The following is a 288,358-nucleotide window of genomic DNA, read 5'->3' as shown; positions in this document are numbered from 1 at the left end:
CGATCCAGGGATTCCGGGATCATGACCTGAGCCGAAGGCAGTGGCTTAACCAACTGAGCCACCCAAGCGCCCCTCTAATTTATACTTTAAAAAGAAAACATTCAATCCCTAGCCAGTGGTCTAGGAAGATGTGATCAGAGAGGCCTGGCACCCTACCACCATCATGAGTCTTGATGCCATCCCCGTAGGCATGATATTACCTCATGTAAGAAGCACCTTCAATACCTATGGTAACTGAGCTGTCACCAAGCCAGCAGGCAGAGACAGGCCACAGGGAACTGCCCTCCCCAGCTCTTCCCCAGCAGCACTGGCCCACCTGGGGTAGTTGTATGGGGGGCGGGGGAGGGATGGGAATATAAACAGAGCTAATACTTCAAACACCAGCTTTCTTAAGCTGCACTCTACAAAATATAGACCACTCAATTTGGTTTATTTTTGACTTCGTACTTGCATTTTACTGAAATATATTCTTTGTACATAAAATGGGACCAACTTGTGATTCCATGCCTACCTTTCAATCTGGCAATGAAGCAGAAACCCAAGGACCTGGTTCTTCCCTGGGCTCTGACACTTGCTCTAGAACCTGGGTGGGGTTCTTTCTCTCTCCGGATCTTGCCTTCTGGGCAATGAAGGGATTAAACTTCAAGCTCTCTTAAGTCTTCCAGCTCCATCCAACTGGGCTTTGAAGAATGAACAAGGTGTGACAGCGTGCTTCCCACCCATCCTCCTTCACTATAGACAGTGGGGGTGACAACTGAACCAGCCACGGCATTCCTTAATTCTTTGGTCCTCAATTCCTTGACCTTAAGGAAACATTGGGTCTCGCTTCCCTTCGGGATGTCATTCCTAGCCCTGTGGAGTTGGCCGTAGGGCCTGGGAGTGGTAAGGAGTAGTCAACCAGGAAGACTTAAGAACATTTTCCCTTGTGGCCAGGAAAACACATCAGAGAGAAGGACCTTGTTTTCCTTCCTCCATTCCCTCAGCGCTTCCTTGAAGCTTAAGGGAATGACATCACAACAAAACAAAGTTGCCAAGACATACTCTACAAAAATGTCCTCACATGGTTACATTTTCTGCAAATTGTAGCGTTTGGGGTATAAATCAGAGTAATTGTTTAAATCAGAGTGACTGTTGAAACAGATTTCCAGTGATCAAATCAAAAACGCAATCATTCTTGCGGTCGCTCGGTGCTTGGAGACCCACATACTTCTGAAACTGTCGGTCGTCAGTTACACGGAGTGTTTACATTAGCATGCTGCCCTACAGAGAAAATATATATTTTAAGAAGAAAATGTGAATCCAGGGTTACAAGAATGTTTCTGAAACAGCTAAGTCATCTTGTTTCAAGTAAAACCAGATGTTTGCATCAAGAGAAAGCCAATCATTTCTTTTAATTATGCTCAATGGTCAGGCCACCAAGAATACCCACATGTGTACACATGAGCCGGTGGAAATCAAAGGCTTTGTGACAGAGAAAGCAATCAGCAACTCCCAGACCACCAAATGGCATCCCCAGCACCAGCTCTGGGCACTGTTCGAGTTCCTTCTCTAAGAAAGCCAGGATCCCCAGCAGGGCCAGGCTCAGGAGTGGATTCTCTAATCAAGGCTGAAGTTCACAGAAAAAGCACCTCAACAGTTAAACTGTCCTCTTCAGTGCCCTCCCAGGACACTTCTTCACCACCAAAGACTCAGGAACGTGCATAAAGGCAGAGCCCATTCCCCTTGTCTTATCCTGAAGGAGATGCAGTGGGGGCTCCCATACCAGCCTGCATCCCCGAGTAGTGGAATTCACAGATGACACACCTGTTGGCGTGGCCTCTGCTCGGATGCACCATGAGGTCTGACGGCCCCGGGGGACAGTCATCCACGTGGCTAGCAGTGCTATCCCTGACAGGTGGGCAGAGGGCAAGTCTTTGGAGCTGTGAGCTTCCCCCTGATGTCCAGGCTGCATCTAAGAGAAGGTCCACTCTCCTGAGCAGATATCACTGCCTGCTGAGTGTTTCCACTGGTGGACTCATAGAAACTTGATCTAGGAAGATCCTTTCGTCAAAATGTTTCCCATAACCCAGGAGAATAGCCGAGCCCTTGAGACTTCCTCCTGAGCCTTCCCCCAAGTGGATGGCAGGTCCTGAATATTTATTCTAAATGTCGCAGCAGAATCTGAGTATTGCTCCTAACAGTGCTATAAAAATGCTCCTTTTGAATCCGTTTCCCAAACTTCATTGTGTAGGTACGGAGCCTCACAATATCACTACATATTATTATTAGTTTTCTTTAACTAACACGCCTTCTTTTTGTTCTCACTTAAATAGCTTCTTTAGCCTTTTCCTAAACTATTCGTGAAATCATAGGTAAGATGTGTTAGTTGTGTATCATTTTAATGTGTTAAAATAGATATATGCCATTAAAATCAATGCCATTAAATAAATGGCCACAAAATATATGCCATTAAAATACATTTGTTGGGGCACCTGGGTGGCTCAGTCAGTTAATCCTCTGCCTTTGGCTCGGGTCATGATCACGGGGTCCTGGGATCGAGCCCAGCATTGGGCTCCCTGCTTAGCAGGGAGCCTGCTTCTCCCTCTGTATGGTGCTCCCCTGCCTGTGTTCTCTCTCTCGCTATCTCTCTCTCTGTCAAATAAATAAATAAAATTTAAAACATAAATAAAATACATTTGTTAAAATAAATATATGCCATTAAAATAAAAATACTTATCCATGTCTTGGCTAGAATCATGTCACATGCTACCATTGGTACTTGTCCACGGCTACGGGAAATGCAGCTCTAAATTATTGCATAGAATTCTAGTGTTTCTCCCAAATCTTTAATCAATTTATTTTAAATGACATGGCAATAAATGACATTGAAGGCCATGCCTCTCCTTCTCCGTGATTCTGTGAGCCCTGAAACCAATTTCCAGCATGGTATTTGCTGATGGGAGAATTAAAGCCCATGCTTCATTTGTCCCAGGAAACAACCACCATTTCCCATCAAGAAAATGAAGGAGAGACATTTGCTCCATGATTCATCATGACAGAGTGTGGACAAGAACTCAAACACACCCTTCACGCTTTCTCAAAGTCTTCACCTGTGCCCCCAAACTTCAGGGATATTTCTGGGTTGTTGTTTGTTTTTGTTTTTGTTTTTTCAAAAGGGTTCCAGCATGAGAAGTTGTAAAGGAAAGCAAATCTCATATTATTGTTAAGCTAAGTATTCTGCTTTGAACTCAGCCTAGAAGTCAGAGCTCTGTCTGTGAAGCAGGCAATTGGCAATCACTTCTAGGCTGCAGTTGACTGGTTGTATCCTCAAAACCAGCCATCGTGGGGATTCCTGAAGTCAGAAGACAAGTGAATTGTTTAAAAATAAATCACTCTTACTTTAGGCCCTCAGATCCCCATAAGATAATGGGTTTAATAACATAAATGATTGTTTTAAAAAGTGCTTTGACTCCATTTTGCCAAATGTTTACTTGCGTCTTTCCATCTCATCAACTGAGTACCCTGACTTGGCTCCAGGCCCTCTGTCCTCTCAGGTAATAGTGGGGTTCACACGTCCAATTTCTTCGCAAAACACTGTGGCTTCGTAGCTCAGAAGCTTCATCTGAAGTACCATTGGTGAGATTCCACCCATCCATTCGTCCATTCAGCCTTTTAACAAACAATTGTTCAGCACCTATTAAATGCAATGATCCAAGATATTTGCTTTGGGTGATTCAAATATGCATTACTCCTGCTGACAACTGACATTTTTCAATCCAGAGACAATGCCAGGAGCATTTAGTCCTCTTAATTTATTTGAGATAAATCTCAGAACAATACAGCATGCTGCTTAGGTAAGAAATTTTTCAGAAAATCACTTGTCTTGGAAGAGGTTGAGTCAAAGACTGAAGGGAATTTAATTAGAGCTTTAACTGGAGATGCAAATAGGTGCTGATACCATCAGAAAAGGAAGAGGGTGGGGGAAGTGGCAAAGCAAATAAGCTCCGTGCCCTAAACATCTGCTCTCTCTCTTAGCAGCTCCAGAGAACAGATGCATCCAGAGTACCTGGCATACAACAAAGTACCCCAAGCAAGTGGACCTCATCAGGCTACAAGGTAGGTCCCCTGGGAGGAAGCTTCAGCCCTTGGCCCCACTCAGCATTGCTGACATTTGGTAAAGACACCCACAGGGAAGGAGACCAGCAGTGAGCAGTCAAGAAGAGACTCAGGGGCCTCATACTGCCCACCCCAGAACCACTGTCCTTCAACCTGGCCATGCCAGGCAGCGCCCCTACAGTGAACTCCACACTGTGGAAAGCCAGCCGCTGTCAAGGCTGGTGAAGGCTGCTACCTTAATCCCATGGCCTGCAGCCTTCCGTAGCCTGACTTCCCACACTTTGGAAGAGTTACTCAACATTCCGAGGTCTGTCCTGTACGCTCTCACATGGGAGTATTTCTCAAGGCAAGAGCCTTTGAGGAGACCTCACAACACAAACATTGGGGTACTATACACTCCGCCTGGGAGTGAAGCTCGCCTTGCCCCTTCTCACGAGCAAATAGAATCTGGAGAGCCACACACCGATCAGCAAACCCAGTTGGAAGTCAACGGCTGCAGCAAGTTACAGAGCTCACCGCCAGAGGGCAGCCCTGCACACAGACACAGCGTGTCTCTCCCCATTTGAGAGAGGAGAAAACTAAGGTTGGAGGAGGGGTTAGCAATGTACCCAAGGCTCACAAGGAGTATAGGACAGATCCAGGCTCAGAACCCCAGTCTCCCGCCTCCCAGCCAGCACTTCTCCACTTGCCCCCAAGGTGTCAGGAAAGGGATGTTTGGGATGGTTTATGTATCTTTACTTAACAGTCAATGAAGTTGCCTGGTGGGACCGGCAGCTTCTTCCCCCAGGGAGCGTGGGATCCCCAGCCACCCCTGGGATGCTCTAACTTTTTTTTACCTTGAACCACCGCAAGAAATACATTGCACATTGCAACCCTCATTTACTAGTCTGCATATCGTACACAGTCTGTGCCTCTAGAGCTGAGCGCCCACTGGCAGTGTGGGGCGAGCCTCACTCAGGTCTCGGTGGAGTACAGCCACCGGCCGGTGCCACGGCCACGCCCACACCACTCACCGACGTCCAGATCCTGCTGCCTGTGGGGGAGCCTGTGACCAACATCCGCCCACAGCCCGCCGCCACCTGGAATCTGGAGGAGGAGTGACTCCTTGGGAAGCTGCCAGGTGTGTCTGAAGCAGGGGGCATGCCAGCTGGGAGCCATGCTCGGGCTCCGGCACACCCAGCCCTGTGGCAGCTCAGTTCACCAGCGAGGGGACCCCTCTGTCGGGCGGGGACCTGGAGTTGGTGGGCAGTGGCTACCGCATGTCGCTTGTAAAGAGGAGGTTTGCCACAGGGATGTACCTGGTGAGCGGCTGAGCCCGCAGAGGCCCCCAGCTCTGCACTGCGCCCTGGTGCTTGCTGACTGATCCCTGCCTTCCTGCCCGACCCGGGGATCCCACCCTGGCCTCCCTCAGGGCCCTGATTCCGCGGAGAGGAGCCCCACACCCAGCCTGGCTGAGCCGGAGGTTCCCTCCTGCTCAAGCCAATTCCCATGCAGGTCCTTGGACTTTTAATGTTCTTTGAATAAACTTTATTTTCTAATAAAATAAATAAGCCTTAAAAAAAAGTAATATCTGTATTCCTAAGATACATCTTGGTATTTTCAATTGTACTTGATTCTATGTCTTCTTCTTCTTCTTTTTTTTTTTTTTTTAATGCTTGACCACATGAATTTCACTGCCCACTAATTGGTTGCCAGTCCTGGTTGAAGGGTGGCCTGGAGAATACTCAAGGCCGATGCATCGCCATCCCTTGTGTGACCCAGGTCCCACAGGCACTTAGGAGGGATCTAAGGACCGTGTGTTTCTCCAGTTGAAGAAGGAGAATAATGGCCCAGGGACAGTGTCAAAGGCAACCTTGACTCACTATTCAGCCTCACTTTATACCCTCAGCAAACACTAAGTCACCACCCTGAGTTCAGCCCTGGCCTTAGCCAGCCCTGCCAGGAGGTGATTTCCGGCTTCAGACACCCCTGGGGTCAGGCTTCAGGTCCTAGAAGCTGGGTAGGGTCCCCATTCAGAAGCTCTGTGTGAAGAAGAAGATAGGAACGAGGGGGAACAATCTGAGGCCAGAGGGCCAGAAGATGCTCGAGCCCTAGGGCCCTCACCAGGCAGAAGCTTCAAGGGGAATTGTTTTGACCAGAGATCAGAACCCCAGAGCAGGGGCCCAGAGGCAGAGCCCCCAGGATGCTCCCTCCTATAGCCAATACAGGACTCCCCCAGACTCAGGCAACAGCCCCCTCCCCCTGGGGCACAGCTAATAGATCTGCCCAGGAAGTGCTTCCTGACACTCTGCCAAGTATTTCACTTGCTCAATTTCATCCTCTTGCTCCCAGCATGTTATTTTATGATGAAACACAAAGGAGGAGACATCTATCACTGATCAACCCTCAAGTGATCCTATAGTCCTGCTTGAACCCAAGGGTGGTTCTCAAATCCGGTTCCTTGATGTCTGGAAAGATTCCTGGTGAGGCCCCAGCACTGGACAAGGGCTCCCAGATTCAGTCCTGGTATTCATCTCTCATGGGGGGAAATGCATGACAAGAAAGAAAATTCTCCAAACCCTGGGGCCAGGGCTCTGCCCTGAGGATGCTGGCTCAGAACCCCTCTCGGGCAACAGTCCCTGACTTCCAGGCACATCACAGTTCAGCAACCGTGGCCCTAACGAGAAAAATGAAAGAGTTGAGTCAGTTCCTAGCAAGTGGTATAAATTGGGTGTCTATGGGTACAAAGCAGTGAACTCAGCATTGAGGGAAGGAAGAGGATGAGTTCACCCCAGTCCCTGCCTTCAAGTTTTTCCACAGTGTAGGGGAGGAGTTAAGCCAAGCATTGGCTTGGGTAACAGGGCTCAGAGGAGCGTCCCGATCCTGTCGGCTGCCACCTTGCTCCCTCCCTGAACCCGTGCTTCACTTACGGGAACTCAGATGGAGTTGTATTCTCTGTGAGCAGGTCACAGACAGGTGACTCTGCTGGCTTTGAAAAGGAAGGAAGGGGCCATGAGGTGAGGAGCGCAGGCAGCTTCTATAAGGTAGAAGGGAAGGGAGAGCCTTCACCCCCAGGGTCTCTGCCAAGGAACACGGTCCTGCCAACAACTTAATTTTAGCCCAGTGTCACACTTGGCCAGAACCATGGGATACTAGATTTGTGTGGTTTTAAGTCACCAAGTTGTGGCGATCCATTACAGCCCTGATAGGAAGCTAAAGCAGATGTTGGCCATTTCCTCCGGAGCCAGGACTCTGTTGACCTCTCTTCTGTATTGAGAGCAAGAGGAGGGGGACGTCATCATGTGCGACAAGGTGAACTTCTCTGGAAAGCCAAATTACACAAAGAGAATTATCTAGTTCTGTCTTCGTGGGTAAGGAATCTAGAGCTGGTTCTCTGAGGGGCCGAGGGAGGTGGCCCGCCCCAGGGGAAGCCCGCACTGGAGGCTGGAACAGATCCCTAGCCTCCGCACACACAGCCCAGGAGCCCGGTGCCGGCAGCAGGGGGCGGGCGGAGACGCGGACAAGGAGCACCAGGGCCGGGCAGACCCTAGCCCCCATGCTGCTGCCCCAGGAGTTGGCTGCCTTCTAATGAGGCCCTGGCCCTGGCAAGAAGCCACCGCAGCGGCAGGTGGTCCTATGGACGGCCCCTGGTTCTCCGGTGCCTCCCCTGGATTGCAAAGCCATGAGGCTCTACTGTAACACAAGTGAGGAGGAGGAGCCATGGAAAGTCACAGATACTATTCATCCACTATGTGCAGGGGTCCTTTTACTAGATTTGGTTGTGCTGTAGGGAAAGAAGGAATTACGACCTTTCTTGCACGCCTTCACAACTCTTGAAGCCCTGGACCAGACTGGCACTCTCCCACCTCCCCACTCCTCTCTCCAAACAGGGCACAGGGTGTGTCATCAGGCCTTTCAAAAGACTCAGTGAATAAATGATGCGGAGGAGGGTGAATAATCGAGCTCTGACTCTGAGCCACATTTAACTTCGTAACTCTGGTCATCCTGGGGGCGGGGCTATCTCCAGGGTGTAATTAGCCTCAGAGGACCAGGGAGGCCCCTGTGGTCATCAGTCACCAGCCCTGGCCAGCTACACCCAGACATCTTCATGCTGGTCCACACTGCTGGTCTGGCGCAGCTCCTGTCCCTGGGGACCCTGGTCCCCGGTTCCTTCCTCCCTAGGGCACATCACAGCCACCCCCTCTACGTGCTGACCCCTCCTCAGGGCACTATCTCAGGCGGATTGGGCATCCATTGTGATTCCCAGAACCCAGAGCTCCCTCCTGCCCCATCCAGTCTCCAGAAATCTCCTTCTGGACCTGGTGGGGTGGCTGATGGGGAGTATCTCCTTCTTTTTGTTTCCTGCAAAATATCCCTCCCTCCCTCTGGCTCTGTCCCGCCCTCACTCACTCCCTCTACCTCTACCTCTATCTCTGTCTCTCCCTCCCTCCTTTTCTCTCTCTCCTTAAACCCTCCAGGCTCTAGCATCATCTCTTCAGCGGTGGTAGACACTGTGGAAACAAAATGCAGGGAGGAGAGTCTTGTAGTGGATGCAATTAAAATTATGTCTCTACATCCAGCAGGCCGAGGAAAAATGAGAACCTTTTGCCTGTCTGGCATTTTCCAGTTGTTGGGACGCTGGGACGCAAACTGCAATCTCTGCTCCAGTTCAGGGAGGGCTGTGTGGAGGAGGGAGCATTTGAGGTGGGCTTTGACAGATACGTAAGAGTGGAAGTCATGCCTCTGTGAGAGCAAGGGGACAGAGTGCTGCTTAACCTGAGTTCCAAATAATTGCACACGTTTGACTTGATGGCACCGGGACTCTGTGCCTCGTACGCAGAAGTTGCTCAGGAACCGTGATGAGGATGAAGATGGACCAGCCAGGGCGCCTGGGCAGGTGGGGAGTCTGCTTCTCCCTCTGACCCTCCCGCTTCTCATGTGCTCTCTCTCATTCTCTCTCTCTCGAATAAATAAATAAAATCTTTAAAAAAAAAAAAAATAGGGGCGCCCGGGAGGCTCAGTTGGTTGAGCGAATGCCTTCGGCTCAGGTCATGATCCTGGAGTCCCGGGATCGAGTCCCGCCTCGGGCTCCCTGCTCGGCGGGGAGTCTGCTTCTGCCTCTGACCCTCCCCCTTCTCATGTGCGCTCTCTCTCTCTCTTGAATAAATAAATAAAATCTTTAAAAAAAAAAAAAGATGGACTAGGCACCAGCAGACCCAGCTGTCGGGCTCCCTCCTTGGGGAAGTCCCTTCCAGTGACCCCACTGGAGGGGGAAGGGACGGGTGACGTGCTGTGGGCGGAAGCCAGGACCTCCTTCGGGGGGCCGGGATGGGTGGCACTTGTGCTGGACCACCAACACTGGAGTCCCCGGCCCGCACGTGGGGTCTGTCAGGTGCAGCATCTACACGGCCCACGGCCTGGGGAGAAGGGCCCCTGTGGAAGGGGAGCTTTGACACCCTCCGCTCTGATCTGAACACAGGTTTTTAATTTCCCTGTAATTTGCCCTGCTCCCTCTCCTGGGCTGGCTTCCCTGTCACTTCATTTCCTGCTGTATTCTCATCTTACAGCAGAGGTGAAGAGAGTTGACCTCTCCTTGCCCCAAAGCTGAATAAAATACAGACCAGATTTTTGTGAGTAAAAATAGGCTTGAATACCACTGGCCAGTCACTTGGGGCTCCTCGCAGCCCGTCTGGTCTAGTTCTCTCCCAGCCACCGGCCCTCAGGACAGAGCTGCACGGAGGGGCGGTGGTCCCAGCCGGAGCCCGAGCCCAAGGGGAAGGGGGGCAGGAGGGCCGCCACCCCGGGGAGAAGGGCAGCATGCAGCCAGAGCGAGGCCAGTCCGAGTGGCTGGTGGACGTGGCTGTCCTCTCCACGAGAGACGGCTGTGAGCATGGAAACTGCCTCCCCTGCCTTGCCAGGGGACCAAGGAGGAAAGATTGAAATGTCAGCACCTAATAGGAAAGAAATTTCTGCCTGGAACATTTGGAAAAATTCCAAGAGGGCTGCAATTAGAGTCTCTCCTAGAAGAGTAGGGGGGATGTGGCTTTAGAGCCAGACGGACTGCAGGTCTGTCTGCTGCTCACTTATCTCAGACAAGAAGCTGAATCTCTGCGAACCTCAGTTTCATCATCTGTAAAATGGAGATAGTAGTGTACCTTCTGTAGGTCAGCTGTGAGAATCTAATAGAACAACGCGTGGAGCGTGCTCAGCACATGGAAGGTGAGCCTGGGTCTCTCTGTGTCCTCTGTCGTTCAGGTCTAGGTGTAAATGTCAAGGGACCATCTCCGACTCCCCCGCTCCGGTCTAATGCAGGCACCAGCTCGGAGCATTGAGCGCCCTGTCCTCTGCAAGGCTCGGATGCTTCCCTGCTTCTCTGTTTAAGAGAGTGTTGTCTGGCTCCTCCTGGCAGGAAGGCCCGTGGGGGCAGGGACCCACCTCTGCATGGACCACTGTACCTCATCAGCCAGCGTCTGGTGCACGAGCTATTGGGTACATGGTTGCAGAAATGACGGCTAGGATGCCTAGTGTCTCAGGGTAACCTTTCAACGTTTTAATTGTGTTTTTATCCCTCCTTGTCTTTTCCCAAGTTCCATCCACCTTTCAGGCAGGTAGCAGGCTGTGGGCTTCTTTCCTCAGGGGAGATTTGCGGCTGGGCTGAAAGCACAAGTTGTCTACGCTTGGGAAACCAATTTCTTCCCTGCAGGTCTTCTCAGGGCCCTTAAGTATGCTAATGTGTCTTGCAAATCCTCAGGAGGGAAGCACGATCACAGAAGCCAACTTTTAATAACACCTCCTGTGACGAATACCCCAGTGAGCACTGTTAAAGGGAGCCAGCAAAGATTTTTGAGCAGAGGAGCAATATGATCAAATCTTAAGTTTAAGGCTATTGCACTGGGGTTGGAAAATCTAGACTCTCAGAGATGGTTGAACACCAGCAGCGGGGCAAGGGTAGGTTCTAGAAGGCTGGGCCTCCATGGGTAGAGTAGCCTGTGACTGAGCAGAGCTATCTGGCATTCAAAGAAGCTGCTCTGCGGCCTCATCGACCCTTGCATTTAACAGGTATGAATTAGGCCCCGACTGTGTGCAGACCCTCTGGTCTCCCAGCCTGCTGGTCCTCCAACCTAGAGAGCCTGGCCCAGGGCACACCTCCTCCCTCATTGTCCGCATCTCTGGGCAGGTTTTCTGTTCCATGTGGATGCGGGTCCAAGCCATCTGGGACCTGACGCCCTGGCCCCTCTCTCCTTCCCTTTAAGCACACAAAGACCTAGGACACATATGAAGGTGACTAGAACCTTCCTGGTGCCTCAAAGCTGAGCTGAGGCCCTGCTGCTCTGGCCCAACAAAGCAATTACAGGGAACTCAAACGCATTCCTTTTGGAACAAAGACTTCTATTTTCCAACTCCCAGGGGTCCCAGGCGGCATAGACACATTCCTGGAGGCAGTCATTCTCAAGAATTCAAGAGGTTCCGTCTCAGTTGAAGGCTCAGGGCAGTTTGCAAGTGCTGATTTGGGGGAAATAAGACCCAAGTATCAAACCCCAGCAGATGAGACTGTGCCGGACAAGGGCCGTAAGGAGGCTATAAATGGGGCTGCCCAGTCTTGCTCCTCAGGTGCAGGATGGAGCCCTGCAGGAGAGTGGCAAGGACCCTATAGGCTGGGGAGTGGTGTGCAGAGATGGAGGGCAGGAGGGGCAGGGAGCTGAGCCCTGGGGCTCGGGGCACCTGACTGATAGTAAAAAGCCCTCTCTGCGGTCTTCCCCCAGGGCTGCTAAGAATCCAAGTGAGATATTTAGATGCAGCAGTTTGTAATCGGGGACTCTCTGATGCAGCCCCTTCCATATATTAAAAACTATTTTTTTCTTTTTTGTTGTGTTTTTCTTCCAAGTAATATATATATGATTCATACCCCTATGACCCAGGCCACAAGCCTCACCTGAGTGCAGAGGAGTCCTCTTACCCATATTGTTAGTAATTACAAGGTTTTTTTAATGTTATGTTAGTCACCATACATTACATCATTAGTTTTTGATGTAGTGTTCCATGATTCATTGTTTGCATATAACACCCAATGTTCCATGCAATACAATTTAAAAAAAAAAATGAAAAGAAAGAGCTGAGCATTTCATGGGGTATTTTTGTTTTGTTTTGTTTTTCTTTCTAGTATTTTTAAATTTTATTTCACAGGGTATTTTCTTATGCCACTAAAACATGTCCCTATGTCAAAATGCCAGGTGCCCTCTGCCCAAGGGGAGTCCTCTTGCCCTGCATCTCCCACCCCTCAGCGCACACATGCTTCAGGAAACGGGCTAAGGCTCTAGGGTGAGTCTGGCCCTGAGGTGGCAGAGAGCCTCCCCACCTCCCTCCCTGGGCTTTCTTAGCCAGTCCTGAGCAGCTTCGTAGATCAAATGAACAGCCTGCTCCCATCCAAGTACCCTTTCTGGCATCTGCTAGGCCTTATCCACAAAGGCTCATGGCAGAAATGTATACAGCCGTTCCTTCCTAGTGAGACCCATCTTCCCTCTGGTCCTGGGGGGGAAGGGGGAGGTGGCAATTAAGTACCCTACTTACTACCATGAGCTTCTCCTTGCCACAATCAAGCCAATGACTTTGGGTGTCCCAAGGGGCACAGAAGTCAGAAGAGACAGCAGTCCCTTAGGCCCACATCACCTCCTCACAGTCTGTGACTGTGGGCTATGTGGGCAACATCTGAGGTCTTGGGCAACAAGGCTACCATTCAAATGGCAGGTGGCACATGGCTACCATTCAAATGGCAGGTGGCACAATCCAACTCAGCTGCTGCCTCAGATAACCCTGAGATACCGGCTTCCTGAAATGTGGCAAGAGCCCTGGGGGCTCCCGATCCTGCCCTTTCATCTTGGCTCCAGGCTAGGAGCATCCTTCCCCAGACCTCAGTTTCTTCATTTGTAAAGTAAACTCTAGAATCCCTTCTAGTTCCCAGAGTCTATAATCCTGTTCTCCTATGGTTGGACATATGTAATGTTTATTTGGGGAGAAAGGGATTTGGGGGGGGGGCTTTGAAAGTGTAACTTCACACTAGTAGTCATTTTGGATGACATCACACGAATTCAGGGCTAAGTGAATAGCTAGAATATTGCCGTAGCATGCTTTCTATGGGGACAACAGAATGATTTGGGAAGCTTCCTGTCCCTTAAAACATGTTTTGAGCACAGACTTTCTTTCTCAGCTTTACTTCTGAAATGGAATTTTGCCCCTTTCTTCCAGACTAGAGGGACAGGTCGGGAGACCCCCTCCTAGGTCCGCTCAGAATGCAGGGTTGGGGGCGGGGGGCGGGGACTAGTGGTGAAACTGGAGCGAGTGAATCTGTCGACGGAGGGACGGGTCTTCCAGCCAGATGCCTCCAACACTGTGCTTCTCTAGGGCTAAGGCACCTAGTGCTCTGGGGGAGCTTCAGGCAAGCCTCACACAGCTGTTGGGGCCGAGTGGGGACAGATAGTCATTTAACCCTTTGGGCATCAGCAACATTCCCTTTCAGCTTTAAGAGCTGCCAGATGCCAAGGGGGCCTGAGCCAAGAGGGTCAGCAACATCTGGTGATACCGGCAAATATGAGCAGGCTACACTCTTTTTTTGGAACACAGCTGATGTGAAACAGAGTCTTGAATTAAGATGGTTCATAAATGTAAGGAGTTGCTACTGAGAATCTCAATATCTCCCCAGATATTTTAGGGTTTAATGCCAAGAGAATGTTCTGGGAGGCACAGAAGGGAACAGGCACTTGAGCGGCCTTCAGGCTATTGAGCAGGGCGAGCATTGTTGCCCAAGACCTCAGGTGTTCCCCACATAGCCCTAATCACAGGCCGTGCAATAAGGTTGGCTAGGGCTCAGCAGGGCAGGAAGCAGCAGGTCCTTCAGAACCTCCAAGTAGGACAGGCTTTGCTGCCCAGTGGAGACTGATGACTCGGGGAGGCTATTTTCAGGGCTTTTCTGATGTGAAGCCAGGAAGTCATACAGTCTCCCCTTGCTTCTCTCTGCAACCGGCCAACACATCCAAGGAACAGACCTAAACTCAAATCGTGAATTGCTAGGTCACAAGAGGACACAAATTAATCATACTATTTACAGAATCCTGTCCACACATGCCAGAGGGAGCAAGCCAGCTGATGCCAGTGACATTTTGTGGATTTCTTGCAGCATGTTTTGCCCATCCTTTTCTTATTAAACATTCAAATCCTCTTCACGTCCTCTAGAACGGGATTCGGTTGCCTGCTCACTGGCTGAGTACCAGTAATCAAAGACACATGCCCTGAGCCACACTGGACTGGATGTCCCCAGGGTCCAAGTTCTACCATTCACAACCCATACAGAGACACACACACCAGGCAGGTGTCATGCAGATGGGGCAAAGCCAGGGCCTCCCCTGAGACTCAGTCTCTCAGTCTCTGCCCTGGAAGTCTTAAGCTTCCCTGCAGAGCTGACCCACCGAGGTCTCAGCACAAAACACCTGATTTCTGCAGGTATTAGTAAGGCAAATGCCACCCCCTTTTTTGTATGGAGAAACTGAGGCCCAGATGGAAGAAGCAGCTGGCGCAATGTCACAGAATCCTGCATGGTAGTCAGTCCAGGTTTGGGGTAAAAACAAAGATGGGTTTCTATCCCTCCCCAGTGAGGAAAGGCGCTCTGCCTGGCCTGAGGGAGCACCAGCAACCTGGGCTTTGCCTTAGCTCTCTACCCCCGTTCAGGGACTGACCACTGATCACCACTGCCCCCCTGGTACTCTAACCCATAGACACATTCTGACAGTGTCCCTCATGCTCAGAGGCTCAGAGCTTTGTGCTGGCTCCTGACAGGAATGTTCAGGAATCTTGCTAGTCGGGTATTTAAAGGTGGGTGTTTTGAAATTGACCATGTTGGAAATGGTAATCAGCAAATGGCAAAAGCCACAAATCAGGGATTTTTCTTTTTCTTTTCTAGAGAATGGTTTATCAGCACATCACTGCTTGCCAGACAGGATCACTCAGACTTCAACAAGACCTCAGGCCTCTGTGAACGGAGGGGATTTATCAAAGGGTTCGTGGTTATACAAACAGATGCTAACTCTGGGAAGCACGAATATGATTTTTAGGAAGGCTATCAGGTAGCTCCCAGAACCCACAGGAAATATGGAGAATCGGGATCAGGAAACAGGCTGGAACCCAGGGTGGCAAGGCAGGGTGTGCTGGTCCAGGCCGCAGGAGGCTCACCTCCAAGCTACTGGATGCTCGTCACAGGCCCTGCCACCAGGGGGCACTGGACCTGAACCTATGGTGCTTTCACCTTCTACTAGAAAGAAGTCTAAATAGCTCCTGCCTCTTGGCATCCCTTGCTCTGGTTCTGAATGGGTGCATTTGATTGGCTAACCTTAAGTCCTAAATCTGCAACCCCCAGCAGTCAGGGTCTTAAGGAGCAATCTCAAACCATTTCTGCTTCCGGAGCAGGAGGTGGGAGGCTCACGCCTACTAGTTTCCCAAACAGACAAAATCCTGAAAATGCCTACTACAGAAACACTCTCCTCAGACCTGTAGGCTGATGAGTGGATTGGTCCTAGAAGCCTCCCCTCAAATCTGCTCCCACCTTGACAAAAATGTTTCCCCTCCTCTTCCCACTTAGTTGGGATTTTACAACTTAAGTCTTTCTTTTACCCAATAAGATCCTTCTCTGAAATGGAATAACCTTCCCCATTCTTCCAGGGCTCAAGTGGCATATTACTCACTTCAGTGTGCATCTATGTAATCTGACATTCTCCTTTTATCTCCTTGATTCAGCTCAACTAAGAGAGTGGGCGCCATTCTTAATCGCATACATTAGTAGAAGAGTTAAGCATGGATAATCCAGAATAGCAGGTAACCCAAGAAATATTTCCATGTGGCTCTGGGTTATGGCATATGAATTTTTAATTATAAAAGGAATTAGAATTGCCTATGTAAATTGTGACTTCACAATCAATGGAGATAGGGCTGCCATAGCCCACAAGTCCAAGAGTGCCTTTCAGCCTATAAACTATAAAATGGACGGTACCACTTGTGCAGTGCACAGCTTGTGCAACTGTATATGGTATCTCTGGAGGAGGCTGTTCAGGGCTTTCCGGGCAGTAGGGGAAGATAGCTAGGAAGAGACAGCAACCAAAGATCACATCAAATTGATCACATCATTGGGAGAGAATAAGATTTAATACATAAAATTTAAATGTACACACAGCCCACAAACACCTATAGTAAGGGCTCTTCACATTCACCCAGACCTACCCTAATTTGTATAAAAAGAATCAGGAGAAGGACCAAAGAATTTCTTAGTGCTAATTAGGCTTATGAAAAACAAAGGGTTAGGGACTGTTTTAGTATGCGAGGATGGGCGGGTGGGAAGGGGATGGGACTGCTGGTAGGCAGGTGGAAGGACACTGAACTGCTCATCAACCTATCCTTCAGGCTGTGGGAGTCACAAGGGGCTAAGAGACAAGCACATGGCTTGCCCTGCTTCCCCAAAGGCATGTTCCTTTATAACAAGGGAAAGAAACTTCGAGAGTAACAAGTACCCAATGTAGGAAGACTTTGGTCTCTAAGTGATCCCACGTTTGCAATCAACTATTGTTGATTTTACTCTGAAATGAGGAGGCAACTCACCACTTTTCTCTTGGAGGCCACAGTCACAGGCCTGCCTCAATCTTCTGGTCATCCCGGCAGCCCACGCATCCCCAGCAGGAGTCTGAGCTCAGCCAGGCCCAGGCTGCAGTGCAGACCTCCAGGGCATCCACTGGGCCCTTGGGATGAGGAGGCATGTGGGCCCATCAGCCTCAGAGCTGAGCTCTCTAGTTCAACTGGGACCAAGCTGGGCTTAGCCCCTGAAACCATAGAACAAGCCCTCAGCTGTGGTTACCAGATCTGCGCTCCAATCCTTCCACCACCCAGCTCACAGAGTGGCTGAGAGAGCCCCTTCCCTTTCTAGGTTTCAGAGGGAGGCTGTGTGAGCTCTTCCTCCTCCCTGGTATGGCCGCTAAAGTTCTCAGGGAGCTCTAGAAACCGACACCTGACCCATAACTACACACGCGGAACAGCACCGACCCAAGTGCAAAGTTACGTGGCCCTGTGTCCCTTTTTCCCTCCTTCTTTGGCCACCTCCCAAAGCCCATTTGCTCAGGATCAATCCAGACTCCTGGTAACATGCCCTGCCAGGTAGGACCTCTCAAGGATTAAACAGGAAACATGAAAGTAGGCATGTCCCTGAAGAAAACACCAAAAAAAAAAAAAAAAAAAAAAAAAAAAAACCTGTTTAATAATCCAGCAGAGGGAAAGGGCTTTGTAAACATAAAACACACAAAACCTCAAAATCCACAAAATATGAGATTGATAAATTTGACTAGATTTCCATAGAAAGAAGAAAAATGCCAAACAGCCAAAATGAATAGATAAATGGAAACCTAGAAAAAGTATCTGGAACTCCTATCATCATACAGGTAAAAGATGAATTTACTTAATACTTACTGGCGTGGTGTTTGAAGAGGTCTAATAAATAGCACGCCTTTTCCTACTACAATTCCAAATCAACTTGTAATAGGAACAAGAGTAGGCAAATGAGGATCCAAATATCAGCTTTGTTACTGACAGAGCTGTTGGAGAACGCTACTTAGGTGGGCAGCCCAGAGGTGTCCTCATGCTGGGCCCCACGATGAAGCAGATTGGCCCACCAAGACACGGGTAGCTCTGCAGTGCCTTCATTGCTAAGCTTAGGGCAGAGCCGAGGGCCCCCAGGAGCACCTGTGTTCTGCAGGCAGGCGATCCCAAAGGGCAGGGGGAGAGAGGTAAGGAAAATCTACTTCCTCTTCCCAAACTTACTGATCAGACCATTTACACCTCTTCTCCACAGTTAGAGTGAGCGAAGGGGAAGGGGGCAGAAAGAGGACAAGATTTACACTTACTGATGTCCCTTTACTTGGAACTATAAAGCCATGGAGAAGAGAAATGCCTCTCTCTCTTCCAACAAATCCCAATAAATCAGTAGAAAAAGCCATTATACAATAGAAAAATGGGAAGAACATGGGGGCAAGTTCCAAGCCTCAAGGGTCTTCACCTGTAAACAAATCAGGCTGGAGGAGATGCTTTCTTAGATCCCTCTGGGCCCACAAGACCAGGTAAAAATAGATCTCAGGGCTTGTCTCAGTCAGCTCAGGCTGCTATAGCAAAATACCATAGATCAGGTAGCTTAACCAACAAACATTGACTTCTCACCATTCTGAAGGCTGGAAAATTCAAGGTCAAGGTGCCGGCAGATTCAGTGCCTGGGATGGGCCCTCTTTCTGGTTTGCAGACAGCTGCCTTTTTGCTATGTCCTCCCATGGCTGAGAGAGGACTCTGGTCTCTCTCTTTCTCTCTTCTTGTAAGGGCACTAATCCATCATGGGATGGACCTCATCTAAACTCGTTTATCTACTACAGACCCCCACCTACAAATACCATCACACTGGGGATTAGGGCTTCAACATATGAATTTGGTGGGGATGCAAACATTCAGTCCACAGCAGAGCTGATAGACCCATAGAGCTGCTGAAAACCAACTTGAAAGAGTATATTGTGCTTATCACACACCCTCCTTACAGCCCTCCCCTCCCTTCCCTTCTGTCTGACCACCTGCTTGCTAGCTAAAGGCGTGGATTGCAATTCTGGGGAACCTCAGTCTCTCTTCCAAGTCTTCATTCCCAGACCATTGCGTAGCCTGAGCCTTCACACCCATTCTTCAGGGAGAGTGAGGACTTTGAGCATAAGCCAGAGGGTAACTGGAAACCCCTTTGCTCTTGTGGTTCTCAGATCCACCCTCCTGAGGACCTGCATATTCAAGCTTGTTATTGTACTCATTTGCTGAAGCCAAACAAAGAACTTGCACCTGAAAAACACTGAAACTTGTATGGTACTTGGAGTTCCAGGGTATAAAACTGGAGGTTAATCTTAGACTCCTGCACAAGGGAGAGAGCCGAGGAACCAGAGAAGGAGCTTTCCAAAGCACACAGCTGGTCCTGGTTATCTTCCCAGCTGGGCTGGAGGAGGAAGGGTGGGGTGCTCCCCAAGGGCCAGGCAGCCAACCCATCCCCAGGCAAGGGGTCTGGCCAGAGGAATCCCAGAGCCCAAGGTCCCTGGCAATCCTGGAGCCTGGCATGCAGGGATGGTGGGAAGCTGCTGGAGCCACCTTCCGCCACCAGCCCTCTTAAGGAGCATGGCTTATGGCTCTCGTGACCAAACAAATAGCCAAAAGAGATGTTTAAACCATCAGTGATCCAAGCATCTATTACTGCTCAACAAGCCACTCCAACTTGATAGTATTAAACAATGATCATTTATCATCATCATCATCATCCTCCTCCTCCTCCTCCTCCTTCTCATCATCATCATGGTTCTAGAGGCTGGCTGGGCTCAGCTAGATGGCACTCTCCCAGGTCCCTTGTGTGGTTGTGGTCAGCAGTGGCTGGGGGCAGGAGAAACTCTTGACGTTTCCACACATCTAACAGACAAAGAGACCGGGACCTCAGCTAACACCTCCAGCATGGCCTCTCCATGGGCACCGCTTATGGTTCTGCCCTGTGATTGAGCTAAGGGGAAACGAGGGCGTGTGGGCCATGGTATCCACCCTCCCTGAATTCAGTCTCCCTTGGAAGATGGAGAAAAAAAATCAAGAAAACCTGAAGAGCCACAGGAGGGAGCACGAGGCGGGCGGTGTGGACAGAGGAGATGAGTTTCTTTCAGCCTAGAGGAGGGGTGCCCTGCTGCCACGGTAGACGGGGTGCTGGGGGCATGGCGTACCCTTGACATCACGGGCACTGCCTCCGCTCTGCCTTTGGCCCCACAGGGGTAGCAAGTGTGTTTGCCTTGTTTGTGTTTGTTTTAGTCCATGTTGCTGTCAAAATGGAGTAAATACAGCAGGGTGTTGGGCCCCCAAATAGGAATGGAAGGCAAAGATCTAGGGTGACCTAATTCCCCCTCACCTTGAATCATTTGTTACTCTCGTGGGGGGTTCAAATGGACCCACCTGGGATGCAAGGATCAGAGCTAGCTTAGGAGGCCCCAACTAAGGTATCCGGGAGCTGAAACAGCCCAGGAGGGATCTAAGCCAAATCCCAGACAGTACTGAGCACCACCCAGCTTGACAAGCCAAGTTCAGGTGATGAGCCCAAAGTGAATGGGCTAACCTGAGAGTGAGGGAAGCCGAGGGTCAAAGATAGGCTGGAACAGGACTGAAACAAGGGCCCCATCACGAGCACGGGAGCAGAGTATGGAGTGCCTGGTTTGACCCTGTGGTATCTGGGTGAGTCAGACCCTCTGCCGAACAGCCTGATTTCTGCTTGTATAATAGCAACAATGGTGAAGATTCAGGGAGGGCTACCGTGTGCCAGGCACGCTGCTAAGCAGGTACCATGCCCATTTCCCTTAATCCTCTTAACAACCCTGTGAGGTATTAGTAACCCCATTTTATAGAGGAAGAAGCTGAGACTCAGAGAACTGTGCGCCTCGGCAGTCGGCCCTGTGTCTACGCAGGTGCTCTCCCCAGAGCCACCGCCGAACCCACAAGGAGCCCAGGATGCTGGAGCCTTCTTTGCCCAGTGAGGAAACAAGATGAGTGACTTGCCTGAGGTCCCGCAAAGCTGGTGAGCGATGGAGTGGGGCTTTGAACACATTCTAACTCCCCAGTCTAAGCTCTCTGCACTGCTCCAAAGGCTCTTACTTGGGGGGGTGTCCTCCCCTGCAGCCCAGAATGGTCTGGAACAAAGTTAAGGAGGAAAAGAATGCCAGAGCTCTGCGTAGCCCCAGCAGGGGGAAGAAAGCAGATCGTTAACAGAGGTGAAGGGCAGGGCAGGGAGCAATGCTAACCATATGCCATCTCCCGTTTTTCCCTTAAAAAAAGAAATCACCTTGTCATTTCTTTAAATTACCTGTCCTGAAGAGGGAAGGGAGCAGGTACTCCAAAGAGCTAGACACCTGCTTTCCTAACCGTCTGCTTCCAATCTTATCTGGCCTGGCACATGTCTCCTGTTCCTGGGATGTTTTAAGGGGCCTTCCTAGCTGGATCCAAAGAAAACATTCATTTTGATTACAGAAAAGAGGCGCATCTGCTAGCCTGGATTTGTGGGAGAGCCCATAATCCCTGCATTTTACCTCCTATTAGTCCTCTTCTCCAGGAAAGAAATGTCCTGCTCTTTAAAGCCAAGGCTATAAAACTGTGACAGCTCGCTTGCAAACAGAGCTGATTCTGGAACATGAAACAACCCTTCAGATAAAATATACAGCTCAGGTGTGGGAGTGAGAGGGCCGAGGTCTTAAAACCGAATCAGTTGTTAGTTACATTTTGTTTTATGGATCTATCTGGGCTGTTCCCTACTGTAGAACATCACCAGTTCCAACATTTTGGACATATTTCCCATTAGCCCTTTATTTGAAATTTTATGTTTCCCCTCATAAAAACCTTCAGCAGATTAATGTGCTGGGGATGTTTATTTATAAGTACAGCTGGTCTCCCTGCGAGTTGCTTTTATTGTTGGGTTGCCTGAGTGTGCCCTTTGGGCAGCAGAAAAATGGTGGGACTGCAACCCAGCAACCCTCATTATCTCAGAGATGAGGAGACACATGGCGGGGGTGGAACTGAGGGAAATGGAGGACATCAGGCAGGCCTTTGAGGTTTGCCATGCAATGAGGCACCTGGGAGCCTTCTTTTGCCTGCCTGCAGTTGTATGCACTGGGAATGGACTGCGTGGGGCTGATAGGTAGAAGGGGAACTGAGCCGGCTGTCCTCACCTCCCCGGGGGACCTGTCCTGAGGACCCTTCCCTTCAACATATGGGGCCTGGTCGACTTTGTCCGAGCAAGAGCTACTCTCCTCTGAGCTGAAGAAGAGGATCGAGTACTGCCCAAGACTGCCAGGATTGCTCCACCCTTGGATGAACAATCATCCCTTCCTTCTCAAGATACATGATAATCAGACATCTTGAAAGTTTCTAAATTTATACTGTTCTTTCCTTCATCCTCCTGCTTCATTATTTTTGCACTAAAGATGAGCAATATCATTATTTTTAAGCTGGGTCTTTATCAGGTTGTGTGTGTCATTTTATTGTTAAAGACCACCAGGTTGTATGTTCTTACTATACATTTGGCCTCATAGGCAACATACATCACGGAAACATTGTTTAGCAATATCACTAGTGAGTATCCCCCCAGCTTCTGCTATCTCTCCCTAGGCCTAGCGGCAACGCTGCCCTTTGCTAGGAAGTTTCTATCTTCTGTTGGCCTATATATACCACATTTGGGGCCCCTCTGGGGCCATACAATCTACTTCCTCTCCTTCCCTTTGACTAGTCCCCCCAAATCATCCTTTCCCTGGACCACATGTCCTGGTACTCTCCCATGTTCTGACTCAGAATCTGAATGAGTGTTGGCAGGTTCAGTCTGTTCCATCTTCCTTGGCTGGTGGATTGTTCTGTCAGTGAGACCACTAAGCTCCTGTCACACATACCAGCCAGTATGCACTTATGTACTCTTGGCAAAGACCATCACTCAACTCATGCTCTTGGGCTCCAGGGAGAGATACTTTTTATCACTCAGATGTCTTTTGATTCCCCAGATATTACCAGAGGCAGCAGACATGGAAACCAAAGAAAGAAATGGCAAGAGATTGAGATCTGTCTTGTCCTTGCTCTCAGAAATGTTTCTTGATGTCCAAAGCACAAGAAAATGCAATCCAAGGATCAAATATTAAAAACCATTCATGTGGTCTTTGGAGAGGCAAACACCTCATTTCCCAGAACTTCTTATGAGTCCCTCACCTCCTTGCTCTGTAACTGGTGCTCGAAGGCCCTCTGAGTGTCAAGAAATTCATGCCATCCCCCCAAATTCCGGAGACCAAAGGGGGAAACAGAGGTAAGAGCAACTGTGGTCATGGACTCAGGACATTTAAGGGAAAAGATGAACGGTTGTTGGCATAAGTAATCTCTTTAAAATACTAATGATTGTAACAAAGATGTTGCCCTAAGACTTAAAACTTTTCATTAACCCACAATAGGATAGAAGGCCCTGGAAAGTTAGGAAGAGCAGAGACCCATCCCTTATGCATCTGGGGCCTAGACCACACCACACTTAGGTACTCAGCGGGCAAAGTCAATGTCACATCCCTGTTAAGGTGTTCTGATTCATACATGGCCTCACTTCCATCAGCCCCACCTGCTTGATTAAACTCCAGGGTCCAAGTCCAAACTGGCCAAGCTTCCAGATTACAGTTCCTTAGGAGGAAGGAGACTTTCTGTAGAACAAGTCTGGAAGCAAGGCTGGGGTTTTTCCCATGCTGGCAATCACCCTGTCAGGCACTCTAGGCAAAGACCCAGGATGCTCCGGACTCTCAGAGGGTGAAGACCATGACTTAGGATGGACGAGGAAGACTTCCTGAAGAAGAGAACTGAGCCGGGAGGGGAGGTTGAAGAGGCAGTGCTTGAGGAATGGGAGTGTGAGAACTCTGCTTGTCAGTCAGCAGCATATTCGCAGAGCGGGGAATGGACAAGTTCAATGCATAAAACTGATTCAGAAAAAGGTATGGGTACCTGTGAACATCTATGCTTTCCAAAGCTAAGCTAATCTCCACGGTGCAGAACTCCGGGGCCTCTGTTTTAACCTCTCCCACAATGTCCGGGTGCTCCCAGCTGGTGCTCCCAGCACAGGGCGCCCCCCTCAGAATCCTTGCCTCTGACCTCAGGTGGAAATGAATCCTGAGAGGCTCCTTCTTCCAGCTAATACGCCCCAAGAACTGGGTTTTTTCCTTATAATAAGCAACAGAAATGCAATCCTGTCCCTTGAATTCCAGAAACTGCGGTTCTGGTGCTTTAGAGCCCGGACTGCAACAGCTCCCACCAAGGTCAGATGGTTCACACAACTCCCAGGAAGAGGGAGAGGCATGCGGGGAAGGATTGCTCGGGGGACTTGCAAAGACCAAGCTTCCTTCCAGAATTGCTTCTGACCAGAGGTATAGACCGGAGCTGCTTGGGACAGGGCTTGCTGTTCTGATAGTTGATTTTATGGATAACCTGAGCGTGAGGGACTTTGGTTGTCCTCTTCCACCTGGCCCTGAGTCATAGACTGCTGAGCAGGGACAGACCTAGACAGAGCATCAAATTCTTCCCCTGTCACTAGACAGGGTAGAAGTCCAGTCAGACTTCCCAAATAAATGAGAGCCTTTCCCAAAGCTGGGGTGCAGGTAACTAGAGATGGCTTTGGGAAAAGGTCCCAAAGCTCCCACTCTCTTCCAGGCTTAAAGCCTGCTTCATTTCAGTCTAAAAATGCCTCATGCTGTTTGCTGCAGGCCAGTGCCCTCAGTGAAGGCAGAGAGGGCTAACAAAACTCTGTGGGGAGGCTCACACACGCACGCACACACACACATGCAGACCTAGCATAGTGCTTAAGGGCATTGTTAGTCCCCCAACTTACTTTGAGGGAGTTAATTCACTTGCTGAATAAGGCTACTTGATGAGTCTCACCTACGAGGAAACAGAGCCCACCACCCTCCCACAAAAGATTCTGTAGCCAGTGCAGAGTGTCCGTGAGAAACAGCACGCCTGGGTGCCTGGGTGGCTCAGTCGTTAAGCGTCTGCCTTCGGCTCAGGTCATGATCCCAGGGTCCTGGGATCCAGCCCCGCATCAGGCTCCCTGCTCAGCGAGGAGCCTGCTTCTCCCTCTCCCACTCCCCCTGTTTGTATTCCTGCTCTCGCTGTCTCTCTCTGTCAAATAAATAAATAAAATCTTTAAAAAAAAAAAAAAAGAAACAGCACGCCTCTACGTATGAGGATGTGTGCACCTAGGCAGGCGCCAAGGGCCAGCGCGGCAGGAAGTGCTGCAGGAAGCAGGCTCCAAACAGATCTCGGGGTCGCACATGTCCTGGATATTCTAGGGCTCCCCGATCTCCAGGAGGGTGTGGGCAACAGGCTGGTGGCACAAGGCCAGGAGGAAGAGAAGTGAGGAACATGTCTCCTTGGGGTCCGGCAGCAGTGGTTGCAGCCCTAGAACTGGCCCAGGAATGCTTGCGTGGGGTGGGGGGTGGTCAGCATGCAGCCCATTTGTCGTCCTTCTCCTCCAGGGAGGGCAACGGTCAGCTCTGGACCTTGTGTCCCTCACAACGCAGCCTCCTGCAGCATTATCTTCTACGGGCAACCTCTTCGTCCCTGATCCAAACTCCACATGCCTCGGACCCCCAGGTCTGCCTTCATGACCTTTCCTGTAGCCGGGTCCCTCTCGTCCTGATTCTGTAGAGTCAACTTTTAAAAAATAGGTTGTTGCACAGTTAACAAGGCCAGAGATGTTTTGTTTGTTTGCTTTTATCAAAAAAAAAAAAAAAAAAAAGTAAAAAGGACCCATGGTATTGTCCCTTTAATATGTGCAGGCCATTAGATTTATTATACCATCCCATCCAGCCAGATTTTTTTGAGATTATCTCTAAACAATATATAACGAGCAATGGAATGTGGGGCAGAGTGTCAGCCTCAAGGGAGAGTGGGAAGAAGTAAGATCACAGGTGAGAAGAGCTTTGGAAATGATCACGCATTGGGCATGCTGAAATGTTTACAGGATTATTCTACCACACCCTGGTCCATGCAGTCTGGATCACCACGGGCACTTTTTCCTGCCATGGGGCTGTCCTGCCTGGACTCCAAGTGCTGACTCCCGGAAGTGGATCAGAGAAGGTGCCGCTGGGTTTTGTGAGGCGTTGGGACAATCACTGCATCTCACAGGGGCTGATTCTCAGTGAAGGGGCTCCAGAGTTGTCAAAAGACAAGACAGGTCTCAGTTCCCTTCCAGTCTTATCTTCTACCCATCCCTGGTGCTGCTTTGTCCATCGATCCCCTGGGGACGATAGGGGATCCTGCAGGTTTTCAAGTAGAGCTGACCTGACCTTTCACATGGGTGCAGCCAGATCTCCACGGGGCGTATAATAGTCACGCAAGTGAAAAACACTCAGCTCCCTTGCAGGTTCTGGGCTGCAAAAGGTGAAGGGAACTCCACGAATGCTATAGTTCATGTTTCACTTTGGATTAGAAGAAAAACCGCAGAAAAATAAACCGTGTCAGTCAGCCCTGCTGTGTAAACAAGGGGTTGATGATAACCCATGAGACAGTTTGCATTTCTTTATGGAGTAGCCAGCAACAAAGATCCAAAAACAAACCTTCTCTTTTACGGTTATTTGGAAAAGGAACAAGGAAAGCATTTGTTTTCCCTCCGGGAGCTGCTACAACCAACCCCTCGCTCCCCGAATAGCCTCTCTGCACAGCAAGCCTGTGGTACTTCTACAGCCTGGACCCCGCTCTGGAGTCCACCAAAGCCCACAGGGGCTGAGCTAAGGCTGCCTGAGCACTGACTCCTGCAGGCTCCCACCCTCAGAGGCGTGGCTGGGATCTCCCCTGGAGGGCCTTGCTAGCCCACTAGGCAACTCTGTGCAAATTAGGAAAAGACAGCCCCTACCTTTCAGAGGCAACCCTGGGTTGGCAGGCAGACAGAACCTTTGCATATTCTAAAAAGGTGCCCCTACCTCCAGATCAGTGGTCTCTCAAGGGCCAGATAACTATTTTAGGCTCTGCAGGCCGGAAGGTCTCTGTACAACTACTGAACCATCTGCCGTTTGTCACATGAAAGCAGCCGTAGACAATACATAAACAAACGGACATGGCTAGGTCCCAAAATATTTTTATTTGTAAAAATAGGCAGTGGACCTGATTTGACTCATGGGCTATTCTTTGCCAACCCCTGCTCCAGATGGACGTAGCCCGGCACCAGGTCTTGCAAAATGGACACTGGCTAAAACTCATCCACTTACCCTTCGATTGGTTACCCTTGTGCAAAACCTACACAATCCTAAACAGTGCCTCTGCTTCTGAATCTTGGGGACCTAAAGGGACAAACTTCTCAGACCTGGGATGGACCACCCCAGTGGTCTTAGCACCCCTGAACCCCCGCCAACTCTCCACTGTTCCAACAGCCTCCAGATCTTGGGGTCAGAACACCAGGGGTACAGACCCAGAGCCCCTTCCTCATTCTACTGAGTGGTCCCAAGCCAGTGAACTGCACTGAGCATAGCTTCTAAAACCAGACCTCTTCTATTACTTGAAGAGATACAAACAAGCTCTGCAAAGACAGGAAGTCCAGCAGAGCCAGATCACTGGGATTCTCAGATGAGCAAAGCAGCCTTTCTCCAGAGATCTCTTCTCTGGCAAAATACCATTTAACCAGTGAATAATTGGTTAAAGTGGAAGATTAAGATAGTTGGCAGAAACAAGTTACTTCTGGACACTTTCCACCTCTTTTTCCCAACCAGTCTTCCAGTTATAATTAAAATATGGCGGTGGTTTCATGCAAACCATGGACAGTCCACACCTTGCAATACAGGTGGAATTGACAGAAAACTCATTTCTTACAGCACCAAAGAACAGCCACAGTGGTTGTTTGCACGAACTGGCCTGACTTTAAGTGGAATACTTTGTTGTATTACTCACCCTCCATTTGACCTTCATGAATATCAAAACCTTACTACCTTGTATCCTGACATTTAATTCTTTCCTGTCGTCTAATGAGGCCACATTTGGTTAGAAGGTCACTTGTCATTTACAATGCTGAGAGAGACATATTTCAATGAAGCTCCTAATTCACAGCAAGTCATGAAGTTGTGGACAAAGATTACAACATGTGCTGGCCTAGAGACAGCGAAGGCCCTCGGACTTAGCCCCGCCTTTGTGGGATCACACTAAAATAATGAAAAACAACTGAGGGAGGCTGGCATTCCTGCATGAGCTGCAGAGTCTGGCCGATGTCACTCTAAATTCAATTATCTAGAAGAAAGTGTGGATTCATGTTAATATATTTTACAAGGTCCTATAATTTATCTTTCGTTTTTCTTTATGAATAACAGATTTCCCCTCAGTTAAAAAGCACATTAGGGGTTAGTTGGATGAAAGAAAGACCAAGAGCCACTTGATTTTTCCTCAGTGGACAGGAAGACCATACAAACTCTTTTCCCCAAGATAGCTTGGCAAAGATTTGACAAGAAGAAGTGTGAGGAACTACATGGTAGAGACACAGATTGCAGATGCACCCACACTTCACATTTGGGGGAGGGAAATCAGGTGAATGAAATAGTCTAGATAAAAATGATGGTTGGTGATTACTCCAAACCCTGCCCTGACCCCAGAAGGTGAGGGTACAGACTTTATGAGCAGCAAGAGGAACTGTCCAAATACCACCCAGAATTCAGCCCAGGTAGACACAAACCTGCATGCCAGAGGTGAGGACCTGATGTCAAGGATATGGAGATTGACTTGATTGGGAAAGGCAAACCTTTTCAGATAGCTCACTCATGACACCACTGTATTCTAACATCATCTCTCAACTCATGTATCTGCCGGGGGTCAGAGTTTACCCAAAGACCTCTGATAGCAATGCTTCCTGCCATGCCATGCCCCCTCCTTGCCAACACACACCCAAGGGATGAGATCTCATACTGGCCTCTTTCATGCTCTTGAGGCTGCACCATGTTGTTGTTGATGCAAATCTGGTCAAAAGTAGCTGCGGAGACCCTTGGTGTAAGACTGTGAAGAAGCACTGTCAGTTGTCTTCTCTGATGGAGATGTGAGAACAGAAGAGAGGGAGATCTGGAAAGGGAAGGGGATTCTCCCAATTGGGCCATGGAGGCCCACCTGGGAAGGAGAAAAGGCTGTAGCAGGAAGGGCAGGGAGACATCAAACAGACCGAGTACCAGACTGGTTGAGCTTTTCCCACAGTGATTGGCACAGATTGTGTTTTCCAAGAATGAATTTAATAGGATCTCCCACTCACATGCTTTTCTGCAATGTGATCTTGGCACTCTCCCACCCCCTTGAATCTGAAAGGGCCCTTTACAGCTTTGACAAGTAGACTATGGTGGTGATGGCACCGGGCTGGTTCAGCTTCCTGCCCTGGGCATGCTGGCTCTTGGGATGCTACCTCTGGAAAAATCAGCCACCCTGCTTTGAGAAACCCAAGCCACTTGGAGAGACCAGACGTAAGTGCTCAAGTTGGGTGGACAACACCACCAAGCTCCCAGCTGATGGCCACATCAACTGCCAGCCACAGAATCGAACCATGTTAGATTCTAGCCCAGCTGAGCCTTCAGATAACGTCAGGCCCAACCACCTGACCGCAGTCACAGGAGAGACCCCAATGGGGAACAATCCAGTTGAGCCTGGTAAACCCACAGAACTTTGAGAGATAATAATAAATGGTTGTTTTAAGCGACTAAGTTTCAGAGTGGTTTGTTGCATATCAATAGATAACCAAAATGTATGGTATGGTGTGAACACTGGCAATTAGAATTGATGCCGACTGGCAGTAGGGCTGGAGCAGAGTCCTTAGAGATCTCCTGCTGTGTCAAATGTTTATCTTTTAATTTCTGGGGGAGGGCCAAGGTGGCAGAAGGGCGCTCAGGGAGATTGGGGCAGCAAGCATTTCAGTATTTTAACACCAGTTATGGACAAACTCGTGGGCACCAGCTGGGCATCATCCCTGGCATCCATCATGCTAGAATTCATGCCTACATCATTGCTGGGCTGTGTCAGATATGGAAAGACAACATACACCCAGATCCTAGGACCCAACACTTTTACCATTTTTGTACCTTTTTCTATCCATGATTGCACTGGGTCTCCACAATAGTCTTGAGAGGCTGATGTTACTGGCCTCCATTTGACAGGTGAGGAAATCTGAGCTCCAGAGAAATTAAGTAGGGATGGAGGCAATAATGGGAAGTATATTGGTTGGGATACTTTATTTCTAATTCTGGTTTTGACACCACCTCAGTCAAGGGACCTTAAGCCAGTGCTGTGACTTCTTAGAGCCTCCCCATCTCTCAAGTGAGAGAAATGGAAAGATGATCCCTAAGGACCCATCTGGCATTACCATTCTCTGATTTTCTGACTTGCCTGACATCACCAGGAAGGAGACAAAAGAATCAAGACATGGTCTCAAGGCTCCTGACTCCTTGTCCAATGCTCACATGACTGCCCCACAGCTGTCTTCCTAAGACATCTCAGTGTTATTATACAATGGGGAAGCCAAATCCTATCCCTAGCTCCTATATAGGAGAATATATTCGGGTCTCATCCAGATCTGCTTCTGCCTCTGGCCCTGGGCCTTCTGTCCTGATATGCAAGGACTAAATCCCCACCTTCATGCTTTGTAGGAGAGTACACATGGGGATAAAGAGAGAGGAGGATGGGGAGAGAGATGAGGTGGGGAGTTGATTCTGAATCTCAGCCAGATCTGCCCAAGCTAGCTCTGAGTAAATCCTGCAGCCACCACACAGGAAGCTGCTAATCAGGGCAGACACTGCCTCATTCAGGGGTCCAGGGCCCCTGTCCTGACCTAGTCTTAAGGCAGCATTGGGAGGTGATGAATCTCTCCTGAGATTGTGTGGTTTCCAGGAAAGCATTCCAGAATCTGAAACCGGCTTCAAAGGAATGCATATCTGCTCACTCCCTCCATGGCTGGGAACCAGCCCAGGGCACCTTATTCTTATTAGGCTGGAGATGTCTTGGACACTAAGCTTGAAAAATGCACCAAGGATTTTGACACAGATGGGGAATGGTGTAGCTATGCAGAAGACCCCTAGACTTTGTTGGCAGCACTAGACTTTCTCTGAAAGATTTTTGGGGCAGTAATTTAATTCATCTTCATTTCACTTTTTCTAGCTTTGAAATAAAAATTAAAAAAATTTTTTTCATCTGATAACCTTCCTATACCTGTGAGGATCAGACAGAGTAGAAGCTGACGCATCCATTACCTGCTCAAAGGCGCAATATGAAGAATACTAGAATCAAATGTGAAGGAGAATCTCCATGTAGGGAACAAAGAAGAGTGTCCAAAATAGGCTGTCAGAATAAAGGAGGCCTGAAGTGAAAATTAGGTTGGAGAATTGGGAAAGATCAGGTTGGAATGAACAAATACGATTGAACAGGTATGTGGCCCAACCCTTCCTCTTCCTCCCTCCCCAGAGTACATATGTGTGGTGAGCATGGTGAGAAGGAGTGGGCAAGTGCATCATTATAGCAAAGGTGAAGGGGCAGGTTATTCTTTATTTATTATTTATTTGCCCTCATCTGAACCTGGGTGTGAGGCTTCTGGTGGGTGTCCCACCTCCTGATGTTTAATTTTAGGTATCAACTTGACTAGATCACAGTACCCAGATATGTAGTCAAACACTAGTCTAGGTATTTCTGTGAAGGTATTTTTTAGATGACACTAACATTTAAATCAGTGAACTTTGAATAAAGCAAATTACTCTCCAGAATGTGTGTGGGCCTCCTTCAATCAATGGAAGGCCTTAAGAAAAGTTTGATGTCCCCCCAAGAAAGAAGGAATCCTGCTTCCAGTCTGCCTTTGGACTCAAGACTGAAACATCAACTCTTCCCTGTGTTTCCAGCCTATTGGCCAAACCTACAGATTTTTGGACTTGCCAACCTGAATCATCACATGAGCCAATTCCTTAAAATAAATATATCTTTGCACATCTAAATCTATATCTATATAATATATGTAAGTATATGTCAGAGGAGAATAAAAAAGAAGTGATTGGAATGACATCAGGTTGGTGATGAAGTAGACTGTGAGCAGATGATGAGAGCCCCATGGCAGACTCATTTATCAGCACCTCTTTCTCAACATACCTAGAAAATGTATACATCCCACCAAGACCTGTTCTCTGCCCTCCTCTCCTTCCTCTCCTCTCACGTGACACATTTTGCCTGGTTGATCTAATCTTCTTTCATCTCTTCAAACCACATTCCCTTCGTGGACAATTCCAAACCTCTATCATCAGCCCTGACCTCTCTGTTGAGCTCCAGAACCATGTGCCCAACTGCTACTGGACAACCCTTCTGGAAGTACTACCGGCACCTCCCAGTAGTACCGTACATCATCCCTCCTGCCCCAAAACCCTGCCACCCCTCCTGGTGAATGGCATTATCATCTGCTCAGTTTCCCAAGTTATTATCTTGAGAATCAAGGATGACTTCTTTATCCACCCCAACTTCCACAGCCAATACTCACTAAATCCTGCTGGTGTTGCCTCTTAGGATCCTCCCCATGATAAAGTCACTGCCCTAATTCAGTACTCATCTCTGGCTTGAACTATCAAGTAGCCTCCAGTTGGTTTCACTGGTCCCACTTACAGTCTATCAACAGGATACCCCAAGTTGCCCCCCTTGTGTTTAGATGCTTTCTAAAAGGAGCGTATTCCTACTTCTCAGAGGTGATGAGAATATACTGGTGTGAACATATCTGACTCAAGGGTGGCTACTTCCAAGTAGTAAGGCATTTTGAGTCAGGCTCCTCCAGGCATCTCAGGGATGCATCATTTTTACATTCTTGGGTTTGCTCAGATCTTTTGGTCAATCTTCCCACATCAGTCTAGAGAGCCTAAGCAGCATCTTCTTTCCCTCAAACCTACCAGGCATTCTACCCCAGCACAAAAATGGAGGCAAGAAAAATACTCCAGATGACATGGGTGAGCTTCAAGGCACATTTGCAGTGTAATGTATCCTCTGGGGGAGTTGGCCTGAGCTATCAGCACCTTGGAGAGCTCCAGCTCTGACCTCTGTTGGGGAGCTAACTGGACCAGAGTCCTGGATTCTTCTGAGGGAGGTGGCAGAGAAAGGAAAGTGTTGGTTTTGAGCACCTCCGTTAGCCAGCTACCCAGCCTGGTAATTTCTGGGATCCCAAAAATACAAATGGCCCTGAAGTCAGCCCAGAGTTGGGCTTCAGGGGTTCCACAGTCTCTCCTCAGGTGTCCACAAGAGGTTGGTGGTTATGATCCTGAATCACAGCTGAGCTAGTTTAACACTGAAGACTAGTGCTCCACGAGGTTCTGTGCCCAGACTGCACAGGATCCAACAGCTTTCATGATTTCATTTCAGGTTAATTGCCAGTGAAAAGACAATGAGTTACCCCATCTTTCTGGACTATTGCCACTTGTGCTTCCTAGAGCCTACCCCTGCCATTCCCACTATGACCACTCCAGCATCTCAGCCCCAGCACCACAGGATGAACTGGACAGCAAGGACATCAGGGATGTGGAGGCTTCACCTGCCCTCTGGCTCAGTGCCCATTTGGGGGGAGGAGGTGTTGCCTCTGGTCACATGCTCAGGGAACCCTGAGGAGATTCATACACTGGGTCAGTCTCTGCCCTGCTCTTTGTTCCTACTGGACCAGAAGCCTCTAAACCTGCAGTAGAAAGGAGTGGGTCTCCAAGTAAAGACAACATATGTCTTTGGGGTGACAGCAAATGTCTTTACTCCCTGGAGATAACACAATGATTGCTCCACTCACCTAAGCTCCCTCAGATCCAGCCCTGCCCTGCCGCCACCCTCTCTGACTTCTGCTTCTGTGTAACAGCTCTGCTGAGTCCCTGTAGCTGAGATATCACAGCCTCCCATCTGCTCACAGCGTGTTTGACGTCTCCAGTGCCCCATGCAGTTTTCACAACAGCTTGGATATGTAGATAAGGCTTTTTTGTTATCTCTCCTTACAAATGAGAAACCCCTGGAATAAAGGTTAGGTGACTTGTCTAGACACACACAGCTCCTGACTCCAGTCAGGGGCTCTTTATAATTCCTTAAAAACTGCCATTAAACCAGGACCCCATGGTGGTGCCCAGAAACACTACAGCATGAGCTTGTAATGCTGCCAGTGAAGGAAAAAAAAAAAAAAAAACAGAAGTAAGAACCCTACCTTTTGAAGATTATACTCATCTGCCCAGTTTGTGCAAGTCCGTCTATTACTCTGCCTTCAGACCACAAGCAAAAACCCAGTTCACTGGAAGCCAGTCAGCAGCTTCCTCTGAGGTTTTGGAGATTTCCTGGAGACATTTCCACCCCCTCACACATAAAGGTCAACCAAGGCTCCAAGAGAAAGAGCAATTCTTTTTTAAAAGACTCCCTGGCAAACATTTTGATCCCTATTTATTTTGTCAGACTTGCCTTTAACTCTTCAGGTACAATCTCCTCAAAAAGAAGATTTGAATCCAGCAAAGGGAGATATATTCAGCTTTGCCCTTGACTCCAAGTCCCTGAGAGACATGGCCATACAGAGAAGATGTTCCTGATTAGTCAAGGAAATTGGTAGGGTGGAGGGGGGCGGGCCTCACCATCCATAGCTGTGATCAGCAGCAACCATAATGGTACACATTTTGGTCTCAAAGGATAACATTTTCCTTTAAGTTTGGTTACAGTTTATCACTCCATGTTGTATCGTTAGCCATACTGGACCAGACAAAACTCAAGGCCACGTGGGGTACCCCATGTTGAAAGCCAGTAAATTCACATTCCCCTCGTCCTCTTCCTCTTAGTTCCCTGCGCCTATAAACAAATGCAACATCATACAGAATTAGCAAAGATGATTTATAGGGCAGGCCCGCCTTATTCTCTATCAAGGAAAAAAACTCTTTATTTTCGTTTGATGACTCTTGAGGCCCAATTAGAGGTTTGCTTTGGATAATAGATGTGTTCTTGGAGGTATGTGGGTCAATCACTTTCTGTACATGTGACTCTAATCCTATCTGAAATTTGCTCTTTAAGAAAGCTCAGGTCTGAGCCTTTTTACGAAGAGAAGATCTCTGTTCTAAATTGAAGAATGAACCTTCACCTTTATTGGTTAAGGATGGTCAGACCCAGGGCTATCCCTGTCCCAAGGGGAAGAAAACAGTGTCACTTCAAAATGCCCCACAGGATTAGGCTCTTTCTTCACCTGCTTTATCCTGGGGCAAAATAGGTCAAGATGGCCTCATTCTTTTGTTAATTTCTCTCCTTACCTCTCAGTGATCCTGTCCTGCAATTTCAGTTTCTCAGGGCCCTCAGGCTGTCTCTGCTCTCAGGGAAGAGGCAATGCCGGCCACTTACCCCACCACGACAATCAGACCCTTAGCTCCCCCTTCAGGAGTATTAGGATCTCTACCCTCCATTCCAGCTAGGGAAGGAGAGGCTCTATTTCCTAGGAAGGGGTTTCGAGTCTTCTTGAAGAAGGAGGATGAATGCGTGGGGACAGAAGAGACTAAGGGAGACCATTAGCCTATTCTCCCTACAGGTAAGAACAAACCCAGAAAGGGCCACTCTTAAAATGCTGCCCACAATTGGGTGCTGAGCTCCTGCCAGAGAGAACCAGAGGTCAGGAGGAAGAGGTTGAGGAAAGCAGTTCTGTGTTGAGCATTCAACATGCTCCAGAGCAAGGCTTTTCTGGCCTTCTTGGGGGAAGTGTGGGAAATTCTGGGTCCCTCTTTGCCATGGCTCACTGGGGAGGTGCCATCTGTGAGCTGGGAATTCACAAGAGGTCACTACTGCCTCATGCGGGAGACAAAGTGTGAGATCAGCCCAACCAGGAAAAGCAGGAGTTGGGAAGGAAGCAGCGCTAGCTCTTGATATTCAACCCGAACACTTGGAAAATGACCCATCATCTCTGCCTTAAACTTTTCCATACGCTCAACATTATTAGAATTTCTCCCTAACTACACAAATCATCCTCAGGATCCGGGACAGCTGGACAAAAAAATGTTTCACTCCCCACCCTTTCCCTTGAGTTCTTATAATGAAGGTGCTTAGTTAACACAAATTACCAGCTTTGTTTTTTACTTTTCTGACAGATGAACAAACATAAAACCATCATCAGCATAGAGGCTTGGCTGACCAAATCCGTTTCAATTATCCATCACCAGGGCAGAATTCTCTTGCTGAGATGGGAAGACACAGATGGAGATTTCTGAGTTGTACTGTTCGCTCCAGTAAGCAGCCTGTTTCCTGCTTATCGTGGGACTATAAGAAAGCCTTAAATATAAATCAAACTATGGCAATGGGGTATCTTACTTATTAAAAAAACAAATAACAGGGGCGCCTGGGTGGCTCAGTCGGTTAAGCATCTCGGGTCATGGTCCCAGGGTCCTGGGATCGAGTCCCATGTCGGGCTCCCTGCTCATCAGGGAGTCTGCTTGTCCCTCTATCCCTCCCCCCACCTTGTGCGCACACAAGGCGCGCACTTTCTCTCTCTCTCTCATGCTTTCTCTCTCTCAAATAAATAAAATCTTAAAAAAAACAAATAACAACAAAACACGTTTTTACTCAGACGAATTAAGAGAGAGAGAGAATATAACTGAAAGAGCCCCAGGGTGGGGTGCAGGAGACCTAGGTTCTCACCCCAGCCCACCACCTAGTCTCTGTGTGGCCTTGACATGTCCTTGTCACACTGAAGCTCTCGGTTTACTCATCAGTGACATAAAGAGGGTGGACTCAATCAATGAGTCATATCAATGCACTCTGGGCCCTAGAGAGCCAAGTTACTCTATGGATTCCAGAAATGTTTTATTTCAAAATTTTGTATTTTAAAAATATCTTTCTAAGTTCGGGATTATAAAATAAATATATTTGTCAAATTGATTTATTATTCATTCCCTTTTTTATTATTTATTCACTTCTTTGTTATACACTTGAAACTGTACAATATATTTGTCAGTAGGATTTAATTAATTTTCATTAATCACTAATAAATATCAATATAGTCCTAAAATCCTGCTTTGCCTGCTTGTGTAGTTCAAGCTTCTATGTAAAATTTCATTTGAAAAAAAACGGCTCCAGTCCTTTACAAATCTTGAAAACCGCTGAACTAATTATCTCTAATTTTCCTTCCAGCAAGAGGATACTTTATTCAAATCCTTCTCCGGGGATAGGAGAATTGTATGATTTCAGGAAGTTTCTGGCTTACTCAGAACATTCATAAGAAAAACAAACAAACAAGCCTGATTCCCACATCTATAAATTCCCCTGAATAGCTACGCTCCTTCTCCAAGGGAGAGGAGTCTTGAAGCGGGTTTCACAGCCGCCCTGGCGGGGTGAGCCCACGTTCCATGTCAGTCACCGTGCAAGACACAGAGCGTAGCAGAAACGCGGACTCCGCGGGGTGGATCTCACAGCCTCGCTGCGGAGACTTGCGGTCAGGGAGCGGGAAGAAGCCCAACCTGGTCCGCGTACCTACTCTGTGCCGGATTCTGTAGCAGGCACTACACACATCACTTCATTTATTCCACGCATTGCTACTCGAAATATTTTGCCATATTGTTTCTCTCTTACAGACTAGGAACTCAAGATGGTTGGTTACCCAGGCAGTGAGCAGACGCAGGTCTCAGACTGTCACCGCCCCTCCCCCTCCAACCAGCTCCGGGCAGGTGGTGAGCAGCATCAGAAGCCCCCAGTGCGGGGCTCCGGTGGGCGGGTAATCCACGCAGACCACCACGGCAGTCAGGGAAGGCTGCAAGAAAGAGCTCACATCTGAGCTGGAGCTTGCCGGATGAAGAGAAATTCTTCAGGAGGCAAAGAGAAGAAAAGTTTCCCAAGAAGAGAAGACGGTGTGAGAAAATCACAGAGAGAACGGGAGTGTGGCTTTTCAAGTGACAAGAGCATCTTATGCCACAGGAATGAGAGGTGTGGGTGAGAACACAGCGATGAAGCAGGTAGGGTGGTGATCTAAGAGCAGAGCATGGCTTCCTAGGACTAGAGACTGAGACTCAGCCTGGGATGCCAGCTTCATGCCACCCTGTGCCACCAGGCTCATCTCCCTCCACCCTGGCACAAGGACCCTGGCTGCCAGCAAGTCAGACTATCCTCTGTGTCTTTGTGCACCTGGCAAGCTTCTTCTAGCGCACCCGTGCCTGGGAAAGTTTTTCCTATCCTTCCAGACCTCACCAAAGCCCATCTGCTAGATGCAGCCATGCCTGATCCCCCTTAACCAGATGTGATGTCCCTTCCTTCTGAATACCTAGAGTTCTTTTATTGGTTCAAAGCTGTGCCTCAGTGGATGAACACACAGTGAATGTTTCTTGGCAAGAAATGTTCTCTGGAAAAGATGCTGAAATGGAGTCTGGGGTATCAGCCTCAATAATATCTCTATGTCAACTTCACATTTCAACAACCAACAAGCCCCAGGCCCTAGCCCCTACTCCTTGTAGCTCTGGACCCTGGAGTCCCTAGCCCTGGAACTGTGGAGCCGGGCGTGGCCCTGGGTGCAGCACAACCCAACTCTTCTGTCTGCATTTTCAGGACATTTCCCAGCCCCATGGCAGAGGTCCAAGCACCTAGGTGGTGCCGGGAAGTGTTTGCTGAACCCGGCTGAACTCTAGTCCCAGCTTTTCCCAGGATATCCCCCTCCTGTGCATTATGCATCTTTTCAAGGAACTCAGGAACTTCTATGACCATATTACTAACTTGCAGGAAATACCGCCATTTTCAGATTAAATGTAGAGTTAATTTTTCTCAGATTAAAGTTTATGTTTCTCCCAGCAAACAGGGTTTTCACTGCAACCCCTGTTTCCAGGCCATTACCCAAGGGCTTCAGTCTGCTATTCAGACCGCAGGCCCAGCTCAGACCACACAGCAGAGCCCGCGCACACACAGCCGTCCTCCCCCGCAGCCTCTGCTCCTATATTCCCTCAGTTCCCCCTCCACCACCCAGCCCCCAGGCATCTACCCTCTTGGGAAGCCTGTGGACCACAGGGCTGTTTGAGTCCTCTGCATCCAAATAAAGTCCACCTTGCTGGCCAACTTTTTGCATGAGCTCTGTCCCTAAATGGGGGTCTGAGGGCAGAGTGAGCACCTTCTCTTTCTCTCTGATACCCCACTGCCTGGCAGAGAACCGGGCTCTCTGAAGTGCTCAACAGAGACTCATCCTAGAAGCTCTACTTCCTGTGCAGACATGGAGCTGGAGCCCAGAACTCTCTTGGACTGGCCCTGAGGGAAGCATTCAGAACAACCCTCCAAAACAAAGCCTGGCCTTGGAGGCCAGCTCGGCATGCACAGAACATCAAATGGCTGGACATGAAAGAGCCGGGAAAGATGCTTGCTGGAGAGACGCTTAGCCCGGAAAACCTGAAACCATCTACTTGACTGAGGGCCGCTAACCACAGCTTCAGTGAATGATTAATGATTATGGCCAGAGCTTATTGCAAACAGGCATGTGACAGCAGGGCCACTACCCACCCGCAGGCCCTGCCCGTGTGATTGATGAGCCACTGAGGGGCGCAGAGAGGCTGCAGCGGGAATGGGCCGGCTAAGGCTGCAGCTGCCCGGGAGCACCCATCGTTGGGGGGCCCTGGAGGGACACCAGTGTTTATGCTCGGGTGGCAGGCTTATCTCAGGCACGCCATCCAAGCTAACTGGCACTAACCATCTACCTGGGTGATGAGGGTAGGGCTCAAGAGGCCTGGACTCAACTCCCATGAGGAGAGAGGTGCCAAAATGGATGAGAAGTGGCCCCTGGCCTTGCAGCATCTCTATCTGGGGTTGTGCATCAAGAAGTAGAACTATAGTTCCAGAACTACCAAGAGAGTGCAAGGTGATGTGAGAGAAAACTGAGTGCTCCATGCGGGCAGAGCAGGCTGCCCGGCCCCCCACTGGCCCCCCACCGGCCCTCCCAGCACCACGGCCAGCCAGAGACAACCTCCCTTGAGCCTTAGGTCACTTTTCAACACGATTGGCACGTGAGAGAAGAGGGTAACTGAAGCTCCTTCTCTCATGCTTTCTCTGTCCTTCACCAGATAGGGAAGGTAGCACTATGTCCCCACCCTGCCTGCCCCTCCCAACCTGCAGCTTCCAGAATGGCTGAACCAGGCTTTCTATGTCCCCTTCCAAAGCCTTCTCAGTCGGGAGGCAGGTCCTGACTCTGACACGTGGGTTCGGTACAGCGCAGCTGGATTCACGGAGCACAGACTGCGTGAGCTGGCCAAGACACGGCTCCTGCCTTCAGGAGTTTGTAGACTCATCAGCGAGGCAAGCTTCCCTCGTGGGAAACACAGACGGAACAAAGCATAGCCCCCAAATGTGCTGCCAGGAGACAGTGAGGAAAGGGAGAGTGATGTGGAGTTGAGATGCCACTGAGGGTGGCCAGGGAAGCTGAGAAGGGCCCGTGAGGCCCCCCGGGCTGCAGGCCGCTATCCTGTCCAGTCTGGGCCATCTAAGGGCCCAAGCCCACCCCCTCCGACCTGGAGCTCCAGAGGCACCACTGAGCAGGCCTGAGGCAGTGGCAGCTGCAGGTAAGCCCAGCGGGGACCCACGAGCCGGCGCAGAACCGGGCTCTGAGATGACCCAGAGAGCCGCTCGGGAGCCCAGGATGACCCTTGTGGGGGCCTGGCCGCTCTGCAGACTCTGGCTGCGTTTCATCTTAATACACTCCTGCGTGTACCTGACATTGGATACCCGTCCTAGAGCATGCAAATCTAATAAATTCTTGGCTCCTGCAAGTTTCTTTAAAAAATATAAAAGAGGATCATATATAAAGAAGTTGATTAATATACACCCTGGTAAAACAGCCTGGAACATCTGTGTATTAAGTTCATTTATTAAATTACACCAATCTGTATTTTAATGAGTGAAAGATACAGTACTTATTCTGTCATCCATCAAAATAAACTCAGGAAATACTTAACATTATAATCATTTTTCTTGTTTGAACACGAGTTATGAAATATGAATCCCACACTAAGAATGCTGGACTTGCCATCATGATCAAATATGTTTTCACAGGTGCAGCAAATATTCAGTTTTCATTTCTTTCTCCAACTGTTGAAAATATAAACCATGCTTTCTAGTTCGTAGCTGGGTAACACAGCCTTCCCTCCACATGGCAGCCATTATTACAGACTTACCCCACCGTCTTTCTTTCCCCAAACACACTCCTCCTAAAGTTGCTTAGTAATGAAAACACAGGCTTCTGTGGGGCTGCCCCAACACAGCCTCTTTTGGCTCAGGCTGGGCACTGTCCCCTTTTCTTCCATCCTGGCGGCACCTAGATCCTCTGGGTTAGGGCCTGAGTTTCAAAAGCCATCTGAAGCCAACAGGTACACTTGGTTGAAGCACAAAAGACAGTTGGGCTTTGGCCTTATCGTTGAGCTCCCTCCGGCCTTGGGGGACCCATGCCCCGCTTCTGCCCACCCAGAGACCCTTCTCCCCAGACGAGGCACAACTTTCACATGGACTAGAGCCTGAGGAGCGAATGTAGGCTTTACGTGTGTTCAGCTCTCCCAGAATCAGAAACCACAGGGCCCATGGAGCAACACCACTAACAAAGCAGCCAGGCTCCATGAGCCTTGGAAGGCTCTGCTCAGTGGCCAATGGGAGCTCATCGAGACACAGGAGCCTGGAGAAAGGCCCAAACTGGGGTAAGCTGCTGGGTAGAACCACGAGAGGAAGCTATGAAGACCAACTACAAGCTGGCTGGGCTTCTGTCTGCTTAACTCGCCCAGTGGCTCCCCATTGCCAGAAGGTAAGTCATACTTCAGCTGCAAGGTCCCTGCCTGTCTCTTTGATCTCATTCCAGCCACCCCACCCCGGTCCCCCAACACACACACAACACATGCACTCCTCTCCAGCCCTCCTCAACTACTTACTACTGGTGGGCGAATCCTCTGAGCTCCCTCCACCCCAGTCTTCTGCCCACGCCGTTCCCTAGGAAGCTCTTCTGCTCCCCCTCTCCTTCACCTGGGTAATTTAGCTTTGATCTAAGGCCCCACCTGTTGGGAAAACCAGTGAAGGGAGCCACCCATTTGGCCAGTAGGAGTCAGGGAAACTTCACAGAGGGATTGTCCCCAACGGGAAGAAAGGGAAGACATTCAAGGCAGAAGGAACCCAGTGAGCAAAGGCATAGAGGGCAGGGAGACTCCAGAGCTGTCATGGGATTGGAGGAGAGACGAAAGGTAAACAGGTGTCTGCGGGGAGGAGGGCTGTGGGACACAGGACAGGATGAGAGTTGGGCCAGCTGAGGGAAGTCTTGTGTGCTGGGCTAAGGGACTTTTCACTATAGACAAGGAGGAGCTTTCCTTTCTTTCTTTTTTCTTTTTTTCTTTTCAAATTCTCACTTTTATTTTTGGCAGATTTCAAAAAAAAAAAACCCAAGTCCCAAGCTGTGGACATTAAAAATATAAAACAATGGATGCAACCATTTCAGAGTAGTATAATCCCAAAACAATCTCAGTAATCAAAGATTTCCTTCTCATGTTTTTCAAATGTTTACACCTGAGCACTTCACTTCACTTTTGGTGAAGAACATTTAGATTTTTATCCATCGTATAAAGCTAAAAGGGACCCAACCAGTTATGCTCCCTGGATAACACACAATGCTAATAAACAATAAGGAGCTTTTGAAGGGTTTTGAAAATTCAAGAGATACGTCCAGATTTAAAGTTAGAAATAAAGAAATAAAGTTTACTTAGAAATGAAGTTTTAGAAATAAAGTTTACTTGGGATTTAGTGTAAAGAATGGGTGTTTGGGGGAGAGGCCTGAGCAGGCAGAGGCTAGGACACAGAGTAATAGAGACAGGTGTGTGGAGCTGGTGTGAAGGACACCCTCCCCGCACTCACGCCAGGGACGACCATAGCAGGTGTTCAGTAGGCCTTCCTCAGGAATGTCACTGATTACCTGGGTTCCCTGTAAGCACAGCTGCAGGCCCCTGCTCTTCTTTGCCCAAGGAACCCCCGGTATCCTCAGCCTGACCTTCTCCCAGGCCCTGAATCTGTTTAGCCCCTGACCTGAAGACCTGCTGATTCTCGCAGGGCACTAACCGAAGGAGGCACCTGCCTAGACCCTTCCCCTTTTCCTACCCCACACTCACCACCACAAAAGCCCTGAGACCTGAAAGAGCATCCTCCTGGATAAGGTTTAGAAACTCCATAGAGGGCGCCTGGGTGGCTCAGTTGGTTAAGCGATTGCCTTTGGCTCAGGTCATGATCCTGGAGTCCCGGGATCGAGTCCCACATCAGGCTCCCTGCTCAGCAGGGGGTCTGCTTCTCCCTCTGCCCTCTTCCCTCTCGTGTTCTCTGTCTCTCATTCTCTCTCTCTCTCAAATAAATAAATAAAATCTTTAAAAAAAAAGAAACTCCATAGAAAGATTGCAGAAATTTATACCCAAGCAGTTCATGGAAAGGAAACAGCTCCTTTTCAGGGTGATTTTCGGAGCAGACACGGCATGGGCACTGACCGACAGAACAGACTGCCCGAATCCCTGGGGCAGGGTCGTGGAGGTCCCCGGTGGTGCTAGACACCCTTGTGAATACTGGATTATGGAGAGGTCCAGGGGGCCCAGGGGAGGAGCTGAGTTAGTTGGGCCAGGTTGGAGGGCAGCATTTGGAGATTCGAGCAGTGGCTATTTTAACATCTGGTTCCAACTGGCTAAATCAGCTCTACTAAGGAGCACAGAAAGACATTTTCGAACTCACCAGTAATCGAGGAAATGCACATTAGAACAGCAATGAGATACCACTTTCTCAAGTCCCATTGCAGGAAGATGTGTGCCCGGATCCCTACTGAAGGAAGGACTTGCTGCCCACCTGCAAGAGTGCCTTCAGCAGAGAGCCTTCTTCAGGCTCAGCCTCAGCTGTCGTGGGCAAAGTGGGAAAGAAAGGCCTGGCCTTTGCAGCCCAGCACAGGACACTGACGGGCAACATTGACTCGAGAGCTGCTTGCAAGGTCAGCCTCAACTTGCCTGGCCTTCCCCAGGCCTGCATCGCCGTTGAGCTTCTTCCTCCCAATTTTCCCTCATCCTCCTTCCCTTCATAGGTGTTGATCCCTAATAAATATCTTCTTGCTCACCAAATTCTGTCATGGTGCCTATTTCTGGAAAACCCAGCCCACAACACAGGGAAAGTCGATTTCACCTTTGCTAGTGATAGAATAAAAGGGCAGAGCCACTTTAGAGAGAAACCTGACCATACTTAGTGCACATACTCCTTCAACCTCAGCACTCCCATGCCTGGGTGTCTATCCCAGGGAGGCTCACTGACGTGTCTCACTCATCCACATGGAGAGGGGGCCAAGGATGGCCAGCCCAGGGCAGGTTATGGGCAATGGAGTTGTCACCAGGGAAAGGGATGTGTGACATGTAGTGAACGTCCATGTTGGGATTCCATGCAACTGAAGTGTGTATAGCAACTCGTAGAGTTCTCAAACACAACATTGAGTGAAAAACAGAAGCAGAACCTAAGACAAGGATCTGAGGGTAACTAGTTTGCTTGAGTAGTGATCACAGGAAGAATTGGTAGGTGAGTGGGGAAGGAAGATGTGGAGGGGAGAAGAAGGGAGGGAAAGAAAGAGTTGGTTAATGAGCAGGGCACTTCTGTGGGCAGCTGGGCCTCCCTCCTGCCGAGGATCTCAGGGGAACCACATAGAGCACACCCCAGGGCTGTAAGAAAGCTGGGTTTTATTACTTAAGTGACTGAGGACTGTTCCCAAGGATGATGCCCACCCTGCACTTCCTACCTGTCCCACTCTCACAACAGAGAAAGTCCCCCCAGAGTCCCAGGAGCATGCAATAAACAGTGAGTGATGAAAGGATATAGGGGTGGGGGCACCAGGAGCAAGTGCTCCAGGAAGAAACTGAGATTTATAGCACAACACCTTCTGCAAAGTAAAAGCACACCCTGCATTTTAACTGGCTATCCATAGGTCTAAATGAAATTATGGTTTGAAAGTACATGTATGAAATGCACAGAGCACTGTTCTCATTACCTACTGTTCAGCCGGTTGCCCAGTATCCTATGAGTCCTGCAACCATGACACCAGACACAGGACAGATGAGACTGACAGCAGTTTATTAGTCACATGTACTCACAGCCGTGGGGAGGAGGACACCACACACCACACAGGGCCATCGGGGGCTGCACTGGGGAGCAGAGAGAACCACCAGGGGCTGCAGGTAGCAGACATGTAGTAACTGGAGGGTGGGGTGCCCCTGGCTCCCATGGGAGAATGGGATTGGCTTGTTTGAATAATTCCACAGGCTCGCAGGAGGCAAAATCATTAGTTCGAGGACCAAATGGGGTGCAGCTTGTCCAGCTGGTAGGGGGACTAACCAGGACAGGGAGAGTTTCCTGCGGGGTGGGGACATGCCTGGTGAGAGCAGGGAACTCACAGCTAGGCCTGTGGGGTTCTGTGAGGCTCAGAGAAGGCCAGGCAGCACATAGCATTTCAGGTCTTGCAACATAAGTGGGTTCCTACAGAGGGAGAGAATGGGACAGAGATGGAGGAAAAAATAAAACAAAAGACCTTGATGTCAGTGTGACATGAACTAGGGCATATATATGTACTTCACTTCTGTACACTTGAGGTCCTCAGAAATAAATAATATTATTAAAAACAACAACAACAAGCAAGAAAGAATGAGGTTCGGCCTGGGGGAAGGGATGGGCTAGGCTCTCAAATACAACCAGGCTATAGGCCAGAGGCTTGTGTTCTCAGTGGGACAGAAAATGCTATTTGTTACAAAATGTCCTGAGAGTGATTGCCCGTTGAGATAACAAAAATAGAAGGAAATAAAACTTCAAACAGAGTTTAATGGCTAAGCTAAGCCAGTTGGCTGGTAAGGCAGGCTGCTCTGTGTGTGAACAGACCGGGGTGAGCAGCCAATAGGGCCAAGGGGCTGCAACAGGGCTCAAACTTGTTTTCTCTGTCACTTAGACACTTTCCCCAGGAACAGCGTTAGTGTTACCTTCTGGAGTCCACAGGGAGCCATGCAAAGACCTGGACATCCAATAAAATATAATGAGGCAGGTTATATAATCATGAAGCTTCTAGACATCAGGGCTTTTCAGAAACATTGACAGGGACAGGCTGAGGTCAGCCACTGTAGATAACTTCTCCCAGCCTGTATCACTGGCAGGGCGATAACAAAAGGGGTGTGGATCATCCCAGCACTGTCTGAGATAAAGCAGGAATCCAAGTTCAGTCTGGGGCACCCACAGACCTAGAGTCCCCAGATCGGGACCAACATTTCTATCAAAGGAGCCCCCCAACAAGAAGTAAGTGGTCAATCAGGCTGAAGGGAATTACATGGAACCCACATCCAAACATGTGGAGGGTTCTTCCCTGCTGCCAGCTGTGAGCAATCAGACAGCTTTATGATGAAGCAATTGTTTCTTAAGGACTTTGCATCTTAAGGACTTCAGGAGGGCTCCCAGTGACATACTTCCCTACCTCACCCACAAAACAGACTCCATTATCCATTCACTTGACCTGAATTTACAACACACTCATTTGCCCATCTTATAATAGGGAAATGAAATAACATCATTCATGGTTCTTAGTGTAGTGGAGGAAGGAAAGAAGGCAGAGCACTCATAATAAAACACCAACCACACACACACACACACACACACACACACACACACACGTTATCACCAAGCCCAAAATCAGCAGAGGAAGTTGGTTCTGTGGGAGTCTGAAGGTGGGCCTCAGAGTCACTGGGTCAGGAAGATAGGAGAAGGGATACGTTAAACACAATCCCTGGGGAACATTCTAGAATATGTGGCATCCCATAAAAGAGCTGTTCTGGATTGAAAGACACTCTCACATTCACATTCACATAGGCACTCATTTATCCCTGGCTCTGGTTGAGTCCATACGTATAATGGAAAATATGCCTCTGTAACCACACCAATCTTTCAGAGCATGCACACACGGTCCTAACTGTGATGATCTGACACAAAGTTCAAGGTTATCCAGCAAAGTTGCCCGGGGATTCAACCACACCCCAGGTCCCCAAGACACTGCTTTCCCTAAGAAACACAGCTGTGCAGAGACACCAAAACTTGGGAAGGGCTGCAAGGTAGAAAAGAGGCAGGTATCACCCAGTTTCCCTGTGCTCCACATCTTGTAACAGCTGTAGACCTGGCTCACAGCCTCAGGGATAAACTGCTAGCCAACTGCTCTTGGGCCACAGGCTCTGAGAGTCAGGGCATAGGTGTGATGGGTCCTCTCTCTACCACTGATGTGCCTTGGCCAAGCCACTCCCACTTGTACTTTGCTCTGCCCAGCCCAGCAGAGGGCATTATGAGGTTCAGATGAGGAAATAGGAAAACAAATGTTTTGTGAAATGCAAAGTTCACACAATCCTACATGGTTAGGAACAGCCATCCAAAGCCAGAAGCCCTAAGGACACAGTAGATGGGAAAATGATTAAAGAGCCATAGATATTCTCTTCTACCTAATGCCCTTGCCACTCTGTCCCTGTTCCTGTTTCAACATCAGGCAGATGACCACTTCTAGCCAGGAGACAGTCCTGCTCACTGTAATACGAAGTAGTATTTCCCCTCTGCTGACATGGGACACAGGAGAAATGGAGAGGCAGAGACTGAGGAATAGGCTGCTGTGTGAGCCAAAGACTCATCTTAGTGGAGATTTCCAGATTTAATCTATGAAAGAATAGTCAAGGCCAGTTGTGTACTTTGTTTGCCCTGACTTGTTCTGCATCTTAGTAGGGCAGAAGAGAAGCTTCAAGCACTGAAGATGGAGGAAGAGAGGGGAGGAGGAAACTAAAAATCCTAAAAAGCAGTCTGAATAGGTGAATCTCCTGCTAGCTTGTCTCCTTTTCCTTATTATGGAACAAAGTCTATTTCCTGTCCAGCCTTGAGTTATACTGTCATAAAGTAAAAATATTTTAATTTCTCAACCTTAGGAGGCATCAAGCTTAAAGAAGAAGAGGTGATGGGGTGCACAGTACATTTGTGTGGAGTAAAGCCTGGCAGAGTGCATGTTAAACCCTAACAGTGCTCCTTTCAGGGAGATAGGCTTTCTACCTGACCATGTGAAGCTTTCTATACTACCTACATTTTGCATAACCGTATGTGACTTCTTGCCAGAAGAACAGTAGATTCTTCACATAAACGGAAGCATAAAGAACTGTTTAAAGTGTGGTCAAAGTTGAAAGAAATTGAAGATGTCACAAAGGGAAAGATATTCCATATTCATGGATTGAGAGAACAAATATAGTTAAAATATCCATACTACTCAAAGCAATCTATAGATTTAACACAATCCCTATCAAAATACCAACGTCATTTTTCATAGAGCTAGAACAAACAGTCCAGAAATCTGTATGGAACTACAAAAGATCCCAAATAACCAAAGCAATATTGAAAAAGAAGAACAAAATTGGAAGTATCACAATCTTAGATTTCAAGATATACTACAAAGCTGTAGTCATCAAAACAGTATGGTCCTGGCACAAAAATAGACATAGATCAATGGAACAGAATAGAGAGCCCAGAAATAAACCTACAGTTATATGGACAATTAATCTTTGACAAAGGAGGCAAGAATATGCAATGTTAAAAGACAGTCTCTTTAACAAATGGTGTTGGGAAAACTGGAAACCACATGCAAAAGAATAAAACGGGACCACTTTCTTACACCACACACAAAAATAAACTCCAAACGGATTGAAGACCTAAATGTGAGACCTGAAACCATAAAGTCATAGAAGAGAGCATAGGCAGTAATTTCTCTGACATCAGCTATAGTAATATCTTTCTAGATATGTCTCCTGAGGCAAGGGAAACAAAACCAAAAATAAATTATTGGTACTACATCAAAATAAAAAGCTCTACAAAGCAAAGGACACAATCAACAAAACTAAAAGGCAACCTACTGAATGGGAAAGATAATTGCAAATGACATATCCCATGAAGGGTCAGTATCCCAAATATATAAAAAACTTATACAACTCAACACCCAAAAAAAAAATAAATAATCCAATTAAAAATTGGCTAAGGACATGACATTTCTCCAAAGAAGACATCCAGATGGCCAAGAGACACATGAAAAGCTGCTCAACATCTTTTCATGCTTCAACATCAATCAGGGAAATGAAAATCAAAACCACAATGAGAGACCACCTCACGCTTGTCAGAATGGCTAAAATCAAAAACACAAGAAACAACAAGTGTTGGTGAGGATGTCGAGAAAAAGGAACCCTCATGTATTATTGTTAGGAATGCAAACTGGTGCAGCCACTGTGGAAAACAGTGTGGAGGTTCCTCAAAAAATTAAAAGTAGAACTACCATGTGATCCCATAATTCCACTACTGGGTATTTACCCATAGAATAAGAAAGCACTAATTCAAAAAGACATACAAACCCCCATGTTTATAGCAGCATTATCTACAATAGCCCAATTATGGAAGCAGCTCAAGTGTCTATTGATGGATGAATGGATAAAGAAGATGGAACATTATTCAGCCATAAAAAAGGATAAAATCTTGTCATTTGCAACAACATGGATGGAGTTAGAGAATATAATGTTAAGCAAAGTAAGTCAGAGAAAGACAAATGTTCTATGGTTTCACTCATATGTGGAATTTAAGAAACACAACAAATGAACAAAGCAAAAAGAGACAAACCAAAAAACAGACTCTTATTATAGAAACCAGATGGTTACCAGAGGGGAGGTGGTGGAGGGATGGGCCAAATAGGTGATGGGGATTAAGGAGGGCACTTATCACGATGAGCGCAGAGTAACGTATGGAAGTGCTGAATCACTGTTTTGTACATCTGAAACTAACATAACGCTGTATGTTAACGACGCTGGAATTAAAATAAAAAATAAAGTGTGGTCAAAGTCATTTGCTTTGGTCACTACAAACGAGCATGGAGGTGTGCACAGGGAAGCTCTGAGGGGACTGTAGCCAGGAGCTGCAGGAACTGGCCCTGGGCACAGTCAGGACCCTTCTAGGCAGAACAAAAGAAATAGAAAGGCCATCACCAAAGAGACAGATGACAGGAGGGAGAAGGACAAGAGGGACTCCTGATACTGAACAGTATTCATTAACGTGACGCTATTGTTTTAAACTACAAAGCCCTGTTCCTTCGGGAAATTTTGCTGTTGTCATTACTATAGGGGATGGGAAAGGAACCCTCTAAAGGGCCAGGCACATAAATGGGACAGGATCTCCGTAAGGTTTGTTTTGTGAGAGAGAGAGAGAGAATGGGGGAGGTAGGGAAGGGGTAGAGAAAGAGAGAGAATCTTAAGCAGACTCTGGGCTGAGCACAGATCCTCACTCTAGGCTCGATCTCAGGACTATGAGATCATGACCTGAGCCAAAATCAAGAGTCGATGCTTGACCTACTGCTGTCACCCAGGCGCCCCTCCATTAGGTTTTTAAAAGAACTAAACTGTTGTCCCAAATCAGGGAAAAGAAATGGCAGAGATTGTCATACTCACAAATACCGAAGAGCTAGAAGAACCATACAGATCCTTCTAGTCCAGTCTCCTCATTTCCCAGGGAGGAATCGGGGATGTGGAGAAGTCCACGCAGGTGCTGTGGCCCCCCTGCACACCCTGCCAGAGCCAGGACCAGGATCTCAGCGGCCAGCCACCAGCCACAGCACACTTGCCCACCTGCCCCTGCTGTGCTGTGAGGGGGCACGTCCTTCAGAAGTCAGAGAGGCGGAGCTGGATCCCAGGTCGCAAAACACCTTCTCGCTCAGAGTCTGAAGACAGGGCTGGACTCTCAGGAGACTCTCCGGGACAGAGCAGGGGCAGGAGAACTCCTTGCTCAATGTTAAAACATGAGCTGCCATCTTGCTCTGGCCACAGGGTGAAGTCTCTCACCCCAGCCTCCACCCCGGCAGCCCCACAGCCATAGCAGGTTTCCTCCCCAGAACGCATGTGCCGGACGGAGGAATTACAGAAGCAAGGGTAGAGGTGTGGGTGGAGGGAGTCAGAAGGGAAAGGTGGGCTTTATCCAGATCTGGTTTATACAGATTCTGCAGCAGGTTTGGATCCCTGCTTACCATTCAGGTGTGCGATTCACCTGTTTTTCTATAACTTCATGTTTATTTTGAGTCCCACTGCACTGGGGTAGCAGAAGCTTAATCTCAAGCACCTCTGTTTTCCCCTGGACTGTGTGTGTTCTGGGAAGCTCACATAGTGCTAAGGGACTGGCTGGGAGGGCTCACGGAGCCTCTGCAGGCATCCTCCCCCCTGGTCGTCAGTCGACATCCGTCATGCCAGGCAGAAATCCCTTCAGATCTGACTATTCCATTAGCTTTCCTGTGCTGTCTATGAAGGCACAGGACTCATTCTATGCCATGTCGTGACCGGAGAATCTTCCCAGACAGAATTGCCAACAGGTAGACCACAGAGCTCTCTATCCACCCTCCTTCCCCCAGGAGGGCCCTTCCTAAAGATGGCAGGAGTGGGCATCTTTGCTCTTATTCACGATGTCCATCCCATCTTGTCTTAACACAGAGTCCTTGCTTCTCCTTTAAGAGTATCAGCTTCTGGAAACATATGTCAAGACAACCCTTCATTGTCTCTTCTCCCTACTTTCCCCATCCCCTTGCTGAGGGACTGAGTAAAGAACAGCCTTGTTTAAACTGGCTGAGTGGAGAGGGAGGGGCAAATCGTTAACTATAGGGAGAAAAAAAAACCTCACATAAGTTAATGTCACAAAGTGTTGCCATGCTATGCATCCCATTGCTATAGGATGTGGATATGGAAGAAAATCCTTCATGTGCACTGCATCTTTGTGGGCGGGAGAATCACTGAAGAAGCTGAAAATAAATAGGGAAGATTAAGCACTTGTGGGCAATGGCAGGAGAGGAGAAATTCCTTCCTCCTGGTCTCTCCTTGGCCCTAGAGAAGCCTGAGGGTCCCCTGGAGGCGGAGGCCAGGGAAACACCAAGATGGTAAGGAGCACGGCAGACATAGCTTACAGTGCTTCTGGGCAAGAGGGTGCCCCTCTGAGAGGACAAGTTACACAAAGACGCCCCACCCTCTGGGCCCACACAGCCCAGGACCAGAGGGTAAGGCCTGGCCTGCAAAGGAGGGCTGCATCCCAGGCGGACAAGCGCCACCCCTCCCTGCCCCCCGGGCCATGTATTTTTACACCTCACACCAACTGCATGACTCTGAGCAGACACCGGCTACTTTTCATTACAAAACCATGTTGTACTTTAGATAAGATTTCAAGGGAACCTGCTGGAGGGCATGGCTTGATACTCAATAATCATGGGTAGTTAAGAAACTCAAAACACAAAACACCAAGGTCATCAGACATTAGCTGTCCAAGGACTTGGTTAACTTTGGTCTGTTTTCGTTAAAGGCACCTCCACCTCTCAGGTAATGAGCCAAAGCTCAAGAATGGCACATTCAGGGGCGCCTGGGTGGCTCAGTCATTAAGCGTCTGCCTTCGGCTCAGGTCATGATCCCAGGGTCCTGGGATCGAGTCCCACATCGGGCTCCCTGCTCTGCGGGAAGCCTGCTTCTCCCTCTCCCACTCCCCCTGCTTGTGTTCCTGCTCTCACTATGTCCCTCTCTGTCAAATAAATAAATAAATAATTAAAAAAAAAAAAAAAAGAATGGCACGTTCAAAAAGTTCTACACTCAAAAGCTTCCTTGCTACTCTAAATGGTTTTCATGTGTTACATATCTGTGCTCCTCAGCGTCAATGCCGCGGGATGCTCTGTAGGGAACACATAACTTTAGAAATCACCTCCCAAGGTTACAAAATGATAAACAAGAGCCAAGCAAAGACTAAAGTTGTTAGGCCAGCCACCCCCCCACCCGCCCCTGCACAAGCCCAATTTTCTGGTAACCTCGATCATATCTGATGCAAAAGCTGCTTCTAATCAAAGGTGGTTGCATAGCTGTTATAATACTTTCCACATTGGACATTTTCACTAGTGCATGGTGTATCAGGAGGTCTGTGCATAAACAGACTGTCAGGTTGAGGAGATATGCTCTCTCAAAGGAAAGCCTGCAGAAACACATATGGAATGATAAACCTCCGAGGAACCTCCTGCCCTCCTCGCTCACAATGACCCAGTGGAAAATTGCTGAGCAAGTTGCCAAGTTAACCTGATTTGAGGCTGCTTTTTACACTATGGAAGTGAACTGTTCAACTGAGGAGCTTTCCAGTATCATCTGAACCACAGAACATGAAAAATTACCGTAATGACTATTTTCCCACTTTTCCAAGGACGGCATATAACTGGTACCATTCCAAATGCACACAAGAGAAATGAGCTTGTTATGTACTATTGAGGCTGCTAGCCTGTCCGTCAATGAATGGAAAGCCAGCAGAGTGTTAGGGAGGGTGGGAGACACAGAAGTACAGAGTGTTTATGATCTGATGGAGAAGGTTCTGATTTTGCACACATAACCAAGAAGAAAAAACTAACTCTGGCTCTGCAGAAGGGTCCTGGATGGTGGGGTTACTCAGTGGGCCACCACAGAGCGGGTAGCATCTAGCGTAAGGATGATGCTGTTGGGGGTCAGCTCAGCTGTTATCCTGCCTCACGTTACTCTGGGATAGACTGTGCGCAAAATCATGTAGAAGGGACAGCAATCAAATCTTTGAAAAGCATGACTAAGAAATTTTGGAAAATGTGAGGGTGGGTTCGATGTCAATGGGGGATTAAGATAATTTTTCACAGAAGACACACAGCCTGCCAGGCCTTTGAAGGAAAATGTAATCAGTGCCTGGGGATGGATTGTTTCCATGTGTTTATTTGTCAACAGCCTAATGAAATAATGCAATAGCGGTGAGGATGTCCCAGCCCCAGATCTTCCAACTTGGGGTGCTAAGCAGCCCACCAGGCTTGAGGGAGCTGGGCTCTATTTCCTCCCCCTGCTCCAGAAAAGCCTTCAGCTCTCAGAGCCAGGGTGATAGGGTTTCACGTCAGTGGGGACTTTGCCTTTTCCCCCCATTGATCTTTTCCTCATTCTGCCCCAGCACACACAGAACTTGAATGCCTTCTCCCCTTTGCTGGGGCCTCCTTCTTTTATGTAGAAGATGGTCCAACTTCCCTGTTGTCACAGAGTTGGGGGAAAGGGACTTTTTAAAAACAATGGGTGTGATAACAATTGCTAGGTCTAATGTTTGCTCCATCCATGGGCCAACACCCTGACCCTTTGGTATGGTGGGGGATGTTACTTCGGCAATCCTGGGCTCTATCTCAGACCAGGTAATGGGCTGACCTGGGATAAGAAGACCAACACTGGCCATAGTCATTGACAAAGACCTGTAATCTTTTTAAAAATGTTTTGTAGTGAATTCATTAGGTTATAAGGATGCTTTTCTCAGAGACACTCTCCTTAAGTCAATCAGTCTCTTGAAGGTGGGGGGGCGGGGGAGTAGTAAAATTATTCAGAATAACACAGATAAAAAAAAAAGCACAAGTTTGCCTGTCCAGCCCAATGTTAGGTATGCCTAGGCCATACTTTGGAAAGAGGTTCACACCCAGGGAGTGCCCAGTATTTTATGTCATTCCTGATATTTCATATGAATATTTAATGAACTAACTAACACATGCTCCTTCTCCGAGGCCCTGGTTACACCATTCCCCTGTCTCTCTTGGTTGGCATGCTCCTGATGCTCCATTATTAACCATCTAATGCTTCACACACACCCAACAATGTGTGTCCATTGTTAGGGAATGATTTCCTCATCTGGCTCTGAAAACCAGTCACTTCAAATATCCATTCATTCATTCATTTATCATTCATTCATTTGTTTATCCAAAATTACCTGAGGGCTTTCTGTATGCCATGAACAATGGTAGGCATCAGAAATAGATGTACTGCCTTCAGGGAGCCTACAGTGCAATGGCCAAGACAGAGATGAACAGACGATTATGACACATGCAAAGAAATTATATGGCAGAAGGGCATACAAAGCAGGCACAGTGGAGGGGTTGTGAAGTTCACTCTATCAGGGATAGGAAGGGTACATGTAAGTTGAGTCTTAGAAGACTAGCAGGAGCTATCCAGAGCATCATCAGTCATTCCCAGGAGTTTTGATTTTCCTATTCCGCATCAGACCTGCTCATATAGCAATTTATAATGATAACAATACTAAACCCTCAAAAATTCTTCCCTAAGATGCCAACAGTTGTTGCCAAGTTGGCTGTCTATAACCACGGTGCTCTGGCATCGGCGAGCTGATGCTGGCTCTGCAATCACCGGGCCCTGAGTCAGCCAATCCCAGAGGAGGACTCTTTTAGGCTCACCTCACTCTACAAAGATCTCCCAAGCACACACCGTGTGACAGGGTCTGTGTATTCTCAGTCATTGTATGGCTGTCTTAATATTGGTCATTGTTCAATTTAGAAAAGAAACAAGTGGGTCCCTAGGGGCCTTTCCTCAGCTCCTATTCCTACCCATGCTTGTCCTAAGGCCTCCTTCCCCTCCCTTCTGAAAACCTTCACTTCCACACTGCGCTTCCCTGAACACAGTGATTCCGTCCTCCTGTTTTCTAAAATGGTGGATTACAAAGTAGCTGGAGAACCAAGGCTTTACGTATAGGAATCAGGAAGAGTTTTGAGGACGGTTCGAAGATAGAAGGACAATATTATTTTCCCAAATATGCAGCCATCTGTTTTGCCTGTAGTTGGTGGGGGATTTCTTCTTTGCTTCTTAAGAACTACAAAATTCACTTATCTGTAGTCTATGCCTTCTGTCACCTGTCCAGTTCCTCTACCAACCAGACACGCTTCAGTCACCTGCAGCTATTGGGGTATGGATGCTGGAGAAGATCTTTTGGGGTGGGATCAATTATATAATACTCCCTGGAGCCTCTCTCAGCTGCAATAGGCCCACTATGTCCTTCACTTGTAGGGACCTGGCCAAAGCACCAAGAGATAATTCGCATGTGGTGTGAAGAACAGAGAGCTGCAGATGGGTTCCCAAGGAGCTGCCGGATCCAAGACAGAGGATCCTACCGTGGACAGTGGTATGGTCAGCCGGTTGGAGGGAATGAGAGGGGCGAAAGCCAGCAGTCATTCCAAAAGAATGCATTGGTGCCAGGGGTCACATGCCCCAAGGAGGCCAGTTAGACAAGGCCTAAATGGGTATCCACCAGAGTGATGGATCAGAAGGCTGTTCATGAGCAAGAGTGGCCTCAGTGCGGTGGTGTAGACAGCAGCAGAACAGACAATGATGTGTACTTAATGGCTCTGAATTATACACTTAGAACAGTTGAAGGTGTCAGAATGGTGCCTCATGTTATATATATATATATATATATATATATATATATATATATCCACACACACAGAGAATAAAACACCAAAGGTGGGCAGGGTGGGGGTGTGTGTGCAGGGGAGGCAAGGAAAGAAGAGAAGATGGAGATGGAAGAGATATAAAGTCGTGAATTTCTGCTTTGTTTTAAGACGGGAGTGACTTGGGGGGGCGGAGCAAGATGGCGGAGGAGTAGGAGATCTGGATTTCGTCTCCTCTCAGTAATTCACCTGGATAGGGATCAAACCATTCTGAACACCTACGAACTCAACAGGAAATCGAAGAAAAGAAGAGCAACAACTCTCTCAACAGAAAAGAGACCACTATCTGGAAGGTAGGACGTGCGGAGAAGTGAATCCGAGGCGATATTCGAGAGGATAGACGGCGGGGGAGGGGCCTCCGTCGGCCGCTTCTGGCAAGTGATAGAACCACGGAGCGCAAAATCGGAACTTTTAAAAGTCTGCTCCACCGAGGGACGTCACTCTGGTGGCTAAGCGGGGGGTGGAACCCTCCGGGACAGTGTGGTCTCAGGACCCTCGGGGTCACAGAAAGACCAGCAGAGCTCCCAGGTAACGGAGCCGGGAAGCCGGCTTCAGAGGCGGAGCCCAGGCGCGGGCTCTCAGCTCGGGGTGGCCATAAACCGTGATCCGCGGCACAGTCGGGCCCCTGCTCCTCCAGCAGGGACCCAACAAGCGGCAGATCCGGGGAGACTCACCTTCCTCCCCCGGGAGGAGCCGCGCGGGAGGGCACCGCAGGGATCTGCTGGGTTTGGAGACTCCACACGGGGTCGAGTGCCCGAGATAGAAACGCGTGGTCACAGGCCAGGTGAGCACGGAGTGCAGCTGCAGACCAGGGAGACGGGAGTGACTGACGGCTTTTCTCTGGGGGCTCACTAAGGAGCGGGCCGAGTTCTCGGCTCCTCTGGGGCGGAGATTGGGAGGCCGCCATTTTCACTCTCCGCCTCCAAAGCTGTACGGAAAGCTCGCAGGGAACAAAAGCCCCGGAGAGCAAACCCGAGCAGATTACTTAGCCGGGAGGGGGCAAGGGCGGGGCAATTCCGCCTCCGGCAAAGACATTTGAAAACCACGGCAACAGGCCCCTCCCCAGAAGATCAGCGAGAACAGCCAGCCAAGACCAAGTTTACCAATCAATGAGAACCGCAGAACTCCAGCGCTAGGGGAATACTGCACATAGAATTCATGGCTTTTTTACCATGATTCTTTAGTAGTTCAAAGTTAATTTTTTTGTTTTTAACTGTCTTTTTTCCTTTTTTTAAAATTTTTCTTTTTCCCTTTATCAACCAACATCTTATCAGTCCCTTTTTAAAAAAAATTTTTATTTTTCATTTTTAGAGTCATATTCTATCCCTTCATAGTAGTTACCCATATTTTTGGCTTTTATATATAAGTTGTTCTCTCTTTAAAATTTTGAGATAGTTTCTTCTAACAGATTAAAATATACCCTAAATTTCTAGTATATGGTGTTTTCTATTCCCCTGCCTGATCACATTCTCTCCCTTTTTTTTTTCTTTTTCGTTTTTTTTTAAATCCTCTTCTTTCTTTTTTCAAACAACTTCTTATCAATTCCTTTTATAAAATTTTTTAAAATTTCCATCTTTACAGTCATATTCCATCCCTTCATCATATCAACCCTTATTTTTGTACATATATAAGTTTTTCTTTCTTTAAAATTTTGGGAGGCACTTTCTTCTAAAAGATCAAAATACACCCCAAATCTAGTGTGTGGCACTGATCTATATACCAGCCTGATCATATTTGATCACATTCTGGTTTTTTGTTGTTGTTGCTGTTTTGTTTTGTTTGTTTTTGTTTTTATCTTTATCTTTTTCTTATTTTTTTTTCTTTTTCTTTTTCTTTTTTCTCTCTTTCCGTTTCTTGTTCCACTGCTTCAGGTCTTTTCTGATTTGTTTAGAGTATATTTTCTGGGGACGTTGTTACTTGGCTAGCATTTTGTTCTCTCATTAATCTATTCTCCTCTACACAAAATGACAAGACGGAAAAAATCACCTCAACAAAAAGAACAAGAGGTAGTACCGACTGCCAGGGACCTACTGAATATGGACAGTAGTATGATGTCAGATCTAGAGTTCAGAAAAACAGAGTTTTTCTAGCTGGGCTTGAAAAAAATATGGAAGTTATTAGAGAAACCCTTTCTGGAGAAGTAAAAGAACTAAAATCCAACCAAGTAGAAATCAAAAAGGCTATTAATGAGGTGCAATCAAAAATGGGGGCGCTAACTGCTAGAATAAATGAGGCAGAAGAGAGAATCAGTAATATAGAAGATGAAATGATGGAAAATAAAGAAGCTGAGAAAAAGAGAGATAAACAACTACTGGATCACGAGGGCAGAATTCGAGAGATAAGTGATACCATAAGATGAAACAACATTAGAATAATTGGGATCCCAGAAGAAGAAGAAAGAGAGAGAGGGGCAGAAGGTATAATGGAGCAAATTATAGCAGAGAACTTCCCTAATTTGGGGAAGGAAACAGGCATGAAAATCCAGGAAGCACAGAGAACCCCTCTCAAAATCAATAAAAATAGGTCAACACCCCGACATCTAATAGTAAAACTTACGAGTCTCAGAGACAAAGAGAAAATCCTGAAAGCAGCTCGGGAGAAGAGATGTGTAACCTACAAGGGTAGAAACATTAGATTGGCAACAGACCTATCCACAGAGACCTGGCAGGCCAGAAAGGACTGGCAGGATATATTCAGAGCACTAAATGAGAAAAATATGCAGCCAAGAATACTCTATCCAGCTAGGCTGTATTGAAAATAGAAGGAGAGATAAAAAGCTTCCAGGACAAACAAAAACTAAAGGAATTTGCAAACACAAAACCAGCCCTACAGGAAATCTTGAAAGGGGTCCTATAAGCAAAGAGAGAGCCTAATAGCAACATAGACCAGAAAGGAACACAGACAATATACGATAACCGTCACCTTACAGGCAATACAATGGCACTAAATTCCTATCTTTCAATAGTTACCCTGAATGTAAATGGGCTAAATGCCCCAATCAAAAGACACAGGCTATCAGACTGGATTAAAAAACAAGATCCATCGATATGCTGTCTGCAAGAGACTCATTTTAGAACCAAAGACACCCCCAGATTGAAAGTGAGGGGGTGGAAAACCATTTACCATGCTAATGAACACCAAAAGAAAGCTGGGTGGCAATCCTTATATCAGACAAATTAGATTTTAAACCAAAGATTGTAATAAGAGATGAGGAAGGACATTATATCCTACTTAAAGGATCTATCCAACAAGAAGATCTAACAATTGTAAATATCTATGCCCCTAACATGGGAGCAGCCAGTTATATAAGGCAATTAATAACAAAAGCAAAGAAACACATCGACAACAATACAATAATAGTGGGGGACTTTAACACCCCCCTCACTGAAATGGACAGATCGTCTAAGCAAAAGATCAACAAGGAAATAAAGACTTTAAATGACACACTGGACCAAATGGACTTCACAGACATATTCAGAACATTCCACCCCAAAGCAACGGAATACACATTCTTCTCTAGTGCCCATGGAACATTCTCCAGAATAGATCACATCCTAGGTCATAAATCAGGTCTCAACCAGTACCAAAAGATTGGGATCATTCCCTGCCTATTTTCAGACCACAATGCTTTGAAACTAGAACTCAATCACAAGAGGAAAGTCGGAAAGAACTCAAATACATGGAGGCTAAAGAGCATCCTACTGAAGAATGAATGGGTTAACCAGGAAATTAAAGAAGAATTAAAAAAATACATGGAAACCAATGAAAATGAAAACACAACTATTCAAAATCTTTGGGATGCAGCAAAGGCAGTCCTAAGAGGAAAGTATATAGCAATACAAGCCTTTCTCAAGAAACAAGAAAGGTCTCAAGTACACAACCTAACCCTACACCTAAAGGAGCTGGAGAAAGAACAGCAAATAAAGCCTAAACCCAGCAGGAGAAGAGAAATAATAAAGATCAGAGCAGAAATCAATGAAATAGAAACTAAAAGAACAGTAGAACAGATCAACGAAACTAGGAGCTGGTTCTTTGAAAGAATTAACAAGATTGATAAACCCCTGGCCAGACTTATCAAAAAGAGAAGAGAAATGACCCAAATCAACAAAATCATGAATGAAAGAGGAGAGATCACAACCAACACCAAAGAAATACAAACAATTATAAGAACATATTATGAGCAACTCTATGCCAGCAAATTAGATAACCTGGAAGAAATGGAGGCATTCCTAGAGATGTATCAACTACCAAAACTGAACCAGGATGAAATAGAAAACCTGAACAGACCTATAACCACTAAGGAAATTGAAGCAGTCATCAAAAATCTCCCAAAAAACAAAAGCCCAGGGCCAGATGGCTTCCCAGGGGAATTCTACCAAACATTTCAAGAAGAATTAATACCTATTCTTCTGAAACTGTTCCAAAAAATAGAACTGGAAGGAAAACTTCCAAACTCTTTTATGAGGCCAGCATTACCTTGATCACAAAACCAGACAAAGACCCCATCAAAAAGAATTACAGACCAATATCCCTGATGAACATGGATGCAAAAATTCTCACCAAAATACTAGCCAATAGGATCCAACAGTACATTAAAAGGATTATTCACCATGACCAAGTGAGATTTATCCCTGGGCTGCAAGGTTGGTTCAACATCCGCAAATCAATCAATGTGATACAATACATTAACAAAAGAAAGAACAAGAATCATATGATCCTCTCAATAGATGCAGAAAAAGCTTTTGACAAAGTACAGCATCCTTTCTTGATCAAAAACTCTTCAGAGTATAGGGATCGAGGGTACATACCTCAATATCATAAAAGCCATCTATGAAAAACCTACAGCGAATATCATTCTCAATGGGGAAAAACTGAGAGCTTTCCCCCTAAGGTCAGGAATGCGGCAGGGATGTCCACTATCACCACTGCTATTCAACATAGTATTGGAAGTCCTAGCCACAGCAATCAGACAACAAAAAGAAATCAAAGGCATCTAAATTGGCAAAGAAGAAGTCAAACTCTCACTCTTTGCAGATGATATGATACTTTACGTGGAAAACCCAAAAGACTCCACCCCAAAACTGCTAGAACTCATACAGGAATTCAGTAAAGTGGCAGGATATAAAATCAATGCACAGAAGTCAGGGGCATTCCTATACACCAACAACAAGACAGAAGAAAGAGAAATTAAGGAGTCGATCCCATTTACAATTGCACCCAGAACCATAAGATACCTAGGAATAAATCTAACCAAAGAGACAAAGGATCTGTACTCAGAAAACTATAAAATACTCATGAAAGAAATTGAGGAAGACACAAAGAAATGGAAAAACGTTCCATGCTCATGGATTGGAAGAACAAATATGGTGAAGATGTCAATGCTACCTAGAGCAATCTACACATTCAATGCAATCCCCATCAAAATACCATCCACTTTTTTCAAAGAAATGGAACAAATAATCCTAAAATTTGTATGGAACCAGAAAAGACCCCGCATAGCCAGAGGAATGTTGAAAAAGAAAAGCAAAGCCGGCGGCATCACAATCCCGGACTTCCAGCTCTATTACAAAGCTGTCATCATCAAGACAGCATGGTACTGGCACAAAAACAGACACATAGATCAATGGAACAGAATAGAGAGCCCAGAAATGAACCCTCAACTCTACGGTCAACTCATCTTTGACAAAGCAGGAAAGAATGTCCAATGGAACAAAGACAGTCTCTTCAACAAATGGTGTTGGGAAAATTGGATAGCCACATGCAGAAGAATGAAACTGGACCATTTCCTTACACCACACACAAAAATAGACTCCAAATGGTTGAAAGACCTCAATGTGAGACAGGAGTCCATCCAAATCCTAAAGGAGAACACAGGCAGCAACCTCTTTGACCTCAGCCAAAGCAACTTCTTCCTAGAAACATTGCCAAAGGCAAGGGAAGCAAGAGCAAAAATGAACTATTGGGACTTCATCAAGATAAAAAGCTTTTGCAAAGCAAAGGAAACAGTCAACAAAACCAAAAGACATCTGACAGAATGGGAGAAGATATTTGCAAATGACATATCAGATAAAGGGCTAGTATCCAAAATCTATAAAGAACTCATCAAACTCAACACCCAAAGAACAAAGAATCCAATCAAGAAATGGGCAGAAGACATGAACAGACATTTTTCCAAAGAAGACATCCAAATGGCCAACAGACACATGAAAAAGTGCTCAATATCGCTCGGCATCAGGGAAATCCAAATCAAAACCTCAATGAGATACCACCTCACACCAGTCAGAATGGCTAAAATTAAGAAGTCAGGAAATGACAGATGTTGGCGGGGATGCGGAGAAAGGGGAACCCTCCTACACTGTTGGTGGGAATGCAAGCTGGTGCAGCCACTCTGGAAAACTGTATGGAGGTTCCTCAAAAAGTTGAAAATAGAGCTACCATATGATCCAGCAATTGCACTACTGGGTATTTACCCCAAAGATACAAAAGTAGGGATCCGAAGGGGTACATGCACCCCGATGTTTATAGCAGCAATGTCCACAATAGCCAAACTGTGGAAAGAGCCAAGATGTCCATCGACAGATGAATGGATAAAGAAGATGTCATATATATATACAATGGAATATTATGCAGCCATCAAACGGAATGAGATCTTGCCATTTGCAACGACGTGGATGGAACTGGAGGGTATTATGTTGAGTGAAATAAGTCAAACAGAGAAAGATATGTATCATATGATCTCACTGATATGAGGAATTCTTAATTGCAGGAAACAAACTGAGGGTTGCTGGAGTGGGGGGTGGGGTGGGAGGGATGGGGTGACTGGGTGATAGACACTGGGGAGGGTATGTGCTCTGGTAAGCGCTGTGAATTGTGCAAGACTGTTGAATCTCAGATCTGTACCTCTGAAACAAATAATGCAAAATATGTTAAGAAAAAAAAAAAGAAGAAGAAGAAGGTAGCGGGAGGGGAAGAATGAAGCGGGGGAAACCGGAGGGGTAGACGAACCATGAGAGACGATGGATTCTGAAAAACAAACTGAGGGTTCTAGAGGGGAGGGGGGTGGGAGGATGGGTTAGCCTGGTGGTGGGTATTGAGGAGGGCACATTCTGCGTGGAGCACTGGGTGTTATGCACAAACAGTGAATCATGGAACACTTCATCTAAAACTAATGATGTAATGTATGGGGATTAACATAAGAATAAAAAATTAAAAAAAAAAAAAAAAAAAAGACGGGAGTGACTTGAGTGTTCATAGGCCCAGAGGAATGACTGCTAACAATACAGGACAGAAGACTCGATGGTCTAAAAGAAGGACAGATGAGGGAAATGAAGTCAAGGGCAAAGCAGAATGACTGGCCTTGGAAAGGAAGAGGACTGGATCCTCCTGCAGAGTCAGAGTGGAAGACGGGAGGTCAGAGCAAAGTCAAACCCCCCGGGGCCGCAGTGAGACAGCCCACGTGTGGCGTGGTGGAAAGAGCAAGACAGCTGTGGTAGGGCTGGAGAAGGTGCTCACCTAGAGATATGTGAAAGGTCCCCTAGTTTTCGTACCCAGTTTATCAAGTAAGAAAAGGTGGTGAGTCTTCTATCTACTCTTGGTCACTTGTTCTCATCCTGACTCCAGCTGCTGAAGTGTCTTCAGGAGGACACCTGGACAAGTGCTCCTTGGCCCATAGGTCAGGGTGTCAGGCCACCACAGCTGCGCAGAAGCCAACAGAATTCTGACCAGACCCCCAGGCTCGGCTTTGGAGAGCAAACACAGGCTTGGGGATGACTCCAGGTTGGCAGTCCCTCCAGCAGAGTGGCTGGGACTGGGAGGACCTGCAGTTACTGGGCCCTATTACTTGGGCTTCCTGTCTAATCGGCCAGGGCAACATGCACCAGACAGGGCCAGACCAGTGTCAGGATCCCCCCTTGGGTTCCTGCTTTTCTCTTTTCTCATCATGTGGTTGTTGTGATTGCTGATGGTACTGTTACCATCATCATCATTATTGTAGTTGAATTCTGCCCAATGGGATTTGGAGGCCAATGTGGAACACCAATGTGGCACAAAAGCATTTTTTTTTATCTTGCCTGCCTCGTATATTAAGTTTCAGTTTTATGGGATTAAAACCAGCTGAGGTCTGAGGGACTCCTCAGGCCCACTTGACTACCTTCAGGCATCCTGCTGTGGTTTGCCACCCACGGTGGTGAGGACCCTTCTGGGATGCAGACAGCAGGGCCTTAGGCCGGCAGGAGGGTGATCTGGAGAAGCCTCTAATTAAAGCTCTTCAGACCTGCAGCCATGGGATCCTAACCTCTGCTTCTCACTGTCTGAACACATCTCAAATCTCAGGCCTTTCTCAGGGTTCTGAGGGACAGAAAACCCAAAACGTAAGGGGTCTGCACAGAGGGAGGGCACGGGGGCAAGGGTTGGGCTGGAGGCCGGGTCTGACTCTCAGTTGCCCTGATTCTTCAGATGGCAGACGTCAGTGCCAAGGGAGCAAGAACCACCATCATGGTCTGTGTTCAGCTGCAGGAATAAGCCCCTGGGAAAGGAGCATAAACACACCATTCTAGAGTTTTTCAGGGAATCATGGCATCATCCCTGGGGCTCCCCAGCAATCCAATACACCTTGGCTGAAGCTCTGGAGTTGAGTAAGAATGGACATTCCTGCTCCCTTTCCTTACCCACTTGCTCTTGGAGGCCCTGTCAAGGCTTCCTACACTGAAAGTCCCTCTTGGTGAAATAATTCCCTGTGAGAAACAGGCATTCATTCAATAAAATACATTTATTGGATTTCTCACGTACACCTGCTTAAAACACCAGACTCCAAAAGAGATTTAACTCTGAGTGCCCCTTAGAGATGGTTTTCACACTGGGAATGAGTTGCAGATCTCTGATAGGCAGAGAGCCAAGGGTGTGTAGTGGTGGAGTGGTGGGCAGGTAGCTCAGAACAAGATCGGGCCTTGACTACCAGATTCAAAGACTTCCCAAACTTCCTGCATGCAAAACTCCTTTGATGTCCTAGCAAGATGCCAGAGAACGCTTGGAGACTACTTTCAAGTTGGGCTTTCTGAAGGCTGTGATAAGTGTCCCTGGAGCCAAGACTCCAACCCAGGATGTCCTGGTTCTAAAGCATATGGTCCTCTAGCTTTACTTCAGTCTGACTTCTCTCTTGCATGTTCCCACAGATGGCTCCTGGGACAGCATGCATTCCCCGGTTATCTTGCAGGATGTGTGTTCCCACTGGATGTGCTTAGGGGTGGGCTGGAACAAGGAAGCCTGCAGAAATGAACATGGTAAAAAAATCAGTCCCCATTGGGCCACAGATAGATCCTCGCCCACTGCGCTCAATTTTTGTTCTTCTTTCCTAGAGGGAAAATCCAGGCAGAATCCAGGGGCCAGAGAACACTGTTTTCAGAGAAGTTACTGGTCTCTGGATGCTCCAAGCTAATGTGGTGAGAAGGGGAATGGACAAAGCTGGGAGAGTTGGAGAAAAAACTAGCCCTCTGCTGGGAGTAGCTGCACGTTATTGTGACATACCAGAAAGGAATAGAAACTAGTCTCTTAAAGGAAAAACAGATTTAGGAATGAGAGGAATAGCTTCTTCATGGAAGGCATAAAGTGTAAGATCAGAAGGAATGAGAGGCAAACAGAAGGAAAAAATACCAGCAAGGGATTAAAACTGAAGAGAAATTATATGAAGATCCTAAGAATAAAGAAGTGACTAATGCACAAGAGATATGTTGTCAGAGAATAGCTAGCCTCTAACTTGGGTTTTTTTCTGGCTTCTCTGAGAGCTAAGCCTGTTTTCACAGGCCATGATCGAGGAGGGTCATCCCGGCTTCCTTGAGCATGTCTACTTGCAGAAGAGCAGTGACACTGAGAAAGGATAAGGATGGAATCAAGTCTAATCAGACCCCAGAATATCAGACCAGATCCCCATCTAATCAGCTCACAAATGTGTGTGGATTCATGTCATATTTCTGCAACTTACAGCCTTAAGACTTCGGGCAAGTTTATTTAAATTGCCTGGATCTTAATCTCTTCATCAGTAAAATTGATTTATTATCTACCTCAAGTAGTCATTGTGGGGTCTACATTAGATAAGATAATGTTATAAACACCTAGTAATATGCCTGGCATACAGTAAGCCCTTACCAAATGTGGTCATTCTACTGATTCATCTGGATTTCTTGCACTTAATTACATTTCCTGGAGCAATATATCCAAGACACCTCAAAAATTAGAGTGAACTTAAAAATCAGGCAAAGCCCAGTTAACATCTAGAGATGTTCAGCCATGCTTCCTTTCAGTGGTTTTACCAACCTTCAAATGGCCAGAAAACAGATCCCGCTACTCCCAGCCCCTACCACCATTAAATAACGTTTAGGTTATTTTTTTTAGCCCACCATCCCATTCATATGGGACTCTGAGCTGGTGAATGGCATGCTGCAGACAGAGTATTAACAAATCCTGGCTTCTTTCTCCACTGGACGTGGTGAATGGTTACACATACCATGTTACCCTTTGTGCTCAAGCATCGCTGTCATTTAAACTCCATGGTCAACATTATTTCAGAGGTGTAGTGTGCAATGTGGGTTTTGGTTGAATGTGTAAAGAACTTACATGACAAGCTCTTCATTCAATAGGCTTACAATGACAAAGGCAAAGTGTTTCCCAACACAGACATTAGAATCACTTCTTCACGTTCTTTGTATTTTCTACTGGAGCAAGTGGTTTTCTCAATAGAATTGCTCCTCTGAAATGGAATGGAAATTAGAAGGGAAGTACACATTTTTACTTTTCATTCCGTTTTTCATAGCAAATAGAAGTAAAATAAGATGAATGTACATGTAATGTACATTATTATATATAAAATACTGTGTTATATAATGTGCTTTATGTATGAATTATGATATATATTACATGTCTATATAAAATATTACATATGCATAAAATACTATAAAGATCACACAGTAACTGTAGCAGAGGCAATAATGCTCACCATACAGTTTGTTTGCTCTCCTTCTAGCCTATCTGGTCAATGGATTCTGGTCAGAAATGAGACTTGTCACTTTCAGATCCAATCATTGAAGAGCAAATGTGATTTCTCTATGCTTCTCTCTTCCTCTGCTTTGGCAAATGAGGTGTGTTCCACATAGGTGTAGCAACAAGATGGTGGAGCATCCATTAGCATCCATTAGCAGAGCCCCCTCTCCTACCCAATCCTTTGGCTGACTCACAATGGAGAGGCTGCATGAGGGGTAAACCCTTGTTGTGTTAAGCCCCTGGGGTGCTGCAGTTAATTTGTTATCCCAGTATAACTTACCCTAATCTTGATTGATACAGTAACTATTCCTTGAAATTCTCTAAATCAGACCTCAAGTAGAAATTTAAACTCAGAGTAAAGAGTAGCGGGTTTTAGAAGCAATGATTGCATTCTATGATCCTTTTTCAAAATGATGTTAAAAAATCAAGTAATCACACAATTTTATTAAAAATATCTAAGTGTTTTCCTCTTAACCCTGGATAATTTTGTTTAAAATTCCAAACTCTTTTATCTGGATGAGGTTTAAATGATTTTAAGTCTTCAAAGTTCCTCTTATTTCTAGACTACTTTCAAGCAAAGGGACTTTCCCTAATAACTAATAAGAATGTTTCCAAATCTAGTAAGACAGAGGGCTTAGAGTTGTGTCTCACTTGCTCTACAGAAGGTATTCACCAGATATTTTTGTAACATTAAGATAATTGAGCTAATGCTTACAATGTAAAAAATAACAATCATAATAAAAACAAAAACAGCAGACTTCTGCCAGCTTTATAGTTTATGGGAGACAAAATGAAATGGTGAAGGAAACATTTTTTTATTATTATTTTCATTAACATATAATGTAATATTTGTTTCAGGGGTACAGGTCTGTGATTCATCAGTCTTACACAATTCACAGGGTTCACCATAGCACATTTTTCACAATTCATCCACCCCAGGTGGATCCAAGTGATAGAGAAGGAAGCAAACACACTTCAGTGGTTTGAGTTTGAGACTATGAAGTGAGAATACTGTACTGCTTGCTGACTTCCTCACCTCACAGGGGTTTTCTGAGGATTAAATGGTTAAAACACTTTGAAGATGACAAATGCTTAAGAGCTAAGCATTATTATTATCTGAAACTATTATTACATCAATTCCTTGTATAATCAAGTATTATTACTGGAAGCGCTACAAGAAAATCTAATCTTTGGAGATTTTCAGCTCTATTTGCAGAACAAAGGGGCATGGGTATCATTCATCCTAAGTACTTTAGACATGTGAATCGAGAGTATCTAGACAGTGAGTGAGTATTTCTTGTTTGCCCATATTTCAACTAATAAGAACTTTGTATTTATTGGCATGACCCAAAAAGCAATATGGTACTTTGGGGAGGAAAAAACCCACAAGATTTAGATTCTAGAATAAGGTAAAACTAAAATGGAACCTACCCAAACATTTTCAGCTGAGATTAAAACCCCTCCTGGCTATTTGAATAAATTGCTCTTTAAGTAATTAAAACTGTAACCTATGGTCTTTAGTAAATTCTAGCAATTTCTCTGTAGTCAATTTCAAGTATTTTCTAACTGGCTTCTTTCCAAAGAGTACACCTGTGTGTTAGTTGAACAATGTCTTACTGAAAGATGAAATTAACGAATTTTGTTTGATTTGGATCTTGGTTAAAACTCTGAAGTTAGATATTTATATGCAGAGCCACATAAAGAATACTAGCTTAAATTATTCCACCAGGGACTATAATAAGATTTCCATTTAGCTAACAGAACATTAGAATATGCTTAGATAATGAAAACGATTTATCTGTTTTTCTATCAAACACAAGAATTGGAGGAGGGGCAAAGAACTATTATTTTAAGTATAGAACTTCTAGTATTTTACCTTTCTTCCCTTCCATGCCACATCCTCTTCCTAAATTTATTCACTTTTGTTTCTGAACTTTGAAAAGAACTTGATCTACTTTAATTCATGAAAACCCAATAAAACATTGTTTTGACTTTAAATAATGGGCCTTTAATGCCTTTGATCCTCCTTTTCCATGTAAAATAAAAGCCTAATGATTCCTATAAATGGGAGGAATAAAGTTTATTTCAATAACTATTTTCATTTTATGAGGGTAATTTAAGTTTTCACTTTTGTCCATTAATTATATGCGATGTCACAAGTGTTGGAAAATGGGATTTGTTTATGTTTCCAGTTTTGATCTCAGTTTTTGCTTTGTATGGAATTAACACATAAGAGCATGGATGCCACCATCCACCCCTGTACCACCTCAAGAGTGCAGGTGTGTGGGGTAAGGATCCGCCATTCACAACCCTACTACAATTCCTGAACAATCACACTTTCCATGGCCCCACAATGACCTCCAAGGAACCCCCATCTTGCTGTCAGAACATGCAAGCTCTCCTTACCCTTGGGCATGTGGACTTCATACAGCCTTGATGGGAACGAATGTGGCTGGTTTCCCATGCCATGTTCTCTGGGACCCAAACCTAGTCAAGATTAGGAGAGATACTCAAGTTTATGAGAGGAGATTTTTAACTGTGCCTTGTATGCCTCCTTTATTACCTCTCCAGTTTTTGTAGACTACCTCGGGGAAAGTAATAAATGTTTGTGATTTTTTAAAAAGAATATTCAATTCTACAATCAAAACATTAGAGAAACAAATAAATGAGGATAAATGAAAACAAGTATGGAAATAGATATCATGTGAGAAACATTTTGAAAAAAAAAAAAGTAGAACACACGTGTGCTAAAAACAGATTGAAATGGATGGAAGGCCCGAGTAGGCACTAAATATTCATGAGGCATGGGAGCCATCAGATTTTCATGAGGCACTAAATAAATATTCATGAGACCTTTAATTAGCCACTTGGTGGTGGTACCCATTTAACCTCCATTTGTTGTCAACCTACTACTCAGTTTGCAAGCTTGTTCTGCAACAATATTATTCATGGGACACTAGTGACCCACAGGGCTGATGCCCAAAGATGCATTTGCATCTTTGAAGGGCATATGTTCTAAAACCTTAAACACACACATACAAGTAAGTCCTAATTATATTAACATATATATAAAGAACTCTTATAAATCAATAATATAAACACAATAAAAAATTGGCAAGAATTATAAACATGCAGATTCACAGTAAGAGAAATATATGTTAAAGCATGTTTTAGAAGTATATAAGATCAAAGAGAGAAAGAGTCTTTCAGATACTCTCATAGCCACCCTCTTGTAGCTCCTCCAGGGTTGGGGTGGGACCAGGGAAAGGAAGGAAAAGGCAAATGGATGCTGCACCCTCTTCTCTGTGGGCTGTTGGGACCGACAACCCAATGGTGGCTCTCTCATCAACACACATGTGGTTGGAGGGCCACATACTTCTCAACTTTTATCCGGTTCACCAAAACAATGTTTTTTTAAGCATTCCCAGAGAAGTCTTATGTATGCTGCCTTATACACCTTGATTGCATGTGGCAGCTTCTATTCCAGTCCTTTTCCTGGAAAACTGATGCCTCTGCTTCAAAGGTTTCACTACCCTGAAGTCACGGTGTCTCCCTGCACAAAATGAGGAGAATGGACCACTCCACACTCTGCATCACCCTTTGTCACACAGATTCAAAAGAAGCAAACAGCTATAATTCTTACAAGACAAAATTCTGTCATGGACCCTACTAAGGAGATTCAGTTGCAGAAGAATCTAAAGGACCTCCTCTGGAAGTGATCCCATGGGGTGATCCACAGAGTAACCATTAGGATTTTATCCCTCCATCCTTCCTTCATTTCCTTCATTCTTTTTCTACCTTATGTTCAATTTATAGCGTTGCTACTAAAGTGGGGTCCAGCAACATTGCCTCACCCGGCAGCTGTTAGAAATGTAGAGCCTCGGTCCTACCCCAGACCCACTTCATCAGAATCTCCATGTTAACAAGATCTTCTGGTTATTCAAAGGTACATTAAAGTTGGAGAAGTACTGATTTCTAGAACAGAATTTCTGGATTCTCCTGCTCCAGTCTCTCAAGTCCATATGCATTCTTAGCTGGGGTGGCTCCTTTCTCCAACAGACTCCACCTCATACAAAGCTGTCCTTGGCAACATTTTAGTCCCTGTACCCCTTCTTTTCCGTTTTCTGATGCCCTTTCTTGTGACCTTTGTCCTTCCCTTCCTGTTGATAAATGTCCACTCAGGCTCCTTGGCTCCACTTACCTTCCTCCCAGAGAGGCTAGAAACACACTCTGAGGATCAGCTGGGACTGGCTCAAAGGACCCCGCCCCACCTCTTCTAGTGCCAGATGTAATTTAATCATTCCCAGAGTTCAGAGGTTTATGACTTGTTTCTTGTAGTTCCAAATGTGCGGTCAAGATGCCCCGGTGTTGAGTTGGCAGGACTAATGGCTTATTTAAATATTTTCCAGTTCTGCTCTTTCAGACCACTGTTTCCACATTGCTATCACTTGGAAATGAATGTAGTGAAATCATGAAGCTTCTGTCAAGTTTGCCTTTAAACTTTTATACTGATTAAGTCATTATACCAGCAGTTTCTATGAACTAAATCTATTCTGAAAGAAGGAGTATCTGGAACTGGGACCCAAAATCTTTCCATTGGTTCTTGGACATACTTTGTGAGTGTGCTTTTGTTCCTAGACATGGCAAAAAAAATTGTATTTGAAATCCAAAACGGTCGTGGATGACTTTCTGTATTTCTGGGGCACTTGGAGAATCCAACTGCATCCACAGAGTGAAGTGCTTTTATCTGAGTGTGCGCACGCACACACACACACGCACACACAACTGCTGTACCTTATTGTCCAAACTTCTTGTCCCTGTCAGAGATGGAAAAAAAAAAAGGTTATCGCTAGGGAAAAAAATCAACTCTAGTACTGGTGATATTATGCATTTTATATATTGGACTATTGAGGACAATTCAGCTGAAAGACATCACTAGTTACACAACTCAGATGACTGATGCTGTAGTTCACACAGGCTACAAAAGAAAAATATAGATAAACTGGACTCCATTAAAATTAAAAACTTTTGGGGGTGTCTGGGTGGCTCAGTCGGTTAAGCATCTGACTCCTGGTTTTGGCTCAAGTCATTATCACAGGGTCCTGAGATCAAGCCCCATGCTGGGCTCTGCTCTCAGCACAGAGTCTGCTTGTCCCTCTCCCTCTGCTCCTCCCCCTACTCATGTGCATTCACTCTCTCAAGTAAATGAATAAATAAAATCTTTAAAAAAATTAAAAACTTTTGTGCATCAAAAGACACTATCAACAGAGTGAAAAGGCAACCACGGAAAGGGAAAAAATCTTTGCAAATCATACATCTGGTAAGAGGTTAATATCCATAATATGTAAGGAATACCTACAACTTAACAACAGAAAGGCAAAGAGCTCAATTAGAAAATGGGCAAAGGATTTGATAGACATGTCTCCGAAGAAGATCTACAATGGCCAATAAGCAGGTAAAAAGATTCTCCACACCACTAGTCATTAGAAAAATACAAATCAAAATCACAATGAGATGCCACCTCACAACTACTAGAATGGTTATAAAAATGTCAAGTGGTGCAGCCACTCTGGAAAATAGTTTGTTGGTTCCCCAACAAAACTAAACAAAGAATTTTCACATTGAACCAGCAATTCCGCTCACAGTATACATCTGAAAACAGGGACTCAAACAGATACTTATGCCAATGTTCATAGTAGTGTTATCCACAATAGCCAAAAAGTGAAGATAACCTGAGTGTCCATCAACAGATGAACAAATAATAAACAAAATGTGGCAAATGCATACAATGGAATATTGTTCAATAATAAAAAAGAATGAAGTTCTATGCATACAACAATGTGAATGAACCTTGAAGACATTATGTCAAACGAAATTAGCCAGAGTATCTAGAATAGGCAAATTCATAGAGACAGAAAGTGGATACCATTTACCAAGGGCTGGGGGAAGGGAGTAATCAGTAATTATTGTTCAATGGGTAGGTCACTAGATTCATACAGAGAAGCCATAGACCCCCTCCCCTTAAGGGAAGGAATCTCAAAGAATTTGGGGCCATGTTTTAAAACCACCACACTCTCTGTAATGGGTTGAATTGTGTCCCCCGCCACACACACCTAGTCCTAAATCCTGGTACTATAAATGTGACCTTTTTTGGAAATAGGGTCTTTGTAGATCTAATTAAGTTAAAGATCTTGGTATGAGATCATCTTGAATTTAGGGTGGGCCCTAAATCCAATAACTAGTATCCTAATTAGAGAAAGGAGAGAGAAATTTGAGATGCACAGACATAGAGACCCAGGAAAGAAAGCTTTGTGAAGATGAAGGCAGAGACTGGAGTTATGACAAGCCAAGGAATGGCAGGACCACCAGAGGCTGGGAGAGGGAAGGAAGGATTCTTCCCTAGAGACTTCAGATGGAATGTGGCCCTGCCAACACCTTGATTTCAAACTTCTGGCCTCCAAAACTGTGATAAAATACATTTCTGCCATTTTAGGCTGCCAAGTTTATGGAAATTTCTTATGGCAGCTCTAGGAAACTAATACACTACACCTGTGAAGAAATAAAGAATTGTGTAAGTTTTTAGCTTTTACGTCTTCCAATAAATTTGGGGAACTGGGAGGTGCTGCTGTCAGGATAGAATCTGTCGCCTCTACTCTACTCCTCTCCTCCTCTATTCTACCCTGTTTTCAGATGGTGGGGTCTCTGATACAGCGCTGTCGTCTTTGACTATCCTTGGTGGCAAATCAAGTTCAAGAGCACTCCTGCTATCACTCTGCTCATGATACTCCCATCATTCCAAATAAGAAATTGTTGATTTTGCCAACTTTGTTGCTTTGATTTACTATCCAAGATGAGAAGGTAGCATAATCTTAACGTTATTCTGCCTCTTAAAAACTGGGAGTCCAATCATGCCATCCCAAATTTTGATATTCTACAGGAGAGGTTGGCAAACTTTTCCTGTCAAGGGCCAGATAGTAAATATTTGAGGTCTTGCATTGCAACCACTCAACTCTGCCATTGTAGTAAAAAGCAGTCATAGGCAACATGTAAACAAATAAGCATGGCTGTTTTCCAATCAAACTTTGTGAACAACAATGGAATATAGTACATGCAACGCGCAATATGATTTTCGAGGCTGGGTCGTAAAAGACATGCAGCTTCTGCCCTGTTTCCTGGGACACTGAGAAGTCTGACCATCCTGAACTGCCATGCTGGAGAGCCTTTAAAATCCCTAATGAGATACTACACACAGAAACATGTGAGGGAGCTCCTCTCCTCCTAACGGCCACCAGCACCAAGTGTTTCTAGCCCTATGCTGTCCGTTACCTTACCCATGTGGCTAAGGAACACTTGAAATGTGGCTGGAGTACCTGAAGAACTGAATTTTAAATTTTAGTTTATTTTAACATTAGGGTTAATGTAAAATACATCACTACTAATTTTTATACTAATGGCATGTTGAAATGATAACATTTTGGATATACTGGGTAAAATAAAATATATTATTAAAAATTAATTTTACCTGCTTCTTTTTCCTTTTTTTAAAATGTGGCTACTATGGGGTGCCTGAGTGGCTCAGTTGTTAAGCGTCTGCCTTCGCCTCAGGTCATGGTCCCAGGGTCCTGGGATCGAGCCTCGCATCGGGCTCCCTCCTCTGCGGGAAGCCTGCTTCTCCCTCTCCCACTCCCCCTGCTTGTGTTCCCTCTCTCGCTGTGTCTCTCTCTGTCAAATAAATAAATAAATATTTTTAAAAATGTGGCTACTAGGAAATTCTAAATTAATTATGGCTCACATTATATATTTTTAATTTTATTTATTTATTTTAAAACCAGTATAATTAACATACAGTGTTACATTCTTTTCAGGTGTACAATATAGTGATTCGACAATTCAATAGATTACTCAGTGCTCATCAAGGTAAGTGTACTTTTAATCCCCTTAATCTATATCACCCACCCCCCCACCCATTTCTCCTCTGGCAACCAGCAGTCCGTTTTTTTGTCTCTTTTTTTAAGTTTGTTCATTTGTTTGTTTCTTGAATTCCACATATGAATGAAATCATATGGTATTTTTGTCTTTTTCTGACTGACTTATTTCACTTAGCATTATACCCTCTAGATCCACCCACGTTGTTACAAATGACAAGATACTCTTTTTATGGCTGAATAATATTCCATTATATGTACCACATCTTCTTTATCTATTCATCTATCAATGGACACTTGGGCTGCTTCCATCATTTGGCTACTGTAAGTAATGCTGCAATAAACATAGGGGTACAGAAATATTTTCAAATTCATGTTTTCATTCTCTTTGTGTAAATAGGCGGTAGTAGAATTACTTTATATTTCTATTGGAAAGAGTTTCTCAAGCATCATCTCCAGGTTCAGGAGTCCAGAGCTGGGGACCCTAGGCAGTTGTCTCCCACCTCGCCAGGTGAGTCACTTGAACCAGATGAGCTTCCACAGGACTTTCATGCCTCTGCTGTCCCCAAGCCTGGAACAAACCTAAATTCACAGTGGGTCCTGCTGGAGGTTAAAGGACACTTTGGAACAGACAAAAAGTTCTTTCTTTGCCTGATGCTGTTTGCTCCTTTAGAGCACTAAGGCATTTTAGAACAATTTTAGTTGCTTGCTTTGAATACCAGCTCATCTCATTATTAGCTGTCTGATCTTAAGTGTGTTTCTATACCTCTCTGAACATCTTATTCTTCATGTTAAAAAGAGAGAGAGAGAGAGAGAGACTTATTGTGAATCCATTTGACCTGCCCTACTCTGTGAGTTTCTTGAAGATGTGATGTGATCCCTGCCTGGTGGAGATGTTGTGAGGATTAGGCATCAGGGCCCACCGAACATCTAATGCTCAATCAACAAATAAATAATACTCAGTGCCTAAGAGCTCTGAAGGACCAGGAGGGGAAAGCCCTCGAGAACACGGTACTGATGAAAGAGTTTACATTTGTGTGCGTGCATGTGTGTGTGCATGCATATATGTATCATACATGTATATGTGTGTGTGTGTGTGTTGCTTGGGAGGAAGGGGGTGCAGGAGACAAACAATAAGCAAATAAACAAATACGTACATAACTCCAGGCGGGGTCTGTACTGGGAGGAAGGATAAAGTAGGATGAGTTGCTGCTGGGGGCCAGGGTGGAGAGGCTGGTTGGGGAAGTCTTCTCGCTAAAGGGACCTCCACCGAGGGTCAGCGTTGGCCATGTCTCCATTTCATCAAGTCCAGGCCCGCAAGGATACAGCCTTTGGGCAGAAACCTGTCCTTTAGCACTGCCTCTTTTTGCTTTTCCTGTATCCACCAACACTGTTTTTCTTGTTACTCCAAAACTGCCGGTATAATCCCAGAATCACCAGATCAGTGCAATTTTCTAAGAAAACAATTTAACAAAAGCCATTTCGCCTAAAATCAATCCCTCTAAAGTGAATTTGCATCTAGGCAACTTGCTCAGGGATGCTACTTACACCTACCTTTTTAAAAAAATAACTGCTAGAGCCTTTTCTATGCAGTAAGTCAGTTTTATCCTCGTGAAATTTTTTTTCTAATTATTTTTCTTTCAGTCACTTGCTAAAACATCTCTTATTTTCCTGTTTCTGATAAATATGTCTGTGGTTATTCCCATATGATTAACCAAATTGATCACTCTTGCGATTTCTACCTGCTTGATTCTTTGTTTCTTTATATCTATGTGTCTCTCTGGGATTACGGACACAAATCACCCCTCCTGTGGTTGATGCATTTACTACTGGGACAGAGACAAACGATTCTGCAGAAAGCTTCCTAGTGGAAAGTTTTTACTATGTGCTTCTAGCTTCATAAATTGGAAAAATAAAATGACAATTTCTGTGTGGCTGTGCACCTTAAACCCACCTGGCGAGAGCAAGCTTCGGTAGCCCATGCGTGTGGGCAGAGACCGGGCGAAAGGTTTTCTGACTCCAGACTCAGTGCGTCAATTAAGCACTCTACACTGCTTCCATTAATAATTTTGTAAATGTACTAATTATGCTGCTAATTAATTAAATAAGACACCGTTGATCTACCATTTGCTCAAACACTATCTCATTTGCACTTCCAAAACGTCACTTCTTGTTACCACTATCACTTTAATGAGAAGGAGATGTGATTGAATGGATGAACAAATTAATTATGTAAAGCAGGGTTTAGAAACTTCGTCCAGTGATGGAAGAAAAAAAAAAAAGAAAAGAAAAACTGAGCCCAGGAAATAGTTGAACAAAGTAACAAAGAAACATCCTCCTTTAGAACATATAGGCCAGTCATTCTCAGATGGGGGAGATCTTGTACCCACTCATGGCACCTCTAGAAATGTTTGGAAATTTTTATTGTCACATTGGAGAGAGGGTCCCACTGGCATCTCCTAGACGAGGTTACAGATGCTGCTAAAACATCCTACAATGCACAGGACAACCCCTCACAGGAAAGGACTCTCTGACCCAAAATTTTCTCTGAGGGAGAAAAACCTGGATTTAAGGGCTGCTGATATAAGGAGATTAAAATGGGATGTGCTCTGAGGACTAACTGATCTTGAAGGGGATATTCTTCTGTGTAATCTGTTTCCCCAGTAGTCCCTTCTGTGTTTTGCCATTCACAGCCAAGCCCCATGTCAGAAAGAAATCCTGTTCCTATGTGCATTTTCTCAGCCTGCAGTCTTGGGTGAGGTGGTTTTGCTTCTCTGTTTTCTCTGGCACAGTACCCTTCTCCAAGCCTAACTCTTGCTCTCAGCAGAGAGAAAAGCCATTATGGCCTCAAGTTCTGTCCCTGCTCCCAGATGCGTTGTCTGGGCGAGGCTCCCCTGATCAGGCAGAGTGGGCGGGGTCTCTGGCTCAATCTACTCCCTTTCTGGCCGAGGCCTGAAACCAATGGAGGCAGGGGAGGGTTTTCTGTTTCTTTCCATCTGTCCTTCTGACACCATGCTCCCCGTGTCTCTGCTCTTCCTCTTCTTTCTTCCCTCACTCCTCCCTCAGACAACCTGTGGAATCCTTACCCCTGGCTTTCTGACCAGCCCGCCCCATGGATGTCTAGACCTCAGGACTCCTTTCTTTCAGGCTTCCTTTTATTTTTTTTATTTTTATTTTTTAAATTTTATTATGTTATGTTAGTCACCATACAATACATCATTGGTTTTTGATGTGGTGATCCACGATCCATTGTTTTCGTGTAACACCCAGTGCTCCATGCAGTACGTGCCCTCCTTAATACCTATCACCGGGCTAACCCACCCCCCTCCCCTCTAAAACCCTGTTTGTTTCTCAGGCTTCCTTTTAGACCCCATTCTCGGATAGGGTCACTCAGGAAAGAGTCAAGAAGTTGATGACTGATAATTAGTGTCTGACCCCTTCAAGCAGAGCTGCCTTTTAGCAAAGGACTGTGGCAAAGTAGGACAACTACCTAATGCACCCCAACAAATGTGCAACACTTATTCTGAGGCCTGCCTTCATCTTAGCCCTGCCATGATCATCTGGTTTCATTACTGTCTACAGCTGAGCTTCCTTATCCCAGCTGGCCTCTCCCTGCCCTTTCCCTCGAAACTCCCACGGTGATCCTACCATTCTTAGTCCAAGGTTTTGTTTTGTTTTGTTTTGTTTTCACAGGACATTTACCTGTTCCAAATAACTTTTTTATTTATTTATTTTTAAAGATTTTATTTAGTCTAGATGAGGTGGTTAAAGCGTATTCTGAGATTCCATTTAGGGACTGTATTAGGTCATAAAAGTTCTTTGCAAATCCCACTTGAATTTCGTAGCCTGTTTAAATTATGTAGTATTGGACCATCATTGAAACCATTCCAGATCTAAGAGATTTGCCAACATGGCCTCATGTACCGCCTACTACTGTTGGATTATGCTTTGAGCCCACCAACACTGACGAAGCAAACACTCTGCAGAGAGCTAGCCACAGAGATCACGGAGCTGCTGGGAGCTAAGAATTGAGAGAAAACGTTAATGAGGAGCATACCTTATGGATTGTGAATTTGGGGAGCATTTTGAGGGGAAATCTTTTTTTATGCAAAGCTTCTTTTTAGATTTCCACGCTTTACCATGAAAAATGACAATGATTTTCAAAATGTGTCTTTGGCAGTGAAGACTATATTTTGGTCTGATAAAAATCTTAGCAGCTTCCTCTTTTAACCAACAGCTCATCTAAAACCTTTTACCAAATTCAGAATGTAAGAAAAATTACAATTAAGTCTGGAGGGTAGGAAACACAAAATCGGCTGATGGGAAACTCAGTTATGCTTGGATGCAGCCTGTGCACAATCGTATGCATTTCTGTGTCCAACCACACAGAGCAACGTCCGTGGTGCTGAACGCAAAAGCTTCAGGCGCAAGGAGCAATGATTAAACTAGATCAGGTCGGGCGCCTGGGTGGCTCAGTTGGTTAAGCGACTGCCTTCAGCTCAGGTCATGATCCTGGAGTCCCTGGATCGAGTTCCGCATCAGGCTCCCTGCTCAGCGAGGAGCCTGCTTCTCCCTCTGACCCTCCCCCCTCTCATGTACTCTCTCTCATTCTCGCTCTCTCAAGTGAATAAATAAATCTTAGAAAAAAAAAAAAAACTAAATCAGGTCCAGGAACACACATTGGGACTAGAAAGAGGGACCTTCCAAAACTCTGAGTTTTGCTTTCATCTGTAATCATCTTGCGAATAAATAGAAATTCTATTACGTGAAATCCTGGCACCTTGTTACTACAAAAGAGCCATGTGTACAATTACTATGAGCTATTACACCTTGTCAATTCTAGATCACAGAGAAAGACGTATAGTTGCCTTCACATGGTTAATGATCTCCTAATGAAGTGCATTTCTGCATTGATAGGGACAATTTAAATATTTCTAGCTGATGACCTGAGTTTCATTTCTCTGTTAAACAAATATCTGTAATATTGAATAATATGCTTCTGTTTGGGTTTATCTTGAGGAAATTTGAATTGTCTTAATATTTGCTAATCACGTACAGATTTCAAGCACCATGTTTTCAAATTAAGCTTGCTTTTGTTTGAGATCTTTCCTTTAAAAATATATAGACTTAGCTAACTAATCTACATTTTATTGTATTTTAAGCAAAGACAGAAGGAAGCTTTGAGGAAAAAGTTAACATGCACTGTTTTCTTTTTTCAATAGCTGTAAAGGAAAATTGAATGATCAGCCAAAAGCAAATGACCAAAAGGATTGACAGGTTGTAAGACGACAGGTTTAGGAACTGGGTAGCTAAAACACACTGTCTTCTTCAAAGGCTTCAGAGAAGAGATTAGCTTATTTATATTTCCAGGAGCACGGTGGATTCAATCCTCTGAATGACTCCTGATAAACACCACCAAAATTTCTGAAATAAAATAATTTTATTCACTTTTTTAACTTGACAGAAATGTCAGGAATCTTCAGAAGAAAAAAAAGGGGGGGGAAACTAAACAAATACCAAAGTCAGCTAAATGAAAGCACATAAGTGCCAGAAGAAAACATGCATGAGCACCACTTTAACCTCAATGTAGAAAGAGACTTTCTTGCTGTAACTCAAAATCCAGAGGCAATAAAACTAGGAGAAAATATTCATGACAGGTATCACAGATAAGGGCTCATAGCTCTAGTTTTAAAATTTGGGAGGAAAAAAGGACAAAACCACAGATAATTCACAAAAAGAGATATAAAAATGGCTCCAAACAGAAAAGGTGTTGTCCTTACTCATGATAAGAAAAATAGAAGTAAAACCATACTGAAATACCATTTTTTACCCAATAGATTAGTACAATTTAAAAATGTGGCAGTGCACTCTGTTGGCAAGGCTGTGGGAAATTGATGGTTTTGTACATTGCTGGTGGAGTTTCGAAAGGGGAAGGACCCCGTATAGAGAGCAGTTTGGCAATATCCAACAGAACCATGTATGCTTCTCAACACATAAATCCCCCCGCTAGAAATCTACCTAGAGGATACCCCTCCAACAACACGAACATTCATGTGCACAAAGCTATTCATTATAGCATCTTTTGTAATTACAAAATGTTAGAAACTACCTGACTATCCAAGCACAGGAGATCAGTTGAATCAACTCTGGTGTATACACTCTATGGAATACAGCCATTAAAAAAATGAGGGCGATCACTATGAACTGCTGTGGAGTTATTTCTGAGAGATATTATTAAGTGAAAAAAGCAAAATGCTGAAGAGTATGCTACCTTTTGTGAAAGGCTGAAAAAAAAAACCATATATGCCTCTATTTGCCATTATAAAACAGAAATACAGGATGCATTCACCAGAAAACAATGAGGTCGGTTACGAGCAAAAAGGGAGAATGGAATGTAAAAGACATGAGAGGGAGTGAAATATCTTTGACTTTTGAAAGCATTTCATTGTCTTCGATGTTCAAAAAGGAAATTAAATCAATCAGAACAGGAACGGGATGGTTGAAGCTGGGAGTCACCTAAAACACAGAGCAAGAAAATGAAAAGAGAGAGGAAAGAAAGTGCAAATGAGAAACCCAGTGGGGTAAAACATTACCAACAGGTGTGTTGGGTTGAAGAGCATCCCCCTAAGAATTCATGTCCTTCCCAGAACCTCAAAATGGGACCTTATTTGGAAATAGGGTTGTTGTAAGTGTAATTAAGGTAAACTGAGGTTACACTGGATGCACTCTTAATCCAGTATGACCGATGTTCTTATAAGAGGAGAAGGGACACACGGAAAGACATCACTGAGAAAAAGATGAGAAAATACACCAGGGAGAAGGACATGTGATAAAGGAGGTGGAGATTGGAGTGGTCTGTCCATGAGCCAAGGGATGTCAGGATTGCCAGCAGCAGCCCCAGCCAGGAGGGCACATAGCCAATTCTCCACAAGAGCTTTCAGAAAGAGGAGGGCCCTGTCAACACCTTGATTTTGGACTCCAGCCTCCAGAACTGTTGGAGGATAAATTTCCGGGGCTTTAAGATACCTAGTCTGTGGTAATGTGTTACAGCAACCACAACAAACTAATACAATAAGCACATCTGGGTAAAGGGAAGAGAGGATATACCTTGTACTGTTTTGTCTTCTGCAGCTCTTTCTAAATTTGAAAGTATTTCTTTTTTTTTTTTAAAGATTTTATTTATTTATTTGAGACAGAATGAGAGAGAGAGAGAGCACATGAGAGGGGGGAGGGTCAGAGGGAGAAGCAGACTCCCCGCCGAGCAGGGAGCCCAATGCGGGACTCGATCCAGAGACTCCAGGATCATGACCTGAGCCGAAGGCAGTCGCTTAACCGACTGAGCCACCCAGGTGCCCCGAAAGTATTTCTAAATAAAGGCAAACAAAAAAAAATAGGGCTTCTAAGAATCTTAAGGGCCTGGTCCCATTGATTGCAGTCCCTCAGGGAGCCTAGAGATTTGTGAGTGTGACTTTGGTCTAACAGAGAGACATAAATTGATACACGAAAAGCTCACAGCATCTTTTCAGGAATTTTATCAACTTAGACTGAAAGCAACAAAGAGGACACAAAGTGAAAAGAGGACTTTGTATTCCCAGACTGCTATGGGCAGGAAACTGCCTTAAAAAACTCCCCAGCTCCAAACACAGACCGTTTCTTATGGAAAAGGACAGGGGACTCAGAGGGCAGAACCAAGAGCCCAGAGAGCAAACGGTCCTGGAGAACAATTCCCAGGCAATCCGACTGAGCCCTAAGCAAGGAACAGGTGATATATACCTGGCTGAATTTCAGAATTACTCTGACCAAGTAACGGCTGTGTACTCTCGCGTCTCCTGTTTTGGGATGGGAGTGTCTATAGCAGCTGATTTATGTGTGTCTCAGTCTTTCAGGCTGAATGTATAAAGGACAGAAAACTTGTCTCTTCTCTCCACAGGTCTTTAGGTGAAACAGAATGATACTCGAGGAATTATACCTGAGGGACAGTACACCCCACAGAGGGGCTTTATCTGCACCTGGGCCTGATCTAGATGGTGAGATCCTGACGTCGAGCTGACTGTTAAAGGGATGAGAACTGGTGGTTTAGGGGTGAGAGATGGGTGTATTTTGCATATGTGAGGGATGGCAACTCTTGTGGCCAGAGTGCAGACTGGGACAGGCAGAGGGAGGGTCTTTTCCAACTATGGGCACAACAATACTGTCATTCCATTTGCTCTCCCTACTATGTGACTTTGACTCTTCTCCCATCAGTACAGGTCTGTAAGAGGGTTGCCAGCCGTAACAAGTGAAAATGCAAGAAACCCAAATAATTTTTTAGTATACATATGACCCCAAAATTGTATGTGACACACTTAATGCTAAAAAATATTGTTATTTATCTAAAATCCAAATATAACTGAGCATCCTGTATTTTATCTGACAATCCTAGAATTCCTCCCACTGAAGTCAGTGGGCTTGTGATTATGGCAGAGATGCTATGTGAGTTCCTGGGCGAGGTCAGGAAGGATGGTACAGCGGCCTGGTCCTCTCCCTTAGGTTGTTTGCTGTTGGAATCTAATCACCGTGCTGTGAGCCAGCCCACGTAGTCTGTGGTCCACATGGAGGGCAACAGGGCTGCTGGCCCAACAGCTCAGGCTAAGCCCCAGACAGGGGCTGGCAGCAACTTGCTAGCCACGTGTGAGAGTGATCTTCAAAGTGGATCTGGGGGCACCTGGCTGGCTCAGTCAGTGGAGCTTGTGACTCTTGATCTCCGGGTTGTGAGTGCGAGTTCCACTTTGGGTGTAGAGACGGTTTTAAAAAAAAAGTGATCTTTACTCCAGTGCATCCCTGAGCTAGCCCAGCTCGGCCACTAAGTTTTAGGGTTGTTTGTTATGTAACAATAAGATAACTAGAAAAACAGGTCGCATGTTATATTAATCAGGGTTCTCCAAAAAAATGAAACCAACGGTATAAATATATACACACAGCATATATATAGAGAGAGAGAGAGACAGAGACAAAGAGACAAAACAGAGAGAAAGGGGGAGACCAAGAGAGGTTGAGAATTCAAGGAATTGTCTTAAATGATTGTGGAAGCTTGGCAAGTCCTAAATCTGCAGGGTGGGCCAGAGGCTGGAGACCCAAGCAAGAGTTGCAGCTGCAATCCAAAGGCAATCTTGTGGCAGAATTCTCTCTTTATTGGGGGTAGGGGGCAGTCAATCTTTGTTCTATGAAGGCCTTTATCTGATTAGATGAGGCCCACCTGCATGATGAAGAGTGACCAAAGTCTACCAATTTAAATATTAATCTCTTCTGAAAAATAACTTCACAGAAATATCCAGAATAAAGTTTGACCAAATATCTTGGCACCATGGACCAGCCAAGTTGACATATAAAATTAACCATCACACACATCAAAGGCTTGTAGCTCATGATTGTCTAAAACAGCACTTTTCTTCTGGGCCCTAGAGAGGTCTTGATATTTTTGTATATATGACTTCATAGGAAATGACAGAAGTACATGCTCTTTGCTGCCAAGATTTACCATGATTGGCATTGAAATTACAACTCTGGGGGATAACATTCATTAGATGACAGAACAGGTTTGAACAATCCCTTTAACACCATACAGAGAATGACCCAAGTGGCAGGTATCTCTCTCAGAACCCCAGAAACTATGAGAGGAGGTCAAGACAGCTTTGATAAAAGGCATACATGTTTCAAGGCTTTGACACAAACGACCAGTGTCCAAAGATGAAAATGGATGGGAGAGTTACTTCCTACTTCCACTTACCCCTGACCTGTGGAAATGGGGTGGTGAGAACACGCAGTGCTGCTCCATCCATAGTTCTGGAATGTACCCAGCAAGGGATGGACATGACAGGAGCATCTCTTCCCGTCCTGTAAGAATCACAACGGTGGAGTGCATTGTTTCAAGGAGGCCTTTCTATCATTCTCTTACCTCTCCACCTTTATGCTTTATTCTGGCCCCATCCCTCAACTTGCTTAGGTGAAACAAATATTCCTCTTTGAAAGGAAAAAAAGGGGGAACTCTTTATGCTATATACCAGAAAATATTTAAAAACCTAAACCCAAGGTCACAAGACTTTTGCTCTCACCACAAGACTTACTGACCAGGACTCTGCCTTCCTTCAGAGGGATCGTGGATTGTCCTAGGACATCAGAAAAGAGATAGTTCCACACAGTGTGATTGGGTAGAGCACAATCAAAAGCCCTGGAAAGAATGTTATAACTACTCCAGGGGCCACTGGTAGCATGTTGACTGCTGCAAGGAGGTTTCTCTTTGAGAAGCTAGCCCCAAGAGCAAGTGGCATAGCTCCTCAACCCAGGGAATACTCACAAGGAGTCTAGACAACCTGTGAGCACTGGCTTAACTCCTTTATGGCTCATGCATAGTGACTACCTTGGCTGCTTGCTCAGGTGAACACAAATGGTCTCCAGATGCCATCTCTCTTCCTCTCCCATGGCCCATCCTCCTTCCCCACCTTCTTCCCTAACTAATTGTATCTTCTTTTCTCTCTCAATGCCCCTAGCCTAAAGAATGTCTCCAAGCTTTCTCTTATCACATAATCTTCCAGTCTACAGTCCAGGTACTGTAAGGAAGTTCCTCCCCTTTCTCTAAGACTTAGAGTTTTGAAACACAAAAGCAAGGATTGCCTTCTTTCTGTTTTCTGCTCTGTCTTTCCTACCCTGCTTTAGGGAATGTGAAATGCCCACTCCACCAGGTGGGAGAAGGGCCAGAAGGACACACCAGGGACGAAACTGGATTAGTTATTATTTCAACAGCATCATACCACACGCATGCTCATTTTGAAAGCATGGAGTAGGTAGGAGACACCACTGACCCAATCAAGGTGAGCGGCAACTTCGCAGACTCCATCCACAGCTACACCTGGACCCAATGTTTCTCCTTCAAAGCGCTGTTTATTAATTCATTCATTCACTCACTCACTCAGTGACGTTAACATTTTAAATTTTATTTTGCTAACTACTTAGTCTGATTGAAGTGTGAGGCATAAACTATCTAATAAAATGAGTAAAGAAAAAAATCACTTGGGAAAAGGACATAATTTTCCAAGTCCACAGAGGTCAGAAATTATATTGAATGAGTGAGCAACCAAGTGCAAATTATCATGTTGAACGGAGCAAACACTTGTGAAGAATGAAGGAAAATATCAGTACTGACTATAGAGCACCAGGCCTTCCAATGCAGCCAACGTTGATAGAAACAAACATTCATCTGTCAGCAGGTGGGGTAGGATATGGAAACACATGCCTCCGAATGGAGCACCTACGGTAATAAAGGTATTTTCCCAACAAAGCCTTAGTTACAATTACAGTAAAACATCAAAGAAAAAAAGATTACAGTGAAAATACAAGCTACTTTCCTTCAGGAGAAACAGCTTGGTAGATAGAGTTAGGGAATGGGAGGGACTTACCTGTTGGAATCTCATTCCAGGATCTTGGAAAAACAGATGAAGAAGTTACTAAAATTGCCATTCTCCCAACCTTTACTGTTTATGCTATGGCTCATGGATGTCCTTGCAAATTTGATTTGAAAAAAAAAAAAAACAAATCTGTGGATTTTTTCTCCCTAAAATTACATAAACATGCAATTCTTAAAATTTCTTTTATTTCATGAAAATTGATTTGTTCAGTGACCTGATATCAATATTGCGTAGTGGAAAGAACACTGAACTAGCTCTGCCACGAGCATGGGCAAGTTCATGTAACCTCTGTGGATCTCAGTTTCTCATCTGTAAAATAAGAAGTTTGGACTAAATGACCTCCATGTGCCCTTCTATTATGATGCGTTCATAATTGAAGGGAAGTTCAGTATTCCTTAATGGACAGTCTTGCATTAGAAGCAAGTGCTCTTCGTGGAAGGGGTGGCTGGTTGATTTACTTTTCTCACTCTTTCTTCCTGAGTTCTCCTTTACTCTGTGGACCCTGGTCAATTCGTGCAGCTACCCTCATGCTGACTTCAGAAGGACTCTACATACCCTCAGGCTCAGGATGGAAACAGGTGCTGCCTTGGCACTCCTGAATAATGCTTAGATAGGGCTGAAACATTTAAAATGTAACTACACAGAGAGAGCAGCATGCATCTAGAGTGAATCAACTTATAAGCTATGGCTTACTCAGTTTTACTCTGTGATGCACAACGGTCCCAACTTAGTCTGCATCCCCATATGCCTCCTCACCTGAAAGTGTCCTTATGGAAATTCAGACTCCTCACAGTTCAGGCTCAGAGAAGATGAGAAAGGCCCAGGTATTTATCAACTGAGTTCCCCCTTACAATTGTTCTGGTTTTATCTGAAGACTTTGCCTGTTCTCTAGATGATAGACACCAAGAATGGCCTTTTGGGAAGGCCCCATTCTCACCCCTCACCACCAATTCAAGAGTCATGTCCTGGCAGAATTCAGCATGATAGTCTTGTTATATTAGAACACAGCACAGTAACCCTGGCTCTCCTCCTGCAAAATAACAGAGTGGGGGGCATATATATGAAAACAGATCAATATTATAACTTTGGTAATTGCTATAATGCAGATGCATTAGTCACAATTAGAGTTGGTGAATATAAGAGAAAACCTAACTAATGACTGCATACCATAAGCATATTTCAAAAGCACAAAGTGGATAAACAAATTTTTATCTCTTAGGTAAAAGAAGTTCAGAAGTACATAGCCCAAGGCTATTAGCTTTTAAGACAGCCTCACAGTGTCAATCGCAGATTTTTCCATCTTTCTGCCCCACCATCTCTAATACATGGTATTCATTCTTAACAGAGCCTTATGGTCCAAGATGGGTGCTACAGGTCCAGCCAATACATCCACATTCCAGGCAGTATGTAAATACAAAAAGGGTCAGTGCCAGCTATCAGTCTGCAGTCCAAGATTTCTTGGAAGTTCCACCCAGCATCTATTTGTAGCTTATTGGCCAGAGATTGGTCACTTGGACACAAGACGTTTGGGAACTGGGCACACTGCCACTCCAAATAAAATTAAAAAGCCTTTATGAGGGAAAGAGAGAAGAATGGATATTGGATTGGCAGTAAAGTAGCCATCTCTGCTTTAGTAGGTGTGTACAAAGTACAGTGGGAATTCTGGAATATGCCTGAGGCAGGTAGGAAAGGCTTCCTTGAAAAGGTTTAGCATTTGAAGGTGCTTGGGTGGTGAAGGCCACCCAAGATTATACAAAATAGATGTGTAAAGACAAAGGGATCAAATTTAGCTTGTAGGAAAACTCTAGATTGTTCAACTCCTAGAGAAGGGAAGATGAGAACAGAATGGAAGATTAGGGCCAGATCATAAAGACTTGTTTGCTGGATAGAGGAGTGTGGGTTTCATCCTATAAGTAAGAGGGAGCCAATGAGCAATTTTAAGCATGGGAGTGACACAGTCTGATTTGCATGACTGTAAGATTACTCAGCACTTACACCAGGATATGTTCATTGGTGAGTGGGACAAGGGGAATTCTGTCTTATCCCAAATGGCTCACCTCAACAGGGAGTCACTAACAGATGCTAAAAGGACATCTTTGGTGATGGGGGGGAAAAAAAGGAGGAGCAAGGCAAAGAACTGGGCTAAAAACACTTTCCAAAACTTCCTTGCAAAGATCACACACACACACTACAGACAAACCCAGTATAAACACATTCCAAATCTGCGGAAGTTTACAGGGAAATTTTGGGATTCAGATAAACATAAAGGAGGGAAAAAATTAAGAGATGGATAAAAAGTCACAGATTTAATTCTGATCTATTCCTTTGTTCTGCCTTTTACAGATCAGTCTCCCCCACCACCACTTAAATTCTATCTCACTTTTAACATAATGGAGAGCCAATTTTTTAATCAAAAGCCATTTTTAGGATCAAAGAGAAACATATTTCTAGGCGGATAGTATGTTAGCTCTATCTTGTAATATCATATGGTGAGGGGTATTCAACTAAAATTAGAGATGATATTTACTGAAATTCTCAAAAAAAATCAAATGCCTCCAAATCCAGGGGAGGCAAATTGAATCTTTTTTCTTTCAGGATATTTTTCTCAAGTACTAGCGGAAGTGCTAATGAGAGACAGGCCTCCTTGCCATCCAGTGACAAATGTAATAGGTTACATGAAACCACAGAAAATGAGTCTATTTAAAAATGTCAGATACAACACTAAAGGAAAACTCAGTCTTGTATTTTTTCCTCTTGATCACGGCCTAATAGAGACAATTCAGAAATGATTTCTTCTGAACTTGGTGATATCCATGATTGAAACAGTGTTGCTAATGATAACAATGTGTAGAATTATTACATGGAAAGTACTAATAATGCAAATCATATGGTCTGTAGATGCAGCTCCCCGAAGATTACTTTTTCCTAGGCACATTTGATTACTCAGAGATTAGCATACTAGAACTCAGATTTGTACTAACATATCAAGAATTGGGGTTTATAAGAACAAAATTAGACATTTAACCAAATTTTTGTTTATGCCAGCTTTGCCATGTACAATAATGACAACACAGAAAGGGATGTATCGAACCAAAATTAATATTTTCAAATACTTTTGGCATCTTACGCTTTTGCATAAGACAAAATGTGTTCCGTAAGACATAATATTAAAATAATTGTAAAATTACATAAGTACGCACCAAATAAAAGTACAACTCTTAATCTGCGATTTCAAAATGAGATGCATATTTTGGAATCTTTAGACATTAGCTGACTTCTTGATGATGGTTTCAAGAAAAAATTAAAATGTTTTCTTTTTCCTATTTAAAGGAATTTTTAAAAAATATTTCATTTATTTGAGAGAGAGCACAAGCGGAGGTGGGATGGGGATGGGGGCAGCGGAAGAGGGAGAAGCAGACTCCCCACTGAGCAGGGAGCCCAATGCAGGGCTCGATCCCAGGACCCCAGGATCATCACCTGAGCCGAAGGCAGATGCTTAACCGACTGAGCCATCCCATTTATGGACATCAAAATAAAATCCTACATAAAATATTAGCCCATAGAATATAGCAGCAGATTGACATCATATCTTAGGATTGTTTATATCTTTGAGAATACTCACAAAATAGTACCCTTCATTGCCATCAGTGTTCTAAAAACACCGAGAAGACTAGGAATAGAACGTATGGAGACCAAAACATCATCTGGATTTCCAGTAAAGGCTATATTAGGGTCCATAGCTGGCATGTGAGTCCAAAAGGACTGCACAGTGAACCCCAGAATTAGATTTTCCCAAACAGTGTTCTACTAGAGTGGAGACTTGCCCAGGTTATATCATGGAGAAGCAAAGACCTCCTATACCCAGTGCAAAGCTAGCTCCAAGAAGAAAACAGATGAGTTAAGCATGTACAGTTTATTCTTCCAAAACTTACATATCAGGCAAATCACACCACTTTCCTGGGCAGAGTGAGGGAGGGATTGAGAGAGGCCAGGAATGTTACACTTATTTAGATCCTTCACCTTGAAAAGAAACATTGAGAGTGGAAAAAATATTCCAGCTTTTTTTATTATTATTCGTTTGGTTTGACCATGAGTCTATGGTCTATATCCCTCAAGAAAGAGACCCATAAGAAGAGGTCTGTTCTTACCCTCAGGAGGCTATTCTGCCTCTAAATGTTCTTGGGGTGTCCTGGGACTACTGATGGACAAGGTGGATTTCTCCCCCAAAAGGCTATGAACTGGCTCAGAAGAGTATATTATTTTTTTTCAACTAAGATCTTCTCTTTTTTTAAATTTTATTTTATTTATTTTTTTTTTTTAAAGATTTTATTTATTTATTAGACAGAGAGAGAGACAGTGAGAGAGGGAACACAGCAGGGGGAGTGGGAGAGGGAGAAGCAGGCTTCCCGCCGAGCAGGGAGCCCGATGCGGGGCTCGATCCCAGGACCCTGGGATCATGACCTGAGCCGAAGGCAAACGCTTAATGACTGAATAAATAAATAAAATTTAGGGGCGCCTGGGTGGCTCAGTTGGTTAAGCGACTGCCTTTGGCTCAGGTCATGATCCTAGAGTACCGGGATCGAGTCCCACATCGGGCTCCCTGCTCAGCAGGGGGTCTGCTTCTCCCTCTGACCCTCTTCCCTCTCGTGCTGTCTCTCATTCTCTCTCTCAAATAAATAAATAAATAAATAAATAAATAAATAAATAAATAAATAAATAAAATCTTTTAAAAAATTTATTTTATTTAATTATTTAAATTCAATTAATTAACATATAGTGTATTACTAGTTTCAGAGGTAGAGTTCAGTGATTCATCAGTCTTATATAACACCCAGTGTTCATTCCATCATGAGCCCTCCTTAATGTCCATCACCCAGTTACCCCATCCCCCCACCCACCTCGCTTCAGTTTGTTTCCTATACTTAAGGGTCTTTCTCTGCATCCTCGCTGACATAAGTTGTTTCCTGACTTGTTAATTTTAGCCATTCTGACTGGTGTAAAGTGGTATCTCATTGTGGTTTTGATTTGTATTTCCCTGAGAAAAGTACACTATGTAATAAATCCAAAGCCATGAGTCCTCAAGGCTGAAATTTTATGCTCCATTCTATTTCCTATCTTAATTTTTGTCCTTGCTGTGCTGTTTAAAACAAAGTTTCTGCAATCAGTTTAAATGGCAATATTATGGTACTCCAATGGTAAAACACAAATCTTTATTGTTGTCCTAGAAGCCCCAGATTGGAATCTTGAGGATGTAGTCAGCTAAATCCGTTTTAGAGAAATTGAAGAAATTTAATAAAGACTGGGTAATAGAAAGATATTACAGAGTTACTGTTAATTTTATGAGGTGTGATAATAGTGTTGTTCTGTTCTTAAAAGTTCTTATCTCAAAAAAAGTCCGTATTTGTTAGAGACTCATACTAAAATATTCGAGGTTAAAATAATATGATTTCAGGAATTCACATTTAAATGTTCCAGCAAAAAAAGCAAACAAACAAAACTTACAGTAATGTGAACATACTGTAGATGTAGTAAGTGCTAGACTCTAGATATGTTCAAGGTATCTCAAAAGCCCAGGAGCCTGATTCTGCCTGGGAATACGAGGGCAGTGTCATTTGTGTGTTGAAAGATGTGTAAGACTTTTCTGGTCTATTTGGGGTAAGGTTACCAGGGAAGGCAACAGCATTCTAAACAGAGGGCATGTGATATGTAAGGGCACACAGGTTTGCAAGCGGATGGTGAAATAGACATGGAGGAGCTCAGGGCAATTTTTCAGTAGAAAATGTGCATATTTAAGGTAAAAAGTTCTATTTGTTCTAATTGTGCAGAGTTGAGACTGAGTCGACTTTTCTCCACTGGATCACACCATTTCAGACCAGTTAATTTTGTTAAATTTTCTCCTCATCTAGAATGCCATTTTCTTTTTTCCTTTATGAAAATACCAGCTATCTTTCAAGACAGGACTCAAGAACTCCCTTTAGTCAAAAGTTCTCCTTACCCAACTTATAGTTCACTGAATTCCCCCTCTTCTGACTTGACAGCAGACTTTTCATTGTGGTACTGGATGATGAGCTCATCTACAAAACCAGGACAATTTTATGTCGATAATCTCATCGCCTTGGAAGATGTTATCTCTAACCAAGCATAGGACAATCCTTAAGTTCTTATAGGACTCATCTATGGGGCATTTCCCCAAACACAGGGAGGGAGAGGGCCAGATATGGGCAGTCAAAAGTTCATGCATCCACTCAATACCCACAGATGCTCTTTGGGGTTGATATTTCAGTTTTACCATCTGGGGGGGAAAATCCCCCAGAAAGGGAAAATGAATGTGATTCCCTGATGTTTCTGAAATGTTAAAAAAAAATGGATAATATCAGAACTAAAAGCTGAGATGCTCTAATAATATTGGAATTTCAACATTTCTTTTAAATTTTTGTTTAACTTCGTCAATTTCACTTAAGATTTCTAAAGAAAATCATGAATTAAAATGGAATCTAAGAATGGATTTGAACTCTATGTTAACAATGCAACTACATTTTGGTTTTTAGGAACTAGACTATGAAAAGAAAGGCAAGCATGAGACTCTTTTAAAGGTATCTAAATCCAAGAAGGCAGGAGTTTAACAAAGAAACCACAATATAGGGTAAGAGAATAGTACACATTTAGTTCCTCTGCTATGTGGTACCCAGGATCATAGAGGGCAGTATCTCTGATGGATAATTCAGAGAACTGAATTGTAGGCCTGGGCCTCATTAAAGCTATTAAATATGTGAGTTTGGTTGGTTTGAGCTGAGTATAAAATGGTTTTGCAATTTTTAAGGTCACAACATACTGTAATTCTAAGCTAGAAACTTAGAAAACTAACACATATGGCTAAGCCCAAAGAAAACTAAGCATTAGAGAAAAACATATATTAGCTGAGTCAGTTGGCTTTCTCTCTGTCGAGACTGAATACATGTCAAAAGTCACATCAAACAGGAATATTCAGCCAACAGTAGGATAAAGGTACAATGAAGGGTAAATGTTTGGTGGAAGTAAGAGAAAGCATAGTATTTTGGCAAGAGCTAACACTCTGAAGCTTGAAATCTACCTGGCTAATATTATTCACTTGTCTACAAAACAGAAATGATCTAAGCCATTATTTAGTTGGTATATTCCTTTCCTATTGCTGCTGCCACAAGTTACCACAAATCTGTGGCTTAAAACAACACAAATTTACCATCTTACAGTTCTGGAAGTCAGAACTTCAAAGTCAACCTCACTGGCCAAAATCAAGATGGCGGCAGGCTTGTGTTCCTCTGGAAGATGTAGAAGAGAACGCACTTTCTTGGTTTGTCCGGTAATTGGCTGCCTGCATTCCTTGGTTTTTGGCCCCTTCCTGCATCTTCAAGCCAGCAGCATATCACTTTCTGACCTGTCTTTCTAAGAGTGTTGCTTCCACCTTCATATTATCCTTCTCTGATTCTTCCCCCTCCAATCCCCTCTACTATGGCCCCTTGGGATTACATTAGATCCACCTGGGAATCCAGAATAATCTCCCCATCTTGAGATCCTTAACACAGCTTAATCACATCTGCAAAGTCCTTTCTGTCATGTAAGGTAGCAGATCCACTGGCTCCAGAGATTAGGACATGGACATCTTTGAAGGGCTGTTTTTCAGTCCACAACAGTTCGATAAATGGATGATATGGGAAGACATTTTGATTTATGAAAAATTCCATTCTTATTTTACTGGGGAGTTTCCATTAAAAAATTAAAAAAGAAGAAATAATTTGTAAAAGTAGCACTATGATTAGCCCACAAAAACCTTACTGAACAGAGCATTAGTTTCTGAGGAATCCAATAAAATGGAAGCATATCATACTCTAAAGGAATATTCATGTGTAGCTAGTCCCAAACTCTACTTTGTCTTCAATTTATAGAGATAGTTGAACTACCTATCCCATATTTTCTTATCCTCACCGTTCCCTGTCCTGACATTAAAAGCTTCTTTATGATGTGGTTTCATTGAGGGGAATTAAGGGATCATATCGATGGATTATAACAAAACATTTGGAGCTGCAGTTACATTATATATGGTGAATGACCCTAAAAGTGTTAAATGTATATACATATATAAATTGTCGATGGCCCAAACATCGAAATGTTGATGTTTGCCAGATTTTTAAAAATTCATTCTTTTTATAAGCCCAGTGCCTCTGTGAAGGCAATGCTATCAGTGAACAATCCTTTAGCAAGAATTTCCAAGTCTCACAGCTCAAGTTTCCTGGCTCTTAGGACCATCTATCTCTTTGGGTCTCTGCATAATTAAATGCCAACTAGAATAGGATAGCTATAATGTAGGAGTTAAATATGGCTTTGTCAATGGTTTAGCTACTGATTTTCAACTTATGCTTGAGATAAATCATTATGTAGATCAGTTTTCTTGATCTAAGGTGTTTGAAAAAGATACTAATATGGATTTCAGGGTGCACCAGAGCCATCTATGGAGGCCGCATGAAGCAATCATATATTTACAAGCTTTTAGAATTACCTATACTAAAAAATTTACAAAGGAGAAAATTCACTATTAGAGCCAGTGGAAAACCACAATTCAAAAGCTAACTGATATTTATGACTAGTGATTCTATCTCTAGAACATATATTGAGAATAAATTTTAGTTGTCTTCTATATTTAGAAAAAAATATTTTCTTCTATTTCTTTGCTCTTTTTCTTCCTCTTGTTCCTTTTTACATAACCTTCAATCTCCATATTTTAGTTCAAAGGGGGTTTAACCAAGAGTTTCAACTTTCTGTGCAATGGAATAATGAGGAAGAGGAGAACGTATTTTACTAGTAAGAACAGGTCCTTCTAACATCTTTCTAACATCCACCAGAAGTATTCTTTCCTGTCATAAATATCTAAGTGCCACACTTTTCTCCGTTTCATTCTCATTGCTATTGTGGGTCCTCCATCCCTTCTGCAAAGTGTCCCCAGCAACTTTCTTACCTTCACTAAAGGGTCCTCAACAACCATGGCACTTTCTAGTTGTCTTCAAGGGTCCCTACATAATTGATCGGGGCCATATCAGAGATGCTACCATTTTCCTCTCTTTCTCTTCATTGACATTGCCCATTTCTGATACTACCTCCACTGAAGCTCCCTCCTCGTAAGGGCTGCATGTAGTCGACAGTCCCCTGAAATCACTTCATCTCCATGGGACACTGTGCAGAGGCCTCTCTGAGCTCAACAAGAGACATATTTCCTTGGTACCATACTCTGTCTTGGTAGTTCCTGAGGAGTACTGCCTTGGGATCCCCAAATCTCTCATAGATTATGTGGGAGAATTACTTCTTTCTGCTTCCTGCTATAATCCTTCTCTCTCTAAGACTCAGACATGAATTAGAATGGATAAAAGAGGAGACCATTTATCTGAGATCATCATCCTGAACTCTGTCTTGAAATTTCTCTTCCCCTTCTAAAACTCTATAAAGCATTTGGCACAAAACTCAGCACATAGTAAATGTTCAATAAATATTAATTGACAAAAGTCTCTCCTTCTGGTGATTTACAATCCTTAGAGTTCTATAATTAGCCTCTTCTACATAAGCCTCAATTTATAATTTGAAGCTTTCTTTCCATAAACTATACCTTGCCACCCAGTCCTGAAGTTAAATAATCAGAAAACCTTGTATTGCATCTTTTTGTGGATATTCCTTCATCAATGAAATGTGGAGTCAGCTCCTGAATGCTTTTATAATGAGCCCCAAGATGCCCCTGGAGTAGGTCAGCCACTGGCCAGCAGCCAATGAGGAACAGTGACTGGCCAATAATCACATGATTGAGCTCAGCCGTGGGTTCTCCAGCCCCAGTGGAGCTTTGAGATGTCTGCAGCTCTGCCCAACCAGCTTGGCTGAGACCTTACAAAAGACTTGGAGCTAGATCTTTCCATCTAGGCTTCTCCTGGAGTCCTGACCCTCAAAAACTCTGTGGGATAATAAATGTCTACTGTTTTAAGATGCTATGTTTTGGGGTAATTTGTTAAGCAACAATAGGTAGCCAATGCACTCCTCTATCTTGATTCTTACTCTTTCAGTTCCCCCATCATTTTATATTAATGTATTTTCATTTATTTGTTGTGTTTCTGTGAGAGCAAGGGTTTTTCTCTCTGGATTGCTTTTGCGTCCTTGGTGCCTAGAAGAGTTTGGAATGTAACAGATGGTAAATAAACATTGAATGAGTAATAAGAGTCTAAAATTTTTATGTAAAGGTTAAAGTGTTTCAATTCATATACTGTTTTTAAATCAGTATACAATGGTCTAATTTTATAGCCTTGTGTTTACAGTAGACACCCTTGTGGAATATTTGCCTACTTACTATGATCCCCTTTACTGTAGCAGAGGGCCCCTCTGTATAAGGTACAGTATGACCCCTGGCCCTGGTCATTGATCATTGGATAACTGCTGGAAACCAGACACAAACTGAGCCAATCAGAAAATCTCCCCTGAGTATGTGGAATTAAAATCAAGAGAAGAGAAAAAAGAGCCTCTCTGTGTGGCTGTCCCCGTGTGTCAGTCTGCACAGGTGACATTTTACTGCCATAACAACACCAAAAATAACAATAGAGCTGTATTTCTTTCTCTCATGTGTCCATCACAGGATGATCAGTAGGCTTTATACAAGAGAAGCTACTCAAGGATACAGACTGTTAAGACAGACACCATCTTGAATGTTGACATCACCTTGTCAAAGAAACAAGTGAAGCTTTGGAGGAACTCACATAAGGAATCAACTGCTCAACCTGGAAGTGACATAACATTTTTCTTCACAACTCATTGGACAGAACTACTTACATACTCTTAGTCACTCCCCTCCTCCTGCCCTCCCCTGAACTATAAAGGAACTATATTCCTAGCAAGTGCCTAGACGGTAGAAAGTAGAAACTATTTGGACAGCACTAATGACTCCTCAATCTACAACATAGATTGCATGAGCCGTAAAGAGCCATATTCTGTTATGAACCTAGGGATCAAAGAATGATGACAAAACAGATACCCAGAGAGAAGTAAAGGCAGGAGAGAGAATTCTGCCTTGGTTCCCAACTGGTTTTTTTTTTTTCCAGATCCTGTTTCAACTTTGTACTTAGATCTGGATGCATTTCTGCCCTTGGAGTGGGAAATCAATAGTTCTGTGTGCTTTGAGATGCCTATTTGGCTTTCAAGTGGAAATGTTAGGGAGACTGTTTGATCTATAAGCCTGGAACCCATGGAAACAGTTTAGGCTGGAGATGTGACTTTGAGAGTTATCTATAAATGGTATTTAAAGCTGTGGGGGTGGGGAGAGAGTTTAGATAGAGAAGTGGATCAAGGACAGTGCTCTAGGATACAAGTCAGCTAGTATTAAAGGACAGTATGGAGGTTCCTCCAAAAATTAAAAATAGAACTGTATGATCCAGGAATCACACTACTAGGTATTTACCCAACGAATACAAAAACATTAATTCAAAGGGATTCAGGCACTCCTATGTTTATAGCAGCATTATCTACACTAGCCAAATAATGGAAGCAGCCCACGTGCCCATCGATAGATGAATGGATAGAGAAGATGTGGTATATATATACAATGGAATATTACTTAGCCATAAAAAAGAATGAAATCTTGCCATTTGCAACAACATGGATGGAGCTAGAGAGTATGACGCTAAGCGAAATAAGTCAGTCGGAGAAAGACAAATACCATATGATTTTGCTCACGTGTGCAATTTAAGAAACAAATGAACAAAGGGACCAAAAAAAAAAAAAAAAACAAACCAAGAAACAGACTGTTAACTATAGAGACCAAAATGGTTACGGGAGGCGGGGAGGGGGAATAGGTGAAATAGGTGACAGGGATTAAGAGGACACATACCGTGATGAGCGCTGAGTAATATATGGAATTACTGAATCACTATATCATACACCTGAAACTAATATAACACTGTATGTTAACTACACTAGAATTAAAATTTTTTTAAATAAAGAGGGGTACCTAGGTGGCTCAGCTGGTTAAGCATCTGTCTTCAGCTCAGGTCATGATCCCCGAACCCTAGGATCGAGCCCTGCATCGGGCTCCCTGCTCAGAAGGGAGTCTGCTTCTCTCTCTCCCTCTGCCCTTCCCCACTGCTCATGCGCTCTCTCTCTCTCAAATAAATAAATAAAATTTAAATAAATAAACAAATAAATGGCACAGGAAATGAGAAGGAATGCAGGAATTACCTTCCACTACATCTTCTGGCTGATTTCTTACCATTTAGGACAGCTCAGATGTTTCCCTGACTGCCCAACCTAACTGCGCCACTCTCTTTCACATTACCATTTAATTTTCTTTTTTACTTTTTAAAATTTATTTATTTATTTTAGAGAGAGTGTGTGTGTGCATAAGCGTGGGTGGGGGGAGGACAGAGGGAGAGGGGGAGAGAGAGAACCTCAAGCAGACTTCCCACGAAGTGCAGAGCCCAACACAGGGCTTGAATTCACAACCCCAAGATCATGATCTGAGCTGAAATCAAGAGTTGGACACTTACCTGACTGACCCATCCAGGTGCCCCACCATTTAATTTTCTTTTATTACTTTCTTATTTCTTACTTTCTCACATATTGTTTGCTGTCCTTCAAGAAAGCAAAGACCTTTCTGTTTTGTCCCTAGCACCTGAAACAATACCCAGCACATAGTAGGCACTCAATATATATATTTTTGAAAGAATGGATAAATTAATGCTGTGGTGCAAATCTATTTCACAAAAATATTTTGTGGAACTTCTGTTGTGAATGCTAGAAGTGAAGACACTTATACATAGTCTTAGATAAAAATGACTATAAGTCAAGACCATCGCCCTCCCACAAAGCATTGTCTCTATGCCCATCATATAATGCAGAGCCAGGAAAAGTATGACCTGAGGAATAGCAATAGTAGCAGCTTTATCTGAGTTTGAAATGCAAATTCTAGACCACCCAAGACCTACTAAATCAGAATCTCAGTTTTAATAAATTCTCTGGATGAATCTTATGCACACTAAAATTTCAGAAGCATTGATGGAGGATAATACTAGAAAAGATTATTTGATTTCAAAATATCCAGCCCTTCAAATAAATTAATACATGTACAAGAACATTAGCACCGTCTTTATTCAAGGACTGTATGGAGCATAATTTTCAGGGCAATCTCTGCCTTAATTAGACCTGAAAAAAGTATGGGGAAAAAAGATACTCACACAAAAACTCTGAAATACCAGTTTACCTGGAACACATGCCAAACGGATCCTCACAGGGCACTGTACTCCACTTGAGTGGAATCATTTAAACATAGACTTATGGAATGCTCACCATGTCTCAGACCCTTTTCTAGACCTAAGGAATACAAAGATAAAAGAAGGAAGGGGTACTTGTCCTCTGGAATCTCACAGTCTGATGCTGGAGACAAACAAGCACCCTCACAGAAGAAAGCAAATGTGATACAGGACTACAAAGGAGGGACCTCACCACACCTGGGAGCACCAGGGAATGCCATGCCAAAGTGAATCTTGCATATATGTTAGAGTTAGTCAGGGGGGAATGGAGGGATAAGGAAGGGAACCCCAGCAGAGAGAATAGTGTGCACAAAAATATGAAAGCTTTACTGAAGAGAGCATGGGAATTCCAGAAACAGCAAGGAGAGAAGACGTAGAAAACAATGAGGTTTCTTCAAGTAACCCACGTGTAGAAGAGTAACAATTGCTTCAACAATAGCAGAGGTGGTGGGAACTCATCCAAGCATGGTGTACTATATAGAGAGAGTTGTAGAATCCAGCTCTGCCAAGTGACCTTGGGCAAGTTAATTTCTCTGTGCCTTATTTTATCTTGCAGATAAAAATGGGGATAATAATAGAGTGGCCATCAGTCTGGAAAGATAGATTTTTTTTTTTAATGATTGAACTCCCTTGGTTAGGTTTTCTGGCATAGGCTTCTTTAAGGAAATCAGAGTCATAAATCACTTGAGCAGTGCACCACAAACGCACTTGCACTTGCAAGGATTGAAAGAAGGGCTGCATTAATGAATCATGTTCATTGAAATGCACACATTGAGTTGTGCATTAGTAATGAGAGAGAATACCTTGAACATATCGCGTAATGCCATTGTAATGTAATCACTCATTTATTTTGTGTATTTGTGTTTCCAGACTCTGTGGTCACATGTTAATACTGACCTCATTAGGCTGCTATGAGGATTAAAAATGAGTTAATTCATTAAAAAAAAAAAAAAAAAGCTCCTAGGCAGTGAGAGGCTTTTTCTAAACTCATCGTGTTAACTATTGTATTAAGGAAGTAAAACTGAAAAGTGGAAAGGTAATGAACAAGAGGTACCAGTCTATGCCAACAACTGGTTGGAGAGTGGTGCCTATCACTGAGATGTTGAATACAAAATGATCAAGGTTTCTTTCCTACCTGTGAGTAAGTTTCACTGGTTTGCCAGTCTACTCATCTGCTTTTCCCCAACTCCAAAACGATGTCACATTCACTACTGCGCTTTTGGACATCTAAACACTGATCACCTACTATGTGGCAGGTGCTGAGGATGGAACAGTTCACAAGACCAGGGTGACCTTTGTCTGCACAGAGGTTAGGTGCATTAAGTTCGAGATGAATCGACATTTTCCCCATTTTGCTAAAATGCGGAGTAGCAGAGGTTGGCCATATTACTGCTAATAAACAAGGTCAACTGATAACCAACTGTCCTGCGTATGTGGGTAAGGGAAAGGAAGAGATGCAACCATTCACGGGCGTTAGGAAAAAATGAGCACGGAGAACGGCGTAAGGGAAGCAGAAGTATATCAGAATGACTGAAATAAGAGGAGGAAGACATTCGAATGAAAGGGAAGAGAAAGTTCCAGCACAGCTACACCCTCCCAACGGTCTCGCGGGACCTGGAACACACGCCCCAAGCCAGGTTCAAAACCTTCCAGCCCAGAGCCCGTCGCGCGCCTAAACGGACCGCCTCCCCGTAGCGCGGCACGGCGCTGCGCTGTGACGTCAGGGTAGGCGGGACTTCCGCTCCCGGTGACGTCAAAGCAGGAGCGGTGCGGTGGAGCCGGTCGCTTTGTAGGCGGAGAGGTGAGGCATCGCTCGCAGTTCGGGGCTGATGACTTTGCGCGAGGGCTGACGGGCGAGCAGGCACATGGGAGCTAGAGCCCTTCCTTTGTGTGGCTCCTCGCAGAGCCCGTGCTGCCCTGGGCCAGACGGCCCGCAAGGGCATGAATAACCCTGCTGCGACCGCTCGGGGTTCAGAACCACTTTGGTGCTGTCCCAGCAGTCGCTCCTCTGGGCGCAGTAACGAGCCATTTGCACTGCTAACTCTAGCCTGCCGGCCGGGCGTCTCACAACGACCCTTTTGGGGGTTGGGGCCAGGGTATTGGGCAACTAACCAGGAGGAGTGACTAGAAGGGGCCAAAGTCTGGGCCGGGGACTCCAAAAATCAGAGTTTTTGTACCAGCTAAGCCTTCTAACTAGCCCTGGACAAGTCACTGTCTTCGCTCCGTGCATCTCAGTTTCCTCACTTGTCCATCGGCGGGGTCATTAAAGGCTCTTTTGGTTTGATCTCCGGTTTTTCCGTAGGATCAGCCTCCTCCCCCAAATTTGTTACACCAGGTACCCTTGAGAATGGACTCGTGGGCCGGTCTTTGAACTTGACACGCCCCTAACCACATGCTTGATGTTCCGCTTTAGTTGCGCAAGTATTTTTCTGCGGCATGGGGGTGCCTTGGTGGCTCAGTCGGTTGAGTGCCCACTCTTGATTTCAGCTCTGGTCATGATCTCAGGGTCGTGGGATCCAGCCCGGAGTGGGGCTCTGAGCTCAGCGCGGAATCTGCTTGAGAGTCTCTCTCTCCCTCTGCCCCTCCCCCTGCTCACAGGTTCTCTCCCCTCTCTAAACTAAAAAATGTTTATTTTTCTGTGGCACCAAGGTCAGAACGGAGCTTGGTCCCTTGAGTTTAGAGTGCAGCATGTTCAGGAAACCATTGAGGCTTTCAGTTGCCTCTACCACTTACCCTGCGTGGTGGTATTTTACGGAAGGCGTCTGTGCCTTAATTTTTCTCATTTGTAAAATGGGATACATTAGTATCCGTTTGTTAAGATTGTTTTATTCATTGAGGTAATTCATATAGCACTTCGAACAGTGTTTTACACACAGTAAGCGCTCATTAAACGCCAACTGTTTTGGAATGACAAACCCATACCCACAGCTCTCTAGAAGATCTTTGCTGCGGGCATCTGGGGTACTCACACTGCTTTACAATCACCCTTCACCCTGAGGCCTTAACTGTAAACTCTCACCCTTGAGTTTTTTATTTTTCCACACAAGGCAGGATGAGACATGTATTCTTTGATTCACAAACTCATTTCTTCCCACAGGAGTAGTAACCTGACACCTGCTTTGTGTCTGGTATGCCAACACGAGAGTTCATAGTCTAACGTCGGGACCCATAGTTCTTAGCCACTTTCATTCGAAGAGCAAATCCCTCTGGTGAAAGTGACAGGTATAACAAAAAGCAAAAAGAAACCCAGAAAAGTTAGGAAAATCTCTGGAATCTTTATTCATGAAGGTTTTTGTTTTGTTTTGTTTTTTAAACTTCTTTCTGAAACGATAAATAGGAATGTCTCTTTTGGATTTTTTTTTTTTTCCATTTTTCCACCTAAAGATAAAGAAGGCTTATAGACCTAAGGCCCCTCTTCCCAGCATAGGTATATAGGGGGGCAATCAAAGCAACACAGTAGGTGCTCCTCTAAAATTGGTATTTATTTTGATAACTTAGACCTTTGTAATAGGTGATTTTCTTTTTTTCTTCCTAAAAGCCATCCTCTTTTCAGCATTTTCTCATTTGTAGTAGTATTATAATGTATTTCATTCTGAAATCTACTTTAAGTATACTTTAAAGAAAAATTAGTATATCACTTTTAATGAGCGTATTTAATATATAAATAGAGCAGGTCATACAAATTTGTAAAATTCTTGGTTTTTACTGATGTCCAGAAGTTGAACGCTCCTTTCTGGGACATTAAGAAAATTATTTTGTGTGTCATTACAATACAATTTGAAGTAATAGTTGGTAGCTTAAAATCCCCAGAGGAGTTATGAAAAAAAAAAAATTTTTTTTTTTTTTGCCTTTTTCAAGAAAAGAGAAAAGATAATTCTGCAAGTTCATCATGAGTAGTATGTGCTTCAGTTTTGATATTTCCGCAGTGGGGGTGATAGACTTTATATTCATCATATAAGCTCATCCAGTTATACAGGTTGAGAAGAATCTCACTGGAGATTAGTATGCAGTCATTAAAATAGCAAAATCAGATTAAATATAAAAGTTGGAAAAAAAAAGTTGTAAAATTGCTGGCCTCATGACCACTTATCAAGAGACTGTTACACAGCATTTTGGTATAATGTGCATCATGCCCTTCCTTCTCTGACCTTCTCCTACAATATTATGCTGTGTTTTTGGATTCTATAATACTGCATAAAATTTCAGAGTGATATGTGACTGGAAAATACTGGAGTAGGAGTCAGAAGACTATAGAATTGATTTTGCCATTTAAAAGCCTTATAACCTTGGACAAATAATATTACAATGGTTGTACTGCCTATTTTGCAGGCATTGTTAAAGTCAGATGAGAAAGATGAGAATGTACTTCACAAATGAAAAGAACTACAAAAAAGAAGGTGGTTTTGGTGCAGTTGGTGAGATGATCATCAAGTCAACATAGAAAATGATTACTTCCTCCAATATGTTATTTGGAGAAAGATGGAATAGAGATAAATTTAATGGTTAGAGCAGATTGTAAAAAAGGTTCTGTTCATGCATTTGTATTATGTGTTGACTTTCAGCTGTATGTTTTGAAGCTTACATGGGGCTGCGTGGTAAGATTCCAGTTTTTCTCTTTAATTCCACTTACAACAATTGCAATTAAATAAATATATGTGTAGTTTTATTTTTCTTATTTAACAGGAAGTTGCAAAAAACTGTACAAGGAGGTCTCCATGTGCTATTCAATGGTAGCATTTGTATAACTGTAGTACAATTTTTAAATCAGAAAATTGGCAGTATTATATCCACAGAATTTACTGAGATTCCCCCATTTCACAAGCAATCATTTGTGTGTGTATACATGTATATAGCTTCATATAACCAACCATCTCATCCCACCCTAGTCCCTAACCGCTGGCAACCACTAGTCTGTTCTCTAACTCTACAGTTTTGCCTATTTCAAGAGTGTAGTATAAACACAGTCATACAGTATATAACTCTTTTTGAGATTACTTTGCAAAATTCCTTTGGGATCCATTCAAGTTGGTGAGTATGTCAATAGTTTGTTTCTTTTTATTGCTGAGTAGTATTCTGTGGTATGATTGTACCACAGTTTGTTTAACCATTCACTTGAAGGACATTTGGGTTGTGTCCAGTTATGGGCTATTATAATTACAACTGCTATGAACCTTTGAAGTTTTTGTGTGAATATGTTTTTATTTCTCTTGGATAAATGCCCAAGAATGCAATTGCTGGGTCATATTGTTTGTATTTGTTAATTTATATGATCATATGCTTTTTCTTCTTCAGCATTTTGATATGGTGGATTACACTGATTAATTTTTGAATGTTAACCATATCTGGAAGAGGTCGCACTTGATTGTTGTATGTAATACTTTTTATACATTGCTGGATTCTTTTTGCTAATATTTTAATATATAGATATAAGAGGTATTGGTATATAGTTTTCTTTTTTGTGTGCTGTCTGGTTTTTACTTTATCAGTGTACTATTATTCTGTAGAGTCTTTAGTGGTAAACCTGTTTCATTCCTGGTATTAGTAATTTGTGCCTTCTCTCTTTTTATCTTTCTCAGTGGAATTTTATTGATTTTATTGGTCTTTTTCAAAGAACTAGTTCTTTATTTAATTCATTTTTCTCTACTTCCAATTTTATTGATTTTTGCTCTGATAGTTATCATTTTCTTCCTCTGCTTGCTTTAGGTTTATTTTACTCTTTTTTTTCTAGTTTCTTCATTATTGATTTGAGACCTTTCTCATTTCTAATGTTAGCATATAGTGCTATAGATTTCCCTCTCAACATTGCTTTTGTTGCATCTCACATATTTTTATATATTGTATTTTCATTTTCACTGAGTTTTCTGTATTCTTAAAATTTCCTTTGAAACTTCCTCTTTGACCTGTGGGTTATGTAGACATGTGTTCTTTAGTTTCTGAGTATTTGGAGATTTGTCTTGTCTTTCTATTGTCTATTGTCTTTCTGTTGTGTTTGTTATTGTCTTTCTATTATTGATTTCTAGCCTTATTCCATAATGAAGACATAAGCTATATGATTTTAATTCTTTTACATTTACATATGTTGTATAACCCAAAATATGGTGTATCTTGGTGAGTGTTCCGAGGGCACTTGGAAAGAATGCCTGTTCTGCTGTTGTTGGCTATCAGTTACATGTCAGTTACATCCTGTTGGTTGATGGTGTTGTTCCATTCTTCCACATATTGTTGATTGTCTATCTAGTAGTTCTTTTCATTGCTGAGAGATTCCCAACTATAATTGTGCATTTTTCTCGTTCTCCTTTTCAGTTCTATTAGTCTGCTTTGTGTATTTTAAATGTCTATTGTTCATTGCATATACCAGATATCTTTTTGGTGGATTAATCCTTTTATCATTATGACATATCCCTCTATCCAATTATTTTCTTTGCTGTGAAGTCCACTTTTTCTGACAGTAATATAGCCAATGTTGCTTTTAAGAAATAATATTAGCACGATATATCTTTTTTCATTCTTTTATCTTCAGACTACCCCTGTCATTATGTTTGAAATGAGTTTCCTGTAGACAACATATAATTTGGTCATGTTTCTTTTTAAATCCTTAATACCAATCTCTGCCTTTCAACTTGTATAATTAGACCATTTATATTTAAAGTAATTATAGCTATGTTAGGACTTAATTCAGCCATTTTATATTTGTTTTCTGTTTTTTTCCTCTTATTATTTTTCTGTTTCTCTTTTCTTGCCTTCTTGTAGGCTACTTGAATATTTTTTAGAATTCCATTTGGGGGCACCTGGGTGACTCATTCAGTTAAGCATCCAACTCTTGATTTCAACTCAGGTCATGATCGCTCAGTCATGAGATTAACCCCACCCTCACCCCCGCCCCCACGTTGGGCTCAGTGCTGATCCTGGAGCCTGCTTGGGATCCTCTCTCCCCCTGCCCCTCCCTGCCCCACTTGTGCTCACACTCTCTCTTTTTCGCTCTCTCTTAAAAAAAAAAAATTCCATTTGACCTATTTATAGAGTTTTTGAGTTTATTGCTTAGTATACTATTTTTTTAGTGATTGCCCTAGATATAACAGTATATGTACATAACATCACACTGCCTACTAGTATTGATATTTTACCACCTCAAGTGAAATGTAGAAACCTTACTTAACATTTAGGACCTTTTACCCTCTCCACTTTTTATATATAATTGTCATGTTTCCTCTATATACATTGAGCACCACATCAAATGATGCTATAACTTTTAGTTCACTCATCAAATATGATTTAAGAAATTCATAAGGATAGTCCCGTATTAACCACTGCTTTTAACCATTCCATTGTTCGTCCTCTTCTGAAGTTAAACTTTATTCACTTATTTCTTTCTGTTTGGAAAACTTCCTAAGAATAGGTCTGTTAGTGACAGATTCCTTTAGTTTTTCTCCATTTGAGAATATCTTTATTTCCCCTTCATTTTTGAGGGGTCATTTTTCCTGATACAGAATTTGGGGTTGACAGTTATTTTCCTTCAGTACTTGAAAAATGTTGTGTCACATTTTCCTGGCCTCCCTGATTTCTGATGAGAAATCTGACATTCAAATTATTGTTCCCCTATAGATACTATGTCATTTCTCTCTCTGCTTTTAAGATTTTTTCCCTTGTTTTGATTTTCTAAAGTTTGACTATAAGGTGCTTTGTATTTCTGTAGTTAAGAAGCTCCCAGTAAGGGGCACCTGGGTGACTCAGTTGGTTAAGCGTCTGCCTTCAGCTCAGGTCATGATCCCAGGGTCCTGGGATCAAGCCCCACATCAGGTTCTCCCACTCCCCCTGCTTATGTTCCCTCTCTCGCGGTCTTTCTCTGTCAAATAAATAAAATCTTAAAAAAAAAAAAGAAGGTCCCAGTAAGTATGAAAATTTATTATATGAAAAAGATTGCAGGGTGCCTGGGTGGCTCAGTTGGTTAAGCGACTGCCTTCGGCTCAGGTCATGATCCTGGAGTCCCGGGATCGAGTCCCGCATCGGGCTCCCTGCTCGGCGGGGAGTCTGCTTCTCCCTCTGACCCTCCCCCCTCTCATGCTCTCTCTATCTCATTCTCTCTCTCAAATAAATAAATAAAATCTTTAAAAAAAAAAGAAAAAAAAAAGAAAAAGATTGCATTTTAATTCAATGGAGAAAAGATGGTTTTAGCACATGTAGCTCTCTATCTGAAAGAAAACAAAGTGAATACTTATATAGGTGGATTAAAAGTTTAAATGTGAACACTAGAATAATAAAAATGAAAATAAACATCTAGGAAGTTGTATGTAAAATACAGGAGCCCAGAAAAGTGTTGAGAGTCAGTGGTATACAAAGTTCTCTTACAAGCCAATAAGAAGAAGATAAATAACCCATTTGAAACATGGGCATGGAATATAAATAGTTCACAGAAGAAAAAGTTCAAAAGCCCAGCAAACATGAAAAGATGTTCAAATGCACTAGCAGCCAAAGAAATGCAAACTAAAAAGTGAGATATTTTGTACCTGAAGACTTAAAAATAGTGGTACCACTTCTTAATGATAGGATTATAGAGGGAAAATAGATTGCTAGAGGAAATGTGATTCTTACACTCTTTTTCAGAAAACAATCTGGCAATACCTATTAAAATTCTACCAAGTAATTCCACACTCGGGAATCTGGCCATTAGAAACAAAAGACCTGGTATATATGGATATATGTAAGAACATGGGAGATTTAAGAGTATGTACTGTGACATTGTCCCAAAACACTGGGAACTAATTGAGGCCTGCCAACAGGGAAATGGTCACATGAATTATAGTGTACCCATATTATACAACCATTAAAAATAATGAATTGGAGTTATGCTATTTGACTTGGCAGGATTTTCGTGTGTTATTAAGTATGAGAGCAAAATGCATTGAAGTGTGTATAATATGCTTCTATTTATCAAACACTGACAACTCATATTTATCAAAATGTGTATAAATGCTTATGTATATTTGTAGTTGATTATAGAAAAACATGGAAGACTTTATACTGAGTTAATAACATGAGTTTCTGAGTGATATGCATGGAAGTGAAAAGAAGTAGAGATGAGGCATGTAAAAGATTAAAAAATAATCAGCTGTTTAAAAAAAATCCCAGCATATATTATATCTCATCCATTCAAATGAAATTATATATATATATATATATGTAAAATTTCTCAAAGAACATGACCTCTGGAGTCATTCAGACATCTGGGTTCAAATTCTGGCTCTGCCACCATCCAGTTTACTAGTTGTTACATAGTTTCCATAATATCTTTCAGTTTTCTCTTCACTTGTTTTGTTGGGGTAGAGGCTAGGAAACAATAGTATACATCTCATAAGACTGTTTTCAGGGTTAAGTGGTACAATATAAAGTGCTTAGCACAGTGCCTGGTTTATAGAAAGTATTCTTAAAATGTGAGCTCTTACTATTGCCTCATTTCTCTTGCTCTTTGACATTTATATATATATATATATATTTTTAAGATTTTATTTATTTATTCATGAGAGACAGAGAGAGAGAGAGAGAGAGGCAGAGGGAGAAGCAGGCTCCCAAGGAGCAGGAAGCCTGATGCAGGACTCGATCCCAGGACCCTGAGATCATGACCTGAGCCGAAGGCAGACGGACGCTTAACCATCTGAGCCACCCAGGTGCCCGACATTTATATATTTTTAAAAATTCATTACCAGCCCCTAACTTACTTGAAGCATTCCCCCATGGCTTACATGATTTTACATATCTTCTTAGTTCATGCCTATCTCTAATTGTTCCTTTTCATTCTTTTGCTGGCTTCTTTTTTTCTTGCTTAGGGATATCCCTCCCCACCCCCCACCCCCTCAAATTCCAGCAGGAGCTGTCTGTCAAAGAATCTTTTGAGTTAGGTGACTGGGTGAATAATGGTACTCTGAATGGTGACAGAGAAGTCAGGATATAGGGTCTGTAGAGTTGATTTTTGAAACAAAATGATTTTTATTTTTGGCGCTTATTAAAGTTTGATGCATCAATGAGGCACCCAGATAAGTGCTCAGTAGTTAGCACTCAGAGGAAGAAGAGGGCCCAGGGCAGAACCTTTGGGTACAGGGAATGGGGGAGGAAAATGTTCTCATTGTAGATGGGGAGGTATCAGTGAAGCCAAGATAAGGGAGCTCCTTAAGAAGGAGCTGGGCAAATCAGATCTCTACTGTGATCTTCTGGAGCTTTAGTTCTGTGGCTCCCACTGCCTTCTGGTCTTGTCCCTTATTTTCTTGAAACTTACTATGTTTGTAACTGAATCAATTTCCTTTCCTCCAGCTAACTTCCCTTCCCTGGTAGTTCCCCTTTATGTGCATAGTGCTTCCATTCTCCTCATCTTTAGCATGAAAATCCAAGTCATCTTTGTCATTTACCCTTCACTGGCTTCTCATATAGAATCATTACTAAGACTTGAGTCTCACACTCACTCCTTTATTCCCACCCTCATTTCTTGCTTAGGTTATTTTGATAGTTTTCAAACTTTAATGTAGTCTTCTGGTTTTTTCTGTCTTTCACAATCTTTTTAAAAGAACTACATTAATCAAATCCTTCCCCATTTTATTTTTTTTATTTAAATTCAATTAGCCAGTTTATAGTACATCATTAGTTTCAGATGTAGAGTTCAGTAATTCATCAGTAGCATACAACACCCAGTGCTCATCACATCACGTGCCCTCCTTAATGCCCATCACCCAGTTACCCCATCCCTCCACCCACCTCCCCTCCAGAAGCCCTCAGTTTGTTTCCTATAGTTAGGAGTCTCATGGTTTGTCTCCCTCTCTGATTTCTTCCATTCAGTTTTCCCTCCCTTCCCCTATGGTCCTCTGCACTGTTTCTTATATTCCACCTATGAGTGAAACCATATGATAATTGTCTTTCTCTAATTGACTTATTTCACTCAGCATAATACCCTCCAGTTCCATCCACATTGATGTAAATGATAAGGTTTCATCCTTTCTGATGGCTGAATAGTATTCCATACCACATCTTCTTTAACCATTCCTCTGTTGATGGACATCTGGGCTCTTTCCATAGTTTGACTACTGTGGACATTGCTGCTGTAAACATTGGGGTGCAGGTGCCCCTTCGGATCACTACATTTGTATCTTTGGGGTAAATACCTGGTAGTGCAGTTGCTCTATTTTTAACTTCTTGAGGAACCTCCATACTGTTTTCCAGAGTGGCTGCACCAGCTTGCATTCCCACCAACAGTGTAAGAGGTTCCCCTTTCTCCGCATCCCCGCCAACATTTGTTTCCTGACTTGTTAATTTTAGCCATTCTGACTGGTGTGAGGTAGTATCTCATTGTGTTTTTGGTTTGTATTTTCCTGATGCCAAGTACTATTGAGCAATTTTCCACTCTCACCACTGTTGTTCAACATGGTACTAGAAGTCCTTCCCCATTTTAAAAACCGTCAGACTTCCTGTGCCTTCACATTTTCCCAAACCATTCAGAAAAACTGAGATATTAGTAAGAAAGGTTAGCAGGATCACCATTGACAAAATTGGTCAAATTGCTTTTAGAAGGTTGTATGTATACTTTGTCCCTCTCTTAAAGGTTCAAAAATTCTTATTAGTGTAATTTGAAAAGTTCTGCAGAACTGAAATTTATATATCTTTGTTTAACCTATTTTGGCAGATTGTGTTTTCCAAAGTTGGCCACAATAACTCCCATACTGCGTATTCTTCCAACAATCAAACTTTGACATGCCCTCTATTGAGAGAGGTCCTTTTTTCCTCCCTTTGAATATGGGTGGGCTATGGCTAACATGGAAGCGATGCCATGTGACTTCTGAGGCTAGGTCTCAAAAGGTCACATGGTTTTAATCTGGCCCTCTTGAGAAATTGCTGTTGAAACTCAACCATCATGTTCTGAACAAGTCCAAGTAGTCCATGTGGAGAGACTGTATATAGTCAGCCCATGTATGTGTTCCTGGCCCAGACCTGACAACAGCATCTGTCATCAGACATGTGACTAGAGGTACTTCCAGATGACAACAACTCCTGCCCTCACTGAACATATCACACCCAGCCGTTGAACCTTCTCAGCAAAGGCCCCAGACATTATGGATTAGAGATGGACTATTCTTGCTATGCTGTTTGTCAATTCCTGACCCAAAGAATCTGTGAGTATAATAAAACGGTTGCTTTAAGCAACTAAGTTTTGGGGTAGTATGTTATGTAGCAAGAGTAACTGGAACACTCATAAATATATATATATCTACATATATATATGATATATATGTATTATCTTGTTATTTGTGAATGACAGTTTTCTTTCTTCTTAGCCAATCCACATACATTTATTTCTTTTTGTGTTGTCTTACATTGGCTAGGACCTCAAGTACAATATAGAAGTGTTAATGGCAGATTTCTTTGTCTTGATCTCAAACTTTCAGAGGGGCTTTCAGCATTTCACCCTTAGTAAAATGTTTACCGTAGGTGTTTTTTTTTTTAAAGGTTTATTTATTTATTTGAGAGAGAGAGAGAGCATTGGGGTGGGGGGAGGGCGGGAAGAGGGAGAGGGAGAGAGAATTCCAAACAAGCCTGATCTCATAACCCTAAGATCAGCACCGGTGCCAGGACCAAGAGTTGGGTGCTCAATGGACTGCGCCACCTAGGCACCCCACTGTAGGTGTTTTTTAAGATACTTATATTTCATCAAGGAAGATCCCTCTATTTCTCCTTTTCTTTTTTTTTAAAGATTTTATTTATTTATTTGACAGAGAGAGACACAGCGAGAGAGGGAATACAAGCAGGGGGAATGGGAGAGGGAGAAGCAGGCTTCCCGCAGAGCAGGGAGCCGGACGTGGGGCTCGATCCCAGGACCCTGGGATCATGACCTGAGCCGAAGGCAGACGCTTAACGACTGAGCCACCCAGGCGCCCCTATTTCATCTTTTCGCAAAGAGATTCTTCATGATTCTTTATTGGATTTTATCAAATGTATTTTCATTTCATTCATTGGTTGAGATGATTCTATGATTTTTCTCCTTTATTAATGTGATAAATTGACTAAATTTTGAATGTTTAAACAGTCTTACATTTCTGATATATACACATTTTGGTTGTATGTATCACTGGATTTGGTCTGCTAATATTTTGAATAGAGTGATTTTTGCATCTCTTTTCATGGGAGAGGTTGGCTTGTAATTGTCCTTTCATATGAAGACTTTGTCAGGTATTGATATCAAGGTTTGCATGGCTCATAAAATGAATTGGGAAGTGGTCCCTCTTTTTCTGTTTTCTGGACAACTCTGTAAGATTGGTGTTATTTCTTCCTTAAGTGTTGACTCATCCGGACCAGAAATTATGGATTCAATGTCTTTAGTAGCTGTTGGACTGTTAAGAGTCTTCTAGACTTTTTGTGTTTTAGAATTTTACCATATCAAATTTATTGGCATAAAGCTCTTCATGATACTCTTTCATTATTTTTTTAATGTCCATAGAACCTAGAGTGATAATCGTCTATTCACGTCTCACTGGTTATTTGTGCCCTTTTTCTTGATGATTCTTCTCAGGGGGTTATTTATTTATAGGTCTTTTCAAAGGCTAGACTTCAGGCTTTGTTAATACTCTCAAATGTAAACTTTTTTCCTATTCTATTAATTTCTATTCTTTATTACTTTTTTCTATTTTTCTTTATTTGGATTCATTTAGTTTTTCTAACTCCTTAAGATAGGTGTTTAGATCTTTAATTTCCAGCCCTTTTTTCTAATATTTTAGAAAGCATTTTAAGACTTTGAATTTTCTTCAGTCATGCCTTTATCTGCATCCCATACATTTTGATATGTCTTATTTTCATTATTTATTTCATTATTATTTAATTCTCAATTACATTGTGAATTCTTCCCCCACTCATCAGTTATTTGGAGGTTTATTGCTTAATTTCCAAAATTTGGGGGATTTTCTTACTATTTTTGCTATTTTTAGATTAATTCCACTGTGATTAGAGAATATATTATTTCACTTTTTGGAAATTTGTTGAGACTTGCTGTGTGGCCCAGTATATGGTCAGTTTATGTTCCATGTGCACTTGAAAAGGATGTACATTTTGCCATTATTTGGTATAGAATTCTACACATGCCAATTATGTTCATTGTGTTAATATAAACAATTATTCAAATTTTCTATATTTTCATTGACTTTTTTCTTTGTTTATTCTATCAGATACTGAGGTGTGTCAGAATCTTCCATTATGATTGTGGTCTTTTTTTCTCCTTTTACATTTGTCAATTTTTAATTTCTCTCTGGAGGCTAAAATATTATGTACATGCTAATTGAAAATTGTTATGGTCTCCTGGTGGATTGACTTTTTGAAATGCTCCTGTTTATCTCTCATGTACTTCTTACTTTAAAGTTTACTTTTTAAATCTGATTTCAGTATAACTATACCACCTCTTCATTGATTAGTATTTCCGTGATATATTGTTTCCACCCTTTCACTTTTATTCTTTATTCTTATTGTGTATCATTTATAAGTAGCATACAGTTACTTGTTTATTTTTATCCAATCTGATCATCTTTGCCTTCAATTAGCATAATTGGTCTATTTACATTTAATTTATTACTGATATATTTGGGTTTAAATATAAAATTTTACTACCGTTTTAAATTTTAAAAAAATAAAATTTATTTGTTACAACTGTTCTATATTCTCTGCTTTCTTCTCATTTTCATATTAAATATATTCTTTACTTCCTCTTTTATTACACATTCTTGAATGGTTCTTTTATTGGTTACTGATTTTTTTTTCCAACATTTTTTTCTGGCTTTTCAAATTGTTCTCAATGGAAGGTTGTTTCAACACAAGCTAGTCTTTCCTTGCTAACACGGGATTGAACTTAATTTTAATGTACATTTTAAACTAAAACAAAACAAAACAAAAAAACCCTCTAATTTAAAACAACTCCCAGATTGACCAGATTCATAGAGATCGCCAGCATGTTAATGTTAGCTACTAGAGTAACTAAAAATTTACAGAATTTAAATACAGCTTCTGCTGCTGTTTTTGTACATATGTGTACTTCTTATATTGTGTTTTGAAAACAATTACAAATTTTGTGTCTTGTCCCCGGGACTTAAAAAATTTAATTTTCACTTGCTCAGTCACTAAATATTTTACAAGTAGTTTTAGTATTAGTGCCCAGAAATAACATTAATTAAGTGCCAGGCAGAGCTCAGACACATGCATAGTATATGCTTTGTTCTGTGTTGTGGGACAATAACACAGCCTACGACTTGTATTTAATAACATTATGTATAAAGTTTTTGTCATCTGAAAAAGCTTAGGCTTTTTAGCTGCCTTGTTTATATATATGATAAATAGCACAAGTTATTGTTACATATTGTTAGTGTTTTAACTTTGAAAGAAAATCATCTCACTACGTCTATTTCAAAGGTAATATAGTTTAACTGAAGACTGGACGTAGCTGCACAAGTTTGTTTGGTTTTTTTGTTTGTTTCAAGTTTTTAATTAAATTCCATTTAGTTAACATATAGTGCAATATTAGTTTCAGGAGTAGAATTGAGTGATTCATCACTTACATACAACACCCAGCACTCATCACAACAAGTGACCTCCTTAATACCCATCACCCATCTAGCCCACCCCCCACCCACCTCCTTTCATCAACCCTCAGTTTGTTCTCTGTTATTAAGTGTCTCCCTTTCTTCTTTTTTTAATCTCCTTCCCTTAAATGTTCATCTGTTTTGTTTCTTAAATTCCACGTATGAGTGAAATCATATGGTATTCATTTTTCTCTGACTTAGCTTAGCATAATATACTCTAGCTCCATCCATGTTGTTGCAAATGGCAAGATTTCATTCTTTTTGATGGCTGAGTAATATTCCATTGTGTATATACACCATCTATTCTTTAATCTGTCCATCAGTCATTGGACATTTGGGCTTTCTCCAGAATTTGGCTATTGCTGGTAATGCTGCTGTAAACATCCAGGTGCATGTGCCCCTTCGAATCAGTATTTTTGTATTCTTTGGGTAAATACCTAATAGGGGGCACCTGGGTGGCTCAGTTGGTTAAGTGACTGCCTTCAGCTCAGGTCATGATCCTGGAGTCCCTGGATCGAGTCCCACATCGGGCTCCCTGCTCGGCAGGGAGTCTGCTTCTCCCTCTGACCCTAACCCTTCTCATGTGCTCTCTCTCATTCTCTCTCTCTCAAATAAATAAATAAAAATCTTAAATAAATAAATACATACATACATACATACATACATACCTAATAGGTATTGCTAGGTTGTAGAATGGTTCTATATTTAACTTTTTGAGGAACCTCCATACTATTTCCAGGGTGGCTGCACAAGTTTGCATTCCCACCAACAGTGCAAGAGGGTTCCCCTTTCTCCACATCCTCGCCAACATCTGTTGTTGCCTGTGTTGTTGTTAATTTTAGCCATTCTGACAGGTGTGAGATGGTATCTCATTGTGGTTTTGATTTGTATTACACAAGTTTTTTTTAAAAAAACCTTTCTTACGTGGATGAATAAAGCAGAATTCTTATTGAGTAGCCAAAATAAAATGCACACATTATTTGGATTTGGATGCTAAAGCTAAATGAGACTCATTTATAACTCCACTTTCAAATATTTGTGTTCATTAGTATAGCCTCGTTGTTCTCACTGGCTGACTATATAATAAATAAATATTATAAATTTGAACCTCTAAAATTTATACTGATCAAATGCTTTCTGTTTTATATATTGTCTTGGTTTGTTTAAGATTTAATTGGAAAAAAATTTTTTACTAAATAAAATTAAAGTCATCAATATAAGCAGATGAATATCTATATTTAAATAAGGCACGCCTTAGTTGTACACATTGTATCCACACTTGGTTTTTATCCAGCCTAAGTCTTGATGTTTATCAAAACTGATTTCAATGGAGATTGCTTGTAGGCTGTGGCTGTTAGGTGGGGTCATCAGCCTCCACTATTATATAATTAGAACACATTGTCCCTTAATCAGACACTTGTTTGCAGACTGAATTACCGTGGATTCTTAGGTAGGGAAGATTTTGAATTCTCATACTCTAAGGTTTCCTTTGCCCTTTTTTGTTTTGTTTTTTTTTGGGGCAGTGTAGGATTCAGAAACATAAGAGTGAAGTAAAATAAAAAGATGTTTTATAATATACAGGTTTACTCCATGTTTCTCAGTTGTATTTTATTTAAGATGTTTTAGAGGTGTAGTTACTTTTTTGTTTGTTTTCCAAATTCTATAGACTGTGTTTGAGTTTCATATCTATTTGAATTCTCATTAATTTTGTGGCTAATCAAACTCCCAAGATGTCATTTGCTTAAAGTTAACTATTTGTGAGTTGAATATAGTTAATAACTTTAGATTCTCTTCTGGTACAAGTATTCAGTTTACCAGTGTCTTCTCTGATGGTATTCTACTATAAGGCAGTATAGAACAGCTGAATCTAATATTGTTTCCAATGTTTTATAAATGTCATAAGACTTTTATAAATATAATGTATTTTGTGACAGTTTAAGAGATTAGACTACAGTGACATTTATTAATAAACTAAAAATCAGTCCTTAAGAAAATGTGAGATAATACTTTTATTTATTTAGTGAATTTATTTTGAATGAAGAGGAGTTCCCACGTTTTGAGTGAGAATTTTTTTATTTTCTAAGTAGTTTTATTTAAGAGACTTTTGGTCACACATGGAGATTAGAATATGTTTATTTCTTCCTCATTCCTAAATCCAGTAGAATGATGGTAAAATTAATAAGGGCATAATGAAGAAAATGAAAGAAGCAACATAATATCTGACTAGAGAAGTGAGGTTTTAGAAATGTTAGAAAGCAGATGGATAAATTATCACCATTTAGCAGAGCTGAGCAGTTTTGATTGAACATAATAGTGGTCAGAAGATTGAACTGTAGCATCCCCCTGAACATTGAGTCATATATATCATTTTTAGTGTCTGTATAATGAATTATCATATTTTATGTAACCATTCTCCCATTAATGAACATTGAAGTTCTTCAGCTCTTCAGTGTTTTAAATAGCATTCCATGCATTTTTTCTTTGAAAAATATTTTAGATTTCCTTTTTAAAATTGTTTCCCCAAAATTGCTGAGTCAAAGTTTATGTCCTATGGATATTGCCCCCTTCTGCCAGATTGCTTCCCAAAGGCCATTCTCACCATCACCATGAATGTGGAATCTCTGGTGTCACTACATCCTAACTACCATTACGTTTACCTTAAGGTGGGTGTCAGGGGAGGAGTGGGTGGTCTTGCAGTAGATTTATTGACTGTTGTGCTGGGAGAGACATGAATAACAAGTGTACAGATGACTAGGTAAAGTTTACCTGGCTACCTTTACCATTGTTGACTTATAACAATAGGTGCTATGAGTTTAGAGGAAGAGGAGATTTCCTTTATTTGAGATTTTCAGGGGAGACTTCAAGTAGGAAGTAGAAATTGAGCTACATCTAAGATGGCAAAGATTTGAAGAGAAAAATTTGGATAGACAATGAAAGATATGTCAGTCTAGATCCATTCAGGAGACAGAAACCACACAGTAACTTAAATAGTTAAGCAATTACTAATCTGTGGAAAACGAGAAACTCTAAAATTACTATATAAAGAAAACTCTATATATAAAGATAGCCTAGGACTGAGGGAGAGTACCCAAGAAAGGACAAACATAGAATGTGGATTTAGATCTCATTGAAGAAGGTGTGGTTGCAGGTGTGTGGTAGAGAAATTTGGTGGTTGCCTGCACCAAAGCTGGTCCACAGTCACTGTGTCAGCAGGTGAACCAAGACTGGTGAGAGGTTGTGCAGAGTGAATCAGGGAGCTGGTGCAGGTGTGAGGTCTGGACTGGTGGCGCATCTGTTGGAAGGGCCACAGTAAACCACTCTGGGATCCATGCAGGTGAGTTGAGGCTGCTAAGCATGGTCAGAGGAGGTTGGGGCACTGTTTTGGGTACTGCTATGAATGGGCAGCTGGAGAAGGTTCCCTCTTAAGCAACTCAGAGCTCTATTGGGCAGGGCAGTTCCAGGCTACTGTGTGGTCAGGTGGCTGGTTCTTTAGTGTGCCTGTGGGCTGAGGAGAGGGTGCAGGGAGCAGCCCCCTGGTCTGAGGTACACACCTGTGCTATCTGGGACTCTTGCCGTATTGTTGCTGTTGCTGCCAGAAGAGAGAGCAGGAGAAAGAGGAAACACATAGCAGCCAGCCAGATGCTGGAGAAAGCTGTACTCTTCAGGCACATTAGCACTAGAGCAGGGTGTTTTTTCAGTCTTGGTGCTCTTTGACTTTTTGGGCTGGTTAATTCTTTGTTGTGAGTGCTGCCCTCAGCACTGTAGGATGTTAGGCAGCATCCCTGGCTAATCGGATCCCGAGTCACACTCCTGTCTAGTCTTTCACTTCACTGAAGACATACATGTCTGTTTCTCCTTACTCTTACGGTTCGTTTTAATTTTGTGTGTGTGTGTGTGATCCTATAATCAGAATAGTTGACTAGTCCTATACCTCTTGCATTTGCTTGTGTATGTTGAAATTCGCCTTTTTTAAAATTCTTGAATATTGCCTTTGGCCCAAAGCTTTACATTTTAGCGACTCACTATATTGTTTTTCTCCTCTTATTTAGAAATGGACTCGGAAATCAAGGAAGAAGTTCCTGTACATGAGGAATTTATTTTATGTTGTGGAGTTGAAACCCAGGTTCTGAAATGTGGGCCCTGGACTAACCTCTTCAGTGAGCCAAGAGCCAATAGGCCTAAGCTGCTTATTTTTATTATTACAGGTAAGTTTAAAAATCTGGATGAGGGGTCTTTCTACAGATACTTAAAATAACTTTTTCAGATTTTAAAGAGAAATTAATAAATATAAAAAAACTCTGTGGAAGGAAATAAAATTACTCAAACCATTGATAACAACCACCGTTGGTCCTTTAGTGGCTGGGCTTTTTGGTTTTTTTCTGTGCATTTATATTATGTATGTTATGTTGTCTGTTATATATATTTTAAATCATAATTGGAAGTATACCATACATATAGTTTTGCAATCCACTATTTAAAATTCCTTAATATTTAGAATAATTAGAACTATCACATTTTTGACAGTTTTCTTAATAGTTTTTTCTGTCTCACTCCAAGATGATTATAAGTTTAGTAGAACATTTATTTATCCTGAGATTTGGCAACTGAATCATTTGTGACTTTTGCTGGATCACTATCAATAGAATGTTAGGTAGGGGTAGATGCTTGATTGTAGGTATTCAAAGTGCTTTTAAAATTGTGAGTTAGAACATATTTATATCAGCCTGGAAGATTAAAAGCGAAACTAAATGTGTATCATATCATATATAGCTAAGTCAATGGGGTATTATGATTGCATTTCTTTTCTTTTTTTTTTTTTTAACAATTTTATTTATTTGAGAGAGAGGCAGAGATAGCGATAGAGAGCACGAGCAGGGAGGAGAGGGAGAAGCAGGCTCCCCCTGGAGCAGGGAGTCTGACACAGGGCTCCATCCCAAGACCCTGGGATCATGACCTGAGCCCAGGGCAGATGCTTAACCGACTGAGCCACTCAGGTCCACAGCATTTCTTTTCTTGTACATTTTTTCTTATTTGTTCTCCCTGGGTTAATGATTGTCTTATTTGCTTAGTTTTCTGGTTTTGAATCACTATTTATCCTAAAATTATTGTCTAGGAAGTGGGAAAAAAATCCTCTTACTGCATTTGAGTAATCAGTCAGGTTTTGTGTTTTTCTTTCTTTGGAGATACCCTTCACAGAACTCTGTTCTTTGGCTCCAGTCTGGACTGACTAACCTGTGGGTCTGCTGCACAGGCCATCCTGGGGATTCTTTTTACTTTCCTCCTGGGTTAGATTCCATTTCCTGGATCCCATATTTTCTTATTTCTTGGTTTATTGCTTAAGCACATCTCCTAGTAACTTCCTGAGAATAGGTGCATGGGAAGTAATCTTTTAAAGATCTATCATGTCAGAAAATGTTTTAGACTTCTAGATTGCAGATGATTTTTCCTGACAATTTAGAGGGCGTTTTAGCTGTTTTCTAGGGTTCAGAGCTGTTTTGAGAAGTCTCAATATTATTCTGATTTTTTATTTTTTTGGATTGAAGCTCCCCTGCAAGGAAAAACATTTTAGATCTTTTCTTTGTTGTAAGATTCTGAAATTTTATAGTAAAAGTACCTTGCTGTGGATGTTTTTTCATCCACTGTAAGCTTTAGTGGACCCTTTTACGCCTGAAACTCATATACTTCAATTCTAAAAGCTCTGTTTTTTCTTTTTTTATAGTCTCTTGTTTCATGGTACATACATTATCGTTTCCTTTGGCTTCTTGCATTGTTAGAGTTTTTACTGTTTGTTTACATTAGTGTTTGTTTTTCCTCAAATGTTTGGTAACCCTTTCATTTTTCAGAGGAAGACATAAACAGCTAATTGAAATCTTTGTGTTCAGTGATGAGACTTGTCTACAGTTGCGCCTAGAGTGACCAACCATCGTAGTCTGAGAGATTTTCCAGGACACAGGATTTCTGGTACTAAAGCCACAACAGCCCTAGGCAAAACAGGATGGCTGGTCACCCTAGGAATCCTCATGCTAGGGTTATTGGGTAGGGACCCAGCATTTCACTGGAGAATTTCCAGCTTTCAGTATCTGTAGCTGTTTCTTGGGTCATTCAGTTTTTCCAGGAAGGAATCTTCCAGTATCCAGTTTGAGGATGGGAAGCCTGTTTGCTGATGTTCAGGGCTGAACAAGGGAAAGAAGGTTGGGAGTTTCAGTGTTTAGTAAACAATTAATCTAACCCCTTTTCAGTATAGTGCTTCTGTTTGCAGCTGGCCTAAGATTCCTGATCCAAAACGTCTCTTCCGTTTAACCTCTTCTGGAAATAAAACTTCCAGTCTCCTGCCATGATGTAAAAGTCTTTTTGGAAAGCAGTCTTTTGACATCTATTAAAATTAAAAATACATATGCTTTGCTAGCAGCGAGGGAGAGTTTGAAATTATAGGCATGACACTTCTATTTGATGGAGCAGAGATTTGAGGCCAGGGCAGAGTATAGAATTGAGAAAGTAAGTAGAAACGTTGTCTTAGACCGGAGATGGAATATTCTTCTGAGGCGAGCATGAAGGAGGTGAAGTTCATTACTCAAGTGGAGAAGCGTGAAGGCATGTCAGAGGGAGTAAAGTAGTTCGTGCCTCCTGAACTCTGTGTTCTCTGCTAATTAAGAGTTGAGATGATCTGTTGAGAATAAGTATGGCAGAGGGTAGATAAGGGCCCTGAGGAAAATGATCAGCATTGAGAATAGCAGATATGTAGGATGAAAAGAATTATCAACCAAAACCAAGTAGACAAATTCTGAGCAGCACTGTGATGGAATAGCTGGTGTATTGGGAGTGAGATCTGAAAGAGTAGAAGGCCTATCAGAGTGAGAATGGTTTGAATGTTAACCATTTCTGAGTAATGAGAAAATCTAAGCCTGTGATTCTTAAAGTTGGGGTCAGGACCAGCAGTATCATCCGAGAACTCCCTAGATATGCAGGTTCTGGGGCCCCATTGTAGACCTTTTGAACCAGAAACTCTGGGGATGGAGCAGCCTCTGTTTTAACAAACCCTCCAGAGGATTGTGATATGCACACCACTGATCTAGGGCGTAGCTCATTGTATAAGCTTAATGTACCTGAAGTTCTTTGAATTTGATCAAGGTAATGAGTTACGAGACAAAGATGTTGGCTCAGTGAATCCACCTGGAATTTAAAATCTCCTGACGTGGAATGGCAAGTGAAACTGTCATTTAAGGATCAAGGTTTTCGGGGAATGTGTGAGAATGACTAAACAGTTGATAAATGGAAATGGAGGCAGAGAGGTTGTTACAGTAAAATGGATTAGTAAGTGGAGCTGATTGCTCACTGTGCTTCCCCACTCAGAGGTGCTCATTCACTCACTCACGTGCCCTCGGTAAGGGGAACCCTGTGTTGCAGAAGTCTTTGCTCTCCTTGAAGCGAAAGAGGTGTTAGAGAAGAGTGCCTGCTGTACTACACAGGCGTGAAAGGAAGAGTCCGTGGTAGGGGAGGGCCAGGTTTAACATATGACGAAGAGGTAGATAGAGGGAGCATTCAGTGAAGACCTGGTGGAGAAAGGGAAACTTAAAACATTTGTTGTTTTATGGTGTCGCTGTTTTATAATGCTTTGACATTTTCAGATGATACTTAGTTTCTTAGTGTTCTTTCATGTTTGTCCTTCTATTCTCATTGCTGCCCTTGGCCCTTTTTCTTGGAGTTCATGGGAGCTGTAGGCTGGTGCTGCTCATTAGTTTTTGGAATTCAGAACTGTATTTTGTATTTGGGCTGAGTCTATTTATACTGTGGGGAAAATTAGGATGACAGTACTTAGCAAAATTAATCAATTACTTTTAAGTTGGTAATGATAATGAGGAGTGATTTATTAGAATCCACAGATTGAGGAACTTTTAATTTCATCTTTTCCAGTGAACCTATGTTTTAGAGTCTTTGTTAAGTAACAATATCCTTGGACTTTCTTTAAATAGGGACATGAGCAAAGGAAACCAATTTGAGAACTCACTCTAGAACATACTGAGTCATTATAACTCTCAAGGGGTCATCTGGGTATAATAGAGTCATGAATTGTGTCTTGTATGGAGTATAGTGATTGGAAATGGAACGGACAAGGCTCCTTAGGTAAGCCCAAAGTTCTGTCCACCTGACAGCCTTCTGTATAGATGCTGTGCCACATTAACTTTATATGTGGCAGTTTTTGTCCCTTACAAGATTAACTGGAAGGTATAAGTCTGCAGTTGCAACGTTGAATAGTTAGAGTTTATTGACAATTGGGGTCTAGAGATGGTCACTGCAGCCTCTGTTATATGTTGCTCAGGCATTTGACTATATGTTCAGTCAAGTATGTGTTTATAACACATTTTGATATGCTTTGATGAAGTGTTTTACTAGCATTTTTATATTGGAATGTTTTCAAACATCCCTACACCTGAAGATACAAATATACATGCATGCATGTGTGTGTATCTGATTTTAGTTGCATAAACAAGACCCTTTTCAATCTTTTGTTGTTTCCTAACCAAGAAATTAAGTTCATGGCTCATAAAGTGTAACATAAACCATAATATTTACATGGCGAAGTATGCAATGACCTTTAAATAGTGTGTTACGTTTTCCACTTCTATCTCAGTTGTAAGTTGGATCTTCATGTTACTTACTGGCCATTGTGGACTCTTCTGTTTCTTCTGGAGCCAAGCTCTTCATTGCTTGAGGGCCTTTGCACCTGTTCTTCCCCTATTCTGGTCTCCTACCTCACATTTTTACAAGGTTTATTTGTTTTCATCTTTCCAGTCGTAGCTAAATGCCACCTCCTCAGACATTTTTCTCAGGCCACCGTAATTTCTTCCCTTCTCTATCACACGCTGTTTATTTCCCTCATAGAAGTTATCACACTCTTGAGTTATCTTATTTACTTATTAAGTTATGTGTATATATTTTCCTACTAGAATATGAATTACAAAAAGACCTTTATCTATCCTGTGCCTGACACAGTGACTTCCATGTAGTAAGTGGTCAATAAATAACTGATAGCTAAAAGAATATACAAAAGAAGCTATAGCACTGACTAGAATGAAATCAGAATGGAGTAGTTGACATTATCATTTACTTAATGATGATAAAATGGTGAACAAGAAAGCTTAAGATCTTATAGTCATTAAGGGAAAGAACTCAGAACCCAGAGATAGGGAGAAAACATTGTTTTATAGCAGTTCATTAGCTAGTACTCTTCAGTTTCATATTGTAACTCATCATAATGATTGCATCTAAATCATGTAGTTGTTACCTATGGATTCTTCTGAAACCAGTTTTAACATGCTGTACACCTTAAACCACAGAATGTCACATGTCAAATTTATTCAATAAAAATAAATATGTAATAATAATGTTAGCAATAATAGCTACCATTTATTCAGCACTTACTATGTGCCAAGTATTGTGCAAGTGATTGCCCGTGCATTACCCCTAATGATAATGCCAGCTACTTTGTGGGCCTTTTGTAAGATTAACTAAAGGTATGCAGAAGATCCTAAACCAGGTAATTTATGCTCTTTTTTTAAATTCATTATTACTATTTTCTTTTGTATATTCTTCCAGCCATCAAATATTTATTGAGCACTTTTCATCTGTGTGATCTTGGGCAAGCTATTTAACCTCCTTGTGCCTCAGTTTCCTCATCCATACAATGGCAATAAGAATAGTACTACCTCATGGGAGGACTAAATGAGTTAATACGTGCAAAACACTTAAATGCTGCCTGGCATGTAATAACATATAGCACTTTAAAATGTGGACTAGGAGTGCCTGGGTGGCTCAGTTGGTTGAGCGTCCAACTTGTGATTTCAGCTCAGGTCATGATCTCAGGGTCAGGAGATCAAGCCCTGCATCGGGATCCACACTCAGCGGAGAGTCTTCTTCAGACTCTCTCTTCCTCTCCCTCTGCCCCTCCCCTGCTTGCTCTCTCTTTCTCTCTCTCTCTCAAATAAATAAATAAAATTTAAAAAAATAAAATGTGGACTGTTATTATTTTCTAGCCATATGAAAACCACTGTAAAACTTTGTGAGAGACATGAAACATTTGAATGAGACATGACCCATTCCTAAAAGATTATACTCAGTAATGTAAAAAAATCAAATCTTTCTAAGTTAATGTATAAATGAGATGAAATTTCAGTCAGAATTCCAAAAAGATTTTTAAAAATTGAAGCTGGTGAAAGTAATTCTAAAGGTTATGAGACCAGCCTAGAAAATCTAGGGGGAAAAATTAAGAGAAGGGACTTGCCCTGTCAGTTACTGAAACATTAATAAATAAATAAATAAATAAATACCCGAGATAGTAATCAAGACAGTATGGCACTGGCAGAGGAGAAAAGGAAAAAAATAAGTGGAATTATTTGGAATCAGAATTAGCAAGCTAGGGGGGCCTGGGTGGCTCAGTCAGTTAAGCGGCTGCCTTCGACTCAGTTCATGATCCTGGGGTCCTGGGATCGAGCCCCACACCCGGCTCCCTGCTCAGTGGAGAGCCTGCTTCTCCCTCTCCCTCTGCCTGCCACTCTGCCTACTTGTGCTCTCTCTCTATCTCTCTGTCAAATAAATAATATCTTAAAAAAAAAAAAGAATTAGCGAGCTAATGTAAAAATTCAGTGTTAAATTCAGAAGACATTTCAAATCAATGCAGAAAGAATAGATTATATAATAAATGGTCTTGGGACACTTGGCTAATCACTTGGAACGAAGTTGGATTGCTACTTTGTACTTTATACTCAAAAATATTCCAGACCTACTGAAGATTTAGATATAAAACACGAAACAATGCTATCCACATCCACCACGGATGTTACAGCCCCAGTGCTATATACCCCTCCTCTCCTCCACCTCCTCAAGCTGCCCCATGTCAGTCAGCCAACCAGGGAGCATATTACTGTGTTTGAGGAAGTTTCTGTGCTATTTAACAAAGATGACACTAGCACAATAACAAAAAGAAATTTGGAGCATGGGTTAGTAGGTCAGAATGCAACAGAAGCAAAATAGCAATATGAGTGATAAGGCCATTTATTACCATCACGGCTAGACATGACAAGTCTGAAGAGCCAACATTTGTGCAGCACTTGTGTATCAGGCAGTGTTTAAGTACTTTACATATGTTAATTCACTTAGTTCTTAAGTGACGTAGTTGATTATTATCCTCATCTTGTGGACGAAGAAGCTAAGACCCAGAGAGGTTAGGTAACTTGCCGAAGGTCACACACTTGGTAAGTAGCAAAGCCAGGATTCGACCTCACACAGTCTGGCTCCAGAGCTTATGCCCTTAACCACTTTGCTTCTTTGCCTGTCTAGGACACTGAAAGATGCAGGTAATGAAGAAATCAGTGTCATTTGACAAGGGTGGCAGAGGTTCAATCAGTGCAGCAAAACTATGTCATGTGATTGCAAAGAGGAGAAAACCTAATAGCATGAAGAAATAATAAATTGATTGGCAAATTGATATTGATGAAAGTGGACCAGTATCTGAGAGCATTATACAGATGATGATTGCAGGATGAAAGCCCCATTTCACTGTCTTTTCCCCTAAAGATGTATCAGATTGACTCTTTTTCTAAAAGGTCATTATTCATTCCATTTCTCTATAGCAAACCCATGTCAAAAATACCTTCTGTAGGGTGCCTGGGTGGCTCAGTTGGTTAAGCGACTGCCTTCAGCTCAGGTCATGATCCCAGGGTCCTGGGATCGAGTCCCGCATCGGGCTCCCTGCTCTGCAGGGAGCCTGCTTCTCCCTCTCCCACTCCCCCTGCTTGTGTTCCCTCTCTCGCTGTGTCTCTCTCTGTCAAATAAATAAATAAAATCTTTAAAAAAAAAAAAATACCTTCTGTATATACACAAGAAAAGTCTGTATGTATTAGTTGGTGGTCTCTTTCCCAAAAGGTGAAACTATACATCTGCTTATAATATAAGTACTTGTGATAAATGATGAGGAAACCTCAGTAAACTCAAAGTACTGTTTGTGAATGATTCTTACACTGATTTGTTTTCATGTGGCTTGCTAACTGAGCACAATAAAATCTTGAAGGGCTTTAGAGACAGGATTATAATGACTTTGAACTACTAGGATGATAATGGGAAGCCACTGAGAGGTGTTTAAATTAGGATACTGCTATGAGTTGAAGTTTGAAGTTATCTTTCTGGGCACCCTGCAGAATGGGCTCCCAGGGGACAAGAGTAGATAGAAGGCCCATGAGGAGGCTGCTGCAGGAAACTCAAAGTGGTAATACTAATGGAGAGACATGAGATGCATAAGATGTGAGATCTATTTTGGAAACAAAGTTGACAGGACTTATTAGTGAATTGGATGTGAAAAACAGGGAGAAACCAAGAGTGACTCCTGGTGTTAGGACTTGAGTATTAGGTTTAGGATTGGTGGTTCCATTTATTAAGCTGAAGAATAGGGAGGAAGAATTTATCTTGAAACCATTGGGGAACGAAGCAGGAGCAGAAATTTTCTGAGTGATCATTCCCAGACTTAAGATATAAAGGATATTAAAATTGAAGTGTATGTATAAATGTTAGTAGATTTGTAGAAGAAAGTGTGAGGTCAAATAAATCGTTCTTTTCCACTCTGCATATCTTATGTGAGCTTATTGCTTTAGTTAACTAAGGTCTGTGTTTCTTTTCTTAGGTAATCCAGGTTTTTCTGCCTTTTATGTACCATTTGCAAAGGCTTTGTACTCCTCAATAAACCGATGCTTTCCAGTTTGGGTTATCAGTCATGCTGGACATGTTTTGGTCCCCAAAGGCAAGAAGATTCTTATAACCTCAGACGGTATGTCTTTATTAACATCTCCTTTCCTTTACAGCGAGTGGGTGTTCATGTGTCTCGGAAGTCTGCTAAGGTTAAGAGTTACACCATTGGAAACCTCTGCTGTGGCATTGGGCCCATGCTGCCACGTTTTGGTAATTTTAGGATTTTTAAACTCCTTTTTATTTTCTGCAGGTAGTTTTCTCTAAAAATTTGAGTAGATCAAACAATTGTCTAAAATTGCCTTCTCTGTGGACCAACTAGTAATCAACTATATATTTATTGATCAAGCACTATATTTCCAGGGCTGTACTAAGAGGAATGGTGGAGGAAAAAATATCGTAAGCCATGGTCCTTACTCTAAAGAGGCTCCTACCCTAAATTTTGGAGAATGATTGAGTGATAAACTCTGGCCTGCTGATCATGTGGCTATTTGGGAAATAAACAAAGGAAAGAACACGGTATGGGTTTGAAAAGGCTTTGTGGAGTAGACAGGTTCCAACAGTTGAGTAGAATTTGGATCCGGGGGCTATGGGGAGTGCAGAGGTTTAACAGGCAGAAGACGTAGCACAACAGGGAGAGAGATTCAATAGGTCTGCTAGTGCTGGGCAGGGCCAGACCTAGAGGAACTTCGGAGCTGGGGAGAGAGCCATGACTCCATTGGTAGACTCCTGGAGGCCTTTAAATGGAGAAAGTAGCACCAGGTAGCTGCAAATTACCTGCGCCTAACATATGAAAATTCAGCATTCTCACTCTTCTAAGAAAGAAAAATATAACTTCACTTCTCTGTAGGCATTCCATTTAAGGGCTGTTTGTCCCAAGCATGACCCTTAGCTAATCTGAGGTGGGAGAGAAGTGGCTGTGGCTTTGGTTTGCTCCTGTTTCTGGTATGCCTCTCCTATGGTATGAGCATCTTACTGAGCATCTAATGATAGGGGAAATCGTGTGTGGGGAGGGAGGGAGAAAGGAGCAGGTGATACGGGAACTCTCTGTACTAATCTGTTCAAATTTTCTGTAAATCTAAAACCATTCTTTAAAACAAAACCTGTAAAAAAAATACTGGAATTTAAAAATAATTTGGTATTTACATTTTGCTTTTTATCATTGCCATAAGAGAAACTGTAGATTAGGTAGCTTGATTAACAGGAATTTATTTTCTCATAGTCTGGAGGCTACAGGCCCAACATTAGGGTTTCAGCATGGTTAGGTTTTGGGGAGAGCCTTCCTGACTTGCAAGTGCCCTCTTTCTCTTTGTGTCCTCATATGACAGAGAAGGAGAGAAAATGATTTCATGTGCTCCAGGAAGCTCTCTGATATCTCTCCTTACAAGGCCACTAATCCCATCATGAGGGCCCCAACCTTATGGCCACCTTTAATCCTAATTAACTCCCAAAGGCCCTATCTCTCATGGCGGTTAGGGCTTCAATATAAGAATTTTAAGGGACATGGGTGCCTGGGTGGCTCAATTGGTTAAGTCTGCCTTCAGCTCAGGTCATTATCCCAGGCTCCTGGGATCAAGTCCCACGTCAAGCTCCCTGTTCAGTGGGGAGTCTGCTTCTCCCTCTCCCTCTGCTGCTGTATGTGCTCTCCCTCTGTCTCTGTCTCTGTCTCTCTCTCTCTGTCAAATAAATAAATAAAATCTTTAAAAAAAAGGAATTTTTTTTTTTTTTTTAGATTTTTAAATTTATTTATTTGACAGAGACAAAGCGAGAGAGGGAACACAAACAGGGGGAGCGGGAGAGGGAGAAGCAAGCTTCCCGCGGAGCAGAGAGCCCGATGGCGGGGCTCGATCCCAGGATCTTGGGATCATACCCTGAGCCGAAGGCAGATGCTTAACAACTGAGCCACCCAGGCGCCCCCCAAAAAAAGGAATTTTAAGGGACACAAACATTTAGTCTGTAACAGTCCTGAGTAGGGATGCTATATACCAACATTCCAAATCTGATCACAAGTATAGGTCAGCACATACATGTGAACATTGCACCTGAATAATAGTAAACATACAAGTTACTTTTTGAAACATTTTTACTAAATATTTATTCAGGTTTAGTAGTTGCCTTTGGTCTATCCTCAGAAGTATTTCCTGACAGTTTATAGAAACTGGTCCTTTTTGAAGCCTTGACCCTATTGAGTAACAGAAGTTTCTAAGTGGAATTTCTTTGCACATTTATGAACATCTGCAGGTATGCTAAGTTTATAAAAATTGCTTTATTTGAAAAAGTGGGTGACAGTTAAGAGGTGATTCATATTTTTATCCACATCCTATTTATGGCTGTTAATTGGAGCATATGGTCAAGACACAATATAATTATTGCAGAATTTAGGAAACAAAATCACCATCATGCATACAGGGTAGATACTTTTCAGTTCTGTAGTTAGTAGGGAATTTGGTTGTCTTTTCTTTTTCCTCCTAAAGCCATAGCTCAAACTCTTAGTGTGTCACCTCACTGTGAACATCTCAGTGATTCTTTTTTTTTTTTTGAGAGTAAGAGAGAGAGCTCCCAGAGCACAAGCAAGTTGGGGGGGCGGGGGGGAAAGGAGGGCAGAAAGTGAGAGAGAATATTAAGCAGGCTGCATGCACTCCATGCACTGTGCTAATGCCCACGGCTCAGTCTCACAACCCATGAGATCACGACCTGACCCAAAATCAAGAGTCGGACGCTTACCTGACTGAGCCACCAGGTGCCCCACAACTCTCCAGTTCTTGACCTCTGTCTTACTTCTCACATGTAGTAGTATAGATCAGCTTCCTGAAATCTTAGTTCTGGTTCCAGAATCCTGTGTTAACTTTAAATTGATAATGTCAGATACCAGCTCTTGAGGATGGAATTCAGTCTCCTTTTTTTTCCCCTAATTCCACTACATTTAGTCACTTTTGAGTATCTGCTGTGAATATGCCTCTTTGCTAGCACTTAGGGAAAAATACACCTGTACTCAAAACACATCTGTTGCACTTAATTGTTTATGGTTAGGTAATGTCACCGGCCAGACTTCCTGTGTCCTCCTCTTTAAGGCATCACACGTAAGATTACCCTCCTCAGGAAACCCTCTCCTCAGTTTGCACTGTCAGTGCTCAGGCCCTTGGTGAGCCTCTATGCTTCCATACTTCAACCACTCAGAGTTCTCCTGCCACCTCCACTACCTTGTTTACTGCCCTAATTATCTTCCATTTAGAATTACAGATCTATAGATTCAGAGTGATCCCTGTATGAATTCCCATCAAAATTCCAGTTGTGGCATTTTTCACAGAAATAGAAAAAAATCCCAAAACTCGTGTGGAATCGTAAAAGTCACCAAATAGCCAATACGATCTTGAGAAAGAAAACAAAGCTGAAGGCACCACACTTCCTGATTTCAAACTATATTGCAAAGCTGATAATCAAAACGGTATAGCACTGGCATAAAAACAAACCAGTGGAACAGAACAGAGAGCCCAGAAATAAACACACATGTATAGAGCCAATTAATCTTTGATGGGGGCTCCCAAGAATACACAATGGAGAAAGAGATAGTATCTTCAATAAATGGTGTTAGGAAAACTGGATATCCACATGCAAGAGAATAAACAAATGCACATAAAATTAATTCAAAATGGATTAAATACTTAAATTTAGGACTGGAAGTCATAAAACTCCTAGAAGAAAACATAGGGGAAAAGCTCCTTGGCACTGGTCTTGACAGTGATTTCTTGAGTATGACACCAGAAGTAAAGGTAACAAAAGCAGACATAAATATTGGGACTGTGTTAAACTAAAAGCTTCTGCAAAGCAAAAGAAACAATCAACAAAACGAAAAGGCAACCTATGGAATAAGAGAAAATATTTGTAAACCATCTATCTGACCCAAAATGTATAAGGAACTCATACGCCTCGATAGCAAAAAAAACTAATAGTCTGATTTAAAAATGGGCAGGGGCGCCTGGGTGGCTCAGTCGTTAAGCGTCTGCCTTCGGCTCAGGTCATGATCCCAGGGTCCTGGGATCGAGCCCCGCATCGAGCCCCTGGGATCCTGCTCCGCGGGAAGCCTGCTTCTCCCTCTCCCACTCCCCCTGCTTGTGTTCCCTCTCTCACGGTGTCTCTTTCTGTCAAATAAATAAAATCTTTAAAAATAAATAAATAAATAAAAATGGGCAAATTTTTCCAAAGAAAACATACCAATGGCCAGCAGGAATATGAAAAGATGCTCAACCTCACTAATCATTAGGGAAATGCAAATCAAAACCACAGTGAGACTCACTTCACTCCTGTTATGATGACTGTTATCAAAAAGACAAAAAATAACACATATTGGCAAAGGTGTGGAGAAAAGGGAACTCAGCACTGTTCGGACAACCATTACAGAAAACAATATGGGAGCTCCTCAAAAATTAAAAATAGAACTCCCATATGACCCAACAATCCCACTTCTGGATCTATATCTAAAGAAAATGAAATCAGTATCTCAGAGAGATATCTATATACCCATATTCATTGCAGTGTTATTCACAGTATGTGGATAATTCCAAGATATGGAAACAACTTGTGTCTGTTAATGGATGAATAGGTAAAGAAAATGTGGTGTATACACACACACACACACACATACACAATGCAATATTATTCAGCCATGAAGAAAGAAGGAAATCCTGCCATTTTCAACAGCATGGATAAACCTGGAGGATATTATGCTAAGTGAAATAAGCCAGACACAGGAAGACAAATGCTGTATGATCTCAGTTATATATGGAATCGAAGAAAAGTTGAACTCATAGAATCAGAGAGTTCTATGAGCAGCTGCCAGGATTTGAGGGATGGGGGAAATGGGGAGATGTTGGTCAAAGGGTACAGACTTCCATTTATAAGATGAATAAATTCTGGGGATCTAATGTACAACATGATGATTTTAGTTAATAATACTATATTGTATAATTGAAATTTGCCAAGAGAGTATATCTTAATGTTCTCACCATCACAAAAAAAAAGAAAGAAGGTAGTTACTCTGTCCATCCCAAGCCTCCTGATGGCAGTGGCCTCAGTTAGGAGTGCCTGCTGTGCGTGCCCAGGACACATCACTGGTAGGGAGCTCCACAGACATTTCCTCCATGGGGGCCCTTATTTATGGCTGGGCTAGGTCTTGTGGTTCTTACTATGACTGCAGGATGCACTTCAGGAAGACACCCTGAGGGAACTTCGAGGAACAAGATTTATTACCTACAGTTTCTTGGGGGTACATGGCAGGGGGAGCAGACCTGGGGCCCTGCCTTTATTAGAGCCCGAGGGTGGGGTGCCTACAGTTTTGCAGGTTCACTCTTTACTGGCTAATGTAAGGCATAAGAGCCAGAGTTAGTGCTTGGGAAGGAAGAAGTGGGTCACACAAGAAGTCAGTTACCTTAACTTACCCAAGGCTTTCTGAAAGGTACCATCGTGGGTGGGGTGGCCTAGTTCCTTAGCTGGTGGTTTTGCTAGTAGTTGTCTCGTACAGGTGGCAATATGCTCATTCAAGATGGGTGTCTTTTGAAATGGAGGCCTCGTCAATCAAAAGCTTAACGCCAGGCACTTACACTAAACCATGTGAGGTGATGGGTATGTTCATCTGATTATGGTAATCATTTCACGGTGTATCCGTATATTAAATCATCACATAAAAACAATTATGTGGTACTATCTAAGTATATACAGTTTTTATTTGTCAATCATACTTCAGTAAAGCGGAAAAAAAAATTACAGAAAGTGGAAGATGGGTACATGCGGATCTATTATATGTTCTCTCTACTTTTATGTATGTTTGAAAGTTTCCACTATTAAAAAAAAAAAAACTTTAAAGAAAGAAAAAAAATTATAGAATCGTAGAGCTAAAAGTATCCACATCAAATCCTACCTTGAACCCTTATTTTTCAAGGAAGGAAAGTAAGGCCCAACAGGGCTAAATCACCTGCTAGTGAGTGGCAGAACCTTGACAAGAAGCCGGCACTTTGAATGTTTAGTTCAGTGTTCTAGTCCTCTTGGTGGGTCGCCTTAGGTGACTAATGCAAAGTGCTAATGAGACTCCGGTTTTTTTTGTTTGTTTTTTGTTTTTAAAGATTTCATTTATTTATTTGAGAAAGAGAGAATGAGAGACAGAGAACATAAGAGGGAGGAGGGTCAGAGGGAGAAGCAGACTCCCTGCCGAGCAGGGAGCCCGATGCGGGACTCGATCCTGGGACTCCAGGATCATGACCTGAGCCGAAGGTAGTCGCTTAACCAACTGAGCCACCCAGGCGCCCGAGACTCCGTTTTTAGGTTGAGTTACTCTATGAGCTAATTCTCAGATTGGCCCTTCCATGATCACCAGTTACACCTGGTCTGTGACCCTTTTCCTGCTGTGGTTCATAGGGGAACAGGGTAATGGGGTGTAGAAGAAACAGTGCAACTCATGGCAAATACTTGTATAAATACTTCAAAATGCCTTTTTTCATAGTATCTTTTTCTGTGTTAATGCACACTCTGTGTGTGTGTATGTGTGTGTGTGTGTTTATGAATGCAGTTCACCTGAGAGTCTTTAACACTTCGCTTAAAGACTAGGGTATACTTTGAAAGACAAGTAAATATTGATTACCTAGCAGTGAAAGATTTTAAGAGCACTAGTGAGGTGAAACTGAATATACAGATTTTGCTTCCTTGATTAAAAACGTGTATTTCAACAGCCATCATATTAAAACGTGACTGAAGGTGAACAGAATGTGTAGCAGATACTTGCTCTGCTATGAAATATCTTAAACAACTTTATTGTTCTATGCCCAAAGAAAATTTTAGGTTCAATACCATAGTTTTTCCTTTGTCAGGAAATGTATATGTTTGCCTGGGAGTGTGTTTTTACTATCTTAGGTTGTGTTTGGAAAACAGAGGTGTTAGAATTCTTCTTAGAAAACAGACTTGAGGGGCACCTGGGTGGCTCAGTACGTTAAGCGTCTGCCTTCGGCTCATTTGGCTCAGGTCATGATCCCAGGGTCCTGGGATCGAGTCCCGTATCGGGCTTCCTGCTCAGCTCGGAGCCTGTTTCTCCCTCTGCCTGCAGCTCCCCCTGCTTGTACATGCTCTCTCTCTCTCTGACAAATAAAATCTTTAAAAAAAAAAAAAAAAAAAAAGGAAAACAGACTTGAGGTGGCTTAGTCTGTTGGGTGTCTGACTCTTGATTTCAGCTCTGGTCATGATCACAGGGTTGTGAGATCGGGCCCAGTCGGGCTCCGTGCTGGGTGTGGAATTGGCTTGGGATTCTCTCTTTCCCTTTCCCTTTGCCCCTCCCCTGTGCATGTACGAATGGTCTCTTTCTCTTTCTTTCTTCTCTCTCAATAGATAGATAGATAGAATCTTTTTGGAAAAAAGAGAAAAATGGAAAACAGACTTAATTAACATGCTAAACCTCCAAAAGCCTCCCCCCTGCTGGTCTGTTATTGCTGGCCTGTCATCTTACCTTTGGCAAGAGATAAGCCCAAGACAGAAGGAGCTAGGAAGTAGTGAAAATAACCTCAGGATACTCAGTGAAGAATAATAAATCTTTAATGTAATGTAGGTCATATGTCTAATTCCTACATTCTTAACCTGGGTGAGAAGCTATGTACTGAATTACTTAATGAGAGCAACGTTCAACTCCATTATCACAGTAAGCCCTTACGTGAAGACAAAATCAAGCATTTGAACACGAAGAGCAACTTTGAAAGTTGCAAATAGATTCAAAGGGTAACCATAGATCAGGGCTTCTCAAATTTTGGCAGGCATCAGAATCACCTGGAGGATTCATTAAAACACGGATGAGTGGGTATCACCTCAAGTTGTTGATTCAGTAGATGTGGGGTGGGACCTGAGAATTTGCATCTTTAACAAGTTCTCGGAGTAATGTTGATGCTGTTAGTCCTAGGACCCTATTTTCAGAACCACTACCGTAGATCTTGAGGAAAACCAGTTGAAATTATCTGTTTTGTCTCTGAATTTCTGGGAAATGTCTTTAGTTCTCATTTTAAATTGACATCTTATTATTTATAACTTTGAGTATGCTTATTGCTTAGACTGCTTGTGTACTGTTGAGTTAATAACTTAGTAATTGGAGGCTGGTTCCTTTGCTACCTAATGAAAACAGTGCCATCTAGAGGCATTAGCCCAAAGGGCCACCAGAGGGCCAAAGGAAGCTGCGGTTTTCTAGACAGGGTGAATGGGCAGCTCATCATCAAGGATTTATTGACAACCTACTAGGTTATTACGTTGGTACCACAGGGTCTACAAAGAAATAGACATTCCAGTCTCTGCCTTTTAGGTTAATGACTTTCCATCTGTGTTCTGAGGAGCCCAAAAGTTCTATGAAGGGCAGGCAGGGCTCTGGGCCCCACCATCACCCCCATTCAGCCAGACAGTTCTGCTTTCATTTGTTTTACATATTGAAGGTTATGTTTGCAAATGCATGCTATGGTAGATTGCTGTGGATCAGCAGAACAGATAGATTATTCATCATCCAGGATTATTGCTCTAAAGTACAGGTTTTCTGACATGGAAAATATGGTGTGAAAAATATGTAATCATTGAGAGAGAGGACATAAGCTGTAACCACCCATCAAATGTTGAAAGTATGTTTTGCTTCATATTAGCACATGTTAAAATTATGAACAGTTGGAAATAATATTCTAGTTGCACCACATTATCACAATCATAAATTGAGTATAATTGGGAGAACAGATGTTCACCAATGTCAGGAGGGGGTGATTCAAGACAAAAGTGTGAAAAGAAAATGTGAGGAATTAGAAGTATAAACTCTTTCTGGCTTTGATTTACTATAGAGTCAGCTTACTTGACGGCAGATTCATTATCAACTATTTTAAGTTATTTGTTCAAAAAGTGTAACATAAAAGCTAGAAATCACAGTGGTTTCGTTTCAGCTGATAAAACACTACCTAAAAAAGTTACACAATCTTTCAACTAATGATGAATTTGGGTCATGCTTATCCAGGGAAACAATAAACCACTCCCATTCCAGTATTCAAACAGAAGGAAAGAGAGAAAAACAGTCGGGTGTTGTCTCTTGCCAGGACCATGATTGGCAGAGGAACATGGAGGCAGAATGGAATGGCTAGAAGAGCCCAAGGCAGGGACAGTCTGTCAGTCAGTCTCGGGGGGCTCACAGTCACTGAAAGTAAATGAGTCTGTGAGTAGGTGGGAAGAAACAGAAAAAAAACAAAGGGCGGAGCCAGAGAAGAAGTTAGGAACCCAGCACATTGGTAGAGGCTCAGGGAAGCCGAAGTGGGAAGCGCAGCAGGATCGAGGAGAGCAGTTCTGCAGTTAGTTAGTGGCCCGCTGCCCGGCCGGCCCACTGCCCCGTCTTCGGGGGCCTTAGCATCTTCTCAGTGCTCCCGACAGTGGAGCCCAGACTCCGTGGTGGTGGCCGGTGTCCTCCTCCATCTAGTAGCAGCCTTCTTTCCAGCCTCGTTTGCTCCACCTCCCTATCAACCACAAACAGCCACAGAATTCATCACTGTCCAGAATTACACCTCACACTTTTATGTCTTTGGCTTTTGTTATTTGCTAAGTCAATAAACATTATGTTCTTCTCGCTAAATTAATCTCAGTCTCTCTCTTTTTCTCTCTCATTTCCCGTATTTTCCCCACTAAAATCTGTAGCAGAGCACTGGGTTTTGTCAGGTGGAAAGCATTATTTAATGACCCTGGTTTTTAACCATCTATTTGGAGAATAATAATAAAAAATTATTTTTGTAAGGTATGTTTGGGGTTTACAAAGTTTTGTTTGCTTGATAGCAGTTTTAAATAGGATGCCTACCTACCATAAGCTAACCACAACCTGTGTTGCATGCCTTAAAAGCTAACACACTTGCACCAATGTTTAGATGCAAGGAGTTTGCAGAAATACTTAGGGGGCCAGGGGCAGTGGAGGCCTAAATTATGAGAGTATGCTTTCACATCAGCTTAGTAAAGTCAGGGTACAGTCATGAAAGGAAGGCCTTTGGATCAGTGAATTAAATAAGCATAAAGAATTAGGGACAGTTCTCATCTACCCTTTCACTGATGTTTTGCATAAACCTAGATAAAGTCCTTTGGGGCTTTTGTATTCCACTGAAAGTAGTGGAGAAGCAAATGGTAAGTTCCCCTATAAAACTGATATAAGGTAGGTAGGATCATCATGTCAAAGCATTCTAAAGTAAAATTTTTTCTTTTACTTTGAGAAAAAAAATTTTAAATATAGAAAAGTACAAACAATAGTGTAACAGTCCAAGATTCTGCTACTCAATTTTCTCTTCATAGTTAACACTTGGCCATAATTGCCATATTTGCCATAATTGCTTTAATATTTTCTGTTAATAAATAAAACAGTACAGAAAAAGTTCCATTTTTAAATTTATTTTTATTATTATTTTTTTAGAGATGGGGGAAGGAGCAGAGGGAGAGAGAGAATCTTAAGCAGGCTCCACGCCCAGCAAGGAGCCCGACATGGGGCTTGATCCCACAACCCTGAGATCATGACCTGAGCTGAAATCAAGAGTTGGGCGTTTAACCTACTGAGCCACCCGGGTGCCCTGATAAAATTCCATTTCTTAGATCCCATCTCCAGTTTTACTGTCACAAATTTAAAGTAAATTTCATGTCTCTTTTTATATTTTTGGTGACATTTATGTAATGATGAACAACAGATGATACTGTTTTGTGTTTTTAAAGCTTTACCTAAAGAGTAAACCATATATAGATAGCTAGCTAGCTAGATAGATAGATATCTTTCTCAAAGCATTCTTTAAAATAGGAAGTGCTATTTTTAGCCTTTTAATCTCCACATGTAGGTTGTTTAATTAAATTATTAAGATACAGCTTTGGAGTAATGATGGGGGCAGGATGGAAGAGTTCACTAGTTGAGAAATTCTGGAATGAGATTTGGAGAGTTACTGTGTGCAGACTCAGTCCTAGTAGAAGGCTCATGTAGCACTAATCTCCCAATTTTGTTAGTTCTGTGGTCACAGGTGACTTGTAAATAAATCTGCTTATGTGTTATGCGTTTATATTCAGTATGTACCTAGACATACGTATATGTGTATGTATTATTAAATTTAGGCCATATGATTGCATTCAAGTATGTAAAGTTACATATTTATAGTAGTGTGCATTAGTAAGGAATATTTTCTAGATATTTATCTTGATTTATTTGGAGAAGGTCCCAGTAGTTTTCATGAACCCAAAGGGGCATTACTTTTCAAATGTGATGCGGTAAAAATTTGTTCTTTTCTCAAGGAAATGCTTGAGATATACTTATTTCAGTGTTTTATAATTGTGTTTTTATCTATTTGTTTGCTCTTATTAGATTGTGAACTCCTTGCAGATAAGGGGAGCACATTGTATTTATATCTGTATTTTCAAAGTCACCTTCGGCCATTTAGTCACTGTTTTCTGTCAGAGTAGTCAATTTAGTTGACGTAAAATAGAACAAAATAATAGTTATCAGATACCTGTGTCCTGAAGCTGTAAGGGATGCATAATATTTTGATCCAAAATTGACAAAATTTTAATAACTGGATCAATCAGTTTGTACAACAGATGAAAAATAAATGTGAAGTACTAATATTACTTAATTCTTCTGTGAACTATGTAGGAACAGATTATATGTACCTTTTGAAATAAACTCCAGAATCAATAAATAAGCTACAAAGTAAATTCCATAGAAATGGGTCTAAGAAATAGGGTCAGGTTCTTTTTTTCTTTCTTTTTTTTTTTTGAGAGAGAGAGTACAAGCAGGGAGCTACGGAGGGAGAGGGAGAAACAGACCTCCCGCTGAGCAGGGAGCCCGATGCGGGACTCGATCCCGGAACCCCAGGATCATGACCTGAGCTGCAGCCAGACCCTTAACTGACTGAGCCACCCAGGCGCCCCAGATAGGGTCAGGTTCTAAAAGGGAATTGTCAGTATCATATTTAAGACCATACCTTGATAACGTTTATGTTCCAAACATACTTAGTTGTTGTAACTTGGAATACATTTTCTACAGGAAGAATGGCTTAAGTAATTTCCATATCATTCTTCTGATCTTGGTACAATTGCATGTAATTTTTTTTACTGTATTTTATAGAAAGTTAATGATTTCTAGTATTTTTTTCAGAGTATATTAAAATAATAATAGGCGTGAAAATATATAAAGAAGTATATAGTCCTTTAACCTTTAGTTTTTGCTAGTAAAATAATGTCCAGATAGCACATGTAATATTTGCTGTCATTATTATTTCTAGAAAATGTTTTCTTCTCCTCTAACCTCATTACTACGGCAGATGCTAGTAAGTAATGTCTTTATCTTGGAAAGCTACTGAGCAGTTCCCAGAGGTAAAACCAGATTTACTTCTGAAATATTCATTTGATTAATCTTTTGAATTATAATGTTCATTAAAGTTCATCTGAAATACAATCTTTTAGAACCTTATTTCTGGTGTCAGTGAAGTTTTAAAATGTTTACTGCATTTAGCTCATTTTCTTTCTCTTTGCACTATCTAAGTAAATGTTCTTGGTATATATTCGAGGGAGGACTTAAATGACAGGAATTGAAATGATAGCAGGTGTAACTCATTTCTTTCACAATTTAGGCCAGACGCTTGTGCTATGTGCTTTAAAAGTATTATGCTTACACTCTTAGGAGCCTAGAATTATTACTCTGTTACAGATAAGAGGACACTGAAGATTTGCCCTAGCCACCAAGTTAATAAGGTGCTCAGCTGGGATTTAGACCCAGATTTATCTTGTCTCCAGCACCCATGATGTTACTACACCATGTTGTCCCAATGAAATGAAGATTTTTACATTTTCAAACCATTATGTATTTTGAAAAATAAAGAATTTGGTTTGCAAGTATTATAGATGTTTGTTTGGGGGTATCTGAGAATAATATGATCCCTTCTGGATGGAGTGATCAGAGCAGATAAACTGAAAGGGGAGCATAACGTACTCAAGTGTAATACTCAGTGAACATTTGCCTTTGGAGCTATCAGGAGCCCTACCAAAGTCAGACTTCCAGATTCTCTTCCCCATTCTGTTTTATGCTGAACTTCCTTGTTAAACAGAGAATGGATCCTAGGCTGACCTAGGAAGAAGGATTCGGGCAGAGCACATCTTAACCTGAGAGATCAATAATACCATGGAAAAAGGGAACTAAGCCTCATTGACTCAGTAAAAAGGTCTTCAATAACTGTATGCCAGGCACTGAGGGACAGAGATAAGCAAGACATAAATTGTAAAATAGGAATAAGCTAGGAGTAGTGTGGTAAGATAAACATGGGATATCGGGGGACCTGAAAAGAAGGCTACTTTACTCCTCGCCCACTGAATCATAAAGTAGCTTCTCAGAGGAGATAACACTTGTTGGGAGTTTGAAGGATGAAGAGGAGTTAGCCAGATTAACAAGGGGAGCTGAGCACTGAAGGAAACGGAAACAGCACGCACAGATAAAACTGAAGAGCAGTGAGTTCTGGGTGCCTTTCAAATGAGCTGCATTGTGGCTCATTACAGTTCCCATCAGTAACTTGTAGGAGTCGAAGGCAAAAAATTTAGTATCCCAGTAATTCAAACTTTAATAAACAATTTACTACCTTGTGATATTTTGAAATATTATAGGTGCGTAGGGAAAACCTATTGAAATTTATATTCATATTTACAGACTACCATATTTATAGACTACCAGAGCTGGCAGCATCCTCAGAGACTGTCCAGTGAGTTCAGTTTTTTCAGTCCACATTAGTATTTACTGTGTGCTAGTCACAGAGGACACAGAGGAAAAAGTGGACCTTGCCTCCAAGGAGCTCACAGGCTACGAGAGGAAATAAACAGACAATTATACAAGTATGATAAAGTGCTCTAATAAGAGTGGAAGGGGACTGGTTAAGCACAAAGGGAGGCTCATTCATTTTTCTTGGAGATTAGCTAGATAAAGTTTTAATTAGCTCTTGAAGATTTCAGAAGACAGTTCATTTATGAAAGGAAGAAAGGATATTTCAGGTTAAGACTGCTGGTTAAAAGGAACAATTTACAACATTTCTCCTTAAGCCATTCAGTCTAAGTTCTTCAGCAAACAAAGATTATCTAAAATAATGAAGCAGTGTCATGGGTTTTCTTAGTTGTCTATTAATAATATAAAATAGCCTAACCAGTGGTTCTCAGTGTGTGGTCCTGGGACCAGCAATATCAACATCTCCTGGAAACTTAGAAATTCTTTTTTTTTTTTTTTTTTTAAACTTAGAAATTCTTGAGCCCCAACCCCGACCTACTGAATCAGGGAGTTTGGTAGTGGGGCCCAGCAGCTATCACCTTCCTAAGTCCTGCAGAGGATTCTGATACATGATCAAGTTTGAGAGCTAGTGGCCTAAGTTAACTGTAGTTCATATACTAGTTGAAAGTTCATGGACTTTGAGGACAGAGACCTGGGTTTGAATCTCACTGTTCTCACTTCGTAGATGTGTGACTGTCAGTCTGTCACCTGATGTCTGTGAACTTTGAGATTTTCATCTGTAAAATGAAAATAATGCTTCCTTTCTGGGGCTGTTTTGAAGACTTGATGTAATTTAAGTAACACTGTAGCTAGCACATTGTAGGCTTTAAATAAATGGGAACTACTACTGTTGTTAGGGTTTTTTTTTAAGATAGTTTTCCCAGTGAATTTATTACTTTACCTTATTGAGTGAAAATATATTCATATTTTTGCTTTTAGATTCAAATGCTCCGGAAATTAACGACATCTATGGACTACAAGGTCAAGTTGAACACAAGCTAGCTTTCCTGAGAACTCATGTGCCAAAGGAAATAAAACTTGTGGTCATTGGCCATTCAGTAGGCTGCTATATTAGCCTTGAGATTTTGAAGCTTGCTCCTGAACTCCCAGTAAGTATGCCTCAGGAGGTGACTGTAGGTGCTAGATTATGCACTTGCGCAGATCCTTCTCAGCTTTCCTTCCCTCTTTTGTCTCTTGTCTAATTGATAAATATAACAGAGAGGGGGATATTTGGTAGCTGCCTTTATCTTTATCCATATTACTGTGGGCCTATGTGAGTGTATGTTCACGCAATTTCCATGTGTTTCAAAAAATAATACTGAAGAAGGTAGAAATTTTCCAGATGAATGCCATTTAATCTAGGGTTATCTGGAAATCTGAAGTTGCATATAACTTGCCATTTATAAAGGAATATTTAAGAGTAGTCCCCGGCCAAGACCTAGACAAGAATCTGTCTTTATTGAGAGAATATTTTGCAAATGTTCATGCCTCCTTTCAAAAGAAAGAAAATTTATCATCATCATCATCAGTAAGCAAACAGCTGTCCTTATGGAACACTAAATCTTTATTTAGTCATAAGTCTGGATCCTTCTCCATTCTATAGGTTGGCAGCCTTTTTGGGTTCATTCGTTCACAAATGATTGGGTACCACTGGGTGTCAGATATTAAGTGAGATGCTGGAGACACAAAGACCTATTTAAAGTGCCCAAGAAAGCTAGTGAGCTAGAAGAGACTTCAAAACAAAACAGAAACTCATACTCTCAATAACATGTACCACTGAAAGGATCTATTGAATGGATGCAATTCACAACATAAATTATTTCTTGATTCAACAAACACATATTAAACACTGGCCATATGTCAGGCCCTGAGCTGTGTTTTGAGGACATCCCAGTGAATAAGACAGTCTTTGAGGTAAGAGAGTCCAAAGTCTAATGGAGGAGACACAGTAATCCATAGGTCTGGTAACTACTGTGTAGGAGTGTGAGGGAATGCTATTTAACCTTGTAATCTGAATGCAAGAGAGGAAGTGATTCCTTCCTGGAATCTCTGTGTCCTAGGATTTTGACTTTTCTCATTCCATATGATAAAAATTTCAAGAGGAGTTTCAGAGGTCCTTGGAAATTTTCTTCTACTTCTACCAGCTTGACAAACGTAGGTCTCACTCATAATTGCCCTTAGGAAATGTACAACTATAGCCTCCCTGGGTGTGGTTTTTAATACCAAATGGAGGTTGGTAATTTTCGCTTATTGGGTATAAGAAAATGTATTTTTCATTTCTAAGTGTGATTTTAGTAAATTCAGGATTGCTTTCCGTTCACTGTATTATTGTTTCTACTCTTTGTTTCCATAGAAAAGGCACCTTAATTGGAAAGGAGACTTTTTCTTTTTAGCATTTTGCATGGCTTCTGATCTTTTTTGTGTCTTCTAAATCTCCTCTAGTACTGTGTGATGAGGTAACCTTCTTTATGGTGCCCAGCCCTGCCATTCTGTGGTTCTGTCTCCACAGTTGCCAAAAGCCCTGGCTCTAGAGCTAGGACACCTAGGTTCATGTACTTGCTGTGTATTTTGTCTGTGTGACCTGGGACAAGTTATTGCGTATCTCTGTACCTCCCTTTCCTCATCTGTGAAATGGGGATAATAATATGTTCTCCAAGGGAGACTTAAGAATGGTTCCTCGGCCTTAGAAGTTTCCTAATAAGTATTAGCTGTTATTATGGTGATGGAAATAACAGTGGAATCATCGGCTCAGTCACTAGGTTAAGTACCATATCAGTTATCTACAGCTGTGTAACAAATTGCCCCAAAATGTAATGCCCTAAAACCATACATATTTATTCTCTAAACAGTTTCTGTGGGTCTGGGATCTGGCCACAACTTAGCTGGGTCCTCTGCTTCAGGGTCTCTCATAAGACTGCACTCAAGATATCTTCCAGGACTGTAGTCTCATTTGAAGATTTGAATTGAGAAGGATGTGCTTCTAAGCTCATTTACATGATTGTTGGCAGGACTCCGTTCCATGAGGGTTGTTGTACTGAGGGCTTTGGTCCATCAGTGGCCCGTGGGTGGAGGCCACCCTCAGTTCCTTAATATGTGGGTCTTTCTAACTTGCCTCATTAGAGCAAGTGTGGTAGAAGAGCCAGAGAAAGTCTGCTGGCAAGATGGAAGTCACAGACTATCCCCTAATTATGGAAATCACATCCCATTACTTGTACAGTATTCCATTTGTTAGAAGCAAGTCCCTAGGTCCAGCCCCCACTCAAGAGGAGCAGATTACACTGGAGCATGAACACTAGAAAGTGAGGATCTTGTCAGAAGCTGCCTACTCCACAACTACTACAGTTAGTATTTCACTTGTGTGGTGTACAATCAAGCATATAGGTACATAGATAACATCCCAGTTTACTTCCCAGTGTAGGAGGTGAGTTGGTCCTGTCTAATAAAATATAGCAAACTGATATGAAATACAGTTTGGGGTTATTAGTTATCCCAGGTGTTTTGAAAACTTAAAAAAAAAAACTTTTGAAGAAAAGAGTACTTGCATGTGTGAAATAATAATAGCATTACTGTTTGCGATGGTTAATTTTATGTGTCAACTGGACCAGACTAAGGGACAGCTAGATAGCTGGTAAAACGTTTCTCAGTGTGTCTTTGAGGATGTTTCCAGAAGAGACTAGCATTTGAATCAGTAGACTGAGAAAAGATTTGTTCTCACCATTGTGAGCAGGCATCCTCCAATCTGTTGAAATCCCAAATAAAACAAAACTCAGGAAAGGGGAGTTCTCTCTCTCTCTCTCTCTTCTTGAACTGAGACATCCATCTTTTCCTCCAGAAGAGACTAGCATTTGAATCAGTAGACTGAGAAAAGATTTGTTCTCACCATTGTGAGCAGGCATCCTCCAATCCACTGAGGTCCCAAATAAAACAAAACTCAGGGAAGGGGGGTTCTCTCTCTCGCTCTCTCTCTGTCTTCTTGAGCTGAGACATCCATCTTTCCTTCCCTCTGACATTGGAGCTCCAGGTTTGCTGGCCTTCGCCTCTAGGACTTCCACCATCAGCTCCTCCTGTTCTGAGGCCTTCAAACTCAGACTGAATCATGCCCCTGGCTTTCCTGGTTCCCAGCTTGCAGATGCATATTGTGGAACTTTTTGGCCTCCATAATCATGTGAGCCAATTCCTATAATAAATCTCCTTTCATATATATGCATATTTATGTATCCTATTGGTTCTTTTTCTCTGGGGAACCCTGACAAATACACTATTCTATAAACATAGGGAAGAAAATATTCATTGCTGAGTCCTTCACAGTCTATTAACTTAATCACTGATCTTTTTGGTTTTTGTTTGCTTCCCATTGATTCTGCATGTATTGTATAGTTTCTCTTGTGCATATTTGCGAACAGTTGTTAACACATTTGTTTTGAACCCATCTCTCCTTTTTGGCATGCACTCACATGTCTTTTGGGAAAGAAGTACAATGCATCTTAAGGTTAATCCAGCTTCTTGTAGCTCCTTTTGCTTTAGAGCTTTCTAATTATTGCTCTCCTTCCAGGTGTTCTCGCCCTTGCAGGAACCATGGTGAAAAGGGGAAAGGGAAATGAGACATGAGCGTAATGTAGTCTGTTTGTGGAGGCATAGCTCATACTGTGATTATAGAGTTTTCAGAGAGACATATGAAACTGTGTTTTCTTAAAAAGGGTGTTTTCTAGAAAATAATGCGTGCAATAAATTGTCCATAAAGATTACCCAGGGAGGAGGGTGAACATCTGTATGATTTTTTATTATTATTATTCAAAAGCTTTGTCTGGTTTCAATTAACTGCATTGTTGAAGTCCCCCCACCCCTCTTTAAACACCTGGCCCGGTTAATATCATCGGTGTGATCCCTGCTGAAGTGTTGAAATTTCAGTGTCTCTGGGCTACTCTAAGACAGCACAGTGCCTGCATGCCTGAAGTTAGCATGACACGCTCCATTTAAGATGCATTTGACAGTCAAATAAGTTTGTGTAAGCCAGAGTGTTGCAATCCCTAATCATTTTGCCAAAAATAAGTTAGCTGTTATGTTTTATAACATATGAAGTGTGATAATAAGAAACTTGTGTTTCCATCTCTTCTGTTATTTTTACTGGAATATTTGACTCCCATAAGATTTTGAAGACATATGTGTAGTTTAGTAGCTGGTTTATTTGGTTTTATTTTGGTTCAGTTGTTTACAATATTTTTATAACTAATTATAGGAAACTTTGGTCTTAAAATCATTTTAAGAGACTTATTGCATACTTGAGACATTATCTGACATATTTTAATATACTAAGAAAATTGGCTCTTTTAAAAATCTGGTATTAACATTTTTTTGTTTCTTTAAGCAAATTTGGTACATAGAATTATAGAAATTCTTCCTGAGTGTAATGTCCAGTAATAAAGAATTTAAAAAGAAGCCTGAGAAAATAGGTAATTGGAAGACTATTCAATAGTAGCTGTCATGACTTGTAATAACAAACATAGTTTTAGACTCACAGAATCTTAGAACTGAAATAGGCTTTAGAAACAGTCTAGTTCCGTCTTTCATTTCATGGTTAGGAACTGAGAGCAAGGTCCCTTGCCAGGATGCAGCCTCAGCTCTGTCTCAATCCAGGGGTGGGGTACAGTTATATTAGCTGTGGGTATAAAGAGCGTCTAAGAAGATATTTGATGGCTCTTTCAAACTTTGGATGATAGCAGAGCCTGCAGATAGCACGGTATACTCCTGGACTACACACAACGAGCTTCATGTGGTCCGTTATATTGCAGCTCAAGGAGCAGGAGACCCCATAAAATGCTGCTTTAGCAATTGGGGCCTGGAGGGGGAGTAAATGGAACAAAAAAGTGATAGTCTTATCCCCACTATTTAGAATCTTCTTTCAACATTGGTCCTCTGTATGTTAAAAATGTGCCATCTGATTTTGCCGGTAAATTGTTCACATAAAGTTCAAGGTTGGGAGTTGAGAGACCTTGATTCTTAAGTGGACTCTGAACTGAGTTGTGAGGTGAACCTCAAGTAATTTTACTTTTATTCTCCTCTAAGCATTTGTATAGCATTTTATGAAAACACTTCGTTCCCTTCCAGGGATAGCAGATCCTTCAAAAACTTAATTTTTTATATCATTTGGCCTTTGTTGGGGAAAATGCACAATAATATAGAGCTTCCTTTGTCTGTCCTGTTGGCAAAAATATCTTCTCTCTAAATGAAATTTCCAGATTACTTAAACTCAACTTTTTTAAGCACCAGACTCTTTTATCCAGTTGGATAAAAAATTGTCTAAAATATATTATTACTTATCTATCTTCTTCAACAATGCATATTGATTGTGGAGGAATTAGTAATTCAAGGGCATCATTTTTATAATGTTATTATACTAGAGTAAAATACAATCAAAGAGATTTTGCCTATGTCCTGAAATTTCTTAGATGATAGTGCCTTAAAAAAAAAAAAAAACTTGTCTGTTTCTTTTATAGTTTCTCTGTCTTCTCCCTTAGTGTTAGGTTCCACTTCTCTTCGCTACTTATAATATGTTACTATAATTTGCTTCTAGTAGAGAAAACAGATAATCATGTTAGAATTTTGTCTCAAGTAAGGATGAACAGGTCTTAAATGCATACACAAGAGTAAAGTTGATGAAGTTAAGTACATGGATTTTGTATGGCTCAGAGCTTTTTTGTTTGATTGTTTCTTTTGGGTGCCCAGTGGTGTTTTAGATACTCAAAATCTGAGAGACTCAAAATACACCACAGGTACAGCTGAGAAGCTTGAAAATTTTTACTGAAAGAATTAAAATAGCATGTTAGATCATGTGTGTGTTGATTTAGGAGTACATCTTGTCGGAGAGGGGGAAAAGATGGCGGAGTAGGGGACCCTATTCTAACTGGTCCCCGGAATTGAGCTGGATATCTACCAGACCACTCTGAACACCCACGAAATCAGCCTGAGATGTAAGAAGATAGATCTGGATCTCTACAAACAGAATATCGCAGACGGTTGGTTTCGAGGTACAAAGCGGGGAGCCGTGATTTCGCCAGCAGATATCGGAGGATAAACAGGAGGGGGAGGGAGCTGAGCCATGGGGATCCTACACTACCAGTGAGCGATAGCCTCCCATGCTGGGGACGGGGCACAGATTCGCAGATCGCTAGCGGTGGGGAGAGGACTTTAGGGCAGCCCTCCAGACAGAAACCCGGAGCGCAGGGCAAGGCGTGCGAACTGGGGATGGCTGGCGGTTTTAGAAGCACAAAGGGCAGAGACGTGCCCTGACCTGGAGGCGAGGACTGGGAGCACTGCTGAGGGGCGCACAACCCAGAACGCTGCAGTTTTAGCAGCACAAACAGAAACGGAGATAGTGTGGCCTAGAGAGCTCACGGAAGAACAGACTGCGTTCTCTCTGCTCTGAGGCAGAGGGTTGGAAACTCTCTTCTGCTCTGACTCGACAGCCGCCAGGGAAAGCCACCAGAGAACAAAAGCCTCAAAAAAATGTTTTTCACTGAGCCCATCCCCCACCACAGGGAGCAGGACAACTCTGCCCAAACAGGGTTGCCTGAGTAACAGCGTGGCAGGCCCCTCCCCCAGAAGACAGGCTAGGAAAACAAGAGACAGGCAACCCTAAGGTCTCTAGAAAACAGGTGATTCTTGCTTGGGTTGTGGTCAATAATTTGGACTCTGTACATTCCCTCAACCACCCCTCAACAGAATGACTAGGAGGAGGAACCCCAAAAATAGGAAAGACTCAGAGATTATGACTTATGCCACAGATTTACAAATGGATTCAGGTATAACCAAGATGTCGGAGATGGAATTCAGGCTAACAGTTGTGAAGACAATAGCTAGAATGGAGAAATTGATTAATGGCAACATAGAGTCTCTAAGGACAGAAATGAAAGCTGAATTGGCAGAACTTAAAAATGCCATTGATGAGATCCAATCTAATCTAGATAATCTAACAGCTAGGGTAAGCAAAGCAGAAGAATGAATTAGTGACCTAGAAGACCAAATAATAGAGAAAAAGGGAAAAGAGGCCAGGGAAAAACAACTCAGAATACATGAAAATAGAATCAGAGAAATAAGTGACACCATGAAACGTTCGGATGTCAGAATTATTGGAATCCCTGAGGGGGTGGAGAGAGAGAGAGGACTAGAAGATAATATTTGAGCAAATCGTAGCTGAGAACTTCCCTAATCTGGGGAATGAAACAAACATTCGTGTCCTGGAGGCAGAGAGGACCCCTCCCAAGATCAAGGAAAACAGGCCAACACCTGGGCATGTAATAGTAAAACTCACGAATCTTAGAACCAAGGAAACCATCCTAAGGACAGTTAGGGGTAAGAGATTCCTTACGTACAGAGGAAGGAACATCAGAATACCGTCAGATCTATCCACAGAGACCTGGCAAGCCAGAAAGGCCTGGCAAGACATATTCAGGGTACTAAATGAGAAGAACATGCAGCCAAGAATACTTTATCCGGCAAGGCTGTCATTTAGAATGGATGGAGAGATACAGAGCTTCCAAGACCGGCAGAAACTGAGAGGATATGTGACCACTAAGCCGGCCCTGCAAGAAATACTAAGGGGGGTTCTATAAAAGGAGAAAGACCCTAAGAGTGATATAGAACAGAAATTTACAGGGACAGTCTATAAAAACAAGGTCTTCACAGGCAACATGATGACAATAAATTCATATCTTTCAATAATCACTCTCAACGTGAATGGCCTAAATGCTCCCATAAAACGGAACAGGGTTGCAGATTGGATAAAAAGACAGGACCCATCCATAGGCTGTCTCCAAGAGACTCATTTTGAACCTAAAGATACATCCAGACTGAAAGTGAAGGGATGGAGATCCATCTTCCATGCCAACAGACCTCAAAAGAAAGCTGGGGTAGCAATTCTTATATCAGATAAATTAGATTTTAAACTAAAGACTATAGAGACACAGAAGGACACTATATCATTCTTAAAGGGTCTATCCAACAAGAAGATCTAACAGTTGTAAATATCTACACCCCCAACATGGGAGCAGCCATCTACATAAGCCAACTGTTAACCAAAATAAAGAGTCATGCTGACAACAATACGTTAATTGTAGGAGACCTCAATATTCCACTCTCAGCAATAGACAGATCATCTAAGCAGAAAATCAACAGAGAAACGAGCTTTGAATGACACACTGGACCAGATGGACCTCATAGATATATACAGAACATTCCACCCTAAAACAACAGAATACTCCTTCTCTAACGCACATGGAACTTTCTCCAGAATAGACCACATACTGGGTCACAAATCAGGTCTCAACCAATACCAAAAGATTGAGATTATTCCCTGCATATTCTCAGACCACAGTGCTTTAAAACTGGAACTCAAATCACAAGAAAAAATTTGGAAGAAATTCAAACACTCGGACGCCAAAGGCCACCCTGCTCAAGAATGTTTGGGTCAACCAAGAAATCAAAGAAGAACTTAAACAATTTATGGAAACCAATGGGAACGAAAACCCATTGGTCCAAAACCTATGGGATACTGCAAAGGCGGTCCTAAGGGGGAAATACATAGCCATCCAAGCCTCACTCAAAAAAATAGAAAAATCCCAAATTCACCAACTAACTCTACACCTTAAAGAACTAGAGAAAAAGCAACAAACGAAGCCTAAGCCACGCATTAGAAGAGAAATAATTAAGATTAGAGCAGATATCAATGAATTAGAAACCAGAAACACAGATCAGATCAATGAAACTAGAAGCTGGTTCTTTAAAAGAATTAATAAGATCAATAAACCACTGGCCAGACTTATCCAAAAGAAAAGAGAAAGGACCCAAATTAATAAAATTATTAATGAAAGGGGAGAGATCACGACTAACACCAAGGAAATAGAAACAATTATTAGAAATTATCAACAACTATATGCCAATAAGCTGAGCAACCTGGATGAAATGTATGCCTTCCTAGAAACCTGTAAACTCCCAGACTGAAACAGGAAGAAACTGACAACCTGAATAGGCCAATAACCTATAATGAGATTGAAGCAATGATCAAAAACCTCCCAAAAAACAAGAGTCCAGGGCCTGATGGATTCCCTGGGGAATTCTACCAAACATTTAAAGAAGAAATAAAACCTATTCTCCTGAAGCTGTTTCAAAAAGTAGAAACAGAAGGAAAGCTTCCAGACTCATTCTTTTGAGGCCAGCATTACCTTGATCCCCAAACCAGGCAAAGACCCTATCAAAAAGGAGAATTTCAGACCGATACCCTGATGAATATGGATTCCAAAGTCCTCAACAAAATCCTAGCTAATAGGATCCAACAGTACACTAAAAGGATCATCCACCATGACCAAGTGGGATTTATCCCTGAGATATAAGGGTGGTTCAACATTCGCAAATCAATCAATGTGATAGAACACAATAAGAGGAGAGAGAAGAACCATAAGGTCCTCTCGATTGATGCAGAAAAAGCATTTGACAAAATACAGCATCCTTTGCTGATTAAAACTCTTCAGAGTATAGGGATAGAGGGAACATTCCTCAAGCTCATAAAATCCATCTATGAAAAACCCACAGCAAATATCATCCTCAATGGGGAAAAGCTGAGAGCCTTTCCCTTAAGATCAGGAACACGTCAAGGATGCCCACTCTCGCCACTGTTGTTCAACATAGTACTAGAAGTCCTAGCAACAGCAATCAGACAACAAAAAGAAATAAAAGGTATTCAAATTGGCAAAGAAGAAGTCAAACTCTCTCTTTTCACAGATGACATACTTATGTGGAAAACCCAAAAGACTCCACCCCAAATTACTAAAACTCATACAGCAATTCAGTAATGTGGCAGAATCAAAATCAATGGACAGAAATCAGTTGCTTTCTTATACACTAATAATGCATCTGTAGAAAGAGAAATTAGAGAAACGATTCCATTTACAATAGGACCAAAAACCATAAGATATCGGAATAAACCTAACCAAACAGGTAAAGGATCTATACTCTAGGAACTACAGAACACTCATGAAAGAAATTGAAGAAGACACAAAAAGATGGAAAAACATTCCATGCTCATGGATTGGAAGAATAAACATTGTTAAAATGTCTATGCTACCCAGAGCAATCTATACCTTCAATGCCATCCCGATCAAAATTCCAATGACATTTTTCAAAGTGCTGGAACAAACAATCCTAAAATTTGTATGGAATCAGAAAAGACCCCAAATCTCCAAAGAAATGTTGAAAAAGCTGGGGGCATCACGTTGCCTGATTTCAAGCTATATTACAAAGCAGTGATCACAAAGACAGCATGGTACTGGCACAAAAACAGACATATAGACCAATGGAACAGAATAGAGATCCCAGATATGGACCCTCAACTCTGTGGTCAAATAAGCTTCAACAAAGTAGGAAAAAATATTCAATGGAAAAAAGACAGTCTCTTCAATAAATGGTGCTGGGGAAATTGGACAGCCACATGCAGAAGAATGAAACTCAACCATTCTCTAACACCATACACAAAGATAAACTCAAAATGGATGAAAGACCTCAATTTGAGACAGGAATCCATCAAAATCCTAGAGGAGAACATAGGCAGTAACCTCTTTGACATCGGCCACAGCAACTTCTTTCAAGATACATCTCCAAAGGCAAGTGAAACAAAAGCAAAAATGAACTTTTGGGACTTCATCAGGATAAAAATCCTGCACAGCAAAGGAAACAGTCAACAAAACAAAGAGGCAACCCACAGAATGGGAGAAGATATTTGCAAATGACACTACAGACAAAGGGCTGATATCCAAGATCTATAAAGAGCTTCTCAAACTCAACACCCAAAAAACAAATAATCAAGTCAAAAAAATGGGCAGAAGACATGAACAGACACTTCTTCAAAGAAGACTATAAATGGCTAACAGACACATGAAAAAATGTTCATCATCATTAGCCCTCAGGGAAATTCAAATCAAAACCACACTGAGATACCACCTTACACCAGTTAGAATGGCAAAAATCGACAAGGCAAGAAACAACAAATGTTGGAGAGGTTGTGGAGAAAGGGAACCCTCTTACACTGTTGGTGGGAATGCAAGTTGGTACAGCCACTTTGGAAAACAGTGTGGAGGTGCCTCAGAAAATTAAAAATAGAGCTACCCTTTGACCCAGCAATTGCACTACTGGGTATTTACCCCAAAGACACAGATGTAGTGAAAAGGGCCATATACACCCCAATGTTCATAGCAGCAATGTCCGCAAAAGCCAAACTGTGGAAAGAGCCAAGATGCCCTTCAACAGATGAATAAAGAAGATATGGTCCATATATACAATGGAATATTACTCAGCTGTCAGGATGAATACCCAACTTTTACATCAACATGGATGGGACTGGAGGAGATTATGCTAAGTGAAATAAGTCAAGCAGAGAAAGTCAATTATCATATGGTTTCACTTATTTGTGGAACATAAGAAATAGCATGGATGACATTAGGAGAAGGAAGCAAAAAATGAAAAGGGGGAAATCAGAGGGAGAGATGAACCATGAGAGACTATGGACTCTGAGAAACAAACTGCAGGTTTTAGAGGGGAGGGGGTGGGGGGATGGGTTAGCTGGGTGATGGGTATTAAGAAGGGCACGTACTGCATGGAGCACTGGGTGTTATATGAAACCAATGAATTGTGGAGCACTACATCAAAAACTAATGATGTATGGTGACTAACGTAACATAATAAAATAAGATTTTTTTAAAAATTTCAACTAAAAAAGGAGTGCATCTTGTCTACAGTAGGGAAAAAAATAAAATCAACTATTCTGTGGAAAGTGAGATTATTTAGACCATGATGCACTTACACTATTCTGATGAACCTTCATGTCTGCAGTTAAAGTTAGATACGCTTGTGATAAGCATTCATATAACATCACTGCATTGTGTTCAACAGGCAAGATAAACTGGAGAGAGGGGAAAGAATAGGAGGTCATTCATATGTCAAAGTAAAGGTTGTCAGAGTCCTGTCCCTAGATTAACTGATAAGAAACAGAAGGCAAAATGAGGAAGTACCATAAGGCTCTGAATATTTTGAAGAAAGAGATGGCTCCTAACTGGGAAGATCAGAAAAAGCCTCATGAAGAGCTGGTATTTGAGCAGGGGAAGACTGAGTCAATACTTCGAAATGTTTAGAAGTAGAGAGTTTGATGTGTTGGTGGTAGGGGGTTGTTGTATATTCTAAGCAGTGGGAACAGTATGAAAAAATGGTTTTTATCATTGGACACATGAAAAGAGCAGTGAGTGGGCTGATCTGGATGCAACCTATTGTGTGCATGCACAGAGCAGTGGGATGTAAGAACCTAGGCTGATAGAAGTGCAAACAAGAAAGTGCACTAGGGGGTGTGGACTCTATTTCTTGGACAGTAAGGAGCCACTGAGGGAACTGTGATGATAATAGTCCTGAATCAGATATATTAATTTCTCAGCAAAAGGGAGAGTGGATTGGAGCAAGAGTGTAGAATAAGAAGCTAACAACTAAGTGATAAGCAAGTTATACTAGTTTAGATGAGAAATAATGAAGATGGTATTTGGCATTTGCCAAGGGAAATTGTTAAGAGAGAAAAGAAACAGGTTGTAGATGTATATTAGGAGAATGACTTTATTTGACAGAAAGGAGGAGGAAGAAGAGGAAGAGGCACAGGTATAGTAATTTTCCAAATTAATGACTACATTAGTCCATTAGTGGATTCTGGATTCTGCAGTGGGTTGCAGCCAGTGGCTCAGTCAAGATAGGGCAGACTGTGGTACAGTAACACAGTGTCAGTATCTTTTAACAACAAAGATTTATTTACTGCTCATACTACAAGTCTTCTGAGGGTTGGCTGTCCCATGTAGTTGTCACTGTGCACTCCTCCAGAATCCAGATTGATGGAGTAGCTTCTATCTGGCATACTCCAGTCTCATGGCAGAAGATAAAAAGGAAATAATAAACTACCCACTGCCTTTTAAAACCTCTGCCTGGAGGTGACATTTGTCACCCTTCACACAACATTGCACAGAGCAAGTTATATGACCAAGTCTACCATTAAGGAGGCTGTAAAGTGTCATCCTCCTCAGAGCAGAGAAGCATATGTTTGTGAACAATAAAATAGCATTTTTAAATATATATATAATAGAGTAAAATAGAATAGAAAATATTAGAGTGGACTGTATTGTGAAACTTTTGTTTCACTTTTTGTGTGTTGATTATCCTAGATTACAATGTAGAGTATATATCTTACTGTGGATCAAGGTAAAAAAAAAAGAAAGAAAGAAAGCCATTACCCTAGACCAGAGTGTACCGCATGCTAAAAGAAGAAAAAGGAGAACATCAAGAAAGATGCAGATATGTGGTGGATTAAAGATGGCCACAGATTCATTGCCATTCTTCTCTCAAGGGGTGAAGTCTCCTTCCCTTCTGTTTTGAATTTGGGCTGGGCATGTGACTTTCACCAACGGGATACAGTGGAAGTGATGTTAATTCCAAGCCTAAGGCGACTGGGAGCTTCTATTTCTTCCCTCTTGGAAGCCAGCTGCCATATACAAAGTTCAACTACCTGAGACCACCACGCTGTGAAAAAGCCAAAGGTGGCCACATAAGAGGATCATGCAGCACCAGATGTGGGTGAAACCTTCTTGAACCTTTCAGCCCATCCCATCTGCTACTGAATGCAGCCCAGGGAGTTACCCCTGCCAATGACATATGGAGCAGAAGTCCAGCTGAGTCCTGTTTGAATTACTGACCCCACAGAATAAGAGTAATCACTGTGGTTTTAAACCATAAGGTGAGGGGATGGTACATTATATAGATAACTGAAACAGGATAAGAGTTTAGTTCAAAGAGAACGTAAAGCTGCTGGTATTGGTAATCAGAAGGTCATTAATGACCCAGAAGAGAACATTTTTAGTAAAATAGTGGGAGAAGGGGGTCTCAGGCAGTTGGTGATAAATGAATCATGTTCCAGGAACTGGCCAGTGAAGAGGAGGAGACAAGATGATAACTTAAGGAAGGCTGATCAAGACAACATTTTTTCCTGTAAGTGGGAGAGACTTTAACATATCCTGGGGGGAATAGCCCATGCAGAGAGATATGTTGAAAATGAAAGAGGAACAGGAACATATGTTGGAGGAACGTCAGCATCTATTTGTCTTTTAAATCTGCACACATAAAAACTAGGAAAGTTGACTTTTTCTTAATCGTTGACTACATCCTTGCGAAAGCGTTTTTGTCATTTAGCTTGGTTCTTCATTTGATACATGTGCCTTGTACTTGGTTCTTCATTTGAGTCTGGAAACCTGAAACAGTTTTTAAAATTGATGTATTGTCATTACTATTATACCCAACAGTCATTTGAAATTTACAGAACATGTTTACATGTAACAAGGTCATGTGACAACCTAATTTTTCCATTTTGCAGATGTGGAGACTGAAGTAACTGGGAGTTACTAACATGTCAGTTAGCCATGAAGGGGCACAACTAGGACTCTGTCTTTTGTTTTCTGACTTTCCCATTATCTGTTTTCCAGGTGAAGTGGCTAGGGAGGTGATGATTATAGATGGGTTAGAGTAAGTTACTTTAACAAACCACCAAAACCTATTTGACCTAAACATAAGATTTCTACTACTGTTTCTTTAATACTTGAGTTCTTCAAATAACACAGGGAAGGCTTTAGTGGGAAGCAGGTCGATGCTTTTGGGGGCAGTTTGGAGAGAATTTGGAGAAGTGAGAACGTGTGTGTTTTCTGGTGCAAAGAAGATAAAGGGACTTGGTGTTGAGGCATGGGCCAAAGGCAGAAATTGAACTTGGAAGACAATGAATCGGAATCCTGGAATTGAGCTGGGGGGTAGCAGGGGGATGGGAGTATGAAAGTGGGTGGTTCTGGAGACACAGTGCACAGGAGTACCACACTTATGTCCTCAGGAGCCATCAGTGACCCCTGCTACATGAAAACCACAGGTGTCAGGCAGTCAACAGCTAGCGACTCTGCTTGGTGAAAGACTCCCTTACAGAAAACAATAAATCCCCTCCTGAGGAAGGCTTGTATTGAATATGATGAAATGCAACTTTGCCAATCACTTGTGCATTTATTTAAATGCATATATTTATCTGTGTGTGTGCACACACATTATCTTTTCTAATTACCCAGGAGACTACCTTGCTAAAAGCCAAACACATGGAAAGTTTCAACTTTGTGACTTCAGCCATGTTTTAGTCATCTGCATATTTTTTTAAAATCCTAAAATTGCTTTCAAAGTGGAAAAATTGTGTGGGCTTTTTTCATCTTTTCATAACTCAAAAACTATTTAATATATTTTTCTCAAACTTTGCAAAAAAAAAAAAAAATCACCTTTGGGCTGAAACCAAGCATGGAAAATTTCACCACAAAGGGCTAATTTTTTGGAAAGCTGCAAGAAAGTGAAAACAGGGGTTTATAATAAAACATTCTTCATGCATGTTAATCCTTAGTACTTTATCTAATGCATTTCATCTGAGTATTTCTGAGCACTTTTCAGATTTAAATATTGAACCATTTTAATATTGGTGTATCCATGATCCAGTCAGATATGGAAAATGTCCCCCATCTTCTCGCAGGTCCAGTGTATTGACAGTTAGTGAGATGTGTTTAAAGGGACAAGTAGGGCAAGTGAAGTGAAGTGGCCACAAGGCAGAGAAAACCTTACATACTGCTCGCACACATGTTAACACCTCGTCTTCCTGGCCTGGGAGTAGCTGTGAGCTGAATGCGGGAGAGGACAGTAGGCACTCATTCAGATAGCTAAGCCAGCATTTCTCAAAGCAGCATCAGCATTACTTGGGGTGTTGTTAGAAATGTAAATTATCGGGCCCCACTCAGAACTCCTGAATCTGAAACTTTCTCGGGCTCGGACCCAGCTATCAGTGTTCTCACAGGTGCTCCAGGTGGGGGGCCACCAACCTAAGCTTTCCAAAAGCTGGGAGCACAGAATGAATGGAGATTTTGTGGACAATTAAATCTGTCCTTGGTCTTTCGGGAATGTGTCAGTCTCTCTGGATACTACACATCACACCCTGGAAGCAGGAGGAACACTAATCACGTTCTCTAAAGGAAAGTTATTTTTGTCTCTATTTCATGTATCCTTGCTCTTTCTGCCTATGATCTGATCCGTAAGCATTGCAACCCTCTTGAGTAAAGGTGCTGATACTCAGATTGATCAGGGAAATGGCGCTACCAAGAAGTATTTTCTCATTTCCTTGAGTTATCACGGTCACACCTGGGGTGGACCCATGTATGTCACTCTCATTTCTTTGCCGTCTTACATCCCAAGATTTAAGTGGCAAGGTAGCAGAAGTCTGTCAGTGGAAGCTGACTTAAGCCCCTCTCTCCTTTTTTTTTTTTTTAAAGATTTTATTTATTTGACAGAGAGAGACACAGCGAGAGAGGGAACACAAGCAGGGGGAGTGGGAGAGGGAAAAGCAGGCTCCCCGCCGAGTAGAGAGCCTGATGCCGGGCTTGATCCCAGGACCCTGAGATCATGACCTGAGCCAAAGGCAGACGCTTAACGACTGAGCCACCCAGGCGCCCCTTAAGCCCCTCTCTTCTGTGTGCAAGTTCTTAGTCATGTTTTGCACTGGCCCTCTGCATTCCAGCAAACCCCAGTGTCTGTGTTAGTGTGTCTCTAGGCACTGAGGTAGCTGTGTTTGTGGCATTGTATCAAATTCTGAGAATATTCTCCTGGTGATGGAAGTCATCAGTCTGCTATATGTGGACCTTTAGCTAATCACCCAATGCTTGTTGTTAGGATGAAAAATTCAGACATAGCCTGGGAGAGGTGTTTAAGCAGTTTAAAGGTATATTCAGTTACAACCCATCTCAGTGAAGCATGAATACAGCTACCTAAGCTGATACAGATGGAAAGGAAAAAGAGACTCATTTTTAAATTGATCATTCAAAATTTTTATTATGAAAAACTTCAAAAAGAAAAAGAATTGTATAATGAATCTCCAGAACCCATTATCCAGATTAATATAGCTACTAATATTTTGTTATCTTTATCTCATTTTTTTAATACTTTCAGTTGAATTGTAGCCCTCATGGTATTTCACCCATAATTACTTCACTGTGCATCGTTATAAAAGGACCTTTTCTTATATAACTACCATGTCATTATCACACCTAACAAAATTAATGGTAATTCTTTGATAACATCTAATATAGTCCATACTCATATTTTCTTTGTCCCCAAAATGTTCTTTTACAGTTGGTTTGCAAGATCTTTCTTTAGTTTAAAAGTTTTCCTTCCTGTTACCAAAGTTCATATGTTTTTAAGTTTCAGGAAGGTAGGAGAAAAAGTTAAAAAAAAAAGTAATGTACCATGAATTGTTCTCATAACTCAACAAGTAGCTTTTTAAAACTGAACGTAAAATTGCTTAAAGAAAAGTGTGGATAGATCATGACTTTATATAGGTCATTTTAAACCTAACTAACTGTCCCTTGAGTTTCCATGTTTAGACCAGAGGATAATACAGCACGCCCTCTCAATTTTGTTTTTGTTTAATAAGAAAACAGACTTTGAACTGTTTTTGCATTGTTATTTATTAGGATTTAAAAATTTATATAAGATACTTAGTTCTCTTGTAGATAGAGTGATTGAAGATTAAACTATGCACTGTTTTTACTATGACAATTATTATATCACTGTAGCTATCATTTGTGGGTCTTAATCCGCTCAGCAAGTCTTCGATGGGCTCCTGTTCCCATTTTCTACATGAGGAACCCGAAACCTAGTACAGAAGTAAGTTGCTCAGGGTTAGATAGCTGGTAAGTGCCTATGCTAGAATTTGAACCCATGTGTGTTTGACTCCAAAGTCCGTACTCCCGCTGAAGAGCTAGCTAATAAAATCTATCAAGAAAATGTACCCAGAACAATGCGTGACCCAGTGCTTAACAAATTAGTATATGGTAGCACTGGGTAATAATGTCTGCTTATTGAGTATGTAGTAGCATTTAATAATGCTTGCTAAGTGGACCTCAACAGTAATCAAAATGAGCTGCTACTATTGCAGTATTTTAAAAAAAAATGTAGTGTTATGTGTGTATATACTTCTGTATACATTTTAGAAAGTCTGAACAGGTAAACACCAAGTGGCTTATAGTAGTGACCTCTGGGGTTAGAGGTAAGGGTATGTTGGTGGTAGAGACTCTGCATCGTTTCTGCTATTTTACTATGACTGTGTGTTATCAGGAAAAAAAAAAAATTCTCCTAAAAAACGTCCATTCTTTTCTTTGGAATCTATGTTAAGAAAATAATCTCAAAGATAGAGAAAACACTCATATACAAAAAATATTATTTGTTGTAACAAAAAATTGGAAACACCCTACTGTCCTCCTATAATGAAGAGGTTAAGTAGAGTATGGAATGTGCAAGTATCAAAAATACATTCTCAGAAGACACTGTAGAACATAAATTATAAAATGTTAAGGGTGTTAAAATATATACAGAATATATGAGTACAGCTATATTAAAAGAAAACATACATTTAAAAGCTTGAAATAAAATTACTAAAATGAATATAGTGATTGTGTCTGAGTGGTGAGTTTGGGGGTGATTTTTTTTTCTATTTACTTTTCGTTTTAAAAATTTCCTTTAATGGCATATGTTTCTTCACTGTCCTAATCATTTGGAGGTTATACATTCTCTCTGTTTTTTAAAAACAGCAATGTGATTGTAAGAGTTCATAACAGAAAGTTGGCTCAGGAGAGAAAATTGTTGGTTATTTGTTACACAGCGATAGATAACAAATAAGAGGGGAAAAGTAAAAAGGTCAAGTCTGCATCATGGTTCTTGTGCAGGAGAACTCTCCCCCCGGACCAGTAGCGGCACCAGGTGGATAGCAGCATCTTTAGCAATAGCTGTGATCCTCGCCTCTTATCTTACCTACTCTTCCTCCTCTACTCAGGTAGCTAGGCTTTTGTCCTTCCTTGCAATTTTTTATTAACCTGCTTCTCCCCACTCCTAGAATAATTGGGATTATTGATAGGTATGTCTTTAATGGTCTCTTCCTGACTGTTATTTGAATGTGATTAAAAAAAAAACAACAACCACAGGTTGGGATTAGCATCGTCATTCATCATACTGTTAGAATGAAGCAGGTTCTTTTTTAGAATAGGAGAGCCATCATCGGACCATGAGGTTCATAGTGGCTATGACTCTAAGAGGCTCTGCGGTATGAGTGAGTGGCCATGCTAAAGCAGAAGTGTTATCTTTGTGAATACTGTTACAGTTAGATGGATACAGGTCTGAAAAATAGAGCTCATACCTTGCTACATTTAGACTTTGTTTTGCCAGTGAACTGGGCGTTCACAGAAGAGCAGATTCATAGAGCCTTAGTGGATGGAGGACAGAAGAGATAGCATGCAAGAGTATGAAAACAGATGAACACATTTCTGTGAAGTTGTTCTTCTGTGGCTCTTATTTATTCTATCCAGAAGATTCTTTTTAGGTCTATCAGTTTGTGGAGATGAGAATGGTGAATGTGATCTAGAAAGGAAAAGGCTCTCTAGTATGGTTATCCTGCGTGCATGAGGCTATTTTACCCTCCCCTCTTGCTCTTATGGAAAATCTGTGAACAGTATGCAGTGCAGGCCACAAAAAATTCCCTGAAGTGGAAAAGGCCTAGCAGGTACTAAATGAAAGATGCCTCGCAGAATAAAATGTGGTTGCTTTGAGATCTTGCATTCCAAGCCAGTTCAGACTAATTGCATTTGGTTGGGAAGAAGCCAGATTATCAGGTGTCAGAAAGGTATATTGATGAATGGGTAAAGATTGAAGCCAGCATCATTTCTGGCAGCCTGTCCCTAGGAAAGCAGACAGTAAATCATTTCCCAGTATCAGTCCTATAGAGACCAGAGGGAGCGCGCATAAATGAAGCCTGTAGACAAGCCAGAAACTCCATTTCAACAAATAATTTTATCTCCTCACCAGTAGAGTTCTGGGAGCTTCTGTAGTAAACCAAATTGAGTGTTAAAGATTCAGCCTTTTCCTTTTTCATAGCCCAGGACCCTTAGGGAAATGCTGAGGAGCTTCTTGAGCCCCATTGCAGAGGAGAAAGGCTCTGAGGGCTTCTGTCATATTATATGAATGTTGACTGATGCCAATTCAGAAGTGATTTCATAAAATCTTAGGGGCCCATTGTGATTATCTGGGTGCCGGGGAGTTCTCCTCCAGGTTCTCTGAGGGAGATGGCCTCCTCTGTCTCCCTCGGCCATAGTCCCTGCACCTAGTGCGTACCTAGTGCTCCCTCCTACCTATTAGTATTTCTTCCTACCTACTTCCTTTCTGCTTCCTCCTACCACCACCCAACAGATGCCTTCCATCCATCTTCTGAAATCATCTCAGATGCCAACTCCTGCGTGAACTCTTTCCTCATTCTTCTTAGTCATTTTTATTATCCTTCCTTTGAAACCGTTTTCTCATAATTCTTATATATTCCACCTTGTATTATAGGTATTGCGTATTTATTTGATTCTCCCTATTAGATTTTTAAGCTTTTCTTTTTTTTTTAAGCTGAGGTATAATTTACATACAACAGCTCTTTTTTTCTCTCCCTGCCTCAATCTAGATACTTTCTGCAACCTATTTTTCAGTACACCAATCTTCCCTTCAGCTATGTATAAACTCCATTTACACCCATCTTTTTTTTTTTTTAAGATTTTATTTATTTATTTGAGAGAGAGAATGAGATAGAGAGCATGAGAGGGGGGAGGGTCAGAGGGAGAAGCAGACTCCCCACCGAGCAGGGAGCCCGATGCGGGACTCGATCCCGGGACTCCAGGATCATGACCTGAGCCGAAGGCAGTCGCTTAACCAACTGAGCCACCCAGGCGCCCCTACACCCATCTTTTGTAGTCTCAATTCAGTTATTGTAATTTTTGCTTTTAAAATTTCCATTTTATTATTTTTGTTGTTACCAATTCCTGAAATTCTGTTGTGTTGGATACTTTCAATGTCCAAGTCTTGTGTGGTTGCATTTCTTTTCTTTTTCCTTGTTTGTTTCTGGTCGTCCATCTTGTCCCTCAGTATGTTTGTATACAAATCAGAGTTCTCTAGAGAAACAGAACCAGTAGGATATGTGTACATATAGAAGGAGATTAACTATAAGGAATTGGCTGACACAATTCTGGAGGCTGATGAGTCCTAAGAACTGTAGTCCGTAAACTGGAGACCCAGGAGGACGGATGGTGTATAAGTTCTAGTCACAAGGCAGGCAAGCTTGAGACCTAGGAAGAGCTGATGTTTCAGTTAGAGCCCAACGGCAGAAGAAAAACCACGTCCCTGCTCAAAAACAGCAGAAGGAATTCCCTCCTACTCAGCCTTTCTGATTGGATGAGGCCCACTTATATCAAGGAAGGCAGTCTCTGCTTCACTTGATCCACTGATTCAAATATTTATCTCATCCAAAGCACCCTCACAGATGCACCCAGGATAGTGTTTGACCATATCTGATCACCCCATGGCCCAATCAGGTTGACACAGAAAATGAACCATTGGGGCGCCTGGGTGGCTCAGTTGGTTGAGCATCCAACTCTTGGTTTCAGCTCAGGTCATGGTCTCATGGGTCATGAGATCAAGCCCCACGTCAGGCTCTGTGCTCATCGGGGAGTCTGCTGAGATTCTCTCCCTCTGCCCCTCCCCCAGCTCGCTTGCTTGCTCTCTCTCTCAAATGAATAAATAAATAAATCTCAAAAAAAAAAAAAAAGAAAAGAAAATGAACCATCACTGCTTAGTAAGGTGTTCTTTTTTTAATTGAATTCCTGACGTTATATATGAAAAATTGTTAAGACAATATGAGGCTCCTATATTCCTCCATGGAGAATTTCCTTTTGCTTTTGACTAGCAATTACAGTAAGGACTGATCACACGTTAATGCCATCTGGACTCAGGCTGAGTCAACGCTACCTCTGTGAGAGTTGGTCTATGTCCAGTTGGTCTCTACTTCTAGGGGGTAACCCTTCAGTAGTTCCCACTGAAAGCCTGGGGTGCCTTCTCTTGAATGGGCACCAAATGCCCAAATTTTGACCCTTGAGCCATGGTATACTTCTAGAAACCCAGCTTCTTGTCCTCTTATCTACTGCTCATGAATTGGTAAAAAAAGAAGAGCTATTTGAATAACACACCTCTCTTGAGTTCTCTTTTTCTCTAGGATTTTGGCCCTTTCAGTCTCTTCTGCTGCTCTTGATGCTTTCAAAGGCACTTTAAAAAAATACTTTTTCCAGCTTTTCTAATTGTTCTTGGCAAGAGGATTGCTTTGCAGTAAGCTAGTCTGCCACCCCCACTCCCCATCTCCACCATTACCAGCTGTTGCCTGGCTTCAGGTTCTTCAAGCTCTGCTGTTGAAAAGTATGCCATTTCAAGTTTTTGATTCTTTATGTGACTCGTTTCTTCTCGGGACAGTTTTAGAAGCTTCACTTTATCCCCATTACTACATTTTATGATGATAATCCTTGGACTGTTTATCCTTTTTAATATGGAAACTGGCATTCTTATGTACCAAAAGCTTCTCCTGTATTTTTTTCTCCTTGTTTTCTCATTATTTACATGTTAAACATCCAGAAATGATTCTCTTGATTTCTTTTACATTGTCAATCTCTTTCTTCCTTCCCCCTCTTTTTAGTTTTATACAGTGAGAAATACCAGATATTTTCCCAACTTTTTCTTGTAATTTATATAATTAAACTTTATTTCAGCCTTCATGAAAGTAATTTCTAAGATAATTTCTTGTTCTTTGTTCCCTTTTTGTAGTGTCCTTTTTAATTCACGGCTTACTTGCTTTCTCTTTCTGAGGAGAAAAATTTCTGGAGTTTTGTTGTATTTCAGCACTATCACGATTCATTCTGAATTCCTTTTTTCATGTTTCGTTTATGTTGGTCTGTCTAGTACAGTTGAAGCTTTGCTTAAATGTCTGACATTCCTTTGTTATCTATTCATATGTAAGAATGAAGCACTGAAAATCCTAGGAGGTTTTGCGTGAGAGTGGGCCTTATCAGCTAGTCGGTCTCACTGCAGGGTGATTGGACAGGTATCCTGACATTGTGTGTGTGTGTGTGTGTGTGTGTGGGTGTGTGTGTGGTATTCCTCAGCATCACTATCTATATGGTTTTTCTCTAGAGCCATTCAGTTTCTCCAAAAAAATTCCCCAAATCTCCTGCCTAAGGGCAGCAGCATCAGAGCAAAACAGCATGAGAGGCTGGTGTTTGCATGTGAGAGTTTCAGCATTTAGTGTTTGGGCTTTCATTTAATCCCTCTTTCCTGTGGGCCCTTTGCCCTGCCTTTCTCTGTGCCTGCGTACCTAGCTCAGAAAGCTCTTTCCTTCAGTTTCTAAATAAACCCACAGTCCTGAGCTGGGCTTGGAGAGGAGTTGTTGCTTGGGGATATTGGATGAGGCAGACATCTTGGAAGCCTCACTGCCCCTCAGCCAGACCTGCATTCATTCAGTCTGCTAGGCGCCGTGCACCATCACTGAGCACCTGTAATAGACAGGAAGGTGCCCATGAACAAAGCGGAAAAGAAGCTCTGCCCTCTCAGAGTTCACAGTCTGCTAAGGGGAAATGATAATAAACATGAAAAATGTAGAAATTAATATGTTCAAAGGTGATACCACTTTGATAAAGAGTGGAGCAAGATCAAGGGGATTGGAAGTGCCATGGCTGGGGGATAGAGGGCAGTGGTGGACTGTACTTTATTATTTATCATTTTATTTGGAAACAGTTTTAAACGTACAGAAGAGTTAGAAGAATAAGAATAGTACATAGAACACCATATACACTTTACCCACATTTACGATTGTTAATATTTTACCTCATTTGCTTTATTATTTCTTCTCCCTCTCCCCACCCTCATACTCCATCTGTCTCTGTCTTCTCTCATATATATAGGATAGGGGTATGTATACACTATATATATATATGTGTGTGTGTGTGTATATTTATATGTGTATATACACATACACATATCTATATATATGTGTGTGTGTGTATATATATATATATATAAAATATTAGTTGCTGGCTAAAATTTGAGCTGGTAACAGAGTAAATGAGGCCCATTTCAATCATACAGCATTTTCAGATACCATGGAACATTTTTAACTGATAAATTCGTGACCTATCATATTTGTATGCCAAACACTCTTAAGAGCAGAGATGTTTGTAGGCTCTCAGGAATGCCATCCAACCCTGTTAGAGAAGGTAAGGAAGGGCCTTCCCAGGGGCACTTGTCCTCTCTCTGAGCTCCGTAGAAGCCGAGGTCTCAGAAGTTCGGTGAGTTGCAGCATTAGGACTCAGAAACTAACTCAGGTGTTGGCCAAGCCCAGGAGACCACCCAGAGGGATACTACCTTCAAGAACTTGGGAGTCAATGGGAGGAGGAGCACCCTGTTCAGAGGCCTAGAAGGGAGAAGATAATGTTAGGATACTTCGATATATCTCTATTTTTTCCTGATCTGAAAGGAGGACACATCCTTAGCTCCTCCATTATCAAAGCTGGTAATGGGGTTTCTGCATGAACTTCAGTTATTTAGGCCTAACCCTTTGCTGTGAATCAATTACTTCTTTTCCCAAGTTTTAATCTCTGTCTCCTGGGGTCTTAGCTGCCCTGACTGCCCTGGGGTCTTAGCTACCCTACATTTTTGCCGGATAATATGTAGCAAGAAAGCCGTACTTTGAGCCTTCCTTTTGACTTCTGAGAAGGTAGGCGTGTTGTCTGGGACAGCTTATGTGGAAGAAGTCACTCGCTGTGTGCTGCTTGGCACGCACCCAGCGTGTGCCTCTGGCCATGGGCCTTTCCATTGTTCCACTCTCTCTGTCTGAAAACCTGTGATGGATACCTTTGCCTCATCTTAGCTCAGGTATTAAAATGGTACTTTAGTATATGAAACAGAGGTGTACATGTTTCACAGTGTCTTTAGCAAAGTTAAATGGGGAGGAGTCTTTTATACAGATTTCCCCCAAATAACCCTGATCTCTGTCATCAGCACTTTGCTCATGGAGGTACCCAGTGAATATTTGTCAATTTCTCTTTCCAAGGCCCTTCCCAAAGGTTCCTAGGCCATGATGAATCAGAGGTGTCTAGTGCCCATTTTAGGGTTCTGTTGTACTCTTTCTTTCCTGTAGCGTACTTCCTATCATGCATTATTATAAATGTCTCTCTGCTCAGAGTCAGGTTCTCTAAAAGCAGAGACTACTTTGTCTTGTCGCCCAGTGAGTCTCCTGCACTCCCCACAGCATTGGTGTATTGTAGGTACTAGTATATCATGAATGAATGAATCAACCATCCAACCAAAAAACAAGCAATAGACCTAATGAATGACCCTTCCTTCTCAGTCATTCTTGGCTTAAGCTTTTAAAGACTGCCATTTCTAACTTTGGAAAGTCCCAACCCCATTGTGAACAATTGGGATTTTTTTTTTTTTTTTTTTTTTTTTTTTGCTTCCTGACCCACATAGACTACTCTAGCTCCAAGTTTAGGGAATTGCCAACTAGCAAAACCGTCCTTTCTGATTCTATGTAGCTTTGCCATTGAAAACCAAGAGAAAGCTGAAATTGCCAAAGGCCCATAGTAGTCCTGTGAGAATGTTGTAGTACACAGTGTAGATGTGAGGATAGATTGGCTATAGTCCCCATTCACTGAGGCTGCCTGGAGGACACTGTTCAGTTCGGGGTAACATGCTCTGTAATAGAAGGCTGTGCTGCCCAGCAGCCTGTGAAGAATAATCTGCAGTGAGTCTGTGAGCATCACTATTTTCTACTTGAGTTCTTTGTGATTCTGAATCTGAAAGACTCAAAAGGAAGTGAATTCCAAGAGATACCAAGCTGAGAAGAAGAGCACTTTGCATTCAAAAGAAAATAAATGTGAAGTGTATGAAATGACAAAAGCTTGAGAAGAATGGGCTCTAGGAAGATTTTGAACCTATGTTTCAAATGTTTAAGTGTAATCAGTCATAAGCTATATAAATCTGTCTGCAAATATGCAAGCATTCCTTGTAATTAGCAGCACCGACATGTAGGTTAAATGCATGGAATGGCTTTTTTTTTTTTTTTTTTTAACATTCAGGTAATTAAAGTATAGAAAAATCTCTGTCCCAGAGGGTCATGAGTATAATTCACATGAATGGAAAGTGATAAAAGTGGTCATTTTCTTGAATGCCATCCATCTTAAGAAAAACATGTTGAAGTGGCATAATTTTTTTCAGCAATCAATTGTTGAAGGATCTCATGCTTTACTTCTTAGGATATGGAGTTAGTGATTTCTGAAGCTGAATGGTTTGAAACACTCGTAAATATTGGCCTGCCTCTAACAATAATGATGGTGATTGGCTCACCCGTAGGAAATTAGGTCACAAACAATGATTGCTAAGAAATTATTTTGTATGAAAGCATTTAGTGTATATAATAGTTAATGGCGTGGGCTCTGGAGTTACCCTGCTTGAGTGTGTACCTCGTCTTTGTTGCCAAACCTCAGTTTTCTCAGGAGTGAAGAAACTTACTTGATAAGGTTGTCACAGGTATTAAATGAGATAATGTACATAAGGTGCCTTAACATAGTTCCTAGAAAGTTAGTAAATGGACAGTACTACTGTTATTATAAGCCCTTCCCTACTGTGGGGCATATTCCTATCGTACTCCTGTATGAAACTGTTAAGACAATACAAGATCTCAGAAAGCAAGCACTTGATCATTAGAACTGAGTGGCATCTGCGGTTTATAAACTGCGTACATGTGATTAAATAAGCTGAATAGTCTAAGGAGAGGAAAACATGCCTCATGGGGAGAAGAGATAAACAGTTTAAACTAGGATTATTTCTAGGTCTGTGCCTTGATCCCTAGCAACTTTATCTTTAAAGGCTGTGTGGTTCTCTAACACGTCTTAACAGTGTTGGCAATCATGTGAAAGGAAAAACCCGTGTGCTGTGTGCTCTTGTTTTCATCATTGCAGTAAAGAAGCACCCTGCCCTTACTGCAGCAGGTGGGCTCAGCTAATAAACAAATAGGGAAAGTGGCAGTGATTCTGCTCTTTTGACATTGTTGAAGTACCATTTATCTTGGCTTCATTCAGTCCAAACGTAGAGGCATTGTGGCTGCATCCCAGAAAGACGGATATATCTGTAGTATACTATCTGAACAATAACGTTTATTGATGATTCTTTAGATTGTACTCTTTGTTTAAAAAACATGCCTATTTAATGAAACAGATTGCATATAACCCATGTCTGAACATCAGACATCTTACTTATCTTACCTTCAAATTGTTCCTAACTTCCTTTCCATCAAATAATTAACAATAATAATAAATTCAGAAAAAATAAACATCAAAATACTATCTCTAATCCCCCAAAATGTACCTTCTATAAAAAGTCCCACGAAAACAAAAAAAAAAAGTCCCAATGTGTATATTTACTTTCCTGCACTATTCAAGAAAACATGGTGGTGCTTCATCATCAAAGTTGACTCTGGTAGATTTCAAATGAGCATGTGAAGTATATGAGAATGTTTCCTTAGAGTAGAATGAACTGGCCAGCCTAGAAGTTCTTTCTTTAATGAGACCATAACATAAGAAAATGTTTTGTCACGTACACAGATTTGGAAACCTTCTCTGCACAGCTGTGTTATAAAATTGGGTATACTTCCTTGACCTTGGTGATTTTTTTGCCAATAGGTTTCTGTATGAATAAAAAAATGTTTATTACTGTGGCTTATCCTATCAAATTTGGACTATAAATTTCATTGAAGTTACCATTATGGTATCTATGAAAAATATAAGTTTCACCCAACAGGTAGTAACTGTTGTTCTCCAAAGGCAAGAGAGGAAAACCAGTCTCATCAACTAAGTATTAGTTGTGATAAGCAATCTTTGGTCTTCTTACAGTTTTGAGAGGTAATGATGCATTCAGAGTATGTATTCGAACTTCCTTATTGTTTCAGCACATTCCCATGATTTCAGAGTGCACTTGAAGTCTCATTTTATTATTGATACAGATCAACCACATGTAACCCTGTAGTTGCTCGTGTATTTTTAGAGTTTCCCTTGCATGCAGTTTTGTTTAACATGGGTCACAGTAATGGATCATTTATACAAAGTAATGGATTGCTTCCTCTTTCTGCCAGCTGATTTGATCAGTCTGAAGTTCTTTGTACTGTGGGTTACATAACTAGTATGGAATCTGTATGGTATATTTTTTAGTATGACAGTAACTGTATTAACCATTTATATTCTCTAAATCTTTTAAGGACATATTAATAAACACAAAGAAGCCCTTGTTTTGAAGTGAGTAAACTTGAAACTAAAATGAGCAATGAGTTATCATAAAGGACTAAACCACCAGACTTCTGGGAAAGCAGGTCATTTTCATTAGGTGATTATTCTGGTTTAACTGTGGATTGGCCAGGAAAAAAAATGAGAACATTTCTTTCTAGCTTTCCCATTTAATGTATTTTTCTGCTTTTACAAACAGAGTTCAAGAGAACATATATTCGTTTTACTTTCCTAATGAAGAATTTGTAGCACCTGAGGGTCCTAGTTCTGAATATTTTCATTTATCATCCACGGTGCTATTTTATAAGTGGCAGAAGGTTTAGGGGATTAGGATTAAATGTACTGATCTCACATTATTCCCTGGAATTATCCTTTTAGCCAAATCCCTGATGATAGTAGTTGGTTTCGTTTTTTACTAATACGGCTTAAAAGTTGCCTGGAGGAGAAAATAAGATTGAGAGCTGAACAGTTAAATTCCAGTTGGTGGAGACTGCATTATTCAGTGACGTTAATTCTCCAGGTATCATTCATAGGATGTAGTTGAAAAACCGGAAAATAAGCAAAATTGCCTTTGTGTTTTCAGAATTGAAAGCCCAAAGAGCATATGAGCCCAAATACATAGAATGATTCCTTTAAAGTTTGCTAACTCCCTTTTATTCACAGTCCCGACCAGCTGGTCTCAAAGAAGAAAGAGAATTTGGACATCCTTGTTGTCAGCACATGCAAATCTACCTGATGTCTCATTGTAATATAGTTTTCCATTGTATGGGCATACCACCATATGTGGGTCCACTCCTCCTTATGAACTCTCATCTCCAATCCTTGGCTACTCCCAGCAATTCTTTTTTCCAGTTTTCCCAACAGCATTTATTGAACAACTTTTCTTCTCCACTGATGCTTTCATCATAAATTTTACTCCCGCATGTATTCAGGTTTGTTTTGAGACTCTTTTATGTTCCACTGAGCTATGTGATTGTTTTCTGATAAATAGTTTCAACTATTGTAGCTTCATAATCTGTCCAGTATTTCAGAGAGCCGATCTCTTTCTCTTCTTTTTCAGAATTCCTAGTTAGTGCATTTTATTTTCCAAATGAACATTAATACAATTCAATAAATTTCAAAATAAGAATCATCTTTTAGTATTTTAATTGGGATTGAAATGAATTGAATTGATGCATTAATTTAGTGGGAGAATTCGGATCTCTTTTGCAACAGAAGAACAAAGAAATGTCCCATTGTGTTTTAAAGTTTTCTTTAGATAAGTGCACTACATTTCTTCTTACATTTGTATTTAGCTATTATTTTTGTACATGGGATTTTTTAATGTTTTAAACATAAGTCATAAATAATGGTAATTTTGCCTTTCCAATATTTATAACTCATTTTTTATCTTGTCTAATTTCATTGATTTAGCACTTTTGAGACAGTATTAACAGTACAACAACAGAGTAATTCTATTAAAATGGAAGTCAAACACATCAATCTTGTTTCCAGAACCCTTCAAAGGCTTCTTAGCTACTCACAGTAAAACCCAAAGTCCTATCAGACCCTACATCCTCTCTCCCTCCTGCTGTCCCTGTGATCACAGCATGACCTGCTGTCCTTTCACACACCCCACCCCAGCGATACTGTTCTCTGTGCTTTTGCTCAACACACCAAATTAGGTTTTGTCTTACACCCTTTGCACTTAACTTGCTCCTCCGTCTCCCAGAAAAACTTTTTTTCCGAATATCTTCCAGCTCACTCCATGACTGCCTTTGCACAAATGTCAGCTTTCTTTGTAGCCTTCCCTCGACACCCTATTTAAAACTACACCACCACTTCCAGTAATTCCTAATCTCCTTTCATTGTATTTCTTCCCTTTATCACCATGGACTTGAGTTTACTAACATGCACATTTTTCTTATTTATTATTTTATTATTTATTGTTATTTATTCCTTAAATTGTCCTTTAATTACTTTAGAATTATTAATCATTTTTGTGACTTACATACATGCTTTAATCACTTTTGGATCATTTACTCAATTATTTAATATTTATTATCAATTTTATTTATTATTTATATCTTTCTCATTGCAAAAGATAGTAAGAAAGAAGAAAAAATAAGGTGAAGGTACACAAAAAATAAAAAAGCAACAAAGTAGGATTTTAGGTTTAGATTTTAGACTTAGCTCCAAAACATTAGGAATTATTTAAATAAAAAAGTAGTAAACATATTAATCATATTAGTTAAAAGACAAAGGCTGTCAGATTAGTTAGAGAAAAACATCCAAATATAACCTCTGAATATAAGGCCATAGAAAGGTAGAAAGTGAAAGAGTGGGAAAAGTTGTATCTTATAAATTCTAATCAAAAGAAAGCTGTAGTAGCTATGTTCATATTAAAATAAGCCCTAAGGGAAAAGCATGCTAGAAATGAAGAGAGTTGTGTTTTTTTTTTTTTTTAAGATTTTATTTATTCATTTGACAGAGAGTGAGTGAGCATAAGCAGGGGGAGGGGCAGAGGGAGAGAGAGAAGCAGACTTCCCACGGAGCAGGGAGCCCGATGTGGGGCTCCATCCCAGAGTCCTGGGATCACAACATGAGCCCAAGGCAGACACTTAACTGACTGAGCCACCCAGGCGCCCCTGAAGAGAGTTCTTTCATAATTATAAAGGTTTACTCTGTCAGGTAGTAATAGTCAATATCAGGAATGAAAGAGGTAATATCACTACTGTGGTCCAGAGATTGAAGTATAATCACAGGATATTATAAATAACTTCATGCCAGTAAATTTTGAAGTTTAAATGAAATAGACAAACCCCTAGGAAAAGAAAACATTAAACATATTGAAGAAGAACTTTTATTATTTTTCCAAGAAGAACTTTTAAAAGCCTGAATGGTCCTAAGCCATTAAATAAATTGAATCCATCAATAGGCAAAACTTCCTAAAACTATACTCCAGGCTTCACTGATGAATTCTATCAAATATTTGGAGAATAAATCATTATTATTTTACAAAATCCTCTAGGCAACAGAAGAGGAGACCATACTCTCCAACTCAATTTCCTCAAACTAGCAAACCCTTTACATCTAAACCTGGAAAAAAGTAATACAAGAAAAGAAAGTCATAGACCAGACTCACTTATCAACATGCAAAAGTCCTACACAAAATACTAGGAAACCATGTAAAAAGGATGAATCATGACCACGTGGGTTTATCCCAAGAATGAAAAGTTAATTTCGCATTAGAAAATCAATTGATAGTTTACCACATTAATAAATGAAAGGAAAAAAATCATAAAATCATCCCAATAGATACAAAAAAGGTAACTGATAAAACTCAACATCCATTTATGATTTTTAAAAGCAATTAACGAACTAGGAATAGAAAATGTTTTTAATCTGACAAAGTATATCTCTAGAAAACCTTCAGTGCATATCATGTTTTGTGATTATATTGGGAAAAAATTTTTTTTTAGTTTGGGAACAAGAATTACTTCTGTTAGCATTGTATTAAGGTTTTGGTTAGCTTAGGTAATGTAAGAAAAAAAAGATACAAGGATCTGAAAGGAGGAAGAAATAACACTATCATTAATGTGGATGATAAGACTATGTACTTAGAAAATCCAAAATATCTACAGACAACTTATTAGAACTAAGGGACTTTAATAAGTTTGCTGGACACAAAATCAACATGTAAATATTATTTATATCATATATAAGCAGCAACCATTTAGAAAATGAATTTTTTTTTAAGACTTTATTTGAGACAGAGAGTACAAGCGGGAGGGAGAGGGAAAGAGAATCTGAGGCAGACTGCACTGAGCACAGAGCCCAACGCAGGGCTCGATCCCACGACCATGAGATCATGACCTGAGCTGGACAAAACCAAGAGTCTGATGCTTAGCCAACTAAGCCACCCAAGCACTTCTAGAAAATGAAATTTTTAAAATACCCCATTTACAATAGCATAACAAAATAAGTACCTAATAATCTGACAAAAGTTGTGCAAGATGACTACATGTAAAATGTATAAACATTTTTAGAGACACAAAAAAAGAGAACTATCCCATGTTCATGGGTTGGAAAACTCAATATTGTAAAGATACTACTTTTCCTCGAGTTAATTTTTAAATTTAGCACAATCAGAATCTCAATGAGATGTTTGTGGAACTTGAAGAGCCAATTCCAAAATGTTTATGGAAATGCAGAGAGCCAAAAATACCCAAGGCATTTTTGAAGAACAAGCTGGGGTTTAACTTACTGTACCAAATATCAAAATATAATGAAGCTTTTCTAAGTATGACACTGTGCTCTTGGCACAGACTGAGAGAGGTAGGCCAGCAGAACGGGTCAGAGAGCACTGAAAAGAACCCATTCACATCTACATGGGATTCACAACAGGAGTGTCCATGCAGAAAAGCAGGGAAAGGGCAGCCTTTACAGTTCATAGTGCTGGGACAATCACGTTTCCATATGTTAAGAAATTAAATTAGACCCATATTTCATGGCACACATAACAATCAGCTTCAGGTAGATTATGAACGTAAGTGTGGAAGACTAGACCACAGAGCTTTTGGGGATACTATTAAAGAATGCTAGCTGCCGGGCCCGCGGACTGTGGCTCACCTGGATTTGTCAGCGTGGTGTGTTCCTAAGGCTCCTGGTGAGACTGGCGAATGAGAGCCCAGCTGAAGCCAAGAAGTCAGTTCCTTCATTTTTCCTTTGCGGCCACTGCAGCTGCTAACACCTGCTTCCAGCCTCAAGGGAGAAGACTTCCTGTGGTTGGGAAAAGTAGCTCCTTCTTGGCCCTTCTGCTGGGAGGCCTCTGCAGGGCAGCTAGAAACCCTGCCTCGCCCAGCACCAAAGATTGCTCTGTGTAAATCCATCCCTGTTTGAATCTCTCACGACTTGTTAAGTCCAATAGAACATTGGTAGCACTTACAGGTATAAAAGGACTCGTGATGTTAGAACTACCCAAAACGTAAGGAAAGACTTCTGAATTTGAAGGTGTAAAAATCAGTGGTTAATTGTTACACCACTGCAGTGCTGAGAGAATTCATCATTTCTACGTCTCGGACTCTTAAAGCATGCTGCTTGGTAAACAAGTAAGTGCCAGATCCCCAAATTAAACTGGTAACATTTGACAAAATGATAAAATTGTACTTTCTGTGTGAGTTCCAGACACCCCCTAAAGTGGGGTCTCAAAAACAGAGGCAGAAAATGTAATAGTCATTAATGTCATGTTGTGTAAGAGTTCGTATTGGTCCATATCTTTAACACAGTATTGTGAGACTTCGTAATTTTTGCCAGTCTGACGGGGATATTCCACATCTCTAAGAGTGACAGCAGTCACATTTGACTGTGAGCCATTGGTCGTGGTCCTGAAGAATGACTTTGGACAGAAAGGCAGAAGTGAAGTAGCAGCATACCACTGTTCAGGGCTGTTGGATTCTTTACAGGTGCCTCCTGCAATGGCAGAGGCCTGCAGTTATGATGCTGGTGCAGCGTGCCCTGCTTACCCTGTGTTCTCACTCTGTGGTGGTTATGGCAGAATCAGGAATGCCATATCCCAGTGCTACACCAGAGGGGAAGAAGACCGAATATCAGAGAAGTCCTGGGATTCCAGAGCTGACCTCATTCCTTCTCTGTCTGTGTTTGAATACACTGGGTTGGAATTCACACTGAAAGTGGCATCCAGGGAGGATGATTCCTTTAACTGATTTTTCTTGGTTAGTCAGACTTCACAGAGATTCCATAACCTTTATGTGAATCTTTATATATAATCTTTGTATAAACCCATTGCAGAGTAGGCAGCTGGCTCTGAATGGAGGATTCTGGATCATACCTGATGCTCTGGAGTCCACAGTCATCTGCATCACAAGTCCCCATGAATGCCTTAATTAAGCACACACAGTCCATCTACCATCTCCTCTGCTTTGTACTGAAGAAGATGTTAAGGTGGCAGAAACTCACATATTCTAGCTGAAACCCTACATTCACTCCAAAAGCACATTATGAGCATTTTACATGTAAAGTTGCCAAGGCAGCATTTAAAAAAGTCATCAGAAAAAGCTGTGGCTTCCTGCTCCCAAAGAATGTCTTATTCACCACCAAGACCACAAGGAACAGTACATTCTTACTGATGTGACAGAGGAGGAGACCTAGTAGAGGTCAAATTATTATGACCAAAAAGGAAACAACTAAAATATCTCAGCTACTATTGAGCGAAAAGGAAATGGCTGAGCACTCAACTGACAGATATGACCAAGGAAAAACAAGAAAGATGATTAGAAAGAAAAGAGTCCTCCCCAGTTTCACCCTCAAATCCCTGTTCTTTATTAGAGACACTAACAGAGAGACTGTATATTAGTGAGAATTACAGATCAACTTGAACGTTTGGGCAGTGCCACCCTACAGGTTATTATGGAAAAGGACTGTCAGTGTAGGTGTACTGTCGGGTCCTTCCAGGAAAAGTGCATTCAGTTCATCCAAAAGGAGGAATGTAAACACATAAGGGAAATGACAAATCACTGATAGCTGGAATCAAAGGAAAAGACTCCACTAAGAGGTAGCTTTACCTAATTTCTAAAGGAGCATTTTGAATGAAAAAAAGTAATATCTTCATGAGTTGAGGTTGGACAAGAACTTTTTGAGCTAGGCACAAAGAATAGTAAGTACAAAAGAAAAGATTTAAATTCAACTGCATTGAACTTAAGGAATTTATGTCCGTTAAGAAAAAAATAGAGGAACAGGCAAGCCAAGACTACAAAATGACAAAGGACTAGTATCTAGAATAAAAAAACAAAAAGACTACAAATCAAGGAGAGAAAATGATAGGCAGCCTAATAGAAAAGTGTGCAAGAGACTTAAATAAACATTTCAGGGATATAGAAAATGTAAACACATAAAAGTTGTTCAACCTTACTGGTCATCAGGGAAACACAAAGCCACAGTAAAATACCACTATTCATCAGGTTAGTCAAAATTAAAGAGTTTGTCAGTACCAAATGTAGTGCAAATATGTAACAATAGGAGTCTTGTGTCTGTTGGTGTGGGGGTACATTAGTACAACTACTTTGGGAAACTATTTGGAATTACCTACTAAAGCTGAACTTACAGATACCATATGACATAGTATTTCTACCTTAGTGATATTATCAACAGAACTACATGCATACATGCACCAAGAGACACATATAAAAATGTTCATAGCAGCATATTTGTAAAATCTCTGGACTGAAAACAACCCAAATATCTATCAGTAAAATAAATAACAGTATATTCATACAGTGGAAAACTATAGAGCCAAGATAATAAGCTGTTGCTACGTATATCAACATGGATGAATCTTACAGTGTTGCGTGAAGGAAGTAAAACACAAAAACATACTGCTGATTGCATTTAAATAAAATTCATCAACAGACAAGATTGAACTTTGGTACTAAGGAATATGTGTTAGTCTGCTCGAACGGCCGTAGCAAAATACCATAGACTGGGGGCTCAAACAAGTGACATTTATTTTCTCGCCATTCTGGAGGCTTGAAGTCCAAGATCAGCATGACAGCATGGTCAGTTCCTGGTGAGACGTGTGTTCACCAGACCTCTTTGTATGTGCTTGGGAAGAGAGAGCGAGCTCTCTGGTGAATCTCCTTGTAAGGACACTAATCCTACCTATCAGAGCCCCACCCTGTGACCTCATTTATCTCTACATATAATCATCTTTTATCACATTTCAGGGGAGTCACAATTCAGTCAATTGCAGGATGGTAACTATTAATGTAAAGCAAAAGAAGGAAGTGATTATAGTATTAAGGAGTGTTAAGTATTTGTATAAAGCAAAGTAAGGAAGTCAGGATAGAGGTTACCTATGATGTGAGCAGAGGTAGGAGTTGGGATTGGAAAACGCCATCCTGGGAGTGTTTTGTTGTTGGATCCACATAGCTGTTCATTTTATCCATTATGTGTTAAACTGGCCATTAAAGTTTTATATGCTTTTCTGTTTGTAGCTTATACTTAATTTAAACATTTAAAAAAAAAATAAAACCATTGTGTCCATTCTCATTTTCTGTTCTACAATCTGTTAACATTGGTGATCTATTTCACTTATGTTACTCTGTTATTAATAGGGATTGTGCTTAACTATTTGCCTTTTCTGGCCCCTCATAGAAATTATTTTTATATATTTTTAAAATATTAATATGGTAGATAATGGTAAATTTAAAATGTTTTAGCAATGCTCTTCTTTCTTGTGGAGTATATATTTCCTGATATCCTGATGAGTTCAGTTGAAATTATATTTTTGTCCTTGAACATTTTCCCACGTAGGTAGAGATTTCCAGCTTTGCTTGTTTCTGGCCTGCACTTTAGTAAGGTTAAATTAGGTGTTAGAAATGTATTTGGTGTATTTGGTCCTCTTAAAGATTATCTTTTATTGGTAAGAGTAAGGAAAAGACATTTTCCAAAGTGAACTATCCCCAAATATAATCAGTAAAAGAAATGCTGACTAGAACCAGGGTTCTTTATGTAGCTCTACTTTTTTCTGGTATCACTAGTCAGTCGAGGTGGTGTAACTACTGAGATGGGACATGAATTCCTAATTCCAGCAGCCTTTCAAAAGGATTGTGAATTGCTGTCCCAGTCAGGAAAGTATCTAGGAATCTGACATGCTCCTCACCCTAAAAATTAACCCCAGTAACTCAAGGGGACATCCTTATATTCTCCCCCAGATGGCTTGTGCAGTAAGAAGACAAGCAGATGGTGGTTCTCTTTCACAACAGATCTTTAGTCATATTCTGAAACCCCATTTGTCCATACTGTATGGAAGAAACAATAAAACAGTGGGTTATCCCTTAAGAAAACTTCTCATCAAAGTATGTTTTTTATTATAGATAATTCGCTCCTTTCTGCTCTTTCCAACAATTGAGCGAATGGCCGAGTCACCAAATGGCAGGATCGCCACTCCACTTCTGTGCCAGCTTCGATATGCTCTCTATGTTTTTGCCTACCTTCTACTTAAACCATGGCCTGAGAAAATCAAGTCCTTTGTGATCAGAATTGGCCTTCGAATGATGAACCTGCAGAGCGAATTTTCGGTTCTGAATGTATTAGAACCATTCTGCCTTGGTAAGCACATTTTAAAATGTGTATGTTTTTCCATCTCTTTGTGTCTTCCTCGCTTTTTTTCTTAAGTGTTTTATAGTTTTCAGAGTACAGATCTTTTACCTGTTTGGCTAGGTTTATTCCTAGGTATCCTGTGGTTTTTTGGTGCAATTATAAATGGGATCGATTCCTTGATTTCTCTTTCTGCTGCTTCATTATTGGTATATAGAAATGCAAACAGACTTCTGTGCAGTGATTAAAAGAATGAAGTCTTAACTGACTTGCCATTTGCAACTACATGGATGGAACTAGAGTATATTATGTTAAGCGAAACAAGTCAGAGAAAGTCAGAGAAAGACAAATACCGTATGATTCACTCGTGTGAACAACTGATGAACATAGGAGAAGGGAAGGAAAAATAAGATAAAGAGAGGGAGAGAAACCATAAGAGACTCTTAACTATGGGCTAATTGGGTGATGAGCATTAAGGAGGCACTTGATGTAATGAGCACTGGGTATTATATGTAACTGAAAAAACACTAAATTCTACCAATGAAACTAATAATACTCTATGTTAACTAACTTGTATTTAAATAAAATTTAAAAAATAAAATTTAAAAATAAAAGAAAGGAAAAATAAAATGTATATGTTTATTCTAGTATCAGAAAGTGGTAAGAGAATAACCTCAGACAGTCGGTGAATATTGACCAAGGAATTATTTGTTGGTTTCTTTCTCCCAAAAGCTTAAAAAAAAAAAAAATAGACATAAAATAAAAATAGAAGGTTTAATTTTAATTTTCATCAAGCTTTAATTTTAAAACTTATCCTTCTGATTCTCCACCCTAGCTGTCAGATGGTGGGAAAAATTCTGTATATAGTACATATGTAATCTTTATAGGAATCCAGGGGGCACCCTGTTAGTCCAGTGTGAGAACTTAGGAGAAACCAGCCAAGGAAACCAGGCCCAATATTCCTGTAGAGTGAACAGGCAGTGCTTTTATTTTCCTCTTTAAATGTTTTTGGAGGGGTTTAAATGATAAAAGTAATAAATAATAGTCATAGTAATACAACACTGGGTGTTGTGCTGATTATATTTTCTGAATGTGCCAGGAAATATTTGCTACTTTACTTTTTGGCTTCAACCCTGGTTTGTAAATGTAATCTGCCTTTTTAGTTAATAGTAATTAGAATATTTATAAATCATTTTCATAATAAAATAATCCTTTCTTAAATGAAGGGGGGGGAAATCGGAGGGGGAGATGAACCATGAGAGACTATGGACTCTGAGAAACAAACTGAGGGTTCTAGAGGGGAGGGGGGTGGGAGGATGGGTTAGCCTGGTGATGGGTATTAAGGAGGACACTTACTGCATGGAGCACTGGGTGTTATGCACAAACAATGAATCATGGAACACTACATCAAAAACTAATGATGTAATGTATGGTGACTAACATAACATAATAAAATAAAATTGATTTAAATAAATAAATAGATAATCCTTTCTTAATCTCTAGCTCAAAAAGTTATTGTAGGATTAAATATGATAATGTATGCAAAGTATCTATATAATATTTTATTTATAATAAGCCTTCAGTGAATGATATAACAACAGTTGCAGCAGCAGCTAATGGCACTGTTCTAAGCTTTTACTTGTAGTCCTCAGAACTAATCAGGTTTGGGTATTTTACTGTTGCCATTTTACAGTTGAAGATACAGAGATACAGAGAAGTTACATGATTTGCACAGTCATACAACTAGTGGGTAGTGTTCAAACTTTGGCAATCTACCACTATGCTAAAACTTCCTTTTACCATAACTGCTACTATCATCTTTTTGCCCCAGTTGATCATAAAGGCAGGACTCCTGAATAAAGCTTACCATGCTCACCTGCGTTAAGAGTGCCACACTAAAAAAAAAGAGTGCCACACTATCATGTATATAATGAATCTAGAAACAAGTCACAGCCCTGTTGTACAGCTACAGATTGGTTGTATGAGGTATTTTTTCCAAATATGTAGTAAGAAAAGTGATTGCAAATACAAAGTTCAAATTATTTTCTGTATTTGTAGATTTGTGTCTGTTCCATACTCTCTCCAACCCCCATTCTTTATTATAGACTTAGCATAGCAGTGGAAGAAGATGAGATAGGAAGAAGGGAAGCAGGGCTAGGGACAGTTATAAAAACCACCAATGACCGAAGTTGGAGAGGCCCCTTAAAGACGTGGTCCGGCCCCTTATCCTTTCCCTCCTATTATAGAAGAGAAAGAGATGCCCTAAGTGAGAAAGGCATTGACTGCAAGTCAGAAACCCTTCCCCTGTCTGGTTCTTGGTCATTGATCAGACCAGAAGTTAGACTTGATGATTTCTAAGGGCCAATACACCTTTGGAAATTATTTGAGACCAAATGGAAGTTACTTGAAATTGCGGCAAATGAATATAAAATTACTCCACATATACTTCAATAAATCATTTTATTTCCCTAGACATAAAAATAGAAATAGAAGGTTCAATTTTAATTTTCATCAAGCTTTAATTTTAAAACTTATCCTTCTGATTCTCCACCCTAGCTGTCAGATGGTGGGAAAAATTCTGTATATAGTATATATGGACTCTTTATAATAATCCAGGGGGACCCTGTTAGTCCAGTGTGAGAACTTAGGAGAAACCAGCCAAGGAAACCAGGCCCAATATTCCTGTAGAGTGAACAGGCAGTGTTTTGGTATTTTTCTTTTTACCCTATAGAGGAGATTATAAAAAGCATTTTCCAGTTAGGGACTCCATTTTCCTCCAAGGAATTCTGCTTCCAGGAAAATGGAATGGATGTACTTTTCCCTGCTTTTCCTACTAAGTACCAAAACCCCTGCATATTCAGTAACATGTAGGAAGGCAAGAGAAAGAACACAGAGAAACAAAAAAATAGAACAAACAGAAAACAAATAATAAAATAGCATTGAAGCTCTAACATACCAATAATTACATTACATGTAAATGGTCAAAATACACCAATTAAAAAACAAAGATTGGCAGAGTGGATTAAAAAACATTACCTAAGTATGTGCTGTCTTCAGACATCCCGGTTCAAATATAATTATATAGGTAGATTGAAAGTAAAAGAATGGAAAAAGATACATCATGTAAACATTAATCAAAAGGAACCAGGAATGACTGTATTAATATTAGATAAAATAGACTTCAGAGCAAAGAAAATTACGAGGGACAGAGAGGGACATTGCATAATAATAATAAAAGGTTCAGTCTACCAAGAAGACAGAAGACATAGCAATCCTAAACGTGTGTGCACCAAACAAGAGAGCTGCAAAATATAAGAAGCAAAGCCGATAGAACTGAAAGGAGTAATGGACAAATCCCCAATTACAGTTGGGTACTTAAGCACACCTCTCTCAACAGTTGATAGAACAAGACAGAAAATTAGCAAGGATATAGAATTCAACCACAGTATCAACCAACAGGATTTAATAGACTTTTATAGAACACTTCACCCAAAACATCTGAGTTTCAGATAGGCATTAGATAGGCAGCCACCTGTGCTTTGCTTATACCTCCTTAGAAATAGTTTCTAAACCCAAACCAGGACATGGGGTATATGAACGTTTTATTTGTTTTTCTGTATACGTTTAGTGACTATGTAACACATATGACATATAGTCAAGTGTTTAATGTTTTTAACTAAAAGAGGTAATTATATAAAGGTATTTTCCAATTTTTCTACACCAGAGTTCTAAGCACCCTCTTTGAGAAGTGGGCTGATTAAGCTGCACATAAGAGAAAGGAATCATCCATCCAGCTGTAGCAGTTGACCTGCTATGTCTTCCAGAGACCCCAAGTGCAGGCATCAAGAAACAGATAGTTCAGGGGCGCCTGGGTAGCTCAGTTGGTTAAGCGACTGCCTTCGGCTCAGGTCATGATCCTGGAGTCCCGGGATCGAGTCCCGCATCGGGCTCCCTGCTCAGCGGGGAGTCTGCTTCTCCCTCTGACCCTCCCCCCTCTCATGCTGTCTCTCTCTCTATCTCATTCTCTCTCTCAAATAAATAAAATCTTAAAAAAAAAAAAGAAAAGAAACAGATAGTTCGGACATGACACACTACCCTCCTTGGCTCAAGGCAACCAGTCTTCCAGCCACATTGCTGCTTGGGGAGCCCTGGGATTCCTTTTCCACACAACCACTGTAGAGTGATACTGTGTGCAAATTAGACTCTAGACTGAGCTCCCAGCTGCCTTGCTTCATCTCTGTGCCAAACAACTAACGTGCAAACAAACTTCTGGAGCACAGCTCTGCTATTTCTGCCATCCTTCCTTCTCCGATTTTCTATTCTCTTTGTTCTAGATCTGGCCTTCTGATGTTCAAGTGAGCGGTACTTCAGGGGTCTTTTTCCCTGTTACCCACTCAGTCTGTGTACCTTGGGGAAAGGCAAAGCAGGCAAAAATTACTTGTCCTTTTTCTTTGGGTTCTTGGTTCATGGTTTACATGGGTCTTAATTAAGTCTCCTGGGAGTGACCCTAGGCTGATCCTTAACCAAGCATTTCAGTCATCCTAGCCAGCCTCTTCCTACCTGTCCGCTTGGGATCCCACATCACCCTGGTCTCCTCTTGCAACAAGTACTCCGGAAACTGCCTTTGCCCGGGCTTGCCCTGGCTACCCCTTAGGTGATTCCCATTACCTTGCTTACTATAAAAGGAAGACGGTCTCAGCTGAGCGAGACCAATACTCATAAGACCTGGGCTTTTGCAAATGATTAATGGGCTCCTGCCGAGCTTATATCCCATGAATGGTGAAGGTAATCAGTATTCAAACCAACCCACTTGAGTCGGAAGGTATGATTTTTAGGTTACACAAAGAGAGGGCTCACCAAGGGAAAGGAAGACTGGCTCCAAGATCATTCTCGGTGGTCTGTGCCATCCGTGACATCCCCTGCAGACCTGTTTCTCTGGCTTTCCTGTCATCTAGACAGTGACCTTTAACACGCCCGCTTGACTTTTAGGAAGCCTTGCAGTGTTTGCACATTATGTAATGTCTGTGCTCCAGTAGAAATCTCACAGAAACAAACGGAGGAAGTTTGCTAGTCCAAATAGTGGATAATAAATCCTGCCCTATCTAGATAGACACTGATTTTCTGTATCCTTTAGTTTATACACATATTTTTTTGTTGTAGTAAGGTCTGAAAAATTCAAGGAACCAAAATATTCAAGTATTTCAAATGCTATTGCCCTTTTGGCAAAGAAGGCACTTCCTACAGGCTGGGAGTCTACGCATTAGCCTTCTTCAGCAGATTGAGGGAGTGAAACATCACTTCCTACCCAGCATTCAAAGAGTACCCTAATTCTAGTTAGCATACTTTATAAACTGTACCACCATGTTCATCAGATCAATTTGCGTAATCAGATTGTTTTAAATGTTGTTTTTAAAGAAAATATATGGGGTTTTTTTTAGCTTAATTTTAATTCTGGAATGTTTGCTACTGCATATTTTCTTTACAATAGATGTTCTTCTGTTTCATAAGAAATAGGCTTTTCACTGAGACAGCTAAATTGGATCTCTTGATCAAAGCTAAAAGCAAATATATTTTAGCTTAGCAATATCACAGGTCAAGATAATTAAAAAATATTCTAGGGTCATTAGTTAGGCCAAATTCATGTTTTAATTCATATCAGTTATCTATCTAGAAAAACATAGTGCAGAGACAAAGGGCATTCCTGGTAGGTTCTGTTACTTTGTTGCATACATTCTTATAAAGAAAACTTTCATTATCTATCCTTTCCTTGATCTATATGGAAATAACTGTTTTAAACATGTACAGTGATATAAAAAGAACACACTTCTTCTCAAAATATTTTTAACTCAATCTCAGAATAATTTTTTGAGTAAGACAAAACCAGACTCCCATGTTACCTATTCCCTAATTTATGTGTGTAGCTTAGAAAAATCTATTGTTAAAAGGCAACTGCAGCTTTAATAATTCGTGGAAATTTAGCCTAAAATGCAACATGACAGAAAAGTTTTGTGTGTGTGTATGTGGTCAGTATTAGGATTTAGGACAAAAGGTGATTGGATACAACACTAGGATATCACCTCAGATTTAGAATTCAATGATTCAATGAAAGTTTTACTATTAACATAAGAATAAAAAAAAAAAGTTTTACTATATTTTTCTAAAGAAATTTATATGTATATATTATCTGCTACTCTAAAAAGTTGTATTATTTTTCCCCAAAAGAGAAAAAATCGTACACCTTGAGTTGTGTTTTTCCCTTTGGTGAACTCAGCATCACAGAGGTAAGATGATCTGTTTGCAGACTAAATGGATGGTTATAATAACCAGTATAATGGCAAAATCAAACAAACGGGGGCATTCTACTGTGAAACCTTACAGGAGGCTCTAGATTACCTGTCACCAAACCAGCAAGACAACTTGGCTTCCAGTCCCCAAGTTCTACCTCGGAAAACTGTGTGTGCATCTGCCCCGTATCACTCACTGTGGGTGTACCTCTCTCTGCATTTTCCCTCACTGCTGAGACCAGTGCTTTATGAGGCCTAATTTTTGGTCAGTCTCAACAGAATCTCTTAGACTCTCCCTCTTCCCTGCAGTGATTTGTGCTAGTCTTATACCAGTACCTCCCAGCTCAGCTCACCAGTGTCCGTGTGTGTCTGCCTTCAGTTCTGGTCTCCACTGTAACATCAGCTCATGCACCACTTCAAGGAAAGCAGCAGGTTTTTCCTCCTGGCCACCCCCCCCACACACCTCCCAAAAAAACCAACACCAGCTCAGTCCCTTCCCATTTCATTTAACAACGCTTACTGACACCTGCCATGAACCAAGTACTCAGCTAAGCCCTGAAAAGAATAGTAAATGAAATAAAGCTCCTGCCTTTAAGCTCACTTCCAGCATGGCAAGGGAGACAAATGTGAAGAATTGTCATCTGTCACAGGGCTATCATGAGAACAGATGCCCAGCATGAGTGGTGCCAATAAAGGAGAAATCAGTTCTACCTAGGTAAGGAAGGGAGAAGACAAATGAATTTGGACTTGAAGATGAGTTGGGATTTTTCTAGAAAGACAGAATAGCATCAAGACAGGTGATGGAGTTCAGCAGAAAGCAGTTTTCCATCGTAGATTATGTGTACTTGGAGAACTTAGTGATGCCATCTGACCTGTGAGCTGAAAGTCTTACTGGTCTTCCAACGTCAGCCCCCACTCCTTTCATTCCATTAGCCACTCTCCTGCGAGGGGAAGTCCTGTAGTGATACTTGAACACTAAGCAGGTTTCAGAAGATACAGTAGCAAATAGAATAGAATATTAGACTCTTCGGTGAGTTTTCTTATACCTCTATTTAGATTTGTAATGGGAAAAAAGTAAACAATTCATTCACATTCTTCTAAATCATTCTCTTTCCTTCATGTTCATGTTTTTGTTTCCATTACTCCTGCTCCTGGATATTTCCTTCACAGTGGTGCTTGAAACTCTGAATTCTGCTGGGTTTCCAGGAATGCTGTTGACAGTCATTGCCAAGAGAAATGTGTTTTCCCCTTAGGAAATTACATGTCCATTTGGTATTATTATTTCTGACCACTGTGTTGTGTTATGAGCATTTCTGAGGAATGAAAAAGATGGCTTCCTTGGAGCAATTACTGGAAAGGAAACTGGTATGTTACTTTCTTTAAAAAAAAAAAAAAGTATATACCCAGGGGCACCTGGGTGGCTCAGTCAAAAAAAAAAAAAAAAAAAGTATACTTAGATCAGAAATTATCAGGGGAAAAAAAAGAATAGAAATAAAGATAGGGTGAGGTACATTCCCTGATTAAAAAGAAAAAAAATTTACTTTTAGAAATATAAAATTCCTTATAAGTTATTTGAATTTTTAAGTTGTTTCTGATTCAGGAATAACACTACAGAAAAGTGATTAAAACATGAATGTTTTTACCTCCATGAATTATCCCAAAGTAAACTCCCATGTAACTCCCACCCAGCTCAAGAGTCACTGTTGCCTCGATCTCAGAAACCTCCCTTATTGGCCCTGCACATCCAAAAATCCACTTCTGAGCTCATTTGGGTTGTTGACAAAGTCCAGTTTATGTGACTTTATGACTGAGGTACCCACTGTCTTGCTCACTGTGAGCCAGGGGTCCCTCTCAGCTTCTAGAGGTCACTCTTCGTTCCCTTCCACATGAACTCTAGCTTCAAACCAGCAGTGGTACTTCTAATCCTTTTAGCACTTTGAATCTCTGACTTCCTCTTCTCCCACCAGCCAGAGGAAAACTCAAATTTTGAAGGACTTGTGTGATTAGGTTAGGCCCACCAGGATAATCATCCTTAAAGTCATCTCTGCTGTATAGCATAACCTAGTCATGGGGGTTAGATGTCATCAGATTCACAGGTGACACCCACACTCAAAAGGGAGGAGACTGTAGAAGGGCAAGGATTATCTGTGTCAGCTTAGAATTCTGCCTACCATAGACCACTATTTTCTGCTGCTCTTAAATGCTACCTCTGTCTGTCAAAAACCCAATATCCATATATGTGTAGTCATTTCTGGAAGAGTTTATATAAAATCAGTATTATTTCTTCCTTAAATGTTTGGTAGAGTGGACCAATGAAGTCCTCTTACCCTGGAGTTTTCTTTGTGAAAAGGCTTGAAATTACAAATTTAATTTCTTTAATAGATAAAAGACTTTTCAGGTTATCTGTTTGTTTTCAAGTAAGCTTAAAATTTGTGACTTTGTTCATTTTATCTCAGTTGTTGAATTTCTTGGCATAATGTTGTTTACAAGATTACCTGATTATCCTTTTGGCGTCTGTAAGATCTATAGGGTGTCACTTCTCTTTCCTGATATTGATAATGTTTTATATCTTATGTCTTCTCATGTATTTTTTTTTCCTGATCAGTCTGGTTAAAGGCTTATCAATTTTACTGAACTTGTTCTTGTTTTCATTTATTTTCTCAGTTGTTTTACTGCCTTCTGTTTCACTAATTTCTGCTATGAATATTATTTACTTTATTCTCCCTACTTTGGAGTTAATTTTCTAGTTTCCTACAGTGGAACTGAGGTCATTCATTTGAGATCTTTTTCCATTTCTAAAATAGGTTTTTAGTGCTTTATAAATTGCTCTCTAAATACTACTGTGGTCATGTCCCACAAATTTGGATATGATGTGTTTTTATTTTTATTCACTTCACAATACTCTCTTATTTCCCTTTAGATTTCTTCTTTGACCCAGGGGTTATTTCAAAATGGGTTATTTCATTTCTATATATTTGGCGATTTTCCAGGTATCTTTCTGTTATTGATTTCTAATTTAGTTCCATTATGGCCAGAGAACATGTTTTATATGATTTTAATTGATACATGTTTTATGGACCAGGATGTGACTTTACTTGGGAAATGCTTTGTGGATACTTGAAAAGAATGTATATTCTGTTCTTGATCAGGAGACTGTTCTATAGATGTGACTTAGGTCAAGTTGATTGATGGTGTCATTTTCTGTATCCTTACTGACTTTCTTTCTAACTGTTCTAATCAATTAGAAGATGAATATTGAAATCTCCAACTATATTTGTGGATTTGTCTGTTTCTTTTTATATTTCTATTAGTTTTTACTTCACATATTTTGAAGTTCAAATATATTAGGTGCAAAAACATTTAGGACTTTTATACCTTCCTGATGAATTGACCCTTTATCTCTGGTAATATTCTTGTCTCTGAAATCCAGTTTTTCTGATATTAATGTAGTCATTCCACCTTCCTTTGGGCTAATGTTAGCATGATGTATCTTTTTCCATTTTTTAACTTTTAGCCTATTTATGTCTTTATATGTAAGATCCACTTCTTGTAGGCAGCAAATAGTTGAATCTTGCTTTCTTACCCACTCTGCCTTTTGATTTGAATGTTGAGACAATTTATATTTAATGTAGTTATGAATTGGGCTGGCTTAAATCTGTAATCCTGACATATATTTTCTATTTGTCTCCTTTGTTCTTTGTTCCATTGTTGCTTTTTTCCTACCTTCCTATGAATCAGTTGGGTATTTTTTATGGTTTCATCTCCTTCATTGGCTTATTAGTCATTCTTTGTTTTGCTGTGTCAGTGGTCACTTTAGGATTTACAATGAACACCTTTAACTCTTACAGTCTTCAAATGATATTATACCACTTGAAGTATGCCATAAGAAACTTAACAACAGTGAGCCCTTTCTCCCTCCTAGCATTTGTGATACTGTTGTTATATATTTACTTCTTTGATATGTTATTACTGTTTTCGATTAAACAGTCAATTGTCTTATAAAGTGATATAAATAACAGAGAAATGTATTTTAAATTTACTCACATAATTACGATGTCTGATGTCCTTTATCTCTTTGTGTAGACACAATTTCTATCAGATATCATCTTGCTTTCAGTATTTCTCATAACATTTCTTGTAATTCCTCTGATAGTTAATTCTTTCAGCTTTTGTATGTCTGGAAATGTATTTTCTCTCCATTTTTGAAAGCTATTTTCACTGACTATAGAATTGTAGATTGGCAAGTTTTTTTCCCCTTTCATTACTTTAGAAATGTTCCTCCATTGTCTCCTAGTTACACCATTTCAAGAAGAAATCTGCTGTCATGTTAACTCTTGGTTCCTCTGTATGTAATACAGTTGACCCTTGAACAATATGAGGGATGGGGCACCAACCCCCTGTGCAGTCAAAAATCTGTGTATAACTTCTGACTCCCCAAAAATTTAACTATTAATAGCCTACTGTTGATCAGAGCCTTACCAATAACATAAACAGTCAATTAACACATGCTGTGTATGTTGCATTTTTATATACTGTATTCTTACAATAAAGTAAGCTAGAGAAAAGAAAACATTATTGAGAAAATCAGAAGTAAGAGAAAATACATTTACAGTACTGTCCTGTATTTATCAGAAAGAATCTGTGTATAAGTGGACCCACACACTTCAAACCCATGCTGTAAAAGGGTCAACTGTAAATCGTTTTTCTCTTAAGATTTTCTCTTTATCACTAGTTTGAAGCCATTCATTATATACTTTGGTATAGTTTTCTTCATGGTTCTTGTGCTTTGGGATTCTTTAAGCTTCTTGAATTTGTGGGTTTATGGTTGTAATATTTTAATATTTTTTCAGGTATTTTTTCTCTACCTCCCTCCTTCAGGGACTCCAATTACATGGTATATGATGTATGACACCACTTTGAAGTTCACTTGTGGTTCACCGAGGTTCTGGTCTTCCCCTTGCCCCCCCCCACCCCAGTTTCTTTCTTTCTGTGTTTCCTTTTGGATAGTACCTATTGCTATGTCTTCAGTTCACTAATTTTTCTTTTATGATATCTACTCTGCTGTTATCTCATCCAGTGTATTTTTCATCTCTAGAAGTTTGATATGAGTCTTTCTTATATCTTCCCTAATTCTGTTTAACATGCTCAATATTTCTCACTTCTCAAATATATGGAATAGGTTATAAAACTTTCAATATCTGTGAATACCAATTTTTAAAAAATAGCCTAATCTTGATATAATTAAAATGCAATAAAACTCACTCTTCAGTGGTTGTTTTTTAGTATATTCTCAGAGTAATGCAACCTTGATAAATGTCTGACTTTAGAATATTTTCATCACCTCAAAAAGAAACCCCATCACTCCCCATTTCCACCTTCCCCCAGTCCCTGTCAACCACTAATCTACTTTCTCTCTCAATGTATTTGCCTATAATGGACATTTAACATAAAAGGAATTATACAGTACGTGGCCCTTTGTGACTTGCTTCTTTCATTTAGCATGGTGTGTCCAGGGTTCATTTATGTTGTAGCATGTATCAGTACTTCTTTATTGCTCAATAATATTCATTTTATGCATATTTTGGTTTTCCATTCATCAGTTGATGACCATACAGATTGTTTCTACTTTTTGGTTATCATGGACAGTGTTGCTGTACATGTTCACATCAAATTTTCTGTGGACCTCTGTTTTCAGTTCTCTTGGGTTTGTGCATACAAATGGAATTGCTGGATATATGCGGTAACTCTATATTTAACATTTTGAGCAACTGTCAAACTATTTTCCAAAGTGCCTGTACCAATTTACAGTGCCACCCACAGTGTATGAGGGCTTCAGTTTCTCTGCATCCCTGTCAACACTGGCTTTTGTTTGTCTTTTTTCTTGTAGCCATCCTGTTAGATGTGCTGTGGTATGACACTGTGGTTTTGATTGCATTTTTTTGATGACTAATGATGTTGAGCAGCTTTTCACACACTTACTGGCCATCTGTACTTCTTTAGAGTAAGGTCTATTCAAATCCTTTGCCCATTTTTATTTATTTATTTTAAGATTTATTTATTTATTTTAGAGAGAGAAAGAGAGCGCATGCGAGCATGGGGGTGAGGAGCAGAGGAAGAGGGAGAGAGAAACTCAAGCACACTCCAAGCTGGGTGTGTGGAGCCCAATGGAGGGCTCAAGCTCATGACCCTGAGATTACAACCTGAGCCAAAACCAAGAGTTGGACACTTAACTAATTGTGCCACTAGGTACTCCCTTTTGCCCATTTTTAATCAAGTTTTATGTAAAGAGTTCTTTATATATTCTGGATACTAGATCCTTATTGGATATACGATTTTTTTTTTCATTCCTTGGGTTGTCTTTTCACTTTCTCGATGGGGTCCTTTACAGTGCGAACGGTGGTAATTTTTGTGAAAACCAGTTTATTTTTCCTTTTCTCAGTTGTGCTTTTAGTGTCATGTCTTAGAACCCATTGCCTCATCTGAGATCACAAAGATTTATTCTTATATTTCCTTCTAAGACTTTTATAGATAGATTTAATTGTTAAATTTAGGACTGTGATCCATTGTTAATTAATTTTTGTATACGGTATAAGGTAGTGGTCCAACTCATTCTTGTGTGTGTGTATATCCAGTTTTCCCAGCACCATTACTTGAATGTTTGCCAATTTTATTATCTTTGTCATTTTGGAGTCAGTTTTAACTATTTTTTTCCTTATTTTGGGTTGTATTTTCTTGCCTTGCATGTTTGATAACTGTTTATGGCATGCTTTACATTGTTAATTTTACCTTTTTGGGTGCTGGATATTTTTGTATTTATGTAGATATTCTTGAGCTTTGTTACAGGACAGTTATGTTATTTGGAAATAGTTTAATGCTTTCTGTTCTTGCTTTTAAGCTTTGTTAGTTGGTTGCAAGACACATGTAGTTGACAGCTAATTTCACCCCATTACCAAGGCAAAACTTTTCCAAGTTCTACAGTTGATACGCCATGAATTACGAGATTTTCCTGCTAGGCCAGTGGAAACAATAACTACTCCCAGTTTGGGCATTGTTCCCTCCCAGTCCTTTCAGGTGGTTCTTTCCCCAGCTTCTGGTGGTGTCCGACATGATAGTGCCAGTTAGTACTTAGCTGGAGCTGAAGAGAAACCCTCTGCTGATCTCTGGAGCTTCCTCCCCACCCCCTCTTTCAGCCGCTCTCTCCCCTCCACTACTCTGCCCTACAAAACCAGGGCACTCACCTCCCCAGAATACCAGCTCGGTCTCCTTGTTTTACAGTGTGTCCAGAATTTGTTTGAATCAGCGGTGGTAAAGTGACACACATGGAGAACTGCCTTTGGAGTAAGAGTTTATTACCTACAGTTCCCAGGAGGAGACAGGGTAGAAAGAAGGCATGAGGAAAGTGCAGGATGCCAGGGGCCACCTTGTTTGGATGGAGAGATTATTGACACTGATTAATTCCAGACAGCAATAGAAAAAAATATAAGTTTTCCAAAATTTTAGGTACAGCTAACCACTTGGTGAATAAAAACAGAATTTGTGCTTTCAGACTATTTAGTGAAAAGAAATTTTTAAGAGATAGTAAAGGGGCATGTGGCTGGCTCAGTCAAAAGAGCATGCGACTCTTGATCTTAGGGTTGTGAGTTCGAGCCCCATGTTGGGTGTAGAGATTACTTAAAAAAAATAAATGAACTTTAAAATAAATAGGAGAAGAAAACATCATTCACTAAAGGGAGTAGAAAGGAGAGTTGGAAATCAAAAGAAAGCAAAGCATATACAAAACAGGATGACTGGAGTCAGACCACATCTCTCTTATATTAATATATGTGACTGTGTTAAGTCCCTTTATTTAAGAGATACTTTCAAATTACATTTTTAAAGAGGTCTGCTTATGATTTCAAGAGACATACTTAAAACAAAATGAGGAAAGATTGAAAAATAAAGAAAAGGACACATATATCAGGCAGATGATGACAGAAAAGCAAGCAAAGTGACAGTAATACACCAATCAAAATGGAACCCAAGGCACACAGCATTTAATGAAAATTTGCAGACCAGTACAAGAAAGCTACATAAATTCACATTGTCTCTGATTCTCTTCCTCTTTCTCCGATATGTGACATCTTGAAACTGAGAGGGTCAACTTTGCTCATTATGCAGTCAGTACAATGGAACTAACCCTCAGTAAAAACTCTTAGGGAGCCTTTAAACCTATTTTAAAATAAACATTCATTTTAGTTGTAACTTTAAAAAATAAATAAATAAAAGGTCAGGAAAGTTTCACATTAGTAACTGCATGCAGTTTCCCTGGTATACATGAGTTAGCTGTAGAAGTGTGTGCTTTTACTCCTTAAATCACAAAAACACATCGATCGGGTACACCATACCATACCCCATCAGCTGTGGTGGCTGACATTCGGCAGTCCTGTCGCCGCTGTGTGCCACTGTCGAGAAAGGCAGGTGAGGGGAACATACCTCTCTTGGCCTCAGTGACACCTCACATCAGCAAGACAGTGCTTGCTGAAAGGAAAAGGGGGAACAGGAATTAAATCCAATTAACTTGACATTTGTGTTCGTTCTCTGTATTCTAAATGTTTGACTCTTTTTTTTAAATGTAGCTAATGTTGCCTACCTTGGGGGCCAAGAAATGATGAAGGTGGTGAAGAGAGACAACGAAACCATAAAGACATACTTACCTAAGGTAATCACTTTGGTGCCGCAAGGAAGTAAGTAGATGGGCAGAAATATTTACTGAGCATGAAGTGCTAGAATTGGTTAAGAGTCTGTAAGACCTCAAGGGTTTGTAGATTTCACATAGAGTTCTACTTCTAGTTCAAATAAGGCAGATCTTGAAAGTTGCATAGGAAGTAAGTAAAGCTGACTATACACTTCAGTATATTCTTAAATAAAGTTTACCACCTGTTTTTGTTAGGTTTGTTTCTAGAATCAGTGCTTCTGTCTAGGGTCTTATACTGAGGAGATCTCAATAATATTTATCAAATAAATGAGTTATATCAAAATGTGAGTAAAACACTGGACAAGAACTAACATCACTATGACCTGTTGACTCAGCCTGTCTTTCTTTATTCTCCAGTGCATTAGAATAGGAATGTTCAGCTCTGACACCAAGACCAGATTTCTATACAAGGAGGTGCAGAAAGGCAAAGATTGAAATATTTAGCATTTGGGAGTTACTGCTCCAAACATTAGCATCTTTTTTTATTTTATTTTATTTTATTTATTTATTCCAGAGAAATAGAGAGCATGGGCAGGGAGAGCGGCAGAGGGAGAGGGAGAAGCAGACTCCCCGCTGAGCAGGGAGCCTGGTGGGGGGCTTGATCCCAGGACCCCGGGATCATGACCTGAGCCAAAGGCAGACGCCCAACTGACTGAGCCACCCAGGCACCCCCAAATGTTAGAGTCTTACACAAACACATTTGGAAGCACCAATCTCTGAAACTGTGAGGGTACTGTGTTTGAGAATATGTCTAAGAACCCTAGAATTGGTGGCTCTGGTACTCCCATGGCATCATTTGTCTGCTGTCCATTCTGAATAGGATAGAACTGAACTGTCTAAATATGATAGCCACCAGCCACGTGTGGTTCTTTGTGGCTAATCTGAAAGGAGATGTGCTGTAAGTATAACAGACATATTGGATTTCAGAAACTTAGTACCCATAAGAGATAAAATATTTCAATAATATTTTTATATCGATTACATGTTGAAATGATAATATTTTAGACTATTGGGATAAATAAAATAGACTGTTAAAAGTAATTTCATCCATTCTTTTATACTTTTTAATGTAGTTACTAGAAAGTTTTAAAGTACATATGTGCTTATATATTTCTGGGGGGCTGTGCTAATCTAGAATCTAGAGCTTTACAGTCAGTGCTGAGCTGTGACATCTGCAGGGCCCAGTGCAGTGAGCCCTGCTGAGTAGTCAGCTCTTCCAGGGCCCAAGAACCTACAGTCTGCAAGTCATATCTCAGATACCCTCCCCTTAGGTTTAGAATGTCTTCATAAACTTTGAGACATTTGACTTCAACTTGCTACAGTGTTAATTCATATTTCTAGAACCCAATACAATTATCTTAAAGCAAAAATGTATATGTTCTCTTAAAAAAATATTTTCAGAATATTGATCTATAGGAGCTTCACCCGGAGAGGACTTTTGAAAATCTGTGTTTGACTTACGGCCATAGTGGTCATCTTTTTCTAGAACAGCATTTGGCTAGAGATTGAAATTTTGAAGCCAGAAGGAAACCCTCACTAGCTGAATGGGGGAGGTTGGGGCCTCAGAAAAACACTTTTCTCCAGGGCTTTCAGCTGTTTCCAGTCACTGAAGGATGTAAAAATACAAGAAAAACAGTATTTTATTTTTCAGCTAAATTATAAGTGAATTTGTTTCAAAAATGCATTTAAGTCCTCAAGGCCAGAAGTTCATAAAAACAACTCAATTCCCAGTTAATAAGATGCCCACTTCCAAAATTCACACTTGCAGAATGACTAGACCCATCATGTGTCGAAGCCTGTCTTACCACCTGTGGAAGCCAGCTGCTATAAAGTACTCATCATTTCTGGATTCTGTTTGTATGTTGTGCTCAGAAAGAGGTCAAAAGAAGGTGCTAACTTATTCCTGTCCTAAGTTAAATCCATATGCAAGTGTAATCATTCCCAGATCGAAGTCTGCTTATGGTAACTGTGTCAGGACTGTAAGTTCACAGAAACTTTTAAAAGAGAAATGGGGGTATAATGGTAGATGGCAGGCCATTTCAAGGTTATTATTAACACAGTCACAGGAATAAACTTTTCCAACTACAGAGAATAGTTTTGTTTTGTTTTTTGAGACAGCACTAAAGGGACTTGTGGAATTTGGGAAAGCAAGGCATTGTTTAGTTTAATGGTGCAAAACTACCTTGCCATTAATTGATTATCCTTTGTACCGGCTCAGTTTGATCTCTCCACTAGAATAAGCAAAACGAGGTACAGAGAGACAGAAAGTTTATTACAACTTTTTGTTTCTGTAATGAAGAAAGAGGAAACATGCTGTAATTTAATATTGGTGAAGGTTGATTCAACAGACGTCCCAGTCTGCTTGAGAAAATAAGGAAACTTGAAAGGGCACATAGTCTTAGGAAGGTGGTGGGCATTGCCTCTTGCCTTCCAGACAATCCTGATAAGTGTTTCAACTTGAAAACCGATTTCCAAGACTAGACATATCCCTTCTTAGATACTCTGGTCAAGGATACTTTGTCCCATTTCAGCCGCAAATATAGGGGTTCAAAAACTTCCTACCTATCCAGGACTGTCCCGTGTGGAGACTCCATGAACCACATATTTTGTTGCAAAAATACTTTAAGGTATCTCAATTATTCAACAAATTTTAAAACAGTTCTGAAAAATGTGTCTTTGTGCCATCTAGTCAGGAAGCCACAAGAAAGTCTAAAAATAGTCTCTCTACTACATCATGTGGACGGCTTTGGGATTCTTTCTGATCCCCTAGAAAACTATCATACCATAATCAGCAGGCTTTGGCTCTACATTGAAATTTTCTACCACTGGATTTCCATTGTCCATGTGAAGAGAACTTTTATCTTCTTGAGGTAAATGGGCCTTTTTAACTCTGAAAAATCTACTGGGCTGATTGCCTGCCTCCCTCCCAGGTCTAGAGACATTATACACAGTATCAGACAGTTGCATTTATTAGCAGTGCTTCAGTACTACATAAAGTTGTTTCCCTTTCTTGGAGCAAATATACCAGACTCATAGTTGTTTCTAAAAGAGTGTACCATGACCTGTGGCATCATAGGTCGTGTTCTGTCTTCACCGGACTGAATCCTACCTGTCCTTTAAAACTTGGCTCCAGAGGCGCCTGGGTGGCTCAGTTGTTAAGCGTCTGCGTTCGGCTCAGGTCATGGTCCCAGGGTCCTGGGATCGAGCCCCATGTCGGGCTCCCTGCTCGGCAGAAAGCCTGCTTCTCCCTCTCCCACTCCCCCTGCTTGTGTTTCCTCTCTCGCTGTGTCTGTGTCAAATAAATAAATAAAATCTTAAAAAAAAAAAAAAAAGGGGGCGCCTGGGTGGCTCAGTTGGTTAAGCGACTGCCTTCGGCTCGGGTCATGATCCTGGATTCCCAGGATCCAGTCCCGCATCGGGCTCCTTGCTCAGCGGGGGGTCTGCTTCTCCCTCTGACCCTCTTTCCTCGTGCTCTCTCTCATTCTCTCTCTCTCAAATAAATAAATAAAATCTTTAAATAAATAAATAAATAAAACTTGGCTCCATTGTCATCTCCAAGAGGCCTTCCCCAGCCCCAGCCCCTGGTTTTGGTTAGATGTCCCTCCTGCAGCTTCCCTGGCTCCTTGTGTAGTTATGATATTGCATTTTTTACACAGTATTTAAGTAGTCAGTTTGCCCCTCTTGTCTACTTACAGGTCAGAAACTATGTTTTTCTCATCTTGGTATCTCTAAAGACTCAGAACAATGTATGATACCTGCAGAGTTAATAAATAAGTTAATGTATACTAGATGGATGGATGGGGAAGCCATCAGGGTATAGATTCTAAGCCTTTTTTGTGCCAGGGGTCTCTTTGTCCCTCTCATGTATGGACCCCTACTCAGAATAACATTTTTAAGTATGTAAAATAAATACATGAAAATACTACCAAAAAAAGCAATTGTATTGAAGTACAGTTATCACAATAACTTAAAAAAACAAATTTATGGTATATAGTATGTGCACCTTTATTAACACATTAAATAATGAGATATAATAGAATTAAAATTGTAAATTTGTAGCAATGAGCATAAATAACTTTTTAGTTATCTTCAAGTTTCCTGTGATTTGAAAATTTCCATAGTTTTATAGGTAACAAAATATAGGTGTTACTCATACAACTATTGTTTGTTGCCTATATTCCTAATTGAAGGAAGTACGAAATTATAGTTAGAGGTTAGCAAAAATAAAGATGTCATCTGTTTCCCAAGCAAGTTTACATTACCCCTCCCCCGCTGTCACCGCGTCCACATGAACTCACGTGGACCCATAGATGCCCCAGTGAGGAGGCCCTACTCTTGTGACACCCACAGACAAGGTTAGGCAGCATGATGGTGTGGCTTGGGTGGTGGCAAATGCTACACTAAAAAGATGAGGTTATTTTGAGCTGTTGGGGAGCTAGTGCATGGTTTCAGCAAAGGGGTAATGATCAGGGTGATATACAAAATGTTTGACCACCATCTGACATAGCGACTTACCTATCCAAGCCTGTGCCATCCGTGAACAGCTAGCCAGCTGAGAGTGACCAGTTCATATCAGTCATCTCTAGGAATGTGGCTGGATTAACAAATGAGAGGGATTATTGGGGGGGATGTCTGGAAAATATTAGAGCAGAGGGAAATTTGAGATAGGGAGATCATTCAGAAGGCTTTTACAAGGACTGAGGCAGTGGGATGGGGGTGGAGAGGAGGTAGGATAGGGAAGATTGAGGAAGTAGAATCAGAAGCACTCGTACTAATAGGACATGAGAGAATGAGAAGGAAGAGTCTCAGATTATGTTTCCTATGTAGATTGGTAACAAGATAGGGAATGTGGGAGAAGTACCAGCAAGTCATGGGAGGTGGTTGAGAAAGTAGTTCATGTGGGTACTTGGTTTGAGACACCTGTGGGACCCCCAAGCGGACACATGTCTGGCAGGCAGCTGGACATATGGGTATGAAGCTTAGAATGGTGGTCGGGCGGAATTTGGATTTGGATATAATGAGGACAGACTCGAAGCCATGAGCCTGGGTAACAGTAACAAAAGGGAGTAGTATATGGAGAGAAGACATCTAAAGATTGATCCTTGGGAGCACAGCTTAAAAGGTTGGGAGGAAGTAGAGGAGCTAATGAACAAGACAGGAGTGGAGGGGGAGGGATGGGAATGAGAACCAGGAGAGAATAAACCCAAGTAAGAGAATCAGCTGTACCTTTTCGCCACCCCAGTCCCAGTTCTTTGGGGAGCCCCTGGGGTATGTTCTGCTTTATGAGCCACCTGGTGTGTCTGAGGCAAATAGGTCAGCATTCCCTTGTTCTGTCATTGTTCTAAACTGTAAGGGAATGTATGTCTCACTCACAGAAAAGTGAATTAGTGTTTGGTTTAGAAACTTGAAGTTTTCATTTAAAACTCACTTAGGAGGGAAATTCTAAACTGCCGTGACCATCTCTGGCCTAGGCATATGGAAACAGCTGGTCTGTGCTCCTGCCAGCCCGAATCTGAACACCACTGTCAGTCGGCAAGGGTCTCAGATCATTCCCGGCAAGAACACACGAGGTGCAGCTTTGTGACAAAGGCGGGCAGCCGTTAAGGGGCCACCTGCAAAGTGGTGCTGTCCCTGCCCCCAGGGGGCCAGGCCAGGGCGACAGGGAGGTTTGGGAAAGGGGCAGAATGTCCTCAGGAACAGGAACCCCTCTGCTATGGCTCTTTCTTGGCCCCCCTGAGCCCAGAGGTGCATGTTGCCTTTGGGAACCTTGTGCAGTTGTTTGCAGACTCGGGCATGTAAATCCTTCGGACACGCACACGTCCTGCTTAGCGGGGCATAGGAAGTCTGCCTGCACCAGCTAGCCAGGACTGCCTTCCGCCACGCCTCTGTCTGAAACTGATGGTGTTAGTTCTGCCTGTGTCATCTGAAACCTGTTCAGAATGTCATAATCATCCTGGAAATACATAGGTTTGTTTTTATCTCAATCATTTGAGATTGCAAGGAGCTGGTGTGTACTGGGGAGCAGTCTTCTGAGTCGCAGCCTGGGCAGCTGGACATATGGTATGAAGCTTAGAATGGTGGTCGGGGCGGAATTTGGATTTGGATATAATGAGGATAGACTCGAAGCCATGAGCCTGGGTAACAGTAACAAAAAGGAGTAGTATATGGAGAGAAGACATCTAAAGATTGATCCTTGGGAGCGATCAGTTCATATCAGTCATCTCTAGGAATGTGGCTGGATTAACAAATGAGAGGGATTATGGGGGGGGCGGAGCTCTACCACTGGCTTACTTATGGAACCTTGATTAAGTTACGTGACCTCACTGTGCCTCCTTTTTTCATCAATAAAACGGTTTAATAATAGTATCTAATAGCATACATTTGTTCCAAAAATATAATGCTATAATTGATGTAAAGACCTTTCAAGAGTATCTGTCATGGGCTAAGCACTCAAAAGTTTATTATTATTATTACTATTGTTATTATCATAAAGTTAGTTATATCCTAGATATGCCTCTGAGTGCTTTAAAAAGACTATTTGCTTAACTTCTCCCCCCCCACACACACTCCTTCCCAGATATTTTCATTCTGCAGTGAAAGATTTTGGTGATATTAAATATATAGCCAAGAGACCCTGGAATGCCCAGCCCCATTCTAGGTCACAGCCACTGCTCCCCTTGAGATGCCTAAGGGAAATGTTGTACAGGAACAAACAGTGGTGAAGGAAAGCGCAGGAGTACTTAATCTTTACCAGGACTTGGGCCAGTACCCTCGTGCAGAGAATTCAGATGAGCTGCACTTGGCCATTTCTCTAAGTTAGTTAAACAAGACCCTTGAGCACATCTGCCAGTTTCCTGAGGCATATGACTAGGGAGAAACAGAAACAAGAGGATAAATTTGTTCCCGATGCCTCATACTCTGTAGCCTCACCAGAAGAAAGTTGATGCCTCAGGTCAGCTTCTTACTCCAGTCCCGGTTAAGAAAGAGACAAAGCCAGTCACTAGCTTGTCCAGTGCTTTCCATTTGGGAGTGTGTTCTGGCCCTTTACACTTGAGTCACACAGAAAGGAGAGAGCCTCACTGTGCAAGCCTGTTGATGCTCAGTTGTAGCCACTGGAGAGGGGTCCAGTCAGTAACCCACTGGCTTTTCTCCTCCTCCTCCTCCACTTCCTTTGGTGCCTCGAGTCCCACCGCTCCCTGAGGTGCCTGCGCAGGGAAGAGGGCTCTGGTCATAAAGGATTGTGTTGTCACCTCCATCCTCAGCCACGTTTCTTCATCTTTGGGGATTTTAATTCTCATGTTCTCAAGAATGATAATTGAGCCAATTCTGGATGAAAGGAAGAAAGGAAACAAGGTAAATTGGAAAATGAATTTCCTAAACTATCTCCCTTTCTTTAGCAATTCTTCAAGTTCCTAAAAAGCGTTGCTCAGAAAGACTGCAGTGAAATTGTAAAGCTTAGTGACTGCTATCCGTCTGTTCCCAAGAGGAATGTGGTTTTTAAATAACAGAAAAGAAGAGGCTTATGTTACAGAGTAGGCCTCTTCTGCGGGTGCAGGTCTGACTATCCAGGGAAAACAGCAGCCTGCCCTGGGTTCTCTGCAGGGGTGGAATACATGGAGGAGGGTTAGTACCCTGAGCCTGGGAAAGCTGGAGGGAGGGGGGGATGCAAACAGGAAAATAAAGGCAGGACAGGGAGATCTAGCTGGGGGGTACCTAGATGTGCAGGTACTGATTTGACCCCTTGGTAGGCAGCTAGCTGCTTTGTATCTGATCTTTGGCTTCTTTGAGCATAAACAAAACAAGAACAAAACAAAAAAAAACAGACCCAAACCTGTCAGGTGGCAGTTATTTCTGAGAAGAAGAGGAAAAGTGGAGAAAGCAGGAATGACAATTTTTCTGACTTCTCAGAGCATGAAGGAGAAAATGTGTCTCTTCCCTGAGCATCTACACCATTGCTCTGTGGTTACTCTCGCAATGCAGCGGGCTTCCCCTGCGGCACTGCGTGACAGCTCAGCACTCTTTCTAAAGAAGTCGGCTTGTACACGTACTGGGCACCCAGGGAGCTACAGCTCTTCATGGAATGCTAACAGAGGAATCTGCAAAAGCAGCCCAGGAAAGCAGGGGGTCTTATCTCTGCTGCTGTGAGAGCCCGGGGGTTCCCCCTGTGAACCCTACCAGGAGGCGAAGTGACAGTCTTCGAATGCTGGTGCCGTCCTTCATTTTAGAAAACAGTCAACCAGGAATGCCCAGATGGCACTGCAGTGTAGGTTCCAGGTCTCGTTAATAAGTAAAAGTGGTGAGAGTCACCTCAGCGAGCCAAGCGTGAGTGGTGGCTTGAAGACAGGGGCTGTGTTTCACTGTGTATCTGGTTGACAGCTGATCTTGGATCTTCCAACCAGTGTCTTTCCCCATGATCTTCTCGGGAATACAGCATGTCTGTGTGTGTGTGTGTGTGTGTACTATATGATAATAATGTATATAGTAAAGCGCTTTGCTTTAGGCTTAAAGAGTGTATAAGGGGCGCCTGGGTCGGTTAAAGCAACTGACTCTTGATTTCAGCTCAGGTCATGATCTCGAGGTTGTGGGATCAAGCCCCATGTCAGGTTCAATGCTTGGCAGGGAATCTGTTTGAGATTCTCTCTCTCTCCCTCTGTCCCTCCTCTCCCGCCAAAAATAAATACATCTTTTTTTAAAAAAGGAAAGAAAGCATATAATACTTATATATTTTCTGAGCCTGACATATCAAAAGCAGCTTATCAGAAGAAAATATATTTTCTTAAAAATTAAAGTCATGTGGCTGCTTTCTCCTCTGACCTGAGCACAGCTCCTACTGTAGGGAAGAACCTAGACAGATGTTACCCCCACAGGAGATCCCCTTTGTCTTCATTGTCATCAGCAGTAGAATAGGAACTGCCCTTTAGAGTGTTTACTATATGTCAGGTACTTGACACGCTTGTTTTCTGATCTTACCATCTCACACTTTACAGAGAAGGAAACAGGCACAGAGAGGCTAAGAAATTGGCCCAAGATAATAATGCTAATAAATGGAAGAACCAAGATTCCAGTCGAGGCAGGTATGGCTCAGGGCCCAAGCTCTCAACATTGCACCCACTGCACCATTCTCCCCCTGTAACTGCATAATGAACTTGAGCAGTTTCACAGATTATTTTACCATAATAGAACATGAAGGCTTTATGAGAAGCCCTTTCACTCTGAGTATATTAGCCCTGAAATACCATTTACCCCTCTGCTCAGGTGTACGCTCTATCATGAAACAGATTGCCTGAAGACCACTTGAAGAGAGGAAGTTCAATTTGTTTAACCGCCAGGAACTAGTTTATACCAAACTTGGCTATGTGGTGAATTATGTTCTAAGGAGCTTCTCAAATTCAGCTTATCTGTAGGGTTAACAAAATGAATAAATGAATAAATGAATGAATACGTAAATAAAATAAATTAAATAAGTAAAATTAAATAAATAACATTCAAAGACTATGAAAAACTTCCTTTTATTAGACCTGTGATTCCTGTAATGCCTATAGTTCTACTGGATTGTTGAACAAAGAGAAGTAATACAATCAGAGATTTTTTTTTCCAGTTTTATTGAGATATAATTGACACAAAACATTGTGTTAGTTTAAGGTATACAACATGATGAATTTGGTATATGTATATATTGCAAAATGATTACCACAGTTAAGTTTAGTTAACATAATCACCTCACGTAGTTATAAATTTAAATGTCTGGTGATGAAAACTTTTAAGGTCTACTATATTAGCAGCTTTTAAGTATACAGTACAATACTGTTAACTATAGTCACCATGCTGTGCATTAGATCACCAGGACTTATTCATCTCATAACTGAAAGTTTGTACCTTTTGACCACCTTTACCCAATCCCTCCCACCCCTGTAGCCCCCATCTCTGGAAACTACCAATGTGTTCTCTGTTTCTAGGAGTTCTCTTTTTTTTTTTTTTTTGGTAGATCCCACCTATAAGTGAAATCATACAGTATTTGTCTTTCTCTGACTTACTTCACTTAGCATAATGCCTTTAGGGGCCATCCATATTGTCACAAACAGCAGTATTTCCTTCCTTTTTATGGTTGAATAGTATTCCCGTGTGTGTGTGTGTGTGTGTGTGTACACCACCAGATAGAGATTTTTGTGCTTTTTTTCATGTTTATTATTTTAAGATAAGTCATTGAAAGTGATTTTTATTAGTTATTAGCTAAATCAAATATATAAACCTAGGTCATAAGATGGTTTCTAGCATTTCTTTTGTTCTTAAAATAAATCCTCTGTTAGTAATGCATAAAAGCCAGCAATACAAAACGTGTACTAAAACAAAGCTTTGTTGACTCCTTCAGGGCAGAATTCGGGTTTTCCTACGTTGGGCTCCTGTAACAGTACCTCTCTCTCTGCCTATTGTGTTGAAGGGCCAGTTTGTACATGCCTGTGTTTTTCCCTAGTCTGGCAGCTTCTCCAGGGCAGAGCTGTTTTACTCACTGGTGAATTTCAACCACTTAGCTAATACCAGATGGGAGATACGGTTAGAGTCATTTTTAGTGGGACTGCTTTGAATCTGTGAGTTTTAGCAGCAAAAAGTGAGAGAAAAAAACACCCACATGAGAAAAGACAAATGTGGTTTCTGTATGGTGGCAAACTGCAACCATTTGCAGGGACATTTCTGCAGGGACATATCTCCTTAGGGGCACACTGAAAGGTTAAAGGATAATATGTCTGTGAGCACAGAGACCATAGTAACCATAATTCCACCTTACCGCAGAAAACACGTGAGGAAAAGCAAAAAGCAGTCCTGAGAAGTCAGAATGTACAAAAACTGGGAAAATTAAATTTTGTGTTTAATAGAGAAATGGATTACTTAACATGACAGCAATTTGGAAACACAGAATAATTCCCATTCAATAATGTGTACTTCTTATCAAGTCCCATGCATATCAAAGCAAGTGCCAAGGAGAAAGAAACTACAGGAAATAATTTATCTTCTTACAAACCTTTCGATTTAAATGTGCCGCTGATAGCCTGAGATTCTCAGGTAACAATTCCAGTAATTTCCCAGCAGTTATCCCGCCCATGACATGCAGCGCCCTGGAACTACATAGACTGTGAAGAAGGATGTAAGTACAGGTGTTGGGTGTGCTCCTGCCCTTGCTGACCACACTCAATTCTCATAGCCAGTTTAAGACCCTCTCCCTCCAGTCTTTAGCTTTTGTGTTTTCATAACATGGGTCAGTTCATTTTTTTTTATTATGTTATGTTAATCACCATACATTACATCATTAGTTTTAGATGTAGTGTTCCATGATTCATTGTTTGCGTATAACACGCAGTGCTCCATGCAGTACGTGCCCTCTTTAATACTCATCACCAGGCTAACCCATCCTCCCACCCCCCTCCCCTCTAGAACCCTCAGTTTGTTTCTCAGGTTCCATAGTCTCTCATGGTTCGTCCCCCCCTCCCAATTTTCCCCCCTTCATTCTTCCCTTCCTGCTATCTTCTTCTTCTTCTTCTTCTTTTTAACATATAATGTATTATTTGTTTCAGAGGTACAGGTCTGTGATTCAACAGTCTTACACAATTCACAGCGCTCACCATAGCACATACCCTCCCCAATGTCTGTCACCCAGCCACCCCATCCTTCCCATCTCCCAGCACTCCCAACAACCCTCAGTTTATTTCCTGAGATTAAGAATTCCTCATATCAGTGAGATCATACGATACATGTCTTTCTCTGATTGACTTATTTCACTCAGCATAATACCCTCCAGTTCCATCCATGTCGTTGCAAATGGCAAGGTTTCATTCCTTTTGATGGCTGCATAATATTCCATTGTATATATATACCACATCTTCTTTATCCATTCATCTGTCGATGGACATCTTGGCTCTTTCCATAGTTTGGCTATTGTGGACATTGCTGCTATAAACATCAGGGTGCACGTACCCCTTTGGATCCCTACATTTGTATATTTGGGGTAAATACCCAGTAGTGCAATTGCTGGATCGTCTGGTAGCTCTATTTTCAACTATTTGAGGAACCTCCATACAGTTTTCCAGAGTGGCTGCACCAGCTTGCATTCCCACCAACAGTGTAGGAGGGTTCCCCTTTCTCCGCATCCCTGCCAACATCTGTCGTTTCCTGACTTGTTAATTTTAGCCATTCTGACTGGTGTGCTGTGGTATCTCATTGAGGTTTTGATTTGGATTTCCCTGATGCCGAGGGATGTTGAGCACTTTTTCATGTGTCTGTCGGCCATTTGGATGTCTTCTTTGGAAAAATGTCTGTTCACGTCTTCTGCCCATTTCTTGATTGGATCATTTGTTCTTTGGGTGTCGAGTTTAAGAAGTTCTTTATAGATTTTGGATACTAGCCCTTTATCTGATATGTCATTTGCAAATATCTTCTCCCATTCTGTCGGTTGTCTTTGGTTTTATTGACTGTTTCTTTTGCTGTGCAAAAGCTTTTTATCTTGATGAAGTCCCAATAGTTCATTTTTGCCCTTGCTTTCCTTGCCTTTGGTGGTGTTTCTAGGAGAAGTTGCTGCGGCTGAGGCCGAAGACGTTGCTGCCTGTGTTCTCCTTTAGGATTTTGATGGACTCCTGTCTCACATTGAGGTCTTTCAACCATTTGGAGTCTATTTTTGTGTGTGGTGTAAGGAAATGGTCCAGTTTCATTCTTCTGCATGTGGCTGTCCAATTTTCCCAGCACCATTTGTTGAAGAGACTGTCTTTTTCCCATTGGACATTCTTTCCTGCTTCATCGAAGATGAGTTGCGCATAGAGTTGAGGGTCCATTTCTGGGCTCTCTATTCTGTTCCATTGATCTATGTGTCTGTTTTTGTGCCAGTACCATACTGTCTTGATGATGACAGCTTTGTGATAGAGCTTGAAGTCCGGAATTGTGATGCCGCCAGCTTTGCTTTTCTTTTTCAACATTCCTCTGGCTATTCGGGGTCTTTTATGGTTCCATACAAATTTTAGGATGATTTGTTCCATTTCTTTGAAAAAGTTGATGGTATTTTGATAGGGATTGCATTAAATGTGTATATTGCTCTAGGTAGCATTGACATCTTCACAATATTTGTTCTTCCAATCCATGAGCATGGAACGTTTTTCCATTTCTTTGTGTCTTCCTCAATTTCTTTCATGAGTATTTTATGGTTTTCGGAGTACAGATTCTTTGCCTCTTTGGTTGGGTCAGTTCATTGTTAATTGTAAAGAGTAGTAAAAAGAACTGATTAGGAATGTTGTCCCTGGGTTTATAACCCAGCTTTACAACTCGCTAATTGTTTGAACTTAAGCAACATACTCCCACTAAGACTCAGTTTCCTTTTCTGTAAAATAGGGATAAAATGCCTTCCTCAGAGTGTTGTTGTGAGGACTCCATGAGTACAGACCTTAGTACCTTATTCTCAGTTTTTATCAGTTCATTATTATGTGTTGTGATGGTAATTTGCTTTGACATATGGACATAACAGTAGTATACACTCTTAACCACCATGCTTTGGTGTCCAGTTCTTCCTTTCTTTCTACTTCACCTGTCTGCCCCCAACCCCCACTAGTACCTCTACACACCCCATCCTTTTTCAGTTTCCTGTTTAGGGTTACAGATGCAGAGTCTTCTGTTCAGATCTATTGCCTATGACTTGTAATCTATAGGGACGGGAAGTATCTTGAGCCAGTGTATGTAAAGGCATTCGAATAACCATGTGTTTTACTTGTAAGCCAAGATTTTCATAGAGGGCCCTTCAGTGAATATAGTCTGAAGAAGAATTACAAAAAAAAAAAAAAAAAAGACCTTACCGCACCATCACTTAGAGATTTAACAATATCTAGCCACTCTAAATGGTTACTGGTCATGGAGGATTGAGAAATAAAATTAGATGAACATATGGGCAATCTGGAATCCTCACTATTAGGCCATCTTGAACACTTTGTGTTAAGGTTCCTAGTACATGCCTTGGGTAGCACATGCCCGTAACTACTTGGACATGACTTGTTTCTTGATACCCGAAGCTAGGTGTAGGGTCCCTGGAATCCATGTGTATTATTCCTGCTCAGCTGTCTGACACTTTCATGCATGAGGGAAGGAATGGTGTTTCCCCAGTGCTGAGGCTCATCAAGCTGGACTTCTCAGGAGAGACATTTCAAGTGGTGATTGCCTCACTGAAAAGTAAATGCTGAGTTCGCCATAGAAAGAGTCTCTGAGATGTGAGGCAGAAGCAGCAGCGGGTGCAGGATGGTGATAGTCCTCTTCGTCGGAGAGGCTCTTTCTGCCTGGCCCTCCTTCCGGTTGACCCTTTCATAGTAGGGCTTCTCCCAGGACTTCACCACCAGCTTGTGCTGCTCTGAGGGCTCCCAGAGTGCCTCTCTCGGTGTCCAGGAATCTTCCAGCAGGAGAGTGCGCTGGAGCAGAGGAACACCCCTGACAGCCACAAGCCCAAGTCAGCATTTCCAGATTTTGCAGCACTGTTTCCTACTCTGAGGAAGTGCAGAACCACTGGGCACGATGACTGTTCCATACACTATTTCCCAGATAGAATTTCAAAGGTTCTTGTGGGTAAGGGTAGGACGTGGTGTAGAGAGAACCTAAAGTTATTAGCCCTGTTGGTAGGTAATTAATGCCTGCAGGCAGCTGGTCCTCCCAGGATACCTCAAAGGGAAGCTGTGGCTGGGTGGCCCTGGCGGGAATAGTCACCCACTGGCCGTGAGGACACACCACACCTGAGCTGTAGAGACACTGACCCCCGAAGGAAGGAACCAGGCCACTGCCGGGTCCTCTGGTCTCCAGCAACAGGAAGGACCTCACACTCTGGTACGAGCCATGGAAAAATGAATTTCCGTTTTAAGGCCTTTGGAGTGCCCAGAAATGGTTGCAGTGAGCAAAAACCAGGAGAATGGGAGGAATAAGTGAGCAGCCTATGAGCCACAGATCCTTTGCAGCATTCAAAACTAAGACCCCAGGTGACACCCAGAAAAATCTCTGTGAAGTAATTCATAGGAAGTCTGCACTTCCAGGTTTAGCTGTTAGTAATTGACTCTCTGGACTACTAAGTCACATATTTTCCTCTTTACAGTATTAATTATCCTTTTAAACATTGGTTAAGTCATAAGGGTATTGTAATAAAGACCAACGTTTTTATAAGCGCAGTCTCTCTTGTCCATATTCAGCTAATGGATTTAATGGCTGTTCGAGCAGAATCAGAGGACAGTAACATGTGCCCATCCTGTCCTCCCACCTTACCTTGACTCCTCCAGCCTCTCGTCGCCATTGTAGCCAGAGTACGTGGCCTACTGTGCAGACCTTATCATGACACTTCATTGTGTGAAGTCCTGGGGACTTCCTCTTTCCCCCACTATCTGAAAGTTGAGCATTCCCATGAAACCTTTTATAAGTTGAAATGGCATAAAGCAAAAAAGCCATCACCTCCAACCTATATGGTGAAAATTTTTCGAGTGTTCCCAGACCCCAAAAATAAGCTCTCGTAGGCTTTTCTGATATCTTAGGACACATCTTGCTAGTGGGTGCACACAGTAAATTCAGGTAAAGCACAGATGCTTGCAGACACAGTTCAAAGCTCTGGTGGCTGGATGTGGAATGGCGTTCCAGGGGGGAGGTGCGGCGGGTGCAACACGCAGCCTCTCTACCTGCCCACTGCCAAACAAACACTGAACACTACTTTCACCTTTAGCCTTTATTCATAAAAGCGAAAATCTCTTTGGATTTCTTTCAGTTGGCAAAAATAGGTACTAACATAGGTATTTCATAAAAGCAAAGCAGCAGAACACAGACTTTGGAAAAGCAGGGGTTACCTGTGTATATTTGTGTGTGTGTGTGTATGTGTGTGTGTGTATCATGAGCAGGTCTAGATCAGTATCCATTAAGGGTCTTAATAATGTCTTCACGGAGACTCTGTCTCCATGCAGCTGCTTGCTCTCACCTGAAGTATGAGTATGTTACCTGCCCACTGAATCAACATGCTCTCCTGCTACACGGAGCCTATTCGTAGAAATGTTACCAGGGTTCTGGTCACTTTTCATCTGCTACATTGAGAAGCCTGAGTCTATCTGATTCATCTTTGGATGCATTCAACAAACCTATTGCATCTGCCTACCATGTGGGTGCATGGAAACGGTGAAGTGTGTAGTGAATGAATGGTCACTAGTCACTCAGTGTTTATGTCTCAGTAACTCGTCCTTGTCCTCACCAGTCATCTCTCCAGTGCCCATCCCAACCTCGATGTACGCAACTTGGCTGGCACGTCCTTTTAGTGACTCATGGGTGATCTCTCACATAAGACTCTCCCTAGATGGGGATGGGTTTCTTTCCATCAGATGCCTCTTAATTGGCTCCTGTACACCATGAAGGTCACGGCCTTGAGAGAGCCATGCTCTGGAGGGAGCCTGGGGACTAGCCTACAGGGCCAGGGATGCGAGCTGTTTTCAAAGCACTGCAGGTTGCTGGTGTCATGTTTGTGTTGGAAGAGGAAAATGTTTGCTAATGAAATGTTTTTGTCTTGCCTTTTAGCTTACATTTTACTATGGAACTACAGATGCTTGGTGTCCAACGGAATACTATGAAGACATAAAGAAAGATTTTCCAGAAGGAGATTTTCGACTCTGTGAGAAAAAAATACCTCATGCTTTTATCCTCCATTTTCCCCAGGAAATGGCTGACATGGTAGCTGACTGGCTAAAGGATGATCTGTCTAAAATATAAGTACTGACCTGGAAACATCACTGACAGATAATACATAGCAGCAGTGCTGTGCCTTCTCTTACTAGCTAGTAGTATCCTTAGTCGGCAAGTGTTCATTGTTATGTTTGATATTAGAAGAGAAAAACAAAAAAGAACCTCTTGGCTTACTATCAGCTCCCAGCTAGCTCCCCATACTACCGGCCGAAGTAAACACAATTGATGAAATACACCACAGGTTTAACAGCACATTTTCCAAGACTCAGGGAACACAGTGATCAGTGACCTAAACAAGACCCCTTCCTTATGTTTCCGTGAGATACGCCAGTGGCACCATGCAGTTGATGTTAGCAGGATCCTTGCAGACAAAAGGAAGTCTAAATTTAGTTGATTTTAATCCACTTACCATGTACAATAGGCTCTCCTAGAAGAAATTATGAAACACCTACTAGAAAATGTGAAAGAGATCAGTGAATGTGAAGTGTAGAGTCAGATATGTAAGTGTATGAGATCATGAGGACACACAGTCCAGTAGCAGGAAGTGATGAGTAGTGGATCTTGGAAGTGGACCTGGGTCTCCCTTAAAGACAAGCTGAAGATCAGCCCAGACTAACTTTTTACAGGTCTTGGCTGAGGTCATCGGAATCAGGCTGGATACCAGCATGGCCTCCGTCACCTCCCCACTCCCCCTCCCTCCCCATTCCCACCTTGCAGCATGTCATAAACCACAAACAGAGCCGACATCAGTGGGGGAGGCACCACGTGTCTGCATCTCCAAGAAGTTCCCCCAAGGAGTGAGACTTCCTGATCTTCCTGCGTTAGACAGAGAATAAAGTTCACCAGACATTGCTTTGGCGAAGGAACCCGGTAAGAGTTGTTGAAGAATCCTGACTGCCTCCTGCCACAAGACAACCAGCAAGCTCTGTGCTGAGCCCTAGCCTGCCAGGTTGTGTGCTCCCTGCAGGCTCCTCTCCTGCAGGGCCAGGATGTGGAGGCCCTGGGTGTCCCAAAGCCAGCCTGTACCTGTCTCCTGGAGTTGTCTCTGCTGTGATTTTTCCAAGAAAACTACATTGAGGACCAGCTATGAGCCAAATACTACGCTAGGCATCGAGGACCGAGTTCTTAGCTATGTCATGATTTTTTCTTCTGAAAATCTTCCAGTAATTTTTGAGAGGGCATCTTTCAGTCGCTGAATAGAGAATTACCATAAATGAGTTCTACATTTCTGCCTTGGCTTTGTTAGTTGGAAAGAAATTGACTACTGAACCAAAATAAGCCATAATGAATTATGTAACTTCACCTTCTCTGGATGCCTTGAGGTCCAGTAGAGAAGAAGCTTGTTCTCCAGCCTAGAGTAGGCTCATAATATTTCTGCCTTCCCTAAAATGACTCAATCCTGGGACCCTAGGGGCCAGTAATTCCCACTGACAGCAGTGCTAGTTGACAGTTGATCAGAAACATTCAGTTTTCTCCTAGAGGAGACCCCTCATGGTGTTACCATTCCTTAAGAACAATAGAATGTTGTCCTTCCTTTCAAAGCCTAAAGCCCCGATGAAAGATCCCGCTCTGATATGCTGCCAACCCAGTGGTGAGTGTTGAACGAGTTACTGTCCCTTGGCATGGCTTCTGCATCCAAGCAAATGACTTCTCAGAGGGGAAGAGCCAAGCCCCAGGCCAGGAGTGCTCTTGGCCCTGGAGAGAAGCCAGGAGACACACACTGGCACAGGGCTGTACACAAAATCCTGATCAGCCTCTGTGTGGGGAGGCCTTCTGGAAGTCTCATTTTAGAAGCTTAGGATTCATGGCTCTGGAGTGCCTTGTGTATAGGAGATGCTCAGTAGTACTGACTTAAAGCATTCGAGCAAGTGAATCACACCTACTCAAAAGGATAACACCACCCCAGCTTTTCTTTCTGCATTACTTTATTTTACTCCGTATTTCACAAGTCTACATGTATGACATTGTGTCTTATTTTGGTTTTTCAGAGCTTAAAGAAATGATATAAAGTAAAAGATACGGGCTTTTTCTGTTTAGCATCTGATCACCAAATGAATTTGCAAAATAAATGTTTTACCAGCACTTAATGACTGCCTGGCCTGATTTCTGTGTTGGGGGAGGAGGGTATAATCTCAGCAGTCCTCCTGAGTTAGACTCAGGCCACAGTCTCTCTGTTAAACTGAAAAGCCATTTTCTCAGTACGTCTTTTAGAGAAGGAAGATTCCGATTTTAGGAGATTGAAGTTCATTTTATTTCATTAGGAATTAAACAAAACACTAAATGTTCTCATGCATATGTATGAGGTGATGATACGGTATAAGAATTCTGGAGGCCTCATCATCTGATTTTTAGGCAACTTTCTCTAATTTTCCATGCCTCGGTGTCCTCACTTATAAGATAGGATTAATAATAAAGCATACCTCATATTGTTGGAAGAATTAAGTGGGATGATAAAATTAAAGCATTTAGTACAATTCTTGGCCGAGAGTATCTTCTCAATAAAGATTGGCTATAATAATTATTATTATTATTAAACATCATCATCATAAAAAAGAAAAGACTAAAATTGATAAGCAGTGGATGAAATTCATTTTCCAGAAGCATTTCTGCCTGTATGTACCAGTCAACCACACGGATTGTCCTTGTCAAAGATTTAGCTTCATAAGGGTTTATCTAGTGCTGAGTGAAAAGTCTAAGCTGGAGTCATACCCAGTGCCCACAGGTTGTTCTCAGGCTGCCCCGGGCCAGGGGACAGAGAGGATTTCCAGAGGCAGCTCCCATGGCCCTCTGGACTCGTGTCCGAGGTGGCTAGGGACCTCTCACCATCCACTTCTCCACCCAACCCTTGGAGAGCCAGGGACCTCCAAAGGCTTGATTTCTCTTCACCCTACATTATATTAAAGTTAATTCCATATTTTTTTAAAGATTTATTCATTTATTTGAGAGACAGCTGGCGCAAGTAGGGGGAAGGGCAGAGGGAGAGAATCTTCAAATAGACTCCCCACTGAGGGCAGAATCCAACAAGGCGCTCAATCCCACAACCCTGAGATCATGACCTGAGCTGAAACCAAGAGTCAGACACTTAACCGATTGAACCACCCAGGCGACCAAAATTAATTCCATTAAAGGAGACTAAAAAGACATGACAACTTAATGTAACACTTGATTCTGGATCAGATGCTTTCTTATAAAAGAAAACATTGTTGGGACAGTTTGCACAACTTGATCGGGGTCTACAGATGAGCTAGGAGTAAGAGATGAATGTTAATTTTCCAGCTTCAGTGGTTTGCGAAGAGAATGTCTTTATTTGTACTAAAGACACACTGAAGTTTCTGGTGGTGATGAGGCATCATGTCATTTTACTCCAAATGGTTCAGAGAGGAAAGAAAATGTTCTTTGTACTTGGCAATTTTTTTATAAGTTTGAGATGAGTTTGAAACTTGTAAAAGCAATTTTTAAAAAGTCACCATGCTCTCTCCTGCATCTGTCTCTCATTGCTTCTTTTCCAGAAAGTAAATTTCTTCTTCTAAGCAGTAAGTGGAGATCTGAGTTCACATCCTGGATCTGTCATTTACTGGGTTTGCGATGCTACATTGGCTTAGCCTCCCTGAGGCTCCCCTCCCCCCATCTTGTTGTCCATGAAAATACTTGCTTTCATTTGGGGATGTTAGAATGTTAGATTTGGGGAGGGTTTTTGTTTGTTTTTAATGGGGCTAACTGAGGTCATGCATAACAGCATCTAGCACCCTGTCTGTCTTATGGTAGATGTTCTGTAAAATGGTACCTGAAGGAAAGTCTAGCAGACTTTTGCTGTCTCTTCTCTTTGGTGCAGCGGACAACCCAGTGATGTTTCAGCTTCGACATGGTTTCACCCAGCCTGCAACTTGATTCTTCCAGTCTTAGCATTTCTGGTTCCTATTGGGGGGGGGGGGGGGGGAAACAGTTGCTCACCTGGCTCAGCTTTCTGGCCCCAGGCCATGCAGGCCTCCCACATGCAGCACAGGATGTTGGAACATCACCTTGAGGACCTTATGGTGGATTTAGAAAAGGTGCAGGAAGCAAAACATTTCTTAACCTGAGACATCATCTTTGTCCTGGCCTTCTCTTGCAGGACAGAAGAGGACATCCTTGGGCTGCTCCGTCCCGTGGGAGGTGGGGTTTAAAGAGGCGTCAGTGGCTGGAACTAAGTGTGTCCTGTGAACAGATCTCTCTCCAAGGCCTTAAAGCAGAAGCTGTCCTGCAGGAGTCCCTTTCCAAAGGGGCTGCGATTCCTACGAGTGAAGGCTCCGGTCCACGGGGGGAGCCACTGTGGGACACGGGTCTGGCCTCTTCCACCAGACTGAAGGCTCTGGTTTGCTGCAGTCCTGTGAAGAGGAAAGCCCTAGAGGGAGAGGGGAGGCGGCTGCTCCTAGTGCCAGAAAGACAGGGAGAGCTTGGGTGATGTGGGAGAGAGAAGAGAGCCCACAGAAAGAAGCTGCTGCCCACCTCCCCCCCCCGCCACCCCGCACTTTCAGTGTCTCAGTTAAGCCTTGTGGTCCCGTAGGCCATAGGCTAGGGCCGTACTCAGTACAGACCGTCACAGAGGGGACAGGTAAGTGACTGGCTCAAGATCTCACAGCTACTGAGAGGCCGTGGGAATTCAAAGGCAGCCTCTACTCAAGAGTCAAGGCTTCCTCCCCTTTCCACGGCACCGTGCTGCCTCCTGGAGGCAACCGTGGGCCGCCCAGCAAGAGCGGAAGTCTGGACGAGGGAGTCGAGGGAAGGGCAAATGAGGGCCCGGTTAGCAGGCCCAGGGTAGAATAGGTAGTTGGTAACAAGGGAATAGTTTTAGAAGAATGAGGGAGAGAACAGGGAGGGGAGCATGGGGGGCGCGGTGCATCAGGCAGCTGATCGCAAGGAGGAAGGCCTGCCTGCAGGAGTCAAAGCAGAGGCCGCTGAGCCTCATTGTGACCCTCTGCGCTCCGCCGCAGCTGACTCGGCCTCCAGGTGCTGAGCTCTCCGACCACACATGTGCTCTGAAACCTTAGGCGTCCACAGCTCCAGATCAGAGCGTGGCCGTGCCCCTACCCTCCCCCGCCCCCAGACACGGCCCCAAGGGCCAACAGCTCCTGCCTCCTAGCGTGGCTCCCTCCCTCTGAGCCCTCAGGGTGCCTTGGCCTTGTCTCTACTGGAGTACTTACCAGATACTGCTGGAATTCTATTTTTCCAATCTGCCCCTCCCACCCCCACCGCCAAACTCCTTTCTGCCCTTAAAAGGAGAGTCCTAGGACATGGAACTTGCGTCTTGTCATCTCCATGTTCTCAGGGCTTACAGAATAGGGCCCGCCGCACGGAATATTCAACAAGCTTTACCTAACTCAATACAAGTTTCTACCATACCTGATAGTCAACCTCTCAAGAAACACAATTCTCTCAGTTGGTCAGACTCTCAGGGAATCACGTCTCAGGGACTCTGCGTCCCTCACGACTGAATGTGTAAATGGAAATGGGAGGTGGACTAGCTCTTTTATCCCTGAAGCCTTTCCCCAGCTGAGCCGGGCAAAGCCGGGGCAGTTAGACTTGGGGACATGGAATGGTGGCTTTCTGGCACTGCGGAACCACAGAAAGCAAGGCCCCCGCACTTCGTGGCCATTCTTGTCCCCTCCAACTGCAGTGGTTACTTCCATTCTTCCATGGTCAGAAAGCCTCTGGAGTTTGAGTCTTAGCAACTACCAAATATGCAGTTAGTATTTGTTGAGCGCTAAAACGGTGCAGCACCCCAAGTGGGAATTACAGCCACAATACATGAGACGGGGCTTTCAGAGCAGAGCGTTTTCATCTTGGATTGCATTCCTCAGACATTCTGGCAAAGGGGCCTGTGCTGACCTCCCTACGTTGGGACAGACTTCCTTGCTGGGTAAGTCTATGGGAAAATTCCTCTTCCCCGGGATGGGAATGTGACCCGGTGACTGGGCGTCCATTACAGCCAGGGGTGCCCGTGCACCTGCAGGGCCTCCCTCCACACAGAGGGACCAGAATCCCGTCTCTGCAAGTCCAGCCTGCGCCGGCTCCACACCACAGCTGGGCCTCCTCCTGCTGGCACTGCCGAAGGGCTGCACACCTGCATGCGATTAGGACTGGCAGACACCCATGGCCTCGCAGTCCGAGGCTGCACGCTGGTGACACGTTGCAATGGAGGAGTTCCTCCCCAGATCCCCCCTCCTCCCGTACAGAAGAGTGTGGGATCCGCCGGGGCGCCGGAGCACGATGCACGCACAACCAGGTCAGGGGGGCACCAAGCCTGGCAGGACAGCAGGTGGCACACATCCGCCTCGGCTGCTGGGCAGGGACAGGCAGAGGGCACGCAGGGCGGGTCGGGCACACCAGCACCCACCAGAGAAGGCGCAGCGGGCAGACAGCACCTCCCATTAGCGTCTGTCACTGTGGACCGTGGACGCTTGCTCGCATCAGTGTTCGGGGACGCGGATCAACGTCTAAATGCTACCCCTGACTTTCCTTTCTCCCCAAAACTGCCCCCTGTCTGCTGACTCTGCATCCCCCTCACCACGGAATGCCAGGGTGGGCCACGTGGAGACCGAGAAAGAGGAAAATGAAGAACCGACCCAGGATCCTTATAAACAATCATGACAAGACTTCACACTCTGACGGCAGAGTCTGAAATCTTACACTTGAATGTACCTACCAAGTGAGTTACTTGAAAGGTGAACATGATTTTCTTCCAAAGAAAAAAGACTCCCTTATTTAGTAGTAATGAAATTAAGAAGCAGAAGGGGAGCAGACTTTCTTGGTCTACCTTTCGCCAGAGAGAGACAAACGTGACCATGGGGACTGGCATTGACCCGCGGCAGGAACAGCCGACGTTGCTCTGCAGGAAGGGGGCTCCCCCTGGCCGCGCCCATGTCCCAGAGGAGGTAATTCTGGTACCAAGCCATTCCCGTCACCTTCCCCATACAGCTGCTCTGTCGCTAATCCTCTCCCAGAAGTACAGGAGGAACAGATGAAATAGCTTTCTCCTTCCTGTGTTGCAGGAAAAAGCTGTGAGTGGCTGGTCCTCTCCCGCCCGGTCTGGGAGAGGTCCTGAAGGATGCGAGGTGGTGCCACAGAGCGCAGGTCGCTGGACTCGTCTGAAGAGTCCTGAGCAAGAGCGGCCGCGTTGCTGAAGCAGCTGCAGTTGCTGTTGGTTTCCCTAAAATATGTAACAGGCCCTGCAGAGGAAGCTGCCGCAGTTAGGCATTGCTGTGGCTGTGTGGGTCGCAGAGGCCTCCCTGTGCAGCCTCAGAGTGGGGGTGCTCAGGCTTTGCAGCCTGCTGTGTATGGAGCAAAACTTTTCCACTCGGACTGTGTTTGCAGGACAACGCTCACTCGCGACACATGGTGGTGCTAGTTTTCTAAAGCGAAAATGCTTTCTGCTGCATGTTGGCCCCTTCACCCCCGCACCCGAGCTTGGATACCTTCCCGTGCAGTGGCTTCCTGCAATACGGGCTGTGCCGTGTCCTAGGGAGCCACACCAGTCACGAAGACCCGAAGCACGTGACAGCCGAAGCTGTTTCAAGGGGGAGCGGTGGACATAAAGACCGACAGGCCCAGAGCTACCACGGAGCCCCGTTTCCATGCAGGTGTCCTACCGCCTAAGTGGCCGGCTTCTGTTCTCAGTGCGCAGCAGTGGGAGCAGACGACCAGAGAAAGGCTGAATAACAAGGCAAAACACAGTTCTCTGAAGGCCAGCCAGGAGCAGGTTTATCAATAAAATATTTAATCAACTTATCTGTACAAAATATTAAAATGGTTAATGTGAAGAGCATACAAGAGCACGTTTAACAAATATATACTGCTATATAACTGTCAAGAAAAATAGAGATTGCTGTTTTACAGTTCATTTACATTCCAATATGTACAATCTATTTAAACTTGAGAATACATATACACAGTGGGTTTGTACCTGGCCTTGAGCTCCCTGCCAGCCGGCCTGGGCGTGGGCAGCACTCACAACATCAGCGGCTGCTGCCCCAGCCACCCCGCGGAGCAGAGGGGAGATGGCCCGGTCTCCAGCCCCCAAGCCTCGGAGCTCTGCTCCGGCCAGACCAGAGCTGGAAGACTGCCGACAAGGGGATTTCAGCTTGCATTCAGTGAGTTTACAATTCTCACCACCTGCCCCATCTTACTGCCGAGCTGAGCTGAGAAATAGTGGGTATCACTGCGAAAGGAAAGGGACTTCAGGCCCCCAGAATAATACATTCTGTCTTCAGCTGCTGGAATGTGCGTATTGAGCTGTGATGGCATAGCTGTCACTTTGAGTTTTGCCCATTTCCTTAGAACCACAGCATTGGCGGCAGAGTCAAGGGACTGGCTAAGAGGCAGGCGCCCGTCTTGCCGGACGACGCTGCCCACGCAGAGCCTGCACAAAGAGGGGCATGCCGTAAGCTGGTGCCCGTGTTCTGCGGCAACCTCCTTGCTGAGCAGGGAGCCCGATGCGGGACTCGATCTAGGGACTCCAGGATCATGACCTGAGCCGAAGGCAGTCACTCAACCAACTGAGCCACCCAGGCGCCCTTGATAGGTATTTTTTTTAAAAAAAAGCTTCCCAAACTTTTCTGAATCCCCTATTCTCTGATGAACGGCAAGTTGCAGTCAGTATGCTAATCCTTCTAAAAAAAAAGATGTATTAACTTTTCATTTGGGGCGAAATACTTCAGCTGAAAGACCTAAAGTGACTCAGTTATGATTCTTTGTCACAGAAAACACAGAAGCTCTTTGCACTACTGTCAAAGTGGACTACAAAACAAACCACCCCGAACAACAACCACAACAACAAAACAGCCGTTACTGTAAGGAAGCTTATGTTGGATCTGTGACTTACCCGAGGTGGAGAAAGCCAGAGAAGCTCCACCTTCCAGAGTCTCTGTTCCTGGCTTGGAACCCTCGAGGATTTCCCAGCCAGAAAATACATTCTTGCTTTCTCCCTGAACATGTATCATCATTTTCTAAACAGAATGCTGAATGGCTGGCTTTCCTCGGACTCTGACAGGCCCTGACCCGGAAATGTAAACTGCAAAGAAAAATAAGCCCTGTCTTGCAGGTGCACCCCATCCTCGAACCAGCCTGCTCATCTCAAGCCATGCTGCTGCTGTCCCGAGCTCCCGGGCAAACCTGGGACGCGTGTGTCATCTTCGGCCCTCGGCAGCCTTCGGTCACTCGGAGACAAGCACGCAGACCGGGAAAGGCTTCCCCTGCACGTCGTCAGACTTGCTTCTCAGACTCCCTGGGCTGACAAGTCCAGGCTAGGGCTGCCCACGCGTGAGGTCTGCGAGAGGCCAGGCTCGCCGGGAAGCCGTGCGCGGACAGAAGACGGCCGCACGCCGTGTGCAGGTGCACCGGGCCACCACGCCCCCTCCCATCCTGCAGCCCGGGGACCGGCTTCAGGGACTGGTTAGCCTCTGTGCCTCAGATGGGTTTGTGTTTGCCTCCAATTCAGCAGGACTCCCACGAATAAGCCTCCCAGGGCATCTGCTTTCTGTCAACCACAAGCACACCTCAGGACCAGAAGGTTCAGACGAGGTTCTAGATTCTGGCCGCCAAGCGGCCGAGCAGGGTGTAGGCTCAGCACAGGCATCCGGCCCGGCTCTAGCTGCAGGAGCTGGGTGTGGTCGCTGCCACCGCAGGCCCGATGGAGCAGTGCGGAGGCGACTGTGCAAAGAAGGACAGCCACCGGCCCACCTCCTGCCTGGCCAAATCTCCAGCTGCCCCGGGGCCACGCTCCTGTTCCCCGACGGCTCAAAAGATGGTGGAATAGAGACGCAGAAACCAAGCAGCCAGCCACATCCCGGCAGGTCTGTGCTACCCAGCGGCAAGGTGCCTGGGACTCGCTCGACCATCAGAAGCTTGTCCTTGTTTTTCTCAACGACTTGTTTCAGCTTCCTATCACCGACTTAGAGCAAGGAGAAAGTTTCTGCACCACAGCTCTTACCTGGTGGGCCTGTCTGGAATGCAGAGCTTCCAACCTGGCGGAAGGAAGTGCTCCCTAGACCAGCGTGCAAAGCGGTCCTGCCAACAGACCCCCTGACTACAGAAACACCTCTTTGCAGAAGTCTCCGTACATACACACACACACACACATACACACACACGTACACACACTCAAGTGGGGCGGTTCCCTCCTGGGTACGTAGAAGGCCCCAGACACACCAGTGCAGCTCAGACACACCTCAGAGGGACCCAGTTCTCTCCCATCTCACTCCCAACATCTTCCAACTTGTCAGCTGCCTCTCTTCCCTTCCCAATCCAGACCCCTGAGGGGACAATGCAGGTCCTTCCCTGCCAGTGACAGATGGCTGCCTTCCAGACCCTCAATCCTCCCAGCCCACTGGGCACCTGCCTGAAGCCTCCTGGCCCAGGCCCACTGAGAGGGCCCTGCTTTCTGAGCCCGGGGAGGCTTCTGCATCCCCACCGACGCACTCTCAGGAGATCAGCGAGGCCCCCATGATGTTTGTGACCCAGAAACAGCTATCGTGCTGGCTCTTCTTCTCACCCCGTTTTCTGGAGACCAGATTCAAGCAAGGCAAGAGTCTGCCTTTTTCTGTGCACAAGCTCCTCTTGGAAAGAATTCAATTTTTTCCCTGCTTTAAGAAGAAAATCAGTCTACAGTCCTGGGTTATTTTCTGCTATGAGTTTCAATAAAATTACAAACAGGGTAAATGACTTGGGGAATTTGGGTTACACTCTGATTACATCCACAGGGTGGTCCGTACTCCCTTCAGCACTGACAGCAAGGTCCCCGCTCCTGCTGACACTTCCGGGAGACTGTCCTGGGAGCAGTCACCGCACCGGGTTTGCCAAATTTGACTCGACATCACACAGTCCACGCTCTTCTTTTCCCCATGCCACTGCGGTAGTAAGATGGCGGCACACTAGGATGAAGGGGAGTCCGTGCGTAAGGAATGGACAGAGCTCAAGCTGAGACAACAGAGCCCGACACCCCCTCGGGAGGACATGACCCTGCTGCTTGGAAAGCCAGAATTCAACCAGGCAAGCGTTTGGGCATCGTGTCTCCCTTAATACAGAAGCCTGGCTTCCAGCAGCACTGACCAGCCTGTCTTCGTGTTTAGCAAACCCAGCACCAACCCCCTTGGGCCTCAGCTGGCCCGCCCTGTGCTCTCCAAGCAGGGATGCCCACCCTATTCTCTAGCAGGAAGGAGTGGTTCACATGGTCTCAACCGAAAGTGCACAAGTCTCCCCCAACAAAATGGAAAATTCGCTGGACTTGAGGAAGACTATTGTGGTGGCCCCAGACCCAGGGGGCCCTGAGTTGGGAAAGGGACGCTGCCTTCGCTCACAGTGCTGACACGCTTTAACCCTGCTTGCCAGCAGCTCTCCCGAGGGTGGGGACTGGGGCTTCCAGCTGAGTGACTTGGCCCCACACCCCCCCTGCCTAGAAGACAGTCAGTACAGGGCACTCCCAGCTGCGCCGGCAGGATCCTTCTCCAAATCCTGGCAAAGCGGCTCGAACCACATCACAGCAGCAAAAACACGTCTGCCTCCACGTGCAGTGGCCCTTCTGCTGTCACTTTTACAAAGTGTGACACATCTTCTCCGTTCACCTACTTTTAACTCTGAGATGCCAGAGGCCCAAGCAGAGTTGTGGCAGGCACAGGTCGTCCCTGGGGGCGACAGGCAGCTCCAGAGCAATTCCCGGAGGCATTGCTTCTAGTCAGTAAACAAGGACACCCTGAGGACATCTGAGATGATCCGAGGAACTGTCACTGCCCATGGACAACCCCCACCCTGGATGCAGCCGGGACCTCCAGATGCAGGAAGATGCCTACTTCCTACACCACTTACAACACAACTTGGTAGAAGGAGGTCATCAGGAAAAAAAAAAAAAAACCCACAGAGAAAATGGACATTTTTTTTCCTGCCACAAAAAGCTCAGGCTAAATCAAAACAGGTCTTCTCAAAACTTTGTTTTTCCGAGTCACTAAAAAAGAACCAAAATGTTTCCTTTTGTCCAAGATATTAAATAACCTAGAATTTCTTCAAAGTATAGCTAGTTTTTTCATTAACTCCCTTTCTAAAACTTCAAATACTACAACCTTTAATATTTTAGTGTCATTTTTTTATTCTTCGCTATGACAGAGCAATCACCATGCAATTATTAAAAACAGTTTAGAAAAGCGAAGGTTCTCTGGCAAAATCCATAAATGTAAGGGGACCACAGGTCACTGAAATTGGGGGGAGATGTACCGTAGCTGCCACCTCGGGAATTTTGTGTGTTTTAACCTAAAGAGACTTGCATTTTTTCATTATTTATGGCTACTCAGATAGCCACAGCATATAAATTCACATTGTAAATGTATTTTCTTTTCCTTCAGGGGAATTTTACGGGATAGAACGGACTCAGGTGGAGCCCTTAAGTAAAGTAGCTGTATCTAAATTCTTAGTATTCCTCCCTCTTGAATGTTTAATCACTGAGAATTAAAATTTGTATAACTCATCTGGACCTTAGCATCCAAGACAAGAAGATGGAATGGATGCCTTTCTCAGGGACCCCAAAGGTGAAAGCCCAACACAGCCTTAAAGAGGAGTACTCAGGAGGGCTGCAGGGGTTTTCAAAGAAGCCCTCGGAGCCCCAGACAGGTGGAATCCAAATTGTTTCTCATCCCTCTCTCAGCCACTTACACAAGGCCACAAAGGACTCTGGGGCAGAAATGAACCAAATAAAACAATGTAGGCTGGCATGTTCTAGCTTCCCTAGATAAGGACCAGCAGTCCTACCATCAACAAGACAAAAACAGGACTGGGGGAAGAGGCTTCCACCTCTGCCCTCCCCCCTGCACCAAGGCTCCGCCCTTCTGAAGGGGCCACAACAGCCAAGCTGCAAATGCCCCTCTACATTGGGGCGGGGGCCGGGGGGGGGGGCTTCCTCCTGCTCTGAACCACTGGGTTGTGGGGAGCTGAAATCTCACAAAAGCACTTTTGTGTTGCTTCACTTCCCGTTACTATCACACTGCCAAAACTTACAGCAACAACACAGTGAAAGCGTGTAAAAGCCAACACAGACTTGATAGCTAAGCGCAAGCACATGTTGGCCCATTCTGAGCACACCATTTGGAGAGGGTTGCGCCTACCTGGCAGACAAGCCTGAGTCTTCTGCAGAAGCCCGCTCGCCCGCCCCGAGACGCCTCCCCACCTCTTTCAAAGCCCTAGGAGCCTCTTTCCCAGCTCCTTAGCAAAACCTCCTGGCAGGTCTCTAGGAAAAGGCACAGCTGCCCGCCTTCCCCCATTCCCAGCCACTGCACTAAGCCTCCTCCTCAGCACCCCCCAAGGCACCGCCACCACGTTGAACTGCCCAGCCTAGGAGCTTCAGAACCTGACGCGTGCCATCCCCCCCAAGTTCATATCAGTTCAGACTGGCAGTTTATAATCTCTCCTCCATTTCACTCCCCCCCCCAAAGAAAAACATTTTTTCCCACATTCTAGATCATCCCCAATTGGAACTGACTTTTTTAAAAGGGTAGTGCTGACCTTTGCAAAGATCTGGGTAGCTCCACCATGAATTCTTTAGGACAAATGTTCCCTTTCAAAATTGAAGGGGCACGTTAGATTTTTTTAAATTAAAGAATAAACATGCCTTTTTGCAGCGGTTCCTTCCCAGAGTAAATGCAACACAAACCTTGGGAAAGGGCATGACAGCCGTTCTGTCCATTCCAGGTGCAACACCAGGCACTCAGCCACCCAGCCGGGCGTTCCCCCACACTCAGCCACAGACAAAAACGGGTGAGATAAAACTCCAGTACCCCCATTAATTCATCCATTCTGGAACCCCCAATTCCCTAACCCATTTCTACCCCATTTAGTGCCTGTTATTGTAACGTTAACACAAACAGCCTCCTCTCTCCAAAAGGGGGCGGTGGGTGCGATGGTGCGTTTGCAGAGTGAGTACGCATTCGGTAGCGTCAGGTCGTCTCTTGCCAGGGCTTTGGGTGCTGCCCAAGGTAAATGTGTGCATGAGTGAACGAGTGTGTGCGTGTGAGTGCTGGTGTGAGTGTGAACGTGCGCTCGCCCTCCACCGTGCGGGCCCGGGGCCAGTGTCCGATGCGCACCCACGCTCGGCGGCAGACCCCGGCCGCAGCTGCCCTTCAGCAGGGGGTCCTGGGTGGCGCGGCCGCCCCCTCCCCGGGCCCGCAGGCTACCTGCAGCCGCACGCCTCCACCACCATGTCCTCGTACTGCTTGTAGACCACGTTGTTGGCCGCGTCGATGTAGAGGATGCTGATGGGGCTGAGGCGCGCCGGCACGCAGCAGGAGGCCGGCGCCGCGTCGGGCGCCATGGAGTTGAGCAGCGTCTGAATGATGGCGTGGTTGGTGGGCTCAAGGTGCGAGCGCAGCGGGAAGTCGCAAACGCCCTCGCAGTGGTACGCCTCGTAGTCCAGCGGCGCGATGATCCAGTCGTCCCAGCCCAGCTCCTTGAAGTCCACGTGCAGCGGCCTGCGGCTACAGCGGCTCCGGCCCCTTCGCCCGTGGCCCCGGCCCGCGCCCCCGCCGCTGCCCTGCGCCGCTCGCGCCCCGGCCAGCGCCGTCCGCCGCCGCCTGCGACCGCCGATGACCGCCGTCGGCGACCCCGTGCCGGGTCCCGGGTCGGGCGGCGGCTCCGCCGCCAGCGCGGCCCCGAGCGCGCGGGCCTGGGCGCGGATCTCCCGGAAGAGGCTCCCCTTCCTCTGCGTGCGGGAGGAAACGACGAGCAGAGCGCGCTCTTCCGCCGCCGCGCGGCCCCTGCCCGGTGAGCCGAAGCCCAGCAGCCGCAGTGCCAGCGGGCCCCGCGAGGGACCGGCCACTGAGCGCAGCAAGAGGCAGAACGCACGGGTGGCGCGCGGCTCCTGGCGGTGGCGCCGCACGGCGTCTGCCACGTCGAACGCCTCCCAGCGCGCTCCGGCCAGGGGCTGGGCGGCCCGCGAGTGCAGCAAGCGGGGCGCTCGGGCGGCGCCGGGGCACGTAGACAGCAGGAGCAGCGGCGGGGGAGTCGCGCCGCCAGGGCCCAGCTCCGGGGACTCGCGGCGCAGCACGCGCAGCTCGGCTCCCACCACCTCGTCGGTGTCGGGAAGGCTGGACACGTCGAACAGGAAGCTTTGGCCGGTCTCGCCGGGCGATTCGTCTGCAGGAGTCGGGCAGAGACAGAGAAAGAGCGCCGTGAGAGCGGAGAGCGGAGCCCGCACTCCCTCCCGGCCGCGGGGCCTCCAAACTGCAAAGAGCCCCACTGCCCGGGATGCGGGAGCGAGCCCGCGGCAGGCGGCGCCCGCCCGCGGGTCCCGGCCCGGCCAGAAAGCTGCCAGCCTGGCCCAGAGTAAAGGGAGCCTTCGCCCTGACTATTGATTATCGGGACCGGGGCTTCGGTTCATCGAGCCAAAGTTCTGCCACCGCGACAGCCCACGGGCATTCACTGACCGCCGAGCCCCGGGGCCAGGACCACACCCCTACACCCGATGACACTACAGTTCTGCTGCCTGACCCAGAGCCACGGGTTTGCGGGGCCTAGATCGGAAGCCAGACTTTCGGGCGGGTGGCGGGGCGAAGGCCGGGTGGGCGCCTCAGAAGTCCTGAGCCTCTTCCAGGGTCCGGAGGCCAGGGCGAGGTCCCGCGCTGGGCCGGGACTGCTCATTATTGCCCTGCTGAGGCCACGAAGTCCCGGCTGTGCGAAAACGGAAAATTCGTGTCCCCTGAAAACTTTGCTCCTTGCGCTACCTCTCTTCCCCAGCTCAGCCTGGACATTCCTGCTGGCCACCATCTCCCGTGCAGTCTGGGCCTTGCGTGCGAGTCGTCCAGAGGGGAACGCGTCAGCGGGGCTGCAGACCCTCTGGCGCATCCAGCCTCCCGGCTATGCTGAAGGGGAACTAAGGCCCAGATAGGGAGGGGCCCCGGCTCGGCCCAAGGTCTCCTAGCGGTGAGCGCTGCTGCTGGCGATAGGAGACCCCTGGTTTAGCCTCTCCCTGCTTTCCGCGACCTCCGCTGGAGGAGGGAAGGCGGCAGAGGAGGGCAAGGAAGCTTCTCTGAAGGGTTGGGGGCAGCCCCGGACTGCCTGCCTTGCCGCACTGAGGTCAGCGGCTCAAGGACGTCTCGCCTCCAGGACCCACCGATCCTTTGGCATATTCTTTCCCTCCGTTATGCCTGCTCTCTCAGAGTTTGGGGGTTTTATTTCTGGTCGTGGGCACTTTTTTTCTATTGGGGCTCAGGAAAAAAAAGTTGAAATTCCACCGAGCAGCAGATAAGGAGCTCCCTTTGAAGAGGGTCATATGGTTTCGTTTTGCCCCAAACTCGGAGAGACTGTGCAGACTGCCCCACCACTGGAGATTTGCTCACCCACCACTGCCGCCGCCGGCCCTCACCTCCTGAGGTCCAAAGTCTGGGCTCTGCCGGTGGCTTCTGGGGGCCTCAGGTAGCCCTGCTCCAAGTTGAACCACAGAGTGGAGAGAGAGGGAGGCCCAAAGTGCTCCGCAAGTGCGGCCTCCTCCCTGCCACTGCTTTCCCCCAGGGCTCCCTGGAGCACTTTTCCTGAGCTTCCCCTGCAGCATCTCTCCGCTCCAGGGTGCAGCCCCCGCAGGCCCTCCTTCCAGAAGGAGGAAGGAAAGGTGCCCTCAGAGCCTTGCCAGCCAAGCAGAGCTCCACAGGAAAGGTTTAGCTCAGGTTGAAGCTATCAGTAGGCCTGACTCTACCTAAGAAAGAGCAGCTGGTGCCTCTGCAGCTCAGAGTCCTGCACACCCATCTGTCCTCTATCCCGTGCGCCCACACAGCAGCCTCAGGGCTGGGGCCTTCCCTGGCCCTGTACACCAGGACTCAGGCTTGGTAGGAGTACCCCAGCATCCAGTCCCGGGGGCCTTCAGAGAATGCTTGGGACTTCCCACTGCACCGTAGGACCATCTGGGCCCAGGCTGTCCCAGCACCCAAAACAAAGCAGTCTGTGTGTAGGCATCGTGTGTGTCGGAGGAGGTGGGTGATTTGGTTACTGCACCACCTCTACCTCTTTCCCAGGCTAGGGTGTGGGGTGTGCGGCCAGCAGATTCTCCCAGGCTCGGCCTGTCTGCTGCTTCCCTTCCAGCCCTACTCCCCTTTCTTTCCCTCCTGCCTTCCATGCTGGGTCTCTGACTGGATAGAATTAAGGCCAACATTACTTGCATTTCTGCCTGAAATTAGTTAAATTTTCCCTATCTGTCTGCTTTAATGACTTCAATAGAGATTAATAAAATCCAGATGACACACAGCAACCACCACAGTCATACCCACGTCCTACCTTTGAAGGACCCAGGGCAGAGTAAGGTGGGGTGCCTGCTCCCAGCGAGGCCTGCATTCGGGCAGGGGCTCACTGCCCATCCTCTCCTCCTCTGGAGCCTGGAGTTCTCCACCTCTGGCTGTCCTGGGGGGGCCCAGGCACCCGTAGCCCCACGGCTCCACCCTGACACAGAATGCCCAGAGGGGACCTCCGTGTACCTGGTGATGCCACCAGCCTCTCTTGGGGCCATTTACTTCAGCCTGCCTCTTTCCCTCATTCCCCTGAGTTCCCCCCAATTTATGCGGCCCCCAGGAGACTAGAAGCTGCAGAGTTTGCTGCAATGCAACAGCCTGGGCCACCACCACCATCACTGCGCCGTCCCTCTCGGCCCGGGCCCCTTCTTGCTTCCGATCCTGCCGCTCCTCGAGGGGACCCGCCGGCCGGCAGGGCCAGGGCAATCCGGCGGAGGGACGGGCTCAGCCCCGAGAGCTGCCGCGTCTCTCGCCACAGTCCAGAGGGTTCGGGTGCGTGGGCCTCGGCGGAGTTTCCACCACCTGAGGCTGGGGCGTGGGGGGGGCCGCGCCCCGAAGGGTCTGGAGCTGGGGCTCGGGCTCTGGCGGTGGCCTCAGCCTAGGAGCGGACAGGACGGACGGGCGCAGAAGAGGCGTGAGTACCTTGGTTCGCCTGGTCTGCGAAGCCGGTGATTGTGTCCGCGCGGCCGTGGCGGCCAGAGCCCGAGGTGGAGGCGGCGGCTGCCCCGGCGGGAGCCCTCCCGGCCAGGTTCCGGTAAAGCGACATCATGAACTGGTGCGGCACCACCGACCCGTTCCTGAAGCCGGAGCCGGCGGCCCGGCGCGCGGCGCGGGCTCCGGGAGCCGCGGCGGTCGGGGCAGCGGAGACGCCCGCAGCCGGGGCGAGGGTCCGCCCGCCGCCGCCGCCGCCGCCGCCCCCCGGACTCCCGACCGGCCCTGCCCCCGCCGCTCGCAGCACGGCGGCCGCTTCGAGCCCGTCGCGGGGCCGGCAGGCGCTCAGCAGCCAGAGGCACAGCGCGGCGGCCGCGCTCAGGTCCATGGGCTCCGTGGGCCAGGCGGGCGGGCGGCGCGGGCTCCGTGGCTCCGGGAAGTCCCCCGGCGCCTTTTGAACATAGTGTTTAATAATGGGGGAAGTGTGCGCAGCAAGTCGCGGCCCCCCCTCCTCGCCCACCCCACCCCCGCCCAACGCCCGGAGCAGCGCCCCCTGCTGAACACTGGCGTGGCAGCACCGCGCCCCCCACTCCGGCCTAACGCGGAGTCCGGGACAGGAGCCTCCTCCCGGCGCCGTAGCGCTTCGCCCCCACTCTCGCCTAGCGAGTGTTAACCCGCCGGAGGCTCCCGCCGCAAACCGGAGCCCCGCCTCCCTGCCCCACGGCGCTGCGATCCCCCGCCGCCCACGCCGCGCCCCAGCCAAACGCGCCCTCCGGAGTTCGAGGCTCCGAGGCATCGCGCGCACCAGCCCAGCCTCGTCCCCACTCCCCTGCGGAGGAGCAGCACCCGCCCCCTGCCCGCTCCGGTTCTGCGAGTGCCCGAGACGCCAGAGGTGGGGCCGCGCGGAAGGGCTCGGCCCCGCCGGTCACTGCCGGGCCCTCGGGGCCTGGACGCACCGAGAGGCCACCAGGGCGTCCGGAGGCCACCGGGGCGCGCAGGGTTGCCACAAAGGCGCGTTTTTCATCAGCGGTTCGAAGGCTGCCACAGCCTCCAAAGACCGGAGCGCGGGTGGGGACCCGGAGGGAGGAGAGGGCTAGCGGCTGGAAGGGCAGGCCGGAAAGACAGATGGACGTGGATCGACAGTCGGAAAGTAAAGGTTTGGGCGCAGAACGTGCGCTTAAGCTGGAGCCAACATCTCAAAGGAGCGCGGGAGTCGGGGAGGCAGCCCCGGGGTGATGGGGAGACTCCTGCGCGGGAGCGGCGCCCCGAGTTCATTTGTACGTACGTCGAAAGTGATAACCTTCCGCTCTCCTTCAAGGGGGGCCGGTCAACGGAAGCGGGCTACCTGGTATGTTGGGGCGCGGCCAGAAGCCGGGAGGGCGGGCAGCTGAGAGCCCCAGGGTGGTGCCTCCGTACCTCTCTGGCCGCGGTGATGGGTGATGGGTGGAGGGGACGCCCAGCGGCCACGGCGGCGGCACCCCAGAGCGCACTGGGTCAGGGTAGGGAGGTGGTTGACCGGTATTGATCTGTTCAGCTCCACGGCAGCCCGACATAGCCCAGTGCGGGAACATCCAGCGGGTGGACGAGGTCCTGGTAGGCAGACAGAGGGCCTGAGCCAGACAGACCCTCGAAGCAGCGCAGATGCGTTCTTTATCCTTTAAAATTTCATTTACTACTGAACTTGAAATCTAGACGGTCACTTTGAGTGGGTGACCAGCGTCAACACGATACCATAGGACCCAAAGCTGAGGGAGTCCCGAGTGTCTCCCGGTTGTGCCACACTGGCCCTCGGAAGAGGCTCGGCCCAGGGAGCTCCCGGGCGGATTCCAGCCCAGGCTCGGTGTTCCTCTGCACCAGACGCTTGGTCCGGAGCGAACTCCTCAGTCATCGCCATGTGGGCCACCTCAGAGACGCCATGGCCCTCTTCTGGGCACTTTGGTCCACCCATTACCACCGGGGCCGTGTGGGGGCAGGAGAGATCTGGCCAGGGGCCACTCCTCCTGCACCCCAGGCCCATCCGGTGGGCAGAGGAGAAAGAGCTGAGATTAGTGTGGGAAGGTGTGGTTGGGAAGGGCAGTGGGAGGCTGCCACGACAAGGGCTGCATTAACCCAGCCTGCTTTGGGGACTGAGGATGGAGTGCCAGGGACAAGGCTTTGGCCCCAGGTCTCCCTCTCTGGGTAGTGCTGCTACAAAGGGCCCTGCAGAAACCTCCAGAGCGTGTCCCTAGAGACCCCACCCAGGGGTCTCCAGCATTGCCGGTGCTGGGGCCCTGCTGTCTTTCTCAGCTCCTTCGCCCTACAGCCACAGGGGAACAGTCTCAACTGATATGATTTGCACAAACACCCTGGAACCCTGGGCTGAGGTCAGTAGTGCAAGTTCTAGTCCTGGCTTTGACCTCGTAATAGCAAGGAGAGAATGGAAAGGTGCTGGCACAGACGTGGCATAGAGTGTGCCAAATAAACGTGTGTGGATTATGTGTGATTCCCCTGCCCTGCAGCAGTCCTTGGGCTTAGGAATTAGTACTGGCTTGGAACCCTGCGTTGCTGCTGCCCCAGTGGGAGCAGGGCCACTTAGCTTCTTTGAGACCAAATTCCCTCATCTGTGCAATGGGAGGATTCTCGCCTCGGGGAGTTGGTGTGTGGCCAGGCTAACAGGCTGGCACGGAGGAGGCTCAGTAGCCTTGCCCCTGACCCGCCCTGCACCCGGTCTGTTCTGGGGCCCAAGGGTGATGATGGCCCCAGAGAGAAACAGCTCGTAGGCACTGGAAAGGCTCTGGAAAAGACTGCCTGCCTGCTGTCTGTGCTTGAGCCAGGACTTAACCACTCTCACCTGTGTTTCTTGTCTGTAAAGTGAGGTCATCATTCATTCCTTCGTCATTTATCCATCCCCCAATTCAGTCTTTCTTTCCAGTAAATACTCACTGCCAGTAGCCTTCTCTGTGTTGCTGGTCCAGCGATGCACAGGTCGGATGCATGGGAAACCAGGGCTGGGGGGCTTTCCGATCAGCAGCAGAGGACACCCTAGAGCTGAGCCCAGAGAAGAGGGGGGCACAGGGCCGCCTGGGCCCCGTCTGGCTCCCTGTCCTTCCCCTGAAATGGTGACAGTAACCCTTTGTTCTCTGAATGCTGGGCTCCATGCTATCTGCTCAGCCTGCCCCGTGTCACTTCATTGCCACCGCTGCTGTCTCCCGTGAGGTAGGGATGGTTATTCCCATTTCGTAGACAAAGACGGTAGAGCTACAGAGAAAGTCAGCACCTTGCGCAGGGTCACCTGCTAAGTGGCAGAGCCTGGATTCACCAGCTGTTTTTGCCCAACCCTTGGCTGCCCACGGGGGAGGCAGGCATGGGAAAGGCTTGGCCTGTAATATCCTCCCCAACCCGGTGAACAGGCAGAAGGCCCTGCCTTTCCTCTCTAGCTCTCTGGAAAATTCTTGGCAGAGAATAAACTCTGTTCCGGTGCAGGTGAAGACCATGAGTGTCACCCTGGGGACTCCTTCGTGCCGCTGCTGCCGGCTAGGAGCTCACAACATCTGCCTTGGAACACATCCTGTCCTCCCGGCTTCTGGGCCACAGAGCTCAGAGCAGGGCGGGCTCGCGGGAGCGTGTGTTCCAACTGCTAAGTTTCCATGATGTGACCTGATAGCCTAGCGGGTCAGGCCCACACACATGGGGCCTGACCTGATCCCTGTCTCTGGATGTCTTGGGGCCCAGGACTAAGTATCTGTCTGCAGTGAAGACGGTGCCCTCCCACAGGAGAGAGAAATGTGAGACCAGCAGTTTCTAGTCCTCCATCCCTGACTCTCCATCCCTGTGAAGCTGAGCAGGTGGCCCTTGGTGGGCGCACAATGCCAGGCTGGACCAGGCATGCTTGGGCCTCCTCTTGGGGGATGGGGGAGCCTTTGGGGCGGTGGGCCGGGCAGGAGGGAGCTTGCACTCCCAGCCTGAAGACCCAGAAGTCATGTTCTTCATGATGCTTTCGAAGGGGGTTTCCTCTGTCCTCTGTGTTGCCCCAGAAGTCACTGGGAAGCTGTGAATGAGGCCCTGAGGCCGGTGCAGGAAGTTACAAGAGGGCTGCAGAAAACTTCTCACTTCCGCTCATCAGTCTGGTGACCACTCCCCGACCCCCCGAAATCCAGACTCCAGCTGTCTCCCCCTCAGAGAGAGGAGGTGAGACTGGCTGCAAGGGGGGGAAGAGGGGTAAAAGCAGCCTGGTGGTTGGGGTGGGTGTTCACTGACTGGGGTGGGCAGGAAGGATCCCCACATTCTCACCTCCGGACCCTGCTCGTGGAGAGCACTTCGCTGGTCCTGTTCCTTGCAGAAGCTGTGTGCTTTCTCAGAGCACCAGGACTCTGGTTCAGGTCACAGAATCCCAGAACCCAAAGGAACATTTTGAGTTATTTGGGCCAACGTTCCACACCATACCTGAGTGATGACAAATTGTGTACCTGTAGAGATGAGAAGCCCCCTCTCCCACGCACCTTTCTGGGAGTTCTGAGCGTGAGCGAGTTCTCCACACTGCACCTGGGATGGCCACAACAGCTCTCAAAGGGAGGTCACATGTCATCTGGAGCACCAGCCTGGCACCCTGGGTCGACGCCCTTTAGGAAGTTACATTTGACCCTTGAACAAGGCAGGGGCCAGGTGTCATCCCCCTACCCCTGCGCAGTCAAAAATCTGAATTTGGCTTCTCGCTCTCTCACAACTTAACTACGAATAGCATACCACGGACCAGGAGCCTTGCTGATAACATAAACCATCAATTTTGGTTATCACACACGTTTTGTATAGAAAAAAGCAAATGTCATTGAGAAAATCGTAAGGAAGAGAAAACACATTTACAGTACTGTCCTGTGTTTATTGAAATAAATCCAGATATAGGTGGACCCATGCAGTTCAAACCCTTGTGGCTCAAGGGTCAGCAGCTGTCCTGGATTCCGCCAGCTAGAGCCACCTAGTAGTGACCTTCAAGCACCAGGAACTGCACCAGCCCCAGATGCATAGGAGCACGGAGGTCCCTCGAAGATGGCCTGCTCCACGGCTTCTGCTGTCCACAAAGAAGCCAAGTCTCTGGGAAAGGAAGCGATCAGTGCTCTGTTCTTTGGCCTTGAACCATCTGGGATGGCGGGTCCCTTCTGTGATCCTGTGCCTTTGCTATCCATGCAGCTCAGCTGGTCTCATCCCACCTGCGCCTCAGGCACCCTGTAGATGAGGCAGATGAGGGCTCAGCCTCTGCCCTGTCCACCAGGCAAGCCAAGCATTATTCTGGAAGGGTTCTGGGTCCCTGCAGCCAAGCAGTATTTTGGAAGGTAAAATAGATGCCCCCTGACTATGACTGGTCGATGCTCCTGAGAGTCTAGAGACCAGAATCCAAATCCAGCCCCTAACCTGGGGCTGCACGTCCCTCAGCCCTTCCTGGCAAATGCACAGTGAGGTTGACAATCAAATGGCCACCGTGGGTCCAGCTGTGAGAGGTGGAGAGCCTGTGAGGGTGGGGCCCACTGCCGGGGACCCAGCCAAGAGCCTTCCTCAGTCTGGACCCACCATGGCCCCTGGCCTTTGCAACTCAAAGCTGGAGAGAGGGTTAGTGGTGAGGAGGCAGGGCCCAGGGTGAGCCTGGGGTTCTGCCCCTGAAGACAGTCTCCCTGGGAGGGTGTGAAGGGAAGATGGTGACCAAGGCCCACAGAGGGAGCCAGTTACCATTGCATCCGGGCCTTCTGGTCTCTGCAGCAGTCCTCTCCCCCAGAAAGACCTGGGCGGAGGCTGCTTGGGTGTGGGAAGATTGCGGCAGGGCTCTGGCTCAGCCCCATGTCTGATGTCCCCGGCTTCTGGCGGCGTCAGGCTCCCAGGAATTTTCCATGCTCAACCCAGGGCTGCCTCTCCCCAGGTTCCCGGGGAACGGCTCGGCATCCACACCGGGTCGACGGCAGCCTGGCCTTGGGACCACCTGCTCAACCTGCCCCCTGGGGCCTGGTGTGCTGAGTGGGGGAGGGGAGGGGACAGAGAAGAAAGGAGTGGGTGGCTTCTTTCCTGGACGTTCCACAGGGGATCTCTCAGAGCTCTTCCTTCCCCTTGGGACAAGGGGTGAAGGGCTGGTGGACACTGCCATCTGCTGGTCACTCATTATAACAGCATCACAGTGTGACCAAACTCCCCCCTCCCCTCAGATTTACAAAGACCAGGACCACCCTGCCAGTCTGGGGGAAGACTCTGGAGCCCCTGCCCCGGGACCACAGGCCTCCACTGAGGTCAGGAAAGAAACTACAGTATGGGGTCATGATAAAAAGCTGGCTTCCAAACCACCTTTGCAGTGCACTAGCTTTGTGACCTTGGTTAAGTTAATGAACCTGCAGTCCTCCATCTCCTCATCTTTAAACGGAGATAGGGATTCCTACCTGTCAGGGTGTGCCAAGGTGTAAAGGGCATAAAGTAGGTAAAGTCCTTACCACAGTGCCTGGCTCAATAAATGGTGGCTTTTATTGTTTTCTGGCCCAGTCTCAGTTTAACCAGTTGGAAGGCTAGTTAATTTAACCTGTACGTCCAGCATCCTCTGTCTGGCCACTGTCTTTGAGATGTTTCCCTTCTGTCAGCTTGTTATCTTTGAATATCAGTAGTCTGAATGTTCTGGAGATTTTCTTGGAGACCTTTGTAGACACATAAGGTTAAAAAAAACCCAAAACTCCTTTTGGAATTAAAAACAGGTACTCTTAGAATATCCAATGATTTGGGGGTGCCTGGGTGGCTCAGTTGGTTAAGCGACTGCCTTCAGCTCAGGTCAGGATCCCAGGGTCCTGAGATCGAGTCCCACATCGGGCTCCCTGCTCCGCGGGAAGCCTGCTTCTCCCTCTCCCACTCCCCCTGCTTGTGTTCCCTCTCTCGCTGTGTCTCTCTCTGTCAAATAAATAAATAAAATCTTAAAAAAAAAAAGAATATCCAATGATTTGGAATGCCTGGTCCTTTAACCTTGGTCATATAGGAGCCCAGGATTTCTGTTGTAGACACACAATGAATAGGGGACCACACTGTCTTCGTCTGGGAAGACGGGGGCTGGCATGGGTGAGGAGCAGATTTGAGGAGCCAGATGTGTCCCCCAGTCTGGGATGTGAAGCCTCCGAGGATGAGGACACTGGGACCAAAAAGTGTCATGGTTCCCACAGCAGAGTGTCTAGTGGGAGCATCCTGGGGCTGACCTGGGGACCCAGTGTCACCAGGTTGGGTGGCCTCCCTCGGGTCTTCTGGCCCCACGAGGCAAAGGCATCTGTGAGATCCGTCTGCAAGAGACAGTCTCTGAGGCTGCCCTGAAGAGGAAGAAACTGGTTACAAAACTGGGAACTTGGCCCTAGGCCATGGCCACCCCCCACGTGCTCCCTGCTTACCTAGGTAGCTGATCCACCTCTAAGTAATACCTTAATTTAGGGCAACACCCCAGCTGGGTTCTGTCCTCCCAGACTTCCTTCCTGGGTTGGATAAAGAGTTGGAAGACTCTAATTAAAATGCTTATCCTGATTGCTGGGGACACAAATCAGAGACTTCGGAAAACATTGGGTGACAGAATCAAAATCCCAAAAGCCACCAGCAAAATCATGGCAAATTAAAAGAACAGTGAGACACCATTTTTTCTTTACTTCTCAGGTTAGTAAAACCACAGAAGATAAAACCTGTTACTGGTGAGCAGTGGACAAGCGGGCATTCTGTAGATCCTTGGCAGGAACGTAAGTTCATAGGTTTTCCAAGAGCAATGTGACAGCATCGACATTTGAAAGAAGGAAATGCTTTGACTCAGCACTTTCATAGGAATTTAAGTTGTCATGGGTATACTCACACAAGTAAAGATAAATACACAAGCATTTTTAATATTGAGGAAATCGCGAAAACTGGAAATTACCAAAATGGCTTTTAATAGGGTCATAATAAAATAAATTATGATACACCCTCACATGGATTGCTCTTCCCCCATTATAAGACTGAGTTAGATTTCGGCGTGTGGCATGGAAAGATGCCTGCAATATATGATACTGAAATGCTAGGTGGCGAGAGTAGAGGAAGAGGAAGGAGCCTCCATCCACACAAAATGTTCAGGCTGCACTGATGGATGTGTGTCTTTCCACCTGTCAGTCACCATCCCACCCAAGCTCTGTACCCCAGCCCTCTTCTCTCCTCGGGGATCTCTCTTACTTCTTTCTCCTCCATCTAAAAACAGATGCACATTGTTTACATCATAAAACAATAAATCGGCCTCGGAGAGCTTCATTATTAGATATCAGTATAAAGGAATTCCCTTGTAGCACAGACTGCTAAGCTGAACTGACAGATCAAGGCAATAGAATAGGGAGTCCAGATCACAATGTTTGCAAATAATAGCGTTTGTGAGTATTTAGAATACAACATAGTGACAATTCTAGTGGAAGAAAGGACAAATTGTTCAAAAAAACTTACCAGTGAATGGTACTGGATACTTAACTAAGTATTTGGGGGGGGAATGACCCTTATCTCATGACATAAACCAAAATGAATTCCCAGTGACTCAAAGAATTGGTTGTGGAAAATATATCTGGAGAAAATTTGTGACTATTTATATAGTCTGGGGTAAGGAATACTTCTCTAAGTATAATTTCATTGTAAAAACCACCAAGAGGAGTGTCCAGGGTGGGAACTACATAAAAATCTTAAAACCTGCATGTGAAAAATGCAAAAAACAGAACTGACCTTCGGAAAATTATCCAACTCGACATCGCCAATCATGAGAGACGCTGGCATCCCGTGCCCCGACTGACCACCCGCATGGAACCCTGAGAAATCACTAGACAAATACCAGCCAAGAAGCAGCCTGCACAACTGGTGTGGATGCCCCACAGATGTCAGCATCAGGAAGACAGGAAAGCCTGGGCACCGTAGAATGAAGGAGACTAAATGCACACAAGGGCATGGCCCTTAATTCGATTCTTGCTTGAAGAGGAGGACAGGGGAGCAGTTGTGAAGAAAAGCCATTATTGGGACAAGTGGACACACTGGAATATGATCGTATGTTAGGTAAGAGTAATGCGTCCCCAGGGCGCCTGGGTGGCTCAGTTGGTTGAGCGACTGCCTTCGGCTCAGGTCATGATCCTGGAGTCCCGGGATCGAGTCCCGCATCGGGCTCCCTGCTCGGCAGGGAGTCTGCTTCTCCCTCTGACCCTCCTCCCTCTCATGCTCTCTGTCTCTCATTCTCTCTCTCTCAAATAAATAAATAAAAATCTTAAAAAAAAAAAAAAGAGTAATGCGTCCCTGTCACATTGCCCGAGTAGGACCACTGCATTGTGGTTAGGCGGGACAAGACTCCGCGCTGTGCTTCTAAGAAAGCGCACGCTCAAGTATTTAGAGTGAAGTGTCATGGCCTCTGCGAGGAACGCTTCAGTGTTTCCGGAAGAACGCAGAGAGAGAAAGGAGAAGGCAAATGGCAGCGTTAACCACCGCGCAGTTCCTCTGCTAGGGCAGCCCCACACCCCTCTCCCTTTCCGGGGCTGAAGGACTTACCCCCTCGCTGCTGCTGGGAGGATTGAGTCTCTGCTCAGTCCTCCCTGGGACTTGTGACTGAAGAGAGTGAGCTGCCTCACCAAGGTCAGACCCCTCGGGGGTGGCCCACAACCAACAGCTGGCCTCCTCCTCTCAATTCAGGAGGACCTGCCCCAGGTTGGGCCCCTGCTGTGACCTTGGCACTCAGCCCCCTGTGTCCAGCCCTGCTCCCCTGGTCATCTGCGGGTTCCATCTCGAAAACCCAGCGTGGGCCTAGACGAAGGGTGTACATGTAGGGTATGAACCAGTCCACTTCTCTGTGAGTTTGAAACTTTCTCAAAATAAAAACTTAAGGGGAAAAATAAGTTAAAGACAAACGGGATAATACGTATCAGAAAAGGTTAGGATCTTTCATATATGATGCATTCTTACAAATCAGTAAGAAAAAGACAAACAGCCCAATTTTTAACACACGCAAAGGAAATAAACAGGAGCGTTAGAAAGAAGCATTCTGAGACCATCAAACCGGTGGAAACATGTTTAACCTCACTAGGAGTCAAATACATGTCCTTCTAAAACAAGAAATATCACTTTTCCCTTAACAAATTTGAGAGGATTTAAGGAAATGAACCCAAGGCTGGCGTGGGTTTGGGGACGAGCTCTGTGCCCAGCCTCCTGGGAAAGGTCTGGTGGCCGTTATCAAAGCCACTGAAAGCTTTGTGTCCCTGTGTGTGCGCCCAAGTTCTCCAGACTTCGGCAGTCCTTTTCCTTTAGCATCCAAACAGAAAGGCTGAATTTGCCGTGCCCCAGGCAGTGGGGGGTGTCCTGGAGGAGCGTCACAGAGCAGAACAGGATCAAGGCAGCCCTGGGACGCCACCATCCCAGCAGCGTCCTTCTCCAGCTGGCTGGAGTGCTCACCTCACCTGCCTCTCCCAGAGCTCACAAGTTGCCGACAGACAACTCCTCCCAAATGTCCATTACTTTTTAATACAAAAAGATGAAGCTCTTTGTCTTCCTGCTCTTCTCCCCATCTCCTGAGACCTTCCTTTACTCAACAAAGGACACAGAGACTCACCAAAGTGTTTTTTGACACATGAGCTGAGCACTTTGCTCCCAAACGGCCTCCTGGTGTATCTGGCTCAAACAGCTAGCTAGCCTTGAAAAGACCACCCAATCATCTCCTGCCATACACCCCACCTTTCCATCATATATCCATACCTTAAGGACTGGACAAGGAAGTTATTGTATATCGGTACATGGCATCCTAAGTAAAGATTTAAAATGATGGTTTGGGAGGTAATTTAACATGGAAAAATGTTTACAGGGTGACAAATGAAAAAGCAAGTTACAAAACAGTACATCCAGTAAGATTTTGTATTGTTTAAAGATATATATACATACATATATATATATATATGTATAGAACAAAATGTCAAGAGAGAAGGAACAACAAAATGTTCATGGTTGTTATATCTGATATAGAATGAATGGTGAATTTTATGTCATTTTTGCACTATCCATATTTTCTGTATTTATTCTGCAATGAGGATGAATTAGATCTATACAACAGTTCTAGAAGATTCCCTGCTTGCCTCCTCTGCTTCAGAATCATGCTTCTGGTGAAGGATGCCTCACTCACTACCCCACCTTGTCATTTCCATCCTGAGGCCCACCTTGACTCTGGCCTCAACTTCCTAGAAGAGTATTGTTCATCACACCCCAGTCCCCGTCCTGAAATACTCTTTCCTTTGTTCATTCTGTGAGTCCACTCACTTCTCCTTTGGAATAAATGTAAACTCTTGGGCATGGCACACAAGGCCCCCCAAGGGCAGGCCCCACATGGTGTCTGCAGCCTCCTGACCTAGCCACCCCTGGGCACGCCCTCCTCCCCAGCCCCAAGGACACTGTGCTCTCTGGAGGCATGTTGGCTTTGCACTGCTAGCTAGGACACACTTTATGTCTTCTCTCCCTCCTCCTCCTCCTCCTCCTCAAGCACCCCTTGAACAGTTTCTAGTTCCGGCCTTATGTAAGTGCTTTACAGCTGTACCAACAAGAAGCCATTGCAGAAAACCCCCACTTAGAGTGGTCTAAGCACTCGTGTAAGGAGAAGTCTTGACACATCTCAAGAAAGAGTCTAGGGGCACCTGGGTGGCTCAGTCGTTAAGAGTTCCTTCGGCTCAGGTCATGATCCCAGGGTCCTGGGATCGAGCCCCGCATCGAGCTCCCTGCTCCACGGAAAGCCTGCTTCTCCCTCTCCCACCCCCCCTGCCTGTGTTCCCTCTCTCACTGTGTCTCTCTCTGTCAAATGAATAAATAAAATCTTAAAAAAAAAAGAGTCTAGGGCTTGTATGATAGTTCATGGGCCATCAGGTCCCCATCTTCAATGGATAAGTCCCAAATTCATGCCTGTGCTTCACAGCCACAAAATGGTTGCTGCCTCTCCAGCATCACATCTCCTTTCCAGGCAGAAGACAAGGAAGAAACAAAGAGTTTTCTCCTAGTAAGGTAAATCATCCTCAGGAACTTCTATATATGTGGCCAGAATTGTCACATGCGCCCTCCTAACTGCAAAGGGGGCTGGGGGTATGAGAGTTTCACCTTTCCAGCCTCTGTAGCAGTAAAAGTTGAAGAGGAAGGGTGCTGTGAATGGCTTCGGGGTCACTAATCTACAGTGCTTACCATACATTTCCTCTCATCCCAGTCATATTTAGTCTCAAGCAGTGCTGTGAATTAAAGGTTTCCATTATGTGTGTTTCACCAATAAGAAAACCCAAAGCTCAGAGACAACATTCACATTTTTCATGACCCAGGTCTGGAACCACCTCCTCCGGGAAGAGTTCCTTGTACGGCCCAACCCCAGGCGGAGTTAGTTGTTTGTCTTTCCCTGTGCATCTTGGGCCTGCATCCATGTTGACATCTCCAACTGTTCCTGAGTGATGTATGAGTCCCCCAAGGGTCTTCTGCATCCTCAAAGCCTGGCAGGGTCGCAGGCCCAGAGCTGTGGCTGGGAGCGTTTGCTGAGTAACCAGGGAGGTGGTGGTCCGGCTCCACTTGGGATGCCTAGACCCCTACAATGCTAAAGCGTCACTTTAGAGGACAGAGAAAAATCAGCAGATCCCCAGAAGACCCACCCCACCAGAAACAAGGGAGTGTTAGTGCATGATGCGGCCAGAGCTCGGATCAGACTCCCCATGGGCTGCAGACTGCACTGCCCCTGGGGCCCAGGGACTTTCCTGGGGTACGGGGAAACTGATGCCTGCAGCATTCCTCCAGGGCAGTGTGAAGGGAAATTAGAAGATCCTCTGCAATGTGGTTTGCATTATTGCAGCTTCAGCCATGGAAGGGGCTCCCTGAGTCAGGCAGGAAGCAGAAAATATCAGATTTAGATCCCACATTCCGTGCATTGTATACAATTATCCACTGGAGCCACATAGGGGCAAGCAGGACCCACAGACACAGAAAGTGGGATTGCTCTCAGGGACCGGGTTGCTCTGTTCTGGGGAGCCAGTCGTGTTCTTGGCAGGCACCAGGAGCCCCAAGTGCCCCAGCGCTGTGCACTCAGGAACCCTGCGGCCAGGGGTGAGTTTCACTTGCCTGCAAGCCATGGGTGACAGGCAAGCTACCAGTTGCAGCAACAAGGGGGAGTCCCCTCAACCCCCCACCTGTGCTCAGGGTGTAAGTGCTTCCCTAGATCCTCCTGGACTGTCTCCTTGACCAAACTTTAGGCTCCTCTGATCCCTCTTCTCCAATCAGCCTTGACCTTGACCCCACTCGCCCCCTGCAACCTGCATGGATGGCCCAGTCTAAGCAAGAATCCTGTTGAGTCAGCTAAGAGACAATTGCCTCCCACCATCCCACCACCCCACCCCACCCCAGAGGGAATCTGATCACCCTCCACATCTGCACCTTTGATGTCTAAGCTCTGGCCTGCCTTCAGCAAGAATCCTGCTAGGTCGGTTGAGCAGGAACCTCCTCCCCTTGCTGTCTCCTCCAGACCCTTGGGCATCGATCCCCACGTGCCCTTGCTCTACGGAGCTGAGCCTGATGCCCCTGCTGTGATAGTCCAGAGCCCACTGCAGTAGTCTCAGGAAGTCTTCCGAGGGGTTTTAACAAGAGTCAGAACAATTATCTCTTTAGCAGGGGAGAGGAAAGAAGCTTTGAGAAGCTTTTGTTGAGAAGGCCCTGTTGCTCTTTTACTGGAAGGCCTCTGGAGTCGTCAGGGGCGGCTTCTTGGGACAACGCCCCACCCGCGGGTCTAATTGATCTTGTTTGCTGGGCTATAGGTTACCTCATCTGACCCTCCTCTAAGCACCCCCGGGGCCATGACCACTGGCTGCCTTGTTTCCCAACACTCTCCCCAAGGCAGCGGAGCCCAGTAATTTGCCGTGTGAACCGGGACACTCTGGGCACTCTCCTAAGAGTGCTGTCGGCACCAGGACAAGCGGCGCAGCCCAGGCCTTGCGGTTACCAACAAGCTTCCTGCGCTTATCCTCGCGTGCCTCCTGGCCGCCGCGTTGGCTCAGGACCCTGGTCCGGGCACTAGGGGTGCGGGTGGGGAGACAGGGGGCGTGACCTAGCTGGACACGGGCCTCCGACAGCGCCGAGCCGGCGCAGGGCGGTCGGGGCGTGGTCACTGCTCAAAGTTGCAGAAAGGCCGGAAATTTACAGCGGCCGCTGGCCGAGCTCGGTGGCCACCAGGGGGCGGGCGGAGGCCGGAGCCGGGGCGGGCCGAGCGCGCGGGGCGGGGACGCGGCGACGCTGGCGCCCGCGGGTCCCGTGACCGTGCGCCCCGCCCGGAGCCGCCGCGGTCATGCAGTCCCCGGCGGTGTTCGTCACCTCCAGGTGAGCCAGACCCCCCGTGCCTGGCGCCGCGTCTCGGGTGCGCGCGAACGAGCCGATGCGCCCCCGTCCGAGGACCAGGCGGAGGCGGCTGGCCCCGTGGGCCCGCGGCGCGGCCTCGCCAGCGCCCCGGCGGGTTGCCTGGGGTCGGCCCCTCCACCGCCCTGCAGGAGAGGTGGGCGCATTGAGTGTCCCCGTTTTACAGATGGGGAAAACTGAGGCCCTTAAAAGGGTAACGAACTCGCCCCGGACCCAGTGGAAGGCCGGGATTGGCTGGCCCCGCAGGCGGGCGGAGAGGGGGTCTCCTGTCCCCTTTGCAGACGTGCGTTCATTTCTTTTGAGCCCGAAAATACAGTTTATGGCTCCTTTCAGTGCTCACTGTATGCCAGGCCCAGTGCGCGGCCCTGGGGATGGGGGTGAATCAAAAAAGGCCCGGCCTTGCAGGGGACACGGAATGAACACAAACCTGCGGGGGGGCCAGAAGCTAAGGGGGGGCGGGCAGTAGGTTCAGGTTCCTTGGGAACACAGTGCAAGTGCGGAACCCGACTTCGAGGAGTGGGCGAATGAGGCCACGTCCCTCAGGAAGAGTGGGAGTTAACCAGGCGAAGGCAAGAGAAGAGGTGGCAGCTCCTCAAGGAGGCAGCTCAGGAGAAGTGCAAGTTAGAGGCCTCGGAGGCAGAAGGTGCCGGGTGGGCTCACCCTGACCCAGACCTGGGGGACCTGGTGCAAGATGGATCCTGGGAAGCATGGGATGCACATGCTTTGAGTCTTTCGTAGAGTGACTCACTTAAGGTATTTTCATAGACCCCACTCTCGTTCCCCCTACACAGGATCTTGGTCTAAGATGCCAGTTTATTGCTTAAATGAATGTATGTCTTTCCCAGCCCAACTGTTCTTTTTCCAGCTGTAATCTGAGCGCCCCTGTAACTCCAGGTCTAGAAAAATGTGATTCTGTAAGTAAACCCTGATCCCAGAACCTGCTTGGTGCCCCCTGCATGGCCCAGGGAGGTCACAGGCTGTGTCTTCATAGGCGCAAGAGGTGTACCTGGTGCTCCCTAAGTCACCTCTCCCTGAGCCTGTTTCATTCTCTGCAAAAAGGAGGTTTGAGATTGGAAGGTGTGAGTAGTGCCGGCAGAAGACACCTGTCTCAGCCACACGCAGTGGGGTGTGACTTTGGTGCGGGGAGCTTGGGAAGGGGGTGGGTGGCTTCCCTCCCTGCCCCGATCCTGCAGGGCCTGCCCACGGGCATGGGTGCTGGTGATGAAGGCCCAGGGGGCGGTGCTCACTCCTTCCTACTTGCACCTGCCCACAGGGTGGGTTCAGACGCTCGAGACCAGTCACAGGGCAGGCGCTTCACAGTCAGGCCCCAGCGCAGCTTCCCAGCGTAGCCCCCGCCGCTCATCACCGCGTGCACTCACACCTGCGTTCGTCCAGCAGCTACTGACCTGCTCTGTGCCAAGGACCGGTTCAGATTCTAGGGCACAGCAGTGGACAGAATGAAGCCCATCTCATGGAGCTTTAGTGGGGACAGCTAGACAGGAGGTAGACAGATGATGTGTCAGGGATGATAAATGGTATGAAGGAAAATTCAACAGCAGGGAAAAAGAGATAGGAGTGAGTGCTGTTTTGTCCAGGAGTGTCGTTCTGATAGAGGGGCAGTTGGGCAGATCCTGACTCCCTGAGGGAGAGAGCCATGAGGGTATCTTGAACAAGACCGTACGAGCAGAGAGGACAGCAGAGCCAGTGTCCTAGGGCAGGGGTGAGGGGGGGCGGGGAGGGATGGTGCTTGGGCACCAGCAAGGAGGCCAGCATGGCTGGAGTGGAGTGGGCCTGGGGGAGTGTTGGGTGAGGCAGTGAAGAACTGTGGGTTTGGGAGCAGGGGGACAGTGCGGGGGGGTGGAGGGAGAGAGAGAAGGGGGGAAGGAAGACTTGCAGAAGCGTGCCTTGAGTAGGAGATGGCCTCAGGTAGGAGCCAACCAGTGTGTCCCCGGCGGTGGGGGAGGCTCAGGGATTTCTCCCATTGCTGCCCTTCTTGGTGAAATAAGCAGGGCTGTCGGGAGAACAGGCATTGGGGGTTTATCAGGGGTTTGTTGAGAGAGGCGGCTTAGACTCCATGTCTTGTTGCTCAGCGGATGGTCCCAGGAGCAGCAGAATAGCATCAGCATCACGGGGGAGCTGGCTGGAAATGCAGACTCTCAGGCCCCGGCCCCGACCTGCTGAATCCAGATCTGCCTATTGACAGCTTCCTCAGGTGACTCGGATGCCTGTGAGGTTCGAGAAGCTTGGTCTAAGGCGTAGTTGACCACCCTACGCCCTTGAGCCATGTCATGCCCATAAATAAAGTTTCTGTATCGGCTGTGGCTGCTGCATCTGTTACCTGGAAGAGTTGTCAACTCCTAGTGTGTCCACCGCCGCCCTCCGCCCGCCCCCCCCCCCCCCCCCCCCCGCCGGGCCCGGGGCTTCTGATTCAGTGGCCTGAATTTCCCAGGTGACACCGTTGCAGCGGGGACCACACTTGGAGAAGCCCAGGTCTAGAGCAAGGGAGGGGTGCCAGGCCCAGGCTGCAGCTTGCTGCTTGTGGCCATGAATTCTCTGTGGGACCGGGTGGCATGTCCGAGTGTTTGTCCCCGTCCCGGGCAGCTGCTGGGCCCCGGTACAAAGGAGGCAGAGAACTGGAGAGTTCGGGACGGGGCGGGGGAGCTGGGGCCCGAAGCCGTGGTTCCAGCCGTGGCACCCCAGGGCCTCCCAGCTGAGGAGGCATGACAGGAACAGGAGGGACAGCAGAAGGCAGCGGGCTTGTGGACTGCGGGGCCCGGTGTGGTCAGATGCGGGGTACTGAGAGGGAGAGCGTGAGCCCGGCCGTAGGCCCCCCTCCTCTGCACTTCCGCCCGCCTGTGCTTCGTTGCGGTAATGATCCTGAGTCCTCCCTCCACCCTGCAAGAGGTAGCCCTGGCTCTGGCGTAGCTCTGACCTGCGGAGACCCGGGCAGGTGACTCCCTTGTGTCTCTTTCCCGCTCTTTAAGTGGGTCCCAGCGGTGGTGTCCCCTGTAGGGCTGCCGGAGCAGGAGTGGCTCAGCTGAGGTCCCGAGAGCCTGCAGCAGCGCTGGCCGCCGCGAGGCTCACCTCGAGTGGGCTCTGCGCTCCTGCGCTCGTCACGGGAACATGCGTGCACACCGCGCACTAAGCCAGGAGCAGCCCGGCTCGCTCGGCGCGAGGCCAAGCACGCTCATTCAGTTATTGGGCAAAGGAAAGGAGGGCTGATACCTTAGGTGTGGTGTTCCATCTCACAAAGGTACATCTGGTGTCGCCTGGGCCTCCCTGCATCATCAGCCTGTGGCGGTGTGCTCTGGGTCCCGGGAAAATGCTCGTGTAGGTGCACACTTCACATGCGGGCGTATGGCATTGTCCCTGGTGGGTGACAGACGGCATCCCCATGGTGACTGTGTTGCATGCCTGGTGTGGAGGTGGGAGAAATCCGCGCGGAAGGAGTCCTGGGGGACAGAGTGTCTTTGAGGGATTGGGACCTTAGTCCAGAGAGGGAAAGGGCCTTGCCCTGGTACATTTTTAGCCCAGAAGTGCCCTCCTCCTAGGAGCACCCCTTTACTTGTGTTCTGGAAGTCCTGCCCAGCCCATAGAAGGTTTGACCTTGATGATGAGGGGTCCTGTCCACGTGTATTTGTACACGTGGGTCTGCATTACCCCCTTATAAAGGATGGGGATGCAGTTACCGTATTTTTTTATCACTTCAGGGAGAACGTTTCATGACTTGTTTGCCCCCCATACAACTCAGTACGTTGGTGTAGCATTGACAGATTCTGCGAGAGCTGTGCTGTTTTGCTGAGCACCCTCTCCAAGCCTCATGCAGCAGCCTTCTCAGTGCCTTGCGGGGCCCCGAGGCTAAGGAGGACCCTGCATCCAGGGCCCTGGGCAGGTTCGGTTGTAGCCCCGCTGCCCTCCGGTTCGCTGAAGAGATGCGTGTCTACCCAGGCTCCCAGCGGTGTCTCGTTCTTGCACTACGTGCAGGGAGCCAGGCACGTTCCTTGTCGGGAATAGAGCCCCCAGATGCCATCCCTCCGAATCCTGCAGGGGCTCATGCACCGAGGGTATGGAACACTCCTCCCTGTGGGTGACTTTCCACAAGCCCGTCTCTTCTGCTCCCACTTGTTTTGCTGCTGGGGACGGCCCGGGGTCTGGGAGCAGCCCATAGGCAGGACCCACGCGTGAGGCTTGGGAAGCCAGGCCTCAGGAGAGGCTGGTGTGTGGCGGGGCAGGTGGCCCGAAGCAGTGACCACGAGGACAGCCTGCAGAGTGCCCCCCACCCAGGCCTGCAGGATCCTCCTGAGGTCCTATCTGCGTGTCACTCGAGAGGCCTGCTGACTTAAACCTGAGCTTCCTTTGCCTTCTCTCCCTTTGGCAGGCGAGTGCAGAATGTCCACACGGGCCTCGACTTGACCGTGCCCCAGCACCAGGAGGTGCGGGGCAAGATGATGTCAGGCCACGTGGAGTACCAGATCCTGGTGGTTACCCGGCTGGCTGCGTTCAAGTCAGCTAAGCACAGGCCCGAGGATGTCGTCCAGTTCTTGGTGAGCTGGGGGCTCTGCCAGGATGTTCCTGGGGGGGCCCAGGGGGCAGGGGGCCAGGCGCACAGACGCACCTGCCACCACGGTGTGAGCAGCATCAGGGAGCGGGCGCTTCTCTAGCCAGCACTGGGGCACAGGGGCCCCCCGGCAGAGGGTACAGCCTAAGCGGAGGCTAGCCGTGGGGGTCGCGTGCGGGGAACTGCATGCAGTGGAGCATCATCCTGAAGGAAGCGGGAGACAACGGGCAGAGTCCGGGTCATGGAGGGCGTGTAGGGAGCCTGACTTGCCTTGCAGCCAAAGAGGAGTTTTAAGTAGGAGAGTGACTCACTGGCCCATCCGGTGGGGAGTGGAGTTGGGTTGGAAGGAACCGGGCAGGGGTAGGGGGCCCAGCGACCAGGCCAGTGATGCTCCAGGGGAGGGCTGGAGGCAGGCCAGCAGTGGTTGGTGTGAGGGGACACAGAGGGTTGTAAAATATCTCCACGGTAACATGCATATCATCTGCTGACTGACCATGTGCACCAGCGGAAGTAAGGAGCGGAGGGGCAGGTCTTGGGGCGGGGGGGCTGTGTAGAGTATAAAGTGTCTGTCTGATGGACACAGGAGGACGAATCCATGAGGCTAGAGCCAGGGACCTGTCAGGCCTAGGAGGCAGGTGTGGGAGGCGTCAGCTTGGAGGTGATGTTGAAAGTCTGGGAGTGGATGAGGTTGCCCAGAGAATGGACGTTCAGGGCGGAGGGAAGGGCTTAGGAGGGAACCCCAGAGACGGTCGCGGAGAGGGAGGAGCCTCTGAGGCCTTCGTGGAGTCACAGGAGCTGAGGGAAGAGAGAGCTTTGAAATAAAGGTAAGATGAACCAGAGCCCTGTGGTCTAGATGGGATCAGTAGCTACAGGTTTGCACGCGGTTCGTTCTGAATCTCCTGGCAGCCAAGACAGGAAGGGAAACAGTGAGTGACCCTGCTCCGGTGCCCTAGGAGCAGAGACGTCACCTTCTCAGAGATAAAAATGCATGGCATGGGTCTTTCTTTGAGGGAGATTTAACACATGGGAAGCATCTAAAGGACATGTCTTTCATGTGCTACTTTGACTTTGGGTGAGAATCAAGGTCTAATGTTAGGTGGTGGTTCTGGTTCTGCTTGGCCCCGAGTGGTGGGGTTTGCAGCTCCTGACAATCTGGCCCGACCCCCTGTGGAGCTCCACACACGCCCGTTTTCGGGGACGGGAACAGAAGAGCATATCTGAGGTCACGTCTCCGGGCATAACAGAGAGGCAGCATTCGGGGAGCCCCGAGGAGCATCCAGGCAAGCCTGTTTGTGCTGTGCCGACGGCCAGCCTCACGTGTGACGACAGCTTGACCCCTCCATGCATCACACCAGTGCCGCTTTCTTCTGACCAGTAACACCCACGCCCTGCGAAGGGTGCGTGTGCATGGCCTGGGTGGCCGTTCCTGCAGTGCTTCTCAGACATTTTGAACCACCTGTGAGGGCAGAGGAGAATGCATTTACCACCACCACCGCCCCCCCATGAAATCTGGGGATGTAACCCAAAGCCAGAAAGTCTCTGAAGTTTCATGATTTAGCTTTAAAAAAAAAAAGCATATTGCATTCTATTCCTGAAAAGGATACACATGCTTTAACATAAAAATGAATTTAATTGCTAATCAGAAAGTAAAACCAGTCCCGGAAAGGGGCACTGGGTATGCCTGCCGATTAGCGGACTCCCCGTGCGCTGCTGCCGTCTGCCCTGCACGTGGACTCGCCAGACACACGGGAGCTCCCATCCTCCGCACTCCCTGCCCCTCTCAGCCTCTTGCTGCAGTTCAGGTAGCTACTTGAAAAGCCCTGGCTTTGGAACACTGATGAATGTGGGTCCTGGATGGGGTGACACCTCTGACTTAAAACTTCCTGGCCCCTCGCACGGTCAGTGCTCTGGAAACTCGAAGCTTCCATGACCACGGTCCCGGTGGGTCCGTGGGCTGGGCCAGTGTGGAGCTGTCGGGCCAGCAGAGGGCGCTCAACCCTCAGGGTCAGAGCTTCCCGGATGGAGCCTGCCTGGAGTCACCTGTTCTCAGGACCGCGGGGGCGGGGCTTGGAGCCTGCATCCCTTGTGTGAAGGGATCCTCTTACCTTTCCTTGAGGGCTGTTCTCAGGAAAGCTCCAGAGCCAGGCTCTTGTGTTGACAACTGCAGGCTACAGTCCCCTGTCCCAGGTGACTCCCCAGTGTGTGGGGGGTGGGGGTGCTGGGGATCTAAATTCCACCCAGCCACCTGCCAGCATCTGAACCCCGCACAGGCTGGGGGTTCTGGGGAGAGTTCTAGTTGGCCAGGGTGCATGCTCTGACACCACCGTGCCCCAGGGTTCCCGGGTCTCGTCCATCAGCCACAGGCATTTCCAGCATTGGCCTGGGAGTAGGAGTGGGACTATCCTTGTTTGTATGCTCCGTGCTCCCTCAGAGTCTCGCACAAGGGGAGAGCACAGAGTCCAAGACAAGGGAGGATGCTAGGCGGCTGGTGGGGTGTGTGGCTGGGAGCTGAGAGCCCACCTTGGGTTACATCCGCAGCGATGCCTCGACCCTGCCACGCTTCAGGCTGCTCACGCCACGTGAGGCCCGGGCGGTGTGGGGCAGAGACCATGCTGGGGTGGCCTCACACAGAGTGGACTCAGCCGGAGACGGGGTGCTGTCTCAGGGTGACTCAGATGGCCTGAGACGCCCTTCCTGCCTGCTTCCCTGAGGTCCCAGGGTGCGGGGAGCGGGGGTGGGGTGGGGGGAGTCCTGGCTGACAGCAGCACCGAAAACAACCTTGCCATATGTGGTTCTTCTCCACATGAGCACTGTAAGGACCGTCCCCACCAGAAGGCTGATGCTCCTGCAGGGGAGAATGATCCAGAGATCCGTGCTGAGAAGAGGTGATTCCTGTTGTTGTAGGAAGATGACCTAACAGCTGGCCAGACCATGAGGTCCCCCCACTAATGTGCTGCAGGCCCGGAATGGAAGCAGGCATGGTCACCTGTGGGCCAGGCCGGGGTCCCTGTGTCACAGGTCTTTACCTGGACCTGTGACAGGGGAATCCACCATGATTATATCTCCCCTTTGGCTACTAAGACTTTCATAATTTAGCCTAGCACGGATTAGGGGGTGTTGGGAATGGAGCCCCAGGCAGGGGGATGGGTGGAGGGTCAGAGGGAACGAGGCATGCCCAAAGCACCTGTCTGTCCTGGGGCAGCTGTCCTGGGGACCGTCTCTCCAAACAGGCCGGCCTCTGCGCTGTCTGGGCAGGGTGAGGGGGAGAATATTCGGGAAGCCTCATGCTCCTCTCATTCCAGGTCTCCAAAAAGTACAGTGAGATCGAGGAGTTCTACCAGAAACTGAGCAGTCGTTACTCCACGTCCAGCCTTCCCCCGCTCCCCAAGAAGGTCCTGTTCGTTGGGGAGTCCGACATCCGGGAAAGAAGAGCCGTGTTCAATGAGATTCTGCGCTGTGTCTCGAAGGACGCCGAGTTGGCAGGAAGCCCAGAGCTGCTAGAATTCTTAGGTACCTGAGGCTCTGTCCCTAACCTCTGAGGCCTTTGTTGGCCCAGAACCAGGCCTCACTCCCCTGGCTGGGCCAGAGCGGGCCTACCGCTGCCGGCAGGAGGACGCTGCCTGCCTGGGTGCTGGACAGGGCTCACACGGGGCCTTCTCTGTGGTCTGACCCCACCCGTGCCCCTCCTGGCCACCCCCAGAGTGCCCCAACCCATACGCACCCGCCCCCCACGTTGCCTCCTGCCAGCCAGGCCTGCAGACCGGGCCCCCGGGGACAACCCCCCAGTGTCCAGGCCTGCACAGAGGCCCCAAGGCAGATGAAGTGCTTATGTGCCCCTGGGCGGGGAGGGGTCTCCTCGGGAGGTGCTGGGCTCTCCCCCCTGACTTTCTCCCTTCTTTGGACCACTCTGTTTAACTTTTCTTCCCAATGACTGCCGTCTCTAAGCGTCACAAGACAGATAGGAGTTTTTCAGAAGACAACAGCAAATAAACCAAAAAATTTTTTAAAGGGGTGAGGAAGAAAAAAAGCAAAGCCAGTGAATGCACAGAGGTGGGGGCAGAGCCCTGGCTACTTGTCTCCTTTTCCAGCCCCTCCCCTGCACCTGTGGGCCCCGAGTTGTTTGCTACGAGATCACAACCTGCTTGCCCCCCAGTGGGCTGTGTTGCCTGTGATATGGGGGCTCCCGCTGATCCATAACTGTGAGAAACTCCAGATCTCCTGGCCCCTCTGTTACAGAGAAGCAAGATACAGTGGTTTGACTCTCTTAGGCTTTCTGTGCCTCCGTTTCCTTATCTGTAAAGTAGAGGCATGAACAGGATCTCTCACGTGGATTTTTACAATAGTTCAATGAGTCCATACCTGTGAAATGCTTTTTACACAATGCCTGTTACACGGAATTGAAATTTTGAGTGGTATTTTCACATTTGTCCTAATAACAAAGCATAATATAAGGCAATGTATGATTACTGCCTAGATTTATATAACGCAGTAACACATATTACTTTGACGTATGTGTTAATATCTTGTTCCCAGGCATACTATAGGTCCCTTATCTAAGGGTGGTTGTTTTTTTTTTTTTTTTTTAATAGGAACTGCTTTCAGGGGCCCCTGGGTGGCTCAGTCGGTTAAGCGGCTGCCTTTGGCTCAGGTCATGATCCCAGGGTCCTGGGATCGAGCCCCGCATCGGGCTCCCTGCTCAGCGGGAGGCCTGCTTCTCCCTCTCCCACTCCCCCTACTTGTGTTCCCTCTCTCGCTGTCTCTCTCTGTCAAATAAATAAAATCTTAAAAAAAAAAAAAAAAAATAGGAACTGCTTTCAAAGATCTTCTACCCAGTAACTATCTGGATAGAGGTGAACAAGTAGTCTAAACCCACATTTCTCAGTCCATCTGTGGGGAAGGACTAGATTCGTATTCCCAATCTGTCACGGACAGATACTTTCACAAATACGAAATCACATGTCTAGATGTCGTGACAGTGCCAAGCTGCTATGGATGTTTCCAGATGCTTGCTCTCCCTTTCTGTGCTTACCGCATCATGGATATCCATCTGGGGGCCATGCTTTGAGAAGTGCTGATGTAAGCCACTTTGTATGGAGCCATTACAGTTCATTCTGGAATCTTCCATGAGCTCACTGTGCACCCATTGGGTTCATAGTCTAAGCGCCCAGACCCTTGGAGCCAGTCTTCATCCGTGGCTGGATTGCCAGAGCTCCCTGATATGCCCCACAGATGTAAGCTGGCCGGCTTTTTTGCCCTTAGCCAGTGGACGTAGGCTCGGCTCTTGCCCTGCTACCAGCTGGTTCCAAGCTCGCACCTATAACCACTCCACTCCAGGCTTCACTACAGGCTCGAGGCTTGGAACCCCGGCTGCCCCCTGTGCACCCAGACCCGGCACCCTGTCCCAGGACGCTGCGGGAGGCCCGCAGCTCAGGTCCCAGCACAGGAGCTTGGGTGCACGGCAGCGCTGCCTCGTCCCCTGGTTGTGGACGTCAGGGGCCCTCCTCCATCTCCTTCGACAGGCACCAGATCCCCAGGGGCTGCGGACCTCACCAGCAGAGATGTCTCTGTCCTGGATGCACACAGCCAGGCCCAGGATGATGGGGAGGCTTTTGACTTCTTCGAGCAACAGGACCGAGTGGAGGCTGAGGGTCTGCCCATCCCAGGCCAGAAGGGCGAGGATGCAAGAAACTCCTCCGAGGAGGAAGAGGAGGAGGCACTGGACCCTCTGGGCATCATGCGGTAGGTCTCCATGTCCTGGATAGGGCCTCCTTCTGGCCTGCTCCAGGCTCTCTGGTGAGGGCTCCTCTCTCCCTCCGTCCCTCCCTCCGTCCCGGGCATCTGAGAAAACCTGTTTCCCTGGGTCATCACTCCCTGTGGCCTGGTGTGCTCGGGCGGGGCTCAGATGTTACCTTCTCCTCCCTGGCCACAGAGCAGGCCCCTGGTCCCCAGTTCTGTACGGAGTCCTGGCAGGGCTGCCCACCCCCGACAGCTCAGCAGCCCAGGAGCCCTGGGCTCTCCACGCAGCTCATCACTGATGGCCTGGGGCTGGTGGCCCGTGATCGAAGCCCCCTAGGCCCCGTGTCACTGTTCTTAAAGCAGGGCTGTTGACCTGGGCCCTGCCTTCCGACAAGGCAGTTGTAAGGCCCATGAATCACATGAGTGGAAGGGACTGATAACCTGGAAGGTGCCCGCTGTGTGTGATGAAGAAGGTAGAGTGAGCCGCAGGCCCCCTGGCCACTCAGCTGAGTTCTCTTTACATGCACATACATGCACACAGGTGTGTGCACACAGGTACAGTGGGGAAGTAGAGGTAAGCCAGGTATGGTCTCAGCGGTCCCTCGGTGTCCTGGTGCTCTGCCGCCTTCCCCTTTCCTGATCCCCTGACTGCCTTCCCTAGTCAGTGCACTGCTCCCAAGCTCCCGCTGGACGACCACCCTGTGCTGGGGCAGCATGAGACCAGAGAGACATCTGCTCCCAAGGCCCGTCCAGTGGGCACAAGCTGAGGTGCTGGGGCGGGACCTCCCAGACAGACAGACTCAGCCACCCCATGGCCCTTACCACTTCTGGGCCCAAACGTGCAAGAACAGGCGGGAACCAGTGTTTCTGAGCACTTCCTACACGCTGAGCTTGGTACTCTGCACTTCATGTACTCGGTCTCCTTGACACCCTGCCTGCAAGGAGATGTTGTTATCCCATTCTACAGATTAAAGAAACTGAAGCCTGCAGAGGCCGAGTGCCCTGCCCGAGGTCAGGCAGCTGGTAAATAATAGTCCTGGGATTCCAGTCTAGCTCAGGGTCCTGGACACTGCTTGGCCTTGATCCTGGCTCTGCCATTTACCAGCAGTATGTCTCTGGCAATTTACCCCTTGTCTTCAGTTTTCTGCAGTGAATAGGGTCATGGTAGCATTGCTTTGTAGGGCTCTTGTGGAGACTGAGTTACAATGAATGCTAGCGCTCACTCTTCTCACGGCCGCAGCTTGCTGCCCCACCTCCTCCGCCGAATCAGATCGCAGACCTGGGGTGACAGTCCTTCTGCCCTGATGAGAGATCGAAGTGCAGTCAACAGACGAGAGAGGCCCGTCTCCAGAAATCAGGGAGGGGCAAGTTCAGTGTAAAGGACGTGAAAATCACAGTCCCGGAGCTCTGCCCACCATCCTCCAGCTTTCCTATCCTAGGGGAGTCGGGGGGCATGTGAGGCTGGGGACACGCAGGAGGAGGTATGGCTGCAGGGCTGCCCTATGACCAGCCTAGAGAGGACAAGGATTCACACTCAGGGAAGATCCGGCGCTGCAGGACACCCGGGCCCAGAGCCGCAAGTCGTGCAGCCCCTGATGCCCCGAGTCAGGTCCCCCGCCCTCCGCAGCCGCCCTGACCTGGACGGGGGGTGAGCAGCCCTGGGGGTGAGGCAGCGAGGTTGTGCGGGGAGACCTCTGTGGTAGCCTCTTCTTATCGGCCTTACACGGCCTGCAGGCCCTTCTTGGGCTTTATTTTGGTTGGGAGGAGGCTGTGTTTGAACTCAGGCTCTCTGTTGTTCTGAGTAACCACACGTAAAGCCAGACCGAGAAGGACTTCAGTGGTTTGCGCCAGCCTTTGGCTGAGGGTCATGCTTAGCAAAGCGGCTCCTTTTTTGGGTAGGAAAATGCTCTTTGGGGTTGGCAAGGGCCGCCTTGAATTTCCTACTTATTCCGGTAGCAGATTGTCGAGGGATGTGTCAGCCGTCTGGGACCACCTGCCCCCCAGCACTGTCGCCAGTCCCAGGAAAACATAGCACCTAAAAGGGACCCCAGAGGGGCGCCTGGGTGGCTCAGTCATTAAGCGTCTGCCTTCGGCTCAGGTCATGATCCCAGAGTTGTGGGATCGAGCCCTGCATCGGGCTCCCTGCTCAGTGGGAAGCCTGCTTCTCCCTCTCCCACTCCCCTGCTTGTGTTCCCTCTCTCGCTGTGTCTCTCTCTGTCAAATAAATAAATAAAATCTTTTAAAAAAATAAAAATAAAATAAAAGGGACCCCAGAGGCTTAAGACCTTCTGCTGGTTTCCCCTGTAAGGGCTGGTGTGACATTAGTCAGTACTGCTGCCCTCATCGGGGAGAATAACACCTAAGGTTTCTGAGAGCTTATTAAATGCCAGGGACCGATTCCCATTCCTGGGACGAGACATTTCTGTCTCTGCTTTTTTTTTTAAGAGGTCATGACACACCACATGGCTCTCGGGACCTGTGTGGGTTTGGTGTGGAAAATGGTGCTCTAGGAGCCGCAGTGGTATCAGGCTCATGGTGTGTGTGGGTGGGGGGTGTGTGGAAGCTGAAGTTTGGGGACAGGTCGCTCCTGCAAATTCATGCAGCCCCAAATGGCAGGTCACGACTCGGCGGCGTCACCCTGACTGCCCTTTGATTCCAGTCACTCTGCAGTGTGGGAGGTGGGCAGAGCCCTGGGATTATCCCCCTTTCACAGATGGGGACGTTGAGGACAGTTGAGCAGGGACTTGGTGGAGCCTTGCAGGTGGCAGCCCCCCCACCCGTGTCCTCTCCTGGGGCACCCAGATGGGCCTGTTGACTCTTTTTTTTTTTTTTAAGATTTTATTTATTTATTTGAGAGAGAGAATGAGAGAGAGAGAGAGCACATGAGAGGGGGGAGGGTCAGAGGAAGAAGCAGACTCCCTGCCGAGCAGGGAACCCGATGCGGGACTTGATCCAGGGACTCCAGGATCATGACCTGAGCCGAAGGCAGTCGCTCAACCAACTGAGCCGCCCAGGCGCCCTGGGCCTGTTGACTCTTGAACAGGCTGCCCACCCTGGCTGTTAGTGGGGAGTGGGGAGCATTGTGGTTTTCGCAGGAGACGTGGGCATTGCATGCATATTTCTCCGCCCCCCCCAGGGCCCTCAGTTGCCCTGCAGATGCGGCACCCCGCTGCCCCAGCTGAGCGCCCCGCCCCCGCCAGCAAGCGCCCATCTGGGCCTGGCTTTCTGGAGCGGACTCGGTTCCAGGGCGCGGGCGTCCGTCCGTCCTTCCTGCCGTGGGCCCGGCGGGGCGCTGTTGCCCTACCACAAGGCTGCTGGAAGGGGGGGCCGGCCAGCACAGAGCCCCGTGCTGGGACTGGCCTGGCTTTTCTTTGTCTCTTAAACCTGGTGTTGATTAGGGGCAAAGGCAAGTTGCTGCCCAGTGCAGAGCGCCCTGAGGCAGAAGGAGCCTTCGGCCGGCCCGTCCTGGCCCTGCTGCTCCCCTGTCCGCAGGATTGGGAGCAGCTCCGTGCTGGGGTGACCCACGGACTGCACGCAGAGCGCACATGCCTCTTGCGCTGGCTCTTCTCTCCGCGTCCTCCCTCGGTCCCCTCCTGTCCCGCGGAGTTTTCGGGTTTTGCTCTCTGTTTTCGAGACTTCGCACGTCTGAGAAAGATGAAGTTCTACCAGAATAGTTCTGCCTTCTGCCGGAAATACCCTGTTAGGAACATCTTTAATCGTAACTTGAATAATACACGATTGGTAACAGAAAATCTGAAAACACAGTGAAAAGGCCTTTCGCCCTGAAGGAATACGCTCTGGATGTACGTTTCTCGTAACCCCAAATGGGGCTGCGTGGTGTGCGCCATTCCATAATTTGCTTATTTTCAGCTTATATACTGGGTCTTTCCAGATCAGTAAGTAGACTTCTACGTTCTTAACTTCGTGCTAGTCCACAGGGTCGATGCGTTCTAAGTGGCATTGTCAGGCGCCTGCCTGGGGGCATTCAGGTGTTTTCTGAAGGTTTTTGCTATTACAGGCAGTGAGGAACTTTATTGTGTTTGGAGCTTTTCTCCCCAGATAACTGCCCTAGAGCCAGTTCCTGGAAGCTTTGGCCTGGGGGCCTTGGTTGTGCCCCTCCAGTGAAGGATTCTTTAGGGACTTAATCCCTCTCTTTTGGGAAGGCCTCTCTGCTTTTGCAAACCCTGCGTACTTGCGAGACCGCTGCCTCCCACCCCTTCCTCTGGTGCCCAGGGAGCACCCCCCCCCAATCCAACCCCCAGTCCGGGAGGATCCTCAGCACCCCGAGGGACAGGCTAGTTCCTACATGGACATGCCTTCCCTCGAGGCTGGACTTCCCGCTCTCTGCTCACAGAAGGGGGGCCACCACCCAGTGTCCTGTGCATGGCCTCCAGCGGGGAAGCTGGACCTTTTTTTGGAGTGTGAATCATGTATTTTGTCACAATTGTTTATAAAAATGTTGCTTTATCTTCACAAAAGAATCATACGCATTTTAGTATAAAAATGTCTTACTGCCTACGTTTAGATAAAATCACTGCTCTGGGATGACCCTGTGGTTTTGAAGACCTCCCGGCACACTGCCAGGTACCCCCAGACTTGCTCCTGTTGGAGATTTATTGATTTCTGCCCCAGCTTTATTGAGAACTAATCAGCATATAGCACTGTGTGAGTTTAAGGTGTACGGTGTGACTTAATACGCGTATATGTTGCGAAGCAGTGACCCCAATAAGGTTAGTTGCCAAGTCCATCAGTCGCCACACAGAACTACTATTTCTGAGATTTGGAAGCAAGATGTCCCCCAGGTGGGCCACGGCGGGGTGTGCAGGTGGTCTCAGCCGCACCTGGGGAGATGCACAGCCGCGGCTTCTCGGCCGCCTCGCTCGCGGGCTTGGACGCCTTTGGTGTTCTGGCCCCCGCCGAGGGTAGCAGGCCCGCTGGGAACCCTGCAGCACCCTGGAGTGCATGAGAGGCCCCCTTGGACTGGGGCTCCCGGGAGTTCTTTAGTGATTCATGGGGAAATTCACACTTGAGGAGCCCCAGAAACCAAAGTTGCTGAAAGCCTGGGATATGGCAGGAGGGCAATGAGGCAGGAGCAGCAGGTTCACTGGCCGCGGGGCTTCCAGGAGGGTGGGCTCAGGGGTTCTTGGGGGCCCCCCTTCCACCTGCCATCTGCCAGGAGCGGTTCTCTGGGTCACAGGAGGGCCAGGAGCCAGGGCTGGCGGGCCTTGTCGTGTACCTCTGCGGACAGCACTCAGCCCTGGCCTGGCCTGGGACCAAAATCAATGAGGAATGCAGGGGGCACGGTGACAGACGTCCTGCTGGTCACCACCACATCCCTCATTCGGGCGGCAGCACGTGCTCTACTGACTGGATCTCCCCATCCATGTTAGCGCACAAAGACTGGCCTGGATGAACGGTGTGGCGGTGCTTTCTACTTTGTTTCTTTTTTTAAGGTGATCGTTTGAAGATTTATTTCTTTATTTGTCAGAGAGAGAGAGCACAAGCAGGGGGAGCGGCAGAGGGAGAGGGAGAAGCAGGTTTCCCCCGAGGAAGGAGCCCGATGTGGGACTCGATCCCAGGACCCTGGGATCATGGCCTGAGCCGAAGGCAGATGCTTAACCGACTGAGCCACCCAGGCATCCGTTTTCCACTTTTTAAATCCAGTAGTAAAAATTTCAGTGCGGGAGAAATTCCTACAGAGCCCCAGTGTGTATCAATCAGCCTGAGGGAGAATTGGCCCGGTTGGGACAGGAGTAGAGACTGGATGTCTGCCCCCTCGGCCTCAGCTCACCTCCCCGTGGCCCTGAGTGGCTCCGTGGAAGGCCGAGGCCCTTCGAGCATGGTCTGAAAGCCCCTGGGAAAGCTGGGTGTGCGGTCAGCCCAGAGCAGAATTAGAGGCAGGCAGTCCCAGGTTCAAATCCCGGAGGGCACTGGGCACGTCGTTGAACATCTTAGCGCCTCAGTTTCTCTCTTTAAAAATGAAAGACAAAGTCCAGCCCCAGTGGTAGAAGGATACAGTGAGACGTAGTATAGGAAATTCCCTTTGTGTGTTGTTATCGCTACTTCAGCTTTGCTCTGAGGAAGCCCTGGGCTGTTTGAAGTAAAGGCAGCCTTCCCATTTCCTGTGGTGGAATGCGGCTCCCAGCGCCCAGTACAAGCTGTGGGACTTGGCTGCAGCCAGGGGGCAGGGCCGCCTCCCGCAGCCTGGCTCCCCAGCAGCCGGCTTGATTGGCTCTCCCTCATGGGATTGAAGGGACAGTCCCTGGGGATTGGACTCTTGGGAGGTCATACCTGCCATCCCCCTGCCTCAGGCTGCCCCCAAGGAAGAGCATTAGAATGACAGACAGAGCCTTTCACCTGAGGGACTGGAGGGCAAATCCAGTGTCTTCGTGGTTATTACTCGGGAACCTGCCCAAGATCACCCAGTCACGCACCCAGTCACGCACCGTGGGGCTCTGGGCAGGACCTTGCCTGTTCCCTCCAGGCTAAGACCCCTTTCGGGCCAGCATGCCAGTTTCCCAGCCCTCGTCCATGTGTTCTCTGGGGTGGGTGATGGGGATGATGGGTTTTTGCAATCGCAGGGACTGCCAGGCCTCAGGGGTCACGTGAGCATTTGGAGTGTCACCGGGGATGTGGGAAGAAACCAAGACGGCCCAAGTGAGAAACAGGCAGAGGCCCTGATTGAGAGCTGGCCATAGCAAGGAAGGGGTCAGCCGCCAGACCTGCATTTAGCGGAGACTCGGAGGCAGGCTGGGAGTAGGAACGATTCCTAGTGGGACAGAGAAGGCTCGGGTATGCCCCAGCTGGAGGCTGGTGGCGAGGGAGGCTGCCGCCTGGAGGTGGGGCGTCCTGCACGCCCTGCGATCGGTTGGGGGAGCATATTTGGCCTGCTCTGGCTGGTCCTATGAAGAGGGAAACCAGGGTAAAGATTAGGGTAGCTGGCAGTTATCGATCAAGCCCTGGCCATCGCGGGCCCTAGCCGCAGAGCTGTGGTTTGATTTCCTGGGCTGGTTGCTGCAGGGTGTGGGACTCAGGTCAGTCTGACCTCTGCTCTGCCCATTTGTATACTCGGTCTCTCGGGGCACTTCGGGTGCGGCCAGAGCTGGGTCCTTGCTTTCCAGCAGTGGGGGGCGGACCCCCTGCACCCAGAGCAGCCTGGTTCAGTGGTGGTGCAGGTGTGTGCTAGGTGAGGGGCAGGGTTTGGCCCCCGTGCAGAGAAGAAATGTCAGCACGCACAAGCTGAGAGGGCAGGGGCATCGTGAGGGCCTGGTCAGTGAGCCCTCAGTTGAGGCTCAGTGGCCTGGGGAGTCAGGCTCCGGCTGTTGAGAAAGATCCTTGAGTGTGACCCTGGGGCTACAGCAAATGATGGGTGTTTACCAGGCAGGCCTTGTTTATTTAGGGCCCAGAATAAAGTCGAGGGGCGGAAACATGATGTGAACCTTGTCAGCATCAGGCTCCCACTGTGCCCTTTGCCAGTCTGCATGTGGGCTCCAGCTTCCAGAGCATTCCTTACTCCCATGCAAGAGCTAAGGGAACAGACCCAGAGAAGTGAATGACTGGCCTGAGGTCACATGTGGATTCCCTGGCATTCCCCCTCCAGGGCTGCTTACCCGGAACAGAAAGGCCAGACTCTTCCCCAGGCCCTTTGGGCTGTGCCCCGACTTCCCCTCAGACTCTCCTCCCCCGTGTGCCTGCTGCCCGGCTCTTGGCCACTTGGCGCTTCCCACCTTGGCCTTTGTGCCGGGCCGGTCTCTGCCTGGAGCGCCGCTTTCCCGACTCTGCTCAGCCCCCGTCCAGCGCTTCCCCGAAGCTCCCGTCTGGGGAGGCTGGCCCAGCTCCTGGGGCGGCTGCCTGTCCTCCATGAGCCGCACCACGCTGATGACCGGGTCATCGTGGAGGCCCCGAGGCCTGGTGCTACTACAAATAGCATTGTCCCGGAATACATTTCACAAAAGTTCATTTATGGGCACTCTGAAGATTTTCCCTCAGTGAAAAAGAAACTGAATTTAAAATTTTAAAATGAAAAATACTTTATTGGAAAGCACGAACATTGTATGATTGGAAAGGAGGTTGACTTCTGTATTTGGTTAAACATCACCCTGGCTTGGAAGGTAAGTCGTGCTGTCTGTGAGTCTTGGCTTCAGAAGGATCCAGCACCTTCTGTTTCGTCCAGGAGATGCTCCCGCAACTCAAGTGACACAGGTCCTGGGCAGCTGGGGCCCCTCGGTGGTCAGCCAGGGGGGCAGGTGCATCTGGGAACACGGACACAGACCCCCTGGGTGGCTGGAGGGGAGGCTGCCGTCGTTTGTCCGTCACTGTCGCCACAACTCCCTGAGCCCCGTGAGCAGGGCTGCTCCTTGGACTGTCGGAGCTGTTGGCCTCGCTGGGCCGCCACCCTCCAGTTTGCTCTGCCCGCATGATGTGGCCCGCCCTGGACCACTGTCTGCCATCAGGCACACAAAGCAGGAGAGCTGGACCTGCATGCTACAGGGACTTGCATCCACACGCCTGCTCCCACCCCCCTCCCCTCATGCCACCTGTGCCGGGCCCGAGCCTGCCCAGGTTCAGGTGACCTCCTTCCTGCTTACCAGGAGGTCTGTCCACCGCTCACTTCTCTGTTCCGTGCCCCGTTGCCCTAGCCCTGGTGACAAGAGTCTAATCCTGTTGGCCCGCCCTTCGCCGAAGGGAGAAGAGAAGCATCCTTTATCGTGGTGCAGCGGCGGGTGGCAGATGGGCACGGCAGAGTTGGGCGGCGCAACCCACAGACAGTGGGCAGGAGTAGAGCAGGGACGGGGCTGGTGGGGGCGGGCAGGGCTGCAGCCCGTGTATGCAGCCTGAGTCCTCGTTCATGCAGTCTGTGAATGAGGGGAAGAAACTGGGCTTGGACACACCTTACCCAGGACACGCCTGACCTCTCCCTGAGGCCAGAAGTCTGGCATCATTCTAGACACGCCCCTTCTGCTCACTGATCACTTCACAGTCCAAATGTTCTAGGAGCTCTTTTGCCTTCTGACGTTCCCCCTGACCCTGTCTCCCTGTCTCCCCGTCACACTGCAGTGCTCCCCCAGGCCAGGCCCTCATCATTTCTCCATGGACCGTGAGCCAAGCTTCCCTGGGGGCCCGGTTCCTGATCATGCCCAAACCATGCCCCTGGCAGGACCCCACAGATGAGGGGCTCACTTCCTCTGCCTGAGTCCATGTCTGTTTCGCTTTGCCTTCTCCAGGAAGCCCTAGGGCTGGGTTGGATCCTTCCCCTGTGCTCCGCGTATTCCGGAACTGTTTCCCTGTGTGGTCATGACGGGTTTATGGGCCTCTGAGTCTCAGCTGTGAGCGTCTGGGGACACTGCTGAGCCCGGAGGTGCGCGTGGGAGGTGCTTCGTGAGTGCTGGGTCACAGAGGGCATTCGGAGTGAACGCACCTGCTGCGTACAGAGTGGCTGAGGGCGGGTGAGGAGACCAGCTTCGGAGGAGCGAAGCCTTCCAGGTACCGTCTCTGTCTCCGATTGGTGCTGGAAACCCCGTCTTCATGCCCTTTCCACTCTTCCTGGAGGAGCAGGTGGAGATCAGTCTGGACAAGAGATGTACTATCATCTGTGTCCATCTGTCTGTTCATTTGTCTGTCCTTCCCTTTTTCCCCTCCTTCCTTCCTTCCTTTCATCCCTCCATCCTTCTTTCATCCAGTATCTATTGAGCGTCTGCTCTGGACCAGGCACGCTCTCGCGTCCCAGAGACTAAAGATCGGGGGCCGACCAGAGCAGGACCCTGGGGCTTTGAGCTGTCAGTGCTCCATATTTCCTGCCTGTTCTTTGTGTCCCCTGGAGACGGTCAGGGAGAGTTGGGGACGGAGGATGGCCTGGGTGGATGGGGTAGAGTACAGATGGTGCCCGACAGAACGGCCCCACGAGCCATAGATTCGCTTTATGTCAGTTCAAGACAATGAAAGATCGGAAATGTCTCTGGGGAGAAAAACAAGATCATTCATCCAATTTGAGAGGAAAATTCACATAGCAGGAAAGTCTGGCCTAACCTGTGTCCTCAGAACCAGAAGTAGGTGTAAGAAGGGAAATCACTGAGATCTCTGAAGCTTCTCCAGACAGAATTCATCACGTTTGTTCTCTCACTTCCTTTGTTCTCCAGACAGTTTCCTCCTTTCCGTCCTCTGATTTCTGGTCCGTGGGAAGTCTCTGGCCCCCTGCTCCAGGGCGCCAGGTGAGGGCTGGCTGTTGGGTGACTGAGGGCAGCAGTGGGGCAGAACCCACAGGCCCCGGGCTGGGCCAGGGGCTCCAGATTCCTCGGAGAGTCCAACACAGCTTCCTGGGCCGGCCCTGGGGTTCTGACCCCGTAGCTCTCAGCTAGGGCCGTCTCTGGCTGGCCTGCCTCGAGGGGCATGGCCTGTCATTGGTACCCACTTCCCAGGGGTCATGAAGGCGAACTGGCTCGGCCTGATCTGTGAAACTAAAAGCAGGTGTCCCTGTCGGAGCAGGCTACCTTGGGCCCTTCAGGGTGTGTGAGGTGGCATGGCTGACGTTTCTGGAAAGCACTCGCTGTGAGGAGGGAGAAGGCCTGGCTCCTTCCACCTTGCCCAGCACCACAAGCAGGGCCCGGGGGGTGGCAGCAAAGCAGAGGCGTGTCCCTAGGGGTCTGTGCCCTGAGCCTGTCTGGCTTGTGCCCAGGATGGAGGAAGCAGGGACGGGGCACTTGGGACTTCCAGGCACAACCTTGCCACTGAGCCTCTGCTCTCCATCTCGTCTTCGAAATGTGTAGGCCCGAGCCTGTTGTCCTCACCCCATCCTGCATCTCCTCCCTGCTATGGGGACAATTCAAGGGGACAAGAGCACAGGACCGTGAGTGGGGCCTCGGCCCTGAGTGCATAGGTGTGCTCCATCCTGGAGGTGTGACCCAGCAGCAGGTGCCTTTCCAGCTCCCGTAGCTTCTCCCATCTCAGCTGAGCCTGAGATTCTACCGGAAGTCTGCAGCCAGACGTGGGAATGGTCGCCTCTGAGCACCCTGCCCTCCAGCACCCAGGGCCGCCTGCCGTTCTATCCATCTGCCGCTGGTTGGTCGGTGCCATCGAGGAGGGCAGGGCTTCTGCGTGCAGTTTCCCGCATTGTGTTGCCAACAGGCGCTCAGACGGTGACCTCTGTCCAGCGGATCTGCCTGCCAGGGAGACAGGCATACCAGAAATCCTGTTTCCAGTAAAAAGCGTATTTTCACTATTTGCGGGAACCTTATAATGGCTAATTTTGGCATCCACAGCAGGGATTGGATCGCTGTGTTAAAGTAAAACAAGGTTTGTTTATTTATTCGCGATGTGATTTATGTATGCAGACCTGCAGGGTTCGAGTCCGTAAAGGCTTCCATGCGCTCTGTGTCACCACCACCCGGGGCAGGAAAGGAAGCAGTCCCATGGCCCAGAAGCCTCCGTCGTGCCCTCTCCCAGTTTTCCGAAGCACCATCTGGTCCAAGGCAGGACTTTGGCCAGTGGATGAATGAGACATCAAGGGACCTTGGTGGGGGTGACAGAGCCAGTGGGGCTCTGAGTAGCCAGAGAGGTTTCCTGAAGGAGGTGGGGTTCGCTCAGTGGGACTGAAGTGTTTGCTGGAGTGACGGAGGTTTCACTTCTCGAGGCTGCTTTCTGCTGGTCCCTGGGTACCACCTGTTCCCAGCCTCAGACTACGTCCACCCCCCTTTCCAAGTGGCTGTGAAGTGACTGAGCCTGGCCCTGGGAGCACGAGGGGCCGTTGGCCCCTACAGTGTCCAGAAGGAGAGCAGCTTCTCTGCCCGGTGCTCATGCGGGCAGGCCTGAGTCCTGGCTGGCCCTTCCGGGCGGGGAGCTGTCCGGCAGTCATCTGGTTCGTTCAGACATTCCCCTGCTCCTCCCGCACACCCTGACGGGGCACAGGGCTCAGCCGCTTCTGCCAGCAGGGCCTCACACCTCAGGGCACCTGAAAGTTCCTTCTTCACACAAGCTCAGGCTCACCTCGCCTGCGCGGCGGCTCTGACCAGGCCACCTGCGCCAGCCGGCCGGGCTCTCATGAAAAGTCCTAACCTTGAGCTGTGTCTGTGATTCCGTAGCTCTAAGAAGTCCAAGAAACGCCCTGAAGTGGCTGTGAAGCCTAAACCCTCACCCCGACTCACCATTTTTGATGAGGAGGTGGACCCTGATGAGGGGCTCTTCGGCCCAAGCACGAAGCTCTCCCCGCAGCGCCCCGCAGAGGACCTGCCCCTCCAGGACCGTAAGTAGAGCCTCCAGGCATTTCCTTCACTCTGGGTGTCCGCTCAGTGACCCAACCAGCCTTTTGTAAGTGGTTTTGGACCTGCCCATGTGAGCACAGTGGAAATCTTCTCCTTGTCCTGTTTCGACGTGGTACACACTCAGGTTATGGAGATTGTCTGCTGGAGAAATCTAGTCTTGCACTTTGTGTCCCCATAGCCTGGAACATTCCAGGGCTGTATGTTTATTCTGATCATCCCAGGGAAGAGGAGGTGGCATCTTTGTCATTCCAGTGGCCAGATGTGGGCACTGTCTGGGAAGGAGATGCAACCACCCAGGTGTGCTGGGGCCCTGTACGATTTGGATTCTAATGAGAGAGTTTGTGTGACCTGAATAAACCCCACTGGAGGGTCCTGTGCAGAGTCGGAAAGGGGAAAGCCGAGCAGCCTTGGGACTTCCGTACATGTCCCTGGGTCTGACCTTTTGTCACCCCACCTGGGTCCTCATTCAGGATGGACAGATGCTGTCCCCCATTAATCCAGCCAGCACTTGGTGACCACCCAATGAGGGCCAGACTCTGCTGAGCCTGAGAACACACCGATGAGACAGACACAGTCCTGGCCTCACGGCTCTGAGGACATGTCCTGACAATTTCAGCGTCACCTTTGAGTGCTGTCCCTTGCCCTCTTTCCCCACCTGGGCCTCTTCCTCGGGTTCTCTGTGCTCAGCCTTTTCCCTTGCCCACTGTCTCCAGGCTGGGCCAGGAGGCTGGGCGAGGCTGTCTCCACCTGTACCCCCTTGGCAGCTGAGGACGGGCCAGGACGTCCTCTGGACCATTCTGCTCCTTCCTTCCCCACAGCCCTGAAGTTGTTTGAAGATCCTGACCTCGGCGGTGCAGTCCCTCTGGGTGACCCCTTACTGCTGCCTGCCGCCAGTGAGAGTGGAGGGCCCATGTCCCACGCGGAGCTGTTCAGGTACCACCTGTCCCTTTCGGTGCTTCTCCGCCAGCCCTGAGAGTAGCCTAGATAGAGCCAGGGACCTATCCCTGTGTGGGAGCGTCTCCCAGCTTCGGCCTCCAAGGGAGGCCATCTTGGCCCCTCCGAGGCAGGAGCCTGTGGGTCGGCTCTGACCAGGAGGCAGTGGGGGGGCCTGGGGTGGGGGTGGGCCACAGCCCCACGCAGCCCTGCAGGTTCCAGAAAGAACTTCATGAATACAAGTCTTTTCCTTTCCATGTTCACACTTTTATAGTTTATGTGAAGAATAATTAAATTATATAATTGCAAGAGCAAGTATAATTGGCATAAGTGGGTTTGGGAACAACTAAGATGGGTTCTTGGTAGCAAAGTGCAGATGTGCCGGACCGCGGCCAGTCCCGGCAGGGTCCCAGCGCGGGCTGGAGAAGGGAGTGTGAGGCGTAGTCTGTTCCGCAGAGGTGGGTGGACAATGCCAGCGCCTATTCAGAGCACTTGCCGTGGTCTGTGTGCTAGACTCCACATGCGGCCCGATTTCATCCTCACAACGGCCCCCCACCTAGGCTCGATCTCTGTTTTAGAGAGCAGAGTGTGGGAGAGGTAACTGGTCCAAGGCCACGGCTCCCCCAACTGGAGGACAGGACACCGGCCTGTGTCCTGTCCTCCGTGCTCCTTCCAGGACTCTCGAAGCACTTAGAGGAGAGGAGGCTGGGAGATCTGCCTCCCGCCCCGGGCCGGCAGCGCTCCCCAGGCTTTGGCATGTGCCGGCTGCGCTCTCCGCGTGCTTGGGACTGTGCGTCTCCGTTGCATCATCCGTGCCCCCAGAACGCAGCCTTGCTCAGCGGTGTACGGGAGGCCGAGCTGTGTCTTTCCAGGAACGGTTACGTGGTGCCGAGAGGCTGTCATCTGCGCCCTCGTTAGCAGCCTCGGCTGTTAGGCAGCCCTGTCAGTGCCCGGGTCACAGCGAACGCTGTCTCGTCTTTACAGCTCCCCGTGGTCCCTGGCGTCTCTTCACTGTCATCTGTGTCCTCGGCCCTGACCGCCCCGGCAGGCTGGGAGAAGCTGGGGCGGTGCTGTCTTGAGAGGAGAGACTGAGGCACGGGGAAGCAGACTCAGCCGTGAGGAGGGCGGCAGGGCCCCTCTGAGTGCGCCCTGCCCGGGGAGGCTCCGCCATCTCCAGGACTCCATGCGTCCCAGGGAGGCCATTCCCCAGGGACTGCGCTGGCACAGTTCCTTCTGAGTCTGACACCAGCGCCTCCCGACCCGCGTTCTGCAGAACTCCGGTGTCGCCTTCAAGGGGGTTCTGTGGCCGGATGGCTGGGGCAATACCAGTGTTCAGCAGGACTCTGAGGGCATGAGTGGGAAGCAGCGTGGGGTACTGCACGTTCCCGTTGGTCTCGGGGACCCTCTCCCTTTGGCGTGCCTCTTGGCATCCCCCAGAGCCCTCTGGGGGTTACTGGAGAACGGGTGTCCGTGGCCCTGCCTTCACTCTGCCACACAGCTGGTGATAAAGAATTCGCGTTCGGAGAGCGGGAGCCGGGTTCTATTCGCCTTTGTGCTGGCCCTGTGACTCTCCGGGCAGCGATCGGGGTTCCTTGTGATAAAAAAGCTTCCTGATGCTCATTCATTCACCGATGCTGTCACGCGTCTGTTCATGCCATCGTGGCCATCAGTGAGCCTGAAGCCCCCCAGAGCACTGTGCCCAGCAGGTGCTGGAGTCTGACAATCCTCAGCTCCCTCTTGCTGAGCAGCCAGGCCAGTGGGTGGCCTGTCCCCTGCAGGGGCCTGGGGAGGGGGAGTGGGGCTGGGGTCTTTGGAGCTCCCCACAGCCTCTCCTTGGGAGCCGGACCTTGCGTTAGTGGGACCCAATTCCAGCCGTGACTCAGGGTGCCTGGGTACAAATAGAGCACGTGGGAAGGGGTGACCCGCCACCACCTATACCCCGAGTGTGACTGCCCCCCACCACCACCTCAGCAGCTTCTGGTGAGTTCCCAGCAGTGTTTGCCCCAGCTGTATAAATCCTGGACGCTGACATGGGCTGTTAGCTGCTGGTCTGTTTCCCTACGGGCCCCTGCGTGCAGATAATTCAGTGCCCCCCAAGCTTTCCCTGGGCTCCAGCTCCAGTGGAGGATGCAGGAGGAGCCAGCACCTGCCGTGGGGAGCTCAGGGAAGAGCTGCTGCTTGGGGGTGCTGGTCAGGAGCAGCCCATGCTGGGTTACACTTGGGGGGATTGCCGCAAGCCCAAGACAGCTACCTCTCTTCGGAGGCCTGGCTTGGGCCGGGCCCTCTCGGTCTGGACTGGAAGGACATCTCTGCCATCCGCAGAGGCTCTGACTTCTGCTTTTGGGGTCTCTGCCCCGCCGCAGGCGGTGACCCGGAGCTCCTCTGGCAGCTGGTACTTGGCAGGCAGGGTGGTGCTGGGCACGCCACGCCCAAACAGGCCTCTTCCTAGGCCGGCCCATGTCTGAGCTGGATCCCATTGACAGATGGGGAGACTGAGGACCAGGAAAGGAGCGTGATGAAGCGGACCCAAGGCCGCTGGTGAAAGCGTAGCGGGAGAGAAACGGAGCTGCACTCTGGGCTCGGTGCTGTGCTTCCGGGCCCACGGCGGCTCTGCAGCCCTTGCTGGGTGATGCCGCCGTTACCGTCTCGCGGTTGGGGACACTGGGGTCTTCTGCCTCCGGCACCTGAACCCTCCTCCCCTGTCCCCATGCAGCCTACCGAGATGCCCTTAGACACCTTGCCCAGGTGTGGGCAGCACTTGTGTGGATGTCTCTGCTGGTCGCTGGTTTAGGAAGCACGTGAAGGGCCAGGAATCCTCTTTTAAGAATTCAAAAATTGGCCCTAGGATCTCAAAGGGAATTTTCCGTGTGACTCTGTGAAAGCCCCTATGATAGTGTTACCAGACTCCCCCCTGCCCCCATCCCTGGGTCTCCTTCTGTCTCCTGGTTCCAGACCAAATGGAGTTCTTCCGCCAGGAACTGGCAGGAGGGGCTCCTCAGGCAAAGAGGGCAGAGCTGGGCTGTGGTCTGCTTTGCTCAACCGCCGTCCGGTACCTGGGGCGGGTCCTGTGTGACCGTCCCCCTGCTGTGGGCTTTAGTCCCACCGCACGGTGGGCTCTCAGGTCCGGGACCATGGCTCCGCTCTTGGCGGGCTCTGTCTAGCACCCGGGTGGCCCACAGTGGGCACCGTGGATGGGCAGCCCCACCCCACCATGGTCAGATCCCCTCATTTAGTCTTTCTCGGGCTGAACTTGGTCCAGATGAGGGCTCAGCTTCTGAAGTCAGACGCCCTAGTCCTGACTCAGGCAGCCTCACACGCGGTCATCTCGCGGGCAGCTCGGCCTGGGGCTTGAGCCTGCACGTCTGCAGGGTGGACAGCAGCTGTACCCCCAAAGGGTTTGGGGATAAAACAAGATACTGTGTCTGGGCTGCTTGGCACGGAGCGGGAGCTCTGCATCCAGCAGCTGTTACTCTTACTTCTTGAGAGGTTGAAGGACAAGTCCCCTAAAGGGCCATCGTCTAGAGGGGGACCACGTGAAAAGCAGAGCCCTCCAGAGGCTGCCGAGGGGCCGGTTCTGCTCCCCCTGTGCTGTGGGGCTGTGGGGCAGGCAAAGCCTGTCCCCCAGTTCCTCCCTGGGGGCAGGCTGGCAGAAAGGAGAGGTTGGGGCACGGCCTGTCGTGCTCCCCAGAGTGGGGTGCCGTTGCCTCGGGGCCTTGCTCCCTTTGCGGGGCGGTCATATTCAGAGCTTCCCTTCCCCTCTGGTTCCCTAGAGTTGAAGAGGACTTGGACCAGCTTCTGAACCTGGGGGCTGAGCCCACCCCCAAGCCCCAGCCTGAGTGTAAAGTACCAGTGGCCGCTAGGCTGGCGCTTCCCAGAAAGCCAGCTGTCCCCCCCCGAGTGGGCCTGTCGGAGGCCGTGGCGGGGCAGCGGAAGCAGCAACAGATTCAAGCCATGGATGAGATGGACATCTTACAGTATATCCGGGACCACGATGCGCCCAGCCGGGCCGACCCCAGCCTCTTCTGACGCCCCCACCCCCCGGACTGGCCCTGGGCCGGCAGAGCCTCTCCCCGGAACGATGTGGTGAGGTGGGCACTGTGCCCTGCAGGGCCAGGACCTCTGTTCCCAGGGGAGGGGGTGGACGCCCAGGTCATAGGACCCCTGTACTGCCTTGGGTTTTTGTCCTGTCTTGTTTGCCTGTGGGGTCATAGAACCCTGCAGGGCACAGAGAGAGAGGTCACCATAGGAATTGGAGCCCGAACTCTCAGCCACATGGATGTGGAGGGGAGAGCATGTGGGGTGCCTTGCTAACCAGGAGCTCAGCCCCCAGGATGAAGTTGAGACTGCAGGGACCCTGGGATGTCCTACTCAGGGCAGGGAAACTTTGTGTCCATTCGTGCCTACTGCATAGTAGGGAGGGTCCACCCAGCCTGGGAGTGGGGGCTGGAGTCCCTGGGCAGTGTGGCTCCTGGGGGCCTGCAGGATCTGAGAGGGTCCCCGGGGGACGGATGCTGCGTGGGTACCTGGGAGAGCCTGGTTGGGTGGAGTGTCCCTGAGCTGCCTCTGGTCCTCAGGTGCTAAGCAAGGTACCTTCCCATGTGCCCATCTTGAGGGAGACACGAGGCCCAGCCCTGCCTCTCTCGGGTGTGGACGGCCTGACAAGCCCCTGGTCGTCCTCCCTCCTTTCCCAGGGAATACCTGGCCAGACCATGGCCTCCGGGGGCCTCTGGCCATATGGCCAGTGTCCACCCTTACAGCTCTGAGCAGCGGGGTCCGAACACTGCCTGGGCCTACAGCTAGGCCTACTCACGGGGGGCCTAGGTAGATGCTCCTGGCTACTGGTTGGAGCACTTTGTCCAGAGGTGGGTGCTGCCAGGCCTTCCCTGTCCCCCAGATCTGGACATGTTCACCGGCCTCTCAGCAGTGGGGACCGTCTCTCCAGGGAGAAGGAGCCCTATGCCAGAGCAGGGCCAGTGCCTTAGACTTCCCTTGGACCCCCCACGCCCTGGCACCCGGGTCGGGGCATGGCACAGTGCTCAGGAAATTCTCAGTGAACGATGTTTAATAGAGCAAAGAATATCTTTTTAAATATATTCTTCATGTTCCGTACTAGTTTTTAATGAAACACAGTTTTTAGTGAAATGTAACCCCTGTTGTCCCTCGGCTTCTCCTGCTTGAAAGGACCCTGGAGGGGGTTTGGAAGTAGAACCCCAGATGCTTTCCTGATCGGGGGCAACCGCAAGCTCTGAGGGAGGCCCCCAACCAAGCTGGTTGTTGGCCACCATCAGCCTCTAGTACCCTGCTCCTGCCCTGTGCCCAGACCCGTACGGCGTGGGACCACCCCCTCTGTTCTGTCTTGCGTCTCTTGCACCCCGGCACCCTCAGCAGCTGTCCAGTCTGAGGAGGCTGCCCTCCCCCAGCCTGGGCCAGAGGGACGGGAAGTAGGCAGTCGTGAGGTCTGAGAGCTGCACACCTTCTCTGCCTTACCCGGCCTCCAGGGCCTCTCTCCCCAGGGCCCTGCGCAGGCCCCAGGGCTCCTCGCACCTGCCACTCCACTTCCCCTTTCAGCGCCAGGCCTTGGCGCCCGCACCCTGCCAGGCCTGGAAAGGAGTGAGTGCTGAGGGGAGGGCTGCCTCTCTGTTCTGCCACCACCGCTCAGCGACTGTGCCATCGGAGCAGGGGGCTCAGCTGCCAGGTGCCCGGAAGGGGTCATTCCAGTGTGGGTTCATCCACGCAGACTGGCCTCCTCCTTGGGGGCCTGGGTTTATCCACGCAAACTGGCCTCCTCCCTGGGGGCCTGGTGCTTCCTAGACACTTAAGTGAGGATGTGCACGTCCCCGAATAATGATGCTCGAACTGTGGCTGGTTCTCCCCTGCGGGTCTGTGATCTGGTGAACCCATGACACCCAGTGATCCAATAAAGTTCATGTCAGTGACTCATTCCAGCATTTGTTAATGGTGGTTTTTTTCTGTGCCTGGGCTAATGGGGAATGTTGGGGAGGGCGGGGGATTATCTTGTTAACAGTGGGCTCGGCAAGGGGAGTTGCCCTGGAAGGACCCTGGGGTCTGCCACGGCTCTACCCAGGCCCCCAGGCTGCTGCTCGGTAGGGTGAGTTGAGGCTAGAGGGAGAATTCCACTGTGTAAACTGAGGCAGAGGGGCCAGAGGCCCAGGCCCCAAAGGAATCATTGGGTCAGTAACTGGCCAGCCAGGATGCTTGCAAACAGTCTGGAAAGAGGACCCTTCCTTTCTCCGGGCTTACCGTCTCCTCATGGTGGGGACTGGCCTAGGCTTGGACTGGTCTTCGGCTCTTTAAGCTCCGACATCAAGTAAACCCACCCCTCCATACACACACCTGTCCTGGCCTCCTCACCCCTGCTGGAGCTCAGAGTCTGAGATGCTGCTTTGTGCCAGGACCCCAGAGGTCCTGGGCAGATGGCTGTGCAGACTGACAGCCACTGGAGAACTAGAACTAGTCCTCAGGAGCCAGCGAGGCCCTGAGCCGGGGCAGGCTGTGGGCCAACACTGGCCTCCTCCCACCACTTGGCTTTGGCTCTTGTAGCCAAGCTTGAATTGGGGTCTTGGCTCCCAAGGACAAACAGTTGGGCTCTTCTGAGAAGGACCCCACAGCCAAGAGCCTGTAGCTGAGAGCTCGCCAGACAAAGAAAACGGAGAGGTGGAACTGGGGGACAGTGGCCTTTGGAAGCTGCTGGGAGCTCCATGGGCAGGATGCGCCATCTGTGGCCGGAGTCCCCTTCCCTCCCGACATTGTTCCTCTTGGGAAGCCAGGAACTCCAGTTCTGCTGGAAAGTCCCCCTCCTAGCTCCTGGCCTTGCCAGGCTGTGCAGTGGGGCTCTCTGGGGAGCACCCACCCTTCTGAGCTCTGGTGCCCCGTGTTCATGTCTGTGCAACTGTCTGGAACATTCCTTCTCCTCCACGAGCTCTGGCGGCTGCCCCAGAGCTCGAGTCCTCACACTGGATACAGACAAGAGAGCAAAAGTCCAGCCGCTTTTCAGGGCCCTCTGGCCTCAGTGCCTCACTGCTCCCTTGGCACCGTGTTGATACACTCTGTGCGGAGATTAAACACCCAGCGTTAGGCTTTGGTTTGCCTCCACCCCTGGGATCTCCAGGGAGGCCTGGTGTGGGAAATCCTGCTCAGCCGTCCAGCTCCCCGGCCGTCCGGCTGAACATACCCTGGGGAAGAGAGAAGGGCCCGGATGCTGGCCCCAACGGGGCAGCAGGCACCTCGCGGTCTGCTGGGGCTTTGCGTGGGTTGATGGCTGCCCAGAGCAGGCCTGGTCAACACCCAGAGCCTTTTTGAGTGGCGTACTATTCAGTGCAAACCCTGATCACTCCAAACCATTCCCCGTCAGCACCCTGAGGCCTCCCCGGTGGGGATCGTTGACTGAAGGACCCTTGGAGAAACCAGCCATCGGGCTCAGGGCATGGAAGGATCTAGGTTTCAGTCCAGCTGGGCTGTGTGACATCCTCTTACCCCACAGCCCACAGTGCCACGTGAAGAGACTCCCCTGGGCTCTCGTAAAGGGACCAGCAGGACTCTGACGTCCTATTCGTGCTGGAAGAGTTTCCGTGGGCTGGTCACTCGCGCATGGCAGGGGGACCCCTGCCCGGGACGAGCTGAACGCTGATGGGAAGCGGCCGGCTGTTGGGTGGGCGGTCAGAAGCTGCCGGCAAGCTCAGTTCGGCCCGGCATCCAGCCTGGGCACTGAGCACTCATTGCCAGGTGCTGAATACAGACAACGTGGTGAATGGAACGACGTGGTGAGCATAACCTGGAGGGCCGATGCTAATCCCGCTCCTGGCTGACCTCGGGCTCTTGTTCTCCATGGCTCACACTCAGGATAAAACCACAGCCTCTGGAGCGGCGATCATGGGCTGAGCCCGTAGCCTGGGTAAGCAGGAATCCCTCCTGACAACTTTCAGAGGTGCCAACGCATCTCTGCCAACTCAGCAGCCAGCAGCAGCCTCTAAATTGGTTTTTTAGTAAAGCTGAGTTAGCTCCCTCCAGCCCGACTGGCCGGTCCTGCCATCGATCCAGGGCGAAGCCAGAGGGAGGCCAGGACCAGGCAGGAGGCCCAGCTCCGGGGCTCGGGGGACACAGGGAGCGAGAGATGCCATGAACGTCTCCTGAGCACCCACGGGGTACGGTACCTTTCCCAGGCACGATAGGGGTCCCAAAGTTGGAGAACCATGAGCCATTAAAGCTGGATCTGCCATGAGCCGTGCTGAGCCCCCAGTTTCAGTTCTGTTCTGTGGGCCTCCTGTCCAAACAGCAGACGCCGCTGAAGGAGGCACCCCCCTCCTGTGCAGCCTCTCACCCCGTCTTCCCTCCCCTCCGACACCCGCCCGCACAGAGTGTTGCGTGTGACCTGAGCCCAGCCTCCCGTCTGCTGTAACGAAGTGCCACAAACTGGGTGACTTGAAGCAAGAGGAATTTGTTCTGTCCCAGTTCTGGAGTCCAGAAATCCGAAATCAAGGTGTTGGGAGAGCCGCACTCTCTCCTAAGGCTCCAGGGAGAATCCTTCCTTGCCTCTTCCGGCTTCCGGTGTTGCTGGCACTCCTTGGACTTCCTTGGCTTGTAGCTGCGTCCCTCCCATCGCTGTCTTCATGTGGCCATCTCTTCTGTGTCTGCTCTGGGTTTGTGTCCAAATTCCCTCTTCTGGTAAGAATACCAGCCATTGGATTAGGACCCGGTATGATCTCATTTTACCTTAATGACACCTGCAAAGCCCCGATTTCCAAAGAAGGTCCCATTCATGGGTACGGGTGGACGTGAATTTTGGGAGGACGCTGTTCCACGCAGTATGGTTACTAAGGGCCTGGGACCTCCCGGCAGGCTGAAGTGATGGTTTCCGCACCTCTACTGTCTGCTCCAGGGCCTGGCAAGGACCTTCTCTGAGGGCCCGTCGGCTGCCATCTGGAACTCACCATATAAGGTTTGGGAGACACTTAGGAGAGCGTCTGATAGCGGACGCAGCCTCCGTCATCACTTGTGACCAGAGGTTAGTGTGTGACGTGTGGAGCTCCAGGTCCTTCCCCACGCGGCCAAGGGCTGGCCTGACCCCCCTGGGCCATCGTGCCTTCTCTTCCCCGAGCGATGACAGGCCCAGATTGGGTCTCCGTTACTTCCTGTCCTGAGCCATGGGCTGTTAGGAGTAAGCTGAGGCAGGCAGCGTCCCATTCCGTCCCATCACATCCGGCCAGTGCCCTGCCTGTGGGCTCCGTGGCTATGGCAGCAGGACCCTGCCTGTGCCGGGGAGTCTCTGTGGGCCGCCTGCCACGGGCCAGGGTCAGCGTTCCCGTTGGAGCTGCTACCCGAAATGTCAAAACCTCTTCGTCAACCGTTGCATCTCTTCACTGAATAGGGAAACCCCAAGCCTTACTAAGAAAACAACTCTTTGGGGCAACATGTAGTACACAGTGGCGAGTGGGCCGTGGTCGGAGCGGCCCCGGCTGACGGGGGGCTGTGTCCCCCTTCCTAGAGGGGTGCGCCGTGCGGAGGAGGCCTTTCCCGGCGGGGCCACAGCACCTCCTGCTCAGAAGCCTGGCTCAGTGGAAACCCGACGGCTCTCCCAGGCCGCTGGCCGCCAGGGCTGCCCTCCGGCCGTCACCCCATCCTCTTCTCACTGGGCGTCTGAGGAAGCTGGAAAAGGCCGTGACAGAGCTGGTGGCGGGAAGCGGCCTCCAGAGCCTGAGGGCCACTGGCCCACTCACCAGGAGCCCGAGGGGGCCTCCCCTGCTCTCTCCAGTGGCTTTTCTTACTTGGTGAGATCTCTCTCGACGTCTCCACATTTTCCTTTTGGTTTAATAGCCACTTTGCTGATTTCCCCCGGCAAGTGCTGTTGGTCCCGGAAGGTGATCCTTCTAGATGACAGCGGAACAGCTGACGTCGTGTCTCCCTGTTTCTCAGACCATCAGGAGCAGCAGAGAGGCTCTGCTTGACCTGCCGGGGGCCCGAGGGCCTCGCTTTACTGCCTGCTGGTCTGGGATTCTCATCAGGCTCGTCCGGCTTTATGGGTGGCCCTGGGACGGGAACCCTGGCCCCCGCCGACTGTAAAATCCACGGGCACGGGAATGGAAAATGCTTCAGCACCTCGGTGAAAGTCTGGCAGTTTCTTCAAAGGTGAACCTGAATTTACCATATGACCCAGCAATTCTACTTCTACGAATATACCCAAAGAGAGAGGGAAACGCATGTCCTCACAAAGAGTTGTAGACAAATGTTCACAGCTGGCGGATGGATAAGCAAAATTTGGACTAGCCACACTGTGGAATATTACTCAGCAATAAAAAAGAACGAAGTGCTGATGACTACACGACACGGACCGGTCTCAAAACCATCATGCTGAGCGAAAGATGCCCGACTCAAAAAGACCGCAGAGCGTATGATTCTATTTCCCTGGCATTTCCACAAGAGGCAAATCTGCAGAGACGGAAAGTAGATTAGCAGTTGCGTCAGGCTAGAGGTCAAACCGAACAGTGACTGCAAATGGACGCAAAGGATCTTTTGGGGGGTTTGTTGCAATGATTACACCATTCTATAAATCTAATGAAGTTCTTCTACTGCACATTTAAAATGGGTGAATTTTAGATTAAGTTATACCATTAAATTATACCTCAATAAAACAGTTGCACAAATTAATGACTGAATGAAACCAGCAAACCGACCCGTGGGCAGCAGAGCTCAGTGGCCGAAAGTGTGGGTCAGCTCTCCGCTCTCCCACCAGCCAGCTGTGTGCCCTGGGCCAGTTACCTACTCTCTCTGTGCCTCAGTGTCCTCACCTATAAATGGGGATAATAATCTGCTTCATTGGGGTCATTGTAAGGAGAAAATGAGTTAATATTTGTAAAGTTCTTTGATCGGGACCTGACGCATAGTACACATTATATGTGAAGAACTGAAAGTCCACTACATTGTGACTCAGTTGTTTGTTGCACTGCAAGCAGGTCTAGGATTCAAGTGCTCCTTCTCACTCTTCTGAGAGTGAGAGCCAGACCTTTGGGGGAGAAAGGGGAAGCCGATGGGGCTTGCTCTATGAGGATGGCCAGAGGTGAGAGGCTGTGTTCTCTGCCAGCCTCTTGGCTTATCTGAGCCCATGTGCCACACGGGGCAACAGAGCCTATTCAGCCACCGCACGTAGGGTCAGGGTCATGGGCCACAGCTGTGGATCCACAGAGGGGATCCACAGAGATCCACAGAGGGGCCTGGTGGCTAGGGGCTCTGGGATGTGACCTGCGTCCTAGATCTGGATGGGCCGTGGAGGGTGACCAGAGGGAGGGCAGATGGAACATGCTGGAAACGAGCCTCTGGAGAAGACATCATTCTGATGGGGATTACTAGTAACACCTGCAGGGCCATGCATCAGGGAGCTCGTCCCAGCACACCCCGCACGCCAAAACAAGTACAGCTTTTCCCAGCACCATGGAGACGAGGAAATAAACACATTGTTTCCCTCTCCTGGCCCCTGACCCTTTGTACAGAGCCTCTGGCCAGGCGGGGCTGGGGCGGGAAAGTGGGGTGGAGAGAGGTTTCTGGCAGTCCTGGCTGCTTGTGGCCTGCCCAGACTGTGAAGAGGGCCTGGACGTGATGCCCCTTCCTCTTTATGCCTCAGGCCTCCTCCAGCTTCCTCATCTCCCAGGACTGGGGGTGGGGTTCCTGCATTCCCCTTTGGAAAGAAGCTACACCCACAAAGACATATGCAAATGCTCATAGCACCAGGATTCAGAACACACCCAACCGAAAGAAGGAACCCGCGTATCCACGAGCTGGTCAACAGATAAACCAACAAGGACACCCATACGGTGCAAAACTGCTCAGCAAAGAAAAGAAAAATGCTAACAGATACGACGACATGGTGGATGTCAGACACAGACTAAGTGAAAGAAGCTAGACCCCCAAAACTGCAAACTGGGTGATTCCATTTATATGAAATTCTAGAAAAAGCAAAACTATAGGGGCACCTGGGTGGCTCAGTCGTTAAGCGTCTGCCTTCGGCTCAGGTCATGATCCCAGGGTCCTGGGATCGAGCCCCGCATCGGGCTCCCTGCTCGGCAGGAGGCCTGCTTCTCCCTCTCCCACTCCCCCTGCTTGTGTTCCCTCTCTCGCTGTGTCTCTGTCAAATAAATAAATAAAATCTTTAAAAAAACAAAAACAAAACAAAACTATAGTGACAGCAGATCAGTGGTTGCCAGGGGCTGGGGCTGGGCAAGGGTGCCTGAGGAAACTTTCTGAGGTGACAAACACTCTAAAATTTGAGCATGACTATAAACAAAACTCATTAAATTGTACACTTAAAATAGGGGAATTTTATTGCATGTAAATTGTATGTCCATAAAGCTGTTGAAAAAGGAACCATAGTACAAAACTAAACATACTCTTAACCCTTCAATCCAGCAATCCTGCTCCTCGGTATTTACGCAAAGGAGTTGAAAACTTACATCCACACAAAAACCTGCACACCAATGTTTATAGCAGCTTTCTTCACAATTTCCAAACCTTGGAAGTATCCAAGTAACCAAGATGTCCTTCAGTAGGTGAATAGATAAACAAACGGTGATACATCCAGACAATGGAATATTACTCAGCACAAAAAAGAAATGAATCATCAAGGTAGGAAAAGACCTTCCTTCCATGGAGGAACCTGAAATGCATGTGAAAGAAACCAATCTAAACAAAGGCTTCACACCCTATGATCCCAACAACAGGACATTCTGCAAGAAGCACAACTATGGAGACAGTAGAAGGATCCGTGGTGACCAGGGACTGAGGGGAAAGAGGGAGGAACAGATGGAGCACGCAGGATGTTTAGGCAGTGAGACTACGCTGTATGATACTGTAAGGAGGGATACGTGTCATTCTACATTTGTGCAAACACATAGAATGTACACCACCACGAGCGACCCCTAATGTAAACCCTGGACTTTGTTGAGATGGTGGGTCTGTGCAGGTTCATCATTTATAACAAACGTACCGCTCTGGCGGGGGGTGGTGATAACGGGAGAGGCTGTGTGTGCGGGCAGGGGGGGGATGTAGGAACTCTCTGTACTTCCTATTTAATTTTGCTGTGAACTGAAAATTGCTCTAAAATGTAAAGTCTATTTTTGGGGCGCCTGCATGGCGCAGTCAGTTAAGTGTCTGACTCTTGGTTTCAGCTCAAGTCGTGATCTCAGGGTCATGAGATCAAGCCCGGCGGCTGACTAGCACAGAGTCCGCTTGGGTTTCTCTCTCTCTCTCGTCCTCTGCCCCTCCCCTCTCAAATAAATAAATAAATATTAAAAAAAATAATAATTTTAGGGGCGCCTGGGTGGCTTAGTTGGTTAAGCGACTGCCTTCGGCTCAGGTCATGATCCTGGAGTCCCTGGATTGAGTCCCGCATCGGGCTCCCTGCTCAGTGGGGAGTCTGCTTCTCCCTCTGACCCTCCTCCCTCTCATGCTCTCTGTCTCTCATTGTCTCTCTCGCAAATAAATAAAATATTAAAAAATAAAATAAAATAAAATGTAAAGTCTATTTTTAAAAAGAGGAACCATAAGTTGAGGCTCATTAGCCCAGAAGCCCAGAAGCTGTCTGCCTCTCCAAGGGGTCAGCCCTGCTGCCCCAGGCCGGGCCCCACCTTCAGTGACACTCCCCACAGCCTCCAGGGAGCCCTGGGCTCCAGCTGAGGCTCACGAACATTTGGTTCATGGTGGTAGGGGTTCCTGGTCCAGCAGATGGGCAACCCTGAGGGAAGGAACTGGAGGCCCCCCATGAAGGGGAAAATGAGGGGTCAAAACCCCGTCAGCCTGGAAGCTCGGGCACTGACTGGCCTTGGTTCTTGGTTCTTGAAAGCTTTTCTCTCATCTGTATGATATTCATCTTTGTTTTCCTCCCTGTAGTTGTCCTGCACAGGCAGATGGAGAAGATTTATTGCAAGATGGCACAGTGCTTTTCGGAGGTGGGTGACCTCCCCGGAGCAAATCATGAGGCAGCATGACCAGGTGTTCCTTCTTCTGTCTTCTCATGGAATGAAGCTGAGGGGCCTCGGTCCTAGGAAAACATGCTAGGGGCTCTCCCAAAGGCCATCAAGCTCCAGGGGCTTGGACTACATGGGCCCTCAAGAGAATGAACCTTGGGGCACCTGGGTGGCTCAATTGGTTGGACATCTGCCTTCGGCTAAGGTCATGATCCTGGGGTCCCTGCTCGGAGCGGGGGAGTCTGCTTCTCCCTCTGCCCCTCCCTGTGCTTGTGCTCTCTCTGTCTCAAATAAATAAATAAAATCTTAAAGAAAAAGAGAGAGAGAATGAACCTTACTGGGAGGAAACTCAGTGGTCCACCAGGACCCCAGGAGCAGGCTTTGAAGTCTCAGTCCTGCCAAAGGCCTCCACCGGCTCTCCTTTTGGGTTGGAAAGTGCACGAACCTTTGCTTGCTGCGATCAAGGAAGTCCTGTTGTGTGGCTCTCGAGGGGTAGCGAGCCAAAGACTGCTCACGAGGCCCTGCAGCAAGTAGAGATGCTGGCGTGGGCAGGGCTGGGCCTCTGTCTCCCAGGAGAGTCTTATCCTGCAGTGGCATTGGACAGAGAGGTTTCGTTTTGTCCCATGGTCAGCTACGCGCAGACGCGCTACATGGCTGCATTCGAGGAGGTTTACACACGGGTACCTCATTTCCCTTGAATGGAAGCCTAAGGTGTTATTTTTGCTAATAAGTGAGAAGCAGCTCCTGCTGGTGTCCCTGTCTATTCCTGAAGGAATTTTTCTCTTGGCATTGGTGTCTTTGGGCTCAGCTTGCAGAAGATGCCCTTAGACCTGAGGCTTAAGGGTCCCAAGTTTAGAGAGAAGAGAGGAGGGAGCCCCAAGCCTGAACCCAAGAACTGGGTCCCCAGGCTCACGTGGAGATCAAAACAGACGTGCTGTAAAGATGACGCAGCACTTGGTGAAGCCCCCCGGCCAGCCCCCAGGTCTGCCCCTCTTCCTCCTCGCTCTGGGCCCTCATCCCCACCGGCCACTCACCTCTGAAAGGCCCTGCTCTCTGGAGGGGCTTAGCTCATTGTAATTATTCCGGTTCTTCGAAGAACATGAATTTGCTCATGTTTTTTAAGTCTTTTCAAGTTAATTTTGATCATTTAGATTTTTCTAGAAAGCTGTCCAGATGTCAAATACGTATCATGTTCTTTTATAACTTTAAACATTGTCTTCATGTTGGTGGCTATTTTCATTTACTGCTATTTTAATTTCTAGGTTTTTTTATTGTCTCTTTTTTTTTTTAAGATTTTGTTTGTTAGAGAGAGAGACACACAAGCAGGGGGAGCTGCAGGCAGAGGGAGAAGCAGGCTCCCCGCTGAGCAGGGAGCCCGATGCAGGACTCAATCCCAGGACCCTGGGATCATGACCTGAGCCGAAGGCAGACACTTAACCAACCGAGCCACCCAGGCGTCCCTTTATTCTCTTTTTTTAGTTGGGTATATTTGTCAGAAATTTATTCTGTTCATCTTTTCAAAGAACTGGTTTTTGGTTTTAAGGATCTATTTTACTTCTTTTCCATCTAATTCATTAACTTCTACTTTAACTTGATCCATTTCTCCTTTTTGTTTTGTTTTGGGGTTTTTTGTTTTTGGGGGGTTTTTTTTAGTTCTTTTTTTTAGAATCACATTTTTAATTTACTTTCCCTTTTTTGTTGTTACTTTCAAAAATATGTAAGGCTACAGAATTTTCTCTGGCACAGTTTGGGTCACTGCCCACAGATTTCATAATCCTTTCATTTTTATTAATTTTTTAGTAGTCTAAATTGGAAGTTTTTATTTCCTGTTTAAAAGTGAGGAGCTATTTTAAATACTAATAGTGTTGATGTGTTTGTGCTTTTGCTTCCAAGGTTTTATCACTATTATTATTATTATCCATCTGTGATTCATTTCTAGTCTTTTTTTTTTTTTTTTAAAGATTTATTTATTTATTTGAGAGAGCGAGAATGAGAGAGAGTACATGAGAGGGGGGAAGGTCAGAGGGAGAAGCAGGCTCCTCGCTGAGCAGGGAGCTCGATGCAGGACTCGATCCTGGGACTCCAGGATCATGACCTGAGCCGAAGGCAGTTGCTTAACCAACTGAGCCACCCAGGCGCCCCATTTCTAGTCTTATTGCATTATGGTCTGGAAATAGGGATCTGTATGATTTCTGCTTTCTATAATTTAAAAATCTTTCTTTACAGCCTAGCACTTAACTAACTTTTATAAATGTTCAATGGGTATTTTAAAATATATATTCCTATTGTAGAATATATGGAATTTTAAAATTATTGATTATGTTTCTCAGAATTCTATATTCTTATTTACTCTGGGTCCACCTGACCCATCGTTTCTGAAGGGGCATACCACCGTCATGATGGTTTTGTCCAATTCTCCTGGGAGTTATTGGTGCCAATCCTGGCCGAGGATCCCCCACAGACTCTGGCCTGGTCTCAGAGAGGTGCTGAGGGCTCCCATGAGGGTATGACCTCACATAATGGTGCTAGACTCATCTGGCTTGTTTCTGGACTTACCCTCCAAGCTTGCCTTTTCTGTGGCTCAAATCATTGTCTTCACAGAGGTGCCTGGCTTCAGGGTCCTGGGCATCACTGTGGGCACTTACAGGATTTCTCTCCAGCTAAGAGGGAAGGGAGCAAGAGGTCCTGCCCACAAACAGACGTTTTCCTGCCAAGTCAACAGCCTCCACCTGCCATGGAGCCAGGTGCCCTATAACACCTGTGTCTCTTGGATGGCCATCAGTTCTCTCTGGGCACCTGCCAGTCAGACCAGCAAGAACTGGTGATTTGGCCATCCTCTGGCCAGGCAGGCCCAGACATAAACATAAAATTTGTATCAAATTGCAAGGAACCCTGAATAGCTAAAACAATTTTGCAAAAGAAGAATAACATTGGAGGATTCACACTTCCTGATTTAAAAACTGCTACAAAACTACATTTATCAAAATAGTGTGGTGAGAATGCAAACTGGTACAACCACTCTGAGGACAATTTGGAGATTCCTCAAAAAGTTAAAAAGAGAACTATCCCACGACCCAGCAACTGCACTGCTAGGTATTTACCCAAAGGATACAAAAATACTGATTCAAAGGGGCACATGCACCCCGATGTTTATAGCAGCAATGTCCACAATAACCAAATTATGGAAAGAGCCCAAATGTTCATCGACTAATAATGGACAAAGAAGATGTGGTGTATATATACAATGGAATATTACTCAGCCATCAAAAAGAATGAAATCTTGCCATTTGCAACGATGTGGATGGAGCTAGAGTGTATTATGCTAAGTGAAATAAGTCAGAAAAAGACAATTATATGATCTCATTCATATATGAAATTTAAGAAACAAAACATATGAACATAGGGGAAGGGGATAAAAAAGGAGGCGAAACTCTTATCTATAGACAACAAACTGAGGTTGCTGGAGGGATGTGGGCAAGGGATGGGCTAGATGGGTGATGGGTATTAAGGAGGGCACTTGTGATGAGCACTGGGTATTGTATGTAAGTGATGAATCACTAAATTCTACTCCTAAAACCAATATTACACCAAATGTTAACTAACTAGAATTTAAATTTTAAAAATTGAAAAATATATACCAGAGTTTAAGCAAAATAGTGTGGTACTAGTACGAGGATAGACATATAGATCAATGGAATGGACTGAGAGTCCAGAAATAAATCCATATATCTATGGTCAATTGATTTTTGACAAAGGTGCCAGGAACATTGAATGCAGAAAGAATAGTCTTTTCAACAGAAGGTGCCAGAGAGGATATCTACATGCAAATGAATGCACTTGGATCCTACCTCACATCATGTACAAAAATTGTCTCAAAATGGATCAAAGACCTAAATTAATATAAAGCTAAATCTATAAAATCCTTGGGAAAAAACCATAAGGGCAGATTTTCATGACCTTGGATTTGGCAATGGATTCTTGGATATGCCCCAAAAACACAAGCAGCAAAAGAAAAAATAAATTTAATGTCATCAAAATCAAGGGAGGTCGTGCTTCAAAGGACATCACCAAGAGAGTAGAACATTTACTCAGAGAATGGGAGAAAGTACTTGTAAACCATATTATGTGATAATGATCTAGTATCCAGAATGCATAATGAGCTCTTACAACTCAACAATACAATAAATAATTTAAAATTGCCCAGAGGACTTTGACAGGCATTTCTCCAAAGAAGATATACGAATGGCACATGAAAATATGCTCAACACCAATAGTCATCAGGAAAACGCAAATCCGAACCACAATGAGATACCATTTCACACTCACTAGGATGGCTTAAATTTAAACAGATTGGAAAAATAACAAGTTTGTGAGGCTATGGAGAAATTGGAACCCTCACACACTGCTGGTGGGAATGTAAAATGGTACAGCTGGCGAGGAAAAAAAATGGTGGTTCCCCAAAAAGTTCAACAAAAAATGATTGTAATATCCAGCAATTCCCCTCAAAGGTATATGCCCCAAAGAATTGAAAACAGGTGTTCAAACAAAACTTGCACAAGAATATTCATGGTAGAGGGGCGCCTGGCTGGCTCAGCTGGTAGAGCATGTGAGTCTTGATCTCAGGGTTGTGAGATCTAGCTCCATGTTGGGTGAAGAGCCTACTTAAAAATAAATAAAAATTTTAAAAATTAAAGAATATTCATGGTAGCCCCATTCATAAAATCGCTCACAGATAGAAACAGCTGAAATGTCCATCAGCTGATGGATGAATAAACAAAAGGTGGTAGATCTGCACAGTGGAATATTATTCAGCCAGAGCGCGTCAGCCCATGAAGTACTGATATGTGCTCCAGCATGAGTGAACCTTGAAGACGTTCAGCTGAGCAGAAGAAACCAAACCCAAGGCCACATGTTGTATGAAGCCATTTATATGAAATGTCCAGAATGGGAAAATCCGTAGAGACAGAAAGTGGATTCGTGGTTGCCAGGGGCTAGGGGTTGGAGAAATGGGGAGTGCCCATTTCTGTCTGTCTAATGACTATGGGCTCTTCTTTTGGGGTGATGAAATGATCAGAAGTAGATAGTTGTGATGGGCGTACAACGTTGTGAATGTACCAACCCACTGGATTGTACACCGTAAAATGGCTGAAATGGTAAATTTTACGTTATGTGTGTTTTACCACACACACAAAAGTGTACCTAAGGCATGTTGGGAAACAAGCCCAGCAAGGGAGTTGGCCTTGCCTGCCAGGACAAGAGGCCATGGAGTCACTAGATGATGGGGAGCAGAGGGGTGGCGGGGAACCCAGGGGGCCGTGGAGGATGGAAGGCGTGAGGCAGATGGAGGAAGGGGGGCAGCATGTTTCAACAGCTGATGTTGAAATCCTGGCCACTGGAGTGCAGGCCTCCCAGGTTTGAGAAGCCCGTGTGTGTTTGCGCGTTTCCTGGGAATGATATGGGCTGGGACTTGTCTTTCTTGGCTGCTTCTAAACCAAAGACAAGCTCTCCCCTGGTTTGGCAGGAAACCTGTGAAGTTATTGCCAGACATCTGTTTCATTTTCCTTGGCAACAAAAGACATCCTAAGAGATAGACTCAAGGCTTAGAATTAGGAATGTCCATAATGCTTTCTCCTTCTCTCCCATGGGAGTTGAAACCCAAGCTCCAAAGCTCAAGTTGAGAGAGGACCAGACCTGGGCTGGGGGGAATGGAGCTCCTGGAAGAAGAAATGAGTGAGGTGGGAGGGAGGGAGAGGGGAGGGCAGCTGCACAAGCAGGCCAGGCGCAAGCAAACTCTGGAAATCCAGAGTCTAGAGCAGGAGTCCTTTGTGGGGGACGGGGGTGGAGGGGACCCCTCTCCCTGTGACCTGCTTGACTTCTGAAATGGAGAAACCAGGAGACCAGTCCAGGAGAAAGAGCATGGGCTTTGGCATCAGGCAGGCTGCTTTGAATCCCAGCGTGCTTACTCTCCGAGTGACCTTGGGCAAGTCTCTGGGCTCCCATCTGTACAAGGGGAAATAACATCTACCTCATCAAGTTGTTGCTGGGATTAAGTGTGGGAACACACTTGAACAGTGAGCAGAGCAGAGCACACTAGAGGGGGTCCGTGAATGTATCTGAATCCGCCAGAGAACTGGGCTGGGGAGGCCACTGTGGCCGGGCCTGCCCATCTCTGTGCCTCTGTCCCCTCATCTGGAACAGCAGTGGCCTCGCACTGACTTTCTATAATTTTACGACTAAGAACTCCAGACCCAGGCTGTTCCTGGGGATTGTTAAAAAGTAGGGCAGCTTATGGGGCGCCTGGGTGGCTCAGTCGGTTAAATATCTGCCTTCGGCTCAGGTCGTGATCTCGGGGTCCTAGGACCGAGCCCCACATGGCATCAGGCCCCTTGTTCAGCGGGGAGCTTCTCCTTCTCCCTCTGCCCCTTCCCCCCTCTCGTGCTCACTCTCTCTCAAATAAATAAATAAATAAAATCTTTTAAAAAAAAAAAGTAGGGCAGCTTATCTAGGGCCTGAGAGACACACAAGGTGTAGAATGAAAAGCTCTTCATTTCTCAGCTGAGGTTCAAGCAATGAAATGACCACTGACAGGCAGACAGCCACCTCTCTGACCATCCCAGGCCCACCCTGGGCCAGGCTCCCTGGGGAACAGGGGTGGAA

At 45.4% G+C, this 288,358-nt stretch overlaps 3 protein-coding genes and 1 long non-coding RNA gene across 10 annotated transcripts; 3 read left to right on the top strand and 1 right to left on the bottom strand.

Moving 5' to 3' along the window:
• Window positions 1-101,412: 101,412 nt before the first annotated feature.
• LDAH (lipid droplet associated hydrolase) lies at window positions 101,413-214,034 on the top strand. Of its 4 annotated transcripts, none has more exons than XR_010405448.1 (8): window positions 101,413-101,480; window positions 119,322-119,477; window positions 127,943-128,086; window positions 142,748-142,917; window positions 179,991-180,225; window positions 186,436-186,494; window positions 195,113-195,195; window positions 211,783-211,921. XR_010405448.1 is itself a non-coding variant. In XM_045884169.3 (8 exons), the coding sequence occupies exons 3-8, from the start codon at window positions 119,324-119,326 to the stop codon at window positions 211,972-211,974; spliced, it is 978 nt and encodes a 325-aa protein (XP_045740125.1). In that variant the 5' UTR covers window positions 101,443-101,480; window positions 111,645-111,828; window positions 119,322-119,323; the 3' UTR covers window positions 211,975-214,034. The 4 variants fall into 4 exon arrangements, 3 of the variants coding, with proteins under 3 accessions (XP_045740126.1, XP_064427981.1, XP_045740125.1); XM_045884169.3 differs by lacking the exon at window positions 186,436-186,494 and adding an exon at window positions 111,645-111,828 and having other exon boundaries at window positions 101,443-101,480; window positions 211,783-214,034; XM_045884170.3 differs by lacking the exon at window positions 186,436-186,494 and having other exon boundaries at window positions 211,783-214,034.
• Window positions 214,035-219,683: 5,649 nt separating this feature from the next.
• GDF7 (growth differentiation factor 7) lies at window positions 219,684-230,749 on the bottom strand. 2 transcript variants are annotated; one of them, XM_064571910.1, is made up of 3 exons: window positions 229,875-230,747; window positions 226,134-227,091; window positions 219,684-222,851 (listed from the first exon to the last, which is right to left on the bottom strand). In XM_064571910.1, exons 1-3 carry the CDS (start codon window positions 230,677-230,679, stop codon window positions 222,794-222,796), a joined length of 1,821 nt encoding a protein of 606 aa, XP_064427980.1. In that variant the 5' UTR covers window positions 230,680-230,747; the 3' UTR covers window positions 219,684-222,793. The 2 variants fall into 2 exon arrangements, with proteins under 2 accessions (XP_064427980.1, XP_045739671.2); XM_045883715.3 differs by having other exon boundaries at window positions 219,684-227,091; window positions 229,875-230,749.
• Window positions 230,750-244,058: 13,309 nt separating this feature from the next.
• On the top strand, window positions 244,059-281,986 carry HS1BP3 (HCLS1 binding protein 3). Of its 3 annotated transcripts, none has more exons than XM_045884167.3 (7): window positions 244,059-244,214; window positions 248,629-248,794; window positions 252,111-252,318; window positions 254,328-254,547; window positions 266,619-266,779; window positions 267,617-267,731; window positions 281,625-281,986. In XM_045884167.3, exons 1-7 carry the CDS (start codon window positions 244,183-244,185, stop codon window positions 281,689-281,691), a joined length of 969 nt encoding a protein of 322 aa, XP_045740123.1. In that variant the 5' UTR covers window positions 244,059-244,182; the 3' UTR covers window positions 281,692-281,986. The 3 variants fall into 3 exon arrangements, with proteins under 3 accessions (XP_045740123.1, XP_045740119.1, XP_054365585.1); XM_045884163.3 differs by lacking the exon at window positions 281,625-281,986 and adding an exon at window positions 271,502-273,671; XM_054509610.2 differs by lacking the exon at window positions 281,625-281,986 and adding an exon at window positions 268,716-271,478.
• Window positions 244,223-246,567, top strand: LOC135361715 (uncharacterized). Its single transcript, XR_010405447.1, has 3 exons — window positions 244,223-244,386; window positions 245,096-245,164; window positions 246,341-246,567. It is a non-coding gene; the product is annotated as an uncharacterized LOC135361715 (long non-coding RNA).
• Window positions 281,987-288,358: the final 6,372 nt, after the last annotated feature.

Source organism: Mirounga angustirostris, unplaced genomic scaffold (genome assembly GCF_029215605.1).
Source record: "Mirounga angustirostris isolate CCGP_5_RB_7025 unplaced genomic scaffold, mMirAng1.0.hap1 SCAF_10, whole genome shotgun sequence".
NCBI lineage: Eukaryota > Metazoa > Chordata > Mammalia > Carnivora > Phocidae > Mirounga > Mirounga angustirostris.
The sequence above is the reverse complement of the archived record's forward strand: the minus strand, read 5'-3'. Positions and strand labels throughout refer to the sequence as shown.

What these genes read in the sequence shown, in the direction of transcription:
- LDAH (XM_045884170.3), top strand. Translation starts at nt 119,324, where the DNA reads ATGGACTCGGAAATCAAGGAAGAAGTTCCTGTACATGAGGAATTTATT. An exon ending in GCTTATTTTTATTATTACAG is followed by an intron (nt 119,478 to 127,942) that starts GTAAGTTTAAAA and finishes TTCTTTTCTTAG; the next exon opens with GTAATCCAGGTTTTTCTGCC. An exon ending in TAAAGACATACTTACCTAAG is followed by an intron (nt 195,196 to 211,782) that starts GTAATCACTTTG and finishes CTTGCCTTTTAG; the next exon opens with CTTACATTTTACTATGGAAC.
- GDF7 (XM_064571910.1), bottom strand. Translation starts at nt 230,679, where the DNA reads ATGCCTCGGAGCCTCGAACTCCGGAGGGCGCGTTTGGCTGGGGCGCGG. An exon ending in CGCAGACCAGGCGAACCAAG is followed by an intron (nt 227,092 to 229,874) that starts GTACTCACGCCT and finishes CGACTCCTGCAG; the next exon opens with ACGAATCGCCCGGCGAGACC. An exon ending in GTGGAGGCGTGCGGCTGCAG is followed by an intron (nt 222,852 to 226,133) that starts GTAGCCTGCGGG and finishes CCTTCATCCTAG; the next exon opens with TGTGCCGCCATCTTACTACC.
- HS1BP3 (XM_045884163.3), top strand. Translation starts at nt 244,183, where the DNA reads ATGCAGTCCCCGGCGGTGTTCGTCACCTCCAG. An exon ending in GCGGTGTTCGTCACCTCCAG is followed by an intron (nt 244,215 to 248,628) that starts GTGAGCCAGACC and finishes TCCCTTTGGCAG; the next exon opens with GCGAGTGCAGAATGTCCACA. An exon ending in AGAGCTGCTAGAATTCTTAG is followed by an intron (nt 252,319 to 254,327) that starts GTACCTGAGGCT and finishes CTCCTTCGACAG; the next exon opens with GCACCAGATCCCCAGGGGCT.